The sequence below is a fragment of the Lepidochelys kempii genome, chromosome 3 (genome assembly GCF_965140265.1).
Source record: "Lepidochelys kempii isolate rLepKem1 chromosome 3, rLepKem1.hap2, whole genome shotgun sequence".
NCBI lineage: Eukaryota > Metazoa > Chordata > Testudines > Cheloniidae > Lepidochelys > Lepidochelys kempii.
This window is the reverse complement of record NC_133258.1, coordinates 170,439,465-170,727,822: the sequence shown is the minus strand read 5'-3', so window position 1 is coordinate 170,727,822 and position 288,358 is coordinate 170,439,465. Positions and strand designations below refer to the sequence as shown.

Here is a 288,358-nt window from a genome sequence, read left to right as displayed (position 1 = left end):
TCGAGAAATCTGCCCATAGATATCAAAATTCCTATGGCTCAAGCACAGCTGGGACTGCACAGCTCCTCTCCCCATATACTGATCAGATCCAACAGCTCTGCAGTAGTCCAAGCAGGAGAGGGTTTGGTGCGATAACCTGCCATGGTCACCTGGGAAAATGCACTGAGACCTCTCCACGCCAAGCCAGCAGGAAATGGAATTTCAAAAATTCACAGGGCTTCTAAGGGGTGGGGGTGGGGGCAGATGGTCATTTACCTGGCTGCAGAGCAGTGTAGTTCAAATCACTGACCAGAGCGGTCACGATGGGCATTGTGGGACCCACCTTGGAGGCCAGTTAAAGTGATAAAATGAAGCATGGTGTCTACACTGGCACTTTGCCCAGAAACATGTAGAGGAAAAAGACGTAAGTCTCTTGTCAGGGTGGATGTATTTAGTCACCGAAACCGGGCATCTTTCCCAACAAAAGTCGCATTGCAGCGTGTACGCACGCCCTCTTTGGTCAACAATAGGCAGTTTTTGGTGACAAAATTTGGTAGTGTAGACAAGGCCTTAGTGTCTAGCGGAGTTAAAAATTTAAGTACCCTGGCTCATCTTTTGAAGCTGTCCTGCAGGTGGGCACAATGAGGTCTGAGAGATCAGGTCAGATGTAGAGTGATTGTTGTGTAAAAAGTGTTTGCCCACAGGTAATAAGGTGTTTTTGTCTTTTATCATTTGAGTGTGTTGTGGCTGTCTGGTTTCGCTGGTTTAGTGAGGCATTTAGTGCACTGGATGTGGTACACCACCTGTTGTGACAGGCATGTACAGGATCCACGGATCTTGAAAGGGGTGTTGTGAGGGGTGTTGGTTCTCATAGCAGTGGAGATAGATCTGCAGTTTTGCATCTGTTGTTAGGAAGGGGCTCTTGATGCTTCGAGTAGGTGTGCCTTGTCTATGGGGAGCTTCCTTCCTATGAAGACACTCTTCCCAGACCTGAAGAAGAGCTGGGTAAGCTTGTCTCTCTCCACAACAGAAGTGGGTCCAAACAGGCCTGCGGACAGCATTTCCAGGCCCCAAGGCAGAACAGTCAATGGGCCCCCTAGAAAAGGATGTGGCCGCCTGGCAGCCTTCGCCGCCGCCAGTACCACCCCACACGCACCTAGGAGCCAGGGCCGGATTAACTTTATGTAGGCCCAGTGCCAAACATGTTTGTGGGGCCCCAAGGGGGCAATGGAGCATCGTGTCTATACTTGCAGAGTTTTTGCACTCTAAGTTTCACCGGTAATAGGGAACAGTTGAAAGTAAAGCGCGGTTTGTGTACTCAATTCCTCAGGCGTCAGAGAGTGTTTACGTTAACAGCACTTCCATCACTGATGAGAGCAGTGCTCTAGGGCAACTATCCCACAGTGCAGCTCTCTCCAGTTTGATGATGGGTCTTGTGGGAAGGGGGGGGAGGCTGATTGTGGGGCATCCTGCGTCCCTGCACAGCCTCCTCTCCCCAAACACTGATCAGCTCCAGTAGCTCAGCATGGCTCCAAGCAGGGGATGGTTTTCTCCATGGAGCAGGCATTGTCACCTGGCCAGATAAGTGAGCACTTGCCAAGAAAACAGGAAGGGGACTTTCAGAGTTCCCAGGGCTTTACAAGGGGAGGGGTGGGTGTCTGTTTACCTGGCAGCAGAGCTGCTGGCCAGAGTGGTCACCTAGGCACTTTGGTATATCCTGTGGGGGCTAAAAGCTGTGTAAACAGGAAGAACATGTCTTCACTTGCACATCACTGCAAAAGCATCACTGGTAAGAGCTGTATGCCTCTCGTGAAGGTGGTTTTCTTTTTGCGGTGAAACCTCTGAGTTTCACCACAAAAATTCATGGCCAAATGTCGCCGCTCCCACAGTTTTTGCACAAAAAAGGGACTTTTTCAGCTTTAAATGGCAAGTGTCGACATGCCTTTAGCTAATGTATGTTACATAGGGATTTTGTGAGAGTTTAGGTAAATAATTCAACCAGGAAAGCTCAGATCAGACACAGCATCTGGTTTGCAGCAAAGTTCTCTCCATTGTTTTTACACAAAAATAGAATAAATGTGTTATAAACAATATCAATGTTACCATCTTAACAGAAATAGACACAATAAAACTACCAAACATTAAACACATAATTTGTGACAGTAAAGCTCTGGATTTATTGCACTGTTTCGTGGCTGTATTGACAAAGGTATGTAAATATCAAATAATTTGTCAAAACTGGGCTAGTCAACATTTTAATAAGGTCTCCTTAATTAATGAGGCCAGTCATTGATACAGTGGTCTCTTCAAAGTATGCAGTGCTCATTCTGCTTAAGTTTTATAAGAGATGGAAAAGTGAGGCTAAGCCAGTTGGTTTATGGATGTGGAGAGAGAAGATTCCTAGGACTCTCTCCTGTTGTATGTATCCTGTATTTAAATTAAATACTCTTTGTTGTTCTGCTTGAAAACTGCTTACCCTGCCTTCATTTAGCAGGGTCCAAAGAAACAGGGAGGAGTCCAGCTGAGAGGACTTAACTACAATGATCCTAATCACTCGGAACCCAACTGGCTGCTAAATCCAGTTTTGTGAATTCTCATGATTTTGTCATGAGTCTCATGATAATGATGGTTTTCCTTAAAGCCTTAGCTCCTGGAGTCAAGTGAATGTGATGATTTCGGCCCCCATTCTTAAAAAAGCAAGCTTCCAGCCCTCGTGGCTGTGGAGAAAGCATCAAAATGTGATCCCAGTGCACCCTAAAGTCTAAAAAAGCAGAAGGCAAATAAAAAGAACCCCACATCTATTATTTTTATATTATCTCATGATTTTAACGCCAGTGCTGTAGGTAGCTAATGGAAGCAGGAGGACGGGAGCTCTTCCCATCATCTCAAGAGCTTGTGGAGACTAGGGCTACAACTTTGAAAAGTGCCTAAGGATATGTCTACACTGCAGCTGGGAGTGTGCCTCCCAGCCCAGGGAGACAGAATCTGCTTGAGCTAGTGCACTAAAAATAGCAGTGTGGATGTTGTGGCTTCCACTTGGGTAGCAGCACAGGTCAGCCAGCAGAGTTTGGATTGGCTGGTACCTGAGCAGCTGCCCATGCTGCAGCATCGACCCTGCTATTTTTAACACAGCTAGTCTGATCAGAACTATCACGAGTCCAACCATGTTGACTGGGGGGCTCACTCCCAGCAGCTGTGTAAATACACCCTAAGTGACTTGGGAGCCTACGTTCCATTGAAAGTAGCAAGACTTCGACTCTTATGTAACTTGGGCACATTTGAAAATGTCACCCTAGATCAGGAATAGAAAACACATGAAGTCTAGATTTATTCCAACCAGTATGTGTTCAGGTGTATTTAAGATCATACTAGTTCAATTTTTTATTCTTGTAGTGCACACTAGGTGGGGCTCAAGCTAATCCAAATGGGCTGCAATTCCAACACACTTGAGGGTGAGTGAAATCTTTGTTTTTCATTTCGATGTTTGGAATAACAAGCCGGGGAAAAATACCTATTTGATTGCATCTCTCCCTGAATGCTGATCATCATTCCTTTTTCTAATGTATTTCACTGTCTTTGTTCACAATCACCACTGATTGTTAGCAGAATATTTTTTTCAAATCTAACGAAAGAGAGGGTTTGGGGAATAATTACATTAATACAAACCTATAGACAGAAACAGCAGCAAAAGTACATTCCACTAGGCATCATACATTCATTATCCATGGGTTTAAAGAGCAGTGTGTTGTGGAAACATCTGAAAACAGAATAATTTCCTTCTCATGAACCATACAGTATAAACCTATTAGTTTATAGTGAAATTTACAAGACTTTCAAATTACAAGACTATTTAAACTCAGAGTATATTATTTAACTGAACATCTCACTGACCTTTCTAAGCTGTGAACTGAGTAGGAGATCCACAGACTTTGTTTCCTAGACCTATTATTTTCTGGAATATATATTTAATAAAATAACTCATTTACTAACACCAGAAGTTAATTTAGTGCTGTCCTAGCAATAACTCTGGTCCTAGAAAACTAGTTAATTGTCCTGGAACTGGATGGACACTAGTGGTCTAGGGAAAGGGGCATACCACAGTAGAGTGACCTCTGTACATTTGCATTTTTTTGTATAGTGACTATTTTCCTTTGCTTTGCAAATTATCCAAAACACTGCCCAGCTCAAAGATGATCTGGAATCTTTTGAGCCTGCACCTGTCATTCTGACACAGATCAACAATGAAAACAAAGTCCATCCTGTTAGAAACAGTGAAGGTAAAGAGTGTACCATGGTGGTGTTGGCAGAGAATCGTGCACAAACAGAAGCTTGTAAAATCAAGGTAAAGTTCACTTTTGTCCCCTTACAAAGAGTATATATACACTCTTATACATAACATCCCTGTTATGAAAACAGCAGTTTCGGTACATAAAACCTATCCAGTGCTTTTTGCTACACTTCTAAGCTTGGCAAAATTTTATGGTTCTTTTATCATTTCAATGGATAATATCAATGTTTATTTTTAAGCTTTTTTCAATTTTTATTGATTTAAATATTCACAGTTGCAGGAAGCTATAGGTGAGGATCAGACAATTATTTACTGACAGCAGATCTTCAGATTCAAAAAGTTAAACTTCATAACCATCACAATACAAATTGTCGACATCACATGTCAAAACCCACACAGAAAATATCCTTAAATCAAATTCGAAGTTGGCAAGCAGCATTTTTCTTACTTTGCTGACCTGTACATTTTGATGATCTTCAATAGCAATATTTTTTGGTTGGTTTCTGCATGTACTATGAAAGCGACCTGTATCAACATTTACCGGTAAAAATCTAATCCTGCCAAACCTAATTATTTCAATCTTTTGCCTACAACACAGAACATATTAAATCATTGTGACTATTTAATTATTTGGTACAAAACACCCGGGGTTTAATTAAGGGGGAGCATTGGAGGAGCTAAGATCCCCCTCCTCAATTAAAAGCGAAGGAGAGTTCTCCTTCTTCTCTCTGACTTGGGTAAGCAGCACACCTCACCAGCCAATGAAGAGCAAGGGGGCAAACAGCTCCTCCTCCTGTTTCAACCTATGTTAACCACTGGAAACAACTGATCACACCTTCACTTATTAAAACAGCCTCATTTCTGAGATGTCCACACCCAGTATCTGCGCTTGTTACTATTATTAAACATCATAGGCCTACAGGACCATAAATCTAAACAGCGCTTTACAAAATTACAGGAGGACACTAGCCCATCCCTAAGGAGTTTACAGTCTGGGGCTCCAGTCCTGCACCAGGATTGCTGCTAACTTCCACCGGTTTTACACAGGCGTCTGCACTGGGAGATTCCAATGCAATTAAACACCTATGGCTGGCCTGTGTCAGCCAATTTGGGCTTGCAAGACTATAAAATTGCAGTGTAGATATTTGGGCTCGGGCTGGAGCCTGACTTCTGGGACCCTACAAGGGGGGAGGGTCCCATATCCCTGGCACCAGCCCGAACATCTACACCACAACTCTACTGCCCCGCAGCCCGAGCCCTGGGAGCCTAAGTCAGCTGACACAGACGAGCCGCGGGTGTTTAATTGCAGAGTAGACATACCTGAGGAGTCCCATGTGTCTGTACATGGCTTTCTCCTATCGTTTTGATTTTGATACTGGGATTCTTTCAGAACATCCCTAGATATCTTTAAAAAAGGGAAGAAGGAGGATCCTGGGAACTACAGGTCAGTCAGCCTCACCTCAGTCCCTGGAAAAATCATGGAGCAGGTCCTCAAAGAATCAATCCTGAAGCTCTTGCATGAGAGGAAAGTGATCAGGAACAGCCAGCATGGATTCACCAAGGGAAGGTCATGCCTGACTAATCTAATCGCCTTTTATGATGAGATTACTGGTTCTGTGGATGAAGGGAAAGCAGTGGATGTATTGTTTCTTGACTTTAGCAAAGCTTTTGACACGGTCTCCCACAGTATTCTTGTCAGCAAGTTAAGGAAGTATGGGCTGGATGAATGCACTATAAGGTGGGTAGAAAGCTGGCTAGATTGTCGGGCTCAACGGGTAGTGATCAATGGCTCCATGTCTAGTTGGCAGCCGGTGTCAAGTGGAGTGCCCCAGGGGTCGGTCCTGGGGCCGGTTTTGTTCAATATCTTCATAAATGATCTGGAGGATGGTGTAGATTGCACTCTCAGTAAATTTGCGGATGATACTAAACTGGGAGGAGTGGTAGATACACTGGAGGGGAGGGACAGGATACAGAAGGACCTAGACAAATTGGAGGATTGGGCCAAAAGAAATCTGATGAGGTTCAATAAGGATAAGTGCAGGGTCCTGCACTTAGGACAGAAGAATCCAATGCACCGCTACAGACTAGGGGCCGAATGGCTAGGCAGCAGTTCTGCGGAAAAGGACCTAGGGGTGACAGTGGATGAGAAGCTGGATATGAGTCAACAGTGTGCCCTTGTTGCCAAGAAGGCCAATGGCATTTTGGGATGTATAAGTAGGGGCATAGCGAGCAGATCGAGGGACGTGATCGTTCCCCTCTATTTGACATTAGTGAGGCCTCATCTGGAGTACTGTGTCCAGTTTTGGGCCCCACACTACAAGAAGGATGTGGATAAATTGGAGAGAGTCCAGCGAAGGGCAACAAAAATTATTAGGGGTCTAGAACACATGACTTATGAGGAGAGGCTGAGGGAACTGGGATTGTTTAGTCTGCAGAAGAGAAGAATGAGGGGGGATTTGATAGCTGCTTTCAACTACCTGAAAGGGGGTTCCAAAGAGGATGGCTCTAGACTGTTCTCAATGGTAGCAGATGACAGAACAAGGAGTAATGGTCTCAAGTTGCAGTGGGGGAGGTTTAGATTGGATATTAGGAAAAACTTTTTCACTATGAGGGTGGTGAAACACTGGAATGCGTTACCTAGGGAGGTGGTAGAATCTCCTTCCTTAGAGGTTTTTAAGGTCAGGCTTGACAAAGCTCTGGCTGGGATGATTTAACTGGGAATTGGTCCTGCTTCGAGCAGGGGGTTGGACTAGATGACCTTCTGGGGTCCCTTCCAACCCTGATATTCTATGATTCTATGATATGACAAGTCATAATTTCCACCTTTTGCTGTCCGTACATCACTATGTACTACACATTCCCAAGATCTGACTGTCTACAGATTTTGGACCGAGTGATATGAATGGAAGGCCCTTGATTCTGACACTTGCTTCTTCCATTGCTAAAAGTGAGAAAATCAAGAGGAAAGCCTATCCCTTTACAGAGGCTTTTGCCTATGGACGAGAGAGAGTTGGAATATAGTACACTGGCGTCTTTTTATGATGTCAGGTTAAGTCTCTTTAGATTTTACTGAAGCCAGTGAACTAGTTTTTGCACTTAACTTAATAATATACATATGTTTGCCCAGGGGGAACAATGAAGAAAATCTAATAAATGCAATGAAAAGAAGTGACTGAACTGGATTTTCTCACATTAACTACAATTTGAAAATAATATGCAACTGCAATTGATCCTCATATGTTTCATCAGCAGAAGCTGTAGAAAATCCACAACTGGTCATTTCCTTTTATTCTTCTATTGAAAACTTTCACACTGAATTTCCCAATGAAGAGACAGAAATATCTACTCAGCATTCAAACAGAAGGTAGAATTTCACTCTGGCAAGGCATATACAGGAGATAAACTTAACCAAGCCTAGAGCAGAACACCTCTAAACTTTGGGGAAGGGTGAAAATCTGAACATACCACATTTGCATGTGGCCTATATCTTGTAAGGGACATTTCAAATTTTCTATCCAAAATTTGATTGGTCTATTAGCCTACCTAAAGGATTTATCACTGTAATCTCTAAGTGCTGCAAATTTGTGGCTTGGAAGTATGCACTACACATCCAGATGAGAACACAGTATACAGGACAAGTAGTAATGATTCTTGGGTGTGGGAAACAACAAAAGAAAGAAATTAAAAATGGCCTCAAACAATGATACTAGAAGAAGGAAAAAGCAGCAGCACTTGTGGCAAAGAAAATGGCAAAACCCATTTGGTTCAGAGTGTCCGTATCAAAATCCTCCTGAACAGGTTTTTAAGGAGAAAGACCTCAGCAGCCTTGTCTTGAGTTATGCTTATTTTGATTTCCAGTTCTCCCCATTGTTGAAAGGCAGGGCTAGTGTAGGCATAACACACAATAACCTGTCCTCCTCTCTCTACGCTGGCTTCCCATAGAATTTCAAATCAAATTCAAGGTCTCAGACTTTATCTTAAGGGCACTCCATGGCTTATGCGCAGGATAGCTAAAAGATTAATTAAAGCTCCAGGATGAAGACTGTGGTCAACAACTTTGCTCCTCTGACAAAATTGAATTCTCTACAATAAGGGTAAAGCTTGTCTGTGCAGGAGACAGAACTTTCTCAGGGTCTGATCCAAGACTGGGGAATGAACTCCAACTAAGCACCACCACAAACCTTACTACCTAAGTGCAAGGTGCACTTTCTTTAACCCTGAGTTCTCTGGCGTTAATACAAAATATGTATTTTTTTTTTAGAAGAACCAAACAAAAGCCCTACCAAAACACTACACTCCATTGTACATGCTGTCAAGGTTCCTTCCCCACTCTGAACTCTAGGGTACAGATGTGGGGACCTGTATGAAAACCCCCCTAAACTTATTTTTACCAGCTTAGGTTAAAACTTCCCCAAGGTACAAACTATTTTACCTTTTGTCCCTGGACCTTATTGCTGCCACCACCAAGCGTCTAACAAATATAACAGGGAAAGAGCCTACTTGGAAATGTCTTTCCCCCCAAAATCCCTTCCAAGCCCTATACCCCGTTTCCTGGGGAAGGCTTGATAAAAATCCTCACCAATTTGCATAGGTGAACACAGACCCAAACCCTTGGATCTTAAGAACAATGAAAAAGCAATCAGGTTCTTAAAAGAAGAATTTTAATTAAAGAAAAAGTAAAAGAATCACCTCTGTAAAGTAAAATCAGGATGGTTACTACCTTACAGGGTAATCAGATTCAAAACACAGAGAATCCCTCTAAGCAAAACCTTAAGTTACAAAAAGACACGAAAACAGGAATATCCATTCCATCCAGCACAACTTATTTTATCAGCCATTTAAACAAAACAGAATCTAACGCATATCTAACTGGATTGCTTATTAACTCTTTACAGGAGTTCTAACCTGTATTCCTGCTCTGGTCCCGGCAAAAGACAACACAGACAGAGAGAACCCTTTGTTTTCCCCCCACTCCAGCTTTGAAAGTATCTTGTCTCCTCATTGGTCATTTTGGTCAGATGCCAGCGAGGTTATCTTAGCTTCTTAACCCCTTACAGGTGAAAGGGTTTTTCCTCTGGCCAGGAGCGATTTAAAAGTGTTTACCCTTCCCTTTATATTTATGACACATGCTTCTCCCCATGGGAAGAGAATGAAAGAACAAACACTATGCAATAGATGTTAGTCATGTTGTTTCCCAACAACCAGTTCAAGTACTCCTAGTTCCTGGGCCGACGCTGGTCCCTGAGATCTCCCTCACACAGTTTTGGAAGACAGAAAACCAGTCTGCGGTATTAAAAAGGTTGAGAAACACCAATTTAATGCACTACTAGAAGGTGCTCAGATATTCTGTGGTGATAAGGGCAGAGTAAGAACCTACATAGACTAGACCAGAGCAGTGTGGGTCTTTGTCCCCCTCTAGTGGTTAAAGAGCTTTATGAGTCCGCTATTGCCATCAGGCTGGCAAACTAGTCTCTGTAGGATAAGCAGCAGAGACTCATTCTTTTAGATCCAAGGGTCCCAGGTTCAATCCCTGCAAACAAACAGCCAAGTGTTTTGTTTATACTGTTTTACTTGTCCAGTAAATAACTTGTAAGGCCCAAGAGCCTACCTATTCCAGACACATATGCCTTGTCAGTTAGGGATTCAGTCCCATGGAGTGTGCGAATGGAGGGAAGGTTGGGGGGAAATGTAATGTGTCCAGAACTGGTGTGTGGGATGGAAAGGAAGATAGGGGAAGAGGGGATTGAAATACTCTGTTCAATAGGGGGCAGAAGAACCTGCAAAGTGCTCCAGACAGGGGAACAATAGAATAGGAGATTCCGCAGCCCATGCAGGTTAGTATTATTCGGTAGTATTTGTATTTTGGTAGTGCCCAGAAGCGCATTCACAGACTAGGCCCCCATTGTGCTAGGCACCGAACAGGTACTGAACAAGGAGAAGTCCCTGCCCCCAAAGAGCTTGCAACTAAATATAAGCAGCTACAAAGCCACTCATGCTCTGTAGTATAGTGTAATGCCCATGGAACTGGAGCAGTAAACAGCACAAGACCTAAGGACCCCTTGTTACTACAGGTTCAGCACCACTGACTGACCTAAACCTGTGGAAAGGTTGGGAGAAGGGGGCACATCAAGTCTCTCTTTCCTCTCTCTAAACATGTGCCCCAAGGTGTAGGGTAGGTGAGATATCTAACTGTGCTACTCCTCTGTATAAAGCTTGGGTCCTCCTGCATGCAAACTGGGAAGGGGCGGGGGTCAGTTTCTCTGAACAAGCCAATCAATTCAGAATCTATTCTGACAAACAGGGAGAATACAGAACAGCCTGGAATTTATGGAAAGCTGGGAGGGGATTCAGGTTCTGACAGGCAGATTTTGCAGCACAAGTACATTATGGATTAAACACAAACCCTCAGGATCAAAGGCATTCAGTTTATCTGCTTTTAAATCCATTGTCTGGTTAGAAAGCAGATTAAAGTCCCACTAGAAAACTACAGAATTCCCCTGCAAACCAAAGCATTTCCTTCCCCAGGTCGGTTCTTCCCAAGTGGGCACTGTTCCGGAAAATGATTTAAACCCTCTGTTTCTCAGTGACAGCAGAACAGTGAAACTTTGGAAAATACGTTAGGGGAAGCAGGGATTTTAAGCACCCATTGTGTAGGGAGGAGATAGACACAGACTGTGGCATTCATTCTTGCTGGCATAATTTTAAGCCTGTATCACCTGTGTCTCTGAAGGATTGTTTCACTGAAAATTAGAACTATGAATATTTGAGTCTCCTTGGTTTCCATCAGCATTAATGACTGCTGGGTACATTGAACACATTAACAACACAAAAAGGCAGTTTCCGACATGAACCCAGCAATGGCACAAGCAATAACAAGAGAACTGGATGTAGAAAGTGGAGACTGGTCATTATTCTACCCTCAAGTGAATGACAGCTGCACTCATGTAACAGAAGAACTGGACCCATTTATTGTAGAACAGTGTAGAGGGCCTGATTCTCCTCACAAATACCTGTTGTGAAGCTCCACTAATGCCAACAGAGTTGCTCCTGATTAAGGCTATGTCTACACTATGCATCTTTTAGCGACACAGCTGTGCCGCCGACAAAAAATTCCACCCCCAACTAGCAGCAGTAGCTTTGTCGGGAGGAGAGCTCTCCCACCAACAAAGTGTTGTTCACACCGGCACTTTTTGTCGGTAAAATTTTGTTGTTCATGGGGGTGGTTTTTTCATACCCCTGAACAACAGAAGTTTTACCAACGAAATTCCAGTGTAGACAAAACCTAAGTGACAGGAAAAAACAGGCCCAATGTCCCCCCAGTGTCAAAATTCTTCCAGCGTTGACTAGCATTGTGAACACAGGCATGCTGGGGAGGAGACAAAGCATTTAGTCAGACCAGACAGCTGATAGTGTTGGAGCCAAGCCAAAAAACAACAGCTTCAGTATAATTTGCCAGGATGCTGAGGTACTCCGGCAAAAGACAGACACCTGTGTCCTGAGATGTCAGTGAGACTATTAGGAGTGAGAAAGAAAAAGAAAAAAAGATTGTTTTAAATTCATATTTAAAAAATTAGGTACACATTCAACAGTACAGGGTGGGTAATATTCATACCTGGGCAGAGGGCCAGCACTAGCCCCATGCAGTATCACTTAAGTCCTAGCCTTAAGTGATACATACATCTTGTGCCAGTCCCAGCCCAAGGGTCAATTTCACTCTATATGAGTCCGTCACTTACAGGAATACGATCAGTATTGTATAACAACGCGCTCAGAAGAAAAGTCACAAGGAACGATAGAGGTAGTACATTGCAACTAATAATAAATAAAATAAAATCTACTCTCTACAAATCAGAGCTGAACACAACTAAGGCCTTCAGAGACATTTTCCTTTGAAGAATCATAGCCTCATTTACATGGAATTCGATAGAAATTCCCACAGAGAAAACAATACCTGTGTGTATCAGTTTCGAACCAAGCCTTAATTTTTGTGTGTCTGCTTCAGGTCCCCTACAAGTCCCTGTTGACATTCATTCTATTTTAAACACATTTGTTGATTAAACAGGAGAACAAATTTCTTTAATACACAAACCAGGCACAATACTCTTTCAGAGCATTAAAAAATATAGCACTGAAAAGAAGGGTGACAAGCAATTACTCCTAGCTCAGTCAGATATTCTCCAAATGTCTAAAGAGCAACTAATCCGACATTTCTGTCCCATAAATAAATAGTATTGTTTCCTTGTCCTTGATATTTAATTTGCCAGACTTTCCCTTTTGATCCCCCCCCCCCACACACACACACACACCTAGTAATGACAGTTTTCTATAGAGGTTATTTTTCCCCTTCCCATAGAGTTGTTTGGATGATGAAACCATTACTTTAAAAGCTAAATTCAAATAAAATCCGCTCCAGATATTTTGCACTGCCTCTGCTGTGAATCTTACGAACTCATGCTGTGCAAGGTGCTGTTTCCCCATCATCCCTGTTGAAAACATTTAGGCTAACAGTAAATATTAGTCAAATGAGTACAAGCCTGGAATGGTCCTCACTCAGGGTCTGGTTGGTAAGCATGGCCTAGTGGTCATGGCCACAACCCTGGACTGCCAAGGGGGTTGTGAGGAGGGGAGCCTGTGCCCTCCCACTCTACTGGGCTCCAACCCAGGGCCCTTTGGGCTACCAGTAATCTGGCAATGAAGGCTGCCCTCCCTGGTCCTCCTCCTATCATCTTCCCCTCGAGGTCAGCTCAGTCCAAGGCCTGGAGCTGTGGCCTGCAGGTCTACTCACCTCCACACTGTCACCCAAATGATCTAATTCCCTGTCTTTTAATTCCTCCAGCAGATGGAGCATTTGCTCCAAGTGTTGTGGGGTGGGGCTGACTAAGCCCCAAATGATCCCTAAACTCCTTGTTGCTCAGTGTGGGGTTTGTACACTCCATCACAAAGCCACATATTCGTGTGCAATGATTCTGGGGCTTAAGGCTGTAGGCATGAGGTAACATTTTCAAAAGCACCTAAGTGACTTTAGGAGACTAAAGCCCATTGACTTTCAATGAAATGTGGGCTCCTAACTGCCAAAATGACTATTGAAAATGGGGCTTATATTGAATGATATATAGAAATGTCTCGTTATAGTGTTCCTTACCTAAGTACCAGTCCTGCAGTGTGATAACCAGCTATGATGGGTTTTGAAGGAGTTCAACACCTTGCAGGGTAAGGGTCTCCTTACAGTTAGGAACTGATCCAAAGCCCATTCAACTTAAGGGAAAGACTCCCATTGTCTTCCGTAAGTTTTGGATCAGGCTCTTAAGTCACTAGCATATAATTACAGGTTTCAGAGTAGTAGCCGTGTTAGTCTGTATTCGCAAAAAGAAAAGGAGGACTTGTGGCACCTAAGAGTCTAACAAATTTATTTGACAGGTTTCAGAGTAACAGCCGTGTTAGTCTGTATTTCCAAAAAGAAAAGGAGTACTTGTGGCACCCTAGAGACTAACCTAAGCATAAGCTTTCGTTAGCTACAGAAAGCTTATGCTCAAATACATTTGTTAGTCTCTAAGGTAGCATATAATTGTCTTCTCACTTAGAATATCTAGGGAATTAATATATTTATGAGGAGCCAAGCCTTATGGCTCATTACAACGCAGACAAATCTATTCTGCATAACCCTCTTTCAAAGGCATTATTTTTCTTTACTTCAGTACCATCCATAAACATTATTGCAATGAGAGAAGGAAACAAATTGCAATAATATTGTCACCATTTTTAATAAGCTGAACGGATCCCTAATGCGTCATTGTCTCTCTCCAGGTGTACTTGTGTGTGGTTATTACAAATAGAAGAAGGCTGAATTTTGTTTGTAAAGTTTGCTGTAAAAACCCTATCTGCTTTCACTTGTTACATTATTTTAAGCTTATGCATTCACCAGCTGGCTGCACCTCCAGCATTTGTGTCTCTGAAAGAGGGTAGGGCCCAACGGCTGCTGGCACCCTGCGAGAGGGGCCACTGCTTTGCGCCCCTCCACCCCACAGCCCAGGAGGCTGTGGCCACAAGAAAAGGCCCTGGTGGCCTCATGCACCCATGGTGACCGCATTTGAGAAACACTGTGTAGCCTTAGTCCCATCGATATAGGGTCAGGTCTTTGAGTCCCTCTTCTCCATGCCTTGAAACAGTTCCTCAGAAACTCTGCAGCTAATCAGATCTTTTTGAAGACAGCCATCCCTCTCATTCAGGGGCTTCCAACCTTCCCTTACCCTGCATATCTAAGTTTAACACCCTATATATTCTTCTGATCTTCTTTTCATATTCCCAAACCGTCTAACCATGGCTTCCCTCAATTGCTCCATAATTGATACCACCTTCATGCTTCCCCTAATTCATTTGTTCCAAACATGGGCCATACTTGTAACTGCAAGTATCTGTCTTTTCATTTCCACTGTATTCAAGATGTGCTCCTGTCTTGTCCCCAGTGCCCAGCATTTGAAGCCATATAAAAGTGCAGGTCTGATTACTGTCTTGTAGATCATAACTTCTCATTTTCATAGGCATTCTTCTATCACAGATTGCTCTGCTCACTTCTCGCCTTCTAGCCCATGTCTTTCCTGTTCTGTTTATAAATTGTTGAGTTTATCATTTTCCTGTAAAGCAGGCTTGTGTAAATGAGAATCAGGCCTTATTCAGGCTTTGGCATGATGTATATTTTTGTTCTAGTGTAAATGATACATGTCCAGTTATGCTAGCATTATCTGACTGTTTAAAAGGGCACTAGTACATCAGACCTCGTGGCAAAATATCATGGTGCTACACCAGTCTCTGGAAAAATGTATAATGCATTCGTAGGATGTTTAAAAGTTCTGCTTACATAGCAAATCAAAACAGAGCTTAGCTCCTAGCAAAATGGCATCTTCAATATTTTTTGCATTTTTTAAGCTAGAGATTGAGGCTTGTTTTTCAAGCTTGCTGATGCAAACCCCATAAAGATAGGGCAGCCTGTCAGAGTAGAAAGGATGGCACTTTTTGTCCTTGTTCTTCCATTGCCAAGGTTTTACATTTGAAATCAGTACTTCCATAGTGAATTTAAGAATTATGAAGAGACTAAAGTGATAGCCCTAATACATATTCCATATAGGCAATGGGAGATTCCTCTCCACCTGCCCCATCTAGGGATAAAGGGATGTCTTGAGCCTCAGGTCTTTCTCCAATCCCAGTGATTATCCCTCTGCAAGCCACTTGTGTTCTGTACAAAGTAGGATTAATGAACTAAACTTGAAATTTTCACTAAATGCAGACATGACAAAAAGGAGCTGGAGGCTTGCCACCCAGAGCTGGTTCATGCTCCTAAGGTCCCATCAGTACATTTTTCTCCCTTAGAACCATCATCTGGCTTCAAATATAAGCATGTCGCTCTGAAAAAGATTGGGGGATCATGGTGGATAATCAGCTGAACATGAGTTCTGAATGTGAGGCTATGGCCAAAAGGGCCAATGCAATCCTTGGCTACATAAACCAGGGAATCTCAGCAAGGAGTTGAGAGGTTATTTTAACTCTGTATTTCACACTGGTGTGACTGCAGCTGGAATACTGTGCCCAGTTCTGGGGTCCACAACTCAAGAAAGATAAATTGGAGAGGGGTCAGAGAAGAGCTATAAGAATGCTTAAAAAACTAGAAAACATGTCTTATAGTGATAGACTCCAGGGCTCAATCTATTTAGGTTTACAAAGAGAAGGTTAAGGGGTGATTTGATTTCCATCTATAAGTACTTGCATGGGGAACAAATATTTAATAATTGGCTCTTCAGTCTAGCAGAGAACAGTATACCATGATCCAATGCCTGAAAGTTGAATCTAGACAAATTCAGACTGGATATTAGCCGTAAATTTTTGACAGTGTGGGTAGTTAACCATGGGAACAATTTACCAAGCATTGTGGTGGAGTCTCCATCACTAACAATTTTTAAGTCAAGATTGACAGGTTTCAGAGGAACAGCCGTGTTAGTCTGTATTCGCAAAAAGAAAAGGAGTACTTGTGGCACCTTAGAGACTAACCAATTTATTTGAGCATGAGCTTTCGTGAGCTACATCTGATGAAGTGAGCTGTAGCTCACGAAAGCTCATGCTCAAATAAATTGGTTAGTCTCTAAGGTGCCACAAGTACTCCTTTTCTTTAAGTCAAGATTGGATCTTTTTTCTAAAAGGTCTGCTCTAGGAATTATTTGGGCGGAAGTTTGATGGCCTTTTTATACAGGAAGACTAAATGATCACAATGGTCCCTTCTGGCCTTGGAATCTATGAATCTGTGTGTATTAAAAGTCAGAATCTGGCGCACGATGAAATTCAACCTAATGCAGAGACAGCCCATACACAGAGCTCCAGGTCACTTCCAGAGAAGTGAGTGCAGAGGGGAGGATTAGAGGTCAGAACCAGTGGCCACATAGCGGATGTCAATGTGCCTTGTGTTTCCCCTAATCTGGAATAGCTTCTTAACAAACAGGAAATCAGGGTGTGCCCAGAGTGGAAGCAAACTGTTCTGGAAACTTTAGGTTCCATATTGAAAGCCTGGCAGTAGGGGGGTGGTCTACCTAGGAAACAACTATACTGGTTGCTGCCCTATTAATAAGAGGATTGGTAGCATTGCAGCATGATTCTCATCAATTCTGGCTTCCAGATGTAGCTGCTCAAGACATGTCAACATACCCTGGGCATTCCACATGCTTCCAGCAACATTCAGAGCTTGTTCGTGGAATTTTGGTGTCTAAACTCCTTTCCTGTTCTTTTATCTCCGTGCTAAAATTGCTTAATGGTCTTCCAGTATCACTGCTGGTATTTCAGGCCCTTCCTTCTCCACCTCACTGAGGGAGCCACTATTCTGCTCCCAGCTCTTCCTCACCTCCAATCAATTTTTTATGCTCTAAGCTACAATGGGCTTTTACACTCTCCAAATTCCAGGCTCTGACTTGCTCCATTGCATGTTAGAGTAGCTGATGTCCGCGTGGGAAATCGGGTTTGCCAAAAAAAAGGCTGAGAGAGTCACTGAGTTCAGAAGCAAATTTGTTTTCCCATGAAGTATCTCGCAAGAAATGTGTTTTGGCTTAGATTGTCCCCCACTCTCAGACCACAGGCATATATTTGCTAGATACTATATAGAAAGAATAAAATGCCAATCAGTTTTACCATTCCAATGAGAATTATACACTCAGTTCTATGTAAACAAGAAATTTAAAACATTGTCATTTCTTTAATGGTTCTCTTTTCTGTTTTATTTCGCCTTCAAAACTGTATTTCAATAGTTGTGTTTCGAATGATGTTGATAGAAGATCACTATGCACAGGGCCGTCCTTACCCATACGCAAAGTACGCAGCTGTGTGCTGCTCCAGCCCCTGCTTGGCTCTTCCCCAGGGCCCCGCCCCTGCTCTGCCCCAGCCCTGCCCCCCTTCCCCAAAGCCCACGCCCCTGCTCCGCCCACGCCCTACTTCTTCCCGCCCACACTCCCCTGAGGACTCCAGAAGCAGCCAGGCCTGCACTCACCGGTAAGTAGAGCAACCCGGCCCCAGCCTGCTCCACTCCCCTGGCTCCCAGCTGCACCGCCGGCAAGTGCAGGGTAGCGGTTCCCCCATCCCCACAAGCTTGGGAGCCAGGGAAGCAGAGCAGGCTGGGGCCAGGTCACTCCACTTCCCGCAGGAAGTGGCCAGGCCCCATCCCCCATGGAGGGGGTGCTGTGTAGGGCATCAAAATAGCTAGGGACGGCCCTGACTATGCAAACTCACTGAATGATGTACAGTAGAACCTCATTTATCTGAAACTCACTTATCCAAAAAAAACCATGTATCCAAAATTGGGTTAGGTATCCCAATATGCATCATTTGAATGCAAAAATTCTTAACATTCACATAAATTCTGCTCTGCCTTCTACACTGAGTTCTACTGTGTGATTGTAATTGGGATTTTTTGACTCCCACTCACTGGTTTCTTAAGACATTGTTTTATATAAAGAACCTTCAAAAGAAAATGAAAAGAGATTATTTTGCTGAAATCTCCAGCAGACTCAAAATTTTTCATTACAACAGAAATGACGAGGGATGTATAAGTACATAAACACAATTTCCACTGTACAGTATTTTGCACTACACTAACAAATTCTCTGCCTGATATCATAATGTTGCACAGAGAGAACAACTGAAATTTTATCTTTTGACTATATCAGAGAATACTATGCAGATATTCCATAATATTTAAGTCTTACTAATAATTAGAGATAAACTGTCAGGTTAAAAATAATATTTGTAAAAATGTATTTACTCATCTTAGATTAATAAAAAGTGAAAGAATTTTACAAGTTTAATTTCACATTTCACTACTTATGCTGCTTGATCACTCTTAGCATGTCACTCAGCTTGGACGAAAAGTCAACTTCACTTGACTAGTCAGTTTCACTCTCTAGTTCTCTAGTATTCATACCATACTGAAATATTTGGGTTGCAAATATTGCAGGATAATGTTTACTTTTTGTTTCATGTACCACTGCTAGGTTGCTGATCTACCCTGTGCTAGTTTTATCTTCTTTGCAGGCTTGCCAGTTCCTTCTCCAATGATTCCATTAAGGCTAGTGGAATTCTGCATTTTGGCAGTCTGCTGGGCTCCATATGGGGGTCTATTTCTAATTGCAACTCACCCTCTGGGTGTCCATTTCCTTGAAATATGCTCTTATATTCTGTTAGAATTCTAGATAGGACCCACAGTAACTGTTCTTCCTGCTTCATGTTGAGGATATAGTAGTGTTGTACTGCAATCAGATCTGTGGCTTGCATTGCCCTGCTGCCCCTCAGTGGGTGGTATTCCTGCATCAACTACTATAAAATCCAGGCGTTAACATCTCTTGTTTTGTGAGTTTCTTGTCAACAGCCTGAATTTACCCCCTGGCCTCAGGCTGGTTTTATTGTACAAGACATGAGCAAATTTTACAGTCTAATATTGATGTTGATCAGTGTTGCTGGAATTACATGGTAGCTGGCTCCACAGTCCAGATGGAATCAAAGTAGTTGTTGATATAATACCATAGTTGCAATATGTCAGTTGAATGGCTGGCAGCCTTCTTCTGAAGATCATGTACACTAAGAGTCTCTGGATCTGCTGAGGATCTCCTCCTGTTCACTGGAAGTCTCTGCATCCCCTCGGTCACTGCATGTACTGCTATATTTTATTCCTGCGGTTGCTGCAGCATGGGAGCATACGCCCTTGCCCATAAGCTGACCATTTTTATTTCATGCTGCTTTCCACACTGTATTCGCTGGAGCATGATGCCTGCATTCTCAGTTACTCCTTCTCTCTCATGCTTCCTGGGTTCCTTTAGCTTGAGCCTGTGTACTTGTTCTGCACCAGTGGCTATTATTGTTTTGCTGAGCCATTCATTTATGGCTTATTACAACAATCTGTAGCACACTAACCCCCTCCTTTTGTCCTGTAACTGCAGAGGTGTTAATGGGCCACTCTACCTTGAATGGTCCCTTACAACAGGTACTAACTACTTATGCTAAACAATCTGTTCCGCCTTGCACTGGACAGTGGTGTTTTTAAATATTCTGAAAATAGCGCCCACTATATTATGGGGCAAAGGAAGCAGTTATACAGCTGAAATAGGCAATGTGAACATCCTAGTTTTTATAATAAGTTCTCCAGACCAAAAAGGCTACCTTCAACTTTGTGTGGTACAGACTAACACGGCTGTTACTCTGAAAACTGTAACTACTGTATCTCATCAGAGATGACGAAGACAGGCTTTAGGATGACTGCTTTATTTAACTAACAACAAGAAATAACTGTTAATGTAAACAGAGTATTGATGCTGCTGTAACCTAGCCTGGCTGCATTCGCTTTCTCAGCCTCTGCGACTGGTTCCTGTCTTGGAGCGTGAGAGAGTCTGAGTCAACAGGAAGTGTATCGCTGCATGGTATCATGCTGGATGTGCCACAATTTCCTGCTGAAGCATAACCCTTTACAATGCAAGCATAATCAAACATCTTTCAATTTCTCTTCCCCTCTCATTTTCTATTAAGCTTAAAATTGACAGGCAAATCCTGTCTCATTTGTGTGGCTGCAGACTGCCCTCTGGGAGAGGTAAGATTCAAAGTATGGAGAGCCTAGATTCTCTGAGGACCCTCTGTTCAGCTGCACATAACGGACCTTGGAGGTGAGACTGGCTGGGATAAGTCTAATGAACAGGTTCTCCAGACATGAGAGTTGTGAAGTCTATTCTAGCCTGGGAAATGGTTCCACTCCTGCTCAGCAAAGTGTGGGGGCAGGATATGACTTCCTGTGGAGTTCTATGACTCCCAGACTAAGTGAGCTGTATGCTTTGGAGAAGATTTTCTTCTTAAAGCATATTTTAAAATAACTCCCCAGGCACATTTATGAACAAACATTGCCAAAAGCAAAGTATATAAGGAGTAACCATATTGCCTCAGATTTCTTGAAACAAAAGTTTGACTGAATCAGGCAGCTGGTTACATAACAATAAACAATGTTAAGAGTTTTCTCTCAGAGGAAGAGAGAAAAACCATCAACTTCACCCCAGACTATTACAAGTATACAAATATTTACTTCAAAAGCAGAAGAGAACACACAGAATACACAGGATTTTAGAAAATAATCATTGGACACTGTACTACCCTGAAACTGTAAAAGAAAATGTCTAGTTCAAACTCAGTAAGGCAGGGAAACCAGACACAAAGCCCACAACCACACATTTACATAAGAAGAAAAGGAGTACTTGTGGCACCTTAGAGACTAACCAATTTATTTGAGCATAAGCTTTCGTGAGCTACAGCTCACTGCATCAGATGCATCCGATGCTTATGCTCAAATAAATTGGTTAGTCTCTAAGGTGCCACAAGTACTCCTTTTCTTTTTGCGAATACAGACTAACATGGCTGTTACTCTGAAACCACACATTTACATGACATTTTGAAAATGAATTTGCTGCATATGATTTCAGGGATGTTTCTGGGAGACACAGCTTTTTCCTGTGCAAGTTTTCCATAGTTTTAATCATGTACTTTGCTAAATAATGACGTTTTGTAACTTTGAGGGGGAAGGAATTCATTACACAGAAGGTGTTTCCACTTCTGCTGGTTATAAAGGCTGGCTCCTGCAATTCTCGCTAATGAGAACAGGCTGTCTCCTTCCAGTACCTACTGAGAATCCCTCCTGTTGTGAGGAAATAACAGATTTTGTGAACACAACACATTTGATTTGAGCTGTCGGCTTTCCTGTCTGGTGAACAGTGGTGAAGGACTAAGTGCAGCACTGGTGTAGATTGTCATCACCTCCCTTTGGGAGATCCGAGTACCTACTTTTCTTAAGGAAGCATCTGGGTGACCTTGCTTCAAGAAACCAACACTTGATGCTGCCAGTCTGGTGAATTATTGGCATCTTCCCTTTCTGACTCAGTTCAGACCTACCTCTGTCTCTATGCCATCCTGCAGCTGTTCCCGACTGCAGAAATAGATACGTTGAAGTCCCCTCAAAGCTGGCGCTAAAGATACAGCATTCTCCAGGATGACCCCTCAGCTGTGGAACAAGCTTCCACCTTTCACCCAAAACAGTCTGGGACCTGTGAATTTCAGATCATGCTGTGAAACCCATCTTTTTGCCCATCTGACTAAGGTGGTATTTGTTTATTGGAGAAGGAGTTTTGATGGGAAAAAATCCCTCCAATTTGTTTGTGTTGGGGTGGAGTTTCAACAGGGATCTGTTGCAGGTTTTTTGTTATTGAATTGTTATTTTGAATTATATCAAAGGCACCCAGAGAGGTGCTTTTACGTCATTATAAATTGAAATAATACATACATATATAAATAAATAATGGGAGTAGCCCCTAAACATGCAACTAGTCCAGGGGAGGTCCACTCACATTAATAGTTTTCTGGATCACACCAAAGCTTACTCAGCCAACGTTCTGAAAAATGAGTGCCCCATTTTAGAGACCTTTGGCCTTTCAGAAGTGCTGAACACCCACATCTCCTTTATTTGCCCTCAGTTGGAGTTATGGATACTCAATACTTTTGAAAATCAGACCCAAGGTGCCTCAAGTTGAACATTGAATATCCAGACACCCATAGTCAATGGCCAATTTTGAAAATATGGCCCTATTAGCTAAACTGTGCTTTAAAAACAATGATCCAGGTGGTGTAGTTCTGCACCAATCCCCCACCACGAGCTCCAGAAGGCATAGGCAAGTACAGGGGAAGCATGCAGCAACCACACCCCTTAACAGGAACAGTGTATTCCCACTCAGTGATCAGCCAACTCTGACGACTGGTGTGGAGAGAAGAGTGGGACTGTCTGCATGCCCCTAATGAGACAGGCTAACACTGGTAGCCAGCAACAGTCCTTGCACACAAGGAGAATGCAAGGGCTGCAGTTGTGTCACGTCCAGAACACAGGAGTCAGCCGCAATCTGGCCCCCCAGTATTTGTTTTTTATATACATTAAGACTCAGAATATCTTTTCACATCGGCATTTGCAATGTAAAAAACTGATGTGATTGTGTTGCTGCTATATCTTCAGTGCATGATGGTTGCTGGTTCCGTCCATACTAGCCTGTGGTTCACAAGGGACTTTGTCGTCACAGTGATTGGAGCACAAGGTGTTCTGGAAGCTCTTTTTAACTGTGACCGGGTGAACTGTTTACGAAATTTTCTGCATGGAAGGAAGAGAGAGAGAGAGAAGGGTAAATTTCTGCCCTAAACTCTGCTCAGCTGCTCGCTATCAAAAATAAAAACCAAATGCTCCATTACTTAAACCCTATCAGAGTGGACATGCTAGTTTTGGGATATGGAGACTTCTAGGTAACCCGAATGAATCCAGTCGTTTGTGACTCAGAGCTACTGCCAGCCAATGACCTTTAAGTGGCCAAAGAAGAGTAAGTTGGTGGTGTCTGTTAAGTGTTTACATTAAAATAAATAAATAAATAAATAAATAAAACCAACACTTTGTGCCAGAACTGGTACTCAGTTGCATCCTTGTTTGTGATTTCAGCACAGGATTGAAATGGCTTAGAGTGAGCATTACCACACCCCCCAAGAAATGATGGAGCATGCAGAAGGGGTGGGTTTGGAGCAATCTCCACTGGCATTATTTGCATGGTATCTGTTCTGTAGATCTGTCAATCTGGCACCTTTCACAAGCACTAAATTCACTTCATATTTGCAGATTATAAATCAAACACATTCACTAAAGATGGCCTTGTGGTTTTTATTGGAATCTCAAAGTACAGTGATGTCTGCCTGAGTCTGCAGAGAGCCTGAAACAATTGTTTAAAGGAGGGAATTGCCCACATTCATCTTAATGGACTGTTAACTCTGAAACCTAAATATGACAATCTGTGGCATACTGAAAATGTGAGTCCAACATAAAATTGAATTAAATATCAAAATAAATAACAGGAGCTATTGAACTGACTTTATTCATTTTCATATTGAATTCAATAAAACTGTCCATTTTTGCAGATTTATCTGAAGCTGCTGCAAAATTTGCCGCAGAGTACATGGGGCTTTGGCCATGTCCATTTATAAAGCAGAACATAGTGACCAAAATAAAACAAGCAGCCAACAATAAACAGAGGGTACTAGAGTATTATATGAAGTATGGTTTAGACATGAGAGGGTGTCTTACAGGTAAAACCATTTGACTATTTTATTTAATGTGTACACACAGACATTTAGTTATCATAACGACATCAAAACAATATAAGCCACAATACACTACCATGGTTTCCACTCTCATGCCCTAGAATATAGCAGGTTAGGATCCAGGATTATTTGGTATCAGGCAAGACATCTGTATAGCTCAAAGACCAGGAAAAACACAGTCAGAAAAATTAAACCTACTATTTTAACACCATCCTGGAAATATATGAGCTTCAAAGAGTTAATAAAGTGCTATCATGTGACAAGGCAGCGTAATTTTAAGCCTTAAGATATTTCTGATTGACTGGGAAGGAAGTGAATACTGAATAGTAAGGCCTAGACATGTAAATTGTCTCCCTTAAAAAGTGTCCATTCCTAGCATAAATATAGAGCCTGAATTTATAATCCCTTAGTGCTGTGAGAAGTTGTTGCTCACAACAGAAGTCACATTGACTTAAATAAGGATCATTCCCCTAGGTACTTGCAGGATTGGGCCTCTATTTTGTTTTCAAAGCTTGAACATAAAGGACTAACACTGTTAGTGCTCAACTAGATACCACTGGTTCTGTCTCAAATATTTAGAAATCAGATTATAATTTGCCATTTTGAAATGTTAATATGGCAACCTTACAAGCTGTCAGAAAGATCCCAGAAGACAATGCATCATAAAATTCACTCTTGTAAAACTTGATTAAAAGCCAACATAACCTTCAGTAACAGAACAGAGTGAGGAGCTTAATTATAATCCTATGTTTTGTATTTCATTCACAAGCACAATTCACCTGATTCAATACACAGATCAACGAATATGCTCCAATGTTATAGAGTTACAACTGACATAACATGTAATTATATTAAAATGATACACTTTTTTGATATCATTAGTCAATGAAAAAAAATAAAGTCAAAAGGCCTGATTCTGATCTCACTTACACCAGTGTAAAATCAGTGTAAGGAAAAGCAGAACCAAGAAGATACATGTTTTAGCCTCATTATGTCAAGCAAGACGTCGTAATAGTGGACCAGATACTTAGTGTAAATCAGCACAGCTCCATTGAAGTAAATGTTGTCACCAGAATTATGTCACTTGACACCAGCTGTGGAGCCGGCCCAGTATTTCTAGTTAACTAGGGTTGTGTAAACACATCCAGAGCTATTTTTTATTATTATTTAAGGGTTGTGTTTCCTTAAAAAAGACGAGAAGAATAGGAACCACAATAGGTTTGATTAAGCACATGAACATTTAGATGATCATTTTACTGATTGCCAAAAGCTCTGAGGAGTTTGAAATCTAAATACAGCCAAAGCTTTTGAGATTCACCCATCACACTTTATAACCCTCCTGCATTTATAAACATCATGTTAACAACAATGTTAAGGCTGTGGCACTAGCTGACATAAGATACGAAATTCAGAGATAAGGCTTACAGTCCGTCTTCCACTCACAACATTTCACCTTTTCTCTCTATACACACACACACACACAGTGGAGTGACGTAAGGGAAGAGTCACCTTTGAAGTTCAATTTCATGTGCCTAGGTCAATTTATTTTTTTTAAGAAATGTAAGGTTTTTATCGTCTGGTGGTAGTTATGGTGGATGAATGGATTTAATATCTTTAATGGTGATAACATCCTTTACAGTTGTTATGAAAGCGTGATTGCCATTCCCCTGCTTTTCCCTTTGATTTTTATATTAGTCTTTGAAGTGTGATGAGTTAAAGATGTCATTAGAAATTCTAATTAAAAAGAATTATATTTCTAGTCCAATAGAAACTAGAGGTATATATGGAAATGAACCAAACCCTCAATAGGAAATTGGCCTGGTGTGTGTCATTTAGTTGTTACATTACAGTAATATTTTCAGGTCAGTTTTGCACATAATTCAAAAAATGAGAGTAACTGGGAGGAAATTGCTTAGAAGGCACAAAGGGTGTCAAGACTGATAAACCTTAAATGCTGTCTTTTTTAAATAAGCTGCTTTATGAAATGCTCTAACTAAGAGCAAGGGGTGAGGGATATTGATAAGTATCAGGCTATTAGACAGCAGTTCGTATGGGGCCTTCTTGGTTACACTGACAGCCTAGTACAGATGACACTTTGAATGGTATGCAATTTATGAGATTCAAGAGTCTATGTCTGGAGGTGCTGCTCAAAGGCCTGAACATCATTTAAATATTTTAAGAGTTTGCTCTAAATGTATGAGATGACTCTTTTCCAATACCACAGAAGCTTCTTTCCCCTTCCTCCCCCCATAGTTCTTTTCAGATTTTACATCAATATTTATGGAGAGAAAGTATTCTCTGTGAACAATAGTAAAGAGACATTCTTGTCACTTTGGAAAGATACAACCAGAATGTCTTACTAGCATTATGTCATGTTTTCAGAAAGCAGGTTATCATTAAACCTGCTTACCCATTGCTCAGATAGTTTTATTCTAATGATCAGCTATAGATATTAAAGACAAAGTAACATTTTCATTGTAACTTTTCTTTGTGGAGAGGAAGGATCTTGGTTCTGTGTTTGAAGCACAGACTAGCACTCAAGACAGCTGGGTTTGATTCCCAGATCTGCCACTGATCTGCTGTGTGACATGGAGCAAATCAATTCACATTTTTCTTTTTCTGTTTCCCCTGCCACCCTCCATCTGGACTATCTCTTACCATGTGTTTGTACAGTGCCTAGAATAATGGCATCGCTAGACACCACTGTAATACAAGTAATAAAAAATAATAAACAATGCTATTAATAATAATATAGTTCCAGTTTTGTCACAGATTTTGTGCACCACCTTGATTGTCACCTAACCTTTTGTGCTTAAATTTCCCCTGAAAATGGCTTAATTCACTAATACTTTAAAGGTGTTTTGAGATCCTCAGAGGGCACTACCGCAGTGCAAAGTATTATTATAAGTTTAGGAGGTTTTGGAATTTATTTTTGATCCTTTACTTTAGCACTTGAGTGCTCACTCTCTTTGGTTCTAATATTTACTGTTTTCCCATGTCTCGGTTTTATATTTCTGTTTACCTGTAGCTTCTGTGTTCCTCTGAGCTTGCCAGTAGTTCAGGAAGTGGTCTGATTATTCAGCTGGGCTTCCTTAACAGACTTCAGTATGGGGGTTGTCTCTGACAGCAATGTCAGTTACAGTGATGTTCAGGGTATACAAATTAACTTAAAAGTGATACAAAATTTAAATATTTGATATGATAAATCTTGCTAAACAGAGAAAGAAAACAAACTGCTCTCATTTAACTCTGGCAATTTAAAATATGTGGTAGAAAGCACTGTGGTTTTGCTCTCATTTGAACAGTTTGATGAAAGGCCATAAACACATTAATTAAAAACGTGATTTGCTTTTTTAATATCAAAGTTTAACCCTCACTCCTGTTCCCCACTCCATTTATGCACAAGGTCAGATTCCCTACTCATATTAAATGAATTCTATAGACTTCTGTGGAGCCACTCTCCATTTACACCAGCGTGTAAGGGAGAGCAGAATCTGGCCTCCTGTTATTTGTTGGTGCTTAATCATTTCCTGCAGCTTAACTTTCTACAGATACATACCCCTCTTCAGGCAGTATCTGGAACACGGAAAGCAGATTCTTGAGTTTTTTAAGTTCAGTTCACCAATCTTCTTGTTCCATCCTAGCCTAGTTGATCATTAGACACATTTCCATTTGCCACTAACAATAAGTGAATCTCAAAAGACAGAAACATTTTGTTCAGTTTGGATAAGTTACCAAATTCCAGATATTGTTCCAAGATTTTTTTCTACTAAAGGAAGATTCATTAAAAAACAAGATTACCTTGAATTTACTAATATATACCCACCCCATGGAGCTTGGAAACTGTCTACAGTTCAGGTTTGCAGAGCAAGGAGGCCCCAAATTGATTCCTGTACACTGAATAATTTATACTGTGTCAGCCGGGTGATGAATCTCATTTCTCCCATTTTTTACCTCACATATAAAGATTCTAATTTTGCATTTTACCAATATCACTTTTCATGCTCATCCACTTGCTTCTCAGAAAAACTGTCCTTCTGGACATAGATAACGAAAACATGATTCAAAGCTAGACCCAAAGCAGCATCAACATGATAGTGGACATTTTTTCTGAGCCTAGCAACAAAATGAGGGGAAGATCGCTCAATAAGTCAGATAAAATTGGAATAAAATGTTATTTTTGATTCATCCTGAAATACTCCTACTGTAGCATCTTTCGTCATTACAACATCCCTGTGGGACAGCGATTGTTACATCTGTTTTAGAGAGGAAAAAAGAGAGCGCAGTACGACTAATCAATCAGGAGCGGGAGCGACACTAGAACCCAGGAGTTCTGATTCCTAGGCCTTGTGCTTTAAGCACTTGACAGTGTTTCCCATTCTGCGCCAGGTACCATGACTGACATTTTGCAGGACAATGAGTTTAGACCAGGCCCACTGGGAGGGGGGGCTAGCAAAGGGGGCAATTGCCCAGGAGCCTGAGCGATTTAAAAGGGCCTGGGGCACCTGGCCATCGCTGCTGCTGCGGTAGCAGTGGTGGTGGCCAGGAGCCCAGGCCCTTTTAAATTGTTCGGGCAGGCCACAGGGCTCCTAGGCACCCACCAGCAGGTCCCTCCTCCCCCCGCAGCACCTCCAGCTGGCAGCAGGCCCTGCCAATCAGCTCATCCCCATCTCCCCCCAGTGCCTCCCACCCACCGCTGTCAGCTGTTTGGTGGCATGCTTCAAGCACTTGGGGGAGGGGAAGGAGCAGTGGATGGGAAGAAGTAGGGCGGGGCAGACCTGGGCCATGCATGGCCCAGATGCCAGGAGTGGAAGGGGCCGCACCAGCCCCTTGTTCAAGCCACTGAGACTCTGCTCTGCAGCCCTGCGTGGTGGCTGCCTGAGAGAGCCTGGCTGGGAAGCTGACTTCCGCTCCCTGCCCAGGCCCAGGCTTCAGAGCAGCGATTAGGAGGGGCTGGCGGTAAAAGCAGCTCCCTCCTGCTCCTGCCCACCAGGGAGCATGGCAGAACATGCTGCGGGGAGGGGAGACAGGCCCAGCAGGAGGACAAAGTGCCCACCCCCCAGGTACATGGGGTGGGGAGAGCGTGGTGGTGGCCCTGGGCTGGGCAGGGAGGGCGGCATGTGCCCTGCCCTTTAGATCATGCCCCCCAACTATGGAGAGGCACTAGTTGTATATGGAGCGCCCTTGGGGGAGGGGACGGAACAGGGGTCGGAAGAGGTGGGGCGGGGGTGGGGCATTGGGGGAAGGGGCCTATGATGGAGTAAGGTGTCGAGCACCACTGGAAATCTTGCAGTCGGTGCCTATGCTCCTAGGCATGCGAGGGGTGGTACCGGCAGTGGCAAAGGCAGGCAGGCAGGCAGCCCTGGTCATGCCAGAAGAGCACGCCCAGAAGCACAGCCGGCATCTTACTGGGCACCAGTGGGGGAACCATTGACTGTTCTGCCCTAGGTCCCGGAATTGATGTTGGTGGGCCTGGTTTAGACACACCTTGTCCATTAAGGATTTCCACTATACTGCACTGAAAATCTCAACTCATACATTTAATCATTTAGGCCCAGATTCAGCAAGTGCCTAATTTCAATCATGTGGGGAGTCCCACTGACTTTAATAGGATCACACATGTGCTTAAAGTAAGACTCATTTTAATCTAGCACTTTGCTTTACAAATCATTTCTGAAGAAGGCTGTATGTTCAAAACACCATTGCTATCTTTAGTTTCTGTTTTCAATACAAATATAATAAAATCCTGCTTTTTACTTTTCTTGAGCGTTTAGCTCTGTAGGAGAAGACATTTGATCCTGTCAGTATTTTCCCCTAGAAAAACCCACCACTACCTGAAATGATATTTACCTGACCTTCTGCAATTATAATATTGGGTAGGATTTTAGTTAAGAGACCTATGTGCAATACAAGAAACATTTTTGGGGGGCGTTGCAGGGTAAGATTTTTATGAGCAAATTCTTTTTTGTTTCTTTTTCTTGCTTTGTGTGATTACTTCAGGATAATTGGTTTTATCTGGGCTTTATTGGTCTGTACAGTACATTTTACAGTGTCATAGGTTATAATCTCATCTGGGGTTCAGGGAAATATATAATGTTTTTCTTTCATTAATAATACATATTCTTTTCTTGCAAGAATATATGTTCTGACTGGCTATTTTTGGATGAGCGTCTCGGTATTCTGTGTCTGATATAATGCCATATGTAAGCACTGTGAATAAGAGGCTCTTCGTCATTTGGAAAGGATTGAGAATCAAAATTATTTATTATTTACCAGGAGATTAAGGGCAAAATTCTCCTTATTGAGCTGCACGCTGGAGCAATGATCCACCTCACTGATCTCTTGCATAACCAGCATTTAAATTCCATATAGAACTTCTATTGCAGAATACAGAATAAAAACACACTACAGGCAAGAGAGGAGACTTTTGCCATAGGTTGGTTTGATATTCTAAATTCAAAAAATATCTCCATTTGAAAGACAACGAAAGTATTTTATTATTGTATTAATAAATTCATAGTAATCCTAGACTGTTATTGTTTTAATTTTCTGACATTAACAATTCTACTTTCATCCAGGTATTTCATGGCCCTAATTTTACAACATCCCTGTGAGTTTGGTAAATAGTCATTTGTCCATAACAAATGGACGAAATGAGAGAGAGGTTAATATTATTATTATAATTATTTTTGTATTTTATAGTCCTTAGGAGCCCCAGTCATGGGCCAGGACCCCCTTGTGCAAGGCAATGTACAAACACAGAACAAACTGACCCAAAGAGCTTTCATTTTAAGTGACTTGGCCTATGTCCCTCTGTGACGGAGTAGCAAGTAGAGAGTATTAACCTGGTAATGTTGCACGGGAGTTTTACTAGTTTACTGTCTGCATTGATACTAAATGGTGGTAGGATATAAGGGTGTGACTTCACTGAGGAATGATACTTGACGGCCAGCACATAACCTATGGTGGCTGCCCTGTGTAACCTGAACCCAAGAGGGGGTTGGGGCCAGGTGACACCTTCATCCCAGGAAACTGGACAAAGGCTGGAGGAGGAGGAGCCAGGGTGTGTGGCTGGGTGAGACTGCTGAAGGGACTTTCAGTTTGGAGCTGGCTGGGAAGACGGGGGGAGACCCAGAACCTGGGTCTGGGCTCCCCACTCCCCAAGATGGGCATGACTCAGGGGTCCTGTTTTCTGTAGCTACAAGCTCTGTTTTAGACTGTGTTCATCTCATCTAATAAACCTTCTCTTTTACCAGCTGGCTGAGAGTCATGGTGAATCGCAGAAAGTGGGGGATGCAGGGCCCTGACTTTCCCACACTCCATGACACCCTCCAGCAAGACAGAGACAGAGGTTAGAAAAAGGCCATGTCTACACTACCAATTTCTGTCAACAAAAGTGATGACACCTGAAAGACGACATCATAAAAATCAGAATTTCATGTTCATACTTGAGCCCTCTGTTGGCAGATCGTGTACACACTGGGGGCACCATTGTCGACAGCATGTGAGTACCTATCCCACAGTCCAACTTGATACCTTTGGTCACTAGGTGTTGTGGGAAGGCAGAGTGGATTGCAGTGCATCTGGAGATCTGGCTAAATGTCCTGTGATGCATTGCTTTGTGTCCCAGTACTCCATGGGCTTCTGGCTTTCTTTTGCAGCGTTTTTGCAAAGGCCATTCTCTGCTGTGCACCCCGGCATCTTTGTGAGAAGGGATGTAACCTGCACTGCTCTCCTATGCTCTGATAACTGTCATAAGACATCGTGGATGGCAGTGAAGTTAATCGTCAAGTTCCTAACTGAAGAAGACTCACAGACACCAGACATTCTGCATGACATGGATAGGAGGAGCAACTTGATATTGCTACTGGCATTCACAGAGTAGCTGCATAGGGTAGACCATCGCTTTTGGGCTTGGAAAACAAGAACTGAATGGTGGGATCATATCATCATGCAGGTGTGGGATGAAGAACAGTGCAGCTAAAGTGCAGTGCTACAAAACTTTCAGATGCAGAAAGCCACCTTCCTGGAACTGTGTGTGGAGCTCACCCCAGACCTGTGGTGCAAGGACACCAGAATAAGAGCTGCCCACTTGGTAGAGAAGTGTGTGACAATTGCTGTGTGGATACCAGTCAGTCACAAATTAATTTGGAGTGGGGAAGTCAACCAGTGGAGCTGCGTTCATGCAAGTGTGCAGGGCAATAAATTGCATCCTGTTATGAAGGGCTGTGACTCTGGGAAATGTGCATGAAATAGTGGAGGGCTTTGCAGAAATGGGTTTCCCAAACAGTGGAGGGTGATAAATGGCGCACATATTCCAATTTTGGCACCAGATCACCTTGTGACAGAGTACATCAATAGGAAGAGGTACTGCTCCATGGTGTTGCAGGAGCTTGTGGATTACCGAGGGCATTTCACTGACATCAACGTGAGGTGGTTCAGGAAGATGCATGATGCATGCATCTTCAGGAACACCAGACTGTACAGAAAGCTGCAAGTGGGGACTTTCTTGTCAAACCAGAAAATTACAGGGGGGGGATGCTGAAATGCCCACACTGATCCTGGGAGACCCTGTTTCCCCCTTCCAGTCGTGGCTCATGAAACCTCACACAGGAAACCTGGACAGCAATAAGAAGCGGTTCAACAACATTATAAATACGTGCCCGATGACCATTGAATGTGCCTTTGGCATATTTAAGGTACGCTGGCGATGCCTTTATGGCAGGCTAGACCTTAATGAGGATAATATTCCCATGGTCACAGCCGCATGCTATACATTGCATAATCTCTGTGACACTAAGGGTGAAAGGTTTGCTCAAGGGTGGAATGTTGAGGCAGATGGCTTGGCTGCTGATTTTGAGCAGCCAGATACCAGGGCTATCAGAGGAGCCCAGAGGGGGGGGCAATTCGAATCAAGGAGGCTTTGATGCAGCACTTTGACAATGAGCACCAGTAATGTATATATCTGTCACCAGTGTTAGTTTTCCTAGGATGCAATGGTGTCATTTTGGGCCTTATAGTCCTGTAAGAAACACTGATAACACCTGTTCATGTACTGGTAGTGCCTGCAGTCTCAATTTGTAGAAAAAAATAAAGGTGATTCACCATTAAAAAAACTTTGCTTTTATTGAACAAGAAACAGCACACAAACACTCGGATGCCTGCTGAAAAAGGAGGAACCAGGGAAGGACTGACTTTCACAATTGTGTGTAGGTCCAGCTATCATTGTTAAAGTTGTCTGAGAGGGTGGAGTGAAGAGAAAACCAAGAAGTCCCGAAAAGTGGAAAGGACTGTGTGGGTGGAGTTTGGGGTTGGGGGCATAGAAAAGTGTTCTGAATGTGCTGCAGGGGAGGGCAACAAGGACAAGTGCAGAGTCCTGCACTTAGAACGGAAGAATCCCATGCCCCCCTACAGGCTGGGGACCAACTGGTTAAGCAGCAGTTCTGCAGAAAAGGACCTGGGGATTACAGTGGACGAGAAGCTGGATGAGAGTCAGCAGTGTGCCCTTGTTGCCAAGAAGGCTAATGGCATATTGGGCTGCATTAGTCGGAGCATTGCCAGCAGACCGAGGGAAGTGATTATTCCCCTCTATACAGCACTGGTGAGGCCACATCTGGAGTACTGCATCCAGTTTTGGGGCCCCCACTACAGAAAGGATGTGGACAAATTGGAGAGAGTCCAGCGGAGGACAATGAAAATCATCAGGGGGCTGGGGCACATGACTTATGAGAAGAGGCTGAGGGAACTGGGCTTGTTTAGTCTGCAGAAGAGAAGAGTGAGGGTGGATTTGATAGCAGCCTTCAACTACCTGAAAGGGGTTCCAAAGAGGATGGAGCTCAGCTGTTCTCACTGGTGGCAGATGACAGAACAAGGAGCAATGGTCTCAAGTTGCAGTGGGGGAGGTCTAGGTTGGATATTAGAAAACACAATTTCACTAGGAGGGTGGTGAAGCACTGGAATGGGTTACCTACGGAGGTGGTGGAATCTCCATCCTCAGAGGTTTTTAAGGCCTGGCTTGACAAAGCCCTGGCTGGGATGATTTAGTTGATGGTGGTCCTGCTTTGAGCAGGGGGTTGGACTAGATCATAGAATCATAGAATATCAGGGTTGGAAGGGACCCCAGAAGGTCATCTAGTCCAACCCCCTGCTCAAAGCAGGACCAATTCCCAGTTAAATCATCCCAGCCAGGGCTTTGTCAAGCCTGACCTTAAAAACCTCTAAGGAAGGAGATTCTACCACCTCCCTAGGTAATGCATTCCAGTGTTTCACCACCCTCTTAGTGAAAAAGTTTTTCCTAATATCCAATCTAAACCTCCCCCACTGCAACTTGAGACCATTACTCCTCGTTCTGTCATCTGCTACCATTGAGAACAGTCTAGAGCCATCCTCTTTGGAACCCCCTTTCAGGTACTTGAAAGCAGCTATCAAATCCCCCTCATTCTTCTCTTCTGCAGGCTAAACAAGCCCAGCTCCCTCAGCCTCTCCTCATAACTCATGTGTTCCAGTCCCCTAATCATTTTTGTTGCCCTTCGCTGGACTCTCTCCAATTTATCCACATCCTTCTTGAAGTGTGGGGCCCAAAACTGGACACAGTACTCCAGATGAGGCCTCACCAATGTCGAATAGAGGGGAACGATCACATCCCTCGATCTGCTCGCTATGCCCCTACTTATACATCCCAAAATGCCATTGGCCTTCTTGGCAACAAGGGCACACTGCTGACTCATATCCAGCTTCTCATCCACTGTCACCCCTAGGTCCTTTTCCGCAGAACTGCTGCCTAGCCATTCGGTCCCTAGTCTGTAGCTGTGCATTGGGTTCTTCCGTCCTAAGTGCAGGACCCTGCACTTATCCTTATTGAACCTCATCAGATTTCTTTTGGCCCAATCCTCCAATTTGTCTAGGTCCTTCTGTATCCTATCCCTCCCCTCCAGCGTATCTACCACTCCTCCCAGTTTAGTATCATCCGCAAATTTGCTGAGAGTGCAATCCACACCATCCTCCAGATCATTTATGAAGATATTGAACAAAACCGGCCCCAGGACCGACCCTTGGGGTACTCCACTTGATACCGGCTGCCAACTAGACATGGAGCCATTGATCACTACCCGTTGAGCCCGACAATCTAGCCAGCTTTCTACCCACCTTGTAGTGCATTCATCCAGCCCATACTTCCTTAACTTGCTGACAAGAATACTGTGGGAGACCGTGTCAAAAGCTTTGCTAAAGTCAAGAAACAATACATCCACTGCTTTCCCTTCATCCACAGAACCAGTAATCTCATCATAAAAGGCGATTAGATTAGTCAGGCATGACCTTCCCTTGGTGAATCCATGCTTGGTGAATCCATCCTCCTAAGGTCTCTTCCAACCCTAATCTTCTATGAGACTATGATTCTAAGTAAGTATTTGCTCAGTCTCCAGCACTATTAAGGACTGCAGCATCTGCGTTTACTTCTCCATTACTTTAATCATCTTCTCAGTTGCGTCCTTAACAAACACTTAATTCTCTTTTCTATCCTGCCGTTCGGCTTCCCAGCACTCCTTACATTCCCTTTTTTCTGCATTGGAGCACTGCAGTACCTCCCAGAACATGTCTTCTTTGCTGCATCTTGGACACTTTCTTATCTGGTGGAGACACTTGGCAGGGGTGTGTGGAGTGTTCCAGAAGGCCATATCTGGTGAAGCACAGAGTACAATGCACAGAAATGGGATTGTTAAATTCACACACAGCATTTTAACATTCCAGTTATATATTCCTTTTGCAACATTGCAATCAGTTTCTCACTGTCCCTAGCCAGGCACACATCTCAGTGAACAGCCAAAGTATGGTGTGTGTGTGTGTGTGTGTGTGTAGGGGGTGGGGGGTGCTCCACATGGGGAAAAGAGAACACACTCTTTGCAAGGGTTGTGGTACAGCATTCTATGGGAAAAAAAATCTAAAATTCTCCTGCACTTTTCCACAGGCAGGGATCATTCTAGCAGACATCTCACTGCTTAGGGTGAGCAGGGAAATGAGAGTACATCTACTCTGCTTGTGACTTCTGCCCTGCTCCCTATGCTGCTCGCCAAATGATGCGGGAAAGTTTCCTACAATGGGGGAAGGATCAAAGCTGCTCTGCCACAGAACCTTTGGCAGAGGATTGCCGAGCACCTCCAGGAAACTTTCCTCAAGATCTCTCTGAAGGATTCCCAGGAGAGCTCAGCGTGCATCACATCCTGTTCCACTGTACCAATTAGCTACATAGGGAAATGTCCACCTCACAGAAACACAACCAGCATCCCACATTTCTATACCCTGAACACACCTACGCACTACACAAGTCACATCCACTTACCAGATGTCTCATCTCCTTCTTCTTGCTCTCTGGAGAGCAACTGCTGACACTGGTTAGGCACCTATGGAGTGGAGAACAGTTCCTGGCTGCCTGCCCCAGCAGGCAATCCCGCCAGGAGCTGCACATCCTCATCTAACTTCACCTCTTCATCAATAACTTCATCTTCCGGGTTAGGTTCTCTTTCCACCACCTTTGTTCCCTCCGAAGTATCCACAGGCCTCTTGGCGATGGAGGTGGGATTGCCACCAAGGGTACCGTTGAGCTCCTTATAGTACCGGCAGGTCTTAGGTGAAGCCCCTGAGTGACAGTTTGCCTTCCTCGCCTTATGGTACGCCTGCCTCAGCTTCTTTATCTTCGCTCTGCACTGCAGCATGTCCCAATCATAGACATTTTAGCAAAAGCCTCGAGAAATCTGCCTGTAAATATCCCAATTCCTATGGGTGAAGCGCAGATTGGACTGCGCAGCCTCCTCTCCCCATATACTGAGCAGATCCAACAGCTCTTCAGTGGTCCAAGCAAGAGAGGGTTTGGTGTGATAACCCACCATGGTCACCTGGGAAGATGTGATGAGACCTCTCCACACCAAGCCAACAGGAAATGGCATTTCAAAAATTCCCAGGGCTTTTATTGGGGAGGGGCAGATGGTTGTTTACCTGGCTGCAGGGAAGTGCAGTTCAAACCGTTGACCAGAGAGGTCATGACGGGCATTGTGGGACACCTCCTGGAGGCCAATTAAGATGATGAAGTCAAGTGCTGTGTCTACACTGGCACTTTGTTGAGAAACATGGAGGCAAAAGAAATAAGTCGCTTGTTCTGGTGGATGTATTTAGTCACCAAAATCTTTCCTGTCAAAAGTCGCATTGCAGTGTGTATGCACACTCTGTTTGGTCGACAAAAGGCAGATTTTGGCAACAAAACTTGGTAGTGTAGACAAGGCTCATAGACTCATAGACTATCAGAGTTGGAAAGGACCTCAGGAGATCATCTAGTCCAACCCCCTGCTCAAAGCAGGCACAATCCCCAATTTTTTTTGCCCCAGATCCCTAAATGGTCCCCTCAAGGATTGAGCTCACAACCCTGGGTTTAGCAGGCCAATGCTCAAACCACTGAGCTATCCCTCCCCCTCAAAAATAAATGTAACTTCCCTAAAGTGATACACAGTATGATGGATAAGGTGCATACCCACAGGCTGGTTTCATTTTTTGCTAATCTTATTTGTAATTAAATCATAGAATCATAGAATATCAGGATTGGAAGGGACCTCAGGAGGTCATCTAGTCCTACCCTCTGCTCAAAGCAGGACAAATCCCCAATTTTTGCCCTAAATCCCTAAATGGCCCCCTGAAGGATTGAACTCATAACCCTGGGTTTAGCAGGCCAATGCGCAAACCACTGAGCTATCCCTCCCTCCCCCCTGAGGGATAAGGCCTAACACTCAGGAATCCTGACTCCTATGTGCTTGCTTTAACCACTAACACAACACTCCATTTGTATTCTTCATCTGAATACTTTCACCTTTAAAACAGCATAAGTTACAAAACGAACCAGCCTTGTCCCCGTTATATATTTGACAAGAGCAGATAACTATCTTCGCTGATGGCTTTTGCAGACATTCTGTTCTCTCCGGTATTTTATATTTAAAATCTCTGTAAAGTTCTGTAGTTACTTATGTAAGATACAAAGAGAGAGTGATAAGTATCACTTGTTTCTATGCCAGCCTCAATTGCATTAATGACTCTGGGGTCATCCATTTAAAAGACCTTAGAAAGTTTCAAAAATATATTAAATGAAGGAAAAAAGAAAATAAATGAAGGCACTAAAGCATAGACTTGGAACAGATTTAAGCTTTCTAATATAATTTCTAAATGAAGAATCCAATAAGCGAGGGTTACTTTAAATTAAAATCATTATGATGTGCCCAATTTTGATCTGAGTCTTAACAATGTGAGGTTGATTGCCATTGTATATCTTCACAGCTCTGTTTATATGCCAGGGTTTTATCTGATATCTAGTTTAGTGGACAAATTAAACACTGCGAATCTGTCTTGCTATAAAGAGAGTAATTCTAACCCACCCACCTATGGATTCTGCCCTGGTCCCTATGCTTCTTGTCTGTGTGCTGCATTGGTCCCTGCTCAAAATCAGCAGCCAGGTGGTCTGCCTCAATACTCCACCCATGAGCAAAAATTTCACCCTTAGCTTCACAAATATTACGCAACGTACAGCACGTGGCTATAGCCAGGGGTATATTATCCTCACTGAGGTCTAACCTGCCAAAAAGGCATCACCAGTGCGCCTTCAATCTGCCAAAGACACATTCCATGGTCATCCGGCACCTACTCAGCCTGTTGTTGAACCACTCCTTACTGCTGTCCAGGTTTCCCGTGTAAGGTTTCATGAGCAACAGCTGTAAGGGGTATGCCAGGTCTCCCAGGATAACTAAGAGCATTTCAACATCCCCCACTGTAATCTTCTGGTTTGGAAAGAAAGTCCACATTTGCAGTTTTCTGTATAGGCTGGCATTCCTGAAGTTGCGTGTGTCATACATCTTCCCGGACCACCTTAAATTGATGTCAGTGAAATGCCCAGTGATCCACAAGCATCTGCAACACCACGGAGAAGTACTCCTTCCTATTGATGTACTCCATCACAAGGTGGTCTGGTGCCAAAATTGGAATGTGTGTGCCATCTATCACCTTCCACAGTTGGGGAAACCCATTTCTGCAAAGCCCTCCACTATTTCACGCACATTTCCCAGAGTTACAGTCCTTCAGAGCAGGATGCAATTTATGGCCTGCACACTTGCATCAACGCAGCCCAACAGTCAACTTCCCGACTCCAAACTGATTTGTGACTGACCAGTATCATTCTGAAGTCGCCAGCTTCCAGACAGCGATTGCCACACACTTCTCTACCAATAGGGCAGCTCTCACTCTGGGGCCCTTGTGCCAGAGGTCTGGGGCAAGCTCCGCGCACAGTTCCAGGAAGGTGACTTTCCTCATCCAAAAGTTCTGTAGCCACCGCTCGTCATCCCAGACCTGCATGACGATACGATCCCACCATTCAGTGCTTGTTTTCTGAGTCCAAAAGCGATGGTCTAACCTATGCAGCTGCTCCGTGAATGCCAAAAGCAATCTAAAGTTGCTCCTATCCATATCACACACCATGTCAGACAAATTGGAGTCTTGTTCATTTAGGAACTTCATGATTAACTGCAGTGCCATTTGCAATGTGTTTATGACAGGTATCCGAGCACAGGAGAGCAGTGCAGGATCCATCCCTTCACACAAGGATGCCAGGGTGCACAGCAAACAAGGGCCATTGAAAAATGCAGTGAAAGAAAGCCGGAAGCCCATGGAATGCTGGGATGGTAAACAATGCATCATGGGATATTGAGCCCAGTCCCAAGATGTGCCATGATCTGTTTCGCCTTCCCAAAAGACTTAGTGGCAGAAGGTGTCAAGCTGCACTGTGGGGTAGGTACTGGCAGTGCATTGCTCACACTGTCAATGCTAGTACCCCAAGTGTGGATGCGCTCTGCTGACAGAGGGAGCGAGTGTGAACATGCAATACTGATTTTTATTATAGCGCTTTTTGAGTGTTGACATAACTTTTGATGACAAAACTCTGTAGTGTAGACAAGGCCTAAGGCACAGAGAGACTAAGGCCCAGCTAAAGGGATTTAGGCATTGCAACACAGAGCGTTGCTGCACTAAACTTTTAGGCTCTTAAAGAATCTCAGGAACAACACTGCAAACCATAAGCCATCAGTTAGATGTCTGTGCTCCCCTTACAATGAATGGGGAGAGACAGGTGCCTTAGAATGTGATCCACAAAGCCAGCACACTTGGCAGGGAGCCACCTAAGCTACCAATGGGAGATACCAGTGAGAGGTGTGTCTGCAAAACCCTGCCCCTCTCATGGAGTTCAGCACCTAAGTCTGGGCTTTAGGAGGTGCTTATCTCTGCTTATATTCCATGAACTGAGGGAAGACAGGCATTCAGCCACCTAAATCACAAGCTCAGAGGCCACCTAGTGGATTGGGCCCCTCAAGTGAGTTCACACAAAACAGGGCGAAGCATGGAGGAGGAGAAGAGGAGACCCTCCCTTCAAACCTCCTGAGGGGGCGAAGGGTTTGGATCTACCATCTCTCAAGTGAGTGCCCTAGCTACTGGGTTCCAGAGTGGTAGCCATGTTAGTCTGTATCAGCAAAAAGAACGAGGAGTACTTGTGGCACCTGAGAGTCTCTAAGGTGTCACAAGTACTCCTCGTTCTTCTAGCTACTGGGGTATGGGATATTTTGATGTAGGGTTCCCTCAATCTCTACTGTTGAAGTTGTTCCACTTTAATTAAATAATTGAATAATTAAACATTAATTGAGCCAAAGAAGGAGTTAGAATGACTATATAGCCTAGTGGTAATAATTAGGGCTCTGTATCTGTCATGGAAGTCATGCTCAGGTGGCCCCCAGGACATCCACACCAGCCACTGCTCTGGCCCCCAGGCAGCAATCCCCAGCCGGCCGGAGCATCCGTGGTCCCCGGCTGGCTGGCCGCAGCAGCCATGATCTGTGGCCCCCGGCAACTAGTGCCACTGGCCCCCAGCTTCCTCCACAGGAGAGGTCCCCCTCCCCCCAGCAGCAGCCTCCCCCACAAATGCTCTCCTGCCCCCCTCCCCCCCGATTTAAACACATTTTTAGTATGTCATAAACAGATCACAGGCCATGAATTTTTGTTTATTGCCTATGACTGGTCCATGACTTTTACTAAGAATAGTCGTTACTAAATCGTAGCCTTAGCTATAATCAGTGCCTTTTCAGGCTGCCAATAATGTATGACAAATTTCAATATATTTCAGAGTTAAAGGAACTTGGAAAATATATTTATATTGATTTGTTTGTCTGAACAGGGAATAGCTGCTGTTCATCAGTAACGCTACCAAGCCTTCAGCTGATTGCAGGGAGGGGCACTGCTACGCCCGTATGCAATCAATTGAAGGCTTAGGGCCTAATTTGTGAGAATTCCCTGCAAACTAGAGATGAACCACTGCTCAAAAGCTGTATCCAGTTTCGGTAGGATTCTAAATTGGGATCCAAACTCTGGGGCAAATTTTGAAATTGTGCCTATCTTTACTAACAGTGTTGAAAATCTTTAAGTGAAAGGTAAAAAGAAGGTTGTATATAATCTCATTTAAAAAAAAAAAAAAACCTGGGTAAAATTTACTAAGTAAGGCCCGTGACCAGTTCCAAAATTGAAATGATATATATAGGAAAAGAGATTTCCATTAAAATAGTGACTAAGACTGAGTGCAAATCAAAATGCATAATGCAAATCTATAAAGCCCTAAACAGCTTCTGCCCTAGCTACTTCAGACTCCCCCCACCCCACCCATGCCACTGTGACAGCTGAAGTCAGCAAAGGTGTTTCAGTGAAGAGGCAGTAGATTCAACACTTGAAGTAGGGCATTCACTGGGCCCATATAAACTGAGGATATGTGTACTAATGTAGCTAGTGTCAAACTAGGATTAGTTGCATTGGTGAAACCCATGCAACGCCACGTTGCAAAGATGTAGGTGATATAGGCATAATGATACAAATATTCCCAGTAGAGACTCTGGAATTCATTTCTCCCACTGCTTGAAGAGAACTGGAATGTTGGCCTTTAAACGAGTCATCTCTTTTCTCAAGCATTTCCTAAGGGTTTGGGTTTGGTGGAATATTTATTTCTAGGGAATGTCGTTTTTCTTTTGTGCCTTAAAAATAATTAATACATAACAAAAATGCGTGTTGGTCTGAAATGCTATATGTATCTCATGAGATGTGAATGCATAATAAAAATAAGGGTGGTGTCCGTTTGAAAAGGAATATCGTAACGATTGGATGTCTAACATAGTGAATGCCGGTGGAAATGAGGTAGGATCAGAGGCTAAAAGAGGGAAAGAACAAGTTAAAAATTGCTTAGATAAGTTAGATGTCTTCAAGCCACCAAGGCCTGATGAAATAATCCTAGAATACTCAAGGAGCTGACTGAGGACATATCTGAGCCATTAGTGATTATCTTCAAAAAGTCATGGAAGATGGGAGAGATTCCAGAAGACTGGAAAAGTGCAAATATAGTGCCAATCTATAAAATGGAAAATAAGGACAACCTGAGGAATTACAGACCAGTCATCTTAACTTCAGGACCCAGAAAGATAATGGAGCAAATAATTAAGCAATCAATCTGCAAACACCTAAAAGACAATAAGGTAGTAAGTAACAGTCAGCATGGATTTGTCAAGAACAAATCATGTCAAACCAATCGAATTGCTTTCTTTGACAGGGTAACAAGCCTTGTGGATGAGGGGAGTGGGGGAAGTGGTAGACATATATCTTGACTTTAGTAAGGCTTTTGATACACTCTCACGTGACCTTCTCATTAACTGACTAGGGAAATACAACCTAGATGGAGCTACTATAAAGGTGGGTTCATAACTGGTTGGAAAACCGTTCCCAGAGAGTAGTTATCAGTGGTTCAAGGTCAAGCTGGAAGGGCATATCGAATAGGGTCCCACAGGAATCAGTTCTAGGTCAAGTTCTCTTCAATATCTTCATAAATGATTTAGATAATGGCATAGAGAGTACACGTATAAAGTTTGTGGACAATACCAAGCTGGGAGGGGTTGCAAATTCTTTGGAGGATAAGATTAAAATTCAAAATGATCTGGTCAAACTGGAGAAATGGTCTGAAGAAAACGGGATGAAACTGAATAAGGACAAATGCGAAGTACTCCACTCAGGAAGAAGTCCAGAGAAGAGCAACAAAAATGATTAAAAGTCTAGAAAACATGATATATGAGGGAAGATTGAAAAAAAATGGGTTTGTTTGGTCTGGAGAAGAGAAGACAGAGGGGACATGATAACAGTTTTCAAGTATATAAAAGGTAGTTACAAGGAAGAGGGAGAAAAAATGTTCTCCTTAACCTCTGAGGATAGGACAAGAAGCAATGGGCTTAAATTGCAGCAAGGGAGGTTTAGGTTGGACATTAGGCAAAGCTTCTTAACTGTCAGGGTGGTTAAGTACTGGAATAAGTTGCCTTGGGAGATTGTGGAATCTCCATCATTAGAGATTTTTAAGAGCAGGTTAGACAAACACCTGTCAGGGATGGTCTAGATAATACTTAGTCCTACCATGAGTGCAGGTGACTGGACTAGAGGACCTCTGGAGGTCCCTTCCAGTCCTATGATTCTATGTCCTTTATCAAGGCAATACACTGTGTATTCTAAAGGTATAAGAGGGATGGACTCAATACAGTAGGTTGCTTACATCTCTAACTAATGTGATTCTGCTAAGAAAAAGAAGGAAAAAAGCTAATAAAAGATATTCTGTTCATATAGTGAAAGTTGTAAAAGCTCAAGTTTCAGATTTATTACTTAATAGTTACATTCTGACCCCACAAAATCTATTTTATTAATCCTTTTATTATTGGGTGTGGGGCAGAATAATTGCTAATATCTTTCTCCATCTTTTCATTTGGATGGATTAGGCAAAATCAGAGTAGGATTAAGTAGCATTAAAAGGCACATCCTTCTGTTTTTTAAGGTTTTCTGTTTTTAACATAAAGCAGATGCCTCAAATTAAAGCGGATACATAATATTATTATATTTTAATTATTTGGAATGTATCTAGAGAAGCATTTTATTCTGGAGGAGGATCATATCACTAGCTATATAAATAGCTTCTATGATGCAGTGTTTCAGAGGAACAGCCGTGTTAGTCTGTATTCGCAAAAAGAAAAGGAGTACTTGTGGCACCTTAGAGACTAACCAATTTATTTAAATAAATTGGTTAGTCTCTAAGGTGCCACAAGTACTCCTTTTCTTTTTATGATGCAGTGCTGGCTCTGTAATACCTCTTGGATAAATTGTCCTATTAGTAAAAGGGAAGCCAATGTTTGCCGTTAACAGCTGAAGATCATGTTGTAGTTTTAGTTAACTCATTTCCAGTGGAGATACACTTGCTGTGAGAAGATTTCTAATGGCTTCAGCACTGAAAGGAAAGAAGCATTGATTCGTTCAGCAGTAGTTCTACATACAAATATTCTGTTGGCCCATCAAGGAAAAGAATACAAAAATCTGTTGTAACCCATTCAGCCAATCAGTTCATTTTGGTTCTTAAAATGGTAAGTGCTGAAAAACTTCATTTTCAACATGGTATGGCAGGTCTCTCTATATAAATATGTTTATTATGTATGCACATAGAGTGTAGTGGTACATACGGAGTCTGTATGCACATATAATCATACTGTATATACAGTATGCCAAACAATTGGCAGTAAAAGTTTTAAGCAACAGATATATTTTTCTTGATCATCCACAACTACATTACTAATTTTCTTTGCAGATTACAGTTTGTGTGCTATATATTCAATGAAAATGAATTTGTTACATAGAGTTGTGTATATTAAAGTTCTAGATGCTGTAATATGATTTATACTACATGTTCAAATATATAAATCCGTGGGTGGTAACTTAGTACTATGAATCCAATTTCACGAAATATATTCATTCCCCACATTAATCTAAAAAATGAGCCCAGACTAGAATCTACATTATGGTTGTTTTATGAGAAGGAAGAAAACAGCAAGTTATCTTTATACCACACCTGAGTTAGCGTACACCACATGGAAACACTGTGATAGGTATAGTATATTCTTCTAACAGCTTGCATCCAAATATATTTAAAAAAGTAATTGAAGGTCTCGTAATGAGCGGTTGTAAAACAACTAGAGCTTTCAAAAGAATGCTTGTTCCAGGCACTGTGCAGAAATACTTTTTCAAGAATCAGGCTTTTATTTACGTTTTTTCCAGAGATTTTAAATTAATATCTTATGCGGTTTATTTCACAGTAGGGAACTACAATTCCTTTTTCATTCAAAAAGGTCAAGAATAAGTAATACTACAAAAGTATTAACTATGGCAAAGCTATCACAGAACAGTGTCATACTCCCAAAGCGAACTTTCTTGAAATTTCACCAGTGTTTCTTACCATTTTAAGCACTGCCTTGATCCTGCAATTAACTCCATTTATTACTTAATAGTTACATTCTGACCCCATAAAACCTATTTTATTAATCCTTTTATTATTGAGTGTGGGCAGGATAATTGCTAATATCTTTCTCCAACTTTTTCATTTGGACGGACTAGACAAAATCAGAGTAGGATTAAGTAGGATGTGGGTGGACTCCTGTGCACACACAGACCCACTGGAGTTAATGGGGCTTCTGACAGGCAGAGGGGTTTGCCCATGTAGGAGCAATAGCAAAACTGGAGCCTTACAGGCTTAGCAGGATAGAGTCATTGAACATTGCCACAGGGAGATGTGAATTTCGCATACCTGGATTAGCAGGGACCTCTGCGCGGCATGGCTGATTCCCCCGGAGAACATACAGATCATTCTACCAATAGGGTATCTTGGGGCTCCCATCTCCAAGAAGTTTTTGTTACATCCACAGCTCCTACGAAACTTGTTGGCAGATACATGATCTGGGGGGGATGCACTACAGTCCAATTCAGCAGTCCCTGCCTGTTCCGCAAAGCGCTTAGGAACATGCTGACCTTTAGGCTGGACCTAAGCCTTGAGTTTCTTGTATTACTCTCTCTATGCTGCATATTTAGCCCTGCACTATGCTGAACTACCAATATCTGAAAGCTGTCATAGGGAAATATGCAAAGAAAACCACTTACAGTAATACACCTTTTAACTCTACTGGAATATGAGTAAGGAGGAGTTTTCAAATACATAGAGAGGGAAAAGGATAAATATTTTGTTCTAAAGAGGGACAGAAAACATGTATGCATATCTTCTCCTTAATAACAGGATGACAAGGAAATTGAAGGGGGAAATAAGAAAAGAGAACAGTGTCACGAATCTTTGGTTGGTAAAATTAAATAAATAAATTGAACCAGCAACTGATTTTCTTCAACATTCATAATATTAAGTGTTACAACATCAAACATGATTATAGCAGGATATTCTCTAGCTAAAGGTCTGGCAACAAACTCCCTACTTTATATTTTATGGGGAAATAAACTCAGCCTTAAACAGTTGAAAATAGGCAGATAAAAAGTGATTTTAAAGTTACAGCAGAATGACAGCAATTTTGCACTTCTGTGAATCAAACTTTTTTTAAAAATTCAATTTTGCAAACGGGTAGCCAATATCACAAGCATATCTCCCTTGTTGTGTTTTGCAGGAAAGAAACATGTAATAAAATAACCAACACCCTAATTCAGCAAGGTGCTTAACCCATGTGTCTGACTTCAACACAAGTCATCACACTAACTTCAATGAGATGATCCATGGACTGAAAGTTTGGCAAGTACTTAAGTACCTTGCTGAACTGGGGACTCACTCTCTAATGTTTGAAGGAAACATGGGGTTTTTTCATGACATGGCAAGACTGGATTTATCCCTACATGACCTAAACTGCCACATATCCCCCTTCTTCATGTTCCTCCCCATGCTCACATTAAAGGAGCTTGCAAGTGCAATATCTACAATGCACCCAAGGGTAAGTCTACAATGCAAAAAAAGGAGTGTTCTTAACTCGTTAATCTAGCTAACTCAGGTTAAAATATCAGCAAAGATGCTGCAACTCAGCTTTTAACTCAGATTAGCAGCTTGCGTTCAAGCCTATAGGGCAGCCTGCAGTTGAACTCAAACTGCTAACCTGAGTTAAAATCGGAGTTACCGTGTCTTCACTGCTATTTTAACCCAAGTTAACTAATATGGGTTAGCTAACCAGAGTTCAGAACTCACGCTTTTTTGCAGTGTAGACATACCCCCATGGCTGCTGTTGACTGCTTGAGCTTTTGTCACTAGAAACTTCTGTATCAGGCTGGTTGCTGCTCCACCCTCTCTCTGCTTTGCTAGGTGCTGGGCGGCCAGAGAAGTTCCGCGCACCTCCTCCGCCCCACGGGCCAGCTCCGCAACTCCCATTGGCCGGGAACCGCGATCAATAGGAGCTGCAGGGGCAGTGCCTGTGGGCATGAAGGCAGCACTCACGACGCAAAGCCGCCCAGCCGCCCATGCACCTACAGGCCACAGGGACCTTGTGGCTGCTTCCTTGGAGCACCATAAGCACTGCTAGGACCCTGTAAGTGCTCCTGCACCCCAATCCCTGCCCCAGCCCTGAGCCCCCCTACTGCACCCCAAATCCCTCATCCCCAGCCCCACCCCAGAGCCCAAACCCCCAGCCAGAGCCCTCACCCCCCCCACACCCCAACCCCCTGGCCCAGCCTGGAACCCCCTCCTGCACCCCAAAACCCTGATCCCCAGCCCCACCCCAGAGGCCTCATCCCCCCACATCCCAATCCCCTTCCCCACCCCAGTGAAAATGAGTGAGAGTGGGGAACATTGAGCAATGGAGGGAGGGGGGATTGAGGGCGTGGGGCGGGGCCTTGGAGACAGGGCAGGGCATGGATGGGGCTTCAGAAAAGGGGCAAGGCATGTGGCAGGGCAGGGCTGTTTGGTTTTGTTTGATTAGAAAGTTGGCAACCCTATTTCCTGATGATGGCTAATGGAGTTTTGGGAGATGAATGCTAACGGAGCGGTATTACCTACTGCACAGTATACTACAAATGCAAAATGCAGGTGTATACACACGTGTAAACACTCAGAGTAATCTGTTACCATACATAACACTTAGAGCCTGTCTGTACTGGGGATGTTTGTGTGGGTGCTGATGCACCGCCAACCCCACAACATAGACGCACTGCACTGGTTTTACACAGGTCTTGCATCCATGAGACTACTCCTGGTTTCAGAGCATCTTAGTTGGGATTTAGGAGTGTGTAAGATAATCAAGATCTGACTTGTATTGTGTTCCCTGTATAAAGAAGGAAAGTCTATTTCTTTAAACCTTCACTGATTTGCAGAAAGGTGCTGGATCCACAGCCCTAGGGATTAAATCCCTGTCATCCACATAATGGGTACAGCATGGGCAGTCTAAAGGCTCAATATCCCATTATCAACTCCCTCAGCCATCCAGTCCCCCCTTTAATTTTTGTCAATTAATTTCAATGTATTAATTGATTTTCTGAAATATGGGTACATTGTATTGTAAAAGTGGTTCTACCAGATAGAAAAGAGCAACTACAAACTGGAATATCTCAGCATATCCATGGAATGTGCATCTGCACACATGAAGTGGGTGAGGCGACATCTTTTACTGAACCAACTTCTGTTAGAGGAGACAAGCATTTGAATGTGTGCAGAGCTTGTTTTCAGGACCTAAGGTTGGTCCAATAAAAGAAATTATTACCTCACCCACCTGGGGTCTCTCATATCCTGGAACACCATTGCTACAACGACATGGAAAACAATATACACACACATATAGAAATAAACATATAAAATTAACCTGCATTGATTTCACAACTTGAAAATTTTGTCTACCCATAGAACTTTCCAGTCTTGAGAAAAAGTCGAGGAATTGCACGGCAGTCAGTGTACTGATAGCATTTGCTATAATATATCCTACTGCTTTAAATAAGGGTGAGATATGAAAGGCTTTCAATAACAGTCTGAGCAAGGACGGTTTGTGGACCAGGCTGTGATCCCTTGCTTCAATACAAAGTTAAATCAAACAATGGCCAGAGTTGAATTAGCTTCAGAAAGCTCGTCTATGAAAGCTCCCTTTCAGTACAAGCAAAAACCCATCAATGTCGCCCATTAACCACTAAATGAAAGAATGTAAAAGACAGCTGTCTTACCAATTGCTTTCTGATGGCAAACGAAAATTTCTGTGCTGAGAAAAAGGTTGTCAGCTATATTTTTCCCCTCAGTTTCCGGGACATGTTGCATAATATATGCAGTATGAATCTGTTCAGTGTCTTTTCTAATATAAACACACAAAAATGTATTGAACAATTCATAATGGATTCCATGTTGTTTTATGTTTCTTTAAATATCATTGTGTGATCCACTGATGCTTACGATTAACTGGACCTCAATCTTGCAACAGATAAATTGCCCCACTGTTTTCAATGGGACAACTCATGTGCATAAGAGATGTAGGATCAGGTGCCTGGTTTTGATGTGGCGCTGTTCTCCTCTGTAATGCTAAATCCAGAGTAATGGTTATGAAAACTGTTTATTCAAACACTAGATTTTCATGGACTAGTAACATGAACACATTGTAACTCTTTCTCCCACTTTTATTTCCCTCATCTTACCTGGTCTCTTCTGTAGCTATAAAGTAATCATCACTGGGCGCATCTAGCCAGTTTTGCCTCTGTCTCTTGATCACTGGAATGGTGCTTGGCTTAATGGCACTCCTGTCAACTTGCAAGGCCTTACCGTTGGTAGTCATGTGTGAATGGGAAGTAGTATGCTGAAATGATAATGAAAAAGGAAAAATATTTTCTACAGAATTACGGTGTCAATGCAGTACTACTGTTTCTGTAAACGATAATGCACAGTCATCCTCAAATATAAGTAGTTTTCCTCTACAGGTACAGAAAGCAGCCCACACTTACCAGAACAGTGAAGTTTAAAAATAAAGCCCTTTAAATAGTAAAATAATTATAATACTAATAAAATCATATTTTGCTTTTATAGAGAGTCTTTCACTTGTAGATCTGAAAGCATTCTGCAAAGAGTTACGTCCAATTTACATTTGATAAACCGAGGCACAGGGAGGTGACATGAATTGTCTGAGGTTACACAACAGGTCAGTCTTGGGGCTGGAAATAGAACTGCATCCCAACCCAGTGTTCTAGCCACCAGAACACACTACCTATTTTTAGGCCCTAACTCCAGTTATTGCTCCCAAATTTAAACAAACACACTACCCAATTGTAGGGTCCTCATTTTAACTTTCTCTTTAAATAAACCCCCAAGACCCTGCATTTACTGAATCATGAGGGGGAAAAAAAACCCAGAAAGCCAAAGGACCCGACCCAGTCCTTCACCAGCCTGGGAGCAGGAGCAGGTTCAATGTTGATGTTACTTTTGTGGGTCAATTATTTTGAGTTCATTCAGTATTCATTACCTACTAGAACTGACTGCAACCCTTTTGCCTACAATTTAATATATATTGTATTGTTCATAATACAATACACTGACTTGAGCTGAAGATTGTAGTGAAAAATCAATGTCCCATAGGATGAAAAAATAATTGGTACTGGGGACAGAATGCCGGAAGCTGCAAGCTGTGGGTCCCATTGCCTTTAGAAACCTGTGATGGTAGAGGGGGAAAATAAAATTTTCTCTGGAGCGTAACTTGTAAATCACATTGTGAAAGAATGTCAATAGAAAAGGAACCTGTAAATGGTGAAAACTGGATTGCTGTTTACTAGATAGTCAAGTACAGAGAGGAAGCAGGAATAATGCTGTATCTGAAATTCAGTAATGTCCTTATTTGACTACTTAAATTAAATAGCCAAGATTTAAAAACATATCTATGCTGTGCCCAGCACCATGGTATCTAATGGCCAAATTGTTAGAAGTTTTCAATACCCACAATCAAAGACCAGATTTTCAAAACAGCTCAGCTCTTACTAGGCACCAAAATAAATTACCAGATTTTCAAAAGAGCTCAGCATGTCTGGAACTCATCAAGGTTTCTTTGGTAATCACTGTAGAAATAATAAAGGCATTCCTCCCATGCCTGTAATTACTGCTAATAATTTTTAAATGGACCAACCCTGCAAACCCTTCCTTATGTGAGTGTTTCTTACGTACAGAAGCAGGCCATTTGACCTTGTGCAAGGAAGGGCTGGATGAGTGAAGATTTGCAAGGTACAGCTCATAAATTGCTCAATATATCATAGTGATGCCAGTGTATTAGACCCCCCAAAAGAATAATTTGTCAGGGTCAGAAGACCATAACATTGTCATAAAATAAACTTCCAAAATAACCTTTTTTGTTTAAAATGAACAAGGGCTATACCAGTTCACTATGAGTCCTACATTCATATTTGATTTACTGCACTCAAATTATGTCACACCTCTGGGCCTGCCCAGGACAAAATGTATGACAAAGACTCAAATGAAAGGACTGAAAATGTTATTCCTGCAGGAAAAAATTAAGATTCCTGTGAGATTCATTCTTTTAGCGTAACTATTTCTGTGACTTAGCTTAACAATTCTTCATTTCTGATGTAAATAATTTTCAACAATAAAAGTGAGGAGATGCCACATTTGTGTGGAACGTAGATAGCTTTGGGACTAAAATGAGTGATGTCCCTCATAATGAGGGACGACAGAGAGGTAGGTGTTATTGCAGGCAGCACAGGTGTTGCCACCTATGTTGAGGTTGCCAACACTTCCCATGATAAGGCCCCATTTTCAATTGCTCAGAACTGTGCCAAACTTTAACCATAAACATGAAAATTCTCCCTGTCAAGTGTCTGTCTCAAGCTGAATTATATTGGAAAATTTCAGCAAAAATGTTTGACGTTCCTCAGAACGAGGTTAAAGAAAAATACGTTGTTTTGCCCATGTTAAAAAAATTCTTACAACCATTTGAGAGACTTTCAATTCAGTGCACAGAATGGATGGTGTTCTGGGAATGATGAGGGATGCGTAGTGGAAGGAGACTGTTGTCTGTAGGGCCTCTACCTTATTTGTTACAAAAAGTTGGAAAGTGTATAGTGAATGAGGCAGGGGATTGCAGGAAGAGAAAAAATGGTTTAGTGTTTTAGGCAGTTGATTGATGCCCTAGAGAAATTGATTCTATTTCGCTCTCTGCCACAGAGTACTTACGTAATGCAAGGTAAGCCACTTAAACCAAACTTTGTACAGGTGTCCACTAACTGTTAGTTTCTCATTTTCTGGATGCTCAACTTGAGACCTAGGGTCTGAGCACTCATAGCTACTACTGATGTCAATGGGAGCTGTGGTCCAAACATACAAAGGGTTATACAATTCTAAATTTTCTGTAATATCAGTCCTTAGGCATCTCAGACTGGGCATCCAAAACCAAGAGACACTTTTGTGATTAATGTTTGCATGTCTCATCTCCCCCTCTATAGAATGGGAATAATACTGTGACAGGTTCCCCCTGGGTTGCCACCTGGAACTGGGATACCACTGAGCCCTCTGACCCACCAGCCTGGGCTCCCTCTCACATTGTGGGGCTGCTGTGCCAAGCTGCAGACCTGCTCCCAGTCCCACACTTCCACCAGCATTTACACCAGTAGGGACACACCCAGCTGCAGTTACACGCAAGCTCTCTGACTAGCCTCTGAACAAACCAACAGAGAGGCTACAGCCAAAATAACCACCAGCTTTCCAGCCTAGGACCCCACCCCCCATGGGAGTATAAACACAAAATTATACTGTCTTGCACTGCACAGGGTAAGCTCATAGAGTTCACCCTCCTCCCCAATGTGGAGAGGAATATGTAACAATCTTTGCCCCTTGAGCTACGATTTGCCATGCAGGTCACACAAATTGTCTGGTTTAGATAAAACAAAAACAAAGTTTATTAACTACAAAAGACAGTTTTAAGTGATAAGTGATAGCAAACAGATCAAAGTAGATTACCTAGTAAATAAACAAAAACACAAATTAAGCTTAAGATCCTAGAAACATAGGATATGAATTAGCAAATTCTCATCCTGGCTGATGATCTAAGCAGGCTGGCAGATTCTCAAGATAAGCTGCATTTGCTTTACAGCTTGGAATCCCAAATTTCATACACAGGCTAGAAATCCCTTTAGCCTGGATCCAGCACTTCCCCCAGTTCAGTCTTTGGTCCTCATGTGCTGCCTGGAGTCTTCTTGTGTGGGGATTGAAGAACAACCAATGAGGACACTCCCTGCCTTATATAGCTTTAGTTTTCAAGTACATAAAAGGTGGTTACAAGGAGGAGGGAGAAAAACTGTTCTTCTTAATCTCTGAGAAGAAGACAAGAAGCAGTGGGCTTAAATTGAAGCAAGGGAGGTTTAGGTTGGACATTAGAAAAAACTTCCTGTCAGCACTGGAATAAATTGCCTATGGAGGTTGTGGAATCTCCATCCTTGGAGATTTTTAAGAGCAGGTTAGACAAACTCTGGTCAGGGATGATCTAGTCCTGCCATGAATGCAGGGGACTGGACTAGATGACCTCTTAAGGTCCCTTCCAGTCCTATGATTCTACAATTGGAACCCTTTCTCCCAAACTCAGTTTGTGGAAAAAACCCTGACATCCTAAGATGGAGTCCATTGTCATGTGGTCTGGTTACATATCCTTTCTGAGTCATAGCAGCCATTACTTACGGGCTGTCTGGAATGTTCCCAGGCAGGCTCACCAGGTGGGAGATAAGCTTCTCTTAAGGCCTATTGTTTTTCCTAATGGCCCATTACCATGAATAGGCCCTTCCCAGACAGATATATAGACTGGAAAGCATGTTGCCTAGTGGGCATTGCCAGGTGTGAAATACAGATACATAGTCAATATTCATAACTTCAGATACAAAAATGATACATGTATACAAATAGGATAATCATATTCAGCAAATCATAATTTTTCCAATGACACCTTACATGACCCATCTTGGACAAAATGCATCATAATTATGCCATAATCATATCATATAATAATATCACTATGAAGAATATGGGGTGCAGTGTCACAAATATCATTTTATCTGCAGGGGAGTTGTGAATATTAATTCATTAATGTTTGTGAAGCACTCAGATACGCTAGTGATGAACATCATAGAAAAACTCATGAGGAAAATAATTCCGTATTCAGAGCAAGATTTGAATAGTGTATGGTATATAAGCCACAGAGACACATTGAACAATTAGGATAAAAATATTCGACAGTTGCTCATTCAGTGAGCACTGTGCATTCTGTGCACTGAATGAGGAAGGGGTCCTGTGTGAAAAATAGAATGTGAGCATGTAATTAAAGATTATTATTATGCCTATGCATAAGGAGGCCAAATTAAGGTCACAAAGGCTACCTTAATTCCAGCTTTTGCGTACTTGACTTTGGAACCTTAATAATGTTCTTTTAATGTAGCTGTTTTGTATGTAATTCTGTATATGCTAAAGAATAATAACAGTATGAATTTACAATTTCCATATAGTAAATTTATACTAGGAATATAGAAAACACCTTACTAGATCAGACATAATGTCCATCTAGTCCAGTTTCCTTTTACAATGGTCTGTATTAGATGACTTAAAGGAAGGTACAAGGAACCCAAAGGGAAGGTCTCTGTCTAATCTCAGTTCTATTTTTGCTGCAAAATATCCAACAAGAATGCTAAATTGTTGCTTGTGCTTTCTGGGTACACTCACTGATAACTGATGCTCTGAAGCAACATGAAAAGTCATCCGGCCATTTTACAGCCTGCTCCAAATGGATGGAGATCAAGTCCAGGCTCAAGCTGAATAAATGCACTGATGCAAAAAAAACAGTGCATTATTAATGTAAAAACCCAGCACTGAAAGAATGTGCTGGAGCCTCTGATCTCAATTACTCTCTTTCTTACAAAGCATCATTTGGCTTTCTGGGGCTCGCTGGATAAGTTGTTCATGGAACATAATGGTGATTTCCTCGTCTTGGTAGAGCTCCTTGGAAAATATGACGATGTCATGCGTGAGCACCTACATCAAGTAATTCATAAAGATGCTATGGACCATTACTGTGGCAAAATAATTCAAAATGAATTGATTGACCTTATGGCAAGGAAGGTGCTTGATAACATATTGCCGCAGCTCAGAAAAGCGAAGTACTATGCTGTAATAATGGATTGCACTCCCAACATTAGTGTCACAGTGAAAAGATGTAATTTACAGTAAGATGTGTTGACAATAAGGAAGGCTGTATCCAAGTTAAGGATATGTTTCTGGTCTATGGACAACTCTACTGGAAAAGGCCTAACTGAACTATTTATGAACTTTTTGAATGAGAGTAAAATAAAACTTCAGAACTGCCATGGCCACGGCTACAACAATGGCATGAATATGAAAGGAAGAAACAGCTGTGTTCAGGCAAGGATCCTTGTGCTGAATCTATGAGCTTTCTTCATGCCTTGTGGCTGCCATTCCCTCAACCTATTTGTGTCAGATGCAGTGTCATCTTCTTTAGATTCAGCGTCTCTCTTTGGAGTACTGCAAAGGATAAACATCATGTTTTCAACATCAACTATCAGGTGGAAGATCCTCACAGAAAATGTTACTAATCTGACCATGGAGCCACTAAGTGACACTCACTGCAAGAGCTGTATTGACCGCGTTAGGCCAGCGAGGTACCAAGTGACTGAGGTTTATGGCACTCTGGTGGAACTGGTGCAGTTCAGTAAAGCCGAGGCCAGAATCTGACACAAAGTGCAGTCTGGCAAACCAGATCACTGATTTCAAATTTCTGGTCTCAATTGTGGTTTGGCATGATATCCTGTTACAAGTAAATGTTATAAGCAAGGCATGACAAACTCAGTCGATGGACATCGCAACCACTCTACTTTGATGAGAAGCTGCCTTGATTTCGTTGTGGCCTACCGAGACATTGGATTTGAAGATGCCATCACTGCTGCAAGAGAAATGGCAGAAAACTTAGGAGCTGAGCCGGTCTTCAAGGAAACTCATATTCATTGGAAGAAGAGAGAGTTTGGATACCAGGGCAGAGATGAGGTGATGGGAAGCTCAGAAGAAAAATTCAAGAGTTTTTTTGCTTGCTTGACACAGCGCGAGTGTCCCTCAAAGAATAAGAAGCACCACGGAAAGACCTGGGGTTTTTTGTATGACCTCAGTAAGTAGCCAGTGGAAAGGAAAACACTCTTAACAATTGTACAGACCTTCACCAGATGCTGACACATGGGGAATGTTCGGACGTCAGTGATAAAGACCTCTATGTCGAAATGGACAACATCCATCACAATCTGCAGTATGGGAAGAACTCTCCATGCCCAGTTCTCCAATTCATTCATGATACAGAGCTGAAGGACCCTTTTTCTAATGTGTGGATAGCTTTGAGGATTCTGCTTCACAGTCATGAAGTGGTGAGATCAGCTTTTTGAAGTTCAGGCTCATTGAAACGTATTTTCGATTGACAATGGCCGAGGAGAGACTGACATCACTTGCTATTTTATTACTTGAAAATGCCAGTCGTCAGTCTTTGGATCTCTCTGACACTGTACTTCAGTTCACGAGGGCAAAGCTGAGAAAAGTAACCTTTTGAACTAAAAGACTAGGATTAACATTATAAGACTGTTGCCTTTATTTAACACTGGTCCACCTGATGTTGGTGTACAGTTCAATTTCTTGATGTTAGTACATTTCAGTTCTTAAAATTACAAAGTTTCTATAAGCTTAGAGGAAATGAAATTTTGTATTTGCTTATATATAACATGAATAAATACAGATTTACAGATCTTCGCATGCAAATTTATCATCTTATATGACAGGGATAAATAATGCATGCAAATTGTGCATAAAAGTTGTGAAATGGGTTACAAATGCAATCAACAGTAAGGTATTCAAAAGTTTAACAAACAGAGGAACTGAAGATGTTCCTCACCTGGGGTGTCATTTGGTCTAGGGCCGGACCTGACCTGACCTGAAGCATAAGGGTTTGAAACCCTTCCAAGTTTGCTTTTTTTTTTTTATCCTTATTGATGTAACTCTGGGTGTACTCTTTATCCATATAAATATCTAATCCTTTCTTGAAACCATCTTGGCCCCAGTTATATCATGTGACAATGAGTTTCACGGACTAATTGTGATTTGTCGAAAAAAGTCTTTCCATGTCTCTGAAAAAAGTCTTTTCATGTCTTATAAATTTCATTACCTGTTTCTGAACCCCCTGTTATTTCTACTCTATAATTTTTGATCAGGACTAAATACATTATTCCAGGTGAGAGTATAAGACTGTCACATGATATTTTCAGTGTTATTTTCCATCCCATTCCTGATGCATAGTAATGTTTACAGTTTTCTCCCCTTTATTTTCACTACTGCTTTCATAACCTTGAAAGAGTAAACTACAATGTGCTTAAGGAGAGATTATCATTCCTAATGCTGTAAACTCCATAATATTTTGAATTTCTAATTAACCAGGAGAATTGTAATCCTTTCAATGACCAGAATAGTTCAGTTCTTCCAATAAAAGATATTTGCCTTTAGATATAAAAACAATATTTAATACCATTTCACAGTGTATTAATATCAATCCACAGAACAAACAGCCCTTTCCATGCAAAGCTTTTATGTTAAATACTACAGACATCTTTTTATTCACTGCAGTACACAATTGCAACAAACAGGATTATAAATCTTGATGAGTATTTTAAAAACCTAGGTAAAAAAGACCATAATGATACCCTGATGACATTAACATGAGCAGAACCCCTGTTCAGTCAGGAAACATGCATAGAGAAAGTTATGTTAATTTAATCACAACACTCTCGTGTGCAACTAGCAGCTGGCATTTTGATTTTGAGTGTTTACATCACTAAGCTACACTGCACTAAAATTCCAGATACTGAGGGAAAATTGCAGATCAGTGTCTCAGCAAGAGGTTTATTTAGAGCTTGCTGCCCATGAGTCATCTAACAAATCTCTGTTTTATAGTTCCCTTCTCACTAGATATCTCAGCCTGCGCTCCAGAGTGCACTAAGATCTTCTGTATTTCTAGGGCATGTTTTGGTCTACGCTGACAAGATGCTATGGGAAAATTCCTCTTTTGGGGATTTTAGAAAGATAATGGAATGTGCGTGAGGAACTAAATCTTGAAGTCCTACCTCAGGTAAAACCTAATAAGGGCTGAAGAAAAAATTCAGAGTTGGCCTGTGCACTGCAACTGAACTGTCTTCTTTCGATTACATACCTTGAACTCAGTCAGTATATATTGGCAAGAGAAATGCTACCATCCCCCCAAAACTTAGAATTGGGGCCCTGTTTTAGACTCCGAAGGTTGGTCCAATAAAAAATATTACCTCACCCAACTTGTCTCTCTAATAATTATTCTGTTGTTTATAATATGTTGACTATGAACCCACCTGTCTTGATGGGTTGAAATGAAAATGAAACTGTCATCAACATTACAGCTATGGAGGTGGCAGGGAATGGAAGATCCATCCACAGGGCCCCGTATTTGATGTGTGATGTTAAACACAGAATGCTCATAGTTAAGAGCTGACAAAGAACCCATCAGACCCCCCCCCCTCACCACAGAGGTGGAAAGACAGCATATTGCAGAAGAAGTTATTCACCTTGTGCAGTAACAATGGTTCTTACAGATGTGTTCCCCTATGGGTGCTCCACTGGAGATGTATCTGTGCCCTTGCACTGCTGATTGGAGAGTTTTGATAGCAGTGTCCATTCAGCCTGCACATGTGCTGCCCCCTCCCCTCAGTTCCTTCTCCATCATAGAGTGTATGATGAGAACCCCAGCGTAGAGGGAAGGAGGGTGTGTTGTGGAGCACCCATACAGACTCACATCTCAAAGAACCATTGTTACTGCACAAGGTGAGTAACTTCTTCTTCTTCGAAAAGTGACTATGGGTGTTCCACTGTAGGTGACTCCCAAGCACCATCCCCCACTGGAGGCTGGGGCTTTGGAGTTGAGTCTGTGATGGATGATAGTACCATGGTGCCCAATCTGGCACACTACAGCAGTCCCCCAGGAGGGCATAGTGTTCTGCAAATGTACGTGCAGATGCCCAGGTAACTGCTCTGCAGATTTCTAATATAGGGATACTCTTGGAGAAAGTGACAGACAAGGAAACTGATCTTGTAGAATGTGTGCTGATTGTAGATGGGGTTCGAGACCCATTTAGAGAGTCCTTGAGCTGAAATCGCTGTGCCTCTAGACCTGTCCTGGAGAGGAAGAGTCTTGGAGATTTTCTAAAAACTCTTGACCTGTCCAAATAAAAGGCCAAGGCTCTTCTTATACTGAGTGTATGGAGGATGGCTTCCCTATTATTTTGGTGAGGGTTGGGACAAAAGTTTGGAAGGTGAATGAGTTGGTTCACATGAAATGCAGAAGTCACTTTGGGGGTAAACTTCGGATGTGGTCTACGCGTGACTTTGTCAGGGAAGAACACTGTGATGGGTAATGGCAATCAAGAACACTGTCTTTATGGAAAGGTGAGTTAAAGAACAAGTAGCCAGGGGTTCAAAGTGTGGTCTGGTCAGTCCTTTTAATACTAGATTGAGATGCCCTTATAGGGTAGGAAGTCTGGGTTGGGGAAAGAGGTTTGCTATGCCTTTGAGAAACTTCTTCGTAGTCAGGTGGGAAAAAATTGAGTGCCCCTCTTCCTGCTGATGGAAGGTCATTATTGCTGCTAAGTGTACTTTTAGCAAGCTAATAGACAGTCCCGATTTCTTGAGATTCAAGAAATAGTCTAGGACTACAGGTAGAGTGGCCAGATAAGGGGTGACTCTTTTGGACTGGCACCAGATCCAAAATCTAGTCCACTTCTATAGGTAAGTACGATGGGTAGCCACTTTCCTGTTCGGTAATAACGCTTCCTGTACGTCCTTCAGAGCATGATGTTTTTATGTGCTGGAACCATGAAGAAGCCAGACTTTGAGCCGTAGTATCCATAGGTTGGGATGGAGAGTTCTGCAAGAGGAGATAAGGAGTGGTTGGAAGAGTCATTGGTGGCACAGTGCAAGTAAGGTTACCATGTCTGTCTGGGCCACGTGGAAGTGATCAGTATAATGTTTGCTTTTTCTCTTTTTATTTTCAACAGGACTTTCAGCAATAGAGGGAATGGGGGAAAGACGTAAAGAAGGCCCTTGTCCCATGAGAGGAGGAGAGCATCCCCCACGGAGTGCTGGCTGATGCCCCCTCTGGAGCAGTACCGTGGACATTTCTTGTTCTGGTAAGTAGCAAACAAGTCTATTATCGGTGTCCCCTATCGTCGGAATATGTCACAGAGTATCACTGAGTCTATTTCCCACTCGTGGTCGTGCGGGAATTTGTGGCTTAGACTGTCTACTGTTGTGTTGAGTACTCTGGTAGATAAGCCACTGATATCGTAACACTGAGAAATGCACTAGTTCCATAACTTTAGTGCTTCCATACAAAGGGAGGGTAACCTGATGCCTCCTTAACGGTTTATGTAATATATGCATGCTATATTGTCCGTCATGACCTTTGTGTGTGTACCTCTGATTGGTGGAAGGAAATGAGTACACGTGTTCCTGACCACTCTGAGTTTGAGATAGATAGATGTGAAGGCCTGTCTTGGGTGGAGACCATTCGCCCTGCACTGTGAGATCGTTAAGATGGGCACCCCATCCTATGAGGGGTGCATCAGTGGTGAGAAGCAGTGATGCAGGAGCTGAGCAAATGGGATTCCCATGAATGTATTTGCTGGGTCTTTCCACCAATTCAAGGACTGTTTAATTTTGGTGGGCATCAACAGCACTATGTCTTTGTTCAGTCTGTAAACTGAACTGAACTGAACCGAACCATGATTAGAAGCATCTCATGTGAAGTCTGGCATAAGCGATCACCAATGTGCCCGTGGCCATGTGCCCCAGAAGCTGAAGGCAGTGTCTGGCTGATATCTGAGGGCTGGATTGTACTGTCTCTATAAGCATAGACTCCCGGAGAGACTGAGGAATCTGTGTTGTGGGAGGAGTGCACTCACTCAGACAGAGTCAAGATCAGCTCCTCTGTACCAGTATTAATGTCAATTTTTGTGCATTGATTTGTAGGTCCAGATTCTTGAATAGATCCAGAGTAACTCTCTGGGCTTCAATGAAGAAACACATCCTCTGGAGACAATTGTCCTGGTAAGGTTAGATCATAATGCCCTACTCTGCCACCAAAGAGAGGACCTTGGAGAAAACGCTGGGGGCCGATGAGAGGCCAAAAGGACGTACTCTGTACTGGTAGTGTTCCTGGCCTAGTGAGAATCAGAAATATCTTCTGTGACATGGTACGATCGAAATGTGGAATTAAGCATCCTGGCGGTCGAGGGCCATGAACCGGTCTCCTTTTTCTAACGCTACAATAATCATCAGCAAAGTGACCCTCTTGAACTTCTGAGCCTTGACAAATTTGTTGAGTGCTCTGGGGTCCAGTGTGGGTCTCCAACCTCCATTTTTCTTGGGTATCAGGAAGTAGTGAGTGTAAGCCTTTGCCTTTTAAGTGCATTACAACTACCACTACAAGAGGTGACCGAGTCATACCACAAACTATTGGACGTTCTACACATCTCTGAATTGTCCACAGTAGCCCTCCCTATTAAGAGGCCCTCTTGGACCCTGCCAAATTCATATAGCAGATCCCGGCGTCAGTCCCGCCAATATGCAAGAGGGCCGATATAAAATATTACATGCCAGCGAAAGACACGGAATTTATCTTCTCCCACCCAGCCCCCAGTACTGAGTAGAAGTGAATCCGGTGTGTGAGACACCAAAAGGTCTGTCACATACTAGAAGTCCAGAGATGCCACAGTCATCAGTACTGATAGCAGTGCTGAGATGTCTGCACCAAAGGACTTGGCCATGCCATCCTGGCTTGCTGACGATGGTACCAACATCAATGTCCCCACAGAAGGAGCCTTCCACAGGTGGATTCTTTCATTTTCTTGTGCCCAGTCAGCACCCATGATTCCTTTCCTGTGCCCTTCGGGTCCTTAGGGAGCTCAACATGTTCTGTCGGGGCAGTCCCATGAGAGCTCTGGGTGCCGGATTTAGATGGCTTCGGTGCCATCAGTACCAGTGATATCGAGCAAGCCGAAAATTGGTTTTGGCTCGGTCAGGGCTCGATGTGGAGACTCGTGGCCCTTTTCTTAGAGGCCTTGTGAGAATGGCGTATGGTTGACTTCTTAGGCTCATCACCTTCCATAGATGTAGAGGGTTGCTGTGAGGATTCCCACCTTCTGGAGTCTTGGTGCAGCTCTGAGGCTGGTTGCAGGGCCACTTCCATTAGGAGAAACTTTAGTTTCAGTTCTCTCTCCTTTCTACGTTTGGGTTTCAATGGTTGGCATAAACCACACTTCTGTGGGATGTGGTTTGTGGGAGGCACTGAGATTGTTCGTCAGTCACTGGGGTAGATTTCTTTGCAACTGAGACACTTCTTGAAGCCCAGTGAACTGGGCATATCCTGTCCAGGGGGGATTCTCAGATGGGGGGTGGGGGCGAGGGAGGGTCAAAAAAAATGAAGTAAAGGGTTATTTTTTTAGCTAAATAAATAAATGAAACATAAAGGAGTGAAAAAGAAAAGGAAGATCTAAAAGATTACAGAAATAATCAGATATTCTATAGAAGGTAACAATCCGCTAACAGACAGCTAAAGCTCCATCTCTAACCAGGGGTGGTTGAGAAGGAACTGAGGAGGGTTCACTGCTCAATGCTGGTTAGCCTCTTGGCTGACCACAAGGAGGGGGCAGAGCATGCGTGGGCCAAATAGACACTGCTACCAAAATTCTCCGATCAGCAGCACAGGGATGCAGATACATCTACAGTGAAGCCCCCATAGGGACACTACTCAAAGAAGAATTAATACATTTGGGTCTGATCCAAAACCCATTGAAATCAACGGCAATCTTTCTAGTGTCTTTGATAGGCTTTTGATCAGGCACTTGGTGTTGTGGAGAGAGGGCATGTGGCCACATCTTTCCCACGTGCAAATCCTCTGCTAAATAATCATAGATCGGTGTAGGCACCAGTCTGCTTGAGTTCTACTCAAAGGCAAAGGTGCATGGCTAGAATTTCAAAGCACTATGCAATAGTTGCCACACAAAACTTATCAGGTAGGTGCATGATTTCCCCATTTCTACAGGAAAATGCTTACAGGCTCATTGAGTACAACGTCCCCTTTCAGAAAGGAGTGAAGTGGCAATGTATTTCTGTCTGATAAGACTCCTCCTTCCCACAGCAGCAGCCCCAGTCTAAAATTACTTGCAAAATCATCAGCACAAATGCAAGTTTTTTTAATGTACAAGCTCTGCTAGATAAAAAACCAGTGAGCACTGCCCACCTTCTCTTAAAGTAAGAATTTAAAGGCTTCTTATGGCTGGGAAAGCATGGGAATGAACATTTTATTATTACTTTTGTTCTGTGGTGGCACATATGGGCCCTAATTGAGATCAAAGCTCTATTATGCAAACGTAGGAAGATACAGCCCCTACCCCAAACAGATTACATCTAAGACGCCAAATTCAGGAAAGCATATATGTATGTGGTTAACTTTAAGCACTTGCTTAAGTCCCATTGGAGTCATTCTGGAATGAAGCTCATGTCTCCTGGAATCTAACGGGGCCCAGAGGAATTAACAAGAGAGGTATTTTATGGGAGGAGTCACCTGGGAACCAGTTCAGGCCAGCCAGCCACCTCCTTGCACACTTAGTATTGGCATCTCCTTCACTGGTGTTTGAGTGCTACTGAGACAGAGAGCAGTGAATTCAGAGGTCTGGCTTTTCAGACAGTTTTATACAAATGAATTTTATTGTGCATTTATCACTTCTTAATTTCTTGGGCCACATGTAAGAGGAAAGAAAGTTTTGGATTTTATGCCACTGACAGACCTCAGTTTAGTATTATTTATTTATTTACAGGCTTCTCTATGATGCTCCTCAGCATAACCATCTGAATACCAACCAGTCATGAATGTATCCACACACTCACAGTACCCATGTGAGGCAGGGACATCTTATAGTCCCCATTTTACTGACGGGGAATTTGAGCGACAGAGATTAAAGAACTTTCTGTAGGCCACACAGGAAGCCTATGTAGAAGTTTAGAAAAGAGCCCACATCTCTTGATTTACAGTCCAGTCCCTTAGCTACAAGAGCATCATCCTCAGTTCAAATCAAGGCTAGCTGTATATCTAAGAGAGATGCTATAGCTCAAAAAGAAGTTATAAGATTGATGCAGAGATTCACAGGTGAGCTTCTCTGATTTGTGATATTCAGGAGGTCAGACTAGATGATCATAAGGGTCCCTCCTTCTGGTCTTACAGTTTATGACTCTATGAAATCCTGTAATCCTTTCCCACTCCTTGGCCAAAAAAATAAAATAAAATAAAAATAAAAAAATCCCACTAAGTTAGCAGCCTCTTAGCCCAATACAAAAGCATTTACAGCCCATCTTGAAAAGGAATCATAGTGCAAAGAAGCTTTTTTAGTGCAGAAAGAAAAATAAGCAGAAAAGAGGAGGCGTGCTCAGGTGTGTGTGATACCAACCCATGTTAATTGGTTTAATTCAACATTGACCAAATTACATTGAAGACAAAATAAAGCACAACAGCAGTTCTGTCAAATTTAGAATCAGAGATTGGTTCTGCTTTGAAACAGTTGGGCTACTCACATCTGTCACAAAACAATTTTCAACTCTTAGAATTGTTTATATATTCTGTGCACTGACGCTGATTGTGTAAGGCAAATGTTTAAAGAGGGCACAGTTTGGCCCCCTATGATGTAGGCACAAATGATAGGTGGTTAAAAAACGGAATGCTATTATTTGTGCCTGCAATTTATTGACTACTGTTGAACATCCATGAATTATATGACTAAAATAGGTCTGTTATAATGTTGAATGTACGGACTAACATCCCACTGAATGACAGAGATCCGATAATGAAATGGTTGATGACTTCCTGAACAATCAGTGCTATTTCTATGCTCAAACACTGCATAGTACATAGCCACTTTGTAGGAATTATACAAAAGCCTTAAGTTATCTGGATAAACTGAGATTTTAAAGCACTGTTTTAAAATGAAGCTCTCTTTGTCAATAGCTCTTACACCAGTAGTTTAGCTACTGAAAGAGAATGACCCAGATGATTGTCCTTAGGACAATAAGGAAAGCTGCTGTTTATGCCGGAAATGGTATAGAAAACATTAATATAAACAAATTCCTTTATATCATTAAATCACTCCTAGTTCCTGACTGTACAAACAAGGGTTTGAAACAAACAACAAATATGTGGACACTGTAATCTTTAAGCACAAATGAAATATATTTTGGGGGGTGGGGGTTTCAATATTATTAAGGCTCCATGGGAATTTTAAGAGAAAAGAAAAGCCCACTCTATTCCTCATTGGATTTGACTTAAACATAAATTTGCTGTCCTCAGATAAATGAGGTCAGATTTAATGCCTTTATTTATGGCATTTCACTGACTACAAATGCAATTTAAAAGCAGACAGAATTATTTTGACTTGGCACGAGAAAAGCCTCCTCAAATTAAAGCAGGTTAGCCATTATTCAGACTTGTTTGCCATTGTATTTCTGCCATTCAATTGACTTACGACCACACACCAACTTTATATTGTATTATGCTTATAACTATCATAATCATTCAAAAGAGCTGGAATTTAGTACAGAATAGTAATTCAGTGCAGTAGCTTTTTAAATATAGCTCGTGATAGTATGTGTTTTACTGTACATGCATATACTGTATTATATTGAATGAAGACTCTCTTATTTTCATATAGTTTCCTAATGTACAGAAACGGAATGATAAATTCTCTGTCTATGGTGTTGTATTCTCTCTACTCATTGCAGGCTCTGAGGTTTTCCTTTTCTCATTCATTCATGTTTTTAATTACAAAAATGAGTAGATTTGTTGCTGGATCATTTTCACATTCTTTTAATAGCATATCAGTTGTTAATCTTATTTTCATTTATTTAAAGACTGCTAGAATGGACAGCTACTGCATATTGCTTTGAATGGGGCACATTAATCTGGATGTTGTAATCTGTACAATGAATTGCGGTGTATTTCTGATTCTCGGCTGATATGGATGAGACATTAATGTTAGGTACAGTAAAATATTCTTACAGGAATTTAAATAGGCTTCTTTACTCCAAAATGTGGCCAAAATTCATATGGTAAAGAGGACACTGACATGTTATGAAAACACAGCATTTCTATAACTATAACAAATAGAGACTAAGAAAATAAGGTCTTTGATTTTTCTCCAGTCTCATTTCCAATATGGAGATATCCTGAAATCATATACAAGGCCTGGGCCCATATCAAGTAACAGTTAGTAAGAAAAAGACTAAGGTAGGATGTTCAAATACACTCAGCATTGGCCTAGCTTTGCTCCTGACTTCAGTGCAAGCAGAGCTGGACCAATGCTGAACAATTTTGAACATCCCTCCCTAATTTTATGGGAGAGATATCTCTAGTTGACTTAATCCTAGAATCACATTTTAAAGGCGTACTTCTAAAATCATTTATCTTTAAAACTCTTCTCTCTGCATAGACATGCACACAATTACAAGCGTGATAGACCTTTTAAATTCTTTAAAAACAAGGAGTACAGCATATCCTGTATGGCGAGGCAGTAGGGCGTACCTATAGGCTGCTAAATGAATTGGAGATTTGTGTCTCTCTGCAATCAGTTATCCATTTGAATTGGAGTTTTAGTGATTATGTTGATTGCAAATGTACTGAAGTGACATTAATGCTAAGTTAACCAGGTAGATAATTCATGTAGGAATTTACATGTCCCTTATATATGAGATAAGTGTATATTGGAAAGGCGTATGATGAATTGCACAGCCACATGATTAACAAATGTAACCTGTGGCCACATTATCTGCCCATTAATCCATCCTCTGGGGACTTATTCTAACATTCTGCACTTTGAGCTGCTTGAAACAGCCACTTCCTCCTGCCAAAAATGACATTTCTCCAGCCTGAGGCCCAGGAGGGTTATAAATCATTCGCGGTTGAGAGTAAGATTTGCTTTAAAAACCTCAATTAAATTTTTCACTCTCGTAATCCCATAATGGAAGTTTCATACATTTGGGAAGAGAATATTCCTAACTCCCCAGTGGGATCCACTACAATAGATCTAAAAATATGAGATTATGAGAAAAGAGAAACTATTTTAGGTCGCTGCATTTATTGGTTGTAATATTTCTCTCCCTCTGAGTCCTGAACAGTTAAACTCGTGGTAAAAAACCTAGGTAGCTGGTTTCACAGGCGGAGGGATACAAGAAATAGTTCAAATATATTTTTGAACCCTATAAAGCTTTCTTAACTAGTTGCTCTGTGACATACATGACATATGTAAGATGCATGTAGGGGGAGATAGTTTGGAATCATCGGTATAACACAGTCAGACCTTCTCCACTCATGAGTAATGTGACCATTCCAAACGAGGAGTGATAGAACCTTCACTGTACATCATTGTGTATTCCCTATATTTATACACACACAACTATTCTTTTTCAGTGTCTTGGAAAACAGTCAATATCTTTCTTTTTTTTCTAGGTTGCCAGTGGATAGTGGTACTCTAAAGTCAAATCTTTCTTCTACAATACCACAATATTATATTAACAGAGATATCATACACTAGCAGCCTACAACATTGTAGTTCTCAGTTCAGCTTTCCAAACTTAAAAGGAAAAAAAATAGAGCTCCTGGAGACTTACCATTATTGTTCTTGTTGTATGACTGGGGGTTTCTGAAAAACAACACAATACATTAGTACATTGTCTCTACACTTTCAAAACCCCCACAAATTATTTGTATAAACTCTAAGATTCCTGAAAGGTCTCTCAGCTGTTGGTGCCCAACTGCCATGGTGCTAGGCACATTAGAACTACACAGACTGGAAGAGTTCTCAGGAACTGAGCATGAATATTACCATTAACAATATAAGGCAGATTTGCAGTGTATTCCAATTATTTTTTCTCTTTCATCAACTCTCTATGTGAAAAATAAAGCAATTGTTTATCATTGAAAAGTATTCATCCTCCACCTTGCAAAAGTTGGGAATTTTACTTTCTTTTTTCAGTTTGATTTTGCTGATCATGCTGTGTGACATCATAACGAGAAACCATGCTCCATAAATATACAACAATATGTAACACAATTCTACTATTCCTGTGATTAAAAAAAAACACAAACAAAAACAATTAGGAAACAAGACGAACCTTTTCCTGAATGTTTTGAAATGGATTCCAACTTTTAAATTTACCAAGTAGACTACAATCACTATATTTCAAGGGCTGAATGCTAATCTCATTTATGCCGGTATAAAGCAGGAACCCCTCAACTGAAATCAACGAATTTACACTGGTGTAAAATTGGATCAGAATCAGGCCCAGCGTTATTGTGTGCCCCATCCTGCTCCTATTAGAGTTAATGTGAGCTGGCCCATCCTACTTTGTTTTAAATTAGCATAATCTCCAAATTAGAGTTGTGTTGTATTATGCCACAATGCAGTTTGCAATTGAACACTCTCATACAATTTAGAATTTGGGAAGCACAGGTTGCTAGGGGTCTCTAAAATGAACACCATCACCACTATCTAGTTCATGGACCCCTCTGAGTGAAATCTTTGGTTGAATGCCGAGCAACACCACCAAATAGCTGGAGCCTGTACAGTTCTTAACAGAGTGACATCTCACAATGGCAGACCCATGATTCCACAAGAAAAGAAAAATAAATCTCGTCAGTCTGGATCAAACAGGTTCTTTATAAGATTTGTGAGACAACTGATGGTGATTTAACCTGGACGTAATGATTATCCTTGTGCCAGTCCAAACAATAATAATTACTGGGACCTTGCCTATGCTGACATTACTCTGACCGAGGAGCAGTCACACTCTTTTGGATAGGACTACATGGTGTGAGTGAGGGGGGTGGTCACCATCCCTACATGACGACTATGAAGATTGAGGTTTGTGTACATTTCTTTTCATCCTGGAAATAGTTTTCAGGAGTTCGCCTTCTAACAAAATGCTGCTAAGGAATGCTGATTTTTAAAATCATATTCTTTACGGTTCTGTTAAGAATTCATGTCAAATGGGCTACACTGAACCCATCAGAAATGGCCTGAATTAAGGGGAAATGGAGAAGACATGTTGCCCCTTGGGTTGCACTGGAGATGTTCCTAGATATGCTAGTGGGAGGGTGTGGGAAGACAGGGATTAATTTGGGACACCAATTTTCAGAATCCAACATACTTCCAGTTCTGCTTGTTGACATGTACAGACGGTGGAACCATGACATTACCTTCTCCCTTCCCTGGCCAGTTTCTTCCAGGGGAAGCATCTCAGGCGCATACCTGACACTCCCTTAACAATGACTGTGATTGTAGGGAGCTCTTATGTGGCCTGAGTTTGGGGGGGGGGGTTATTATTACTTATTACTGCCCTGCACAGCTGCATAAAGCTAGGGCACTGTCTAAGACCATAATTTTTAGGAAATGACAAAAAAAATGGGGGGAGGGGAAAGTGCATCCCTAAATATGAGGTGGTTTAAACTTTTGTGCTTGCTATAAAGACAGACAACTACTTACAGATCCTAATACAGAACAAAGGTTACTTTAAGCCATGTTTCATACAGCAGCATGCACAGTATTAATAGAGCTGTAAACATTCAGAAGTCTGTAGATAGATTTTTCATAAGTTCAACAGAATAATGAGCTGACACTTCACTTTCATTTTTGCTTTGAAATGTAGAGACGACAGCACATTTTGACAGCTGCTTTTTATGCAAGGCCTAGGAGACCGGGCTATATAAGCTGTAGTAGGGTAAAAAAAATCCACGCTGGCTGCATTTTCAAAGGAGTCGAAGGATGATAGCTGCCTAAATTCCATTGAATTTCAATGGGAAATGGGTATCCAGTTCCTTTTGGCCCCTTTGAGAAGCTCAGCTTCAATAAATAAAAAGCTGTTTCTGCCATGGCATGGTATTTCATGAGGTCTTGACTTAAAGTATCACCTTTTGGCACTGCACTAGTAGTTTGTTTTGCTTTATATCAGGCCAACTGGTTCTTTTTAAACTGTCATTATCAACTAAGTAAAATGCCAAATGTACTGACAAAGTACAACAACAATGGAACGTACTGTACAAAAAGGTACCAATCACGTTCTAGTATTGTTAACTCCAAACATTAAAAAAATCACAAGTCAGGCCCCAAAGATCATGCGATTAGCTTAAAATCATGAGATTTTAAAAAAAGTTTGGGTTTCTTTCTATTTACCCTCCGGTTTTTGCACCTATATAGGGTGCCCTCAGGTCACATCTTCAAGATTTTCTCCACCACCCTGAGGGCTAGAAACTCACTTTAAAAAACTGAGATTGCCTTGCAATCAGTGTACTCCAGGAGCGAGGGTGTAAAAGAAAGACACCAAATAGCAGGAGATGCACAATAAAACCATGAGTGAATTGGCAACACTGATAAATCCAGGATGGCATTTTGCTTTTTTACTGCTGCTTCAAAGTTTGTGCTCTCTGATGGTAGTTTGCTTTTTGAATCCCAAGGCTGGAAGTGATTGGAGAGAGCTTACATGGATGGTTTGTTTTGTGGATGGGGTCTTTAAGGCTTGTCCAGGGATACTTAGAACAAGGTAGGTACTCATTTGTCGAGGATGTGAGTGTAAGTCTAAATAAAATAAAATAAAAAGTAACCATGTTCACAAGGATTTGGCACAAAAATAAAGGGTCTGCTTCCCTTCCCATAGAAACCACTGGGGACTAAGTTGTGACTTTGCCACAAGTCCTGAATATAATATGGGGCAGTATGCTGTTGCCCAGCTTAAGGAGCAGCCTTTCTAATGGATTGTAACTGTTCCCACTTGGTCTGGGGGAGATGTACCACGAGTCAGCTCTTCACCTGGTGTAGCATACATCCCCCAGTGCTGCTGTGATGGCCAGGTGGCATCAAGGTCCCACGCATTCACCTCCCCCAGCCTGCCCACTCTCTGCCTATCTGTGCAGGAAGGGGAGCTGTGGCTCCGCAATGCCTCTTCCTCTCCTCCACACCGTTATCCATGACATGGGGAGCCAGTGCAGGGGAGTAAGGAAGTCACGATCTGGCCCATGATAATAAGGTACAGTTTGGAAAGCCTAATAAGATGGCCTAGTTGTAAGTCAAGTTTTACTGTTATTGACTTTAGTAAGGGCAGTGTAATGGGGTGCACTGACCCATCCCTAGACTGGCAGGGAAAGGTTAATTTCTTCTCTGGGCATGGCTGCAGCTGTTTGTGACCACTAGGGCACACTTGATGGCAGCCCAGAAGCAGCACCTGCTACAAAAGAGGCTGCTCACACACAGTGGCAGAGGTGTAAGGAGTAGTGGGAGGCAGGGCCTGCAGTAGAATTCAGGGAAAAGCAAATTTGCTGTGGCAGGAACCCCAAAACCCAAGACAGAGAAGACCAATCATGGAGGGCTAGAAGGATGGCTTACATATGCAGACCTGCTGAGCAGGAATGGAACATTTTTTGTTGTATTAAACCAGGCCCCAAGGGGATGAATGTTATTTGAAACGGGAGTGGAAGGTGTTCCCTGGAGAATCAGAGGGCAAGCTGAGGACTGGACACCCAGGCACCAGGCAGTGCAGTGGGGTAGACCAACTCTCCCACACAGAGTTTCAGAATCGTACAGAAGTTTGGGATGTTCTGATTAAAATGGAACAGAACCCAAAAAAATCCAAAGAAAAAATATTAGTTAGTTTCAAACGGAAACTGAATGGGGAGCAGTTCTTCTGACAAGAAAAATACAAAAGGGAAAAAATTAGTTTCAGGTCAAAACAATTTCCGCTTTTTTGTTTTGTTCTGTTTACTTACATTTTGGGAAGTTTTTTAGCTTTTAAAAAATTTGTTTTAAACAGACTTTGAAACAAAATGTTTCAAAATGAAAAATTGAAACGATTTATTTAAAAATGTTGAAACAAAACATCTGACCATTTCAAATTTATTTTCACTTTTTTATTTACCCGAAAACTGCATTTTTCTGCAAATGTACTATTTGATCAAAAATGTCACCCCAGGCTAGTACGGGTTTGTTTTGTTTGTATCTGTTAATCTTAATGCAATATCTCAAATTGCAGCAAATTAATTCAACTAATTGTGCTATCAAGGATTCAGTTTCAGTATGAAGAGAAAAAGCACAATATCTTGTTTATTTTTAGTACTATGGTTTTTTTAGTACATTGTTTCACCATGTAAAAGAAATAAAATCAATGTTTTACTCAATAAAAGCCTTTATAATCTATCATTTCATGCTACCAACCTTTTCCTATTAATCCCTCTTATTTGTCTCCAAATTTCAGTTATACTTAATGAATCAATATGGTTCTATCTTCTTACTCATTTTATATTTTATTTATTTATTTCAGAAAGCTACGAGCTAGATAGTCCAGGAGAATAAAATTGTTTGATTTAGACTCAGACTCAGAAATGGGGACAGCAGACAGCAGCAGTACAAGCTTCAACACAGCATTCTGCAGACATGCCTCAACCATGATGTGGATGAATCATCTCTAGGAGTTTGAGAGTCACCTATTGTGACAGGGTCGGGCCAGATGGCTATAGGAGAGTAATAGAAGGCAGATATATTAGCCCCAGGCTCAGTAGGTCCCTTTTCCCCGAGTAAGGTAACAGGGAAGGTTCCAGAACAATCAGGAACCTTCTGGAGACAATTAAGACAGGCTGATTAGAACACCTGCAGCCAATCAAGAAGCTGCTAGAATCAATTAAGGCAGGCTAATCAGGGCACCTGGGTTTTAAAAGGGAGCTCACTTCAGTTTGTGGTGTGTATGTGAGGAGCTGGGAGCAAGAGGCACTAGGAGCTGAGAGTGAGAACGCGGACAGTTGGAGGACTGAGGTGTACAAGCATTATCAGACACCAGGAGGAAGGTCCTATGGTGAGGATAAAGAAGGTGTTGGGAGGAGGCCATGGGGAAGTAGCCCAGGGAGTTGTAGCGGTCACACAGCTGTTCCGGGAGGCACTCTAGACAGCTGCATTCCACAGGGCCCTGGGCTGGAACCCGGAGTAGAGGACAGGCTCCCAACTCCTGGTCAGACACAGGAGTCGTCGACCTGGACTGTGGGTTCAGAAAAGCGGCCAAGCTGAGGGCTGCCGTGAAGCTCCAAGGTGAGCAAATCCACCGATGAGCGCAAGACCCACCAAGGTAGAGCAGGAACTTTGTCACACTATTTAAAAGCCTTCTGGTACAACTTTCAAAAAAGTGTCTGAGTAACTTATGGCCAATTTTCAAAAGGGACTTAGGAACCTAAATCACTTTTGAACATGGGCTCCTAAGTGACATGAAAATGGGACTTAGGCTCCTAAGTCATTTAGGATAAGGCTACCCTTGGCTTCTTTGCTGATTTGGCAACAAGGCTGCATATTACCTCCAGAAGATGGTGGTTTTGTGATGTGGACACTTACCTGATATACATTGGACTGGAAAACCACCAATTCATTTCATATAGTCTCCCCAAAACAATCCGATACAGAAAAAAATTTTTTAGTCATGACTCATCCAGGCTCGACTCAAACTGGTAATTTAAAGATGGAAGACTCCATAAGTCTATTATTTGTCTCCTGATACCTAAATATATTCTACCCTGTCATCCACCAAGATAGTGACACAATATAGAGGTGAGAACACAGCTGTCTGCTCAAATTGTATTTACTGATTATGATTATTCTCTATTATTTCATGGTTTAGATTTATTGTTTTGGCTTCCCAGGTGCAACTGGGTATGACTGAGAGGTTCCAACAGATATCTGTTTGAACTGCTTTTGTGCCACAGTTTATTTTTACAAGGTCATGGAACAAGTGAATGCAATTTCTCTCCAATTAGAAAGTTCAACCATCTTAAAAAAACCCTAAATCTGGTGCTACAACTGTATTTTTTAATGAAATTCACTTAATTTAAACAGAACACCTGAAGCTTAACAACAAGAACAGGTTAAAGAGATTTTCTCTTCTCTCTTAGAAATGGAAAGAGAGGTGAGTGGATAATTAACTCAGCAAAACTGTTAGTTCATATGCAGTGTTGTAGTCATGTTGGTCTCAGGATATTAGAGGGACAAGGTGGCTGAGGTAATATCTTGGAAAGGTACTTGAGGAAGAGCACTGTGTAGCTCAAAAGCTTGCGTCTCTCATCAACAAAACTTGGTCCAATGCAAGATATTACTGTACCTCACTTCCTTGTCTTTCTGCTAGTTCATACACAGTTAACAACTAAAGATGCATTATACTGCATTTTATTAAATAACACTCACTTCACTCAGATATTATAGTGACAGGAATGTATCTGCCTTTTATTTAGACATGTGCAGTTGTCTGTAGGGTTTTACATGCATAACTGGGGATTTCAATACTCTAACTATTGCCTGAGATAAATCGTAACCATCCACTCAATCTGACAAACAACTGAGCGTCTGAGAGGAGGGATGTTTAAATTAGGAAGGACTGATATTTGTAGTATGTAGAACACCTGCAATAGAGAATACACATGTACACAGCTGGCCTGGCTCTCCAGCCCAGAGAATAATCAATGCCACACTGAGGCAGGCCATTCATCCAGTTTTAAACCAGGCAGTCCTCTTTTTGGGTGCTTCGTCCCCCTCCAGTATTCAGACAAAACTAGACACGGTTTTGTCCGGTAGTGGACTGGAAATGCCTTTTTGAAGAGCATGCCACTCTGCCCCCTGCCAGGATGACCTCGCACAGATAGTACGTATGAGGTCATGCCAATGGAGGGGAAGTGACGCACTCTTCAAACTGACATCCTGCACATGGCATGACTTCCTATGCATTGTGCATGTGAAGACATGCTGGCAGGGGCAAGTGCTCACCAATGTGGGGGGCCCATTCCATTCTCAGAAGTACTAGAATGTCTGATATTCCGGGAATGTGTGAGTGGCCACCCTAGCCATGCCTTGAATCTGGTTCAGGCTCTTTTTCTCAGGTCATCAGCTTTATTTCTTCCAAACAACACAAACTCAGCACATGGATTGTCCTTCCCCGCAACCCAGAGTCCTCGGCAGGGGCCTATCAGTTCCTCACAGGTTCCCACTCTACCAGCCACTTGCCTGAGAGTCATCTGCTCCAGGCCCTGCCACAGGAGCACCTACTTCCTATAGCTCTCCCTACTTGACCCAGGGACCTCCTGCCAGAGCCCCTCTGCTTCTGGCAGCTCTCTACGCCAACAGAGCTGCCTCCAGCCTTCACAGAAATTAGATGCTCATCAGGTAATCACATGACCCTTTGCAAAAGACCAGGCCCCAACTTCTTATTGGGCTAAGAACACAGACCTAACCTGCCTAACCATGTATAGCCCTAAAGCAGAGAGAGGGTCATGGGGGAGCTCGAGACAGGGGATGGGAGTGCCAGGAAAGTGGTGCTGCTGGGACACAGGCAGAGAAGCCCCAGGGCCGTATGAAGTATGAAACAGGAGCGTGGGGAGTTGGTGGTGCTGGGTCAAGACAATGGATTGCAGTTCCTCTATCGTAGAGGTCAGGAGAGGGTAAGTGACATCTCCAGCTGAGCAGCCAAGGAGAGGTGTGCATTTGTGCGTGGATTAAAGGTTAACTTTCAACCTAAAATTATCACACATTCATTGGCAGAGGAATAAAGGGGAGTTGAGAAGTCAAAACAGACTAAAAACTATGTTTTGATTTTTTAAAATTCATTATTTCTTGGCCAATTTCATGATTTTTGATCTTTTGAGGTTGACAATACTGCAGTGGTCAATTGCTGTTCAACACAGGAATTTAATATATAATAACCCAATTAATAAAATTGACTGAAAGTGAAAAAATATCTGTATAGTTATTTTTGTACAGGACACTAAATATTCCTAGTAACATTTCCCATGCTTTGTACCATGTACTATGTGCCTGTTTTAAGCTGTGTCAGCTTATTTCTCATATGTTCTCCACTTGTTTGTTTCCTTATGTTTTGATTGCCAGAGATACCAAAACATAACCAGAGTTACAGTACATAGATCAAATAAAAAGCAAAGGACGGAACTATTCAACAAATAGGGAGTGTGTAGAAGTATCTAACAGATTCTGCAAAGGCTGTTTATTAAGAAAAAAAATATTGCAAAACAGAACTGAGATTTTAGAATTAGGGGAGACGTAGATGTTCCCCACATTCTCTTTGGCAGGACTTTGAAGTTAATCCATGAACTCACTTAATCTCTCATCAGTTTAGCTAAAAGCAAGAGTTTCACCAGAGGAAGTAAGGCTGACAATTAAACTAGACAATTACGACAAAGAGCCCTCACTTAAATGGCAGCATTCAAAAAGACTGACATCTTACATGTGATCCATACAAATCTTTAACCTCCAAATCAGGGGAACTTGAGAAGAACAGAGTTTATCTGAAAGCTATAAATCTCACCAAATCTCTGGAGGTTAATAAAATAGGTTTGAACTTCCAGTTTCATTAACAGAAGTTTGGGAGTTTTTGAGAATTTAAATGGCAAGGTCTTAATTCTGTACTGAGAACTTCATCAGTGAGCCTCTTAGCCTACACTGAGCCCTTGAACTGCAACTGGGCTTTGCACAGGTGCAGTTGTTCACCCATGTGGTTCTCAAGGCAGAGCAAGAGCCTAATACACTTCCCAGGTCTGGCGACTTCTCTATTAATGTTTATAAAGTGTTATTGAAAGATGTTACTTCACTTTTAACCAGAATGCTTAGACAGGCCCACAAGCAAGGGGTTTTGCCAAATTTTATGTAAAGAGCAACGATGGCCTCAATTCACAACCAGAGCAAACCTGAAAAGGAATGTGCCTCTTTTCATGTGTTTTCTCTTTAAAAAATAAAAGTAAAAAAATGCTGTCAAGGATTCTTACCACCAGACTGGATAAACTGCTAATAAAAATCATTCATAGAGATTGACTGGGTTCATCTGTGGTCCTTATTTCTGCAGATAAGATGTGCATTTCCTACAGCTTAGCCTTGTCTTAAAACCAAGTGTTTCAAGTTTATTTCCTGATTCTGAAAGAACATTTGACGGGGTTGAGTAGGTTTGAAACTTTGGAAATGCTGGGATTTGGGAAAATTTTAAAACTTGTCTGAAAACTAACTTCAGCAGACTTCAAGAATGGGCATTGCAAGAATGGCAGCAACTGACACTAAAAAGCCCCAATCTCTTAAAACACAAAAAGAAACCGGGAGATGAATCTCTGTCCCCATTTGGTCTGTGATTTACAACTAACTGTACATGCACATAAACTGATCCCCTGATACCAGAACTGCACACTTCATTCCCAGCAGACAAGCAAAATAACTTGCTGCCCATGTAACTTCAGTACTGCCAACAATTTATAAATAAAGTTGTTTTATTATCTTGGAATACTTAAGGCATAAATGGGAGCTGCCCAGTTTCCTGATGTATTCTAATTCTTCTTAGAGATACATAGCTTTGACCCCACAGAGCTGACAAAGAAGCTGTACACTGAAGTCCTGCTCCTTTAGGATAAACTGGTTTTGAAACTAGAATGATAAATCAAATATCTGGCCCTATGTACATACGAAACAAGGGCTACATAATCATAGATGTAAAACCATCCAATGCTAAATGGGAGAAATACTTCTGGGGTTAGCTAAAGAATCATTTCAAATCTTACATAATTTCCATAAATGTATTGCCTCCAAGCAAATTATCCACATTTTCTTCACAATTCTCAAAACAACTGGGGCCAAATGTGTATCTCCTTAGTAATTTGCTGGGCTTTTCCTAAATTAATGTCATTCTGATCACTGGAACATGGACACAAGAAAAAAACCCCCACGTACATATCATTTTCTTCAAAAACATTTAGCTGGGCGATTTTTAGAAAATGATACTTTAAACCCACCACAAAAGCTGGTGATCTGATTAACATCCACATAAAATCTGAGCGAACCAAATGCTCCATTAATATCAGAATGCAAAAAACAAGTCTGGCATTTGCTGGAGCAGAGATATTCCATCTTAGTAACTAGCCCCAGAGTGTGATTTATATAATCAGTGGAGAGGTCCTGTGTAGAAAGACTTCCTACGAAATGAAGCCAAAGAGAATGTAAAACTATTTCATTTACTGATCTTTCTTAGGCTTGGTCTACGTTAGGAATTTATGTTGATATTAATATGGCGGTCAGGGATGTAGCTTTTCCACACTCCTGAGCAACATAGTTACAATGACCTAAACTCCAGTGTAGACAGCACTATGTTGATAGTAGGGGTTCTCCCGTCAACATAGCTATCGCCTCTCGCGGAGATGGCGTACCTTTGCCAATGGGAGAAGCTCTTCTGACGGTATGAGCAGCATCGTCGCTAAATCCTACAGCGCATAGCTGTACCAGTGCAACCGTGGTGCTGCAGCACTAAGCGTAGACAAGTCCATACTCTCTAACCATAGGAGCTGTATGAATATTTCAATTCCTGGAAAAGTAAATACGTCTTATGAGTCTGTAGAGCAGAACAGTGAGTGCTCTTCAGTGTTACTTTTAAAATATTACACCAACCTGTATATTAACAGGAATAAATTTGACTTTATAAGGGGCACAATCTAAATCCCATAAATATTATGACACCTGTAACAAACTGGACTAGCAAAAATCCCAAATGCATAAGCACATACACAAACAAAATGTGATATCACAGCATTTCCTATGGAACATTTGATTCAATTAATTCAACATCAGACGGGACTAGGTACTCCCCAATTACACACCAGATTTTGTTTTTGAAGGTAGTGTGATTTTTAGCAAGCAATGAAATAGTTAAGAGATAATTAACAGGAAATGCACTGTCAAAGAAATAATCTAGCTCAGCTGACAACCTAATCACCCAAGAAAGTACTGCAAGCAGGAACTCCAGAACTGGAATCCAGAAAACATAATCCACAAGTAATATGGTACTAAGGCTATTGTCTAACAACTGAGGTTACATGTCCTGGAACTTTATTTCCGGACAGTAATACCAATTGAAAGCAGCTATTCCAGGAATGAGGTTCTGGTTATCAGCAATTTGTTATGGAAAATAAATTGGTTGTAGTGTTTATTACTGCATATTGGTTTGAGAAAATGATTTATTTCACCAGTTATAAAGCAGAGCAGAGTATTGTAGCATAATATTTAAATTTTTATTAAGATTCATGCTCTCAGTAATAGAAGTAATAATAATATTAAAGTTTAAACCACATTTTTGCTGTAACATGTCATCACCACGTTACATCTAGAAACCCCGTCATCCACCATGGCTCTCTGTCTTTCAACCTCCAGTGATCAATCTGCAAGAGTCACATTTGCAGCATAAAATAATATTTGCACTTCACATATTTGCATTTCATGTCACAGACGTGCATTACAAAAATAAAATGTTCAAGTTTCTAACTGAGAATGAGACCTGCCTATCTGCCAATTTCCTAACTCCGTCCTGTAGTATCAGTATTTTTGCCTGTAAATGGATGGCATGATGGCTCAACGAACCACAGCACTATTCTCTAGTACCTAATGCACCATACCACTAACTCAGTATTGCAATTCAAGTCCTGTGTCTGTCGGTGTTTAATTCAGAAAACAGGGACTATCTCAGAGGTCCAAAGACATAGTTCTCTAATGAAAGCCACAGAAAAGCACATAGTTAAGTATCTTTCTCACTTGGCAGGTGTATTAACATTATTAATAGAGAATGTCAGAATGCATGGGAATAGCTCCCATTCCAAAAGATAAAATAAATATCTGAAAAACAGATTGGCTAAAACAAAAAGATAGCAACCACCATTATACTCTAAAATTAAAGTAATACGCTAGAACAATGCAGGGAATGATCCTTATTTACTTAAGGGCAACTCACATGGCTAAGGGCTTGCAAGATCTAGCCCCTTGTCCTCATGCTTCTAATGCCTAGTCAAACCTAGAAACAAATGTACCGCTTAATTGAATCTCCTGAGAATATACTCTGTATTGGTAGTATTCTTTACACACAAAAATCAGAGAAGACAAGATTCTCCAGGTAATCAAAATACCCCTGTAAAATCTGTGAGTATGTAAATAACTGATAGTTATTAATGATTAGACTCAGGAAAAAGCTGGCTGCACATTTCAATGGAAACAACCTACATCCTTACATCAACTAGTCTGAATTTATGAACATTACAAGTGTTTACAAAAATCCTTGTTATCAGCTAAAATTAATTTTTCAACTCTAATTCTATAAATAAGAGAAGCTAATGTCTAATGGGGAAATTTGGAAAAGCATTTTACCTTTATATCTTTTTGGTTCTTTTTGTCTTTATTACTAGGGATGAAATAGGAAAAGAGGATCTTGGTTCTTGCTGATTATTTTCCACCTGAAGTGGAAATGCTACTCCTAACATCAGGGTTGGAGGAATGGAGGTGGTGAGTGGGAATAAGCAAACAGAGTAAATTAACTCTGTGGGGAAAAGATCATGGTTTCATGCAACCCTGATGTAGTGAGCAAAATGTCTCAAGACAAATATAGAAAAATATGAGATCTAATAGAACAACTATAGAATGCTGTCAAGATTTTCCACAAGGCAGCTTGGGTCTAGAAAAGATGTCAGAGGTGACACACTGGGGTGACTCAAGGTTGCATAGTTGAACTTTGTCTCTTGAGTAGATAATTTGGGCACTGAAGTGTGATATCAGGGGTCCTCCCTTATGGCAATGAAAATGAGTGAGTATAGGCTAATTGCTGCACTCCAAGCTTCAGGGTATTTTCCTTTTCTCTGCTAATATTTAAGCTATCCCTTTCAAATTGGGACACTGGAAAGGTACTAAAATATACTGTTACTATGCCAAGTTCCAGCTCATATAGTAGCAAATTTTAAAACTTTTTAGACTATAAGATCTCTGGGGCAGGGACAGTTTGTTTGTTTGTTTGTTTGTGTTTGTATAGAGCCTACCACAGAAGTGGGCAAACTACCACCCGCGGACCATATCCCGCCTACAGGACCCTCCTGCCCAGCACCTGAGCTCCTGGCCGGGGAGGCTAGCCCCCCCCCCGCAGCCACACCTTGCTGCTGGTGCAACGCTCTGGGTGGCAGGGCTGTGAGCTGCCTGGGCCGGCCTGACCTGGTGCTCTGTGCTGCGTGGTGGCGGCAGCGGTGTGGCCTGGCTGTAGCGACGCCAGCCACCGGTGCTCCAGGCAGCGCGGTAAGGGGGCACAGAGTGTTGGGGGTCGGACAGAGGGCAGGGGAGTTCAGGGTGATGGTCAGAGGGTGGGGGTATGGATAGGGGTCGGGATGGGAACAGGGGGTTGGATCGGGCGGCGGAGGGCAGTTGGGGCGGAGGTCCGGTGGCGGTCAAGGGACAGGAAATGGGGGTGTGTGGATGGGGCAGGGGTCCCGGAGGGGCCCGTCAGGAAACAGGGGGGGTTGGATGGGGCAGGAGTCCCAGGGGGAGGGGCAGATAGGAGGTGGGGGCCGGGCCACGCCCCCCTCCCCTAAGTGGCCCTCCATACAATTTCCGAAACCCGATGCAGCCCTCAGGCCAAAAAGTTTGCCCGCCCCTGGCCTACCATAAAGTGAAGTAGTCTAGGAAGTCCACCTCGTCAACAACTTTAACTCAGATATTTGATTGGAAAAGTATTGGAAGTTTTACACCTACTCTTGATATGCTCGACAGGTTTTCCAGAATGTGCTGAGTAAAATGTGAAAGCAACACTGAAAACGTTTTTGTCAGCGGTTGGAACGTGAGGCAAAGTGGACAGGGAAAAGAATGTGCTTAGCACATTGGTAAGTAGGTACTAATTTTGTTGAACTTGATCACCAAGGGCAACCATTACAGAGGGAACTGCTTGTAAATCAAGACGTTGCAGATGCAGACCTGGAGTAACCTATGGCATTTGTCCCTCACTGAAGCAATAGGAAGAGTAAAAGACGGTATGGAAAACTTAAACAGCATAATTTAAGGCAGTGGCTCTCAACCTTTCCAGACTACTATACACCTTTCAGGAGTCTGATTTGTCTTCCATATCCTCACGTTACACCTTACTTAAAAACTACTTGTTTACAAAATCCGACATGAAAATATAAAAGTGCTGACTTTCTCATTTTTACCATATAATTATAAAATAAATCAACTAGAATATAAATACTGTACTTACATTTCAGTGTATAGCGCAATATAAAGAAGTCATTGTCTGTGTGAAATTTTAGTTTGTACTGACTGTGCGATGGCTTTTTATGTAGCCTGTTGTAAAACCAGGCAAACATCTAGATGAATTGATAGCCCCTGAAAGACCTCTGTATATGCCCAGGGATACACGTTCCCCTGGTTGAGAACCACTGATTTAAGGGCTTCATTTTGCTCAGACCAAGGGCATATATAGCTTCAAATGTAATTTGTTCTTTTAAACAGTGAAGCAGTGTCATTACTTAAGTTACACAATGATATCCTCATTCCAAGAGATCTGTTTTCTGCTCTCCATGCACACACATCTCTATTCACATCAATGGGAGATGTGGACATACAACAAAAAGAAACATACCCCCAAACATTTTAGGCATGAGGAAGATGGAAGGAGCATATCCATAAACATGTTTTAAAGAAACCAGGCAAAGAGCACGTGACATACAAGTTCTGTTCCACGCTTTTGAGGAAGATTGGTGCAGAAGTTAAAGTTAATCACAGGCAGGTTTACAGTCTGGTTCTACTGTGAAATTGATGACAAAAATAGTATTGTGAGATTCCTTGTTTATTGAGTTGTAATAATTTACATATCAAATGTGCCCAGTTGACAGGTAAAAAAAAGATGTTTGTAATAACTAAAGTAGAACAACACTATGTACAAAGACAATAAAATACTCATATAAACAGCAATACACACACTAGCAAATTAAGCTTCAAATTAATAATAATTGTACACGGTTGCTCCTGATATACATTCTACATGAGATAATGCCATCTCAGGAGAATGTCATTGAAAAACAAAACTGAGAGTCTGATATGAGAGAGATTTCTGCAAACAAAAAAAGACAGAAAGATTGCACCACAGATAGAATACACTAGTACATTTCTAAATAAGAAATTCAATCATATTGTGAAAAAACCTTTCCTGTATACATATTTTCACATATGATTTATATATCCGATGAGTCAGGATGAAGCAGATACATGCAACTTTTACTGTTTCTCCGTGAAGCAAGAAAAACTCGAACAAGAAAGTGTCCAGTCTCTCAATACTTCGCCAATTAGAGATACTATTTACATTGTCCTGTGCTTGGCATACAGAGTGCAAGCTTCCAACAGAAAAAGTGGGAGCAATGAAAGGACTATTTCTTCCCCACTCATACCCCATATGAGTCTTACTCCTGAATAGGCAATGATATGGAGGGAAAGAGAGAGAGAGAGATTAGACTGTCATCAAAAACTGCAGATAGATTGTTTGGAGGTTTGTCCTTTTCTTGCTTTGTCAACTGCTTATGTCACCTCCCCACCTGGCTGTACTTGGGGTCCTAGTCAACTGCAGCAGGAAACAGCTTAGTATAGTCCTTATTCTCAGCTGTACACCTCAATATTTGTTCCTCCAGGAGCTGAGGCAACTCTTGATTGGGAGGAAGGAAAGAGGACATCTCAGTCTGAAATACAGCATGAACGTTCTGGAAAAGGGAGAGAGAATTAGGGTCAGGATTGGTGGTTAAATTCTATTGTGGTTTGGAAAATTGGCATTGCTACTTTCTCTCTCTACCCATAAGCCAAGATAATGATGCAAGGTCCATCAGGTAAAGAGCGATTTTCTTGGTTTGTTAGTTGTCATTAACATCCCAGATGTCCCAGGGACACTCTGGCTCTGTTCCATGTCAAAGTGGAGAAGTTCCTGCCAGTAGATGGGGAAAAATGTAAAAGATCTTAGTTAAAAAAAACATACACATAATTAGCAGTAATAACTAAACCATCACTACCATGGGGGATTTTCACAGCCTGCAGTGAACCTGAACTGTTGTTGTTGCTCATAGTTAAGAAGCTGGTGGGTGAAGGGATTGCTAAAAGTCATTTGGAATCCTGTAGAATGAAAAGAAATATTATTAGATTCAAAATATGTAGTGAGTCTTTTTTATAGTAACCACCAGTGAAAACAGTCGCCAGAGTCTTGTTACACACCTGAATCTTCTTGGCATTGTCCTCATTTCATTGATCAGGATCAACAAAGCATATTGCAGGATTTATGACTTTCTGCAGAGAGAATTCTGCTTTTTGGGTGGGACTGCTCTTCTGAGCTACCAAGGAACGTTTTAATTAATCTAAGTTGTTTGGGCTTTTGCAGCAGTAGCAACAGAAGGAAAGCAATTGCATCTCCCAGAGTAGATAAAAGCAGCAGAATGTGTCTAGAGGAAGACTCCAAAAGACTCTGTCATCTTTCCAGACAATATGATGACAGGTTTTTTTTGGCATCCAATGAGTAAGTACAGAATGAAGAATTGGGGTGAATGAAGATTATGCACATGAAGTTGAGTATTCTCTAGAAAGGTGAAAAGTTTAAATTTCCCTGTAAAGTGAAGTTTGCAATAAAAGTAATCCTGCACAATGCATTACATAAATCAGAAACATTTTGGGTCAGGCTACGGGAAGTCAATGCCCTCACCCAGAAGAATTAAAAGACTTACCATAAAGAAATGATAAGTGCATGCAACAATATAAAGCCAGCTTAAAGCTTTAAGTGTTTCATATCAAATGTTTACAGTGTTATTTAAAACGAATTTAAGACACGTGGACTCCTTTGAAATCACTGTGGTATTATTGTTCACAAGTCTGAGAATTGGCTTTAGAAACATAAATCTATGGAAGAATATAGTTCTGTCTTTGGAACATTCTTTTTCAAAGTTCCAAGTTCTCAACCTAAAATTTGGATTTCTTCTCATTGTGTTTTCTTGCAGTTCTTCCAAACCCCTGGCTCCCAGCCTTTTCCAATTGAAAGTACCGATTGTAGTTGGGGACCTGAAATTGTGACAGTTGCCTTCAGGAGGTTATGCTCCCATGAGAAAACAGTGCATTTGTCATAATATCCAATCTTCTGAATTCCCCCATTTCATTGGTAATTTCTACAAGGCTACAGCTGGGCCTGACTGCTCTGTCTTGCCTGTTTCTTAGATAATCTGCTGGTTCCTGTATGAGAGATGTGCTACCAGATTATTAGGGCATCTGAGAAGACATGAAAAACTTTAGGAGAACTGTACCCACACCAACTCAATTACTTCTTCTCTGGTTTGTGGAAAGAGCCACTATCATCCATGAAAATTATAAAAATGAAAAAAAATACACAGCAAAACAAAACCTTTTAAAGTCTATTCAGAAAGCCATAGAAGTAATATTTTGTACAGAAAAGAAACATACATCCTTTATCTGGCTACAATATCCTTCACTTGCAAGAAGTGTGGCATTATGCCCCATATTCTTCATAGTGATATTATTATGATATGATTATGGCATAGCTATGATGTATTCTATGAAAGATAGGTCATGCAAGATATAATTGAAAAGGTTATGATTCACTGAATATGATTATCCTATTTGTATGCATGTATCATTTTGGCATCTAAAGTTAGGAATATTGTCTATGGATCTACTGCAAATGTGTTTACACCTGGGGAATGCCCACTAAGCAGAATGCAATCAGCATAGATGGCTGGCTGGGAATGGCTTTTGGGAGAACAATAGGTCTTAGAAGATGCTAATCTCCCACTGGGGAGCCTTCCTGAGAATGCTACAAACAGCCTCCAAGTCATGGCTTCTGTGTTCCTACAGGGGCATGTGACCAAGTCACCTGGATCTGGACTCCATCTTTGAATACCAGTTTTTTTCCACTGACTGGGTGTGGGAACCAAGAGGGCAGACAAAGGGTTCCCGCCATATGCAAAAGCTGTTTAAGGATGGGGAGTGACATCATCATTGTTCACTGACTCCCTGCCCAAAGGAGACACTTGGAAACACCTGAGGAACAAGGTTTGGACTGTGGGAGAAGGGCTGAACTCAGGAGAGAGGGATTTCTAGCCTGTGAAAGGAATACCTGGGGTTTTCAGCTGCAAGCAAGTGCAGCTTGCCCTCAAGAATCTCTACAAACTGTTTAAATCAACAATTAGGATAAGAATTTGCTACTCATATCCAATATCTTTAATATATTAAGCTCAGAGCACGTTTTTGTTTGTTTGCTAGGTAATCTGCTTTGATCTGTTTGCTATCCCTTATAATCACTTAAAATTAGGACTGTCAAGTGATTAAAAAAATTAATTGTGATTAATCACACTGTTAAAAATAATAGAATACCAGTTATTTAAATATTTTTGGATGTTTCCTACATTTTCAAATATACGGATTTCAATTACAACACAGAATACAAAGGTTTCAGAGTAACAGCTGTGTTAGTCTGTATTCGCAAAAAGAAAAGGAGTACTTGTGGCACCTTAGAGACTAACCAATTTATTTGAGCATAAGCTTTCGTGAGCTATAGCTCATGAGTACAGTGCTCACTTTATATTTATTTTTTATTACAAGTATTTGAACTGTAAAAAACCAAAATAAATAGTATTTTTAGTTAATCTCATAAAAGTACTGTAGTGCAATCTCTGTCATGAAAGTTGAACTTACAAATGTAGAATTATGTACAAAAAAACTGCATTCAAAAATAAAACAATGTAAAAATTTAGAGCCTGCAAGTCCACTCAGTCCTACTTCTTGTTCAGCCAATCATATAATCAAAGAATATCAGGGTTGGAAGGGACCTCAGGAGGTCATCTAGTCCAACCCCCTGCTCAAAGCAGGACCAATAGCCAACTAAATCATCCTAGCCAGGGCGGCTTTGTCAAGCCTGACCTTAAAAACTTCTAAGGAAGGAGATTCCACCACCTCCCCAGGTAACGCATTCCAGTGCTTCACCACCCTCCTAGTGAAAAAGTTTTTCCTAATATCCAACCTAAACCTCCCCCACTGCAACTTGAGACCATTACTCCTTATTCCATCATCTGCTACCACTGAGAACAGTCTAGATCCATCCTCTTTGGAACCCCCTTTCAGGTAGGTGAAAGCAGCTATCAAATCCCCCCTCATTCTTCTCTTCTGCAGACTAAACAATCCCAGTTCCCTCAGCCTCTCCTCATAAGTCATGTGTTCCAGCCCCCTAATCATTTTTGTTGCCCTCCGCTGGACGCTTTCCAATTTTTTCACATCATTCTTGTAGTGTGGGGCCCAAAACTGGACACAGTACTCCAGATGAGGCCTCACCAATGTCGAATAGAGGGGAACGATCACGTCCCTCGATCTGCTGGCAACGCCCCTATTTATACAGCCCAAAATGCCATTGGTTTTCTTGGCAACAAGGACACACTGTTGACAATCGCTCAGACAAACAAGTTTGTTCACATTTATGGGAGATAATGCTGCCCTTTTCTTGTTTGGATGTCACCTGAAAGTGAGAACAGGCGTTCTCATGGCACTGTTGAAGCAACATTGCAAGATGTTTACATGCCAGATGTGCTAAAGATTCATATGTCCCTTCATGCTTCAACCACCATTCCAGGTAACATGCATCCATGCTGATGATGGGTTCTGCTAGATAACAATCCAAAGCAGTGCGGACTGACACATGTTCATTTTATTTATCTGAGCCAGAGGCCACGAGCAAAAGGTTGATTTTCATTTTTGGTGATTTGGGATCTGTAGTTTCTGCATCAGAGTGTTTCTCTTTTAAGACTTCTGAAAGCATGCTCCGCACCTCGTCAGGCTCGGATTTTGGAAAGCACTTCAGATTATTAAACCTTGGGTCAGCTGTAGCTATCTTTAGAAATCTCACATTGGTACCGTCTTTGCATTTTGTGAAATCTGCAGTGAAAGTGTTCTTAAAACGAACAACATGTGCTGGATCATCATCTGAGACTGCTATAACATGAAATATATGGCAGAATGCAGGTAAAACAGAACAGGGGACATACAATTCTCCCCCAAGGAGTTCTTCCACAAATTTAATTAACGCAGTATTTTTTTAACAAGCGTCATCAGCATGGAAGCATGTCCTCTGTAATGGTGGCTGAAGCATGAAGGGGCATACGAATGTTTAGCGTATCTGGTACGTAAATACCTTGCAATGCCAGCTACAAGAGTGCCATGCAAATGCCTGTTCTCACTTTCTGGTGACATTGTAAATAAGAAGAGGGCAGCATTATCTCCTGTAAATGTAAACAAACTTGTTTGTCTTAGCAATTGGCTGAACAAGTAGTAGGACTGAGTGGATTTCTAGGCTCTGAAGTTTTACATTGTTTTGTTTTTGAGTGCAGTTATGTAACAAAAAAATCTATATTTGTAAATTGCACTTTCACGACAAAGATTGCACTATAGTACTTGTATGAGGTGAATTGAAAAATACTATTTCTTTTGTTTATCATTTTTATAGTGCAAATACTTATAATAAAAAACAATATACACTTTGATTTCAATTACAATACAGAATACAATATATATGAAAATGTAGAAAAACATCCAAAATATTTAATAAATTTAAATTGGTATTCTATTGTTTAACAGTGCGCTTAAAACTGCGATGAATTGCGATTAATTTTTTAATCATGATTAATGTTTTTGAGTTAATCATATGAGTTAACTGCGATTTACAACCCTACTTAAAATCTATATTTTGTAGTTAATAAACTTGTTTTGTCTAAAACCAGTGTGTGGAAATCATAACTTGGGGTAGAAAGCTGTGTATATTCCTCTCCATATTGAGGGAGGGGTAGCTTAGATTGTATAGTTCTCTGTGCAGCGCAAGACGGTATAATTTTGGGTTTACCCTCCAAAGAGGGGTGTGCACTTGAGTAACTGAGCAGTTCCTTAGCTGAGCCTTCCCATGCAGAGCTGATCTCAATATCTGTGTGTAGCTGCAGCTGGGTGTGTCCCCACTGGTATGTGTGCTGGAGGGGGCTTGAGGGCCTGTCACAGCAGTACAGTGTAAAGGGAGCACAGGCTGGTGGGTCAGGCGAGCTCAGTGGTACCCCAGTTGCAGGTGGCATCCTGTAATTCAATAATCTAACTGGTATTTTTCTTCTTTAATTACTATCATCCTAATGCAATACTTAAAGTAACTGTTTTCATCCTGACTTTTTCAACATTACAATGCTGCTGTTTCTGCCAGTGTAGGATATGGAGCCTAGGTTAATGGCTCAAATCTGGATCAGATACATGAAAAATACACCATAGTTCAGCTGTTAGTCGCCCACACACAATGGGTTTGATGGCCTCAGTCCAGTTCCTACTGAGCAAGTGTCCTCATCACAAACACCGCCATCCCAAATGACACTAACAGCTCCCGTTCTTAGCAGTCTCAGCAGAGAGACCAAAAATAGCCCAAGGATTGAACTACATTTCCAACCCTACAGAGAACCCCTCTAGAAAAGGTTAATGCATAATAGCAGAGCTGTGTAGAGAAGCTTTTATTGTATCTGCCAGTATTACAGACTGTTACTGTACAAACAGTTACTTTAATACACAACTGAATAAAGGGTTTCAGTCTTGAGGAATGTCAGGCCAGCACCTTTTATAAGTATTACATTAAAAAAAAAAATTAAGTACCAACCATTTTCCTCTCACTATCCTTCTCCCTCCCGCCCTCCCCAAGCCAAAAGAAGTAAAGGCTCTAGATGTTAAGTGGTGGAAGAGGTGATGGTCCTATAACTCCAACACAGCTTTTCAAAAAGGAGCCAAATTTCATATTTGCACCATACACCTTTGAACCACTACATCCATTATTAGCTAAATAATAAGAACTCCCCCAAAACAGCATGCAGGCTTACCCATGTGAACAGCGATGCCTTAAAACATGTCAGACCTAAATATGAATTTACATAAGCTTAAGTGGTGTTTACTTCAGAGCCGTAAATTGCGCCATATCTTGGGTAAACGTGTTTTTGTGGCTTCCTTGAAACATTTTTTCTAATAGTAATGACAAAAGCAAACCAGGATAAGAAAATGGCAAATGGCATTAAAAGATAAGACTTCAGTGTATGCACCTATGCCCATTTTTGTTTGCTTGTTTCACTAAAGTGTAAGTTAAAAAACAGAATATATCAACCCCTCAGCTGTATATTTCCTGGCTGTTAGTTGGTGCCACACAATAACACTAAAAAAAACTAAATAGTCTTTTGTAATCAAACATATAGTTTAGTATATTACATACTGTAATATTAAAACTAATTTTTTATTCAAAAATCGCATAATATTGTAGTGGCAACTACACAAAAGCCAGACACACTTCCCAAGCTTCTCGAATTATGCACCGTGTTACTGATCTGTATTTGAAAAGAAGCAGTATGGTGTACTCATATCTTACAGTGATTAGGAAATACTTTCTATTCCATCAGTAACCAGGGGGAATGTTAAAGACCAACTTTTACTTGCACACAAGAGTATTAAAAGAAACAGTCAAGGAGCTTGCTGAAATATTACAGTTGAATTTTAACAAATATTGGAACTTTAGGGAGGTTCCAGAGGACTGGGAAAAAAAACTAACAAGCCAATATTTTAACAGGGTAAATGGGATGACCCGGGTAACTACAGGCCCTAACTGATCTCAGGCAAAATCATGGAAAGGCTGATATGGAACAGAATCAGTAAAGACTTAAAAGACTGGCAGTATAACTAATGCCAATCGACAAGGTTTATGGAAAATAGGTCTTGTCAAACAAACTTGAAATCCTTTTTGATGAAATTATAAAATTGTCTGATAAAGGTAACTGTATTGACACAATTTCTTAGATTTCTGTCAGGCATTTGACATAGTCCCACATGACATCCTCATAAAAAACCAGCACTATATAAAATCAATGAATCCCATACAAAATGGATTAAAAGCTGGTAGACTGATGAATCACAAAAAGTAATTGCAAATGAGGAATAATCATCCAAGGAGGAGGTTTCCAATGGAGTCCCACAGGGGTCTGTTCTTGGCTCAATATTTTTCAATGTCTTTATCAATGATCTGGAAGAAAATGTAAAACTACTGCTGGTAAAATTTTCAGATGGTGCAAAAATTGGTGGAGCAGTTAATAATAATGGTACTAGCTAACTAAGTAATGATGAGAGGCCCATTATACAGACAGACCCAGATCACTTGTTAAAGTGGGCTTGTTTGAACAGCATGCATTTTGACATAGCCAAATGCAAGTCACATATCTAGGAACAAATATAAGGTCTCACTTACAAGATGAGGGGTCATATCCCAGAATGCAGTGACATTGAAAAGGATTTAGGGATAATGATAAATAACTCGCTGAACACGAGTTCCCAATGTGATGCCATTGCTAAGTGGGAGAGCACAGTCCCTGGATGTATCCCAGGGAAATATCATGCATCAGTAAGGAGGTGGTTTTAGCTTTTAATACAGTATTTGTGAGACCATTACTGGATAGTGTGTTCAGTTCTGGAGTCCACACTTTAATAAGAATGTTGAAAAATTGGAAAAGGTTCAGAAAAGAGCTACTACAATGATTTGAGGTCTGGAAAATATAGAATCATAGAATCATAGTACCGGAGGAGACCTCAAGAGGTCTTCTAGTCCAGTCGCCTGCATTCATGGCAGGACTAAGTATTATCTAGACCATCCCTGACATGTGTTTGTCTAACCTGCTCTTAAAAATCTCCAGTGATGGAGGTTCCATAACCTCCCTGGGCAATTTATTCCAGTGCTTAACCACCCTGACAGTTAGGAAGTTTTTCCCAATGTTCAATCTAAACCACCCTGTGACACCCTCATATTCACCACTGTCAAATAATTAGGATATGTTTTGCACAAAGTATGCCTTGTGAGGTGGTATTCTAAAAGTATTGATCTGCTAGACATTAATAACTCATTGGATTGTGTGTGCAAGCACCGCATATGGAAGTATAAAATTTGGCTATGTATGCATTACTGAAACATGTCGTGAGGTTGAAAACACCCACAAGCAGCCTTTCAGGTACAACAGTAAAAAGGCCAAACAATGTTCGTAGCTCACTGAGAAAATGCACACAAGCCCAAGGATTACCCCAGGAACTGTGTACAATAGAAACCTCTCTGAGATAGTACTACACAATGGGAACTGTTTGACCCAGATCACAGCAAAAGAGTTTTCCAGCAAGTGGAAAGAAGACATAAAAGGGGGAAATGACATCATGATGGTATGTCACTCTCCCTAAAACAACATACCTGGAAACATCTGAGGAAGACTGAACAGGGGGAAGTGATAGTCCCAGGCTAAAGGGATTTCTAGCCTGTGTATGAAAACCTGGGAAACCCAAGCTGCAAAGCAAAGGCAGCTAGTGCCTTTAGAATCTGCCAGCCTGTTTATCACTTGCTCAGTTTGCATTTTTGTTTATTTACCAGGCAGTCAGCTTTGATCTGTTTGCTATCACTTATAATCACTTAAAATCTATCTTTTTATAGTTAATAAACTTATTTCATGTTTTAATCCAAACCAGTGTGCATTTGACTAAGGGTCTGGGGAAAATCTCAGCTTGGTTACCACAAGTGTGCATCATCCTCTTCACACTGAGGGAGAGACGGACCGGGTATTAAACCCATATACTGACCAGGTTTGACCAGATACTGATCAGGTTTGCTCTGGGGTCCTAGGCTGGGAGGCTGGTGGTTAGAAAGCCTGCATGTGACTGCAGTTGGGTGTGTCCTTACCTGTGTGAATGCTGGTGAAAGTACAAGTTTGGAGAGCTTTGCAACTTGTCACTGAAGCACAGTGTGAGAGGGAGCCCAGGCTGCTGGGTCAGAGGGCTCAGTGGTACCCCAGTTCCAGGTGGCACCCTGGGGGGAACCCATTACACACCCTTGCTGCAATTTAAGCCTATTGTTTCTTGTCCTATTCTCAGAGGTTAAGGAGAACAATTTTTCTCCCTCCTCCTTGTAACAGCCTTTTATGTACTTGAAAACTGTTATGTCCCCCCTCAGCCTTCTCTTTTCCAGCCTAAACAAACCCATTTTTTTTTTCATTTTCCCTCATAGGTCATGTATTCTAGACTTTTAATCATTTTTGTTGCTCTTCTCTGGACTTTCTCTAATTTGTCCACATCTTTCCTGAAATGTGGCGCCCGCGACCGGACACAATACTCCAGTTGAGGACTAATCAGCATGGTGTCAAGCAGAAGAATTACTAACACCAGAATGATGTTTGCTTTTTTTGAAACAGTGTTACACTGTTGACTCATACTTAGCTTGTGACCCACTTTGACCCCTAGATCCCTTTCTGCAGTACTCCTTCCTAGGCAGTCATTTCCTATTTTCTATGTGTGCACCTGACTGTTCCTTCCTAAGTGGAGTACTTCGCATTGGCTCTTATTGAATTTCACCCTACTTACTTCAGACCATTTCTCCAGTTTGTCCAGATCATTTTGAATTTGAATTCCAAAGCACTTTAAGCCCTCCCAGCATGGTCTCATCCGCAAACTTTATAAGTTTACTCTCTATGCCATTATCTAAATCATCAGTGAAGATACTGAAGAGAGCTGGACCCAGGTCTGATCCCTTTAGGACCCCACTCAATATGTCCTTCCAGCTTGACTGTGAACCACTGATGATTACTCTCTGGGAATGGTTTTCCAACCAGTTATGCACCAACCTTATAGTAACTCCATCTAGGTCGCATTTCCCTAGTTTGTTTATGAGAAGGTCATGTGAGACAGTATCTGTTACTAAAATCAAGATATACCACATCTACCACTTCCCCCCATTCATAAGGCTTATTATCCTGGATCCAAGAAATGTGCCTTATATATGACAGACTTAAGAATCTCAATCTATTTAATTTATCCAAGAGTAGGTTAAGAGGCGACTCGATCACAGAATACCAGTACAGTAACTCCTCTCTTAACGTTGTAGTTATGTTCCTGAAAAATGCAACTTTAAGCAAAATGATGTTAAGTGAATCCAATTTCTCCATAAGAATGAATGTAAATGGGGGTGGGAAGTTTAGGTTCTAGGGAAATTTTTTTCACCAGACAAGTCTATATTATATTTAATAAATATATTTAGTAACAGATTGTCTCACATGACCCTCTCATAAACAAACTAGGGAAATGCAACCTAGATGGAGTTAGTATAAGATTGGTACATAACTGGCTGGAAAACCACACACACACACACACAGAGTATAAGTTTTAAACAAAAAATTTAATACTGAACACAGCGATGATGATTGTGAAGCTTGGTTGAGGTGGTGAAGTCAGAAGGCAGGATATTTCCCAGGGAATGCCTTACTGCTAAATGATGAACTAGAACTCAGCTGAGCCCTCAAGGGTTAACCCATTGTTGCTAATGTGTACCCTCACACTCTACAAGGCAGCACAAATGGAGGGAGGGGAGACAGCATGGTAGACAGAGACACAGTGTGTGTGTGTGTGTGTGTGTGTGTGTGTGTGTGTGTGTGTGTGTGTGAGATGCACATTGCACCTTTAAGTACGCTGACCCCACTCTTAAATACACTGCCTTGTTAAATTAATCAGCAAGCTGAGACGGCAGCTGCTGCCTGGAAGCTCCCTCCGTCCTGAGCCCTGCCGTGTGTCCCCCCTGCTCTATGGAAGATGGGGTAAGCAGGGTGCAGGAGCAGGGGAGAGGGGGACACCAAGACATTAGCCCTCCTCTCCCCTCCTCCCCCTACAAACAGGAGGCTCTGGAGCAGAGAGCAGGAGCAGCACATGGCAGTGGGGGGAGGGACAACTGAACTGCAGGCAAATTGATAGCTTGCGGGCAGCTGCCGCACAGGGAACTTAGGGGAGCAGGGAGCTGATAGGGGAGCTCCTGGTCCACCCTGGTTCCAAACCCCCACCAGCTAGCTCCAAGGGGCTGCTCCTCCTGCAAGCAGTGGACAAAGCAGGCAGCTGCCAAACAACATTATAAGGGAGCATTGCACAACTTTAAACGAGCATGTCCCCTAATTGATCAGCAACGTAACGATGAAACAATGTTAACCAGGACGACTTTAAGTGAGGAGTTACTGTACCTAGAGGGGAAGAGACTTCTGAGAGCAGAGGGCTCTTTAATTTAGCAGAAGAATGCATAGTGAGATTCAATGATTGGAAGCTAGACAAATTCAGACCAGAAATAAATAGCAAATTTTAGCGGTGAGAGTAATTAACAATTGGAATAACTTACTTAGAGATGTGATTGATTCTAAATCACATGAAGCCTTAAATGAAGACTGGATTATCTCTTTCTGAAAGATATACTATAGTTCTAACAGCAGTTATGAGCTTCATGTAGTAATTACTGGGTAAAATTTTATGGCCTGTGTTATGCAAGAAGTCAGACTAAATGATAATAATGGTCCCTTCTGTCATTAAAACCTACCCGTCAGGAACCAATGAAAGACACTGGAATGGAAAATGTGTCATATGCAAGATCTGTGAAATATCTGGAACACTGCAAGAAGGTTAGCTATAGATTTTAGATTGTAAACTTTCCTGGACAGGGTTTTATCTCAGTCTATGTCTATAAGGCACTAGCACACACTAGGTTGCATAATAATAATAATGATGATAATATGGTAGGAAAATCCAACCCAAGATAGCCATGGTATGACACCATGACTCTCCAAAACAAACAGCAATAGTCTTGATTCGGATCCATATATCTTGTCCCTTCTAGTGTGCCAGTCACATGTTATCTAGGCCACAATCTGTCCAGTTGCCTAACTTGGTGCAACTCCATTAATCTGATTCCTCTATAATAAACTACATCATCAAGGAACCTTTTTATTGAAAACGATTTGTCTGATACAATCCACTTGAGGACATCAGGTTTCTTGACACCATTGCTTCCTCCCCTGAGTGAGTGAGTAATATTTAAGGAAACCTGCTGCAAACTGTTAGAAGAGCCAAAACAGTTTGGAATGTTATAAAGAAGGTACAAAGGAAGGTTATCCTGGGTACTGAGTTTGTGAAGTTTTACATTCTATTACTTAGAAAATGCCTTTTAGGCTGTCCATCAAAAGAAAAAAGAAAAACGGATTCTGTGTACACTAATCGCTTGTGGAAATTGTTTTTCTGTCACTGCATTCGGGGCTTTTGTATATCGTCAGATGCCCCAGTAGCTATTCCACAGACTTCATGTGCTATGGCATGCAGAGATCTAATTAAAGAGTATGTCAGAACAGGAATTAAGATAGTTATCTTAACAGAACTCTACAGAGTACAGATGGTCACTGTAACCTAGAAATATCTGTTCTCCTTGAAATGATCTACTCCCCATCAAAAATAATTCAAGGAAATGACAAATTTAAAATTTGCGAGTTATTTTAAAATGTAGAATAAATCTTTTCACTAAAGTCCTGCTTACCAATTAAGTATTATCCCACGTAGGACACCCTAGCACAATTAGCCATGTTGGTGCTTTGTCAGTCAAACAAGCTCATCAGAATGGATGGTGCTCTATGGTAGTTATTTTTCTGAGGAAGTTTACTTTGAAGAGAATATTGAGACTGTTTTAGTAAAAGAAACAAAACATATTTTGAAATGGTCTTGCTATTTATGTAGGTCCTTCTGTGGACACCCTCACAAGCCGAATCCCTCACAAACATTAATGAATTTACTGCCACAGCATTCCTGTGCTTTAGGGAAGTATCATTATCCCCATTTTACAGACGGGGAACTGAGGCAAGCATGATAAATGTCTTGCTCACTGTCCCACAAGGAATCTATGACTGACTCAGGAATATAATCCAGATCTCCTGAAACAATGCAGTGCTTTACAACAAGACCATCACTTCCTACGTCAGACTGCATTTGGCCTGCGCAGTGCACTTCACTTTAATGCATAATACTCTTTATATTAATAAGATTCACACAGTTGTGGCCCTGCCCCACTGGATAGCACGTTTTAGCAGTTAGATTATCTGCTTACTGTGTAGTGGCATTATTTGACTATTTGCACACTGAATTAAGATCCAAATACTTCTCATTTATGTATAATTGCTTCAGATAAATGAATAACCAGAATATTTTATCCATCATCCATTTTTTTAAGACAGCGCTTTGTAAGTGTGGGTAAAAAAAAACAAAAAAACAAAACAGGATGACATTTTCACTAGAACATACACAAAATGTAGCTGTGACTTAGCAAGTGTCACTGTAATAAGAAAAACTCATGATGTTCATTACCCCGGCCCATATTTCCAGAGCAGCCTCCCTGCTAACTTATGCCAAACTCCCAAATAAAATCTAAGGAAACATCTACTCTATGAATCATTCAAACTCTAATGCAACATCCATCCATGTGTAAATTCTGTCTTGTCTTGGTCTGTCTGTTTTGGACAGTAGAATTTTTGAGACAGGGACTGTTTTGGTACCATCAATCTGCTATGCAGCACCATATTCACTTAGAATGCAAATATTAGAATGTATATAATTAATATTTAGCAAAGAGAGGCTTTGGTAAATCTTGTAATCCTCCTTAGTGCGTATTCAGGAGGAAATCCTAGGTTTATGCATATGAACAGAGTGTACCAGCCTTCTAATAAGATCTATTTCTTATGGGCTTTTAAATGATTAAAACACAGGAAGACAAAATAGGTACATAGCTCCCTCTAGAACTTGTTTTCAGGATGGTACTGGCTAACAGGTGGTGTGGATCAAACAACATATGTAGTCAAAGATGGGAGAACAGGATTGGACCAGATTAAAAGGAGTTGGAATGGCTCTCCAGGTTAGAATACAGCCTGTCAAATAGACCATAAAATACTTCTTCAATTACTTCTGTGATGGCAGGGGGAGAGACTTAATGGTCGAACATCTCTTTCCATTTCTAATATCTACACTCTCTATGAAGAGACAATTTCTCTCCCCTCCAACATGGCACAAAATAATAATAATAATAATAATCACAAAGTGTTTTCATTTTTTTTCCATATGTGATTCCATAAATCCGGTTCCATATTACCTCCTCACTGCCTTGCTCGGATAAACCAAAATGAGGATTCATTACATTGGAGAGGGCAGAATTTCATGCTTCCCAGTTTCATTGCAGAATGGACTTTTATATCAACTAGCTAGTAATCTATGGTATTTGAAGATTTACGTATGTTAGTTCAAAAGCATACAGTGGAATTCTACACCGAAAGAGGACTAAATGGATTTTTTTATTCCATTGATCTGTTATTCATTTGTATTCAGTCAGATCTGCTTATTTTACTGAATATAATATACTGTATTACTTTTCACTCCTGTTAGCTAAATAGAGCCAACACAATGAAAGGAGAATGAGCTAGATTCTATTCTGACTTGCATGTCGGATAGAATGGTTCATTTAGTTTCAGTTGCAGAATCTTAAGGTTATGGTGATGATGTAAACACCAGAAAGATACCATAGCAAAGTCACTTTTTGGAGTACAAGAACACTTTAAAATAGTTTTGAGTCACCTTCATAATTACTCCCAAACCTTTACAATATATTTGCTCAATTTTCATGTCCACTCTGACTGCTTTGCACTACACCATGAAGCAAAGCAGCTGGAAACCGGGCTTAAAGGACCGCAAGGCATAAACTGTTCTAATTTACAGAAGGAACTGGACTGGTCCTGAGCCCCAGAATCTTGGGCCACAAGATGGATAGAAGTTATCTTTCCCTCTTCCCTACCAAATGCAGCTCAGAGAATTTCAGCCAAATATTTCAACCAAGTTATATACACTGTATGCATACAATAATTACAACAGTGTTTGTAAACCAGCAGGAAGTGTAATCAACTCTTCTAGCTGTACATAAATAAATACAATGTGGCAAAATTCAATCAAGGACATCACTGAAAAATATTTTTTCAACAACAGTGCAAAGAATCTCCATTGCTACACTTGTTCCCCTTATTTTTATTCTTTTTCTGATCACTTATGCAAACAGTGCAGATTACTAGGAAACAATGCAAAAAATATCAGCTTGAGGACTGCAAAACCAAAGTAATCTGTTGAGATAGAGCTTAAGATCTATAACCAGTTCCAATGCATTACGCACCACAGTCATGACATTTAAAACTGACAACACAAATATGCCAAATATATCTTGCAAAAATTTTAGTACCAATGTACAACTCTGATCTATATTCAAAGCAGAGCTGTGAATGCATAGATTCTATTCTTCCCAGTGAATTTTAAAAACTATTACTGTGGGGAATGTGCTAACTACACAGGGCAGCAACATTCATAAAGCTGCATCCTTAGGACAATTATTATGCTTGTAGTCTGTTGCTTTATTTAGAAATTTGTGATCCATTCCTTAATGTACTGTAATATACTACTAGTGTATCTTATACTTAACTGAATAGCCAAAATTTCAGTTTTCTCAGTTCACAGATGCAATACTTGTTAGTTCACATAAAAAGATTCCTAACTTTTTTTAAAAAATCCCAGTTTTACATACCCTCCAGTCCATTGTGATGGCTGTAGTTTCTTTTCCCCAAAATACTTCGGGATGAATGATTAGGGGTTGCGAGCATTCGTTTCGCAGCTGGGGTTTGAAGGCTTGGCATTGACCGGACTACATTAGGTTTCATTGCAGGATGAATTTCTGTTGGGGTTGAGGGGGGAGGAGATTTAAAATGAAATATTTACGAACGTTTTATCTACTCATTTTATCTATTAAAAGCACATTTAATTTTCCAGTGAACTCAAAGTCAATTTCTTCAGGCCTAGAATTTTTCCAAATTTTTACACAATGACCTCAGTCTCAAGTCTTTGCTACCATGGCTCTCCCTAATGTGAAACATCTGGGCTGCTTGTGGTAACTACCATGATTGCTTAACTGCGTGTGTTCAGTAGGTAGGGGAAAAGACATCTCAGCAAATTCCTTTGAAGTTTTGTGCTGGACAAAAAAAAAAAAAAATCACATTTGACCCTCAGATTAGGGCAAACGAGCTTCTAACATTTATTCAGTTAAAACCCTTATAATATGTTTGTGTGTGTATATTATATTACAGTTGGGTCTAGTAGCAGTTCATATTATTAAAGTTGCCCAACATCTCCCATTATAACCCTGCTTTTAGGTGTTTATAACTTTGCCAAACTTTAGTCATTTGGCCTGAAATTTTCCATGCTGAGTGTCTGCCTCAGGCAGATCTATTCTGAGGGGTGATGGGAGAGGGTTAATTTCAGCCAAAACGGTTAGGCTGTTTCTGAGAGAGAAGCAAAAGAAAATTACATTGTTTTCCCCAGGTTAAAATTCGGATGAACTTTTCTTAAAAAGCTCTATTGCCTCCATGCTTTGCAACAGTCTTAAAATGTATCCACGTGGGGGAGGGGCATAGCTAGGTGTCACCAATGTGCCTTGGTTTCCCCATGAAAATCTGCACACATTTGCCAAGTTAGAAGCCTTTGAAAAACTGCAGTTGACACCTGCTCAGCAGAGACTTATCAGAGTTTGACACATTTTTTGAAGTATCGGTCCACACTGAGCATGCGCCTGCTGGGGCTCAGCTGCACTGTCCCTGCTTACAGCTGCGGGCCAAGGCAGGGCACCTGAACTTAGAGCAGGCAGCCGCTCTCTCTCCCCTGTGCTCGCAATGACTCCCCCTGCTGCACCCAGACAGGATGGAGGGGGAAGCTTCCTGATCGAAATGAGAAAAGCCGGACTGAGGGGTCAGTGAGGGGAGATAAGTTGAAGGGGATAAGGAGCCTGGAGAGGGCGGCGGAGAGAGGCTGGCAGGGTGGAGAAAAGGAAACTGGGCTGAGGAGTTGGGATGGGGGAGTCTGGGACTGGCTGGGCAAGGAGACTGGGATGAGGAGGGAAGACACAGCGTGGAAAAGGAAAACATGAGCTGGAGGGCAGGGCATGACCTGAGCCGGGGAAGGGGGAGAGAGAGATTGGATGAGGAGCTGGGGGTGGGGCGAGGGCTGGCTGGACACAGAGACGGGGACGTGGGAAGAGCTGGGATGTGGGAATGGCTCACGAAGAAGATTGGGACAGGGATTGGGCGAGGGCTGACACAGGAACTCCAGGAGGGCGAGACAAGGATTTGCTGGGAAAGGAGACTGGGACTGGGATGAGAAGCCTCAGGAGGGCTGGAGACTGGGCCTAGCTGGATGAGGAGCCCGGGTGGGTTAGAGACAGAAGCAGGACAAGGGCAGTTTGGAGCGAATGGTGCAGAAAGAATAATGCTTACGGGGAACGGGCAGCAGGATCTCCCCACTAGAGATACACTCCCAGAGGCAAATTAAGGTTTCCTGGGGCCTTGGGCCAGAAGAACTGGGGTGAGGCCAGAAATGAGGGGTTCAGGGTGTGGGACAGGGCTCTGGGCTGGGAGTTGGAGTGTGTGGGGGGGTGAGGGCTCCAGCTGGGGGTGCAGGCTCTGGGGTGGAGCTGGGAATGAGGGGTTTGGGGAGCAGGAGGCTCTGGGCTGGGGCTGAGGGGTTGGGGTGTGGGCTCCAGGAGGCAGTTTGTGTGCACGAGTGGATGTGAGCTGGGGCAAGGGGTTGGGGCATGGGAGGGGGTTCGGGGTGCAGGTTCTGGGCGGTGCTGACCTCAGGTGCTCCCCGGAAGTGGCCGGCATGTTTCTCTGGTTCCTAGGCGGAGGGGCAGCCACGGGGCTCTGTCCCCCACAACTGTGGTCCCCAACCCATTTTCTCCTTTCTGCCCCTCCCTACTGATGGGAGATACGCTGTCCCTGTGCCACACCAGGGCAGCAGCGGGGAGTGAGAGCCCCTCCAGTCCCAGGGCCCCAGCAGGGGTCCGGGTGCTGGGTCTTCCCAGCTACTCCCCGCACCTCTGCTGGGGATGGGGGCGAGGGGAGATGGGTGTTGGGTCTTCCCCCATCCTGCAGCTTCTGCTATGGATGGGCGGGTGAGCTGCTGGAGCTTCCCCTGTCTGGCGGCTTCTGCCAGGGATGGGGTCTTGGGGGTGGGGTGGGTGTGCATGTGCACGGGGGCTTCTCCCATCCCGCGGCTTCTGCTAGGAACGGAGGCCTGAAATGAGCCTGAAATGGAGCTTAAGATTCCTGAGTCTCATCATTCCTCTGCTGTCAGCAAATATCTGTGAAACCCTCTGGCAAAGTGTCCCAGCCCCTCTAGTGCTGGTCCAGAGAGGATAGCAACCTATTATTACTATCAATTAATCCATTAGCTCAAGTGGCAGAGGTCTGCGCGATGGATCTAAAGGTTCTAACCCTGCTGATGACCCATGTGGGTGACAATATGATAGAATTTGTTTTTTCCAGTTTCCTTTTTAAAAACCTAGGAAATTACACACAACAAAAACTATGTGAAAAGAACATTACTCAGGTTATAAAGTCAACCACACAAAAGTTAGGAAATGCCAGAATTAAGATTACCTGGAAAATCAATATTGGGTCATATCCTAGGGATCTCATTTAGGTCAGCTGCATAGCAGCACAACACATAACCACTAAGCATGACTCATTTTATATTTCCATTTCAGAGATCAAAAGTAAGGTAAATTAATACTTCAAGCACTTATTAACATTTATACTGTGCTAATGCCTTGAAGCCAACCAGGTTGGATATGGTGCTAGACACTGCATAAACACAGAGGTTCAGATCCTCAAAAGTATTTAGGGTGCCTAATTGTCATTGACTTCAGTGACAGTTAAGTGCCTAATAACTTTGAGGATTTGGGCTATAGTAAATTAGAAACCTTACCCTCAAAGGGGTTATCTATCTCAGGAAATACTGCTAAGGCAATCAAAATACCAAAAATGAAAATAAAATTAGGGACAACATTTTTTAAGTTGACTCAAATTAGGAACCTAAATAAATGGCCTAATTTTCAGAGGTACTGAGCATCTGCCACTCCAACTCATCTCTTCTCAACTGCCACAGGTACAAATGTTGACCTAGGTCTGCCAAGTGGAAGAGCAGGAATGCACTAATGGGCAATATAAGACACTCAAGTAAGCAAGATTCACTTCAGGGTTTCTGTTCCCTACACACAGTGAAAGCTAAATTGATTGCACAGGAAGTAATCCCAAATCTCTCCAAGGAGGGGCCGATCTTTAATGCGTAGTCCTGCTGTGCAATGCACTCCTCAAGAAGCAGAAAAGGGATAATGGAAAGCCAGGATGCAGAATGAGTGGGTAAGTGGAAGTTCTTTCGACATTCTTTCAAGGAGTGAAGAGAAAAAATGATTTCCTATGAGGCATAACTAAATGTATTCTAGCAAATATTTGATGGAATGGTATAAAAAAAATGAAAAGCAAACCTGTTGCTCAAGCAGACCTCTGAGATATGGCATGGGATGAATTTTAGAAGCAAAACAATATCCTAGAGATTGTATAAGGTCAGACTTTATTTTATTCAAATATGCACAGACAGCAACACTAAAAGCCACCTGCTAGCTACCTTTTGTGGAGCTATTTCATCTGTTGTACTGTTCAGATTTTTAATCAAAATAAACAAATTAGCAAAAGTAAATCAGAGCGAATATTATCATCATTAATCTTTTCATAATAATTTCATCTTTTTCACTCTGCAAGCCCACTTTCAGGGAGATAATACTTCATGGGAATATGCTGTCCTCCGTTTTCCCACATAGGCCCAGGTAATTCAACTCAGCGTAAGAAACTAGAATGCTTGAGGTTGAATTTGCAGCTATTTAGGGAACAAGCAGCTGTGTTTTTCCCTTGATAAGCATAAGGCCACTACTGGGGGGCAAGAATATATGTTTTGGTACTTTTGAGGCCAAAAGATGTCCAGATTAATAAAGAACATCTGCCCAGGACTCTTCCTAAAAATTCCTATTTGTCAATTTTAGACATCAGTTTATTAATGTGGGAAAAATCCTGAGACCTTTATTATTTATTCTGACAGGTTTCAGAGTGGTAGCCATGTTAGTCTGTATCAGGACTGTGGGTTCTGTGTGTGTAAATTGAGAGTAACACCATTGGCTTCATAGCATTACTTCAGATTTACACCAGGGTAATACTTGGTTCATTTTTTGTTGCTCTGCTTATTCTTAATGCTTATCTCTACTTCCTTGCTCCTCTAAGAATTAGATTGATGTCTTTATATGGAATACTATAGCTCAAAGGGCTTTCACTATCTCTGTAGTGAATGCATAAATATTTAATTGCCATCAGTGGCCGCTTTTGAAGATGACAGTTTTTGATTTATTAATATTAAGCTAAAAATACTGGAATCGCCTTTATTCCCTTCTCTCCAGTACCCCCTTCTTCCACTTTTTCTTCCTATCAGCTGTGATCCAAACATGTCATAACATGCTGATACAGTCTCTTTTTTGTTTTTGTACTGGATAACATCACATCTTTCTAAGCGGGTTGGTAGGTTAGAAAAAATTGGTAACATCTTAGAATGAAATTTTGAAAAGTGCTCAGTATTGGCCTAACTCTGCTCCTTTTCAAGACCAACATTGAGTGCTTTTGAAAATGACACCACTGAGGTATCAGGGGGTAGCCGTGTTAGTCTGTATCCACAAAAACAATGAGGAGTCCTGTGGCACCTTAAAGACTAACCGATTTATTTGGGCATAAGCTTTCGTGGTTAAAAACCCACTTCTTCAGATGCATGGAGTGAAAATTACAGATACAGGCATAAATATACTGACATATGAAGAGAAGGGAGTTACCTTACAAGTGGAGAACCAGTGCTGACAGGGCCAATTCGATCAGGATGGATGTAGTCCACTCCCAATAACAGAGGACGAGGTGTCAGTTCCAGGAGAGGCAAAGCTGCTTTTGCAGTCTGCCCCACAACCTGAAGCCCCCCAACCTGAAGCAAATACTCACCAGCAACTACATACCACACCACAGAAACACTAACCCAGGAACCAATCCCTGTAACAAACCCTATTGCCTACTCTGTCCCCATATGTACTCTAGCGACACCATCAGAGGACCCAACTGCATCAGCAACACCCTCAGAGGCTCATTCACCTGCACATCTACCAATGTGATATATGCCATCACGTGCCAGCAATGCCCCTCTGCCATATACATTGGCCAAACCAGACAGTCTTTACACAATAGGATAAATGGACACAAATCAGACATCAGGAATGATAACATACAAAAACCAGTAGGAGAACACTTCAATCTCCCTGGACATTCAATAACAGATTTAAAAGTAGCCGTTCTTCAACAAAAAAACTTCAAAAACAGATTTCAAAGAGAAACAGCAGAGCTACAATTCATTTGCAGACTTAACACCATTAATTTGGGCTTAAATAGGGACTGGGAGTGGCTGCCCCAGTATAAAAGCAATTTTCCCCTCTCTTGGTATTGACACATCAATTATTGGGAGTGGACCCCATCCACCATGACTGAACTGGCTTTGTCATCAGTGGTTCTCCACTTGTAAGGTAACTCCCTTCTCTTCATGTGCCAGTATATTTATGCGTGTATCTGTAATTTTCACTCCAGGCATCTGAAGAAGTGTATTTCTTACCCATGAAAGCTTATGCACAAATAAATCTGTTAGTCTTTAAAGGTGCCACCGGACTCCTCGTTACCACTGAGGTAAAAATTTAAAAAAAAAAATCAGATTGCCAGATTATTTTTCATATGCTACATATGCCATTTTACACTGATGACTAAAGGCAGTCTAACTAAATATTGCAAATTCAAACCATTACAATAGCACATTATTAAAAGCTCAGATGTATTTTCTTATTCATACCGCTGCCATGTTGTTATGAGTTCCCTTATTGGTGAGTAGGATTTTTAAATACGGTTAAAATATTGACATCTCACTTTACTCACTTTCCTCAAAGGGAAAATACCCACCTAAATACCCAATGATACAAGACAGTGGTTTTCTAGTGCTTTTGATCTTCAGAGGATTTCCAACTATTTCACAATGTCGGTCTGCATCTGAGGATAAAAAAATTTAGAGAGTTTTAAAAAAATTAATTTAATTTTAATAGGCTAGTACACAAATAGTTACGGTACACCTGTACATTTCCTCTGTGTATTCTTAGTATGACATATTACTGACTAAAAGAAAAATACTTTCTTTTTACCTTGTATTCCTCTGATGCACATGTACTAAAGACTAGGATGCAAAGTCAGGACATATGCTCATGTATGTAAACACGAAAAGATAATATTTGTGAGAACCTATTTTTAGTACACCAGGTGGCTACAAAATCTTTTGGAAAATGACCAACTCTGCAAATGAAAGCATCATGAAGATGAAAAAGCGATTTTTAAAAAAATGAATAAAAAACAACAACAAAAACAGTCCTGGGCATTAACAGACACCTATAATGGTCTAATTAAACAGAAAGCCTCGTTGCATTAGTTTTTTACAGACTTGTCTGGCTCTGAAATTGCGAATTAACTTCACTGTGAGAAAGGATCATTATTTAAGATTTGGAACTCGCTAAATACTCTGCCTATGCTACCCCGGTACTATGGTGTTATATATCGTTCTTAGTAAGTAAAATGTAACACTGTAGGTGATTGTTACAAGGATAATCTTAAAAGAAACCTGCTATAACAAGTTCCCAATAATGATATTTATCAACAGAAAAATGCATCTTTCATAAATAGAAACTATGGGTTAAATCCTGGCCCCAAAGAAGTCAATGGGAATTTTGCCATTGACTTCAATCCGGCTAGGATTTCATCATTATTATATCACATATTTTTACCTCAGTTTGCACTTTTGAGAAGGTCCTTCAGTTTTATTCATTATATTCTGCATCTTTGTGTACCCTATATCAAAGTCATTAGCTGGGATGTTAAATTTACCTCGTTCCAGACAGAGGACTTCATCCATCAGTCAGAACAGAATCATGCAAGAGGTTTATTAGCTCATAAAAGTACTCATCAGACTGCTCATAACCTACTGTAAGAAGTTTCAGGCAGAGAAAAAAACAAAGTACTCAGCACAATATCCCAAGTGTTGCATAATTAGCTGTCACAGGATGAGGAATGGGATTCAAAACTCATCAGCTTTTCGACAAAAGAATCAGTTATGGGGCCAATAGTATATCGGAGACTCTTTTTTATTTCTTTTAAACTTTCTCGAGTCTTGTCATTTAAATTTGACAAGAATACAGATGAACATTTTTATCATTGACTTGAATGAATAGAAGCCAAATACATATTTTTTTAAAAAATTGGTTGGAAAGACTGATTGGTCTCTTTTCCAGTAGCACTAGGAATATTCATATGGTGCTTTCAGTGTGCCTCACGTAAAGGTATATCGTATAGTGCAAAAGTAGGCTAATTTCTGCATACTTTTCACATCCCAAACTCCCACTGCTTCTTACACAAATACATATTATATGCAGGTACATACACCAACACACACACTATAGATCTACACATACATGTGTGTGATCCAATCGGCTAAAAATAGGGATTTGAGTATCTGACTCCAAAATTCAAACATTTATCCAGTCTCTACTTTGCCTCTGCTGCGTGTCTAGTTTTTAAATAAAGAATTCCTTCCTATTCATTTTATCCTAGCACAAAATGATAAACACACAAACAGCCTTGTGGTCAGGGGTACCATATGGGTCAATTTATATTTGAGAAAAAAAAACGTGAAATTGCACCTTCCAGAAATTTGTAATTTCATATGCAAATTCCATTCAATCCTATGAAAAATTCACCTGGCGCTTTGCCAGGAGAACATTTGTTTTCAAACTTTGATTTTGCATAAAGGTAAGTTCAGAACCATTTTTAAACAAATAGGCTGTAAAATCTTCATAATTGTTAAAGTATCTTAAGCAGCATACATGGAGAAATGAAATGATTATATTCTCTGTGCTCCTACTGCAAGCTTCGTTAGACAGCTGATATCTGGGAAGCTCAAAGGCTCCAGATCTCAAATACTCTAAAAGCCAAGAACACAGAGTACTTTCTATTAAACTACAAATGCTCTTCTCAGTGAAAAAATGCAATAGGACTAACTCAGCGAACATTATGAAGTAACTTAAAACTGTTAAACGGGAGATATTTTAAATGAGAGAAGAGAAAGAGGTTTATTGACTCCCTTAGTAGGATAAACACAGTAGATATTTTTACAGCTACTTTGGGGAGGGGAAGCGCCACTGTGAAGTAATTGTGAGACAAACTTTGCATTGTCTGTAAAATGTCACTGAATCGGGGTAAGGAAGCCATGTGCCAGACTGTGGACACAGGTCTGAAACACAGCCCAACTACAGTCCTGCTGTCATACTGCTTGACCACCACAGAGAGGCAGTGGCTGCAGGAGAACAGCCTTTTCCTAAGACAGTCAAAAATCATTTTAAAACAGTGTTCTACATATTTACCTCTCACAAGATAGGCATATGCTGCTGATTCCCTGTTCCTCTGTTCCTGAATCATGGATTTCTGGTTAAGCTGTGTAAAATACTCAACTCAAAAGCCAACAGTTTATAAAAGGCATTTATTGCTGACATGTTTAATGCTCATCTTTCAAAAATGCCTACCTGTTCCTTGTCAAGAAGTTGGGCAGGATCCAGGAGGAGGGCTGCTGGGGTTGTCAGAGAAATCAGTCCATCTTTTAATGGCCTTTTGAAGTTTACAAGGGAGGTTGATCCTGCAACATGCGCTTAACTTTGCATACTGGGGGACTGATCCTGTTCCCACTGTAGTTAATTGCTGAACTCCCATTTGACTTCACTGGTGCATGATCAAGCCTTAGTAGTGGTCTCAGAGAAGTAATTGGGATTATTACCACTATGAAATCCTGGCCCCAATAAAGCCAATGGGAAACTCACATTGGGGCCAGAATTTCACCCCTACTCTTTTAAGCATGTGCATAAGTCTTTGCTGGATTGGGGTCTATGTTTATAGGATTTTTATTGCTATTTATGGTAATAGTCTCTCTTTTCTTTCCTCCTGGAAGACAGATTGACGTTTCAATAGAATTAACATTAAAGTTCCCCTAGAGCCAGGTGTTCTTTTAAGGTTTGGTGAAAACCTATTAAAATACATTTGTTAAATTAGAATATTCAAAATAAAACTAAACCACAAATCCTGGTACTAAATATTTCACGATAACTGTTATGTAAGGCTCTGTCAAATTAAGAATAAAACCCCCTCATTTCTAGCTACAGAATCTCATAGCTACACCACCTTTGCACTTACACTTCCAACCTCACTCTGCACAATGAATGTCGTTACAGTAATGCAAAAGGTTCTCATTTGCATCTCATTCAGATTCAGTCTTCTCATGCTAACAACAGCCTGAAGAAAATCTTTTTAAACTAACCCACTCAACTGTAAAGTAGTCTACAAGAGGTATGTTTGTGATTCAGTGGAATCCACTTTCCAGTGCTAATGCTTCAGCAACCACATCTTCTAAATGAAAACAGCTGTATTATCCAGGAAATAGGCTTCTCAATATGAAATGGCAATGTTTGCTTCAATTCCTATTTTAAATTTCCTAAACACACACTTTTCAACCCATTCTATTCACTGTTACAAAAAAATCTTTGAAAATTTTCAACTGAAACCTGTTCTCTTTTCAGAGCTTTATCTTATGTAAACACTGGCTGCTGAGCTGGAGCCGGTGCCATTGTGAGGTGTTCATTCTTTAAGGAAAAAGATCGTTTAGGGTTTGTGGACTTTTTGGAGACTCAAAGAAATGCATGGACTTCACAAACAAATGTAAGAAAAAGAAGGTAGGTCAAATTGTTGACCAAACCAATCTGCTCATTTAAACGGAGTTGGAAAATACAGTGTATGATCCGCCTCCTTATTTGCCATTTCAAAGAATGAAACATTCAAGAAGTTGGCATGTTAAGCAAGGAAATTTCTTCTTTCATCGAAAAGCACTTAAAAAGCAGTGGCCTTTAACTTCCATGTAAAAGAAGTATAACTTATTATTGTGTATGTAAACTACCAGATTTTATAAAAAAAAAAAAATAAAATAGTACAGTAGAGTACTGCAAAATAAGAGATATAGAGAAAACTAAAAAAGGAGGGGGATGCTTCTCATTTACATTTACACTAAGGCCCCTTTTGTACTGCACAACGCTACAAAGAGGCAATCATGTAAATGAGAATAGGGCCCACTATCTTTATAAATAAAACACATTTTTCAAAAATGTCTAAAGTTGGGCACCTGAATTTCCTCCAGCTAAACATCAGAGCACTTTTATTCAGGTGGCTCACTATGGATTTAGAATACCAGGATTTGAACATTTTGGCCATAATATAAATTTTAATCCTTGCACTGGTAAGACACCCCTAACATTTGAACACCAATGATTCCAATGGTCACCAGTGACAAAGTCAACAGAGGTGCTGAAATGGGTTGGAGAGTGTGATTATACATAATTACCCATAATTATTCCCAAAATCATTTCATAGATCATTTATTTTATATTGCACAGAAGCACCGAATCTTATTACAGAATTACAAATTACATATAGGAGCCATTTCACTCCACCCAGACAATAAATCAAGATTAGGAAATGAAGAAAATACTTTATCGATGAAAGTGATAAAGCCTTAAATAGACAGAATGCAATTGTTATTCACATTGGAAATTGGCCAGGTATCAGAGCAGCCACCCCTACTCTTGTGAAAAGTTTCCCAAGATGTTTAACAACAAGAAATGGTCAAGATTTGGGTTTTATATGTCATCTGAAATACAGCATCTCCAGCAGCACAGTCTGCTTCTGCTCCCACCCCTGTCTCCATGAATCATGCTGGGCCGCTGGTTCAATTCAGATTCAAAGAAGAGTGCGGTCAACTGAATTACAAACCCCACTTTTGGTTTTCAGAGAGGCCTCCCATCCAAGTGCTGACCAAGTTCAATCTGCTAGTTTATGAGACCTGACAAGCTCACAAGTTGAGATGGCATAGCTATTGCCTATATTTAAGATTATATTATGACTGACCACATCTATTGTCAGAAACACATATTATTGTGAATCTCCAGAGCATCAACAGTTACAACTCTAAGTTCTAGTTCCAACTAAGATTATATATAGTGCATGATTTTTATTTCCAGCTACAGTAAGAACAGATTTACTCTTGTGATTGTCTTCTATTCTGATTAGCGACACTGAATCTTTGCCCATCAGAAGGCTGGGATCCGATACATATTTTCTGTGAAGTAAGGCTTCTTTTGATCCTCAGTCCTTCCTTTATGCTCTTCGCTTAGCACTGCTCTCCACTCTCTTGAGCTTTCTATAGAGGAAATGTGGTTTCCTACACAAGCACTAGCTAGCTCTCTTAACCTCAGTTCTTAGCGCTGCATGTTGACTGGCTAAGTGTTTTCCGACCATCCTTTGACTGAATTTTCAGTCAAACAATTTATGAGGAAAGGCATCAATCTAAACCTCTAGTCTTCTCTCAATTATTTTATTATTAATTATTCATATTACAGTAGCATCTAGATATCCTGAGATCAGGGTCCCACTGTGCTACTTAATGTTTAATACCATCTTCTGAAAGGCCTCTGCTGACATAAGGGGTAAAGTCCTGACCCCACTGAGGTCAACAGCAAACTCCCATAGTACATAACAAATAGAGCAGGTCAGGAATTTTCCGAAGAAACATTTTTGTCATTAGAAAATGCCTATGCTTTGAAACCAAAACTATTTGTGGGAGAGAGTTGGTTCTGGCAAAACTCAAAATTCAAAAACGTTTGAAAAAATAATTTCTAAATTGTTGAAGTGTCCTCTTTAGAAAACATCCAAACAAAAAATTCTGCTTTTTCATTTTAAATAACTTTGCACTTCAAAATGTCAGTTTATTTATACTTTTTAAAGGTTAAAAACAATAAAAGGTTGAAAACTGAAACAAAACATTTTGATTGACCAGATTCACACGATTTTTCGGATTATTGGTTTGTGAAAATTTTCAAGATTTCACCTCTTCCTCCCAATTTGGGACAGAAAAAATGTTCAAAATCTGGAAAATTCTTGTGAATCAGGAAAGCCATCTCTTGTAACAGACTCCTCCACACATTATAAAATTCAAGGAAAACCAACAAGCTGATGAAGGTTACCAAAAATCACCTGAAAACAAGAAGAGGATTCCAAAAAATGTTTTACAAATTTAAAGTAATACACAAACTACACTTCATCCACCACTGACATGCAGCCACCTTTGGGGTGGAACCCAGCAACTATTTTACAGAGTCTCGTAACACACAACAGTTGAGGAAGGAATTTAAAAAAAAAAAAAAAAAAAAAACCTGTCCTGAGCTGAAATTTACATTAAAAAATGGAGCCTGGCATTCTTCGGTCAAGTGAATCCAGATGTAGAACACATCTTTGAGTGTGCCTCTCTTTTTGCCCCAAAAAACAAACTCAGAGAGCTGCCTAATCAGTGTCCACTTGAATTCCCTTGAATTTTCACCAAATACCAAGAAAACAATGAAAATGGCAACAACAGTCACTATAACCATCACATATAGTGGCCTCGACTCCCAAGCCTTCTGATCAGATGAGAAAAGCCTCCTGACCATAGTGATGGGTCACAGAGCTGCAAGTAAATGGTTCAGACTCTTAAAGACCAAATCCTACCCTTCCAATTCATTTAAACATTTGCTCTAAAACCAGCAAAGTAATTTTGTCCTCATCCCTTGCCTTCTCTGATCATTATTTTGCCTCCATACTCTGACTTCTCTTGAACATACTTTGGAACCCAGTTATTATTAGTTGACCACTAAAGGTTTTTGACACTGCATATTGAATACCAAAAACTTACCACTCTCTGGATTCCTTTTATGCTTTGTCTCTTCCCATCATCCACATGCTAATGACATTCCACCACTACAACTATTCAGATTCTTAAGCCAGCTGCTCATCCCTATTCCTGTCTGGGTAGAGTGACTGATGAGTAGTTATTAAATCCCATGTAGACACGCTTCTCTTCTTGCAAGCTGCTCTTTGCTTTTTCTCCTCAGTTGCAAATTTGCTTCTTCTTCTGTCCTTTCAGTACCCTCAATCCTACATTCACCATACTCTTTACCTTAAATGCTTATGTACAACATCTAGCTATGGTTTTCTTAAGGGGTCATGACTCCTTCTATGGCTCACAAGTTACTCCAGGATTCAAGGGGAAAAAAAAAATCAAAACTACACCCAACTGGGCTGCAACCTATCTTGGCTGGCAGGACAACACCATTGCTCATGGACAAGGAGACGTAGAGGAGGCTGGCTTACTTGGGAACGCAGCCCTCTGGAATGGTAGTAGGCTTTGACTCTGAAAGGAACAAGCCTTCCTCAGGGAAAGCTATGCCTGGGTGTATACTACTGATTCTGCCTCTTGACTTAATAGCTGGAGTTTGCCCAGAACAATGATCTCTGACCTCCATGTTCAGGGTCCCACCAAAACACCTGATGCTGGTCAATGGAGCATGGATCAGGGGGTATGAAATCTACGTCCTGTGACCAAGGCCAAATGTGAATGCTTGGTGGCCGTCAAACATCGGTGGGAACAAGAGAAGAAATGCATTATTCCATCTGATTTATCATATACAAAAGAGAGGAAGAAGAGCAAACCCTCAAAATGGATTTGGTTCTTCATGTCCTTTCTTCGTTGCTTTAACTAAAGCCAGGGCCTGATGTAATCACAATGGAAAGGCCTTGTCACTGATAATGCAAATTATGGTGGCTCGAAAGGCAAAGAGGCAAATGTGGCAGCCTCTCTGGTAAGACTGCTCTGCATATTACTGGTTTCTTCTTAGTTGTCATGTCAACCAATATCACAGTCTTGTAAGGAGTCTGGAGATGGACATATACACACTTTTGGAACTGTGCAATCTTGGGTGTTTGTCCTCGGAGTTGATCTCCTGCAAGGCTTTTGCTGTCAGCTCCTCCTGAGGTTGCAAATCTCTGGGCCCAGAGACAGGGTTGTCTCATTTGGGATTAAATCCTCTTGAGCCCTAGTAAGTCTCTGGGGGTGATATCAGATGTACTTATTTGCCTTTTTTAAAAGCAGTTTTATGGAATTTTAATATTCTTTAACTGTAAGTGCCCGGCCACTATGACAAAAACGTGTTCTATACATAAATAAAAATAATTTTCTGGTTTTGATATTTCATACTTTAAGGCAACATAAAAACGTAATACATTAAAAAAAGTTATTTTCAGACTAGATGTAGCCAGTAAGGTCACTGGTAGAAAATCTAAATTCTTGATACAAGCACCCCATGTGAATTAATCAGCAATGGTTTTGTAAGTGTACAGCGTATGCTTTATCCACTCAGAAAGGTAGGTAAATCAATATTAGGTTCTGATCTATTAGAAATAAAAATGAAGCAGAATGTACATCTTTTTGCCATTGAAGCAGTCCACATCATGAAGTACCAGGTACAGACCTTTTGTTATTTAAAGCTGTATATCTGGCAATTAAAATGTTGATAACATTTGAGAACTATCCAGATTTATTGCCAAATTGCATAAATTCTACTCTCAGTTGTGTAAATCCAGCATAACTACGTTGTGCTCTGGTGAGTTATTCCCGATTTACATTGCTATAAATGTGAGCAGAATAGGAAAATCTCTTCTCCTAGTAATAAGAGCCACAGAGCCATTACAATAGGTACTTTGGCATGCTTGTGACAGAACCAGACTTGTCAGTCACTCCTAGCAGGGCAATGCTGCACCCCCTAAATTTCCAAAGCCAGGATAATTCAGTTCTACTTTCCTAAACCACACATTGTGTTAAATACACGTTGAGGAAAAAGCACAGCAATTTCTCATACTACAGAGCATGAGAAATTAATGAAACCAACCCAAATCCTGGGATGTCAGTTTCTGTCTCTATTCTGGACGATATTTGTCAGGGCAGGCCCAAGGACCTTATTGCTCAAAAGAAATTTTTCAGGTAAGCACAAATAAGTGTTCCTTTTCTTCATCATGCTAAGGTCTATAGATCTGTTACAATGGGATTTTCACAAAAGTGTGCTTTCAGGGTGGGAAGCAGGAACGTCCTTTAAATATGAATATCCCCCCAAAAAACGGTTATTAACCTTCCGTAAGTGGCATTCTTCGAGATGTGTTGCTCATGTCCATTCCATGCTAGGTGTGTGAGTGACGTGTGTCCCGTTGCCAGAGATTTTTCCCTTAGTGGTATCCATTGGGCTGGCTCTAGCAGCCTCTGGAGTTGCATGTTTATGTGCCAGATTAAGTGGCGCCACCTGCCACACATCCTCTCAGCTCTTTTTTGCTGGTAACTCAGACAGAGGAATCAGAGGGTGGGTCATTGAATGGAAATGAGCAACACATATCACAGAACAACAGTGATGAAACTGCAGGGTATAACTGGCTGTCACTGTGTTCAGGACCCAAAAGTCCGATGATATTCATTATGCCAGGCTGAAGAGCAACAGATGGTCCAAAAATGACCATTCCAACAGTGCCTGGAAGAGCTTGGTGCCAGGGGAGCACTTCACACGGATGCTGAAGTACTCGGCACCAAATCAGAGTGGCTCGGCTCTGCGACAGGTCTGAGGGCAGCTTCCATGAGGCTAGCCTTCAGTCTGAGGTCCCTGTCCTTTTTAGTGCAGAGTCTGAAGTCCCAACAGATCTGACGCTTGTCCTTCATGTGAGTTTCGCCTGGGCACTTTAAGTAACTGGAGTTCAGGTCACTCATGGGCATAGGCATGCCACAGGAGGCACAAGACTTGAAGCCTGGGGACCAGGGCATGCCCAGCCCCTGGGGAAAAGAAGTCCCTGTACAATAGCGTAACTAACTAAACTATATACACTACGCTATGATAACTATGAATGTAGAAAAAGTCTGAAAACCACTGGGAAGAAGCCTTGCTGAAGCAAGAAGGATTGTTCCAGCAACGATCATGGGCAGTAAGAAGGAACTGAGACAGCGTGTGGTCCGAGGGCCCCAGAGGGCACTAGAGCCAACCTAACGGATACAACTAAGGGAAAAATCTCCAGCAACAGTGCATGCGGCATGCGCACACACCTAGCATGGAATGAACATGAGCAAGTACTCACAGAGGAATGAGGTATATTATATATCCTCCATCTTACAGTGGCATGGAACTGATTGCGTTCTCCCTAGTTTATTTATGAAAACCCCATCAGACAAGTTGATTGTCATGACCAGCACTATTCTATTATCCCTGGCAGGAACAATGCTTCAAAACCTCAGTGAATCATCATGTTCTACCGGATGGATGCTGCACTCTTATTTTCTGGTACCCATTTCCTGACCTGAATGAACCCATTGCATTATTCCCAGCTGGCATCTGACATAGGGATTGCTCTGCCTGGTTCATTAATGCAATCATTAATCCAATAAAACCTGGATTTTTGTTCTGTGACACCACTTATTTTTCTTTACATGGGTCTTCATCTTTATGTTAACATTCTTCTGAGTTGGAAAACCTGTACCTGACAACATTCACCCCCCACCCAGGCCTATATCTGACTACCCTGGAACCACATGTCTACATGCATCATGAATCCAAGATACATAGAGTTGGACGGTTTCTGTAGTTTTTTGAAGCTTTCTCTCTGTCCAGACCACTGATCAGAAAAATTGCCTGGCAAGAGATAAAAGTGAATTTCCTTCTTTCATAAAGCCAATATTAATATTGCCATGACCCTGGAGGAGATCCTGGTGGCATTTTTAGATCAAACAGTAATGACTGATGTTGGGGTGGGAGGAAGCTTCTATTCATATGCAAAACTTAGATGTCTGTGAGATGGTAAAATGGAAATGTGCAGATAAGCCTCCTTTAGGAACTTATTCAGATGTTTCAGGCAGAGCCCTGCTCTTTGTTCCTGATACTCTGAGGCTAGAAATAGGATGGGAAACAGGTTGCATTGCTTCGTTCCGAAGTAGGTTATGGATGATTTCGTTCATATCCTGGCATTTCCATGGGTTACTTGAAATTGGGAATGAGCCAAAGTTGTTCCAGTGATTCACGCACAGCTACATAGGGTAATCCCTCTGAAAAATGTCCAGTGACCTCATTTTGACCAAAGTTATAGATAGCCATTTGCTCCCAAACTGAAAGAGACTGGCACCAACCAGGGGTCTAACTCCAGATAAGGCTGGTTGGGAGTTATGCGGATAGCTCTGAGGAAAAAAAGGCCGATGAGACCTTGCCTCACCTTCATACCTCACCTCAACACCTTCCACTTGTTCTAGCTACCACTTGCAAAGAGGTATTTTCTCCTGTTGTACATATCTAAGGGTCCCATCTGTCATCAAAATCCTTTCTGCAGCATCTGGCAGCAGCCAGGATTGTAAATCTACTTTTCCAATGACTCTGAATAGCTTCAGCTTTCCATAAAATTTCCCAGGAACACCTAAGAGAACTCATTTGCTTGAGCATCTGCTCTCAAGGCCCAAACCCCCACATATTTGCATGAAACAGATTTGTATCTCTGTCTTTTTCAGTGAGAAGACCTTACACGAGGGAATTTTTAAACTGAGACTAGCTATACCTGCAACCGTGTCTACTCACATTAGCACTGCTTGTTGAAGCATGCAGAAGCACTTTGGATGTCAGTTTGACACTTGTTAATTTATTTTTTCTTGTTGACCTGATGCCACCTGAGAGCTCTGACACTCAAAGGAGGGGCTGAAGTGAAGCCTGCCTGGTTGTGACTGCCTGTGAAGGGCCTGGATAGCGAGGAGGCCATTCTTTGAAATAGAAGTCTCACCCAGGTAGTAATGTTGAGTTCTCACCCACAAATGGCCACATCTACCTGTGGCAGTAACACTAGGATGAATTTGGACTTATGCTTACTGAGACACCTTCTGGCTTCATGAAACCAAGGCCAGGAGGGATAGAAAGAATATAATGGTGAGTCACGAGGCCTTTTACTGCCTGCTTGTTCTTACAAATCTGGGCTGCTGTCCCTCTCATCAGCTCTTGGGGACAGGAGGTGGAGGTGGGTGGGGGGGAGAACTTGGCAACCTGTAGCGGAAGCTGGGAACAATAACTTGGACATCAGGGTACGATGACCTCTCATAGCAGCTGATGGAGATAGCCTAGTGGAGCCAATCTTTACAATCCTGCCTGGCTTCTTTCCTACCCAGGAGAAGGGAAGGAGGTGACCAGTCCACTCTTGGCTGTGAGGATGAAGCGCACTCCGCTCACAGAGCTGGCCAAGCTCCTCAATGAGAAACTCTATGGTGGGGGGAGGGGAGGAGGAGGCAGAGATAAAGGCCTCTCCTTTGGCTTCTCTAGGCCTGTCTCAGTCCCTGAAGCCTGCAGGGGCATGAGCTGCTGCAATGCCTCAGAAGAGAAAGCAGAGTTGAGGGGACAATCTCTCCAAAAGACAAATGCAGCCCTGGGATGGGGTAAAGGTTCAAAAGGACAGAATATTAATATTTAAAGTTCCTGATTTAGAACCTGATCTTGAAAGGTGCTGGTCAATCTACCCATTTCATAGGTAGAAGCCTTTAAGGATCACCCTTGTGCAATGCATATTTTTCTCTAGTTTAATTTCTCACAGGTATGCATATCTAAATTCTACGGACATTCCAAACAATTCCAAAGACAAAACTCAACAAAAGAATTAAAAATATATTCACTCCATTTCACACACTGACACACAAAACCTTCTTGACCACCAGAAGGGAAGAGTTTGACTTGTGAACCTGACTACTATTTCTGCCTTTAGGGGCAAAAAAATCCTCACTAGAGACCGAGGAGTTCTGCCTATCCTATGCCAATAAGCCAAGACTTAGGAGCGAGGATCCTACACAGATGCTATCCTTAGCAAAATATGGCTTCTTTTACAGCTCTCAGCAAAAGCTCACCTCACCATTCACACACAGCCTATTCCCACCCTGCCTGAAAAGAAACCTTGAGAGAACAAAAAGAACAGGAGTACTTGTGGCACCTTAGAGACTAACAAATTTATTTGAGCATAAGCTTTCGTGCTCTTATGCTCAAATAAATTGGTTAGTCTCTAAGGTGCCACAAGTACTCCTGTTCTTTTTGCAGATACAGACTAACACAGCTGCTACTCTGAAACTTGAGAGAACCGTACAGTTTAGTGGACAGTTCATGGAATTGGGAGTCAGGCAATCTACCTCTGTACCTGGCTTTCACCTTTGCTTGCCCTCCACCTGTGTCTGTTTAAATTGTAAACTTTTTAATGTGTCTGTACAGTGCCTAGCAAGTGTCCTCTGTTGCAATTTCTAGACTACAATACACTACCACAATACAAATAAAAATAAAATCACATGAACAGGTGAGTCTTGCAGAGTGTCAGAAGGGTCATTACATCCAAGCTTTGGCAAACCAAGATGAGAAGGCAAATTCCAGAGCCCAAGACCCTTCAGCCCTTTAATGCCTTTCCACCAGCAACCTGCTACTTTGGCCAGTAGGCTATTAGCTTGAGTGCCTCAGAAGATCACAACAGCTGCAGTACCGTACAAGGGTGTTATTCAGTATTATAGCTGGTGACTCATTCATGGTCAGCACAGACATTAACTGCTGTTAATCAATGTATCTATGCCCCCACATAAAAGTGAATGACATTACAGTTTCTTTCAAAAACAATGAAACAAAGGCTCAGAACAGAGGCTGTTAAATTGTAAAATAAGAATCAATCAAGTGCACTATCACAGAGAAACACATATAAGTCACCGTAAGGAAGAACAACCAACTGCAAGAAACTCATATTTTATCGCAACTTAAAATTATGTGGCCTATTTGTTATTAGATAAGATTTAATGATGCGCAAGACAGTTCCATGGACAAGCAATCTGTGGATGAGGAGTACTATGCTCTTATGCACAGAAGATATTATTGGAGAAATACAATGTAAAAACAATATTACACACACACACACTCTTTGAACCCCACTATATCAAATGATTTGATGGTCTTTTAAATCCTGTTAAAAAAACAATCAGTTACTGTGGGGTTTTTTAAATCTTTTCAGGGCCAATCAGGGTGGCAGAATATAACAGACAGAACAGAGATGCAATTTGTCCTTCAGGTAAAAACAAACACTAATGTCAGTGTTTACAAAAAAGATCTTTCAGGCCATGATTTTAATTTGTAATGACACTTTTTCAGGCAAAAGAACAAAGCACTCAAGACACTCTTAGTCTGATGGAAGAACGGCTATTTCCTTTTCAGAAGTTCTGCTTTTCATTTCCTTTGTTTTAAAAATTTGAATTGTGTATAAAGTAATGTCCCTTCTAGGATGATGATTAACAGTGAGAAGAACCATTTTGTTTTGTTTCTTCAAACAAGAAGAAATTCTACAGCTCCTGTTAAATCCACAAAATAGAGGATAAAATCAGAACAAGGAGGGATAAAGGTTCAAAATTCTCTATCAAAAGTGAATCCAATTCTACAGCAAAATTTCCCCCCCAGGCTTTCTTTAGAAATTGGTGCCAATTTACATCAATTTTAAGAGAGACATTTTTTCCTCTCATCAATGAGTTGTTATTCTACTGGTTCTTGAATCTTTCAAGTGATTTGCTGTAATCTTTATTAAGGATAAAAAAAAAAGTAAATACATTTCAGCCTTCATCAGCCTCTCCTACCAAAATTGAAGCACAAAGCGAAATCATTCTTGCTTTATTTACACGATGGGTGAATGCTTCTCCTCTTGCAATGTTTTTAACTCCATTGATTTTAGTGGAGTGGCTCCTTATTTACATCAGTTTAAGGAAAAGGAGAATCAAGCCCAGTCAGACGGACATGAGTAAAGCAAACAGAAGTTGTAGCTTAGGCTCAATCATGCAAACACTTACCCAGGTGAGTAACTTTACTCCCATGAGCAATCTTATCAAGTTTTGGATGTTTGCAGGATTGGATCCTGTTGGAGTGTGGGAAACGGAGAGGAAGTAAAAATAACCCAAGAATTGATTTAAACCCATGATTTCTTTATCATGAAGAGTAATACATTAACATCCCAGTGTAAAACCCCAGGGAAAAATTATTCCTTATTTTTGTCTTAATCCAATAACTAGACTTATAAAATCAATTCTAATTCTCAAAAATTCTCTCTTCAATAAAAACGTTAGTAACTGTGCCAGGATGGCTGACCTAATCTTATTAGCTCTTTCTCTGTTAGATCTGATGTTACGTGAGATGATGTGGTAGTGTATTCCATACTGGGGCACCAAATGCAAGCTTTGAAGATACTGTCCCATGGAAGTTGAGAAAGTTAGTCATGTGGCATCTGCGTTAAATTATACATTTAGGACCTGATCAAAAGCCCAGTGAAGTATCCAGTAACTTCAGCGGATGTTGGACTGCACTCTAAACACACAGGAGCATACAGAAGCCATTAATTTACTACCTTTTCATTTGTAACATTCTCAACCATTTCTCATATTTTCACCTCCAAAAAGCTATTTAAGTTCATTCTGGCTAAATATGCTTTCATTAAGTTACTAATGCAGCAAGGTTCTTTATGTTTTGTTGTGTTCTTATAAAACAAAAAGCACAAAAACAGTATAGAAATATGTGTAAAACTGAAATTTAAGAATGGATAAAAGAAGTAAAACGTTGGTGAAACAGTAAGTGTGGCCATCATGATCTTTAGAGCTTAAAAATATTAAATGGACATAAAAGGTAAGATTCTGCCATCTTTCTTATGTGATGAGCAGTACCTTACTCCTTTAATAGTCCAACTGAAATCAAATTGAGTAAGAGTAGCAGAATCTAGCCCTGTATCTTTAGTTGTGAAAAACAAAAAATAAATGCTTTAAAAGCAAACTCATATTTCACCGTATCTTGTAGGAAATATGGCTTGTGTGTTACAGAACATGCACACCAGTTTCCCATAAGATTTGCCGATACTAGCAAAAACATTTATGACAGTATGTGATATAGGTGGATGAGAAGATGATGCTCTTTCTTAATTCATTTGCAATATCCCCTTTTCAATACCCACTTCATTCATAAAACTGGCTTGAAATCTTTCCTTAACAGATAGTCTTTGTCTAAATGTGTTGGTGATACACTGGACAAATGTAAACTTAGATCTTGGAGGGAAAAAAAAAACAAAACAAAAAAAAGAGGTGTAGACAAGAAATGTTTATTGAAAAAGAAAATAAAATGAAAGACAGAAAATGGTTGGAAGCACAGCACATTAAGCTAGGAATTTAAAAACATCTTACATTCTGCCCTAATGGCAGCACAGTTAATAGGGACAAAGGGACGTCTTGCTGCCTGCCGCAACCGGAGGGTATTTTTGCAGACCTGACGGGCAAGTTTTGTCAAACACGTCGTGTGAAGGAAGAAGGCTTGGCGCGTTTTCACCGCAGACTTTGGACTACCAGTGTTACGGACTGGCGTACCCTGTGTAGCCTGGCGTGACATATGAGTTCTAATACGGGGATCCTGTAAAAAATCATAAAATACACGCAACTAAAACGCAACAAAAACCACCACAAGAGTCTCAAACAGCTACCAAAAATCCTGTTACCAATGGTGAAATATAACAAAAGACAATAAAATTACCAAAATTGAGAGAGAAATGAAGAAATTAGCGTATTTCCCCACACAATTGAAGAAGAAACACTGTAGGTCATTTTGCTTGTATTTAAGCATCAGAAATAACCACACAGAATTCACTCAAAATTTGGAGAAGTCCAGAGGACTAATGATAGGAATAGGAAATACCATATAAAAAGATCTGAGTTTTGGCATTTTATAGATACCAACACCATTTGATTGATAAGGTGACATTGGTCACCCACCAGAGATGCATGAAGGAGGACTTTTTATTTTTTTTAATTTAGGACCCTAGTCACAAGGAAAGTTGGAGGGTGAAATTAATCTCTGTAAAAAGACAGCTCAAGGCCTATGCACCATTCATTAAAGACTTCAAAAGCAGACTTCAGCAATGCATAAATCTTGTGCTGGATCTCTGCTCAGATGTGACTTTCACTCAGGTTCCACTGAGTACCATGGGGTGGATTTTGCAAGGGAGTAACTTTATACAAAGGAGTAAATGTTTGCTGTCCTGGTCCTTTAGACTGTAAAACATAATGGGCCAGTAAAACCCTAAGTCTCACTCTGTGTTTTGTAAAGCACTGAGCACAGTCAAACCCGAAATAAATATTAATAAACTCAATACCACAAAAAGTATAAAATGTTCCGTTTCTCAGCACAGGCTCAAGAAACATTACATGCCACATTTTAAAATCACAGTAACTTCTGAGAAACGTGTCATATTTATAGCAGAAACATTTGCCTACATAATCCTACCTCTGTGGTTTGACAGGGAGATAGTTTCTCTTCTTCTGTCTGAGTTGGCATTTTTAGGCCACCATATTTCTTCCAATAAATCCAGCAAGATGCACACAATCTACACTGCATGTTAGGGGGACCCCAAGAATACCACTGATGAGACTGTGTGGCTAAGAATGAGAAAAAATACAGCTGAATTGATGTATGTTGCATTACATATAATAAATTTAAGAACACTATATGCTATTACTATTCCTCGAGCATTATTAAAAGAAGTACTACAAATCTATCAGAGTAAAAAACAGAACTTATTTTAAGGTGATTTAGAGGTCTTAAAAAACAATTAAAAAAAATTTAAGGGAAAAAATAATCAACTTCCCTATCAGTTTTGAACTTGAGATCCCTAAACATTAGGAAAAGACTAATTTATTTCCTCCGTTTTCAATGAAGTAAAAGAAAACAATGCCCCTGAACCCAGAATAGGTCAAAACTTTTGTTTTTTTAATGTATCATACAAAACTAATGTTTATGGACCTGATCCCAGCCCCCATTAAATCTACTTTTGAGTAGACCTATAAACTGGCCTAAATGAAGAGCTTTGCACAGAGAAATCTCCCATCTGGAAGACAGTCAACCATATATTTAATTTTGCTTTCTGTATGGAATATTGTTAAAATTGCATTTGGTGTTCATGATAGAGAGGTGAACAGTGAGGGCACTTTTTATATAAGCTTAGTCACAACTCTAAAAATATATCTCATCTCTTTTTAAGTCCTCAATCTCTTTTGAGCTGAGACCACTACCTGTCCCAAATTTTGTCATATTCTCTCTCATTTGTGCCAAGTTCTGTGGTGAGGTTTGCTATATAGAAAAGTCCACTAGGGACCATCCTAAACTCACAAAATGCATTTGCACTTGTGACTAAAGTCAGGATTTGAATACAGAGCTCCAAAGAGAAAAGATCACTGTACCAAGTCCAGCACATTACCTTGAGTCCAGCTCCCAATCCATCCAACTATTACAGTTTTTAAATAGGTCATAAACTTGGTCTAAAATATTGAAGTTAATCTATTATAGTGGTGTAGTTCGGATTTAAGAGTTAAATATGCAGCATTTCTCAATTCTAACTATCAAAAAGAAATCAACCTACACTTTGCTTGGAATGTGGTAACAGATTCAACAAATGCATCTGTTTTATCAAAGGGTGCAAATTAATACTGGCAAAAAAACGCGCCACAAATGTTCAGATGACATCTGCACTCTTAAAACTCACACACACAAAAAAAATCTTACTTACCATAGCAACTTTCACAAGCCCGGCCTATTAGTGAGGTCTGTGCCTGATAAGATGCTCCCATAGCTCCATTCACTGCACCTGGTTTCCCGCTGTTGCTGGATAGTTGATTGGGATTTGGTTTGTTGCTTTAAATAAAATAAAAAGTAATCTCTCAGAAAATATTTTAATAACCAGTTAATTAACATGAGCAAGATTTCATTCTATGTTTCTGGTTTATGAACTACACCATCTGTAACAAATTCTTCTGAGTAACAAAATTTATTTCTATGTTTCTCTAATAAATTGTTTAGCTTACAGACAAAAACAAGCTGATTATATAAACAGCTGATGAAAGCCTTTGCAAGACTAAGGTCTACATGTAAAATGCTGGAACACAGGTCATCACTGAGTTCTACATAGTGCATTTAGCCTCCCTGCAACACATAATGCTTTGGAGATATCCCACTGCACAGAAAACAAATGTTTTTCCAGAAAACCAAAATTTATCTTCACACATCAAGACAAGGCTGTGCTGAAAAAAAAAATGGTGAATTTTCCACTGCGACAAATGTGTGAAGATTTATAACCTGTAAAAGTGACACATTTCATATAGTTTCACCACCCACAAACCCCAAAGTCCACTGAATAGTGGAAATGACTAAATTCCTGAATTACCAGCAAAAATCTGTTTTTGCTAGCAATGAAAGAGACATTCGCTCTCAATATCTTTGATGATCTAATTTGCTCTCCCAACTGGCCATAGTAGCCAAAGGAGCAGAGGATGGTAGAAACAGACCTGTTCTTTCTTCCAGCAGCAGAAGGTTCTTTGCTGAGTACCTCTGCTCTTTTCTTTAAACCTTGTGCTGCTTGGGGACTTCCCAATAACTGTAGTCTCGAGTGCACAGTGGACCTCTAAAGCGCCAGAAAGCACACAATTTAAATATATAGAGGAAGCCCTAAAGCAGTACCGAGTTTAAAAAGTGGATTCTAATAGACAGGGTCCAAAAATGACTGGCATGTGTAAAATAATTTTGGGATGTGGAGTGGGGAGGGAAGTAAACAAGGGCTTGTTTGGAGAAGGCCAATTTACCAAACCAATTTACATAAAAGCATAAGGGGATTTGTTATTATTTTGTTGATAAAAAAGCGGTATATAAGAGCTAAGCAGCATTATTATTATTGAACCAGTCTGCCCGTCTTTCATTTTTACATGTGAAAATGGGTAGCCTCGCACAGACCTACTTGCCAAAGCAGAAATAAAATTCTCTCTCTTATTCAACCTAATATTGTACTAAGAAAAGGCACAAAACGTTCACAAAGAAAAAATTATTAATGCATACACCAAACGCTAAACTCAAAATAAGGAACATTTAAAAATAAAACTGAAAGCTATTGTTTGTAGGGTGTTGCTGTGCTAGTTCCAAGCTATGAGAGAGATAAGGGGCCTGAGATAATACCTTTTATTGAACGAACTTCTGCTTGTAAAGAGAGACAAGCTTCCGAGCTACACAAAGCTCTTCTTCAGGTCTGGGAAAGGTACTCCCAACGTCACAGCAGAACACCCGATGGAACAGAGTCGCAAAGCGATCACTCCATATCTGACCTCTCAGCCCTCATCCACAAAGGAAACCTGCACAGCACTTTCAAAAGACAACCCTAGGAGCTTAAATTCATAACTTCGCTAAACTCTAAAAATCATGGACTCAGAGACACTGGTTTTATGTATCAAAACAAACAATCTGTAACTCACTAACCCTCCTTTGCCCTATGACTGCAAAAGGGGCAACTCATGGGTGGGGCACAAAGGGTCAAGTGCCCCTAGGTGACCAGATGTCCCGATTTTATAGGGACAGTCCCGATATTTGGGGCTTTGTCTTATATAGGTGCCTATTACCCACCCACCCTGTCCCGATTTTTCATACTTGCTGTCTGGTCAGCCTATGTGCCCCTACAGCAGCCGGCCCAGGTGGGGAGAGGAAGGGGCGGGGCCACAGCCTCTTCCAGCCATGCGACCTAGGATGCTGCCTGGTCCAGCGCAGTGGCTGACTGGGAGAATACCTGGCTGCGGCAGCAGCAGGCTGCCCTCCTCCCACCCTCAGCTTCTGGGGACAGGAGCCAACTCTGAGCATGGTGCGGAGGACTCTGACTTGCTTGGCCGCTGTCCCCAGAAGCTGAGAGTGGGAGGAGGGCAGCCCGCTGCTGCCGCGACCGGGTGCTCTCCCAGGCAGCTTCGGTGCTGCACCAGGCAGTGTCCAGGAGAGGCTCTGGGGCTGCAGCCGAACATACCAGGGGAACCAGCGCAGCGGGAAGACAGAGCCCACCCTCCCAAGGTAACGTGGAATGGGGAGCGGACAGGGAGATTGTGGTGGCCCCGAGCGGGAAGGAGTCATGTGTGGGGGTCATATGGGGCAGTCATGTGCCCCCCCCCTTAACTGGTATCCTCTTTTTGTGCCTCCCACGAGTCGCCAATTCCACCTTGTATTTAGCTGTGACATTCCGATTACTTTCCCCGGATCTGAAGAGCTCTGTGAAGCTCAAAAGCTTGTCTCTTTCAGCAACAGAAGTTGGTCCAATAAAAAAATATTACTTCCCCACCTTGTCTGAAATAAAAAAGATGGTATTCTAACCAGGAAGTACATTTCTGATGGAGTGAACGTGTCATTACACGAGCATATACCAATTAAGTAAAAAAGAAGATTCTGCTCTTAACTACATTTGTGGGGAGGAGCAAAAAATTCCAACCTTTTATTAGTTTAAAGTAAAGTAAATTCGCTGAGGAGAAGGGCATGAAGCAAAGAAATTTAGGGCCTGATTTAGTAGTTCTTTGTTCAAGCAATATTCCCATTGATTTCAACACGTTTTTCCTGAGTAAGGACTGAAGGATTAGGCCATAAACCAGTGTTAGTGTTTTGGCTCTCACACCCCCTCTCAGCACCGAACTACTACTGAAGTCACTGGAAAGAGCTTAGCCCTGGTCTACACTAGGACTTTAGGTCGAATTTAGCAGCGTTAAATCGGTGTAAACCTGCACCCATCCACACGATGAAGCCCTTTTTTTCAACTTAAAGGGCTTTAAAATCGATTTCCTTACCCCACCCCTGACAAGTTGATTAGCGCTTAAATCGGGTCAAATCTGGGGTACTGTGGACACAATTCAACGGTATTGGCCTCCGGGAGCTATCCCAGAGTGCTCCATTGTGATCACTCTGGACAGCACTCTCAACTCAGATGCACTGGCCAGGTAGACAGGAAAAGAACCGCAAACTTTTGAATCTCATTTCCTGTTTGGCCAGCGTGGCAAGCTCCAGGTGACCATGCAGAGCTCAATCAGCAGAGGTGACCATGATGGAGTCCCAGAATTGCAAAAGAGCTCCAGCATGGACTGAACTGGAGGTACAGGATCTGATCGCTGTATGGGGAGAGGAATCCGTGCTATCAGAACTCCGTTCCAGTTTTCAAAATGCCAAAACCTGTGTCAAAATCTCCCAGGGCATGAAGGACAGAGGCCAGAACAGGGACCTGAAGCAGTGCCGCGTGAAACTGGAAGAGCTGAGGCAAGCCTACCAGAAAACCAGAGGGGTGAACGGCCGCTCCGGGTCAGAGCCCCAAACATGCCGCTTCTATGATGAGCTGCATGCCATTTTCGGGGGTTCAGCCACCACTACCCCAGCCGTGTTGTTTGACTCCTTCAATGGAGATGGAGGCAACATGGAAGCAGGTTTTGGGGACGAAGAAGATGATGAGGTTGTAGATAGCTCACAGAAAGCAAGCAGAGAAACTGGTTTTCCCGACAGCCAGGAACTGTTTCTCACCCTGGACCTGGAGCCAGTACCCCCCCGAACCCACCCAAGGCTGCCTCCTGGACCCGGCAGGTGGAGAAGGGACCTCCAGTGAGTGTACCTTTTAAAATACTAGACATGGTTTAAAAGCAAGCACGTGAAAGGATTAATTTGCCCGGGTATTCGCAGCTCTCCTGGATGTACTCCCAAAGCCTTTGCAAAAGGTTTCTGGGGAGGGCAGCCTTATTGCGTCCTCCATGGTAGGATACTTTACCACTCCAGGCCAGTAGCACATACTCGGGAATCATTGTACAACAAAGCATTGCAGTGTATGTTTGCTGGCATTCAAACAACATCCATTCTTTATCTCTGTGTTATCCTCAGGAGAGTGAGATATCATTCATGGTCACCTGGTTGAAATAGGGTGCTTTTCTTCAGGGGACACTCAGAGGTGCCCGTTCCTGCTGGGCTGTTTGCCTGTGGCTGAACAGAAATGTTTCCCACTGTTAGCCATGGGGCGGGGGAAGGGTTGAGGGGGTAGCCACACGGTGGGGGGAGGCAAAATGCGACCTTGTAACGAAAGCACATGTGCTATGTATGTAATGTTAACAGCAAGGTTTACCCTGAAAAAGAGTGTAGCCACTGTTTTATAAAATGTGTCTTTTTAAATACCGCTGTCCCTCTTTTTTTCTCCACCAGCTGCATGTGTTTCAATAATCACAGGATCTTCTCCTTCCCAGAGGCTAGTGAAGATTAGAAAGAAAAAAAAAACAAACACACTCGTGATGAAATGTTCTCTGAGCTCATGCTGTCCTCCCACACTGACAGAGCACAGACGAATGCATGGAGGCAAATAATGTCAGAGTGCAGGAAAGCACAAAATGACCGGGAGGAGAGGTGGCGGGCTGAAGACAGGGCTGAAGCTCAAATGTGGTGGCAGCATGAGAGGAGGCAGGATTCAATGCTGAGGCTGCTGGAGGATCAAACCAATATGCTCCAGTGTATGGTTGAGCTGCAGCAAAGGCAGCTGGAGCACCGACTGCCGCTACAGCCCCTGTGTAACCAACCACCCTCCTCCCCAAGTTCCATAGCCTCCACACCCAGACGCCCAAGAACACGATGGGGGGGCCTCCGGCCAACCAGCCACTCCACCACAGAGGATTGCCCAAAAAACAGAAGGCTGGCATTCAATAAATTTTGAAGTGCTGTGTGGCATTTTCCTTCCCTCCTCCACCACCCCTCCTGGGCTGCCTTGGTAGTCATCCCCCTATTTGTGTGATGAAAGAATAAAGAATGCATGACTGTGAAGCAACAATGACTTTATTGCTTCTGCAAGCGGTGATCGAAGGGAGGAGGGGAGGGTGGTTAGCTTACAGGGAAGTAGAGCGAACCAAGGGGCGGGGGGTTTCCATCAAGAAGAAACAAACAGAACTTTCACACCGTAGCCTGTCCAGTCATGAAACTGGCTTTCAAAGCTTCTCTGATGCGTACCACGCCCTCCTGTGCTCTTCTAACTGCCCTGGTGTCTGGCTGCACGTAACCAGCAGCCAGGCGATTTGCCTCAACCTCCCACCCCGCCATAAACGTCTCCCCCTTACTCTCACAGGTATTGTGGAGCCCACAGCAAGCAGTAACAACAGTGGCAATATTGGTTTCGCTGAGGTCTAAGCGAGTCAGTAAACTGCGCCAGCGCGCCTTTAAACGTCCAAATGCACATTCTACCACCATTCTGCACTTGCTCAGCCTGTAGTTGAACAGCTCCTGACTACTGTCCAGGCTACCTATGTATGGCTTCATGAGCCATGGCATTAAAGGGTAGGCTGGGTCCCCAAGGATACATATAGGCATTTCAACATCCCCAACAGTTATTTTCTGGTCTGGGAATAAAGTCCCTTCCTGCAGCTTTTGAAACAGACCAGAGTTCCTGAAGATGCGAGCGTCATGTACCTTTCCCGGCCATCCCACGTTGATGTTGGTGAAACGTCCCTTGTGATCCACCAGAGCTTGCAGCACTATCGAAAAGTACCCCTTGCGGTTTATGTACTCGGCGGCTTGGTGCTCCGGTGCCAAGATAGGGATATGGGTTCCGTCTATGGCCCCACCACAGTTAGGGAATCCCAATGCAACAAAGCCATCCACTATGACCTGCACATTTCCCAGGGTCATTACCCTGGATATCAGCAGATCTTTGATTGCGTGGGCTACTTGCATCACCGCAGCCCCCACAGTAGATTTGCCCACTCCAAATTGATTCCCAACTGACCAGTAGCTGTCTGGCGTTGCAAGCTTCCACAGGGCTATTGCCACTCGCTTCTCAACTGTGAGGGCTGCTCTCATCTTGGTATTCATGCGCTTCAGGGCAGGGGAAAGCAAGTCACGAAGTTCCACGAAAGTGCCCTTACGCATGTGAAAGTTTCGCAGCCACTGGGAATCGTCCCAGACCTGCAACACTATGTGGTCCCACCAGTCTGTGCTTGTTTCCCAAGCCCAGAATCGGCATTCCACCACATGAACCTGCCCCATTAGCAGGGCCCATGCTTTCAGAGAAATCTGTGTCCATGTCCTGATCACTCACGTGACCGCGCTGACGTCGCCTCCTTGCCCGGTATGGCTCTGCCAGGTTCTGGTACTGCATATACTGCTGGATAATGCGTGTGGTGTTTAATGTGCTCCTAATTGCCAAAGTGAGCTGAGCGGCCTCCATACTTGCCTTGGTATAGCGTCTGCACAGAAAAAAGGCGCGGAACAATTGTCTGCCATTGCTCTGACGGAGGGAGGGGCGACTGACGACATGGCTTACAGGGTTGGCTTACGGGGAATTAAAATCAACTAAGGGGGTGGCTTTACATCAAGGAGTATTTCAGGCAGGAGTTCACAGAGGGTTCCAATAAGAAATGGTGCACCAAGTAATTGTTCTTATTGGAACAAGCAGGTTGGTCTGGCCTCTGATTGATACATGGCTAGATTTACCTCGCTGCATCTTCTCTGTGAGTGACTGCAGTGTGACCTAGAGGAATGAGTCCCCTAAATGGGGCGGGGGGGGGAGAAGCAAATGAGTACAACACAAATCTGGTCTATTTCTTGTTTTGATCCACTCCATCTATCTTTTACATCTTTGGCTGGCAGCAGATGGTGCAGGAGGACTGCAAGCCATCCACATCTCATGGCTGCTCAGCAGAAGATGGTACAATAGGACTGCTAGCCAACCTCATCACTTGCCTGCCCAGCAGAAGATGGTACAATAGGACTGCTAGCAATCCGTATCACCTGCCTGCTCACCATAAGATGGTTCAATAGGACTGACTGCAGGACTAAAGAGAATGACCTGGTCAAGTCACTCCAAATTTAGTCCCTGCGCCCATGTCTGCCCAGGCGCTCCTGGCCGATGTGGCCAGGAGCACCTCGGACATGACGATGACGGCTACGAGTCCTATTGTACCGTCTGCTGCCACAAGGCAAGGGGTTGCTGCTACTGTGTAGCAATGCAGTACCGTGTCTGCCAGCACCCAGGAGACATACGGTGACGGTTATCTGAGCGGGCTCCATGCTTGCCGTGGTATGGCGTCTGCACAGGTAACTCAAGAAAAAAGGCGCGAAACGATTGTCTGCTGCTGCTTTCACGGAGGGAGGGAGGGAACGGGGGCCTGACGATATGTACCCAGAATCACCCGCGACAATGTTTTAGCCCCATCAGGCATTGGGATCTCAACCCAGAATTCCAATGGGCAGCGGAGACTGCAGGAACTGTGGGATAGCTACCCACAGTGCAACGCTCCGGAAGTCGACGCTTGCCTCGGTACTGTGGAAGTACTCCGCCGAGTTAATGCACTTAATGCACTTAGAGCATTTTCCGTGGGGACACACACACTCGAATATATAAAACCGATTTCTAAAAAACCGACTTCTATAAATTTGACCTAATTTCATAGTGTAGACATACCCTTAGAGTGGTGGGATCTGGCAACTACCTCCCATGTACTAGGGGAGCTATACAGGACCAGAATACCCCACAAACCAGGCAACCGTACTACAGCTACCTCATATTTATCCACTTTGGTGTTCCTGCAGCTTCTTCTGATGCACTGGTTACTGACCACTGTCAGAAACAGGATACTGGACTAAACCAATCCTAAATCTGATCCAGTATGACAGTTCCCATGAGGGAACACTGCCTACTTTCCCTTAGGGTCAATACTCTCCCGCAGTGCGAAAGGGCTCAAAGCTACACATCCAAGGTGCAACCTACACGTCTCTGTATTGACTTCAATAAATATGCTGCAAGGATGTTGAATGTGAAAGCATTATGTAAGTGCTAATTATTTATTTTTATTATTTACCTGCCAAAACCATCAACGGTAAAATAATTGCGCTACGAATACCAACTGCTAATGATTGCACACTCATATGATTATTCCCAGAATACTGCTCTGACTTTAGGATGTCATAAATGATCCATCATCCAAAATTATTAACATAATTTTTAAACTTTTATTTTATTAGTATTGGTTTAGGCTTTAAATAACACCCACTGAGACATTTTCTAAAGGTTGGATTCATTAAAAGCTAAAATCTATTGCAGTCTATCCGCTACCTTGTACTATTAAAACTGCCTTGGATGAGAGTTTGCATGAAAGACACTATATAAAATGAAATTGTACTGTATGTAATTTACACAGGACTTTACAGAGGTCACACTTTTTCCCGGTATTCTGTTCTCTGCACATGTGCAGAATTACCATTTATGTCAATAGGAAATCCATACACATGTGGAAAGTAGAACATAGTGGTGCGGAGTTTAAAGGAGAATTTTGCCCCTAACCCTTGCTAGTCCCACAGCTCTGAGGAAATCATTAATGTGAAAGACATGAATTATTGCTCATTCCCATAAACCACATGTTTACAAAAACAGACCTTTAGCATGAAATTTAAATACAAAAAGCTAAATAACTAAAAACATTATGAGGCTAAAACACAAAAATAAAAATAGTTTGTTAATAGGGCTTAGTTCACAGAGAAGGGATTTAAAGCTGTCCATAGCCTTATCATTTAAGGTCATAATGTCTTTCTTCTCTTATCACCCTAATTGGTTTAAGAATATACTGTATCAACAAGATAAAACTATAATTGTAAAGTAGAAGTATCTGGTTTAACAAACAATTGCTTAGACTTTGAAATGTTGCATTTATTCACATATGTAACAGCACTCTATACAGATTCTAAAGAGATTACTTGGCAAAATCTGCTTTATAAATGGCAACAAGGGCACATTATGTATATTACCAATCCACACAGCATTTTAACCAGTCTAGTTCTCTTTGGTTTTACTTCTATTTATCTTATTCAAGGAAAATGGTGGACAAGAACAAAGGGATGAATTAAATACAAGGGCCTCACAAAGAGAGCATCATCATCAGTCCTTGCCTTAATCATGCTGGGTGTGTTATAGGCATCCACAATCAAAATCATATGTAAACAATAAGCCATAGGAGGATCGAAATCTTAGTATCTGTCAAGTTACTGTAATGTATTTGTTTTATCTAGCACACTTACATATATCCAGAGCATCATCAAGTCAGGTCCATTTTCTTTCATTTTTACTAGTCTTCTGACAATGGTATGTGCATTTTTTATCTATACATTAGGTCACATTAATCAAAGAGACAAAGTATAAACATTTGCTATACTTACTAGGTTGGGATGTACACTTGTTTCAATTTACTTTCTGCTTCAGCTGCCTTCAGACGTTTCTAATTGAAAAGATGAATGTATTTTTAATACACTATTAATTTTTTATCACTGCAAACAAATTATTTAAAGACAACTTCCACTTGGCTTTTGTATGATCGCAGAGGCCTTAAGTGTAGACCCTAATAACTCAAAACAAACATCACTGCAATTCTTTACTATTTTTAAAGCATAGTATATTCCACTCAATAAAAAATTCACAAACACCAACAAAAATATTACAGCAGATCTAATTTTACAGTACTAAAGAGAGAGCGAGCAAGGGAGAGTGCACACAACAGCCAGGAGTCAGCATTCACGTTATAAAATACATAATTCTAGCTCACTTTAGTAGGAGAATATGTATGACTACACTACAGAGACTATAACAGCATAGCTACATCACCATAGCTGTGCCGGCATAACCCTATACAGCTTAGTTGCAGCCTACACTGACAGAAGGGGCTTTTCCATTGGTGCAGGAAGACCCCCTCCCCGAGCAATGGTACCTACGTCAACAGAAGCATTTTTCTGTCAACAAAGCCGTGTCTACACTGGGGGTTAGGTCAGCATAGATATGTTGATCTGCAGCGTGGTTTTTTCATGCCCTGGCTGATGTAGTAATTCGACCTAACTTTTAAGTGCAGACCAAGCCGAAGAGAATTACAGAAGAGTACAGGAAATGGAAAATAATGATGAGTACATGATGAAACTACACATCTACAGCACTTTTGATTGAGCATGTATTTGTTCAATCAAGGCCAAGGCTGCGATTTTCAATTAAACCTATGGGAGTTAGGTGCCTAGCTTCTTTAGACTCTTTTGAATACTCCAGCCCAAGAACATAAGAGCAGCATGGCAACTTTGTTACTGCTAAAATATTCTGTTGAATTTACTGGATTATGATTTTGTTTATATTTGCTACCAACATAACTCTCAAACTTAAGAATGTGCTGTATACGGAAACTAGCATTCATAGCTTATTTGTGACTATCTGGTTTATCTTCACAGACATACAGACAAGACAAAAGCTGTTCGTGGGACATGTGGTAACATAAATAATGTCTGATGCTGTGAGATTGATATTGTAAAAGAAACCCCAGAAAATAATATGATTTATTACTGAAAATTCCACAGTATTATGATACAAGACAGCACAACCAAGGCATGGAATCTTGGAAGTTAACAGAAAATATTTTGTTTTTCCCCATCTTCTAAAAGAGCATGTTCTAGAAATCACCAATTAAATTACACTGCATATTGGGTAAAGACCTGGCTTCACAGGAATGAGAGTTTTGACATTGACTTCAATGAGGGATTTCATCTGCCTTATTTTCACTGTCTGATATCACCATATATGGGGAGGTTTATGACTTTGGCTTTGTTCCTCATAATACATGCAAACAAAACATTGCACATGACTGATTACACATCATAATGCAATACCTGATATAAAATTGTGAATGTGACAAGTATTAAACCCTTTGGTACCATAATATTCTCTAGTTTTTGATCAATCAAGATATAAATGCACATGCATATAACCGTGCAAAAAAACCACACGGGCCATCAATCACAACAGCAGCCAACTGGTGTTTTTAGAGTAAATAAAGTTCACATGGGAAACATCCCAGGCACTGTCAGAAATCGCAGTTTTTGAAATGTTAGGATGAAAGAGCAGTTATTGCAGTAGCCTAACCTGCAGTTAATGTATCCAGTGACTTGCACCGTCACTGAAAGGATTCAATGAATCCTTTGTCTACATATATTACATGTATACATTTAATATCAGAGATTCAAACATATAAAAAGTACCTAGCTTTTCCTACAACATCTATAAAAAACAAGTTTATAAAGGAACTGAGTGTTTCCTTTTAAAACAGCCAATTAAATTTCTACAGGAGATGGCAAAAGAGTGACAACATTTGCCAAATCTCTTTATAAGGAGCCAAAAAAGTTGTCGTTAAAGATGCAGTGTGTTTACTTGAACTTTGCAAAAATCCTGCCAGCCCAGAAAATCCATTCTGTAATTTGAACAAAGGTCCATGAGAGAACCAGCTGAAATGGATTCAGTGATCAGCTCTGGTTCCCCTCGGAAACTGGATTCCAATTTTCTATAAAGGGCACCTTGAGGTGACTGCTCCTCCCATCAGAAAAGTTGATCTTGACTTTCTAGATTACTAAGTGCAGGAGGGATCTCTAAGTGTCATAAAGGCATTTGAAAACCCAGTACAAAACAGGGCACCGCGGACAGACCAAATGGCACCCCAGGCGTCTTTGGCGCCTCCGCTCCACTTGTTAAACTTTTGAATATCTTATTTTATATTGCATTTGTAGCCAATTTCATGACTTTGATGCACGATTTATCCCTGTCATATAAAATGATAAATTTGCACACCAGGATCTATAAATCTGTATTTATTCATGGGATATATAAGCAAATAAAAAAATAATTTTCTCTAAGTTTATAGAAACTTTTTAATTTTAAGAATAACTGAAATGTACTAACATCAAGAAATTGAACTGTGCACCAACATTGGGTGGACCAATATTAAATAGTGTTATAGTAGGTGACAGCCTTAGAACCTGAACCTTAGTCCTTTAGTTCAAAAGATCACTTTTTGTGTGTTTGCCCTCACAACCAGAACAGAAGTTTGGTGCCCTCCATGCCCAGCATTCCAGGTCGTTGCTTGGGTCGTCTGCCCCTAAATCTGGCTCTGACTGCTGCTGACACCAGCTGTGCCCATGGCTCACTTCCACACCACTTCTGCAAGGTCCTCATGGAGTGGGAAACAAACTTTGGAGGAAGGGTTCTCTGGAAACTGAAGCAGACCCTTCCTCAGGTGTTTCTGCTTATGGGTGTCAGTCTTAGACATATCCAGGACTTCAGATACTGCTGCTCCATGAGAGCCAGAGATCTCATTGGCAAACACACCGATGTCCTCTTGCAATGGGGGAGGGACTTCCCCCCCTCAAGGAAGAATTCCTCCTCCTCCTAGCTCTCATGGACTGTGGAAAGGCACCGACACCCAAGGAAGTGCCCTGGGATATCCTTCAGGAGGAAGACCTGGCTGTGCCCCAGGGCAGAGGGGTAGCAGGAATCGGGCCTCATCTGCCTGAAAGATCTCTTGTAGTGAGAGGAAGTACAAACCTGTTGCTCAACCATGAAACCCTGTGGCTTCTGGAGGAGAGAAAAAGTGCTATCCCCATACCAGGTAAGGAATTAGGGAAGAGCAGGCTGAAGCTGGCATGGAGGTGGGGACTCCCAGTACCTCATACCTTATTGTGTTCTTCTACAGATCTCTGCCTTGGCCCTGACACCCATATTAGATGGGCCAATGTCTACCTAGATAAGTTGGGGGGAAAGGAGACTCCTCTTTTGGAGTCTCTTCTCAGGAGGAAGGTTTCAAGAGGCAGGCTGAACACAAAGGCCCTGACACGGATGGCAGCAGCTTATTTTATAGATGCTGCAGTGTTTGGTATGATTCTGAAGGAACTGCTTCAACCACTAAGGTACTGCTCTTCAGCCAGGACCCCACGAAGTACTGTGACACAGATGCAGCTTGCAGAAAGAGTGTAGGCTGCAGAGACATGGGGATGTGCTAGGAACAAAGTGCTTAGCAAAAGCTAGACCAGACATATCAGTGCCAGAGCTGAGGAGCAGCAGCAAAAATGGGTCCTTACCCAACAATACTTATAGTCTGACTTTCCAGCTGATGTGGCAGTAAGTGAATGTGCTGTTATAAAATGGGGACCCAACATGTGGGAACCAGCAGTGACAATCAACCAATAAATGGGTGGCCTTGAGAGGTAATTGGGAAATCTTTCAATAGACAAAGTATCTTCATTGTCACTGCAAACTACCATTCAGAGGGCTCATATATTTCACAATTTTGCAGCATTCATCCCTTGCTGCAGAATTACACTCCTAAAATCACGTCTTTCATGAAATAAATGCTCATTCCTTATGGTGCCTGAAATAATCTGGATAATGTAAGCACAGTATAACTGACTAGGTTGGCACAGCCTGGAAAAATAGCTCTGAAGGTGTGAACTGCCCCATTCATCTTAGTCAGGGCCATCTGGATTCCACAACTGTGGTATTTGGCATTTTTCTAAGATACCAGAGAATCTAGCATTCTTGCTATTTTCCTGCAGTTAAATATGTAACTTTTTGTTTCATATCTCCCAGTCCTACTGTGTCCGCTCATCAGCTGCCTCTTGCTTTCCAGTTTCCCTACAAAAGCAAGTTAATTGGATTGCACTGTCTGTTCCCTGCACTGCTCTATGGAGACAGATAGCAGGAGTTTGGTGAAGCATGGCTGAAGTCCACCTTGCAGCCAGCCACAAAGCAGTGGGAGCCAAAACTTTGGGCGGACTGGAGAACAGGCTGAGGCTCAAAGAGCCTTGGACATGAGTTTCTGATGCTTGCTACAAGTTCCCCCCATCCCTGTCACATGTGTGGGGAAGAATGCTTGGAGCTGGCCTGCATGGACATTTGTTGTACTTGAGGCCTGTGGCATGCAACCAGGCTGCCTGGAAAGCACAGAAATAAATAATAAAAACCTTGAAAATAAATAACAAATAATCACAAATAATCACAAATTCTACATAAATATGCATTTTCAGCTACAAGTCTTAGCTTTATATTTGGGTGGGGAAGTGAAAAAGAAGGGTATTTCATTGTGACAGACGAAACAGAAAGAAGAGACACGAATTCATTTTTGGCTCAGAGATTCAACTTAGTAGAGTATTACGATTCAGTTCAGAAAATCACAACTTAAAAGTAGGATTGTGGGATCAGTGCCATGTCCTTGAATGAAACAGATCCTCTTGGCACTATGCACTGAGAAACTAAGGCATAATCAGGGGCAGATGTCACAGTGGAAACCCTCTGATGCTATGGCAAAATAAAATAAAAGTAAATTTTAAAATCCTCTGAACAGAAGGAAGGCCTGGAGAACATGCTCAAATAGATCTAATTTTCTCATCTCTCTAGGAGAAGGTAAAGTCACTATGAAAACCCTCTCTTTTCAAGGAATGTACTACAGTAATTGCAGAATACTGGAAGAAGAAAACATTGTTCTTTAATAAACGTCATAGGTACAAATTTTATACAATTTCTGTACAAAAACTGGTGTGAGACTTAAGACCACAGAATAGCTAAAATGATAAAAACTGACACAACCATGAGTCTCTCTCTCTCTCACACACTCCCCCCTCACGGGTGGGCAAAAAGAAAAAGGGCTCCCCTCACAATCCCTAAGCATTAGCTCACCAGAGCAAGAGAGAAAAACTAGGTAAAGGAAGAGAAGCGGCACCACAGCAACCCATAAATCTTAAGGGCATTTGCAGGGGGAAGAGGGAAACAACACCCCCACAAAACCCCCCCAAACCTGAGCCTACACAGAGGATAATACAAAAGAGAGAAATAAGCAGTATGTGGTAGCTAAATTTCAGTACTGGCGTTGGGGTTGTGTGGGAATGACATTTTACCAAGTTTTCCTTCTTTATTTACTGAAGGGATCATATGCATTCTTATATGAAATAATTATACATACTATTTTATGTATAACCTAAATTTGGGGGAATGACGGCCAGATGCATGAAAAATGAAAAAGCAATTTAGCATTTTACATTCTTATTTACTAAAGCTAATGTTAATCTTATACGCTTAGGTATATAACATTGCTCCCTAGAGAGAAGGGCAGAAAAAGGTTGTGGGGGGCGGCGGGGGGGGGGGGGGGGAGGGAGAATGGCAATGTGAAAGAAAATGTAGAATCAAATGTAGATTCATTTAAGATTTTTTTCTTCATGTTCCACAGAATCTCTATGGATAGTAATTCCATGCTCTAATAAGAATGTAACAGTAATGATCTATTATCGACCATCTGAACAAGAACAGTGATAGTGACGATGAAATGCTGGTGGAGATTAGAGAAGCTATCAAAATAAAGAACTCAATAATAGTGGGGTATTTCAATTATCCCCGTATTTACTGGGTACATGTCACCTCAGGACGAAATGCAGACACAAAATTTCTCGATACTTTAAATGACTGCTTCTCAAAGCAGGTGGTACAAGAACCCACAAGGGGAGAGGCAAATCTTGATTTAGTCCTGAGTGGAGCGCAGGATCGGGTCCAAGAGGTAACTATAACAGGACTGCTTGGAAATAGTGACCATAATATAACAACATTTAACATTCCTGTGGTGGGAAGAACACCTCAGCAGCCCAACACTGGCATTTAATTTCAGAAAGGGGAACTATGCAAAAATGAGGAGGTTAGTTAAACAGAAGTTAAAAGGTAGAGACTAGAGTGAAATCCCTTCAAGCTGCATAGACACTTTTCAAAGACACCATAATAGAGGCCCAACTTAAATGTATACCCCAAATTAAAAAACACAGTAAAAGAACTAAAAAAGAGCCACCGTGGCTTAACAACCATGTAAAAGAAGCAGTGAGAGATAAAGAGGCATCTTTTAAAAAGTGGAAGTCAAATCCTAGTGAGGTAAATAGAAAGGAGCATAAACACTGCCAAATTAAGTGTAAAAATGTATTAAGAAAAGACAAAAAGGAGTTTGAAGAACAAATAGTCAAAAACTCAAAAGGTAATAACAAAATGTTTTTAAAGTACATCAGAAGCAGGAAGCCTGCTAGACAACCAGTGGGGCCCCTGGATGATCAAGATACAGAAGGAGAACTTAAAGATGATAAAGTCATTGCGGAGAAACTAAATGAATTCTTTGCTTCAGTCTTCATGGCTGAGGATTTTGGGGAGATTCCCAAACCTGAGCTGTCCTTTGTAGGTTACAAATCTGAGGAATTGTCACAGATTGAAGTGTCACTAGAGGAGGTTTTGGAATTAATTGAGAAACTTAACAGTAACAAGTCACCGGGACCAGATGGCATTCACCCAAGAGTTCTGAAAGAACTCAAATGTGAAATTGCGGAACTATTAACTATGGCTTGTAACCTGTCCTTTAAATCAGCTTCTGTATCCAATGACTAAAAAATAGCTAATGAAACGCCAGTATTTAAAAAGGGCTCTATAGGTGATCCTGGCAATTACAGACCGGTAAGTCTAACATCAGTACCTAAATTGGTTGAAACAATAGTAAAGAATAAAATTGTCAGACACATAGAAGAACATAAATTGTTGCGCAAAAGTCAAGATGTTTTCTGTAAAGGGAAATCATGTCTTACTAATCTATTAGAGTTCTTTCAAGGGGTCAACAAACATGTGGACAAGGGAGATCCAGTGGACATAGTGTACTTAGATTTCCAAAAAGCCTTTGACAAGGTCCCTCACCAAAGGCTCTTGCGTAAATTAAGTTGTCATGGGATAAAAAGGGAAGATCCTTTCATGGATTGAGAACTGGTTAAAAGACAGGGAACAAAGGGTGGGAATAAATGGTAAATTTTCAGAATGGAGAGGGGTAACTAGTGGTGTTCCCCAAGGGTCGGTCCTAGGACCAATCCTATTCAACTTATGAATAAGTTGATCTGGAGAAAGGGGTAAACAGTGAGGTGGCAAAGTTTGCAGATGATACTAAACTGCTCAAGATAGTTAAGACCAAAGCAGACTGAAGAACTTCAAAAAGATCTCACAAAACTAAGTGACTGGGCAACAAAATGGCAAATGAAATTTAATGTGGATAAAGTAATGCACACTGGAAAAAATAACCCCAACTATACATATAATATGATGGAGGCTAATTTAGCTACAACTAATCAGGAAAGAGATCTTGGAGTAACCGTGGATAGTTCTCTGAAGATGTCAACGCAGGGTGCAGCAGCAGTCAAAAAAGCAAACAGGATGTTAGGAATCACTAAAAAAGGGATAGAGAATAAGACAGAGATTATCTTATTGCCTTTATATAAAGCCATAGTACGCCCACATATTGAATACTACATACAGATGTGGTCTCCTCATCTCAAAAAAGGTATACTGGCATTAGAAAAGGTTCAGAAAAGGGCAACTAAAATGATTAGGGGCTTGGAATGGGTCCCATATGAGGAGAGATTACAGAGGCTAAGACTTTTCAGCTTAGAAAAGAGGAGACTAAGTGGGGTATATAAAGGTAGAGGTATATAAAATCATGAGTGGTGCAGAGAAAGTGAATAAGGAAAAGTTATTTACTTGTTCCCATAATATAAGAACTAAGGGCCACCAAATGAAATTAATGGGTAGCAGGTTTAAAACAAATAAAAGGAAGTCCTTCTTCATACAGCACACAGTCAAGCTGTGAAGGCTAGGACTATAACAGGGTTTAAAAGTGAACTAGATAAATTCATGGAGGTTAAGTCCATTAATGGCTCTTAGCCAGGATGGGTAAGGAATGTTGACCCTAGCCTCTGTTTGTCAGAGGGTGGAGGTGGATGGGAGGAGAGAGATCACTTGATCATTACCTGTTAGATTCACTCCCTCTGGGAAACCTGGCACTGGCACTGTTGGAAACCAGGATACTGGGCTGGATGGATCTTTGGTCTGACCCAGTATGGCCATTCTTATGTTCTTCTTATGTTCACATTCATTGTGTGCCATTGAGCTTTTCATGGAACATGAAGAACCGTGGGGCAGGGGGTGGCCAGTGCATCTGGTCAACAGCACAGAACCACTGGGCCAAAAACACAGAACTAAAGAAAGCCGCAGCCTACTCCCCTACCCCATGCGCCAGAGCAGAAGCCACAGCTCAGTTATGCAGAAAACTAAACATGTCGAAGATTCCATCCTTCAGACCTGCAACCTGTCTAAGCAGAGCAAAGCTCTTTCGTACAAGCTCTGACTCTTGCTCAGAATTTGGCCTCATGTATATTCTTCGCTGTTACTTCTGTGCGGTAAAGACAAACCGTAACAGAAAGACATGGCTTCAGTTTTGATACAAGAACTTACTTCCTTGCTCATCAACATCTTAAAATCAAAACGACAAAACAGCACCCATAACAGCAGCTATGGAAGGCGAAATAATTGCACTTCATGAGACAGTTAGATGAACTAAAGCAGAGCACTGTGGATAGCCTTTTCCCTCCTCTTCAGCGTTGCCTTATGTGACCTCGCTCATAAAATGCCTCGTTCAGCCATTTAAAATAAAAGTCTCAAAGGATAATGCATATGATGAAAAATTTCATCATTTTAGAATTTTTTTTTTTTTTTTTTATTAAATGTACAATTGCTCTGGGAACAAAGCACTTTATTTTAAACATGCAACTGTTCAACCCTGTTAAACACCTTTTAGACTGATAACTAAAGCTGGGAAAATGAAACTGCAGCAAAACCAGATCAGACCAAATTAGGTATTTTAAAACCCCCAATCTCAGAAATAGTTTTAGAATAGGTCTTTTTAAAAAGGTAAAGGAATATGCAAATGTCTACAAAATACTATTTATAAATAGTTTTTGTACAAGTCCATTGTTTTAAGACTATTACAGAATATTACAGGTCCATTCATACTGAAATAGCCATACAATTACCTGTTGTACGTATCTGTCAGTAGTTTTCCACATATAATAATATTCAATGATGCTAGTCAGCGACTTCCAAGGGAGCTGAAAAACATTTGGCATGAATTAAATACAAGCAAAAAGTGTGTCAGGAAATTTAAATATCCACATCTTATTTAGAAAAAGATGGAGTAAATGTTCTTTGTATGTTAGAAAGATTCAGAATTAATGCAAATAAAAAGGTTAAACAATGTAAAACCTTTACGGGAATGGCTATTTTTAAGTTACATGCCTAAACCATTGGTTCTATATGGCCAATGCAGAATCCAGTGTAATAACACACAGGCAGTACATTTCTCTCACTTTTTTCTTTCTTTTTTAAACGACAGGTAGAGAACATCATCACAATTAGAACAAATCACTTTCACATGACTAAGTCTCACGGGAACTTCACATGTGAAAATATACCAGCCAGAATATTAGCTCAGTGCCAATGTCACAGAGGTTGGCTGTCCCACTATTGGTAGCAATGCCTGTGCTAATGATACGAGTGGGCTGTCATGCCATGACCTTCCCCAGTTTCTGCCTGAAACACATACTTAGGGCCCTACCAAATTCACAGCTGTGAAAAATGCATCACAAACCATGAAATCTAGTCTCCCCTGTGAAATCTGTTCTTTTGTGTACTTTTACTCTACACGATACAGATTTCAAGGGGGAGACTAGCATTTCTCAAACTGGGGGTCCCAATCCAAAAGCAGATTGTGGGGGGGAGGGGGTCATAAGATTATTGTGGGGGTGCTTGCAATATTGCCATCTTTACTTCTGTGCTGCCTTCAGAGCTGGAGAGCAGTGCACGCTGGTTGGCAGCCCAGCATTGAAGGCAGCGCTGCAGCCAGCAGCAGCACAGAAGTAAAGGTGGCAATACCATACCAGCAGCCACAGAGCTTCCTGCAGCCAGAAGAGATTCCTGGAAGTGGGTCTGAGCTGGTCCTGGGAGCAGCCCATGCAGGGCAAGAGGAAGTCCTGTCCCTCACCAGCCTGGCCAGGACCAACAGCTGGAGCCGGCATATGGCAGAAGCACTCAGTCAGGGTGCCCAAAGTCCTGCCCCTCCGTGACTCCAGGCCCAGCACCCCGGTGCTCAGGGGTTAAAGAGGCCCTGGGCTGGCTGGGGCGGGTGTTGACCGCGGAAACCCCCTGACCAAGGCACCCTGGGCGGTTGCCCATGTCACCCACTTGTAAGGCCAGCCCTGCCTCCTAAAAGGGAGGACCCCCCCAAACCATGCCACCCTCACTTCTGCTCTGAAGGCAGCGCAGCCTCCAGCAACAGTGCAAAAGTAGGTGGCAATACCATCACCCCCTACAATAGATTTGCAAATCCCTCCCCTCCCACACATGACACTCCTTTGGGTTAGGACCCCCATGGTTACACCACCATGAAATTTCAGATTTAAGTATCTGAAACCATGAAATTTGCGATTTTTAAAATCCTATGACTGTGAAATTGACCAAAATTAATCATGAATATATACTTATTATTTCGTATTTGTATTGTTGTAGCACCTAGGAGCCCCAGTCAGGGTCCAGGACCCTGTTGTACTAGGTGCTGCACCAAACACAGAACAAAAAGACAATCCCTGCTCACAAAGAGTTTATAATCTAAGTAAAAGACAAGAGACAACAGAGGGATACCGACAATCTGATGGGGGAGTACAAGGAAATAATCGCACAATGTTGGGCTGCATGACAGGCTATGGACTCAGCGCACCAGCAGGCTAGCCGTTGTGAAGCTTTTTACACTAGCAGTTAAGTAGAAACAGAAGGCCCCAGAAAGGGGCAGATGCTGCCATTTGGAGCAAATTTGGTGCTGAGGCTGAAATTTCAGTAAATCTCTGTGCAAAATCTGGACAACAGACCTATTAGATCCATGTGCAAAACTGGGCAACAGATCTTCTTATACACCTTTCACAATGTACATTTCCTTGTCATTAGAAAAGTAAGGATGTTTATGTGTGTGAGATAGAGAGAACAGAGCAACTATTTATAACTCCCACAGAATTATCTAGTCCACCAGAACAATTATCTGTATTACAAGCAAGGAATTAGTTGTCCAACGTATTTTAAAATACGTTGGACTTTTCCCACAAGAGTTGAAAACGTATTACTATTTTGTTTATGATATTTCATATAGACAATAGATTAGGAAATCTAGCCATGCATTAATTGTAATCTTTGCATTCCAGTTATGAGATTAAGGTTACGAAGTCCCAGCAATGCAAGGTCTATTTTCTAAAGTTCCCTTTGCCATTTTACAATGTTGGCATAAAGATGAAATCTCCCTTTAAAAACTGACTCGTGTATAAGAGGTTAAGTAAAAGGTTATAATACATAATACAAATCTTATTTCAGTTTCAATTCAACAGTAAACATCAGATTGTAAAATTTTCTCCTACCTCTCCTAATTCCACTGCCCCTTTTGACCGACACTCTTCCAATGTTGGCCATATTTTTATATATACCAGATAATGAAACAAAGCATAAATTATTTTGCAATTAATTTTGTGTGTGTTTGTGTGTGTAAATACACGTTTCTCTTTTCAACATTCTTCCAGCTTCTCTAGTAAATAAAAAATAATAAAATACATTTTAAAAAAATGCTATGTTTTGAGAGAACTCCAAGCAATCCAGGAAGGCACACAGATTGACCTCAATGGACCAGCTCTGCTGAGCAACCATCCAGTACTTGGGTCCATACCTTCTTGAGACATTACTGACAGAATCTAATATGTGCCAGAATTTACACATATTAGATGATGCAGCCATCAGGCGGTAGATTCTCAGAGGGGTCCTACCACAGTAGCACCAAAGGGAGAGCGGAGATGCACTCACTCCAGTAAATGTTGATTAGCCCCACCTTCCAATTACTTTAGTCTAGCCAATCCTAGCTTCTCCACTGTTATTCATTCTGAGTATGGTCACTGCTAGTTGCACCTTTGTTGATACTGGTGGCATCCACATCAACAAAAAGTACATTTCTCTAAACCTTACTAATAGTTTTCCATGATCATAGAATCATAGAATATCAGGGTTGGAAGGGACCTCAGGTCGTCATCTAGTCCAACTCCCAGCTCGAAGCAGGACCAATTCCCAGTTAAATCATCCCAGCCAGGGCTTTGTCAAGCCTGACCTTAAAAACCTCTAAGGAAGGAGATTCTACCACCTCCCTAGGTAACGCATTCCAGTGTTTCACCACCCTCTTAGTGAAAAAATTTTTCCTAATATCCAATCTAAACCTCCCCCACTGCAACTTGAGACCATTACTCCTCGTTCTGTCATCTGCTACCATTGAGAACAGTCTAGAGCCATCCTCTTTGGAACCCCTTTCAGGTAGTTGAAAGCAGCTATCAAATCCCCCCTCATTCTTCTCTTCTGCAGGCTAAACAATCCCAGCTCCCTCAGCCTCTCCTCATAAGTCATGTGTTCCAGACCCCTAATAATTTTTGTTGCTCTTCGCTGGACTCTCTCCAATTTATCCACATCCTTCTTGTAGTGTGGGGCCCAAAACTGGACACAGTACTCCAGATGAGGCCTCACCAATGTCGAATAGAGGGGAACGATCACGTCCCTCGATCTGCTCGCTATGCCCCTACTTATACATCCCAAAATGCCATTGGCCTTCTTGGCAACAAGGGCACACTGCTGACTCATATCCAGCTTCTTGTCCACTGTCACCCCTAGGTCCTTTTCCGCAGAACTGCTGCCTAGCCATTCGGTCCCTAGTCTGTAGCTGTGCAACACCAATATGAACAGCCATTCAGAGTGCCCCAGTGGGCAACTGCGTTCACAGGATAACATAGGAAGCCATACCTTTTCTACAGCTCTTGTTCTCAACTGAGGAAGCCTGCCTGGCATGCTGGGTGTGAAAACCCTGTATTCCAATTGGCTACCCACATGCCCGACTGACAGGTGAAGAGGACTCTCTATTTGTCCAGAAGAGTGTAACCACTTTATGGAAAACTATGAGGAAGGCAAGATAAATGTGTTTTTCAATGGCTGCGTCTGCCACAGAAGTTGTAAACAGCTACAGAACTGTATATTTTCATTACCAAATTTTATTATGCATTGATCACAGGAAAGAAAAATTACCATCTGCAAACAGCTGTGTGATGTTTATGTAAGAGGTAGACTGGCAGTGAGGCAGCAATGACACAAGGATGTACAGAGTTGATCTGCAATTTCACTAGCTGCCCCAGGGTAAAGATAGAACCCTTGTTAAGTTTGAAAACACTAAGCGGGATTTTTAAATATTTAGCTTGGAAATGTACATGCACTTTTAAATCTCAAATCACAGTCCTATACTCTTAATGATTTAGAGCCGTCACATTCTTTTTTTAAACCGCTTTTATTTTCACCCACCAAGACATTTGAGAAGCAAGAGTTATAAATCTCTGGAAAAAAAATTTCATTACAATGAAAATGACGACAAACCCTTAAATTATAACAGCACTAGGGAAGTCACCACAACGAGAGTCTTAACTCTCGGACCAGGGAAATAGTCCTCGTTTGGGGAACACAAGGCTCTGTTCTCTTCCCATTGTACTATCTTGAGGTGTGAAGAAATTCAAATGTACTTTCAATCCAGTACATTTATGTTCATTGTAAGTTAAAGGTTCTCAGGAAAACAGGAGAACAGCAAGAAATGAGGTCTTGATAAGAAACTGATGAGAAGATAGCAGCCTGACAAATTACTATTCAAAGCCTATATTGGAATGTTATAAAAATATCAGGAAAGTAAAAATTAAATAGTATACAATTGAAATTTCATGGTCTGTTGAAAAGGTAAGGCAAATTCCTTTACTCTAATTAATTTACTGTTATGAACTTACTTACTAATATTAGTTCTTGTACACTTTGAATATGTCAAGCACTACGCAATGCTAACTATTACTAACTACTGAACAGTAAGTAAGGCTGAAAAATGCATTGTCTCTAAAGAGCCATACTGTATAAAAGTGGCAATTGAGGCTGCCAAGTGTTGCAAATCCAGAATTATTCCAAAAGCAGTATACCTTCAAGATGTAATGACTCAAGTGGTCATTACGTTAATTATGATGCTTTTTGAGTGTCACAACCAACCACTTTGTCACACCAGGTAATCAAGATTAACCAATACCACATGATCAGCATGTCTAAGCTGACTTCTTAGAACAGAGCTCCAGATTTTCCTTTTATATTAATGTACCTTTATTACATCTTTGAGTCAAAATATATAAGCACACAGGGATTCTTAGCCACAGTTCATCAGATAAGTATTACTTTATTTAACATTAAGTCTTGCAACAGATTCTTTTAGAAGACGTCTTTATTTCTAACACGAGTTTTGTTTTTTAAAAAGCTCTCTCCCTTTTTTAAGATTATACTGTTAAAAAAACAAAGTCTGACTACACAAAACTATTTCAGGGGCTGGCAGGGATTTGCAGGATGCAGCTATGTGAAAAACCTTACCCAGTGTCTATAAACTTTGAGAACAGGGGATCATGTTCATGAACACAGCAAGCTTGAGACTGAGCGGGTTCAAGGTTTGATGGAAACATTTAGCACTTAAAATTTACTAATGTAAACATTTTTGACTATGGTTTTCATTGCTTACCTCTAGCTCTCCTGTGGTTAATAGGTATTTAAGGAATTTTTCTAGTAAGGCTATTAATTTACACTACAAAAGCTGTCCAGGAAATAAATACAGTTTATACTATTTTTATATATTTTTCTTATTTTTTAACTCCTGAAGATCGTGTATGTGAATAACTTTGGAAAAAAACTTATGAAATCAGTTCCTATATCTTCATATAAAACGAAAGTCAGAGCCCACTGAGTGTCAGAAGCCTTTAAAATGTCTGAAAGCCTGGAAATATTAGGCGTTATACGTAATTCTCGTTGGAAATCTAACTGACTAATGCTACAGGAATAGCTATGTGAAAGATGTGCCCTTCTAAGGCTACTCTAAGGTGACAGGCTACATTTCTAGAAGCAGAGAACATGACTGAGGGTAGGAGGCAATCCCCACTCTAACTTCGGAGCATATAACTCATCTGTGCTCCCCTCAGGTTTCACACTCTGACGCAGTGTTCATATGCCTTCAGCTGAGCCCAACAATGATTTCATTCTCTAACTATCCTCATTTAAACAAGAACAATGTCTCTTTTGCCTTTTTTCATTCTTTGGTCCACCAGAAGCATTTTAAAAAGTTTTCAGTCGGCTGTTTTAAATTTCCAGCATTTTGTGCATTATGGATCAGAAGTGATTTCTGCAATGTTCTAATGCATTAATGGGAGTGGTCAATTACGTGGGTATAAACAGAATTTAACTAGTGTAACACCATATAATTAGACTTGGAAGGATTAGATTTTAATGGTAAATGGTAAAAACCGATTTCACTGTACAAACAAACTGACTAAAAATTATATTTTATCGATGATAATCAAAACTTACAGATAGATAAAAGAAAAATGCTTCTTGAGAACTTATTAGCGTTTGATTTAAGGATATATCCTTTGTATTTTTTGACATGTAATATTGACAATTTGCATTTTAACTTTTTGAATCTCAATGTCTACTGCCAAAGAATAATCGTCTGACGCATAATTTCCCACAACTGTGAAAATATAAATTGATAAAAGTAAAAAAATGCTTACAAACAAACAGTGATATATGTCAAAATAATACAAATTAAAAATCAAATTCTGCCAAGCCTATAGTAAATTACATAGAGAACAAAAGAATAGCATAGGAAACCAACAATGAAGTTTACATTTATTCAGCCATACTTTACATTAAGGTTCTACTTATAAGGGGTGAATACATTTTATTAGCTATTTTAGAGAGTAGTGTCACAGGTGGTTGGTAAGCACATCAGTAGATGTTACAGACTGTAATAAGCAACCGATTGAGCTGAACTCTAACAACTGAGGAATCATGTATTAACACATCTATTAACCATTTGTTAACTCTTTATAAATGGAAACTTAATACGAAGTGTAACCCCTTATTCTTTATTGCCAGTATCACAATAATTTTCTTAAATGTAATTAATTTTAACTTATTAACAGAACTGCATCTTACATATCATTTTCTGCCATAAGTATGAGCTGAATCCAGTAGACATTTTCTTCCTTGAGAACATTAAAAATCACGTAGCAACACATTCACATCTGTTCAAAAGGCAGCTCCTCAGAGACACAATATCCTTCTCTTGTCGTCAATTTTCACTTATATTTATTCTAGAACTGTGAAAGTGATCTGACAACACTGAAGTCTTCTTTCCATGTACAGCACTGGCAGTGGAAGTACAAGCTTCCTCACACTACCCCACATGCCTGTTTTGGAGGGACTTCAAGCAGAGCTGGACAGATAATTGATATTTTGGTTTCGTGGCCAAACCAGAAAAAAAGTTGTTTGGTTGAGAAATAAGTTTTATTTGACACAAAATTAAACATTTCATTTTTTGGTGGTTTTTTTTTATCTTCCTTCCTTCCCCCTCATTTTTTTTTTTTTTAAAAAAAACAGGAAAGCTAAATTTCTAAATGAAATGTCATTTCAAAAACAGTCAAAAATGTTTCAGCTTTTTTGGAATTTCCTCCGTTTTTTTCCCAGCCAAAAATACTTGCCAAATTCACAAACAGTTTTGGTCAACCCAAAACTGCAGTTCTGGGCTAATAAGCTATTTGAAAAAAATTGCCCAGCTCTAACTCCATCATGTACACTTAATACTTGGTTTCCTTGAAGAGACTGCTAATAAAGGTGCTAGTTGGTAAAACATAATGGGGGAGCAAAGAATCTTGGATAGCCATCCGCAAGGAACTGAATGAATTGAGATCTCATAACAGAGACTTAAGGAGCATTAAACCTGCATGGACACAGGCAGCTTATTCATATGCTTCAATTATAACTAAATTCTAGGGCTGTCAAGCAATTAAAAACACTAATCATGATTAATCACACTGTTTACAATAATAGAATACCATTTATTTAAATATTTTTGGATGTTTTCTACATTTTCAAATATATTGATTACAAGTACAAACAGAATAAAAAAAAGTGTACAGTGCTCACTTTATTTTTGATTACAAGTATTTGCACTAAAAAAACCCCAGAAGAAATAGTATTTTTCAATTCACCTAATACAACTACTGTAGTGCAATCTCTTTATCATGAAAGTTGAACTTACAAGTGTAGAATTACAAGTGTACAAAAAATAACTGCATTCAAAAATAAAACAATGTAAAATTTTAGAGCCTGCAAGTCCACTCAGTCCTACTTCTTGTTCAGACAATCACTCAGACAAACAAGCTTGTTTACATTTGCAGGAGATAATGCTGACCGCTTCTTGTTCACAATGTCACCTGAAAGTGAAAACAGGTATTTGCATGGCACTGTTGTAGCTGGCATCTCAAGATATTTACATGCCAGATGCGCTAAATATTCGTATGTCCCTTCATGCTTCAACCACCATTCCAAGGGACGTGTGTCCATGCTGATGATGGGTTCTATTCGATAACAAGCCAAAGCAGTACGGAGCAATGCATGTTCATTTTCATTATCTGAGTCAGATGGTACACGCAGAAGGTTGATTTTCTTTTTTGGTGGTTCGGGTTCTGTAGTTTCCACATCGGAATGTTGTTCTTTTCAGACTTCTGAAAGCATGCTCCACACCCCATCGCAGTCAGATTTTGGAAGGCACTTCAGATTCTTGTACGTTGGTTCAAATGCTGTTGCTATCTTTAGAAATCTCACATTGGTACCTTCTTTGCGTTTTGACAAATCTGCAGTGAAAGTGCTCTTAAAATGAATACGTGCTGGGTCATCATCCGAAACTTCAATTAAATGAAATATATGGCAGAATGCAGGTAAAACAGAGCAGGGGGTACAATACTCCCCCAAGGAGTTCAGTCACAAATTTAATTAATGCATTTTTTTTTAACAAGTGTCATCGGCATGGAAGCATGTCCTCTGGAATGGTGGCCGAAGTATGAAGGGGCATACGAATGTTTAGCATATCCGGCATGTAAATATCTTGCAATGCCAGCTACAAAAGTGCCATGCAAATGCATGTTCTCACTTTCTGGTGACACTGTAAATAAGAAGAGGGCAGCATTATCTCCTGTAAATGTAAACAAACTTGTTTGTCTTAGCAATTGGGTGAACAAGAAGCAGTTCTGAGTGGACTTGTAGGCTCTGAAGATTTACATTGTTTTGTTTTTTAGTGCAATTCCATAACAAAAAAAAATTGACATTTGTAAGTTGCACTTTTATGACAGAGATTGCACTACAGTACTTGGATGAGGTGAACTGAAAAATACTATTTCTTTTGTTTAAAATTTTTACAGAGCAAATATTTGTAATAAAAATAATATACACTGATTTCAATTACAACATAGAATACAATATATATGAAAATGTAGAAAAACATCCAAAATATTTAATAAATTTCAGTTGGTGTAACAGTGCGATTAAAGCTGCAATTAATTGCGATTAATTTTTTTAAAATTGTGATTAACTTTGAGTTAATCGCGTGAATTAACTGCGATTAATTGACAGCCCTACTAAATTCCTTTGTTTTGCATATATTTAACCTTTTCCCAACCACAATCCAACATGAGTACTCTCATGATAGATGAGGGTCTACCCCCCACCCCAAAAAAAAAAAAAGATTGAAAGAGTTGCAAGCTAATTTACCAATCACCCAGGCAGTTGGTGATTGGTATCAACTCCATCCCATTACTCTGCATCAGGACACAGCAAATTAAAGCTTTGCTGCACAAAACTTCAATATTTCAGAAGCAGACAGAGTTGGGAGTATTTCCTTCACCATTCACAAGTATCAAATGCGTAATGTATCAGAATAGCTCACTATGGAGTATTTTTAAAAGCGGTCTGAGTAAGGATTTCCCTCATTGCTAAACATGGAAGGAAAGACTGGGATTTTCAATGCTCTTAAGGGATTTAGGACTGCCACTGAATTTCAGTGGAAGCTGGACACCCTACTTTCTTACAGGATCTGAGAAAATCCCAGTCAAAATACATTAGAATTTAGCTTTCCAAGATGTGTCACTAAACAAGAACAGACTATTTTTTAATCCAGATAATACACTTATCCATTTGGTAGTACAAAAGCGTCTCGTCCTTAAGCTAATCATTCAAATCAAAAGAAAACAATTAGAGCTCACGGCCAAAACACATTTAAACATGGAAAGAAAAACGTGCATTAGTTCTGTACTTACAAAGTCTTGTCGTATATCATTGAAGTCTTTGCCATATTTTTCCAAAGCCTCTTCAAATAAACTAGCTTCCGATGCTGACCATTCTTCCATTTCATCTCTGCATAGAACTGGTCCTCCAAGTGGTACCAGAACACTAATGGCACTGCTCAAATCATAGTTATGCTTATGTAATGTATCCATTGCATGGAACTAAGAAAGAAAGAAAGAAAGAAAAAAAGAATTAAAATGGTGAATTAAAAAGAGTCATCAACCAGGATCACAACTAATAAAAGTATTATATTCTATATGCTGAGAAACATGCCTTAACTTACAATAAATTTGGAGTTTATCCTGTTAAGTGCTGTCTGACAGAAGAATGTCTGCACTGTACTTGATATGGGGATGGAAATGCTATAATATTTGTTAAAAGCTACAGTATTTAATAAATTGCCTATAAATTAGCACACATTCTTCAGCAGTTCCACTGAGGATCTGACCATTTTGTTTTCAGTGGCCAAAGATTATGAATAGTGCTAAACCAGAGATGCAAATTCTCCTTGCTCAATAGTCTCATTTTTTGCTGGACAGGTGAGGACATCATCATTAGTTTTTCGTTATCACCATCATAGGGAAGTGTATGAGAAGATTTTGTCCCTGGTGTCTGACTTTTGTTAATGAAAAATTATGCAGGGCAGTGCTAAACATTGTGAGGACCTTTGTTAGTAAAAGAAGAATATGGAGGTAACTGAACAGATAGCTGCAATCTTCACTCAGATGGTCTCAAGAAATTGTTGTATGCGGACATCACCAATAAGTGATGAGGAAGATGAGTAAAGAAATAAACAAATGCATCACAGATCCTCTTCACAGAAAGTGTACAATCTATAGTCTGACTCAGAGTCCCATATGCACATGATCTCCAGGACCTCAGCCCCATTGCTGCTGAGGCAGCTGTGGAGGTGCTGACGGTGTAAAGACTCACTCTGAAAATCACAGCTGCTATTTCTTAAGATAAACTTGTCAGGCAGAACCTAAAGAAGGAATGAAAGGGCCAGATTTATTTTTTAAAAAAAGTGTAGAAGAATATTTCCTCTTTCCAAGAGGAAAGACTGCTAAATATGAACACAGCAGAGCAGCATTAGTTCTGTAGTAGCTTCTAAGGATCACACTGCAGCCATCATGGACCTCAGCACTTAAACTGGTAGCCATCTCAGGGAATGCACCAGTGAGAGCTTGAGTGTTTGAAGCAGAATGGACTGATGTGCTTACATGCTGATGCGAATTTGTAAACCCAAAGGTTTTAATGCGAAAGTCACTGCTTGGACCTTCCTGCTATCAAGGAGAGAGGTTTAAATTAGTATCTTTTTCATCTTCTTCTATGTAACCTCAAAGCTTATCTCTGTGGAAGTTTTCATAACAGGCTGGAATGAATTGCTTGGATTTTAAATTGGCAATAATTCTGAAAACAGAGATCATTGACTATTTAAGATATTTTCAGTTATTTATCTACTTCACACAAGATTCAGTTTGTTCACATTTTTTCAAAATGTTTTTAATTTTTTTGTGAAGGTTCTTAGCCGAAAGTGAAATGTACACTTATCAATTACCCTGCCCATCTTCCCCCCACAAATGCTTCTTTCTAGACAACCGTATATTAGCACTGGTATAGTTCTTAGCTTACAAATGAAGGATGACATCTTTAAGCAGAAATGTGATCTAGTGGATAGGGCACTGAACTGAACTGGGACACAGACGGCTTAGGTTCTATTCCCAGCTGTGCCACTGGCCTGCTGTCTGACCTTGAGTGAGTCATTTGACCTCTTTGCGCCTTAGTTTCCCCTCCTATAAGTATGTGTTTGTACAGCACCTACTACAATGGGACACCATTCTCAGCTGAGGCTTTCAAGCGCTACTGCAATATAAATACCACTAATACTTTGCTACTTCTTATGAACAGTATAGATCTTCCCCGGACTTTCAGTATGCCTTGGGAAGATGCCTCTTCAAGTACTACTGGTGGCAGGATCTGCTTGATTAATTTAACCTTCAAAAAGCAATGCCTTCCTTTGATTCACTTTCTTCTATGGTGTACTTTATTATTTAATATTGTACTTACATTGGCCCTGACCACAAATTGCCTTGAGGAGTCCCTGTAATGGATAAAATTAGTATCATGCTATCTTAAGACACATAGTAATCTAATCAAAGAAAAAAATTTGGGAGTTAAACTACTGACTTATTACTTATTCATCCTGACAAAGAGTAAAACAAGCAACCTGAAAGTTTGAAACTAACAGCATATGTAACACCGTGGAAGGCTGATCTACCTGTTCAGATTTAAATCTCAACTCTCGTGGAAAGCAGAGATTGCACTTCTGCCAAGCAGCTGCTCAATCAGAATCCATCTCACTGATGAGTGAGAACTGAGTGAGCAAATGGTAGTCCTGATCTTGTTCTTTTAATGTTAATTGTCAGGAAAAGGTTTCGTCATCTTTGGCTACCTAAACACTGATTTGTTTGTTGTATTTATAGATTGGTAACAAAGATACTTCGAAGCAACTGAAGAAATAACTGCATTCTCTACTCAGCTGCTCTGAAGCAATCACTGGATGCTGAGGCAAGCTCCACAAGTAATGCCTTTGCTTTTTTTCCTATAGCCCCCGCCGCTCAGGTAGACTCCTATATGATGGTAGGTGGGTGGGGTTAGCAAGGGCAGAAGCAGCCTGAAGAGGCTGCAGCAAGCCTAAGACCACCAAAAGAGGGAAATGTTTTTGTGGTCTTTCTGTTTTTGTCTGCTTTCTCCAAGGATCTGGAGCAGTCTGGGGACCAGAGGGAGAAACACCCAAGCTGGGATTCACCATAAATGAAGGCCAATCAGATGGAAAGTAGTATTTGGGACCTCCCGCAAATAGGAACCTCAGGTCTGGGGGAGAGGAGGGGGGGGAACACCTCTCTCCAAGGAAGATGGTGATAGTATCTTCCTGCTATAATTTAATAGTAACTTAAGTCTTAGGGCCCGATCCTGCTGAGGTCAAGTGCTCCAGCCCCCAGCTCACAAAATGAGATGCTTCACATGTAAAATTCAAAGGTAACGCTCTTTATGCTTTGTTACTTTCAGGAAACATCTTAGAATATCTTTTGTTTCCTGATTTACTAAAGTAACAGATGCTTTGGAGCTAATTCCACCATAAGAAGCAAGCAGAGCAATTCTGTCTACTTAGCTTAGGTTTCACTAAAATGCCCATCTCCATCTATCTAAACACTGTACAAGAGTTATCAGGCAGGGGAAGAAACAAAAAAAAAAAAAAAAAAAAGCCTTTTGGGTTTCCCATCTTCTTCCTCAAGGCTTTTACTCCTCAGACTGCAATGTTTACAACCAAAGAAACAAAACTCATTGGTCTCTCTCAGCCACACATCTCAAGCCTTCAGTGACAAGATGTGTAATACCTCTGGCTCTAAGGCATCCTCCCCTTCCAGCATCCTAGCTGTTAACCGTATAGTTTCCTGTCTTCTAAAAGTGGAGTCTAATCAATCTGCATTTTCCAGCCTTTCCTCTTTACCATCCCCTGTGCATTTAGATGGGGAAGCATGACAATAACCCTGACTTGCCCATAACCTGGTAGGACCTCTGCACCTTGTCCAACAACTCACAATCCACCCGAAGTTATAACCTTTCCTCTTGTTTACAGAAATCTTCTTTAAATCACTGCCTAGCGACACAACCAATTAGGAATACAGCAAACACATGGGAGCTTAAGGCATTGCTATATCCCCGTTAATTAAACTTGAGATGCAATGACTAATTGCTATTAAGAACACATTCAGTGCAATGTACTAAGGATTATATACCCACATCACATCACTTCCACGTGATAAATGAAATACACTACAATTTTTGCTAATGAACGTATCAACTTTAAAGTGCTGCTCAAAACATGTTCACCAATTAACAATGGAATGTGACAGAAACGATATTATGAGGAGGAATGTGTCTTTTCCTAACTTAGGAGGGAAAAAAGCACATGCACCAACAAGGAGAAAAGGAGAAGGATTTAAAAACATTGAGAGAGAAGACAAGTGAATACGAACAAATAATATGGTAGCTCCTCTAGTGTCTTATTATAAGACACATTTTCTATTAGGTGTAATGGAAGTTAATGGATCATTCCCAAGGCACAAACTTTCATACCACGTCTTGAACACTAAATCTACCTATTTAGTGGCCTGGTTTCAATATGTACTTTTAAACTATAAACAGAATTGTTGTGGGGAACAATTTACAGCATTAACCACTGAACTGTACAGTAAGAAAGATCTATGTTCTGTGGGACTTACAGAAAATACTCAATCCAACAAAATGTTAAAGATAAAAAATTAATAAAATGAGTACAAACACTGAACTAGAAAACTATTCCATAGCAAAAGATAGTGTAAATAATGTAAAGTGAATGGGAATATGTCACTGAAGTAACATCTGAAAGTCTGAAACAAAAAGATAAGACAGTATCTTTAAGAGCTATTTACAGCATAAGATATTAAATTCTATCTTAGAACACTACAATTTCCTTTACTGTGTTACAGTAATCTAGACTCAGATCATTTCCTTTTTAATTGATCATAATATCTGAGAACTGGGTATGGTGAAACGTTTTTCCGATTACAACAAATACACTTTACCTAAATCAAGTATTTACAACATTGAACCCCTTACTAGTGACTTTGGGATATTATGTTACCTTATTTTAGCCAAATAACTAGAACTGCTGTCTCAGAATGCTTTCATTATATTGTTATTTATGCTACAGTCCCTGATCCCCTCAAGCAGTATGCACATACAGGGGCATGTAGCATTGTAGTAGAAGCTGTGTCTTTTTTGAATATTATATTTAAGATACAGACTTATAGGATTGTTAGTATGTTGGATTTCCTAAGTAAAATGTTTACCTGTAGAATCAAATGCTTCCAAATTTAATTTCTGTTTGGTTTTGATGTCTATTAGAATACCACATAAGTATAACGTATACAAGAAAGGACAAGATGACCAGTAGTGTATTATTTTTATAAAGTTCAATTAGCTTATAGTATAGCATAAATGAAATTACTTGACAGGTTTCATAACTGAGAGTCCTCCTTTGCATGTTTTCGAGTGTACATTATCCACTATCCAGTTCTCACATTTACCAGACTGTATATTTAATAACATACTGTTGGATTTTACGAGGATACACTTTGGGGCAAAACCAGTCCCTTGACCTCCATGACTGCACTGGTCCAATGCAATTCACTACCCAAAAGGTGGGAGGACTGAATTTCAGGGAGCTACAGGGAGCGCGAAGGAAAGAAATGGGGAGAAGTCAGTAAGTCAGTTAATATGAAATAGGAAAATGTATGAGAAAAACAGTCAGATCACAAACAGAGATTGAGAAAATATGAAGTGACAACCAAATTTGAAAGGAAATGCAAGGGAATGTGCTTTAAGAACAATCACGTATTCCAGCTGAGCAGGTAGATGATCTATGCTGGTGGGAGTTACTTATCAGGAACGTTAGAGATGAGAACTAAAAAACAAATACAAAAAAAATGTTGTGGTCTTAAAATATTTCCATTAATACAACATGGCAGAATTTAATACATTTGCAATATGTGTTGAATTCAGCCACGTTGTATTAATGAAAACATTTATTTGCAATGTACTGCCATTGAAATGTCCATGTTATCAAAGCCAATTTATTAAACATTCCTTTAAAAAGTAGCTGTTTTGTCTGTTATCTAGACAAGAAGATAGAAAAGAACTGGCTGCCAAAGTAGTCAAACACACTATTAGTATGGCTTAGTATATATACAGTGCTTTTCATCTGCAAAGCATTAGACAAGCATTAATGAATTAATCCTCACAACACACCTCTGTGCTGGGTAGATTAAGAAGTCTTACTTTACTAGCAAAATAGGAAGAAAAATCATGTAAAGGGCAATGGTACAGAACAGCAAGATGTTCACCAAAGACTTAAGGCTGATGGCTCCACCTCCACAATGTATCATCTCTGAAAGCCTCTCTCCTTACTGGTTTCAGAGTAACAGCCGTGTTAGTCTGTCTTCGCAAAAAGAAAAGGAGTACTTGTGGCATCTTAGAGACTAACCAATTTATTTGAGCATAAGCTTTCGTGCACTACAGCTCACTTCGTGTAGCGCACGAAAGCTTATGCTCAAATAAATTGGTTAGTCTCTAAGGTGCCACAAGTACTCCTTTTCTCTCCTTACCATAGTCCACAGGAATAATTTAAAGGTACATATAAGTGTGTGTGTGTGTGTGTGTGATGAGTATATCTATCCACCTACATATATCCATCAACAAACATCCATATAGCTAAACAGATTTCCTTTTCCAAAATTCTCTCAATTAGAGCATTTAAATTGATCGATCACTTCCATGCCCACTTCCTACAGTATTTGGGGAAATGAGGACACCTGGAGAGGTAGCTTGGAGCTGTGTTCCACAGTCTCAAAACGTGGGAGGCTCTGGATACAGCAGGAAAGGGGTGCATACTGGCATGGTGCTAGAGAATGACGGATTATGAAGTCTGGGGACAAAAGGCACTGAGAGTCAGAGGAGGAGCAGGAACTGGCAAAAAGCATGCTGGGTAGGGGCTCTAAATGAGATGGGATAATAAGTGCCTAAAGAATGCCTTAGCTGTTATAGCCATAATTTTTATTTTTTAAGGGAGTCAATATTTTGGAAATATAAATGTTTTAGGGGTGCTACATAGACTCTATTGAAACACACATTCAAACTTAACCTTTTTAAACAAAAATTTAATAATAGTATCAAGTGAAACACTCACCTCAATTATTTTTCTGTAAGCAAGAGGCAATATGGTTAAAAAAAAACAACACTCTTTATGTCTCAAGGGTTTTGGTGACCTAATTAGCCTAAAGCTGTTTTTTCTCTCACTGCTTTTGGTTTGTACAAGGTGATAAAAACACAGCTTGATTTTTACCAATTCTCATTCATATTTATCAGACACAAACACTGATTTGATTTTAAAAAATAACTGGATAGTTCAAATCTACAAATAACAAATGTGGTAAGAATGTAATTTTAGGGTCTCATCCTACTCTCATTGAAGTCAATCTGCACTGTACTACTAACTTCAATGTGAGCAACAGCAGAGTCTTAGTAAACTCATGCAGATACTGTACATAATTATTTAATATAACAGCTATATTGTGACCACTTATCTGCTGGAAAGCAGACCTGAAGCAACATGGTTTGCTGAATTCCTACCATCTGCAAAACAGTACAATTATAGCATTTTTAGCAAACCTCTTACCAGTGTGATGTCTCGAGAAGCAGCAGCTGCACTCATGTGTAAACTAGGTTGCCTGACAGAACTACTACAGTCCAAAGCTCGAGCAAATGTGCCAACCGCACTGGGAGAGGAGGGGGGAGAAAAAGAAAAAAGATGGATAAATTAAATTCACACATTTATCTTATTAAAAGATGATTTATCAGCACATAAACATCACTGTAGCGCTGACATTACAATTTTAAACATTTTTCAGACTTAATAATGAAAGACAGCAACTATTAAAAAGTTATGATTTCTGTTTCAAACAATAGTGTACTAAGTACAAAAACAATTCACCATTTTAATCGTATGAGAACTGAAGATAATCTTGTTTAATCAGACAAAATCCTCAATTGTTCCAATGTGCTGATGTCTCATTATTGTCAACTCAAGGGCTCTGGTTAGCTTGGACTTTAATTAGCTTTTTTTTAAAAAAAAAAAAAGTAACTGTAAACAGCACTTGACTAGCAAGCAAATATCAGAAGATGAAATGTCACAGTGCTACTCAGATAGTTTTACAGTCATCTCACAGGTTAGATGCAAAAGAAAATTATTAACAGTTCATCCACTTTAGTAATATGTGCTTAATGTTTCCATTACATAGGCAACAAGGGGCCCATCAACTTGCAACCACCTAAAATCTGTATTTTCCACCCATGATTTTAGGTAATAAGCTGAATGCCCCTCTTAGCAGGCCTGGCTAACGAAAGCTTTCAGTATTGTTCACATGGACAGATTTTAAGCATCATGCATGACAGTGCACGACCGGGTAAAGGTTAAGTGCCTGTGATACTCCAGAAGAAATCCTGAGCACAAGTGTCAAGGACTGGTAACATCACAATAAGAGGGTATGGGGCACCAATGAAAGAGGGTAGGGTTAAGGTTGCAGGCCAGGGTGGTGTGTTCTGTAACTTTGTATTTTCTGTTTTTACAGATTTAAGTATAATACATTTGATACTCCAACAGGGTATGAGGCTCTTAATCTACATTAATGGTGCTGAGCAGTAAATTTCCCTTGTTTTTTGAGGAAGATGTGGTGACAAGGAGAGCATGACAGGGTCACCTGAGAGGGTAGAAAGGAAGGTTTCTTTTAACTCGTCACTGCCACTCAGCTAACAGCTCTGCCCTCATCCTCAGCCCTCCATGCCCCTGAAAGGGTTGGAAGCGCCATGAGCAGGAAAGAAGATGGTAAAGAATGGGTTGCAATAATCACATCTACCACTGTTCAGGTTATACCAGGATTTTCCATTTCAGTAACTGTGAAAAAGTTCTACACAAGTCTTTTGGGCAGCGTGGATAAAAAACAATTATTTAAATTTGATATTTTAATGTTATTTAAATTATAGTAAGTTTTGCTTTTTAAAAATAAATCTGTTTAAAATGAAATCTGAATTTAATGCAAAATATGGGAAAGCTTAGAGTTAATATCTCTTAAAACATTTAAATAATAAATAAATATGCTGAATTCACAAGCCTCTATCAAAAACTTGGGAGTTAAAAGCTACTTCTCTATATAAAAAAAGAAACAGGGGAAAACATCTGGCTTTTGAGGTCAAGCTTTATAAATAGGTCATGCAGTGTAATAATGGCTTGATCCTGTGGGGGACTTACGGGCTGTTCAACTCGGTGCAAGATATTGGCAAAGTCATCACATGTACCGGAACCCAGTCTCTGATCCAGGAGACATCATCATCATGTATCTCATCAGGACATCCACTAAGCCCAGCTTGGTCATGTCATACTCCTAATTTCATTGCTTCTCCTGACCTGGGCTCCGATTGGCTCAGTTCTCAAAATTATGAATATTTATGACTCCACCCATCATGGAAACTTACTCTCCAGCTCATGGAAAAACACTGATCTGCCCAGTAACTACCTGCCCTTGCTTCTGGATGGGTCTGGGCACTTCAAGTAAATGGCCTTGATCTTCTCCTTCCCCATGTACACAGATACAAAGAGAAATCCATTAATTTCTCAACTACCTACTTCTCTATCTCTAAACAAAACAAAACACTGCAGTGCAAAAGGCATGTGGGTTACACGAGTAGAAGTCTTGGATAGTTAGTTCTATTTTTCTGGGGGTCAGATTGGGGAATTAAACAACAAGGGAGAACGAGCAGAGTGTGCAACTGGAAACAAGCAACACTGGTGTGAAAGCAGGAAGCTGTGGGAAGAACGGACAACACTATTCAGAGTGCAGCCTCTAGAATCTTAGAATATCAGGGTTGGAAGGGACCTCAGGAGGTCATCTAGTCCAACCCCCTGCTCAAGGCAGGGCCAATACTCAACTAAAATTATCCCAGCCAGGGCTTTGTCAAGCCTGACCTTAAAAACTTCTAAGCAAGGAGATGCCACCACCTCCCTAGGTAACGCATTCCAGTGCTTCACCACCCTCCTATTGAAAAAGTTTTTCCTAATATCCAACCTAAACCTCCCACACTGCAACTGGAGACCATTACTCCTTGTTCTATCATCTACTACCACTGAGAACAGTCTAGATCCATCCTCTTTGGAACCCCCTTTCAGGTAGTTGAAAGCAACTATCAAATCCCCCCGTCATTCTTCTCTTCTGCAGACTAAAGCATCCCAGTTCCCTCAGCCTCTCCTCATAAGTCATGTGTTCCAGACCCCTAATCATTTTTGTTGCCCTTCACTGGACACCTTCCAATTTTTCCACATTCTTCTTGTAGTGTGGGACCCAAAACTGGACACAGTACTCCAGATGAGGCCTCACCAATGTCGAAGAGAGGTGAACGATAACGTCGCTCAATCTGCTGGCAATGCCCCTACTTATACAGCCCAAAATGCCGTTAGCCTTCTTGACAAGAAGGGCCCACTTGACTCATATCCAGCTTCTTGTCCACTGTAACCCTTAGGTCCTTTTCTGCAGAACTGCCACTTCGCCAGTCGGTCCCCACCCTGTAGCAGTGCACGAGATTCTTCCATCCTAAGTGCAGGACTCTGCACTTGTCCTTGTTGAACCTCATCTGATTTCTTTTGGCCCAATCCTCTAATTTGTCTAGGTCCCTCTGTTATCCTATCCCTACCCTCCAGCATATTCACCACTCCTCCCAGTTTCGTGTCATCCGCAAACTTGCTGAGGGTGCAATCCACGCCATCCTCCAGATCATTAATGAAGATTTGAACAAAACCAGCCCCAGGACCGACCCTTGGAGCACTCCACTTGATACCAGCTGCCAACTAGACATGGAGCCATTGATCACTACCCTTTGAGCCCGACGATCTAGCCAGCTTTCTATCCACCTTATAGTCCATTCATCCACCCCATACTTCTTTAACTTGCTGGCAAGAATACCGTGGGAGACCGTATCAAAAACTTTGCTAAAGTCAAGGAATAACACATCTACTGCTTTCCCCTCATCCACAGAGCCAGTTATCTCATCATAGAGGGCAATTAGATTAGTCAGGAATGACTTGCCCTTGGAGAATCCATGCTGACTATTCCAGATCACTTTCCTCTCCTCTAAGTGCTTCAAAATTGATCCCTTGAGAACCTGCTCCATGATTTTTCCAGGGACTGAGGTGAGGCTGACTGGCCTGTAGTTCCTCGGATCCTCCTTCTTCCCTTTTTTAAAGATGGGCACTACATTAGCCTTTTTTCACTCATCCGGGACCTCCCCCGATCGCCATGACTTTTCAAAGATAATGGCCAATGGCTCTGCAATCACATCCACCAGCTCCTTTAGCACCCTCGGATTCAGCACATCTGGCCCCATGGACTTGTGCTCGTCCAGCTTTTCTAAATAGTCCCGAACCACTTCTTTCTCCACAGAGGGCTGGTCACCTCCTCCCCATGCTGTGCTGCCCAGTGCAGTAGTCTGGGAGCTGACCTTGTTTGTGAAGACAGAGGCAAAAAAAGCAATGAGTACATTAGCTTTTTCCACATCCTCTGTCACTAGGTTGCCTCCCTCATTCAGTAAGGGGCCCACGCTTTCCTTGACTTTCTTCTTGTTGTTAACATACCTGAAGAAACCCTTCTCGTTACTCTCAACATCTCTTACTAGCTACAACTCCAAGTGTGATTTGGCCTTCCTGATTTCACTCCTGCATGCCTGAGCAATATTTTTATACTCCTCCCTGGTCATTTGTCCAATCTTCCACTTCTTGTAAGCTTCTTTTTTGTGTTTAAGATCAGCAAGGATTTCACTGTTAAGCCAAGCTGGTCGCCTGCCATATTTACTATTCTTTCTACACATCGGGATGATTTGTTCCTGCAACCTCAATAAGGATTCTTTAAAATACAGCCAGCTCTCCTGGACTCCTTTCCCCTTCATGTTATTCTTCCAGAGGATCCTGCCCATCAGTTCCCTGAGGGAGTCAAAGTCAGCTTTTCTGAAGTCCAGGGTACGTATTCTGCTGCTCTCCTTTCTTCCTTGTGTCAGGATCCCAAACTCGACCATCTCATGGTCACTGCCTCCCAGGTTCCCATCCACTTTTGCTTCTCCTACTAATTCTTCCCAGTTTGTGAGCATCAGGGGAAGAAGAGCTCTGCCCCTAATTGGTTCCTCCAGCTCTTGCACCAGGAAATTGTCCCCTACACTTTCCAAAAAGTTCCTGGATTGTCTGTGCACCGCTGTCTTGCTCTCCCAGCAGCTATCAGGGTGATTGAAGTCTCTCATGAGAACCAGGGCCTGTGATCTAGTAACTTCCGTTAGTTCCTGGAAGAAAGCCTCATCCACCTCATCCCCTTGGTCTGGTGGTCTATAGCAGACTCCCACCACGACATCACCCTTTTTACTCACACTTCTAAACTTAATCCAGAGACTGAGGTTTTTCTGCAGTTTCATACCTGTACTCTGAGCAGTCATACTGCTCTCTTACATACAGTGCAACGCCCCCACGTTTTCTGCCCTGCCTGTCCTTCCTGAACAGTTTATATCCATCCATGACAGTACTCCAGTCATGTGAGTTATCCCACCAAAACTCTGCTATTCCAATCGCACCATAATTCCTTGACTGTGCCAGGACTTTCAGTTCTCCCTGCTTGTTTCCCCTCTAGTGTTGACTTCAACATCTGGGAACTGGACCAAAAAACCTGCCATGGCTGCAGGCTGTAAATAAGATCCTATTTGGGAATATTCCTGTAACTCTCGATAAAAAAGGAACACATGCCAAATGTAAACAGTACAGAAAAGAAATATAGGACCTGATTGTCAGAATGAAACATTAAGAAAAATGCTCTTCAGAAAGCAATGTCTTTGAAGATGATGAGGAGGAGGAGGACATGTCTGAACAATCTTGTTCAACTGGTTAGTAAACTTATTTTTGCACCATCCTGGTGCACTGCCTACCACATCTTACTATGCTAGGAAATAACTTAGATTATTGTCAGAAATTTGGGGTTTGGGTGGATTACTTACCTATGAACTGCAAAATATTTGTGTTCAAAATATAACTGGTATGCTAGTTTGTTGTGGGAGTGTGGCGGGTTTTGTACCTCCCGGCTTCTACGCCGGTTCTACAACCTCCCTGGTAGTCAGGGCTGTATGGCCCAATGGCCAGAGTCCCTCTAAATCTTCTTCCCCTGGTGGGATAGCACGGCCTAGCAGCTGGAGTCTCTATAGTCCACTCCTAAAGCAGTGTGGCCTGAGGGCCAGAATCCCTTTAAGTCCTCTTCCCCTCGTAGGATAGTGCGGCCCAGTGGCCGGAGTTCATCTATCTCCTTTGAGGTAAGGGAGGGGTCGGTGAACTATGTCATCCGAAAAAGAGGGGGGAGGGTTAGAGACCCCCTGTAGGGGAGCCCAGGCCCACCCATCTTCACTGGGCTCCAACCCAGGGCCCGGTCACTGATAGCGTGATCCACCCCAGGTCGGCGGGGAATCCTACCGCAACACGCTGCCCTCAGAGCGGTGGGAGATACCACTCCCTTCCCTCTCCTGGGTCACTTCCTATCAGTTCTCCAAACATAACAGTCCCTGTGGCACCAGGGTCTTCAGGTTACTCAGCCCCTGGGACTCCCTGGGGTTCCCACAGCTGCCAGTCTCTGGTCCCACTTCCTGGCCCCTCAGCTCCCTCCTGTACGAGTCGCCACCGCTCCTGGGCTGGAGCTTCTGCTAGGTGTCCTCCTTCCTCAGCCGCCAGCTCTGACAGAGCAGGTCTGCAGGCTTTTATACTCGACTCTGTTGGAGCATGCCCAGCAGAGCCTCAGGGGCGTGGCTTCCTCTGCCAGCAGGGAAGGGTTGACCCTCTCATTCCCTGTGCAGGGCCAGTCCGCCCCATCACAGGGAGTATTTATCAATTACTGCTGGACCTCTGAAATTGATTATACTAATCAATGAAAAACTAACATCCTAGGTGAAGATTTCCTGGTTTAAAATTAAGCTTTTATTAGGCATTATGAATTTTAACATTGAAAAAATGTGGGGGCTTTTTTCAAGCTGTTTGGTATGTTGCTAGAGATAAGGCTTTAAAAAGATTGAGAATCTTTATGGTTTATTATTTTCCCTATAAAACCATTCAAGGTGAAGTAGCCTGTTAACAGCCCTGTAGTCATAGGACAAAAAGGGGGATTAGTGGTTAGACTGTTGTAATAAGCCATAAATCCAGGGTCTTTATTACAACCATGATTTTTAGTGTCGATCAAAGTTATGAATTTAAGCTCCTAGTAGGGACGTAAATATCATTTTAAAAATTAACCGTTTAAAGGAAATATTTTTATCATTTAAACAGGTAACTGATTAAAGGGCTGGCCGGCCAGGGGGCACGTCTGGGGCCGGGACTGCTCCGGCTGGCGTGGGGCCGCTGGGGTGGGAAACTGGCCGGCCGGCGCAGGACTGCTGGGGCCGGCCGGCCTAGGGGTTAACGGTTAAGGTGGGTTCACTGGTAAGACTAATGCTTATTGGTTAACCAGTTAACATTTTACATCCGTAGCTCTTAGGCTCATCTTTTGGAAGTGTTGAGCAGGCTTCCTTTGAAGAGAACTGATAGATCAGATATAAAGTATCACTTCACCTTGAATGGTCCCTTACAATATGTGCTAACTACTTAAGCTAAACTATCTTGTATTTAGCTGTGACACTCCGAGTACCTTTCACAGACCTGAGGAAGAGATCCATGTAGCTGTAGACCTTGTCTCTCTCACCAACAGAAGTTAGTCCAATAAAAGATATTACCTCACCCACCTTGTGTCTCTACACAAGGCAGTAAATGACCTGTATCATTTTTTTCCATCATCCAATAAAACCATGGATGAGTTCATAATCAAGACCAGCAAAGTCCAGCAATACTCCATAGATGAAATGATTGCTCAGTTCATTTATGCAACAAATTCTCCTTTTGCCTTGTTTAGAACAAAATATTTCATTGAATTAGTTCAATTATTAAAACCAGACTACATTCCACCCAGCAGAAGAGACATTACTGGATACACAATGATTTCCTTCTCATACAAACAACAGGCAAAAAACACTGAAGGGAAAAAACCGTTAATCAGAGTCTTGATGGGTGGAGCAATGTACACAATAATACGTACTTGTGTGACGACAGAAGATACGGCTGTCTATCTCACAGAAACAGATACATCAGGAAATGCCCAAACAACAGAATTCTTAAAATTAGAAGCAGTAAAAGCTATAACAAACTGTGAACCAAAATTCAAGCATCAAATGCGTTGCTTTGTCACAGACAATTCTGCAAACGTAACAAAGATGAGAAGAAATTTACAAGATGACAATGAAGGCAACCTGAATCTTTAACATATATAGTGCTCCTCTGATGCATCTTTTAGGCAAAGACTTAAGTACAATTCCAAGAACAAAGGAAAACGTTGAAATTGCAAAATATTTTCATTACACCCACTTTGCTTCAAATTCACAGATGAGAGCAAGAGGATCCAAACTAATTCTCCCCCAAGATGTATGATGGAATTCAGTGGTTGACTGTTTTGATTTATTTATTAACTGCCCTACTCTGATGATAATTTGTGAGGAAAATCATGACAAAATAGATGCATCTATCTCAGCTAAAGTAGTCAACATCAGACTAAAGAGAAATGTAGAAGATATGCTGAATATACTATAACTAGGGCTGTGGATTAATCAGTTAACTAAACAAAAAAAAAAATCACAAAAAAATTAATTGCAATTAATCACAGATTTAATCACACTGTTAAACAGAATACCAATTGAAATTGATTAAATATTTTGGATGTTTTTCTACATTTTCATATATATTGTATTCTGTGTTATAATTGAAATCAAAGTATATTATTTTTATTACAAATATTTGCACTGTAAAAATGATAAAAGTATTTTTCAATTCACCTCATACAAGTATCGTACTGCAATCTCTTTGTCGTGAAAGTGCAACTTACAAATGTAGATTTGTTACATAACTACACTCAAAATCAAAACAATGTAGGCTCTGAAGTTTTACAAGTCCACTCAGTCCTACTTCTTGTTCAGCCAATCGCGAAGACAAACAAGCTTGTTTACATTTACAGGAGATAATGCTGCCCTCTTCTTATTTACGTCACTAGAAAGTGAGAACAGGCATTTGCATGGCACTTTTGTAGTGCATTGTAAGGTATTTACATAGCAGATATGCTAAACATTCATGTGCCCCTTCATGCTTCGGCTACCATTCCAGAGGACATGCTTCCAAGCTGATTACACTTGTTAAAAAAAATAATGCGTTAATTAAATTTGTGACTGAACTCCTTGGGGGAGAATTGTATGTCCCTTCCTCTGTTTTACTTGCATTCTACCATAATGCAGAGACATGTCAATGAGACCATGAAGAAAGAAATACCCAAGAACAAAGTTAAATTGCAGACAAAGAATCAAATGAGATCAAGCACTTACTCCACCTTACTTTCTTGCCAATATTCTCAACTCAAAGTACCAGGCTAGATGCCGAACACTTGAAGAGGCTGCTGCAATGACAATCTAATAATCATGCATCAAACATGCCAACCATAATAAATTTCAGGGCTGGAGGTGAACTATTCAAGCAGCACGTTTGCTGATGATGTTTTAAGGAAAGTCACACTACTGAATAGTGTCATTTTAACACTTTCTAAAGGGATTACTGCATATTTGGATTTTGTCTGCAAAGCTTGATTATAGGGGGGCATAGCACAACTATAGACAAGGTTGAGACTAGCGAACGGTTTAACAGCTTATTGTTCTAACTGCTATAAAATCCACATGCTTAGGTGGATTCTCTTGAAAGTTGTTCTGGCTCATGGAGATCTGGAGTAGGGTTAGTAGTAAAAAATTGAATTTGTTTGAGAAGAGGTTCTAAGATACAACTCTGCACCCCTCCCCTTTAAAAAAAACACATCAACATTTTAAGGTTTTTATTACCATTTTGGGGGGCACACATGGGGCTCAAATTAATCCTCCCCAAACTGATAACAACTGCTTGGGATTGACCTCAGCTGGTGTCTGGTATCCACTGCCCCTTTGGGTAAACTCTAAATCTACTATTTGTCAGATTCTACTTCAGAAATATTATCAAGGAAAATAGCATTAATTAAATAAAGGGAAGATGAAAGACTCTAGTAAGCATTTAGTATAAGGGTAATGTAATCATGCTATATGCTTCTCGGGTTCCTGAACAATGGGACTGAATGGGATCAAAGAAAAGTAAATAGTTGTCACTCATCAATGTCAGCACATTCAAAGGGTTTGTTAAGCATCAGGAAACATATCCATAATAATGGACCCTGTTCTTTGGATTGGTTTGCAGTGCCAGAACACTGTTGTCAGTCAAAACAATAATTTATCATGAAAAATAAACAAAGAAAACAAATTTCAGCCTTCTACATTAATTCATCCAGTCTGTACAAAAGAAGGGATCATACCTATTGACTTCACCCGAGTGATATAGTTTCTGTGAAAAGGGGATCTGAAGGAATGTCACAGTAGAAAAAATTTGGTCACATAGCCAACAGTCATAGCAAACTTAAATGATATCCCCCTCTCAAACAACTACACAGAAAAATCAAAACCATGCACAAACTACCATAAACATTTAAAACGATTCTCTAACTCAAAAGCATGGTGGATTGGGTTAAATCAAGACAAGTTAAAAATCAGCAATTCTAATCAACTTTTCTATGTGCACTTCAGTTGTTTTCTAAAGAAAGGTAGCTGATATAACCATTAAAAACACCTTTTGTAACTATTGTTCTTCGAGATGTCCATTCCATGCGAGGAGTGTGCGCACCGTGTGCACAGTTGCCGGAGATTTTTCCCTCTGTGGTGTCTGTAGGTCTGGCTCTAGCGCCTCTGGAGCCACACGCATATGCTCTGGTATAAGAGGCACTGCCAGCTCCTTCTTGCCGGTGGGTAAGAGTGGTAGAAAGGTGGGTCATGGAATGGACATGAGCAACAAACCTTGAAGAACAACAGTTACAAAAGATTAGTAACTGTTTTTTCTTCTTCGAATGCTTGCTCATGTCCATTCCATGTTAGGTGACTTGTTAGAGGGCTTTCCCTTCACCTTCTCCCCCGGTTCTTGTCACGCAGAAGACCAGAAGCCGAAGCGCAGGCAACATCATGTTTATTGGGGTTAGTTTCCAGCAAGCACGTATACCATGACTCTGATCCTGCAGAGCCTTGTTTCCCAGTGTACCGTCCCCTCCTCCTCAGCAAGCATAATTATACCTGAAATGCACACCCACAGTCCCACCCCTTACAACTTATGGTCATGTTCAGTTTTGGGGATCATGAGTCTGGGGTCTTCATCCCACCTCTTTTGTATTCCATGGGAGGGGTAAGGAGTGAGGTTGTGCTACGGTTAGGGGTAGCCATTTCTCTGGCCTTTTAGTGTTTTACCTTCGCGCCCCCCCCCCCCCGACTGGTTGCTTGACCTTGTCTTGAGATAGGAGTTGAGGCAGTCTTCAAGTGAGTGCTCATATATTACACTCCCACCATGCCCACTAACATTTTAACTGCTCTTATCTGTTCCCATTATACTAACAAACCCATCTGGCTAGGCAGAAGCACAGTGGCTTTGTCTTTTGTTTACTCATATTAGTAAGGACCCATTTGTTCACACATATTAGTAAGACTATATGTGTATCAAAAAAACAAAAAACAAAAACAAAAACCAAACAGGCAAGCAAAACTCAGAGTACTGTCTCAGGTGAAGATACAGGCCTGAATCCTACATTGACACTAGCACTCCTAACACGACTCACAAGCAGTACCTCCAGAGGTGGGCTTGAAGTTCATGGACGTGCTAACTGCAATACCGCTCTCCTGGAACAGGCATCATCACAGGCCTGTTAGGTGACGGAATAGTGGGACGTGAAGGTATGAACCGATGACCATGTTGCAGCTCTGCAGAGGTCTTAGATTGGTACCTGCAAGAGGAATGCTGCTGCTGAAGCCTAGGCTGCTCACTCCATGAGAGTCACAACGGCCAGAGGTGAAATTTTTTGCCTGCTCAAAGCAAGCTCAGATACAGGCAGTTATGCAGGACAAGATTCTTTGGGATGACACATCCCATCCTTTCTGCTACTGTTACAGAGCTTGCAGAAGGGCTTAGTTCTCTCAGTATAGAAGGCGAGGGCTCGCCTAACATCCAATGTAGGAAACAGATGGTCCTCAGCAGTCTTGTGAGGTTTTGGAAAGACGACAGGAAGAAAAATGTCCGAGTTGTTGTGGTGTCACATGTACAGCTAGAGATTTTTCCTTCAATGGTATCCGTAGGACTGGCTCTAGCACCCTCTGGAGCCGGCCCCGCACCCTCTCAGTTCCTTCTTACCGCCTGTGATGGTTGCCTGGAATAATCCTTCTTGCTCTTGCAAGGCTTCTTTCCCAGTGGTTTTGACTTTACTGTCATATATTGTATAGTTAGTGCAGTTACTGTATATAATTCTGTGTTAGTAGTTGTCCCTGTTGTCAAGGAACATTTGCCCCAGCGGTATTGCGACACCACCTTTGCTAGGAAGGCCAGTTGGGGGCACAGCTGGACCTTGTCCTTGAAGAACATGGTATAAAGGGGTTCTGACATCAGGGCTTTAATCTCAGAGACCCTTCTGGCTGAGGTGATCGCCACCAGGAAGGCGACCTTCCAAGAGAGAAGCAATATGGGGCACAATGCTAACAGCTTGAAGGGAGGCCCCATGAGCCTTGACAGGACCAGGTTTAAGTTCCATGGGGGATTGGATCATGAACCTGAGGGTAGAATTTTTCCAGTCCCTTGAGAAACCTGACTGTCATCTCATGGGAGAACACTGATCTACCATGCACTGAAGAGTGGAAGGCTGAGATGGCTGCCAAGCGAACCTTAAGAGATGAGAAAGCTAGACCTTGATACATTAGGTAGAGCAGATAGTCCAAGATAGACTGCAGAGAAGATCTGGATGGAGAAATTCTCCTTTCAGGGCCCAAGAAGTGAAATGTTTCCACTTTGTCAAGATGGTAGCCCTGGTGGAAGGCTTTCTGCTACCTAATAAGAATTGTCGAACCTGTTCCAAGCATGCCTACTCTTTAGCGTTCAGCCACACAACAATCCCGTCCCTCTCAATGCCGTCAGGTGCAAGGAGGTGAGATTTGGATGAAGCAACTGTCCATAGTCTTATGAAACCAAATCCAGGAGGAGTGGGAGCATGAGTGGAGCTGCCATGAGAGGTTCAGAAGCATACCAAGCCAATGCTGGCGTGGTCACACAGGAGCTATCAGGATAACCTCTGCCTTGTCCTGTTTGATTTTTGGGAGGATCTTGTGAACCAAGGGGATAGGTGGGAAGGTATATACTAAGCGGTATGTCCATGGGAGCAGGAAGGTATTGGAGAGGGAGTCCATGCTGCAAACGGAACGGATAGCATTTCCTGTCCTGTCTGGTGGTGAACAGGTTTAACCCGGGGAGGAGCCCACTTCTGGAAGATGACACTGACAACCACCAGGTGAAGAAACCACACATGGTGAGAGGAAAAGGATCTGATGAAGCGATCCACCAGTGCGTTTCGGGCCCTCGGAAGATGAGACACCTCAAGGTGAAGACATGTTTCATGCAGAAGTCCCACAGCCAGAGGGCCTTCTGGTACAAGGCTGAAGATCGAGCCCCTCCTTGATGCTTGATATAAAACATTGATGCAGTGCTGTCCCTCAAGACCTGCATCATTTTGCCTGAGATGTGGGGAAGGAACACCTGGCAAGCCAAGAGCATCGCCCTAAGTTCCCTGACATTTACATGCAGGAAGAGTCCTTCCTGAGACAAGAGGCCCTGAGTCCTGAGACTGTTGAGGTGGGCTCCCCACTCCAGGTCTGAGGCATCCAAGGGTAAGGTTACCGATTAATGAGGAGCAGAAAAAGGTACCCCTTTCATTACGGACCCTGGGTCTATCCACCAGGTCAGTGAAGCGAGGACCAGAGGCAGAATCATGAGCATCGAGTCCAAGTGGTGTCTGCTTGGGGAGTAGACTGATGCTAGCCACATCTGTGAGGGTCTGAGGAGTACGCTTGCATACTGCAACACATAGGTACATGCCACCATGTGACCCAACACTGAGGCACAACCGAGCAGTCATTAGTGGGTGGGTTGTGACCTTGGAGATCAGGTCAAACATGGCTTGCAATTTGGCCTCCGGTAAGTAGGCCTTGGCCTGGGGCAAGTCGAGCACTGCATCTATGAACTCTATTCTCTGAACCAGGACCAGAGTTGACTTATGCTCACTCATCAATAGACTCAGTACCTGAAAGTTAGCCTTAACTGTACTAATCCTGTGCTAGACCTGAGCCGGCGAGCAACCTTTGATCAGCCAGTCATCAAGGTATGGGTAGACTTGCATACCTCAACGTCTGAGGAAGGCTGCTACCACCGTCATACACTTCGGGAAGACCTATGGGGATTCCAACAGGCCATAGGGAGGCATGGTGAATTGGCAGAGGCATTGCCCCACTACAAACCTGAGAAATCTCCTGTGACTGTGGAAGATGGAGATATGGAAATACACATCCTTTAAATAGAGGCTGGTGTACCAGCCTCCTGGAAACACGGAGAGAATTAGGGAGGCCAGGGAGACCATGCAGAACCTTGGTTTCTTGAGATATTTGTTGAGGCAATGCGGGTCCAGGATGGGCTGTAGACCTTCTCCCTTGGCCTTTGGGATTAGGGAATAATCGGAAGTCTCAAGGAACCTCCTTTATGGCCCCCACACAGATGAGGGATTGCACCTCCTGGAAGAGAAGTTGCTTGTGAGAAGGGTCCCTGAAGGGGTACGAAGGCGGGGTGGATGAAAATTGGAGGGTGTAATTGACTGTTATAGTACTGAGTACTCAACAGTCTGTTATATATGACCATGCTGGGCTGAAGGATGACAGGCAGTCCAAAAGCAAAAGGTGGGATAGATCTGGCAACGAGACTGGTGTACTGTCCTCGGGCATACCTTCCAAAGTCCTGCCTGGCCCCACTGGGATATCTATGCAAGTCTGACTGGGAGGCTGAGGCAGAAGGGAGGAGTTGGCATCACTTATAACCCTTCCCTTTTCCTTTGTAGGGCTCCTGCCTCAGAGGTGCTATGAACCTGTGTGAGGCTGCTGAGGCCAAAATGCTTCCTGAAGGCAGGAGGCGTGTAAAGGCCCAAGAAATGAAGGGCAGCCTTTGAATCCTTGAGGCCACGAAGCTTAGAGTCTATCTGTTCAGAGAACAGGGAGGTACCTCAAAGGGGAGGTCCTGGATGGACTGCTGCACTTTGTACAGGAGGCCCGATTACTGGAGCCACAAACAGCACCTCAGGGTGATCGCTGATGCCACAGTCCTGGCTGCTGAGTCAGCTGCATCCAGAGCCGCCTGGAGGGAGGTCCTGGCCATTGCCTGACCTCCTTTAGGATGTCCGTGAACTTCTGCCTTGGCTCCTGCAGCAGGGAATCCTTAAATTTGGACAATAAGTCCCACAGGTTAAAATTGTACCTCCACAGTACAGCCTGCTGGTTGGAGATATGTTACTGGAGCCTGTCCATTGAATAAGCCTTGCATCTGAACAGGTCCACTCTCTTGGCCTCTTTATTTTTAGGGGTGGCACTCAACTGCCCCATCTGTCCCGCTCATTCGCCACCAACGTTACCAGGGACCCCGAAGAGAGTGATGCAAGTAAAGGTACTCAAACTCACTGGTTGGGACATAATACTTCTTCTCAGTCCTATCTGAGATGGGGGGGGGGGGGGGGGGAGAGAGAAGAAAATCTGCGATAGTACCCTGACAGTCCCATCACTGCTTTGTTAATGGGCAGGGCCATTCTGGAGGAAGTCACCACAGCCAGGATGTCAATTAGGCTGTGCGCAGACTCCTTGACTTCCAGTCCCAAGTTCATGGTGACCCCTTTTCAGGAGCTCTTGGTGGGCCATGAAGTCATCTGGCGGGAGCAGAGTACGAGGGCCTGCAACTGCCTCATCCGGGGATGACAAGGGCTGCCTCCTCTTCCTCCACCTGCACCACATCCATTGGGGCCATTTCTTGGGCATTGGCACCAGGGTCAATACTGGAGTCAGGGTCTGGTGCCAGATGGGACAAAACAGTGACTCACCTCTCGGATGGCACCAAGTATGAGCTGTGAGAAGGAAGGCCCAGTACCAGGGCAAACCCACATGGGTTTCAATACCGTCACTGCATTGGCCGGGGGGCCGGTACTGAAGTCTGGTGTGTAGGCTGGGTACCAGTAGGTCTTTGGAGTCCAAAGGAAAAATCATTCGCTCCACCTAAGAGGATTCTTCCCTTGAAGACCATGGCTGCACAGAACTCACTTGAGGAACCAGGGACCGGCGACAGGCCGGAGATTGCTATATCGGGACCATAGAGGACTTGTCCCGCACAGTGCTGCTGTTGAGCTCCCCACCCCTTGTTTCCTTCTATCCCTGGCTGCCTTGGCTGGCAGTGGGCAGTGAGGGATCAGCAGCATCAAGAGGGACATCAGATCCTTTGCCACCTGGAAAGCCTCCACTGTTGAAGGGGTCCACAGGTGTCTGCAGTCCACAGCCACTCCCAGGAGTTGGAGGCAGGTTCCAGATCGGACTCGGTACTCTAGGCAGAGTTTCCGGAGCCAACAGTGGCTCTGGGGAGGACGAGTGTTCCGGCACAGGTCTCACTACGCTGGTCATTCCCTGCTTGTCCCTCTTCTGCACCAAAGAGCGCCATCTCTCTGTGCTCTTATTCTTATGCTTTTTCCTCAGCACCGGGGGTGGAGAATGGTGCTGTGAAGAGTACAGTGCTCATGGAGCATTTTGCACTGAAGCTGAAGTGCTCAGCACCAATTCGGAGTGGCTCAGCTTCAAGACTGATCTAAGGGCTGCTTCCATGAGTAAGGCCTTTAGACAAATGTCCCTGTCATTTTGAGTGTGTTGTCTAAAGCCTCTGCAGATCTGACACTTCTCTTTAATCTGAGTTTCCCCGAGGCACTTTAGACAACTAGAGTGTGGGTTACTCCCTGGCATCAGCTTGCCATGGGAGGTAAATGGCTTGAAGCTGGGGACTGGGGCATGCCCAGCCCCTGGGGGCAAATGTCCCTCTGACAGGGACAACTATTAACACTACTATGTACACTAACACAGAATTATATACAGTAACTGCGCTAACTATACAATATACGACAGAAAAGTCCAAACCACTGGGAAAGAAGCCTTGCAAAAGCAAGAAGGATCACTCCAGGCAACCATCACAGGCAGTAAGGAGGAACTGAGAGGGTGCGAGACTGGCTCCAGAGGGTGCTAGAGCCAGTCCTATGGATATCACTGAGGGAAAAATCTCCATCAACTGTCCACGCAACCCCCCCCCACACACACACACACACCCCCCTAGTACGGAATGGACATGAGCAAGCACTCGAAGAAGAACATGTTGATTTACAACTAAATAGAGCCTTTACACCAGATCTGACATCTTTTTGCTACCTAGGAGGGTAACTTATAACTATATACATTTATTTAAGCAATTATATAGCTTAATATTTCAGATTCTTATTAATTGTACATTTTTAATATGTTAGAAAATGATGAATGATACAGTGCTTATTTATTACATAATTAACTTTTTGTTCATGATTTGTGTCCAGCTAGGTTAGAATGGTAACTGGAATTTAAAACACACAAAATGTATAACTTATTTTTATGAAACAAAATACCATTAAATATTTTGAATTCACAAACTTCTCTTATCAAATCAATGTTTCATATTTACAACTAAGCTAATTATCAAAGGAACTGAGAGATTAAGTGTAGTCAGTGAACTGAACGGAGTATTTCAGGTTAGCTTGGGAAAATTTGCAAATATGCCAAATGAAAGTGATTGGAACTAAAGTTCCTACATGCCTGAGTCTCTTGAAAATGAGACAGTCTTCTAGGTTACTTAGGCGGTCCTTCAGATTTTTAAACTGATGCCTTCCTCCTCATTTTTAGTCATAGACCGGAAGAGAACAGATTAGTTTTCCTGCTTTTTCAACTCCCAGTCAGTCAGTCTCTCAGCTTTGAAAAAATATTCTTTCTGTGCTTGCAGAAGAGGCTACTGCGGTCAAAAACTGGTATAGCACTTTACCAAACTCCAGTTCCAAGTGCTTCGCTAATGACTTCTGATGGTTCAGTGGTGTCATTTAATTTTTATATTTTCCATTTAAAAAATGCAGACATGGTGAACATAAAATTCATAAATGTTCACTTATGAGTTTGCTTGTACTTTTCTACAATATGACCAAAAAGTGCACTTAACACCTTAAAAATTTGAAATCAAATCTATAACATGCCACCAACCAACATGACTCAATCTCTTTACCTTGCTGTAAGAGAAATAAAAAATAAGATACAAAATTGGTGGTAGTGTTAGATGCTGCCAAAATTCATTTTGGAATTCACCATTGGCCTACATATGCATTAACCGTGGCGTCACATATGTAAAACAAGAAGAAAATGTATGGTTTTACTTGAATACTAGGGCTACAGTAAATACCCAGGGAGTGTAGAAGCAGTGTTGCTCGTTAAGTATGTAGCACTCTATCTTTTCATCAGTACTGAATTAATACAACACCCAGGTGTTATAGAGCACTGCAGAAGCTATCTTCCAGGTCTGGGACACCTACATTTGTTTAAGTTCTTACTTTTCTTTAAAGTAATGGGGACAGCCCAAGTATCCATGACAAATTCCAATTGTGGTGTTCACACTCCACCTAATTTTCCCTTGTAGTTTCAACTGTATGCACATTCTTCATTTTCTACTCTAAATTATTTTGTAATGTTGCAACTAACATGAACCTAAAGATAGCAGTATTCCAATGGTAGGCACAGTAATTCAGGTACTGTCTTCATTCAGAACACAACCTATTAAATAGCCTGAATACCTCTGGGAAAACAAATGGTGCACTGTGATAATACCATATCCCTGCACTGACTTGCAGTGTTATATAATGGTTTCCCCGTGCTCTAGGCTTGGGTTTCAAATGCTCTCCTCACTGTTCTGCCAATGAAGTCAGAACAAGTACATCCCTAATTAACATGCTTTTTTAAAATAATGGTGTCTTGTCTCACAGACACTCCATTTAATCTGGTAACTTCAAGGGAACTATAAATGTAGCATTTAACAGCACTATGCCTAATACAAAATATCAAAACAATAAAGAAACTGAAAGAAAAATATACACGAAGCCACATTAGTGAAAACCAATAAAGCAGGTTAGCTGTTCAGAGTAATTAAAATGTACTGTGATTTTAGATTAAAAAATAGGGTAACTGCCCCTGACTGGATAACATATAATAGCGGTACCCTCCCTCTGCCCAAAAAGGGAGGCGTGTGGGGGGTAATTCTTTATACAAATACCATACTTTGCTGAATAGGTATGAGAGCTTTCTGTGCTGGACCAAAGGATCAGGAATACTTTAATTAGGTTTTTCTTGCTTTGTTTATTTGATGTATTCTGAATTGAGAAGGTATTCTCTAGGACACTTAAAAAAAGATTGCAGCAGAAGGACAAGAAACAGTTTAAGATAATATGGTGTCACAGTCTAGGATTTAGGCATGTTTCTGCTATTCAAAAGATTTTATTTTGTTTGATAAAGCGAGGGGAAACTCAGCAAAACTTAATATCCATAGCTAGAGAAGGGTTATTCACAGCACTGCAGGGATTGAAAAGTTTTCTTTCTGATTATTAATCCAGGACTAGTTCTTAGAAGAATCAGTCCGCCAAAATATTTCTAGCATGGTCAGGTCATGAAATATTGGACCTTAAAATGTAAGTGTCATCAAATAATTTATGAACTTAATATTCATTATTTAATATTCACTATGCATTACTTCCTAATCATTTCACAAAACTAAAAATAATACAGTCAACTTAAAAATAGACAGTTTAAAAAAATAAAGTTAATTTCAAATACATTTATTATCTGGATTAATGTAGTGCATAGCAGCCCGAGTCATGAACCAGGACCCCACTGTGCAAAGGACAAAAAGATGGTCCCTGCCTCAGAGAGCTTACAATCTAAGTATAAGGTAAGAGAAGACAAGTGCATAGAGACAGAGGAGTACAAGCAAAACAGGGAGACAACATTGCTCAGCATGACAGGCAGTGGTTTCAGCACCCCAGCAGCCTGTTTGTGCAAGGGACAGCATGTGATAAAGCATGAAGGTGCTTGTTTGAAAATCTGTCAAAGGGGTGACGGAGACTGGTATTGTTGGCCAATCAGAGGCAGGAGTTGACATCTTGATAGTGAATGAGAGATATGTAGGGAGAGGATATGCACACCATGAAATGCCTTGAAAGTGAAGACAAGTAGCTTATATTTGATGCCATACAGAAGGATGAGCCAGTGGAGAGATGCAAAGAGAGAAGTCACATAGCCAAAGCAAAGGGCTAAGAATATGATCTTTGCGGCAGAAATTATGAATGGATGTGAGTAAGGCAAGACTGCATTTGTCAAGGCCAGAGAAAGAGATACTACAGTAACTGAGACATGAGATGAGGAGAGCCTGAATGATTGTTTTAGCCGTGTGGATAAACAGGAAAGGCCGTATCTTAGATATGTTATGAAGAAAAAATCAGTAAGATTTAGACAAAGATGGACCAACTTTTATTGGACCAACTTCTGTTTGTGAGAGAGACGAGCTTTTGAGCCACACAGAGCTCTTCTTTCAGTCTGGGTTCACAGTCAGTTTTTTTCCAGAAGCAATCAGTGTAATGATCAAGAGTGCGGTTTTGTCCATTCGATGGTGTCCAGTCAGATGATTCTTTTTTCTTATGATTGTCAGTAGGGATGTGGTAATTGTGAGTGGTGATGTCGTTGTTGTGAAAGAATTCTTCGAGGTGGAGATGGTGGAAAAATTCTGCTTCTCAACGTTAGTATGGTATCAGGAGTTCAGTCCCTTAGAGCAGTGGGTTTCAAACTTCTTTTCTCATGACCCAGTTGAAGAAAATTTGATGCCTGTGACCCAACATAATTTTATCTTTTGACTACAGTTCTCATAAAATCATAATATTGCAATACATTCCAGCTTAACCCACTTTACATAACTAAACACCAGACAAAGCCATTTACTTTTAAACAAAAACACTACAAAGGCGATGAGGTTGAGTTTCACTTAATTAATTTGACTGGTGGGCCTGTTTGTTCCTCATGATCTCATTCAAGTCAGGATCACAGGATGGAAGGGCTACCCACATATCAGGTTCACTGTTCAGTAGGGTTCTTTTGTTTTTAATCTTGTTATAGTTGAAAAGCCCACTTCACACATGTAGGTTATTGTGAGTGAAAGGCAGCAACAAGAGCACACTTACTTTACTTAGCAGTGGATATTCTTTGGAAACACTGATCCAAAATTATGACAAGTTTATGGACTTGTGCTGTGTTTTCAGAGTGTTATCACAGGTGAGATGCAGCAGTTCATTCTCTTGCTCAGGCATCAGTTTTAACTCCATTGTTGCCTCAGGGTTTTCTAAAGCAAATGGATCTTTCACCCAGTGTTTTTTATTCAAATATTCAAACTTGTTTATTGGGAAATAGCGACTAAGAGAGACAGACAGAACGAACAGTGAGATGTAACTGTATGATAGTTTTCATTTCATTCACTTTTTCCTCACTGGGTGTTACTCTCCTCAGTGTGTTGTAACAGTGCTGGGAACATGTAGTAGCTAGGCCCATTACTTTTCAGATGTGCTTGCCATAGTGCCAATGACTTTTAAATTACTTGTATCTTTTCACAATATCGAAACAAATCATTGCATCTTCTTTGTAACTTCAAGTTTAGTTCATTTAAAACTGAGAAAACGTCAGCAAGGTATGACAACTTTATTAACCAACTGGCACTGACAAAGTTGCCACGTTAGACTCTTTCACCAAAAAAAACATGAATCTCATTCTTGAGTTCATACACCCTGGTAAGCACTCTGCCCTGCAACAGCCACCTTGCTTCAACGTGAAACAGTAAATGCATGTGTTCCGCTCCCATGTCTGAGAATAGTGCTTCTAAAAGCCTGCTGTTAAGTGAGCTCCCTTTAATGAAGCTTACGATTTTGACTGCTTTCTTCAGTACTGCCATAAGATCAGGAGGAATACCCCTAGACGCCAAAGCTTCACGGTGAGTGAAACAATTGTGATTCCAAACAATGTCATTACCAGCTGCCTCAGATTTTTTTCACAACTACACTGTTCTTTCCGGTCATATTTGCTGAACTGTCACTTGTTATTCCTTTACAGTTACCCCATTCCAGTTTGTATTTCCAACTACGCAGTCATTCAGTGCATCAAACATCTGTGCCCCCACTGTATTTGTTGGTAGGGTCAGACAACACAGCAAATCCTCCTTAAAATCATCTTGCGATATGTACCTCACATAAACTAACAGCATTGCGCAATCCAAAATATCAGTACTTTCGTCAAGTTGTATAGCAAAATACCCAACTGTAACCGCGCTACCAGTTGAGCTTCCAAATTTTCTGCAATATCATGTATTCGCCGAGACACTGTGCTATCACTGAGAGGAATACTTTTCCATTTTTCAGCAGACTTCTCATCAAAAATTGTCTGCACCATATCTACAGATGCTGGAAGAATAACTTTTCCCAGCAACTGTATGGGCCATTTTCACTTTTGCCACACGATATGCAACCAAATACAATGCCAGTTGTGCTTTATCGTTCAAGGTGGTTGACCTGCTGAGAACCTGACCTGATAAGTTCCTGTGTGACAAATCACCCCATATTGGTGCACATAACAAAATTAATGGGGTGGGGCTGAGGGGTTTGCGGTGAGGGAGGTGGCACAGGGTAGGGCAGAGGGTGGGTTTCGGGGGTGAGGGCTCTAGGGTGGAGCTGGAGATGAGGGGTTCAGGAGGGGGCTCAGGGGTGGGGCAGAGGTTTGGGATGCAGAGGGTGAGGGCTCTGGCTGGCGATATGGGCTCTGGAGTGGGTGCCAGGGATGAGGACTTCGGGGTGCAGGCAGGCTGCTGCAGGGCTGGGGCCAGAGGACTCCATCCAGCCCTCTCCCAGTCGGCAGCAGCTAGCTCCGGGGGAAGGACCTCTCTCCCCCTCTGCACAGAGTTCCGGGGGAGGATCCCTTTCTCCCTGCCAGCAGCAGCAAGCTCTGGGGCTGGGGGAGAGGCCCGCAGCAGCCCTGCAAACCCCAACTTGCTCCACTACCCAGTTCCTCCCCACCCCCTACCTCTCTCCTCTCCAGGTCCCTGCTGCGCTGCTATTTAGAGTGCTGCAAAGCACAGATCATTATAATCTGAATAAGCAAGGAGACCCTGTGGCTGACATTCTGCGACCCAGTACTGGGTTGCAAACCGTACTTTGAAAAACACTGTGTTAGATAGTACAGATAATTCAGCTCCAGTGGGGGGCAGTCTTGATAAATTGATGATGTTTGGGTGTCATGTAGTGTCCATGTGGCGGGTACCGGTGCCATGCTTTCTCCTAGAGGTGGTATTCTGTGGGATGTGGAGTAGTTATAGTTGGTTCCACTTTTTGTTTTTGTGCTGGATGGCTGTTGTCAGGTTTTTTTGATCGATGTTTTAGATTTCTTTAATGACTTCCAGGTAATCTTCCTGGGTTTGTTTTTTTTCCAGTGTGTGGGGAGCATGTGATGATTTCCTGTTTGAGGTGGTCCCTTCTGGAGTATGTGAGGTGCAGTAAGTTTCTCTGAAGTCCGTTAAAGACAGTGAGACCCCTGGGGATGATGTATTGTTTCTTGCATTTGCTCAGGAAGTGGTTGTCACTTAAGTTTTTGCTTCCTTTTTCTTATTGCGGAGTTTCCATTTCAGACAGTTAAATTCAGTATCTTCCATTGTTGCATGCAGTGAAGTTGTAGAGCCTGTCAATCCCAGGATATAAGAGTGACAAGGTGAGTGAGGTAATATCTTTTATTGGGCCAACTTCTGTTGGTGAGAGAGACAAGCTTCCAAGCCACACAGAGCTCTTACAAAAACTTACAAGAGCTCTGTGTGGCTCGGAAGCTTGTCTCTCTCACTAACAGATGTGGTCCAATAAAAGAGGTTGCCTCACCCATCTTGTCTCTCTAATATCCTGGAACTGACCCAGCTACAATTACAGCGCATACAACTTCAATAAGATTTAGACATATCCTGGTGGTAAGGATGTATAGAAGTCTGAGTCAAAGATGAAACCCAGATTATGAGCTTGAGTGACAGGCAGAATGGTGGTGTTGTCTACAGTGACAGAGAACAGAGATAGGGGAGAAGGCTTGAGGGTGGAGAGGACATTAAGAGCTCTGTTTTAGCCATGTTGATCCTGAGCTGACAGCTAGACATCTGTGAGGGGATGTCAGAGAGACAGGCGGAGATTTTAATTTGAACAGAAGGAGGTAGGATAGAGTTTAATTTGAGTTTGTGGATGAAATTACCCAGAGATAAGGTGAAGAGGGAGAAGAGACATGGATCAAGAAAACCCCACAGAAAGCTGAAGGGGTGTTCAGGAGGATCCTCTGAAGGACAAGCTGAAGGAACGACTTGAGAGATAGGAGAACAAGGAGAGAACAGAGTTATGGAAGCCAAGGGAGGACAAGATTTCAAGAAGAGAAAGGTTGATGGTGTTAAAGGCAGCTGACAGGTTAAGGAGGATCAGGATGGAGTACTGATTCTGAGCTTTGGTTAGGAAGAGGTCATTAGAGACTTTGGCAAGAGAGGTTTCATTTCAGTGCGAAGGATGGAACCCAGATGGTGAGGCTTGAGGATGGAATTGGAGGAGAGGAACTTCATACAGCTCTTGTCAATAAAAAGTTCAATGAGCTTAGATGTGAAAGCGAAAAGGGTGATAGGGTAGTAGCTGGAGGAACCAGGGTTCAGAGGTGAGGGCTTTTTCTGTATCTGTGACAGGAGAGAAGGAAGAAAGAGCTGTCGGAAGGGAAGGGGAAGTTCATGTCATATTTGTCAATTTTCTCACCCAGAGTTCCCCTACCAATTGGGATTTTATATTTTTAAATATAAAAATATATATTTATTATATATATTATAATATTATTATTAATAATATATATATCCTATTTTTAAAGTGGCTTCCTCTTCCCTGTTGTGTGAATTGTCCACAAAATAAAAAGAGAGACTCACTATTGAGAGGAAACAATGAAACTGATTACACAAAGTGCTGTCAAATGCAAAATCATTTCTCAAATCTTTTTGTTATAGTAATTGTACCTGCTACTTGGAAAACAATTTTAAGTGAAAAAATTTCAGGGAGAAGTGTGATTTCCAAGTTGATAGCCCTGCTTTTAAAAAAAAAAAAAAAAAAATGTTAGTATGGTTTGGGTTCCTCACACCACAAAAGCTGAGCAGCCACGTGAGTCTTATGGGGCTGATGATGTCATGAATAGCTCGTCTTTCATGTTCGAGAGACGCCTCTATACAATTCAGCTAAGAGGAAAAAACAGTGGATGATAGGAAAAAATAAAGGTATATTGAGAAAAAAAAATCAAATGTTTACAATTGCCCAGGGTCACAATTAAATTAGTTACTCCAAATACAGTTTTCTTTCCCTCCCTCCAGCTACTTCTACTACAGCACAATATTTAGAAGCTACCAAGAATCATAGATTAACTCTTGGGTCTCCAAGTTTTCAGTTTGTGTTCAGCACTAGCTAACACTGGTCCTGGCTTTACTAGTTCTCAAAAGCTCAGATTTGAGGAGAATGAGGTTAAAAAAATGCAAGGTGATAACAGAATGATGTAATTTTAAGGCACAATAGTTCATGTGTTACTAACATTAGAAAATAAGGTCATTCACCACTGGAAAGTTGGATTCATTATGAGTATACAACAATCACTTTTAACCCAGGTGGTTTGTAAGGTATCAAAGTCTTAAAATAGTCACTAGCTCCTCAGACAGCACTAGTGTTTTGGCATGGGCCCAGAATTTTATATAGCAAGTTCTGGATCTCAGATCAGTGTAATTGTTGGTCCCTTTTCTGCATCAGGAATTTTAGTCTCATCAGACCAGGTGAGATGGAGTTCAAGACCTGCTCTGTTCTGAGTTTATATTTTTCAGAAAGCTCAATCCTTCCCCTTCCTCTCTTTCAGGGGCTAGAGGTAAAGATTAACTACACTCTTCTACAACCATCTTGACAGGTTTAGTTAAAACTAGGCGTGGAAGGATCATATATTTGTATTGGTAAATGCTGATTTCACTGAACACACGCACAAACAGATGACAAAATATTTCCATCGATAATCAGGATTTACAGATAGGCAAAGTAAGAAAAATGCTGTCTGAGAACGTATTAGAGTTTGATTTAAGGATATTTATTTTGTATATTTTGACATGTGATGTTGACAATTTGTGTTTTAACAGCTATAAAGCTTTAACTCTTTGAATTTCAACATCTATTGTCCTTATTTAATTATTGTCTGGCCCCTGCATAATTTCCTGGAATTGTGAAAATTTACATTGGTAAAAATTGGGGAAAAAAATGCTTAAAGCTCATACTTTTGCATAACTGAAAATTTAAATGGATTAAAAAAAAGCTTAAAAAGGAACATTGATTTATCTGTTGCAATTATACAAAAATAAAAACTGAATTCTGCCAAGCTCATTTAAAACATGTCACCTTTCAGGCCTATACAAGGTTGTCTGAGAGCTCACAGTAGTTCTCAAAATACATTTATACATATATGAAGCAGACCCCAGGCCCAGCCCCTTCAGGCCAAAGGATCTAAGCATAGTTACAGAGTTCAACCCACCTTAGCTTCTTAGACAGTGCCCAATCATTAAGAAAGCAGTTATTCTTTTGTTTGCCTTGTTTGTGTGTCAATGCCCCACTTCCCAAGAGTCACAAATGAACCTATAAAACAGCATCTTATATCTTTGCCTATACAACCAGTCTATAAGCAGCCAGTTAAGATCCAAGCTCCTTTCCTTAATTCCAGGGAGTTTCAATCTATTTAAGCCTTAGAATACTTCTTTTAATGCAGACATATGCTACCAGCACAATGATAATTAAAGCTGGAAAAATACCCCAGAGATTTTCAGCTATTGGATAGAGCAGAATGTGACATGCAGAGTAGATTGATAATAAAACATTGCTGTTCCAGAAGATTAATTTTTCTTGTCATTTCTAAAGCAACTAACTGTAGGTACATTACTCCTACTTCCTGACACTTTTTTCAACCTCCAAAAGTTTAGAGAGTGCTAGGGGAATGACTGCTGAACAGAAGGAAAGCTGTTCACTGTTATTCTTCTCTGGGAAGAGGAATGGGCTGGAGGCTTTGGAACAAAGAAAAGCAAGGTATTATATGGAATATCTGATACATATCACTTTGCAGCCTCAGCAGTTTTGCCAAGAAAATGGATAGGGGTCATATGGTAAATCTGAATCACTTTCATTTAAAGAGGGGAAAAAAATCTGAAAAATGGAAATGGCTTAAATTCATAAGACATCACTTAAGACACTATTATGGCCCCACCCTCTTCTCTAATTTCAATGAAAAGGAGGAAAGAATCTCTGCAATAGACTTTACAATCAAGAAGGAAGGAATTACTTTTAGGCAATGGGTTAAATTCTGCAGGGGAGGTGCACAAAGAGTGTAAATTCAGCCTACATATGCAAATTAGTCATTTTTTAGCCAAGATGACATCCAGCAGTATAAAATGTACTAAGACAGACCAGTGTTAATGCCAGGTACAGTGGGTGGAACTTGCAGTAAACCCATTTCTCTTATTTCCAAACCATTTGGCTGTCACTAGGTACTCTTACTCACCCTTACCACAAACATCTTCTTGTTTTGGGGACACTGGATTGGTCCTCATGACCTTCCCCCCTAGAGAACCCACCACAGTTATACAATTTTACCCCGTGTCTCTGAAATTAGTTTAATTTCCTCTTCAATTCCTTTGATTTTCCCTATATGAATAGAATCCCAAAGTATTCCAATATTAAGTGTACGGAACAGGCAATTTTCTAAACAGCATTGGAAATCATATTCCTATTGACTATATTCAGTAGAAAACCCACATACCCTACAGAAGTATATTTTAATTACCCTACAAGAATAGAGTTCTGGCGATATTCAATAGTAGCAATTACCGGTACTTAACAGCGCATTTTAAATATTTTACTTAATTATATTTTATTGAATATATGGATTTCTTTTTTAAAGATAAATGGAACATGTGTAGTTGATGAAACAATACTTAATCTCTCATCATAAGACAAATCCATACAGTTGGCATTATATCTCCATTTAGAAGGAGAAAAATTCCATTTTCTCTTGTTTAGTATTGTTTCTTGTCTGAGGTAGAAGTGTCTAAGAACAAAACGCAGAAGGTAGGTGAAAAGGATGCAGAAGGAAAGAAGAGGACTAAAATAAATAGAATACTTGTACGTAATTTTCCACTCTTTCCCCATTCTAACTTTTAAATGGATGTAACAAACAATAAGAAAACATACAGATGAGGTGAATTTTCCTTATGGGAAACAGAACTAAGCAATGGTAAGTATGAAATTTTCATTTAACAGGAATTGGAGAACAGAGTTGAGGCAGAGAGCCACTAAAATACCTATACTGCATAAAGAGTATCTTAACTAATCTTCAAAACCCCCTTTTAGTTGGAGATGAGCAAGGGGAGACTACAAACGGCTGGACCGATCACACGGCTGGGAGAATGGCCCTCTTGAAAATTAACCAATCCTTGCTGAATGAAGGGAGAAAGAGTCATAAGTCCCGGGGGTCCTTGGTGACTTACAGTTTTACTGCACCCCAAAATATATTCACAAAAGTGGAATGTACCAAAAAAGCAAATGTATACAAAAAAATGTAGATACACAAAGGTTGAAATCTAAACTGAACTACCATACAGTGAAAGTGAATAGATCTGATCATGTAAGTCAGCCCTGTGGTTCTCAACCTTTGTCCATACTGGAATCCCCACTCCCATTTTGCTAGGACTTAATCAGGATCTCTGTCCCATTTACAAGTATGGGAAGTGCAAGGTATCCATGACCCCCAAATTGAGAACCTCTGGGCTAGCCTATTAGAGAAACAGGGGAGATTAAAAGCTCCAGCATCTGAAAATGTAATGTAATTGAAACTGACTCCAGCTTCTGGTAAAGCAAGGGGAAATCTTCTACTGCCTATTACTATGTGCAATATAAGATAGAGAAAGGTATCTCTCTAGGGAACTAATGTGCTCCCCTGAGAGGAGCTCTGATAACAGAGGAAATTTTCAGTGAGAAAGGAATTGTCTCCTGTAGGGAAAATACTCAAGGTGACTCACTGCTATTAATTGGCAGTCCCACATCAAGTCTCTTTTGACTGGAAAGATGATCTTCTAAAGTAAATCAGAAGAAAATCTTTTCGGATCAGACAAAGATCAAATGTCTAAATGCTAAAGCAGAGAAGACTTCCCTAATAGTCAGGGGGAATCCATTTCTCATTGGGAGACCAATGGAGATAGCAGATTCCCAATGACTGTAGCTTGGTTAAGTCTCTACAGACTTAGAAGATCTTTCAGTTAAACCAGTCCACCAAAGTATACCACCAGGCCACTTAAAAGTGGCTCTTACAGCTCTGATGTACCTGAAGCCACTGGAACTCAAAGTGTCCCACCTATAAGAAAAGTGACACAGAATGGAGAATCCAAAGTCACCCCAGTGTTACAGGCTTGGACATGAGGAGAACTGGGTCTTCAGAGATTTACAAAGGAACTATCCCATAATGACTTAGTGCAGTAGAGCTCTGACTTTGCAACCTGTGGCTAGATTGGTGGAGGGACCTTGGAGGGAACTCTTGCTAGCTGCAAAACAGCCTGACTGGTTGGGTGGAAGGCAGCATAAACTTTCTAAATGTCAAAAGGCACTCAAATACCAGTGATGGGCACCCTAAAAGACTTTAAATAGATGAGAAAAACTGGCATCCCCAAAAGACACCCCCACCACAAAGGAAACCTTCCACACAGGGACTTAACTACTAAGTGAATGGGGTCAAGTTCTGACCCAGCCCCTCTGTAATCTCCCAAGAAGTGCATGAGGTGCAGGGAAGTACAGTAGCATGTCCTTCTGAAGTTGCTCAGACTCCGCCTTACATCTCTTCAGCTTCCCAAAAGGGGTCTGCTCAGCATAGATAAGGCAGCATGCTCTTCTGAAGGGATTCAGATTCAAACTTCCATCTTTCCAGCTTGCTAGTGGATCTACTTGCTGGCAAGAGCAATATGCTGCTGTGCAAGCAAGAAGCAATACAGGGCGGAGCGATATGTCACAGGAACAGTACACACTTACTGATCAGAGGAGGACTGATCCTAGATGAACTAGCATCTGAGCTCAGAGGAAGGTGTGACCCACAACCTCATTTCCCTACATGACACAGGCTGTGGAATTGAAAGCAGAGCTCCTCTCTACCTTCCTCTCCCTCTGATTTTCCTTCTCCAGACACATGTTGTCCAGAAAGAAGACAAGAACGAACAAAAGCTGGGAAGAAGACAAGTTAAACTTCTTAGACTAAAAAGATGTAGGGCTGCACTCTGCTTTGAGAATAGAGAAGCAAAATTACTGAGAGGGAAGGCGGCAGGCTGGTGCCTTTATACTAGCATTGACAGTTAGTTCTCTACTTCCTTAGTTTGTGGTAGGTGGAGCAATAAGGTTTACTGTAAGCATTTATTATAGGACAGGGAAAAAGAGACATTATGAGAGTAATGGTTTTACTCTTTCAATGGAAAAATGTCACTGTTTCTGAAAGAGTAGAAGTTTTAGAAATCCATCTAAAAATGTTTGAAAAAAGGCATATCTGAACTTCAACGGGGCTCTGTCACAGGCCTCCAAGGATATGTCTACATTGCAGCTGGGAGGAAGCTGCCCAGACCAGGCAGAAAAAAAAACGTGCTAGCTCTACTTGAACTAACATGCTAAAAGTAGCAGGGTGGATGGGGCAACTTAGGCTGGCCACCACAGTATGAACCCAGGATTTCAGGTGGGTTTGTACTCTGGAGGCTATCCTGTGCTGCTGCCCATGCCATAACATTCACAGTGCTATTTTTAGCACCGTAATTCAAGTACAGCTAGCACATTTCGGTCTACCCAGGCTGAGAGGCACGCTCCTAGCTGCAGTGTAGGCATATCCTAAACAGTATGCTAGTTTATAATCTTACCCATCCAGAATTTTTCCCTCATGAAGCCTAGGACACAGTATTGAATTACTGTGGTATGCTTCAAAATCTTCTGCTATTCACTTAAAATAATTGCACTGTGTGTGACAGTTGACTTATATGCAAATGTTTCAAGTTCTTCAGTCATTCCATTTGTTTATATTTGCTTGAATTGTAATCTTAGTCTTTGTTACATTCAGCAACTTCAAATACTGTAGTACCAGACTGAAAAAAGGTAGTGCTGAAATCCTGCTTCATTTATTCTGAGGGGAAAGTGGAGTTGGAAGAGAATATGAGCATTAAAATTTTAAGAAGGGGCTAATGCTCTCCATCAAACTCTGGCAAGATCTGAGAAAGTATGAAGTCTGGAAGAAATTCAGAAATATATTCCCTTCCTATATAATTTACTTTAAAATAGACATGCATCATGTTCCATTCTAATGATTTTCTCTTACCTAACTGCAAGATAAACACAGAATGTTAAACACGTTGTGGAACAACAGATAGGGGAATAAGCAGTCAATGGTCTACAGGGTTTATAGAAGGAAAAAAGTATTTTTCTGGGATTAGAGGATTTCAAGCTTACCGTGCTACAACTAAAAACTGGTCAATCTGACGATCAGTAAGGGGGCTATCTGGATCCCATACTTTTACTTCCAGCTTTGCCTGCTCTCTGTCATCTAATTCTCCTGTCAAAAAGGTAAATGGGATAAAACACGTATTTACAAGGTTGCTCTTTGTGCACTTCTTATACCAGGCTTAAATAATATACTGTACTTTAAATATAAAAAGAATTAAATCAGCAGTTAACCATTTAAAATTTAATATTGCAATATCACTTCCAGCCTAAAATTAGCATTTTAACTTGCTTAGAAAAAGTATCAATACAAAAGTATAGAAACAAAGAAGTTTAATAAAACTTGACAAGAGTTGGAACCATGGTTCCACCGTCCATTGTATTTTTTTAAATGGTTTCCCAGCCACAGCAAAAATTAGTGTTACCTCTCAAACAACTTCAGCAATTAAATGCTATTATGTTATTTTTCTCTTTTGAACATGCCTCAAAATAGAAAATACTGCAGAACAAAGCTAACTACTCTCAGCCCATTGACATGATTTTGGTAAATCTTTATTATTAAATTATTTCTGGCCCCACTTTTTCCTCACAACCACTACTTTGTCCATACTCTTAAAACAATGACTCTTATTCTCTGTTAACCAGTTATAGTTCTTGCAATTTAATAAATAAGTTGATGGCACACAAAAAAGTCATTAATTTCCCAATTAAACTCATTTGAGTCAAGCACAGCTACAAGCATTATTTTAATATGGCTACTGTGAAAAGAATCTTCTCTTGTATCAAGACTGTAGTTTTGTTAAGTTTTAGTCTCTTCTAGAAAGCATTTTTCATTTTTATTTGCTTTTAATCATTTCTATCTTCCTTTGTTAATAAACTTGTTTTACTTTAAATCTAAGCCATGCCAGTACTGCATTTGTGTTAATGTGATAAGCTGTGTATTTTGTCTCTTTAGAGGAGCAAACAAACATTATTATTTCTTTGACTGTTCCACAAGAGACCTGGACACTTCAGGGCTGACAGATCTGGAGAAACTCAGGACTGAAAGTATGTTAGGGTCACCCCTGCATACGATAACTGGGTGATCGTGACTAGAGTGGGGCTATTGCGTTGTAGGCAGGCTCCTGGGGCAAGAGTGCAGAACCAGGGCTTCACAGCATGCAGACACTCAGGATACTCCATGCTAATCTGCTGGCTGTTGACACCCAGGCTGTGAGCCACAGCAGCAGAGCATTTCAGGCACCCAGGGTTATAAAGCAGGCGATCACAACCCCTCACTGGTCTGGATTGCAACCCAGAATGTGACAGCGATGCATAAGGCTGAAACAATGCCAGCACTTTCAGACATTTTTCACAATGGGTGCAAGGACAAGCTCAATGTGTTATTTGTACAGCAAAGTAGAAAAGCAATGGGTAAACATACTTCTACTGCCCTTCCAAAAAGCATATTATGCAGGACATGCTTTTCTAAAATATGCCCGTTCTCGAAGAAATTGAGAACGGTAGCATGCTATTAATCTTACCAAATACACCAGTTATATTCAGACAGTAGGATGCAAATAATATATCAGGAGCACATTTCACAAGCACGATGTATTTCATGTACTGAGAACAAAAAAGGTAAATGGGCCTCCTCTGATAAAGAGTCAATAGAGAGTGGTCTTCCTCACGTGATTTTACACATTTTAAGAGAGCTAATTCACATTTAAATGTAAAATCCAGCACTGACAGACATATTGTGGATTTCTGACACTCTCTGGTGGGATTTTTTGTCTATAAACTTATGAATGGGTTACACACTTGTCTATACATTCAAGCTTTTCTATTTGTGACAGATATATAGTGGGAAACCTACTCTTAGATTACTTATGTATTATCATTACAAAAATAGTTAACATTTTTAAAAATATCTTTCACTGTGTTTAACTAACCACCACATCCTGGAAAATGCAACTGTATGGAAGTGAGAAAAGGATATAAAATATACTGATATGTGGTATGCCTCTCCATGAAGTGAAAATCATGTCACACTCTGGGTTTCCATCCCAAACATTCCAGATCCCAAAAATCCAGCTTTGCAATACATATGCCTCTCACTTCAATGAAAGGGAACAAAAAACTCTATAGCTGTAACTACAAAATGCTGCTTTATATGTTGGCAAAGGTATATAACCGCAATATTTCTAAGCTTCATGCCATCTGTGATTGTAATAGTCACAAGTAGGAAATGAGAAATGGGACACATATGTACAAACGTACACAATGTAAAAAAAGTGCTAATACAACTATTACATTCAGAAAATGTAGAAGGGTAAGCTTTTCAACAGCAATGTTACCTCTGCCAAACTGCACATATGAACTCCTTTCCATTCCTGATTTTCTGGTAAGAAGGTAGTACGTTAAGCCAAACATTTATATCAGAAAATGAGGAAATGAAAATTAAACATACGTGAAGGCAGGCAAAGTTAGCTTTGCTGCAGAAATCTTTCAAAAACTGCAGAAATAAAAATTCCATTCACTGAACTAACTGGAATAGGAGAGGCCTTCAGCACACAACAAATAATAGAAAACTTTGTAGAACCTTCAAAATGGTCCAGACCAGCTTCACCTGTTACGACCCAGCATTACCCATTCTTTAACAAAAACCTCTGCTAGACCATGGAGATGACCCACAGGGCTCTGGCAACTTTCATATTTTTCATATATGGCATGGTTTCCCAAATATCCTGTTCTCTTTAATTATTTTGTTTTATACATTCTGGTGTGCAAAATGCTGTGGAAAAATATGCATTCTGGGGCATCATAAGAGAGCGGAGCTCATAAGTGCAACCTCTTTTTTTCTTTGCAATTCATCTTAAGCCTACAACAATGGCATGCAAGCTGGAAAAGAGCTAACGGAACTCATTAAAGACTTAACTATCCTGATAAACTTGATTTTAAAGTACTACCAGCCCTTTGGCACTGCAAGAGCATAGCAGAGTGAGAGCGCGGTGTAGTAGAGTCCCCATAAAGGAAAATGGATACCTAAATAAATGGACAAATTAGAGCAACACACAAGTCCTGTGAAATCACAGATTAGTATTGTTGCAGATGTTAAGAACGACTGAAAAGTCAAGGCAAAGGCTATACAATTTACATACTGGAGGACAGAGAGGATGAAAGTACACCAGAGGGTTTTTGAGAAATGGCTGCCAGGAGAATTTGGAGTTAATGTGGAAGATTCCCCCTTGTACGTAGCTGGAACATATTGCATAATAATCAGGAGACTTAAACTCAGTATGGAAAGAGGAGGGATAAACTGTGGTTTTACTCTTGATGAACTTATATTATGAGACGAATCATGCCATTTTCAGATAGATATGAATTTTTTAAAAGGTCATTGAATGGATGCATGCACTCAGTGGATGCATCCACCCAACATACCATAAACGTAATGTAACTAAAGTATATGCTTTTAATTTTAAACTTTGAATAATCTGAAAACTGCAGAATAACCCAATAAAAATACAACACTGGGGATTAAGTCCTGGGTCCATTCGAGTCACTGGCGAAACTCCCATTGACTTTAGTGGAGCCCAGGACTTCACCCCAGGTTCCTCTGTGGTAGAATATGATTAAGGGTTACTACCCTTACACTGTATTGTGTATCTTTAAATTTGGCAGACCCTATCAAGGATAAAATTGAATACATATATTTGTTAACAGCTTTTACCTTGGAGACTTTTTAATTTGTTTTAACTGGAAGGTACACAGGTTGAACAGGACTACCTGGTCAAAGCTTGATGGCATACCCATACATTATTAAGGCTATGTCTACACTGGCAACTGAATGACAAAACTTGTGTCTTTCAGAGGTGTTAAAAAACAAAACATCACAGCCCCCACCCTCCAACAACAAGTGCAGGTGTGAACAGCTCTTTATGGGCAGGAGCGCTTTCCTGCTGACAACGCTGATGCCGCTTGTTGGGGATGGAAGTTTGTCGTCAGCAGGAGAGCCGACAAACAGCAGCTACACTGCGACTTTTAGTGACACGGCTGTAGCAACACAGCCATGTCGCTAAAAGCTGGGTAGTGTAGATGTAGCCTAAAACTGGAGATTTCTGGACATAAAAGGAATTCTAAACTTTATATTGTAGGAGGCATTTGTTCTAAATTCTCACAAGGGCAGTGTACTAAAGGTACTAAAGATTCTGCATTCAGGACTATATTGTGCCAGGCTCATCCTGAAAACTAGTGTGCTGGATTATATTAATATAGGTTATAAATATGACTGGTGCCTGAATTATTTTCCCCTTAGTAATGATTCAGTGCCTTATTTCTAGTGTTTCTCTTTATCATGTACAAATTAAGATCTGTTTTCGGTTAGTCACTTTAGACAAACAGATGAAAAACTAATTGCAACCATAATACCAACTTTCAAATAGAAGAGTATAAAAAGAAAGGAATGAAGATCAAATGCAGTTGAAGCCTGGATTCCAGTAAGACAAATTAAAGGAAATTAAATAATGCAGTTACTCAACATTAACTCTTTAGACCTCACCTTAGACTGATACAACCGAGTATCTCCATGGGAAATTAATTCAGGGCCTGATCTAAAGCCCTTGAGTGAATGGGAGACCTAATGCCTAAATTCAGCAAGATACTTAAGCATGTTCTTATCTTTAAGTACTGAAATCTACTCACATGCTTAAAGTTCAGCACAAGGATCTTAGTTTCTCTGTGCCTCAGCTCCCCATTCTTCCCTGACTTAGAGGGGAATTGTGAGGATAAAGTGCTCTGATTCTATTATTGTGAGGGCAAAAAAAAAGTCAAAGTGAAATACAGACTCCGATTTCATTGTAAATTTGTTAACAGATACTTCCCTCTGATCAAAGGTATCAAAAGTGTCAAGCAGCATACTTAGGGTGACCAGAATCCTGATTTTATAGAGACAGTCCCGATTTTGGGGGTTTTTCTTATATAGACTCCTATTACCACCCACCCCCATCCCAAATTTTTTACATTTGCTATCTGGTCACCCTAAGCATACTGCTTTCAACGAATCCTAAATTTCTTTCTTGAATGCCGTTTTAATCTGCCACACAACACCCTGGAAAACAGGTAGCTGTATGTCTGTTGCCAGCTCATGAACCTTGCTCTCATATTTCTTGTTGGACTGATTGTCCACAGACCTAGTTTTTAGTTATTTATTTTACCGAAAATATAAAGTATAATATAAATATATCTTTCATCTCTCTCAGTTGTCTGGCTAGAAATGAAGATAGAAAAAGATCCCAGGTACTAAACTGCACTATCTAGAATAAAGTTTCACCTTTCTGCTATGGTCTGATGAATAATTCATTTAATAATACAACTTCCAGTCTTATTTTAAAAGAGGTAACATGCCTATTTTCTCTCTTTATTAAAAAATTAACTATACAAGGCAGTGGTGATTATGAAATATTATACAACTATTTTTCTGAAATAACTAAGAGTGTACGTGTGTGTGTATGTTCATGTGCATCCATTACACAATTCTGTAAGTAGCATATGAATGTCTCTTACACTAGTACCCAATGACAAGAAAAGCCCCACATGAGGGTTGGCGCAAATGCGCCTTTCAGATTAAATTTGCATGTCGTTCTACTGGTACGTAAGGTATTCCAACAGTACTCTGCATAAACCACACTAATATGGTGATCCTTTGTTGGCTTTAATGGCTGGAGCTTAGAATTTTTTTCATTATAAATAATCTGGAGACAGGATGTGCCTTTCCATTTTCTTTGCTTCTGTGATTAAACTACCGAAAGTATAAACCAGAAATTGCCCAGAATTTAAAGGTTTTACATTTGACTCTACAAAAAAATAAAATTGTGTTATGTGCAAATAACTCCTAAGGAGGGGGAAGGGCAGAAGAAGGGGAATGTAGTACGTTTATCACTTAATTGCAGAATAATCCCTATCCTTAACTAACATAATTAAGATGGGTCTCATCCAGGTGTAAGAGTACAAACAGCAGTTATTCAGTTAGTATATAAATGAGTTTTTCATTTACATAAACCCTAAATTAAGGTGCGTATATGAATGGAATGCATCTGAATTAAGCCAACCAGTCGGTAAAAGCTGTCATTTGACACAAATACAGCACTTGCTTACAGCGAGTCAGATATCTTTATATTGCTGCTGAAACCTATCTAGTCTGATCACTGTCTACACACACTACGGCTCTAGTCATAAAGGTTAAGATTCCTAATAATCCTTCCCTCAAAAAAATCACCTAGGAATTAAAACCGCCCCATTCCCAACAGCCTAATTAACTGCATTAGTATGTGAATCTTGGAATTCTGAAAATGCACCAACTGCTGATAATATTTATTAAAAAAAAAGTAAAGCAATGGGAGAGAATTTAAAATAGGTAGGTTTTTTTTTTATAAGTAGCAAATACTCAGCTTTAATCATCATTTTCTGAATTCCTAGAAAAAAATTATTTTCATGCTCTAGTTGAAATAGTTACTCCACCTGAGATATAAGAGTTTTAATCTGCCAATAGGGCTTAGAATGGTGTGAGCTGTAAAGATGTGGTTTTGACCAATGCCTCCATCATGCTGCCTCAAGTAGGGCAGAACGTCAGAGCACAACCCCTTCTGACTTCCAATAACCTGCAGAGTCCAATCACTGTTGTGCATCCAAGAAGGAGCGTCCACAAAGCAGGGAAAAGAGGAGCGCAACACTCTGGGGATAGCACTCTCCCCACCTTATCTTCACCACAAGATCCCTACCTAGTTACGTGCCCCACTGCTCACAGAATCCAAAACAATGATCGGTGCACCCTACTTTTACATTGACCTTTAAAGGCATTCCCAGAGTTTAAGGCAGAGCCTTATCTTAGATGTAGGTATTGCAAATACTGACAAGTATGCAGGCACAACATGGAGTCTGACATTTCACCCTTAACTCTGAATTCCCTTGCTGTTCTCTTTTAACGTTTGTGAAAGAACCTGAACAGTTTGACTTGCACTGTGGGTTTCCACTCCCCCCATTTAGTTTGTATTTTTATGTTTTAATATTTGTAGGTTTGTACTGTATAGAGGTTTTAAAGTAACAGTACCCCAAGTGAAAAATCTTCTCATTTCTAGACTTAGTATTAAAATGTTAGGTTTCTGGTGCTTTTGTTTTTAGATACTTACCTAAACTAGTCACTGTTAAGGCAAATCACATTAAGTACATTTTTAATAAACAGGGTTGCCTAAATTCAAGTTCAACTTGTATTTATTTCTTTCCTCCACTGGGCTTTTTAAGGTTTTTACAAATTCTAATTTGAATAGAGAGAAACTGTAATGGATTTAACATAATACTTGAAATGAAAAAGCATAAGGTGGTAGGGCATTTCAGGGAAAGTGTCATAAAAAGATGCATATCAACCTTCCCTACAGAAAGCAGTTACTCAGTATATTAACTAGTCATTTTTGAAAGTTTAATACCACAAGCTATGGAAATGTTTTCTCTTTAAAATATTTTTATATATCTATATTGAGAGAGAGAGAGAGAATATGTATGTAGGCCCTGATCCTGCAAAGGCTTAAGCACATGCTTAACTTTTCAGATGTGAATAGTCTCATTGACCATGAGTCTATGAAGCCACTGGGACTACTCCCTTAAATAAATTAAATGCATAAGTCAACATGACAATTTTTTCTGTAAAATGAAGCAGATTTTGAATTATTCAGGTGTAAAAATATATCTGCTTTTCCACAGCTATACAGTAACTTACAAAAAAAATAAACATCAGAAAACTGTCAAAGAAACAAACAAGCAAACAGAAAAAACTGACCTTACAATAAGTCCATCTATGCAGTTATTGGAGTAGAAAAATATATGGAAGTTAATTAAGCTCTGAGCTGTGGTTTGAAAGCCAGCTAGTGAATGTTCACTGCAGTACATTACTTTGTAGAGTAAGTAGGTAACAATTTGACCATACAATCATTATCAAGCTCAGAAGGCTGTCTAAACCCTGAGTGTGTTCATGCCTGTAAATTAATCTCAGACAGGACTCCAGCCATTATTAATGAAGAGATCTTTCCAACCACAATGATCTACAGCCTTCTACACCAATGAATCAATGAAGGCTGTTAGTCTTACACTGTGGCCAGCTGGCAGAAAGAGAAGCAATATATTTTAATCATTTCCTTTAAGTAGTTGGGGCTATGAACATCATCCATAGGAACAAGAGAGCTCATGGCAAAAATCTCCTTTAGCAGCTAAATAAAGTGTGAAATCTGGTCTCCCTTGATGTCAATTGTAAAACTCCCACTGATTTCACCCAAATGTATTAAAAAAATCTTGATGGAAGACTTGTTGCTAAAAACCAGGTCAGTAGATAATACTATTGCATAAACTCTCAAATCCTGCGATTTAACTGTTTAAAAGTTTTAGTACCACGGACACCTGCATGCCCCCTTATATTTAGGCATTTGGCTGGTAGTCAGGAAGTTGTCAGCTGGTCAAGAATTGAAAGCTCCAATTCAGAGATGTACTTAAGCATGTTTGTAAATTTAAGCACACAAATAGTACCATTAAGTCAGTGGAACTATTCAACTACACAAACTTACAAATGTACTTAAGTTACTTTAATGAGACGGTTACAAATATCCAAAAAGAGGAGGTCAAAACAGGAAGGCAAAGTCGAGAATGCATTATTATTTTGTCTTATGTTGTTTCTTACACCAAGGATCTCAAAGTGCTTTGCAAACAGTACAAACACACCTCAGTCAACTATCTAATGCACAGTATATTCTTGACTATCTATTTTTCCTGGTTCACGGTACAATCTTGGACACCTACTATTTCGTCAATGCTGAATTCAGACAAATAGAACATATTTGTTGGTAGGTTTACAAAACATACCTATTGTTTTTTATTCTCTACAGATTACTTATTCTATTAATGGGCTCAATACTCATACTCTGCCAATGTCAGAATGCAACCAGTTGGCATGATTATTGACTCCAATTTATAAAAATGGGTAGAGTTAAAGGGAGCTATATTTTTTATTGATTTTAATTCTAATCTGTACATATATGTTTCACTATAACTAAGCTTGACAGAAATCAATTTTTATTTTTTTATAATTTTGATAGATAATATTGGTGTTTATTTTTAAGCTTTTTTATTTTCACAGTTGTGTAATTATTTTGTGGGATCAGACAATTTACTGACAGCAGACACGGACATTCAAAAAGTTAACCCTTTGTCAACATCACATGTCAAAATATACAAAATAAATATCCTGAAATCAAATCAAATAAGTTCTCGAGCTCCATTTTTCTTACTTTGCCTATCTGTGAATTTTGATTATCAATGGAAATATATTTTCAGTTTGTGCATGCATGGCAAAATAAACGTTTACCTATAAAAATCTAATCTTTACAAGCCTAACTATAACAGCACTTATTAGCTATATTATCTATCTTTGGATCTACCTCTAAGGACTCTATTTTTTCTGTATTTCTTTTAACACTTTAAAAATGTTTAATATACAGTAATACAAAAGGACCAAAATTAAATTAGAAGTACACTGAAATCAATGGAAATACGTTGGAATCAAAAAACTGATGTGAAAGGAGAATTAAACCCAAACCTTTAAATACTCTAAATAACTCTTGCAACTCTCTGTCTAACTGGGGTACTTTTCAAATTAATTTAGCAATGGTGCTCCTAACAGGCAGGCTTAGATTAACCAATATGTACTCAGTGTCCCCCGCCCCCCCCAACCTCCAGTCGGGGGGGTGGGGAGAATGAGTGGCACTGCAACCCTGCACACCAGAACAGAATGCCATTCACTCAAGTTTGGCCCAGCCCCCCTCACGTCATGACAGAAGGGCAGCTGGGCCAAACCTGAACAAGTGGTGCTGCAGCCTGGTACTTACCTCCTCCCACTCTAACTGCCAGACTATGAGATGGCTCTCCGCATCCTCCCAGAGAGTTAGGCACACCCCCACCACCCCCAGTCGAGAACCTCTTTTGGGGGGGGGAGGGAGACCCTCTTAGGAAGTTTTGCCTAACATGTCAATTATCTTTTATATCACAAGCTCTGTCTAATTTAAGGAAGGCATGTTGGGGGGGGCAATTTCTATACTGCACAGGGCCCCAAAATTCTTTAATCCGAGCCTGCTAATATGAGACACAACAACATTAAGAACTGTGAAATCAAAGAATCTAATTTTTCACTTGCCTCCAAGCAACTCAAAATTGAGCTTTACATTTACATGGGCCAGACTCAAACCAAAACCTTAAGTCCAGGGGTTCTCAAACTTCACTGCAGTGCGACCCCCTTCTGACAATAAAAATTGCTGTTACCCCAGGAAGGGGACCAAAGCCTGAGCCTGCCCGAGCCCCGCCGCCCTGGGCTGGAGGGAAAAAGCCAAAGCCCTACCACTCCCGGTAGGGGGAGATGAAGGGGGACACAAAGTTGAATCCCAAGGGCTTCAGCGCAGGACAGGGAACCTGTAACCTGAGCCCCACCACCCAGGAACTCTAACGCCTGCCCTGGCAACCCTATTGAAAAAGGAGTCGCAACCCATTTTGGAGTTCCGACTCACAGTTTGAGAACCTCTGCTTTAATCCAAGCAACTTTCATGGTGTTCAGAATCTGAAAAGACATTCACAGCTGAACTTCATACTTGTCTTCTTAGCCGTATAAACTGCCCAACCGAAAACCCTGGATTCACAATACTCCCAAACATTAGCAGGTTTGAATCCAAGTTTTGCAGATCAGGCCTAATCTGTCAGTCCATTAAAAAATTAATATTGTTCTCAGACGAACATGTGACATGGAATATGAGGCGGGGTTTCTCCCAAATATCCTCTTCTCTTCTGGAGAAGAGACAAGTTTTATTGTTTTAAAAAAAAATTTACTTGGAAAAAAGTTCTCAACAGCCAAAAGAAGCAGTAGTTAGAAACTTCCCAATTTCCGTCTTCCTTTCTAATCATTCAGCTGTTACAGATGCATCAATTTATAAAAGGGCTGCCCTCAAGAAAACCAGTAGTGAAAGTGAAACTGCCTGTGCAAAATGTACTACTTACTTGGAATATTTTCTAATCCTTTCTTATTTTGAATATTTTCAGAAGTACAAGGGAGATTGCTGGCTTTTACACTGGGGCTTTGGATGCTTTTATTATTTTGCTCCTCAAAAAAATGAAGCTCTAAAGCGTATCTCTCTCCTAATGAACACATTTTCTCATTGATACAGATAATGATGAACAACTGGCCAAGGTCTTTAATGTCTGTTATTCAGTAGTTAATTAGACCAGAGTAGACTAGGTTCCTATCGTTGGATGGGCTTCCTGACCACATCTCTGTGGCTTAGTCTAATTATATTCCATCTCTGTTTGGTTTTGTGGCCTGAGGGCGAGATCCTCACCTTCCCTTCCCCTCCCCTCCCCCTGACAAGCCCTGGCTAAAAGAGCCAGAGAGGCATACAGGGGTTCTAAAAGTCCCAGAATTCAAGCTTGAGGAAGAGCAGGCACTGTGGAAACTCCTTGCACTGGAGACATGCTGATGCCTATGGAAGAGATTGCAGGCAGCACTGCAGCCCATATAGAGATGCCAGGTGTCCGGTTTTCAACTGGACCACCCAGTTGAAAAGGGACCATGGCTACTCCAGTCAGCACAGCTGACCGGCCTATTAAAAATCCAGTTGGCAGTGCAGTGGAGCAGGCAGGCTCCCTGCCCGGCTCTGTCCGGCTCCTAGGTGGAGGGGCAGCCAGGGAGGCTCCATATGCTGCCCCCGCCCGCAGGCGCGACCTCCCACACCAGCTCCGCAGCTTCCATTTTCTGGGAACTGTGGCCAATGAAAGCAACAGAGATGGCGCCTGCGGGCAGGGACAGCACTTGGAGCCCCCAGGCCACCCCTCCACCTAGGAGCCGCTTCCCAGAAGCTGCGTGAGGTCAGCGCCGTCCGGAGCCCACACCCCTCACTGCTTCCCGCACCCCAACCCCGTGCCTCAGCCCGCACCGTGAAACCTTCATTTCTGGCCCCAGCCCGGAGCCCCCTCCTGCATCCCAAACCCCTCATCCCTGGCCCCACCCCAGAGCCCACACCCCCTCCCACACTCCAAACCTCTGCCTCAGCCTGGAACCCCCCCAGCCCCACGCCCCCTCCTGCACCCAAAGCCCCTCATCCCCAGCCCCACCCCAAACCCTGCACCCCCAGCTGGAGCCCTCACCCCCTCCTGTACTCCAAACCTCTGCCCCAGCCTGGTGAAAATGAGTGCATGATGGAGAGAGGGGGTTTGGAGTGAATGGGGTGAGGCCCCAGAGAAGGGGCAGGGCCTTAGGGCAGGGGTGTTCGGTTTTCTCCAGTTAGAAAGTTGGCAACCCTAAGGCCATAAAGCAGCCCTGGAAAACTGCAATAACTTAGGTAAGCTCACAAGATGGTTTATGTGATACCAGGGGCATCTCCAGCCCCTGAGCATTCCAGGATTAGTAAACTGTACAGCTGGCTTAAAGCCATCTCAAAACTCCCTCATCCTGAGCCATGAGTTGAGAGCCACACCTCTTAGGTGCAGTACAGAATTTCACAGAGGGCTTGTCTACATTTAAAAACACTACAGCTGCACCACTTCAGCATAGGTGGTGTCTACGCTGACGGGAGAATCCCTCCCGTCAGCATAGTTATCCACCTCCCCAAGAGGCAGTAGCTGGGTCAACAGAAGAATTCTTCCATCAATCTAGCACTTTCTAAACAGGGATTTAGATCAGTTTAACTACATATCTCAGGGTGTGGATTTTTCTAATGTAGACCTAATTTTCTAATGTAGGTCAGGTCCAAGTCTTTAGGTGAGACATAGAAATTGTTCAATTATGGCAATTACAATATTAACTCAGTCACACGGTGCATAGGTTGTATTTTTGATTATTGGTTAGAGATACACACTGAATGCATTGTGGGGAAGTTAATGTCATTTTAATCCTAATCTTGGCATTTTCTAATTCTTATGCATTTTAACTTTATAGTCCATAACCCAAGCTTTTGCGTAAAGGTAAATGAGAATGACTAAATTCAAGAGGCAGTGGCTGGAAGAGCACATCATCATGCTCCATTTATGTAACTGCCAGTCAGTTTTTCTTAACAGACTCAATAGAATCTCTTAAAACTCAAGTGGCAGATGGGGAAAACTGATAATTAATGAAGAATCAAATTGTGAAAAATCTGAATTCTGTCCCATAGCCTGCTAGCACAACCAAAATCAGTGATTTAAATCAGTTTGATTTAAATCAATCCATCCTGTTCAAATACATTTATATTTGTGGTTTTGCTCCCTCACTCTCTGTCATTGCAAAAATAAGTACTCCGCCAACCAACTTCTAACATCCGGACAGAGGGAAAAAATGGTCAGTTCTCAAACTGTGGGGCCCACCTCCCTGGGGAGGCTTGGGCATGCGCCAAGAGAGGCACCATTTATACTTTTTTTTCCTGGTAGCCCAGGGTTTCTGTCTGAGCTGTAGCCAGTGTTGCAGCTGCCACTATTGGTAGCCTCAGCAGCTAGGACTGGACTGCAGTTCTGACCTTCCCAACAGGGGCTGCTCCAGGGCTTGCCAGCTCCTGCAGAGAGAAGCTGCTCCCTGCCTGTGCAGAGCAGGAATGCTGCAGCGGGACGGTGAGGGGGCGAAGAAAATACAAAGGTGAGCTAAGTGTGGAGGCAAAGGGCAGAGATCCAAGATAATATGTGCCTCTCCCTCTCCAGGCAACAGCACTCTCCCCCCTGCACGGCTTAGGGCAGGGTATCAGGCAGACAAGAACAGCCTGCTGGGGAGGAAGCAGAGCTGAGGACAGGGACATCCACAGCATACTGGGAAGGGAGAGAGTAACAAGGGAACTGAGCCCAGTGCAGGTATCAAGGCCCATGGGAAGGAGTTGGGCAAAGGTGGTGTGCAGAGAGGGATTTGGGAAGATAAAGCAGGGCAGGGGGCAGTGCCAGGTAGGGTGCACAGGAGAATGGACAGGGAAAGATGTTGAGGGAAAGGTTTTTCCCATCACTGAGAAGTAAAAGGGAGGAGGGACCTCCCACGTGTTGATTTGTTGTACATTTCAGATTGATGACAGCACTTCAACTGTATTACTCATATTCTTGCAACTTCTCTGATTCTCAAGCATAACCCTAAATTATGACCTCCGTCCTGGAGCTATGCAAGAGCCTTTCCTTTCCATCCTAGCCTGCCCTCTCAGAGTTCCAAACAGACGTGGATCCTGAAGTGCACCACAGGCTAGAGCAGCCAGTCTTTTATACAGTGCTGTTACACCTTTATTGTCGCTGCTCCCAAGAGATGCTGGTTGTCACATTAGAATTTTTCATATTTTATTTGTATTTTTTTAGATAGATACAGAGGGGTAGAATCAATTTGCAGTATCATTTTAATTGGGTTCTGCCACTGACTCCGTAGCCCTGAGGGAAGTCACTTAACCTCTCAGGTGCCTTACTTTCCCCATCTGTAAAATGGGGATAACACCACCAATGTGAAGATTAATGCAATCATGTTTATAAATTGCTTTGAATGCAAGGAGTGTCTCCTTATTCAACAATTTAAGCAAAATAAATGATAATGTTGATCTCTCTAGCACAAGCCAGCTGTTCGTTTAAAACGTACTGCTTTCCTAAAGCTGCAGCTTTAGGAACCTTGCGGTCATGCATTAACAAAAAGTTGTTGACTTTAGGATAAATAAGAACCCAAACTCCTAAGAACTGATAAACGTCAGCAAATATATATAATAATATAAATATACAATACCATGATTGGGGGGGATAAAGAGCAGGGCCCGCAAACGTATTTCTGCAGCAACTCCCTCTTTGGGATTGTATAGGAACAGTTGTGGGAAGCTCAGAAAAGTAACGGAGGCATGGCCAACAGGTCAGCAAATTGCGCAGGCAGACTAGCCCCACACACCAAAAGCAAACCATATCAGGCATAACCTCTGCTAAAGACCATGGGCTGTACAAAGAACAGTCCAGATATGCAAGCACCTGACACCTTGTTTCTGGGTTGCGGGAAAAAGGATATGGTCTGTTCCAACCCTGATATTCTATTCTCTAGAAGAATAGTGCAGAGGTTGGAAGGGACCTCAGGAGATCATCTAGTCCAACCCCCTGCTCAAAGCAGGGCCAATCCCCAATTTTTGCCCCTAAATAGCCCCCTCAAGGATTGAACTCACAACCCTGGGTTTAGCAGGCCAATGCTCAAACCACTGAGCTATCCCTCTCCCCACCTTCTGTCCAAAGCCTTTTTATTTTGGCTTTGGGTGAGAAAGCACCTACATTTTATGTTCTTTAGGAAATATAAAAATATTAGCTTGGTAATGGAACATACTGCACAGTGTGCAGTTATAAGTAAACAGAGGCTCTTTGTGGATGCTAGAGCCACTCAGCCATTTGTCTCCCCCTACTCAAGGTTTCTATGCATCTCCCTACAAATGCACTCCCTATTGGCTGCTACCGCATACTTCTCATCTGAATACTATTAGTGTTGTCAAACAACTTTCCATTAGCCCAGAAATAAGGCCAGAAAATTAGCTCACTGATGCACTGTGCTGCCTCCCAGGAAACTAGTTTAGATTTTAAAAAGTCAGTCTCTTGGACCCAGACCAGAGTGAGTTGGGAGCACTGAATGGGATGCTCAGCTCTGGGGGGGAAGGGTGGGTCTGCCTCACGCTGATACCACAGCAACCCTTGCTGACAAAAATGGATAGCAGCTTCACTCCAAAGCAGGCTTAGTTCACATCCTAAATTTTAAGATGCTGTTGAAAGAAAGGCTTAATTGAGGCCTAGTCAAGATCCAAAGTAACACTAGTTTAACTAAAGGTGTTATTTCAAATGGATTTAGCTAAACCAGTGCAAAAAAAAATCAGTGTGGGCACTTTTAATCAGACTTAAACCTGGTTTATATTAGTTTAGCTTAATTCAGCAAGGAACTGACTTAAGCTAAATTGATATTGCACACAAATTTTTTTTTAAAAGAACATTATTATTGTTGCAAAAAAAAAAATCAAGGAAAAGTAAGAATTAAGGTTGCCTGTTCAGTCTTAATTCAGCCCTCGTGTGCCTCCTTTATGATTAGTCTTTAATTACATGATTACATATTTTTTCCACAGACTACGTATTTATTCTATAAGGCTCCAACCTCATTTAGTACACAGAATGGACAGTGCTCTCTTAATGAGCAGCTATTCATTGTTTTGTTTTCCCCTTGTCCAATGAGTGGCACAGAATTTATTTACTGCACACTATTCAAACTTTGCTCTGAATACAGAATTATTTCCTCATGAGCTTTTCTATGGCACTCATCACTTATAGATGTGAGTGCTTTGTAAGTATTCATGCATATATTTTAACACCACTCCTTTGAGATAAGGGACCATATTATCACCATTTAACAGACTGGCAACTCAGGCACAGTGAGATTATGGTCAAAAGTATCCACTAACTCTGGGAGTCCAATTTGGGACATCCAGAACTTGATTTTCCCCCACAGTATTTAGCGTTATATCACATTCTGTACGATCAAAGAACAGTCCCCAACTTCAGTTGCAGCTATGAGAGCTCTGAACTTCTGCAAATCAGACCCCAGGCTCTCAAGTCAAGCACCCAGAAAACGAGGAATACATAATTAGTGACAACCTGTGAAAAGTTTGACTAGTTGCTTAACTAGCATTGCATAGGAACTCTGTGGCAGTGAGGAATAGAATCCAGTTCTCCAGGGCACCATTCAACTGTCTTTGCCATGAGACTGTCCCTTCTCTTTCTGCAGTCCCCCGCCTCATTCACTACACAGCTTCCAACGTCTGCAACAAAGGAAGCAGGGGTCCTGTACAGAAACCAGATTTATCCCCAGAGCAGGGTCCATCCTGTGCACTGAATGAGGCAGGGGTATTGTTTAAAAAAAAAGTATGGGATCATGTAATGAGAGACTGCATCATACTGCACAGGCACAAGGATACACAGGTACCCTTAATTTTGGCATTTTCCAACATTTCAGTGCTTGACATTGCAACGTTAATAATGTTTTTTAACATTTTTTGGTGTATAATTCCTTCGGGTTTTTTTAAAAGGCAAACTGAAAAAAAATCAGAAATTCCATCATGTGGCATCGTCTTGACACTCACAAGGTTCATCAGCAGGGGTGGATCCATCATACAGACCTATCCCACTTGAGAGAACAAAGTAGCTGATAGCAGCAATAGGTTATCATGCTTTGTTTGTAGCAAAGTTGATCCCTGTGGACTAGAAGCTAGAGCACTGGATTGGATCTTGAAGATTTCGTTTGTTATATTTGTCCACCTAATACAACTATATAGTTGAACAGAATTGGGGGGGGGATTCCCTTGAGATGAGACTAAGAATGAATATTTTTAACCCAAAGAAGAACCGTTTAGAATGTTATGTATACATGAAAATATATTTATAACCAACGTCACAAAGAAACCTTAATGGTCACTACTAGGTGACCATTATAACACATTTCCCCCCCTTGCTTCAATACTTGCTTATACATACATACTATGTACTTCCCTAACCATACAAGTCTCTAAGCTTTTTTTAAAAATTAATGGGTACAAACACATATTTTAAATTCTCACAATGGCATGTCGATGCTCTTTTTTTAAATTTTAGTTTGCAACGATAGATATAAGTAGGGCCCTACCAAATTCACGGTCCATTCTGGTCAATTTCAGGGTCATAGGATTTTTAAAATAGGAAATTTCATGATTTCGGCTATTTAAATCAAATTTGATGGTGTTGTAATTGTAGGGGTCCTGACCCAAAAAGGAGCCGTGGGGGAAGTCACAAAGTTATTGTATGGGGAGGTCGTAGTATTGCTACCTGTACTTCTGCGCTGCGGCCGGCGGTGGCGCTGCTTTCAGAGCTGGGCAGCTGGAGAGCGGTGACTGCCGGCTGGGAGCCCAGCTCTGAAGGCAGAGCCGCCGCCAGCAGCAACACAGAAGTAAGGATGGCCTGGTCTGGTACTGCCACCCTTACTTCCGCACTGCTGCTAGTGGGGCGCCGCCTTCAGAACTGGGCATCCAGCCAACGGTGGCTGCTTTCCAAACACCCAGCTCTGAAGGCACCGCAGAAGTAAGGGTGACAATACTGTGACCCCCTTGCAAGTCCCTTTTGGGTCAGGACCCCCAATTTGAGAAATGCTGGTTTCCCCTGTGAAATCTGTATAGTATAGGGTAAAGGCACACAAAAGACCAGATTTCATGGTCTGTGAAGTGTTTTTCATGGCCGTGAATTTGGTAGGGCCCTTCCTCTAAGTGCCATACAAAAACCTATATTAAAAGAACTCTGTTATGGTTGTAAAGTGAAACCATGAAGTTGTCAACTGAACAAGTGCTGTATTGACTGACCATTGGTTAAGTAATACCTTATTAGACAGAAAAGGAATTTGTTAATAAGCATGGGCTCTAAATTGCATTTTATATTTTCCTTTGATCTGTAACCATATGTTTCCAGTCCTTGTAGGTGCTTCTATCTGGACTTTTATCTTAAGCTTTGTCAAATAAACTTCTATTTCATTTTACTACAGACATGACTAAGGCTTGGTCTACACTACAGATTTATGTGGGTATAACTACATCACATAAATCCACACCCATGAGTGACGCAATTATACCGACCAAACTTCTGGTGTAGACAATGCTATGTGAACAGGAGGGCTTCTCCTATCGACATAGCTACTGCCTCTTGAGGAGGTGGATTACCTACGCTGATGGGAGTAGCTCTCCCGTCGGCGTAAGTAGCATCTTCAGTCACTAAGCACTGCAATTGCACCACTGCAGCACTGTATGCGTAAACAAGCCTTAAGTGCTGTGGGCTAAGAAGAGTGCTGAACTGAGGGGAAGCTAGTGAACTGAGGGCACTGCTTCCACAGAGGCAGCAAATCTGCTTTCACTGAGGGTGCCCAGCAGTCAAGGGACTCAAGTGCAACAAAGTGGAGTGTACAGACAGGTTGGAGAGGCCTGTGCCCCATGGCCAGAGCACAACTCTGGGACTAACCATCTCCACTGATTTCGCCACAGGTAATCTCTGCTCTGCCCCAAAGACTTATTTAGGGAGCCTGAGGGCTGGGCAGTGCAAACTGCTAGCCTGCAGAGGGACAGAACAGGGCTTGCGAAATCTGGAATGGAGCAATGATATTGTCAGCAGCCAGTAGTTTTAGGCAAGTTTCCCCCAATGGGCACAGACAAGGATCTCTCATGCTGTAATAAGTGGTAGTGATTCACCCTGTACCCAGAAGTGTCACAGTTGCTCTCTATTCACATCCTTAGTAAACACTCTCTTTCATCATATGAATCTTTATATAATAAAGAAATTATCTGGTTCCCTAGAACCAGGTACATTGCATCATATTCCAGTCATGTTTGCAGCAAGTGTATATTGTTCACATGCAACACTGAAAAAGTTTTTCCATGACTACCTTACCTTGTCAAGTAGCTAATAAATAACATAACCAGAATAATAATGCAGTGATCTGCCACTTGCATCTATAATACAATCAGTCTACCTTTCTTGGTGAAAAAAAAAAATTCTTCCATTACATAGTTCATTAGACAAAAACTTTGAACACTAGTTTTTAAAACAAACAAAACAAGCAGCACACCGGACAGGAATAAAAGAGCACTTTAACATTCCATTAAGGGTGCAGTCCTGTATTTCATGTGCACTCAGAACTCCCATTGACTTTGTGCTACTGGGATGAATTTCATAAAAGTTCTTCCCTTATTAAGGAACACACACCCAAGATTGTTGGGAAATCATATTTCTATCTTAGCCATTCCTCAGGAAAACTGCTTCCTTTACTACCACTCTAATCAGAACATAAAACTCGGTAACAAAGACTGTTCATAAAATTTCCAAAGCCAATATATGTGCACTAAAAATAGATGGCAAACAGTTCACACCCCTCACATTACCGATCAGCTTTAAATATATACCATATGTAAAATTCATATAAAAACAAAAAATAAAGTTTATGTATAAAAAAAGATTAATACAAATCTTAAATTCCAACTACATGAGCAAGGTAAGACGACCTATGATTTTCAAGTTGTTCTCAGGAAGAAATGTTTATTTCAACCCTACTACAAAATAGAAAAGCAATAGTATATATCACCTTAACCTTGATGTAAGTTGATAATTAACAAGGGGAGGTCATGTGTTCAGCAAGCAATGCCTTTTTAGGAGCGCACACATTTTTCTTTTGTATTGTTGCTTTATAGGGTCTATAATGTGTGTGCTTAAGATACCTTTTCCTGTGAGGCCTACCTGAAATTAGCCAACTTAACCAAACAAATGGTCAATTAAAAAAAAATATATATATATATGGTCTTTATTATATCATGACACACAAACCCTCACCGGGTCATAACGTCCTTTCACCGGCTACCCAATCTTCCCGCTTTTGGAGCCCCATTATATCTAATGTAGTTTTTCTGTTCCTCACAATAGGGAGCCAAGATCTTTCTGTTTTGGAAGGTACCTATCTCACCTTTGCAACTCAACAGAAATAATAATGTGATATGTTGGGTTTTTTGTTTTTTTTTTTAAACCCAAAACGCCCGAAGGCCAAAAAATATTTACCTTCAACAAGCATGTCTGGTACATCTGCTTGATATCGAGGTCCCACTCTGATTTCTCCTTTGTCTGCTAAAAGCGTTTTCAGTGATGGATCGTATACCAGCGAATAAAAAAATGTATCCTAAAAAGGAAGAGATATTTGCAATAATATTAATTCATTTATTTCATTTTAACTTTAATCCTATAAACTTTTCATTTAAAAATTACAAATACAAAAAAAACACTCTACTCTTTCAGTATCAAATTCACTTGTACGGACCTTCCAAGCTCCCTTTGAGGGTGCAAGACAGGCAAATAAAAAGCTACAAAATATATTAATCTCCATTTTAGTGAATACAGATTTAAGTAAGTTTAATATTGTCTCCCTGTTTAAATGGCTCATACAGAGTCTCTTATATTGAATAAAATTGTTTGGAAGATATTTCATAAGAGTGTATGTGCAACGTTAAAAAGGTACAATGATCAGCTACTTGTCCCCAAAATTTGGAATGTCTGATGGAAACCATTTTCTGAATTATATTTCCCCCCCCCTTAATTAATTACCCTCTCAAAGATTTTTACAAACTACAACTCAGTCCAAAACACCATCAATTTTTGAATAAGACCTACACCAAAAAAGCACTAGTATGCCCCTTACCTCTGCTGACTGGAGTAGCAGCTAAGCACTATTTTTAGAGTCATGCTTATAATACATTAATGATGCTGGTATACAACTATGAAGATGAACTCTTACTGATTTCAAACCAAAAAAAGTGTTTGCCTAATATTCAAATAACTAAAACCACTGAAAAAGGCATTTTATGTTCAAGGTTTTATAATATATTTTAAGCTACTTTTTTAAAAAGCACCTAACATGTCTGAAGGAAGTGTATATTTTAATTTTTATGTCCAGGTGACAATAACTATTTAATTGACTATTATAATAAAAAGAGAAAAGATACAATGGATTAAATGACTTTAATCCATAATTCTCATGAAACCAAGAGGTATTTTCACCAAATCTCTAACAAGACATTCAAAACTTATTTTTTTTAAATTGTACTGCATTTACTAAAATCTTACTATAAATATCAGAAGATAAATATTCAGATCTAGAGAGTCTAAGTAAACTAAAAAGATTTAGTGATGTGTATTACCTCTTTATCAAGATATGACAACACAGATTCTGTCTCATTCAGAAGGGCAACACTGCATTTTCCCCTATACAAATAAAAAAGAACTGGTAAATTTTTTTTAAAGCTAATAATTTTTTTTAAATGTATATATAAAAAGGTACACAGTTTTCAGGAAAACACATTAGAGAGTTAAGGTTTCTGTTTTTAGTTTGAAAATATAGTAAAAATGTATATTGCCACATTTTTAAACAAAAATTAGTAGAAAAGGAACAAACTAAACAGTTTATACTGATCTATGCACTCAAAAGTGTACATAAGCAATAGTCTAGGATGTGGGATCAAAGCTTTAGTCAAAATGATAGAAGAGCAATGAAAGAACACCAAAGCAAACAATAAATAGACAAATTTAAAAGAAATGCAAACACATGACAGACTAATTACTTTATATGCAGAAGTGGAAAGGTGGGTTAACAGCAGAGGAAAAAGGTAAGTCAAAATTCATACTGTAACTCCACCAATTTTGTGAAGCACTCAAAAGACTCATGTTTTCACAGGATTTGCTTAAAGCCAATTCAAAGTATGCTTGTTTGAACTTTATTTTATGATGAGTTATCCAAGATTTTTTTTCAGAGGGCTTCCTCTTATCATAAATCTAATTTGTGTTTTACTTACTGAATCCCTGCCCAATTCCAGAATAACTGCAGAAAAACGCACCAACAGAAAATAAATTCAGGTTTTTTAAAATAATGTATTCAAGCATTTGATATATGCTCTGGTAACTTCAATTTTCCCACAGATCAAAGGGAAGCTAACAGAACGTAAATACACATACAAGGATCCATTAGCAAAATGCCAGTGATGTGCCGTTAACAATGCAACACTACTGCAACTTCCACCAGTTGCTGCTGCTACTAGAACATCTGTATCTCTAGGTACTACAAAAGAAAATGTTGACTGTGATACTGCATAAATCAGGCTAAACCAGCAAGCACTTTCTAAAATTAGTTCTGAGTTACTCTCTTCCTGCTGCCTCATCTTTTTGCAATACAATATTTCACACCAATTAATACCTACTAAGCTTTATGAAGTAAAATATGCTCTATGGAGTCAGCTAATAGGGGCCTACAGGATAATGCTCACCCAGAAGCATCCACCATATTGAAGTTTTAGTTGGAGGAACATTATATGACTGTTAGATTTATGCAGGGGTTACCAGGAAACCGCTTCTCCAACACATACACACACACACCCCTATTCCACCCTCAAAGACCAGTCTACATGAAACTTTATCTCCTAGTTTAAAAAAGAATTACATCTAAAAATCTCAGCAAACAGAAACATTTCTTCACATGCCATGATAAAAATATTAGTAGGGACCGAAATGATAGTACTTCCCTAATTCTTCCTAAGATTTGGGGTTTTTTATTAGAACATGGTCCACAATGGATACGTCAATACACGAGGCTTTTTAAAATATGCTCTAACAGCATGAATAAACGCACGGAAACTGAGGTGCCATGCCATATGCCCAGTAAGGAACCAAAACATTGCTTCCACAAGAAAGGAACTCCTTGAGGGTTAAAAGGGAAGAGCTAACTGTATTAGCTTAAGGCTGTGGATGGAGCCCATAGTAATGTAATAAAATAAAAAAATATATATAACAGAGTAGGACAAAGGGAAAGATTTACAAGACAGAATTTGGCAGAGAGAGACTACTCCAGTGCAGCCTTGAGTAGGAAGCACAAAGTAAACTTTCTCCAGAGCCAAACACTGATTAGCTCACCTCACCACCTCCCACAAGATATACACCCTCTCTTCTCTCACACCCATAATATTCTTTTAATCTACTGTTAATTTTTGTATAGCACCGAAAGCAGCTCAAAAATATTTGGCGACTCTGTTCAGTTAAGTATCCAAAAGCTTGGATTCTTATGTGAACTCGCCGAACCTTTGAGACCAATGAACAAAACAAAAATCAATCAATAATAAATGGGATTTTTTTTTTTACTTTTCTGATTCTTAACTTGCTTCTGAAATTTGTGGTCTAGGCCTGTCCTCTATTTCAGCAGTTCAAAGACTAATGGATATAGAACATACTTTCTTTTCCCCTTTAATACAAGGCCATTAGGATGGTGCATTCTGCCGCAACCAGTTGCAAGTCTGTAGGAGAAAAGAATGGGGCAACCACTGATATCAGATGATTTAATTAAACTCTGTATTATGCGGTTATGGTTACATTTACACTAACATTTAGTAACTGCAATGATTTCAAAGGGTACCAAAACTTAATTACTGATTTTTCCAATTAAAATTGCATTGTGTTCTATCAAATCATAAAGGGGTTGGTGTGGTCTCTCTCTCTGCCACCACCACGGTCATTCTATAACATGTAAAACACAAGCGCTGCTGATGTAACTGCTACAAACTGCTTTCAAAATTTCAGGCACATACATGACCTCAGACTCCAAAATGAAGTTTCTAGTCTCCATGGGTCTTATCCTGCTCCCATTGATTTTAAAGAGTGCAGCACCAGTCTCTATTATCATCAAGTGTACTTAACCTATTGCTGCAAGATACTGAGCGCCTCCTGCTGACTTCAATGGATAAAAGTTCCAAAGGGAACTGTACAGCATCTGTTGCTGGGTAATAGGGAAGACGGAACAATTCAACTCCCAGATAATGGTATCAATTCATTTAAACTTCAAAAATAAAAAAACTTTAGAAACACAGAACTGGAATTAAATGAAGAAACAAAGATAAGGCAAGAGGCTCATTTAACCTAATTGTATTTTCACATTTCTCTCCAATATTTCCAATATACCTTTAATTTGATCCAAATCTCAAAGCTATTATCCATGTTAGTTTCCTCTGTTACGACTAATGTGTCAAGGACAGAGGTTTCAGATGACAAATAAAATCAAAATGGAAATAATTACTTATAATCAGAAACATTTTACATTTAAAGAACAAGTTAGAAAGACAACTTGAATGCTCAAATGTATGGAGAACATTCCAAATACAGTGAGAAGTTATGGGCAAAGTTTAATTGCTAACAAAAGCCATACTGTCTGGCCAGTATTCAGATGTGAAGCTGTCTCGCTTCCACCATAATCTAGCTGTAATCCTTGACTATACAACTTCATCAGTTTGACTGGTTTCAGTGGGAGGATCTGATTAAAACAAATAGCATGATATGGTCCATCTGTTTTAAGAAAACTTAATTTCAAGAAATCTTTCAGCCTTGGAAGGCTTTGACCTATTTAATCAACATGGGACATTCCCAGATTTGTTTTTAACACCAGAAGCATCAGGCAAATCTTGTTCTTATATGAAAATTAGAATCTCTAATTTCTCAAAAGATAATCAAATGAAACCTACAGGCCCGCTCTCAGTACTGGTGATGAAGTTAACTTTTAATGTCGATTTACAATCTAATTTTCATGAAAACAAAGTTCTCTTAAGAACAGAAATGAGCATTAAGAACTACTTAATATTCACACTGGTCATGGGTATAAAGTTCCTTAATTCACCTAAAAAGCACATCCAACAAAAGCTACCATCAAGTATATACCCCCAAATGGTAGAAACTATGCACCCATAAAGCCTTTGGAGGACCAAAAGAAGAACAGAGAGGTACACCACCACTCTAAGGGTATATACATTCAGAATGCTTCTGTAGGTCAAATATTGTCACCTGTTTCCTATGAGCCACTGAAAAATTCTGCCCAAATTGCTTTTAAAAATTAATTAAATTAAACATGGACATACCAGTTGGATCACTTAAATGGTCAGATGTTTTATTACACTGATAGGATCCAGAGACTTTTTGCAAGCAATGTTTAGTACTACTGATGGTGGTACCACCACTATTCTGGTAGTAAGTGGGAACTATTTTAACAAAGTAAGACAGGTTGATAACTAATCAAAACATAGTGCAATGTACAGTTTACCAATATTTGGTGAAAATGTTCTACCACCATGTTTCATCCTGGTAATACATTCTGTTAAAAAATGTTTTACTGATCTAGTAGGAAATTAATCACTACATGAGTAGAAATTTAATTTCCCATTATCTTGGTAACCATCTCTTAACTGGTTTCTTACATCAATCAATAATGAACTTTTGTCAAACATTCGACGAAAACCAATATATCAATGAGCCCATGGCTTTTTAAAATAAAAAATGCTTGTTTTAAATGAAATCCACATTAACAACCCTTTTCTTTTAAAATCCCTTCTTCTTTCAGAGCCCTTTACTTTTAAAAGTATTTTCTAGAAGGCTCCAATCAAATCCTGTTTTATTACTCCTTACAAACTATTGTTTTTAAGTTGATGAGTAAGACAGCCCATGGGATGTGAATCTTCTTTTAATGAGGATCTCGTGGAACAGCAGGTACATAAACAAAAATTACAGCAAGAAATTACAAAAGAAACAAAACAATAATCAAGTCATAAGAATGGAAAAGGCAGTCCTGGGCGCTATACCCTTCCACATGAGCTTCCTAACGCAACTTGGGTATATTCTGGACAAGAACAATGAATTTAAAGATTTTCAGGAGTTCATTGCCCCCTTTGGTCCAATAAAAATTTCATTGCCACCAAATCAATTACATTTGTAATGTATCTGTCAGTTGGATACACATTAAAAACCCTATGCATGAACATGAACACAGATTTCAACAACCAGTGAAACAGCCTATCCAGATGAATCATAAATGGGAACTCAAATGGTGTTGTGTTCACCAAATCCAAGGTCCTCCACATTGTTATGTGCAATGATTTAGCTAAATTCAACTGTTAGCAAGGCGGCAGAGTTTCCTATCCACCCACCTTGTCAGTAGCTATTGGGACCCTGCACGGGAATGACAACTGATTGTTGCTGACTTACCATGACAACCCACTCTGGACATAAGGGAGATGGCAGTGGGTCTCTAGGCTGAAGGAACCAGGTTCTAGGATTGAAAGATAATGGGAGGAAACCTTAGGAAGGGCCTTGTTTGATGAAGAAACAATATCAAACAAAAAGCTCAAACTAAAGTTATTTCAATTGCCAGCAAGAGGATGAGGGGTGCAGTTAGAGCACTAATCCAGCATGTCTGCATTCTGTGCCTCATTTACACTTAAAATGTATACTGGTATCGCTGTGTCAGTCAGGGGAAAAAATGCTATCCTCTTCCCCACAGCAATATAGGTATGCCAACAAAACCCCCAGTGTAGGGGCAGCTATGCCAACAGAAGGTGGCTTCTGTGCACATCGCTAATGTCGTTCAGGAAGGTCATGTTCCTATACCAGCAGAAAAGACAGTTACCTGTTCCGTAACTGCTGTTCTTCGAGATGTGTTGCTCGGGTCCACTCCACAATAGGTGCGTGTGTGCTTGCCACATGCACCAGTGCCGCAAGTTTTTCCCTCAGCAGTGTCCATAGGGGAGCAGCTCTGGCGCCCTCTGGAGTGGTGCCTGCATGACACAGTATAAGGGGCGCTGCCAGCTCCCCCCACCCTCAGTTCCTTCTCGCCAGAAATTCCGACAGTGGGGAAGGAGGGCGGGCCGTGGAATGGACATGAGCAACATCTTGAAGAACACCATTCCACATTAGGTGACTTCCAGCAGTTCCTGTGGAGGCGGATAGGAGTTCATGGCTGCGCAGATTGTAATACAGGTCTGCCAAACCCAGCATCGTCTCTAGCCTGCTGGGTGATGGCATAATGAGACGTGTACGTGTGGACCGAGGACCATGTCGTGGCTCGACAGATGTCCTCGATCAGGATGTGCGCCAGGAAGGCCACCAAAGACGCCTGCGCTCTAGTTGAATGGGCCCTGACCACTGGCAGCAGCGGGACTTTTGCTAGCTCTTAATTGGTCTTTATGCAAGAGGTGATCCAGTTGGAAATTCTCTGTGAAGAAACCAGAAGGCCCTTCATCCTATCCGCTGAAGCGATGAAGAGCTGGGTCAATTTACAGAAAGGCTTTGCACGCTACAAGTAAAATGCCGAGGCCCTCTGGACGTCCAACGCAGTCTTGTGTGGCTTGGGACAGAACACTGGCAGGAATACATCCTGGCTCTTGTGGAAGGAAGATACCACCTTCGGCAGGAAGGCTGGTTGGGGCTGCAGCTGGACCTTGTCCTTATAAAACACCATGTAAGGTGGTTCTGAGGTCAATGCCTTAATCTCGGAGACTCATCTCACTGAAGTCACTGCTACCAGGAAAGCGACTTTCCAGGACAAGTAGGAAAGGAAGCAGGAGCCCAGTGGCTCAGAAGGCAGTCCAGTGAGCCTGGAAAGGACCAGATTTACAGTCCCACTATGGGACAGGGGCCCGGACCTGCGGGTAAAGCCTCTCGAGGCCCCTTAGGAACCTGACAGTCATGTCATGAGAAAAGCCTGTCTGACCTTGGATTGGCTGGTGGAATGCGGAGATGACCGCAATGCGCTAGACCCTGGTTCCTGAGCTGCAGTAAGTAGTCCAAGATGGACTGCACTGAAGAACGTGAGGGAAAAATGCCGCACTCCGACACTTAACAGGAAAACCTCGTCCACTTGGCCAGGTAAGTTAGTCTTGTGGATGACTTCCTACTTTCTGGGAGGACCTGCTGGATACACTCCTTTGGGTTTAACCACAGAGCATCCACACCGAGAGGTGCAGAGACTTGAGGGTAGGGTGTAGGAGCCGACCGAGATCCTGTGACAGCAGGACCAAAAGGTAGGGAAGGGGCCAGGGAGGGGCCACCACCACATTTATGAGCTTGCCAAAAAACAGTGCTGCCGAGGCCCCGCAGGGGCGATCACGATGACCTGTGTCTTGTCCCTCTTGATCTTTACTAGGATGCAGCTGACCAGAGGGATCAGAGGGAATGCGTACATCAGACCCTCGGTCCACAGTAGGAGGAAGACATTGGAGAGGGAGCCCTTGCTCAGGCCCTGCCAGGAGAAAAACCAACGTCACTTTCTGTTTCACCTGGTGGCAAACAGATCTACCTGGGGAGGTCCCCACCTCTGGAAGATCATGCAGGACACCTCTGAGCAGAGCAACCACTCTTGGTGAGAGGAGAAGTCCCTGCTGAGGTCATCTGCTGGGGCATTCCTGACGATGGGGAGGTGACCAGCTTCCAAATGGATGTTGTAGCCGATGCAGAAGTCCCAGAGACAGAGTGCCTCTTGGCCGACGAGCACACTCCTCCTTGCCTGTTGATGTAGAGGCCGTATTGTCTATCAGGACCCTCACCACTTCGCCCAACAGGTGTGGCAGGAAGACCCCACAGGCCAGCCAGACCGCCCTGAGCTCCTTGATATTTATGTGCAACATTGTCTCCTCCGGGGTCCACATCCCCTGAATCTGGAGATGTCCGAGTTGTGCCCACCAACTGAGGTCTGAAGCATCCAACACTAGCTCGACAGATGGAATGGGACTGTCGAACAGGACTCCTTCCAGGATCTTCTTGGGATCGGTCCACCAGTGCAGCAACATGAGAACTGCCGGAGGAATGGTTACAATCTTTCCAGGTGGTCCCTGGATTGGGAATAGGTCGACGCCAGCCATTGCTGCAGGGGCCTCATGTGGAGCCTTGGCATGATGAACCACATATATGCAAGCTGCCATGTGCCCTAGCACACGCAGGTACACCCTAGCCACTGTCAAGGGAAACGCAAACACTTCTGCTATGAGGTCTATCGGGGCCTGAAACCTGTCTAACGGCAGGATTGCTCTCGCCCGGGTCAAACATGGCCCTGAAGAATTCTATCCTTTGAACTGCAACTAACATGGACTTTTTGTGGTTGACCAGTAGTTGACCGAAGGAGCAGCACAGCAACGTCACGTTGGACCTGAGCCTTGGAGTTGCCTGACCCGCCAGTCGTCAAGGTACAGATAAATCTGGATACCCCGATGCCTGAGGTAGGCCGTGACTACCACCATGCACTTGGTAAACCACCCTTGGTGCTGTAGCCAGGCCAAACGGAAGGACAGCAAACTGGTAGTGGGCCGAACCAACCATAAAACAGAGCAAGCATCTGAGTCCTGGGAAGATCACTACGTGAACGTATGAGTCTTTCAGGTCGAGGGTGGTATACCAGTCTCCTGGATCCAGGGAGGGGATAATGGAGGCCAGGGAGACCATGTGAAACTTTAGCTTCATTAGGTATCTGTTGAGCTCTAGCAGGTCCAGGATGGGATGCAGATCACACTTGGCCTTTGGGATCAGAAAATACCAGGAATAGAAACCCTTGTTCTGGTAAGGAGGCAGGACTTCCTCCACCACCCTCAGCTGTAAGAGCCCCATAATCTCCTGCTCAAGACGACTTGTGAGAATGATCCCTCAAGAGGGACGGGGAGGGGGGTGGAAATAAATTGGAGGTGTAGCCATGCACCATCGTACTGAGGACCCAGCAGTCTAATGTTATCGCCGACCACACCGGGAGGAAAAAGTAAAGGCAGTTGCAAACAATGGGGAAAATCGGATCCAGGAAATAGATTGGTAGTTCGCCCTCAAAACGACTTTTTAGCTCCTTGTTTGGAGCAGGTTGAGCCCGACCGGGCACAGGGTGGGGGTGGGTGGTTCATGCGCCATCTATAGCCCTTGAGCTTTTTGTACGATGGGTCCTTCTGGGGCTAGCTCCCTTGCCCCTGGGGAAGTTGCAGTTTGAACTGCTTGTGCGCTGGGCCCAGAATGTAGTACTACCACATTTTAGGGTGGTTCAGGACTCCTTCAGCCCATGTAATTTGTTGTCCATCTGCTCCGCATACAGAGCTTGGCCATTGAAGGGGAGGTCCTGAATTGACTGCTGAGCCTCGGAGGACAACCCAGAGAGAAGCAGCTAGACACTTGCTGCATGGAAACGGCGGATCCCATGGTGCGAGTGGTGGAGTCTGCTCCGTCAGACGCCACTTGAAGGGCTGCCCTGGCAGCAGCCATGCCCTCATCGAGGATCACCCAGAATTCTTTACGGGAGCCTTCTGGGAGGGCATTCTCTAACTTGGCCACGGTCTGCCATATATTGAAGTCGTAGCAGCCAAGAAGGGCTTGGTGGTTGGCCACCCTCAACTGTAAACTAGACAAGGAATAAATTTTTCGTCCAAACAAGTCCATCCTCCTGGAGTCTTTATTTTTGGGGTAGTTCCAGATTGCCCCTAGCGTTCCCTGTGGTTAACTGCCTCAACCACCAGGGAATTTAGGGCAGAATGGGAGTAAAGGTATTCGTGCCCCTTAGTCGGGACAAAGTACTTACGCTCTGCCTGTTTGGAAATGGGGGGCAGAGAGGAGGGGGTTTGCCACAAGGCACTGGATATCTTCAATACCTCTTTGTGAAGGGGAAGGGCCACCCTAGCAGGGGCTGTAAAGGAAAGGATGTCGAACAGGGAGTCTGCTTACTCCTCCAACTCCTCCATCTGCAGGCCAAGGTTGGACATGACCCTCTTCAACAGCTCCTGGTGCGCCTTAGCGTCATTCTGAGGAACCAGGTGAGGGGGACTCCATGATGGCCTTGTCTGGTGACAATGAGAAAGAAGCTGGTACTGCGGGTTCCACAGCACCCATTGATGGTCCAGCAAGCTGTTCCCCTTGATCCACATGGACTTATCCCCTGGGGCCTCAAGCACTGAAGGGAGTGGGGTCATCGAGGCCACAGGCCTGTTCAAGGCTCCTGACACAGAGTGGGCAGGCTTGGAGGGCTGGGTGAACCCCCACAGGTTCCAGGGGTATCACGGGGCTGGCCACTGGGCCTGGGGCAGGTTTCAGTACTGACGATGCAGGCGGCACAGAGGGTCTGGGAGGCTGCCCTGCCAATGTGTAACCTTGCTCCGCGCCAGAGTCATATCCAGAGCGATTGCTACCCGGTGACCTGGATCTACTGGAGTGCCGACTCCGTGCCTGGTGACAATCGCAGTCGCATCTAGAGGAGGACTGGTCCAAGTAGGACATGCACCTCCGTGAGAACCTTGCTGATCGGTGGCGCTCAGCGGATCCACAACAGGAGACCGGCGATCCACGCCTCACGCTTCAAGACCGGTACCAGGACACCCATCTTGGCAATCCTTGGCAGGGCGGACCAGAGCTGCGAGCCAATCGTTCCTGGGATCTGTACTGGCATTCTGGTGACCCAAAGGTCTGGCCCCGAAGTTCCTACCGGGGAGCACATGTCTCCGTGGGTATGCAGCAGGTCACCGGCAAGGTCCGCTTTGAATCCCACTGCCGGTGCCTAAGGGCCAGTGACTATAGAGAGCTCCGATGCATCTGCCTCCTTAACTCTGAGGCATGACAGCTTCGAGTGGGTGAATGGTGGCAGGACATCCCCCACAATGGGGAGTGGTACCATTGGGGTGAAGGCAGATGGACAGGTCCCAAGGCAGGCTTACCACGAGATCTGAGCATCGCTAGGCCGGGGCCGGTGTGGGCAGCACCGGGAGTGTCAGGATCTCTTGCAGCCTGGAACACTTCAGGCGTCAACAGCACCTGAAGCTGATGAAGGCCCGCCTCTGTGTCTGGGCTTCCAGGCAAGGAACTGGGTGGGCTGCAACACTCAACATGAGCTGAGGCCCGAGTTCCCAGTGGGGGAGATGAGCCGCCCGCCACGGGTCTTAGCTCGCCCCCAGCCCTGTCCCTCCCCTTGCACGGAGTAGGAGACCATCCCCTACCAGCCTTCTTTGACTTCTTGGCCAGGGCCATAGACAGGGATCAGTGCTGGCTCGTAGCCGGCGGGGCACTACATGCCAATGCCGCGATGCTGAGTGCTGAGTCGGACCTTTCTCTGGGCCTGGAGTCAGCGCCAACTCCATCAGGAGCACTTGGAGTCTGATCTCATGCTCTTTCTTAGTCCTAGGTTTAAAGGACTTGCAGATTCAACACTTATCTGCCCTTCACCGAGGCACCTGAGACAGCTACTGTGTGGAACGCTCAAGGGCATGGGCCATTTGCAGGGATTGCAGGGCTTAAAGTCTGGGGACTGGGGTATGCCCCGTCCCCTGGCTAAGTCCCCAATGGGACTAACAAAACTAACTACTGCTAAGGGCTAACTCACTCAACTACTAACTATGTACACTAACCTTACAAGAGCTCTAGCTCGTACTAGCATTGCTTAGGCTTCGTATGTAAGAGCAGCGAACATTCCGTGCACCGTCACTGCCGGCAAGAAGGAACGGAGGGTGGGGGAGCTGGCAGGCACCCCTTATACCACACCATGCAGACGCCATTGCAGACACCACCAGAGCTGCTCCCCTACTGATACTGCTGAGGAAAAAAAACTTCCAGCACCGGTGCATGTGGCGAGCACACACACCTAATGTGGAAGGGACATGAGCAAGCACACGAAGAAAAACTCCTGCTTCTGTCAGCATACATGGGGGGGGGTATGCTAACATAGGCTATGTCTATACTAGAGAGCCTTAGTGCAGTCATACTCATCTTTTGAGTGTGTGGTTGTTTGTTTGTTTTAAATAAAGAAGGTTTGCTTGAACAACGTCTGGCAGAGGACAGGATGGAATCTGAAATCACTTCTGAGGAGTTCGAGCCACTTAAGCTCTTTGGCAATAATGCACTCTGAACTAGTCCTTATCCCTTTCAAACAGCCCTTCATTTATCAGCCAACTGCAAAAGTGATTCCCAATCTGTGATCTGTGGAGATTGGGTGCTCCTCAGACACCACTTCGGTCACATGGTGCTGGATCAACAATTTCAGGGAAACCAGTGGCAAACATGCTTATGCATCGGTATTTCAAACCCAGTTTAAGGGGTTTGGGCTACTGCTTATTGTTGGAGACACATGCCAGAGGCCATATTACAAATAGGGAGCTACAGATTGAAGGCATATGTGCATTTGGAGCACAAATTGTACAATTAAAATGTAAAAGCAAAGAGAAAAAAAAATACACAGAATGCCCAAAACAGTTGCCAACTGCCACTGGCATGCCAATATTATGATTTTTCTTAGTGAATGTAACAGAATCATTAGTGAACACTAAATTTTTAAATTTCATCTGACACTCAAAAGTAATGGTGGGATGATTTGCACTGTAATTGGTTTATATTTGGCTGGATACTAATTAAAACAACAGTAGTTTATTCTGCTGCCTGAAATGTCGTAGAACAAGTCTCTCACACTTGATGGTTGAATACTATTGGGATTTGTTCCATAGAAACTCAACCATCACTGTCTAGACATGCATATCAAACCCAGGGTGCAAAATTGTGTAAGTGTGATCTATGTCTGGGGCCAAAATAAGATGAGTAAACTAGGAACTACCTAATTTATTTTTGATCAAAATAATTTTAAAAATAGAATGCATAGGGAATCAAATTATGAATGTCCAAATGAACTAGTAAGTGCAAGTATCTGAGTATAGGTATACAAGAAGATATGGATTTTCCAGCTTCTCTCTCTCCAACCTTCACTTTGAAAAAGCAAAGGCTCAGTCTTATGTAGAACTGGTCTGGTTTCAGATTAGAAAATAGTCAAGAAGGGAACGATTCCAAAAAATCTCCAAGTTACAGAAAGATACCGTAAAGACCAAATTCTGTCTTTGAGTACAAAATGGCCACTGATTTCAAAGGGAGTTGTGCAAGCTATCCCAGGGCAGAAATTGGCCCATTCCATTCATTTTATATGTTGTTAGCATTTATATGGCTCCCATCAGTTTAGCAAGGAGGGGCACCACACACAGTTTAGATGAAGGTAAAATATTCCCCAGGTTGAAGGACCTTAGTCCTGCAAGTTACCTTTAAAAAAGCTACAGATAAAAAAAGACCTTGCATTACTCAATAATAGTTTACTTTGCTTACATATACAAACCACTGCTTTCTTCGTCCCGACAATTCAATTCAGCACCTCTAACTTCATCGGTCTCTCTAAATAATAATTTAGATACGCTAGCAGAGAGAAGGGTCTAGTGAAGTACTCACTAAGTTAGAAGATCAGAAGTCACATGTTCTCATTTCAAACCACCATATAGGCTTGTGCAACCATGTTTCAACACCATTGTCTCCTGTACTGGTTATAGTATAGTTCCAGTTGTAGTGTAAACTGGATCTTAGCTGTTTGCTGTAAGTTTACCAGGTGAGGTTCAGGGAATAGGCAGGGCTCAGGAACAGTGTACTGAGAACTAAGGATAGATATAGCCAGGTTTACAGAAGGAAACTTTTTTGGTGCTGATACAGTGGTATGATTGACTGGAATTTCTACCAGTTGAATTACACCTCTACCCCAATATAACGTGACCCGATATAACACGAATTTGGATATAATGCAATAAAGCAGCGCTCTGGGGAGTGGGGCTACGCACTCGGGTGGATCAGCGCGTCAACATGTCTGGCTCCAACACACTGCTCAGAACGGCGTGTTAAGGGTGCCAGGCTGGGGCCAAGGGGTCTCGGGGGACTGGGAGCGGGAGGGTTGGATAAGGCGTGGGAGTCCCGAGGGGCCTGTCAGGGGGTGTGGATGGGGTCAGGGAACAGGCAGGTTGGGTAGGGGGTTGGGGGGCTTAGATAGGGGCAGGGGTCTCTGGGAGGGGTCAGTCAGGGGGCAGGGGGTCTCTGGGAGGGGTCAGTCAGGGGGCAGGAAGTGACTATTAATAAAGGAAATGCTCGAGGCCAAAGAGAGTTCGATATAAAACGCAGTTTCACCTATAACGCGGTAAGATTTTTTGGCTCCTGAGGACTGCGTTATATCAGGGTAGAGGTGTATTTGTATATAACCTTGCAAGTGACCCATTCCAAATCCTGAAATTGCTATCATTCAGCAAAGCAATATAAATACACACACACACACTCCGAATACATGAGAGGTGTGGTATAAAGGACTTATCAGTATGATCTTGGGATGTCCAGGCCACTTATAAGTAATGCACGTCATCCCATGTAAGTGCCAATAAAAATTTAATACCACACCAAACCTTCATGTTTTGTGTACATGTCATGTGTGTTGAAGAAAAAAAATCTTACATTTCAGAGATTTTTTAAAGACTATTTTTCATATCCTTCTGCCTGTAAATTAAGTCAGGTACCTAAGTTACAATATATAAGATTCTCACCTTTGCCCCAGCCCTTTTACATCAGGTAAAGGGGTTGAAGTAGCACAAGCAGGTTCTAAGAGTCCCATATCCAGCCATGGGAGATTTCACCCTGCACAGGTACTGAAGACGACAGCCATAAGCTAGGGACAGGCTGCTGTAACTTAGAAAGCCCCTGAGGGCTGTTGAAATTGTACCAGGAACCATTCGGTCCCCAGAGCAACCCAAAATCATGGTTCAAAGACTTCTAAAAGTGACCTAAAAATGTCCCAGCTATAACCTCTATACTGAACTTCGAGGGCTAAATGTGAATGCCAAGATTGGCGATCACAAGATAACATTGTAGGTCACGAGATGTTGCGACTTTAAAACCACATTTTTGGTATCTGCAGTATACCCTCTGTCTTGCCTGTCTTGGGCCTTAGGCCAAAGTTTTTAAATAGGGGAGGAAATTCCACATTTAGGAAGAAGGTTTCTCTGCAAGTGATGGAAGCAGCTCTCACGGTCAGAATGCTGGTGTAATTCCTGAGGAGATGGATACTCCACAGAAAACATGACATAATCAAACACGTGATAAATTCATTTATCTAAAATTTATTGTGTACCACTCTAATTTATAACTTCCACATGTGTTTGTATACACATAGCTATAGACAGTGCACTGTCTGACATGCCTTAAGTGGTACTAACCAATGTTATTTTTGTCTGCCCAGGAGACAAAAAGTCTAATCAAATAATGCACAGTGCTGAACAGAATGGGAACAGACGGTAAGAAAACATTAGAGGTTGAAAATGAAAACTTTAAATTAAGTGTAAACATCATTTCAGAACTGAACTACAACAAATTCAGTGTACCTGGTTTTTGCTCAAAAACTTTGAATAAAAGTTAATTGAACTCTCTCAGTTGTTAGATTCTTTGTAATTTTTTCCCCACGTTGCACTAGATTAAAGTTTACAAATATTTTGTGAAAATGTTAAACTTCCCTCATCTTCTTAATCAACTCTTAAAAAACAAAGCACTTATAAGTGAAGTACACTTTCATAAAAGATTGCCAGCCTTGGCACATGAACTTTTGTCGATAGGAAAGGAAGTAGCAGTGCAAGCTTCCTCATCTCTGCACTTCTCAGCCAAAGAGCCTCAACCCTCACCTAGTGGCTCCAATAGGGATACACTGGCGCCTATACTCATTTAAAGAGTGGCTGCTTGGTCATACTCCAGTGAAGAAGACAAACAAAAGATCAGTAAAGTTTACAGCCGCTGGTATCCTGCAGGAACAATTATGTTACTCCCTCCTCACCCACCTACCACTGCTGTTCTCATGTATCATCCCTCTGATTTCTTTTTACACCATGCTCTGCTCCCAATTGCTCTGGAAGCAGTTGCCTGACAGACACAGACTTGCCAAGTATCACAGACCTAATGTGACATTCACCCATTTGGCAACACTGCCATGGCTGCCTGAATCTTGGCTAAAACTCACATACATTTGGGGGGGGAGGTGGGAAGAGAGATTGATTCTTTCCCTCAAAATACCCTTTGACCTGGTAATGGTGCACTAAGCTGAGAACTAAAAGTTCCTGTCTGCTTTCTTTCCCTGAGTGTTGCTGATATTTCTGTGAAGCTCAAAGCTCTATTGATCAAGGGCTCATATTCCTACCCATTTACAAATATGATACCTGAGAGGTTGCACAATATTACTTCAAACAGAGCTAAATAATATGGCAGACTTTAATATGACAGAAAGAAAAGGAGTACTTGTGGCACCTTAGAGACTAACACATTTCTTTGAGCATAAGCTTTCGTGAGCTACAGCTCACTTCATCGGATGCATTCAGTGGAAAATACAGTGGGGAGATTTATATACACAGAGAACATGAAACAATGGGTGTAACCATACACACTAACAAGAATGATCAGGTAAGGTGAGCTATTACCAGGACAGTGGGGGCGGAGGAGAGGAGAGGGAAGAAACCTTTTGTAGTGATAATCACAGTTGGCCATATCCAGCAGTTAACAAAGAACATGGGGGGGGGGGAATAGTTTTAACTTTGTGTAATGACCCATCCACTCCCAGTCTTTATTCAAGCCTAAGTTAATTGTATCCAGTTTGCAAATTAATTCCAATTCAGCAGTCTCTCCTTGGAGTCTGTTTTTGAAGTTTTTTTGTTGAAGAATTGCAACTTTTAGGTCTGTAATCGACTGACCAGAGAGATTGAAGTTATATGACAGAGTTACATCTTATCAACATTACCTTTCAGAATGAAGGTAACATATCTATGTGCTTAAAAATCCTATCTGTAACCTTTTCTCTAACTACCACCATCAGGAATAGAACCCAAGAATCCTGATACTCAACATTTCATTGCTGTCTCACAAATAGTTGTTTCGCCCTTCTGACAAAATATGCACGCGGTCTAAAGGGCTGGTCCATACAGAAGATAGTCTTCTGCTATCAACTGATTCTTCAGCTCAAGTGTAAGAGGTCTGTGCTGTGCGTCTGAAGATCATGGGTTCAAATCCTACAGATCACATAAGTGAGAAAAATTGTATGTGGTCACAGAGACTTTATCATAATGCACATCCAAAATGGGATAGAATTGCAGTTACTTTAATTATTAATTCTCTAACTTTTGAGTGCTTGACTGTACGACCTTAAGGATCTTGACAGACACAGACACAGACACAGACACAGACACAGACCCCTCTTAGGGTTAACAGAGGCTGGAGACTGAGCTACTCCTGTTACTCTAGAGAAGCTCTCCCCAACCCTGCATAAGGGATGAGATGTGGGCATGCGAGATGCTTGTCTTGCTGTAGCTGACTATAGATAAACATAGAACATAATTCAGCCAATGGCACGTTAAACTAACAACTTTAACCAGGACTAATGCCAGGAAAACTGTTTAAGATGAAATTGACGGTTATATGTTAATTATTGGCAAATATGCAGTTATTTAATAGTTATTTAAATATTGGCAATTTAATTGTTCATTAAATAATTTGCATAAAAGGTTACACGTGGAGATGCAGAATAGTTAGCAGCTATGTTGATTTCAGAGCTTGAACACAGTGCTCAGCCAATTCTGCAGCGTCTTGAAACAATCTCTCCCCCATCCAGGCCAGAGCACAATGTTAGCTGGGGACAGGAATACCCAAGCATTCCCTGACTAAAGATGCCCAAAATCCAGAAAGGGAAAAAAAAAAAAAAAGGGGGATTAGTTTATTGCTGTGACAAAAGACTGCACTGGAACAGGTTATCGAAGGATGTGGTTCAGCATTCCTCAGAGTTTTTAAATCAAGACTGGATGTCTCACTAAAAGATGAGACTCTCATTCAACCACAAGTTGCTGGGACTGATCCAAGAATTGCTGCATTAAATTCTGTGGCTTGTGAACAGACTACAAAATCAAAATGGTCCCTTGTGGCCTTAAAAAAAAAAAAAAATTCTACAAAATTCTGCCATATGGATCACAGCAAGAAACAGCAGTCGGTTTTTAGTCCTGGGTGGGAGAAATAAAACTACTCCTGAACTGACCTAGAAGAATATTGACCAGTAAATAACTTGCCAGATTTCTCTCTGATACTGTTGTGGTAATTGTTTCTCATGTAGCTGTGATTAAGAGAATCATCATTATTACCCTTCTGTCCAAATTGATGTCTCCACACAAAAACCATACAATTGTATCTATCAATTAACTGACATTTTCCAATAAAGATATTTAACATTAATTAAATTTAGATCAGCAAGCCTGCTTGTTTGAAATCTTGTTCTCATGAACACCCATTGGTTTTAAAACATTTTTCTATTCCCAAACCACATACAGACTGTTTGGCTCCACACAACACTTGTTACACTACATTTTAAAAGATTTTTTTTTTTTTTTTTTTAGTTGTTGTACAGGGCAGCCTGAGAGATGCTAACCTTATTTTACCCAGGACTTCTGAGGAGACAAGGTACACAAAAGCCAAACAAACACTACAGCAAGAAATTATATCTGAACCAGAACATTAGTAGGTACAAATCAAACAAAGACCATGAAAAAGGTACTATACACACTGCTGAATAAGTTAATAGCAATAACAATGTTCCTTCAAATGGTTGTGAAGGAATATTTTTAAGTACTTAGGTTCTGAGAGCAATTATGAATGGTTTCAGAGATTAATTCAATTCCCTGAAACAGTCTAAGCATATACAGGCTTCCCCAATTCCCTCTTAACTCTTGGGACCATAAAAAAGAAAAGAAGAAATTTCAAGCAAGACGCCAGAAATCCTGTGCATCAATCATATGAAATAGTTAACGAACCTGCAAACATAGTCAACCATTTGAAACTTTTCACACAAGTGACACTGAAGTGTAGGAATATCACATGATAAAGCAATGAAAGGTAGAAACACCACATGAAGGAACAAAACAGAAGACTACACTCTGTTTATTCAACAAACATTGTAGCCACCATATTCTACGGAACTCAGTGCACGCACGCTCTGTTTTCTAGTATGTGCGCTTAGGTAGCGATTCCAGCAGAAAGACCAATTTAAATGCCATGGTTGAACAGACCAAATTATGGTAAAGAAAACCACAGATGTTGTGGTATTAAGCTTCCTATAAGTTAATAAAGAAACCTAATGTAATATAATAGCTTACCGTATTAAAATAAATTCTCTTTTCAGTTTACAGTAAAATTAATTTGAGCCAAAATATTTCACAAGGGAAAAATACATTAATCATACAGTATAAAGGTTGGTATCTTAAAAACAACCCTGTCAGAAAAGGCTTAGATATTTAGACACTATTTTTAATACTCAAAAAGAAAAAGGAGTACTTGTGGCACCTTAGAGACTAACATTTATTTGAGTATAAGCTTTCGTGAGCTACAGCTCACTTCATCAAATGCGTTCAGTGGAAAATACAGTGCGGAGATTTGTATACATAGAGAACATGAAACAATGGGTGTTACAATACACACTGTAAGGAGAATGATCACTTAAGGTGAGCTATTACCAGCAGGAGAGTTGGGGGGTGCAGGGGGGAAACCCTTTTGTAGTGATAATCAAGGTGGGCCATTTCCAGCAGTTGACAACATCTGAGGAACAGTGCGGGGGTGGAGTGGGGGAATAAACATGGGGGAATAGTTTTACTTTGTGTAATGACCCATCCACTCCCAGTCTCTATTCAAGCCTAAGTTAATTGTATCCAGTTGGCAAATTAATTCCAATTCAGCAGTCTCTTATTGGAGTCTGTTTTTGAAGTTTTTTTGTTGAAGAACTGCAACTTTTCAATCTGTGATCGAGTGACCAGAGAGACTGAAGTGTTCTCCAACTGGTCTTTGAATGTTATAATTCTTGACGTCTGATTTGTGTCCATTTATTCTTTTACGTAGAGACGTAAAGAGAGGTGTCACATTTGGGGACAATGTATACCTTCAAATCAGCGGCACTGCTCTGGGTACCCACATGGCCCCACAGTATGCCAACATTTTTATAGCTGACTTAGAACAACGCTTCCTCAGCTCTCGTCCCCTAATGCCCCTACTCTACTTGCCCTACATTGATGACATCTTCATCATCTGGACCCATGAAAAAGAAGTTCTTGAGGAATTCCACCATTATTTCAACAATTTCCATCCCACCATCAACCTCAGCCTGGACCAGTCCACAAAAGAGATCCACTTCCAGGACACTATGGCGCTAATAAGCGATGGTCACATAAACACCACCCTATACCAGAAACCTACTGACCGCTATTCCTACCTACATGCTTCCAGCTTTCATCCAGACCACACCACGGGATCCATTGTCTACAGCCAAGCTCTACGATACAACCGCATTTGCTCCAACCCCTCAGCCCTGGTCTACACTAGGACTTTAGGTCGAATTTAGCAGCGTTAAATCGATTTAAACCTGCACCCGTCCACACAGTAAAGCCCTTTATTTCGACTTAAAGGGCTCTTAAAATCGATTTCCTTACTCCACCCCTGACAAGTGGATTAGCGCTTAAATCGACGTTGCCGGCTCGAATTTGGGGTACTGTGGACACAATTCGATGGTATTGGCCTCCGGGAGCTATCCCAGAGTGCTCCATTCTGACCGCTCTGGACAGCACTCTCAACTCACTCAGATGCACTGGCCAGGTAGACAGGAAAAGAACCGCAAACTTTTGAATCTCATTTCCTGTTTGGCCAGCGTGGCAAGCTGCAGGTGACCATGCAGAGCTCATCAGCACAGGTGACCATGATGGAGTCCCAGAATCGCAAAAGAGCTCCAGCATGGACCGAACGGGAGGTACGGGATCTGATCGCTGTTTGGGGAGAGGAATCCGTGCTATCAGAACTCCGTTCCAGTTTTCGAAATGCCAAAACCTTTGTGAAAATCTCCCAGGGCATGAAGGACAGAGGCCATAATAGGGACCCGAAGCAGTGCTGCGTGAAACTGAAGGAGCTGAGGCAAGCCTACCAGAAAACCAGAGAGGCGAACAGCCGCTCTGGGTCAGAGCCCCAAACATGCCGCTTCTATGATGAGCTGCATGCCATTTTAGGGGGTTCAGCCACCACTACCCCAGCCGTGTTGTTTGACTCCTTCAATGGAGATGGAGGCAATACGGAAGTAGGTTTTGGGGACGAAGATGATGATGATGATGATGAGGTTGTAGATAGCTCACAGCAAGCAAGCGGAGAAACCGGTTTTCCCGACAGCCAGGAACTGTTTCTCACCCTAGACCTGGAGCCAGTACCCCCCGAACCCACCCAAGGCTGCCTCCTGGACCCAGCAGGCGGAGAAGGGACCTCTGGTGAGTGTACCTTTTAAAATGCTATACATGGTTTAAAAGCAAGCATGTGAAAGGATTACTTTGCCCTGGCATTTGCAGTTCTCCTAGATGTAGTCCTAAAGCCTTTGCAAAAGGTTTCTGGGGAGGGCAGCCTTATTTCGTCCTTCATGGTAGGACACTTTACCACTCCAGGCCTGTAACACGTACTCGGGAATCATTGTAGAACAAAGCATTGCAGTGTATGTTTGCTGGCATTCAACCAAAATCCGTTCTTTATCTCTCTGTGTTATCCTCAGGAGAGTGAGATATAATTCATGGTCACCTGGTTGAAATAGAGTGCTTTTCTTCAGGGGACACTCAGAGGAGCCCATTCCTGCTGGGCTGTTTGCCTGTGGCTAAACAGAAATGTTCCCCGCTGTTAGCCACAGGGAGTGGGGAAGGTTGAGGGGGTAGTCACGCGGTGGGAGGAGGCAAAATGCGACCTTGTAACGAAAGCACATGTGCTATGTATGTAATGTTAACAGCAAGGTTTACCCTGAAAGAGTGTAGCGACTGTTTTATAAAATGTGTCTTTTTAAATACCGCTGTCCCTTTTTTTTTTCTCTCCACCAGCTGCATGTGTTTCAATGATCACAGGATCTTCTCCTTCCCAGAGGCTAGTGAAGCTTAGAAAGAAAAAAAAAAAAAAGCACTCGCGATGAAATGTTCTCCGAGCTCATGCTGTCCTCCCACACTGACAGAGCACAGACGAATGCGTGGAGGCAAATAATGTCAGAGTGCAGGAAAGCACAAAATGACCAGGAGGAGAGGTGGAGGGCTGAAGAGAGGGCTGAAGCTCAAATGTGGCGGCAGCGTGATGAGAGGAGGCAGGATTCAATGCTGAGGCTGCTGCAGGACCAAACCAGTATGCTCCAGTGTATGGTTGAGCTGCAGCCAAGGCAGCTGGAGCACAGACTGCCACTGCTGCCCCTCTGTAACCAACCGCCCTCCTCCCCAAGTTCCATAGCCTCCACACCCAGATGCCCAAGAACGCGGTGGGGGGGCCTCCGGCCAACCAGCCACTCCACCACAGAGGATTGCCCAAAAAAAAGAAGGCTGTCATTCAATAAATTTTAAAGTTGTAAACTTTTAAAGTGCTGTGCGGCATTTTCCTTCCCTCCTCCACCACCCCTCAAGGGATACCTTGGTAGTCATCTCCCTATTTGTGTAATAATGAATGAATAATGAATGCATGACTGTGAAGCAGCAATGACTTTATTGCCTCTGCAAGCAATGATTAAAGGGAGGAGGGGAGGGTGGTTAGCTTACAGGGAAGTAGAGTGAACCAAGGGGCGGGGGGTTTCATCAAGGAGAAACAAACAGAACTTTCACACCGTAGCCTGGCCAGTCATGAAACTGGTTTTCAAAGCTTCTCTGATGCGTACCGCGCCCTCCTGTGCTCTTCTAACCGCCCTGGTGTCTGGCTGCGCGTAACCAGCAGCCAGGCGATTTGCCTCAATCTCCCACCCCGCCATAAACGTCTCCCCCTTACTCTCACAGATATTGTGGAGCACACAGCAAGCAGTAATAACAGTGGCAATATTGGTTTCGCTGAGGTCTAAGCGAGTCAGTGAACTGCGCCAGCGCGCCTTTAAACGTCCAAATGCACATTCTACCACCATTCTGCACTTGCTCAGCCTGTAGTTGAACAGCTCCTGACTACTGTCCAGGCTGCCTGTGTACGGCTTTATGAGCCATGACATTAAGGGGTAGGCTGGGTCCCCAAGGATACATATAGGCATTTCAACATCCCCAACAGTTATTTTCTGGTCTGGGAAGAAAGTCCCTTCCTGCAGCTTTTGAAACAGACCAGAGTTCCTGAAGATGCGAGCGTCATGCACCTTTCCCAGCCATCCCACGTTGATGTTGGTGAAACGTCCCTTGTGATCCACCAGAGCTTGCAGCACTATCGAAAAGTACCCCTTGCGGTTTATGTACTCGGCGGCTTGGTGCTCCAGTACCAAGATAGGGATATGGGTTCCGTCTATAGCCCCACCACAGTTAGGGAATCCCATTGCAGCAAAGCCATCCACTATGACCTGCACATTTCCCAGGGTCACTACCCTGGATATCAGCAGATCTTTGATTGCGTGAGCTACTTGCATCACAGCAGCCCCCACAGTAAATTTGCCCACTCCAAATTGATTCCCAACTGACCGGTAGCTGTCTGGCGTTGCAAGCTTCCACAGGGCTATCGCCACTCGCTTCTCAACTGTGAGGGCTGCTCTCATCTTGGTATTCATGCGCTTCAGGGCAGGGGAAAGCAAGTCACAAAGTTCCATGAAAGTGCCCTTACGCATGCGAAAGTTTCGCAGCCACTGGGAATTGTCCCAGACCTGCAACACTATGCGGTCCCACCAGTCTGTGCTTGTTTCCCGAGCCCAGAATCGGCATTCCACAGCATGAACCTGCCCCATTAGCACCATGATGCATGCATTGTCAGGGCCCATGCTTTCAGAGAAATCTGTGTCCATGTCCTGATCACTCACGGGACCGCGCTGACGTCGCCTCCTCGCCCGGTATCGCGTTGCCATGTTCTGGTGCTGCATATACTGCTGGATAATGCATGTGGTGGTTAATGTGCTCCTAATTGCCAAAATGAGCTCAGCGGCCTCCATGCTTGCCTTGGTATGGCGTCCGCACAGAAAAAAGGCGCGGAACGATTGTCTGCCGTTGCTCTGACGGAGGGAGGGGCGACTGACGACACGGCTTACAGGGTTGGTTCAGGGAGCTAAAATCAACAAAGGGTGTGCCTGTACATCAAGGAGTATTTCAGGCAGGACTGCACGGAGGGTTCCAATAAGAAATGGTGCACCTAAGTTATTGTTGTTATTGGAACAAGGAGGTTAGCCTGGCCTCTGATTGATACATGGCTAGATTTACCTCGCTGCACCTTCTCTGTGAGTGACTGCAGTGTGATCTAGACAGGGGAGGAGGCAAATGAGTACAAAACAAATCTGGTCTATTTCTTGTTTTGATCCACTCCATCTATCTTTTACATCTTTGGCTGGCAGCAGACAGTGCAGAAGGACTGCATGCCATCCACATCTCATGGCTGCTCGGCAGAAGATGGTACAGTACGACTGCTAGCAGTCCATATCGCCTGCCCGCTCACCATAAGACGGTTCAATAGGACTGACTGCAGGACTAAAGAGAATGACCTGCTCAAGTCACTCCAAATTTAGTCCCTGCACCCATGTCTGCCCAGGCGCTCCTGATCGACCTCACAGAGGCGACCAGGAGGACCTCGGACATGACGATGACGGCTACCAGTCGTACTGCACCGTCTGCTGCCAGAAGGCAAGGGGTTGCTGCTACTGTGTAGCAATGCCGTACTGCGTCTGCCAGCACCCAGGAGACATAGGGTGACGGTTACCTGAGCGGGCTCCATGCTTGCCGTGGTATGGCGTCTGCACAGGTAACTCAGGAAAAAAGGCACGAAATGATTGTCTGCCCTTGCTTTCACGGGGGGAGGGAGGGAACGGGGGCCTGACGATATGTACCCAGAACCACCCGCGACAATGTTTTAGCCCCATCAGGCATTGGGATCTCAACCCAGAATTCCAATGGGCAGCAGAGACTGCGGGAACTGTGGGATAGCTACCCACAGTGCAACGCTCCGGAAGTCGACGCTTGCCTCGGTACTGTGGAAGCGCTCCGCCGAGTTAATGCACTTAGAGCATTTTCTGTGGGGACACACACACTCGAATATATAAAACCGATTTCTAAAAAACCGACTTCTATAAATTAGACCTAATTTCGTAGTGTAGACATACCCTCAGACAGAGACAAACACCTAAAAGATCTCCATCAAGCATTCTTACAACTACAATACCCACCTACTGAAGTGAAGAAACAGATTGACAGAGCCAGAAGAGTACCCAGAAGTCACCTAGTACAGGACAGGCCCAGCAAAGAAAATAACAGAACACCACTAGCCATCACCTTCAGCCCCCAACTAGAACCTCTCCAATGCATCAAGGATCTACAACCTATCCTGAAGGATGACCCATCACTCTCACAGATCTTGGGAGACAGCCCCCCAACCTGAAGCAAATACTCACCAGCAACCACAAACCAGAACCACTATCCCAGGAACCTATCCTTGCAACAAAGCCCGTTGCCAACTGTGTCCACATATCTATTCAGGGGACACCATCATAGGGCCTAATCACATCAGCCACACTATCAGAGGCTCATTCACCTGCACATCTACCAATGTGATATATGCCATCATGTGCCAGCAATGCCCCTCTGCCATGTACATTGGTCAAACTGGACAGTCTCTACGTAAAAGAATAAATGGACACAAATCAGACGTCAAGAATTATAACATTCAAAAACCAGTTGGAGAACACTTCAATCTCTCTGGTCACTCGATTGCAAACCTAAAAGTTGCAATTCTTCAACAAAAAAAACTTCAAAAACAGACTCCAAGGAGAGACTGCTGAATTGGAATTAATTTGCAAACTGGATACAATTAACTGGGACTGGATGGGTCATTAAACATGGGGAAATAGTTTTACTTTGTGTATTCCCACCTTCACCCCCCACTGTTCCTCAGAAGTTCTTGTCAACTGCTGGAAATGGCCCACCTTGATTATCACTACAAAAGGTTCCCCCTGCCCCACCCATGCTCTCCTGCTGGTAATAGCTCACCTTAAGTGACCACTCTCCTTACAGTGTGTATGGTAACACCCATTGTTTCATGTTCTCTATGTATATAAATCTCCCCACTGTATTTTCCACTGAATGCATCCGATAAAGTGAGCTGTAGCTCACGAAAGCTTATGCTCAAATAAATTGGTTAGTCTCTAAGGTGCCACAAGTACTCCTTTTCTTTTTGCGAATACAGACTAACATGGCTGCTACTCTGAAACCTATTTTTATACTATGTGTCTAGTGCCTGACAAATAAGTAACTTGTTATGGTTAGCTGGTCAAACTAACTAACATGCAGTTAGGCATGATTTACCCCTCCCCTTCAACATTCTTGGATTCACACAAATACCAAAATCAAACTAGAGTTTAGAACTGCAGTGAGAAAGGGAGGGCCATGTTAGCCCTAAGTATATCTTCCTTAACGTTACTAGGGGCATGTCTACACTGCAATTAGACACTTGTGGCTGGCCCATGCAGGGCTCAGGCTAAGGTGCTGTTTACCTGCAGTATAAACATTGTGTTCATGCTGGAACCTGGGCTCTGAGGGGTGGGAGCATCCCAGATTTCAGGCTGCAGCCCGAGCCCAAACGTCTACACCACAATTAAACAGCCCCTTAGCCTGGGCCATAAGCCAGCCTTGGATGTCTGTCTAACTGCAGTGAAGACTTACCCTAAACAAACAGCTAGCCCTTGTAAAACATGGCTCTTTGGGTCCGACATGCCTATATGGCTGAACTGTTCAAACTTAAAAAAAAAAAAAAAAAAATTAAAAATGGGGGGGATCAGCCATCATTTATTTCATTCTGCTTCAGGAAAATGGTCTGAATTAATTTGTAAACAAATATAGAAATCATAAAAAAAATCCAAGTTTTGAACTCTGCAGGCCTCCTTTCACTTACAGCAGTATAAAACCATTGTAACTCCATTAACTTCAAACTGACAAAAAGTCTTCAAGTTACACCCACTTTAAGTCTACCATCAGGGCATAAAAGAGCCTTAATGTAAATGAGAATCAGGGCAAAGTCTAATCTTTCAAGAGCACTCCCCAAATTTACATTTCAAGAAAATTAAACAATTTATATTCCAAAACAAATGTTAAAATACAGTTAAGACAGAAAGCACATTTCAGTGATTTAAGAATAAAAAGAAGTTACACCATGAAGGAACAAAACAGAGTGAAGCTAAGCTGGGTAAAAAGGTGTAACAAAAGCAAGAGAAGTGTGGTCAGTTATATTATTAATAATTTTTAACTAGAAAGTTGGTTTTCAATGTAAATCAATTAAAGATAATACATGTTCAACAGTGTGAAATACTGTTCTTCCTTATGAGCATAGCAACACAGATAGCTTTCATCATAGAAGGTGGTGTTGGGCAGTTTTCAAGCTCTGCATTAGGACTGGGAACCTAAAGCAACCGAGAAAGGCAAGGCCACCAATAAAATTAAGTTATTCACTTCTAACTTTCTCCTCTTACTTCTTCCAAGGGGGCATGGCTCGTCTTCTTACTCCTCCCAACTTCTGTCTGCATTTACCACCTTTATTTCATTGCATCATTTCTCCTCTCTCATCAGTACTACAGGTCTTTCCCATTTGATGGGCCAGAACCTCTGGTGGTTTAAATCAGCACAGCTCCATTCAATGGAGCTAGGACAATTTTTTCCTATCTGAGACTCTGGCTCTTTGAGTGCTACTGGGGTGGGAGGCAGAGAAAGAAGAGGGGTCTTCTACTTCCCCACTGATTTTTTCCCTCTTTTTTCAGTAATTCACATTAAAAACAGAACTATTGAGAATTTGAACCGTGTAAATTAACAAGCACAATTCAAAGCAAGGATAATACAATACTATGTCCGTTTATTTTGACAAATGTAGTTTCATTTTGAAAATTCATTACAGCACACGTAATTGTTCAGGAAGGTATCTTGTAAAAGTAATTAAGGTTTGGTAATATGAGAGTGCACTAACCACTGTGCGCTATATTGTGTAATTGCTGCAGCATACTCTAGTATTTTTACGGGGTGACTAGTGAAGTGTGTGATAGCGAGGTTCTACTCTACTTACTCCTCATGTTATAGCAATCTTTGCCCTGGAGCAGGTGAACAAAGGTCATTTGTTCTACTAGAGCAGGAGCTCTCTTAGAATTTAAAATATCAAAGAACAGAACCCAACCCAATAAAAATAAATTGTAAAAATTTTCCTGGTAAACTATAATGTATTCCACATGCTCTCTCTTATGAGTGGCAGTGGTGGCTGTGATCAATTTAGCTGATCGTAATGAATTATGTGCAGTTATGTAGTGCTTTTCAAAGGTGAGTATCCTCATGCTATGCTGGGGTACCTAAGGCAAGAAAGATTAAGTATTTGGTCTGCATCATACTTAAGATTGACTTTCATGTACAGATTTCAAAGTTAGATGAAAAGTTGAGTAAGCATTATCATCTCCATTTTATAGGGCTTGTCTACAGGGGCAGTTACTGTGCAGAAAGTTAGATGAGAATTTACACCGCACTACCCTACCCTAAGAGTATGTGGACACTCTTACCATGCGCTAAAAGTGCTCTGACAAGATGGCTGATGTTAGTCTAGTGGGTCCTGCGCTTTTCTTGGCACGGAGCTAAGATGCCACCCCTTGCCCCTGTTCTTGGGGTATCGATGGCCCCACTAGTGGCCCAGGAAGGTGGTAAAGGAGGGAATTGGGGGAGAGATCTGGGTTTGCTCCTCACTCTGAGCCCCAGCCCCTCTCAACCCCTGCAGGTTCTTACCCTCTTCCCCCTTGGGTGGGGTACCTGCAGTCCTTAGATGCTGGGGAACGGAATCTCCTTCCCCTACTGGGGCAGGGTCCCCTTTGCTTCAGTTCTCTGATTTTCCAAGTCCCACAGCATACCTCCAAGCTCCTATCCTCTCTTCTTCCTCCTCCCTTGTCTGCCTGAAGCAGGGGAGTTCATTAGGTTCCTAACAGGGCCTTAATTGACTGCAGGTGCTCCTATTAACCTGCAGCCACCTTCCCTAGTCTATAGGGAACCACACCTTAATTAGCCTTGAGTTTATATATTTCTCCTCTAGCACTCTCCCACTGCTCCCTGGCCCTCTGTATCACAGTGCCCTTGGTGGTTTAGTGTAGTAGATTTTACAGTGTATCAAGCTCAAATGCACAAAGATGTTTTTACTACCTTGCTGTGCTGTAACTTCCTGTGTCAACAATCTATAGATGTAGAAACTGAGGTAGAGAGGTTAGGTAACTTAATCAAGCCATACAGTGAGTCTGTGACAGAGTTGGGAAAGATTTTTATCCTATTCAACTGCCAGGCCTCTGTTCTATCCACTAGGCCACAAACGCCCTATCTTGAGGAATGGAAAGTACTTCCTTTGATCAGGGTGAATGAGCTTCCAGCTACTGATGACTTCGAGTGGGCTGGATGTAGTGGGAGAGCTAAAACTCCCTTGCTTTACCAACCTACAGTTGTACCCTTCTCTTCCATTTGCCTTTGCTCATTGTCTCTTTATCCTTGCATCCCTTCTAGTTTCTAGATCCTCTCTCCCAACAAACACAGAGCTCCCTGCATCAGTGAGGATGGCACCTATGCTAATAGCATTTTCCATCTACAACTCTTTTCTGCTTTACTCAGTAGTATCAGAGTAATTTAAAAATGAAAGGGGGTATGAGTAGAAACATGATAACATGTTAAATTAACACCCCCCCCCCCAAGTTTTAAGGTTGTTTAAATATAAAAGATCTTTAAGGATATGATGGCAAAAATGCTCTTGCAACATTTAGCCAAATCCAGCTACTGTGTCTTTTAGGTTTAGTAACAAACAGGTTGGAGGAAATTTCTTTTGAAATGTCGGTGTCCTCTCAAACAGCTCAGGGTTATAATCCCAGCCATATAAGTAGGATGGCCAGACAGCAAGTGTGGAAAATCGGGACGGGGGTGGGGGGTAATAGGCGACTATATAAGACAAAGCCCCAAATATTGGGACTCTCCCTATAAAATCAGGACATCTGGTTACCCTACATATAAGTCTCCAGCTCCAAAGTGGCTGTGGCTGAGCTGAGTGGAGTAGAGTGGGCAACCTGTTGCAACCACACAAAAAAATAAGCTTTCTTAAAGTTTCTTACCGGATATGTGTTGCAGGAAGGGACTCATACTGGCGAGAAAGAAAGAGCTCTCTGTGTTTCAACTGATGTTTCTGTTTATCAGTCAAATCAGCCTCATTTGTTGTTTCAGACTCTTCTTCAACTTCTTCTGCACAAGGATAGAAGACAGGATGAAATTAGCTTTGCTATGGAATACAGTTGTGGACGTTCACTTTTTTTTAAACCCTCTAGGCAACCTGCTTGGACATTCTACAGAAAATTATTCATCAATTATTGTAAAACAGGTTGCCATTTTATGCATTCTAATAACTAGGGATGAATGCTTTTAAATATTATGTGTGTTATTTAATTCCTTTAAAAATGATGTTTTCTGTTCCTCTATTTGTGCATAGGAGTTTTTCAGATGGTCACAAGGGGAACACTACCATTCCTCTTTCACCTCCTTTCCCCTTCTTTTCTTCATTATGCACACAGCTGCCCACGGTCGCTACTGTTCAGCTTCAGCTCTGCTGCTACTGTTACTGGTAAAACCATAGCAGGGCCTGGGGAGGAGCATGCAGTCAACAAAATAGCGAAACTGCCTAATGCACAATGTAAACAAACTGCACAGAGAAAAAAAAATTAAAACCCCTAATTGACTTCAGTTATAATAATCTAACAATATTTTCAGATGACACTGTTTTAAAAGTTGACAGTATCCCTCGAATACAGGGGTTGGCAATCTTTGGCCCATGGCCAATTCAGGGTAATCCGCTGTTGGACCGCGAGACATTTTGCTGATGTTGACCATCCGCAGGCAGAGACCCATGTAGCTACCAGTGGCTGTAGTTTGCCATTCCTGGCCAATGGGAGCTGCAGGAAGTGGTGGGTCTCCGGGGCATGCTGGCCGCTGCTTCCCGCAGCTCCAATTGGCTGGAAACAGTGAACTGCTGCCACTGGGAGCTGCGGGGGGCCGTGCCTGTGGACTGTCAACTTAAAATATCTCATGGCCCAACAGGGGATTACCCTGATGGGCCATGTGCCAAAGATTGCCAACCCCTGTTTTAACAGAACAGAAGAAAAAAGGGGCATAAATTTTAAATATAAAAATAATTTGTTTTATTAAAACAATAATAAGTACTGATATAACACTTTAAAAGATTAAAGACTTTTATAAGATGTGTGCCCTTTTACTTAATCTTTAAAAGCAGAGGCCTTTATGAAGTATTTTATCAGTTTACTCCATATTTTGAACCTATATAAATCTAAAATACTTTGGAACCAGCTTGGCACGTGGTAAATCCCACTGGCGGGAGTGGGAGTATGTATTGCAGGGCAGGACAGTAGTGGGATTAAAAATCATACAAAGCAGCGCTCTAATCCTGAGTTACTGCTATAAAACTTGCCTGAGAATACTCAGCAAACACTGCCTCTGTATTGGCAGGGTTCCTCACGTGTTCCCTGTAGTTAATTAAAGGAAATACTGAGGCCATCTTATCTATTCTTCTAAGCAGCATGGATATTTTACAAACAACCCATGTAGTACGGATGCTAAACTCTTAAGCCTGCATGTTCTCTCATGGTAGAATCATGATTCTCTCCAAATTCAAGATTGCTATCCTACTGCATCTGCTCCTCATCCCCTTCTGGCTCCCTAGTGGCTCTTCTCATAGTGGCAGGGGAGAATACTCCCTTAAGTGATTCCAGCTCCATCGAATCCCAGTTCCCCTACCTATCCGTCTGTCTGCCCTATTGGGTGGGCTGCATATGCAGGGAAGTGAGAGAAAAGAAGCTCATTCCCTACAGCCACCACCCCCACACATCTCTGTGACCTCACCAGAAAAGGTAAAACCACCCACCCCTAGTTACATATGACAAAAGTAATTAAAAGCAAATTTCTCCTGAAGAACCTGAGCCTGCAGGTGTCTCAGTTCTGACACTGACACTCCAACACACACAATGCCACATACGCCAACATTAAAGACGATAACCCTTTCACGGGGTCTAGCTAATATAACAGAGCCAAGCTGCCACTGAGCGCACATGAGGTACCTTGATACTGAGCTGTTGCCACAGTACTACTATGGCAATTACTTCCTCCATTTAATTTGTGTAGAATCTTACTGTTCAGACAATGTACCAGTGGTCAAGTCAGCTTAAAAGTTTACATTTGTAGAGATTTCTATGCTACTGAAAAACAATTAAAGAGGAAAGGGAATGAAGGATTGACACATTTTTCTTTTAACAATCAAGAGAGAAAAAGCAAAAGTTTACCTATTGTACAGGAGACACTGCACTATTCAAATGATATTTTAAAATTGTTATAGAAATCTTCATGTCTGTTACACACGGTTACATTTGTTACATGGCGATCAAGGGCTCCTCATAATACTAACTTCTTCTCTGATTCCCGATAGGCATATCAGGGAAACTTGAGTTACTTCAGATGCAAAATTTTATTATAATCTTCTTTATGAAGTTAGTAATTAAAGATGAAAAACAACAATGGGAAAAAGTGTCAAAGGTTAACCTTTCAAACACACAATGAGTTTGACAACTACAGTGAAGGTGAATCATTGTTAGAAGCGATATTTGTTTCGGCTAACAAATCCTAAGAGCAAAATATACAATGAAGTTCCAAACAGTCTTTTCCTCTTCAAATATAAAAAAAAAAAAAAAGTCAACAATTCTATTTATTTATTTAGAGTTTCTTCTGTTTACAAGTCCAAGCACTTGGCATTCTTTGGGTATTTTTATTTCATCCACAGTCTGAAAAACAGCAGAGAAATTAAAATTCTCTGTTTAAGTTTACCAGCCAGTCTGAACGCATAATTTAAAGAAGTTATCCAGGGACTAAAAGCTTTTGCGAAGTCCAATTTCATTATACCCATCCTTCCCCCCAAAAAAGACTATATTAGCAGAATGCAGATGGGAGCAAGTAATTACTTCAATAAAGCTTTATTGAATCATGGGTCAAAGTGGTAAAATATAAGTAGCAAAACAAAGGCAACACAATCAATCAACAAAATCATGACCAACTAGTAGTTATAAATAGAAAAGAAATGGTACTACAATGTTTTTCTTGAGATTTTACAGGCACAGAACTATGGACACCCATAGTTGTGAATCCCACAACCACCACAACTTGGCCATATTGCATAAATATAGCATACAGCATTTATAAGGGTACAGTACATATAGGGTTAATTTCAATGCCTTAACATACAGTATATTCCCAGACAAAAAATTGCCTAACTTAGAGTTGAGGTTGATCTAATTTATTTCTCATCAACATGATCATCAGTTAAGGGAATCTTCATTTACATGCCATAACATCATATTACCCATATTATTGCTTTCTTTGACCTGGATGACTACACACGAAGGTGTACAGGATTAAAAGTGTGATTTTATACAAATTTAAACCAGTGCAAGTTTGCATATGGACACTTTTATATCAGTTTATCTTGCCACAGTGAATTTGCAGGCACAAGAATAACTGATAAAACTAGTTTTAAATTCGATGAGTTTTCACAAAAAAAGTTGCACCACTTTTACTAAACTAATTTAAGATAAACCAGTATAACTTGTGTGTTTAGACAAGCCCAGACTCCTCTTTCCCACAACTCCCTTGCACTTCAACCATATAATTAACTACAAAAGCACACTACCCAATTCCTCTAAATCACATTCAAATGTAAAACCTTAACTACACAAATATAAATCCAACTATAGGTGTAAAAAGAAAAGGAGTACTTGTGAAACCTTAGAGACTAACCAATTTATTTGAGCATAAGCTTTCGTGAGCTACATGAAGTGAGCTGTAGCTCACGAAAGCTTATGCTCAAATAAATTGGTTAGTCTCTAAGGTGCCACAAGTACTCCTTTTCTTTTTGCGAATACAGACTAACACGGCTGTTACTCTGAAAACTATAGGTGTGTGTGTGTGTGACATTCCCCTGCAATGTTATCTGGACCGGTGATCTGCTAGGTCATTCCAATCCTTGACTCTGGGAGCCAGCCTTACCCTGCTCTGCTGTGAGAACCCCCACTCCTGGGCTGTTCATGAACAGCCTCTAGCATTTGAGCTGCTTAGATTGTACAACCAAATGACATTAGCCAATATCTCCTGTCAGGGTTCCCTCCCCACTCTGAATTCTAGGGTGCAGACATAGGGACCTGCATGAAAGGCCTCCTAAGCTTATTTCTACCAGCTTAAGTTAAAAACTTCCCCAAGGCACAAATCTCTATTTGTCCTTGGACTGAGGTATGCTGCCACCACCAAGTGATTTAGACAAAGTATCAGGGAAAGGACCACCTGGAGTTCCTATTCCCACAAAATATCCCCCCAAGCCTACACCCCCTTTCCTGGGGAGGCTTGAAAAATAAACTAGCTGAGCACAAACCAGACCCTTGGGTTTGTAGGACACTAAAAACCCAATCAGATTCTTAAAAAACAGAACTTTATTATAAAGAAAAAAATAAGTAAAAGAAGCACCTTTGTAAAAATCAGGATGGAAGGTAATTTTACAGGACAATCAGATTCAAAACAGAAGATTTCCCTCTAGAAAAAACAAAAATTACAAAAGCCAGGGATAAACCTCCTACTTAGCACAGGGAAAATTCACAAGCATAACAAAAGATAAACTAACCCGTCTTGCCTGGCTTACCTATACTGGTTGCAATATTGGAGACTTGGATTAGGATGGGTTGGAGAAGATGGATTTCTGTCTGGCCCCTCTCAGTCCAAAGAGAGAGTCTCCACACAAAACAAAGAGCACAAACAAAACCTCCCCCCCTCCCGCCCAAGATTTGAAAGTATCTTCTTTCCCCATTGGTCCTGTCGGTCAGGTGCTAACCCAGTTATTTGAGCTTCTTAACCCCCTACAGGTAAGAAGGAATTCTAGGCTACACTTAGCTGTATGTTTATGACATCTCCCGATCCAGAAACAACCCTAGGAACCTCCATCTTGCAGTGTCCAGTTATGCCAGCTGGATGCTGCAAGCTTATGAGAGTTCATCAATTTAACAAAGAAACGGATATGTACTGGGCTTGTTATCCCAAGGGGAGTCTCTGACTTGCTTCAAACCAAACGCACTGCTTCAGATAGAATAAACAAATATTAACTACAAAAAATAGATTTTACGTGATTATAAGTCAAAGCACCAGAAGGCAGATTTGGTGAAGTGAAATGAAATAAAAGCAAAATAAAAGCTGATCTTAACATTTTCAGAGCCCTTACAAACTTAGATGCTTCTCACCACAGGCTGGCTGGTTGTCCTTCAGCCAGGCTCTCCCCTTTGATCAGCACTTCAGTCACTTGGTGGTCTGTAGATGGAGGTGAGAGAGACGAAGAGCATGGCAAAGTCTCTCCCTTTTATCATGTTCTTTCTTCCCTCTTGGCTTTGCCCCCCCCTTCAGGGTCAGGTGAGCATTACCTCATTGTAGTCCCTAACTGACCAAGGGAAAGGGGTGTCACTCACTCGAGAGTCCAACAGATCCTTTGTTGCTGCCTAGGCCAGTGTCCTTTGTTTCTGTGACACTGGGCTGTCACATGCCCCGATGAGGTGTGAACTGCCCCTGTGTTCCTGGAGAGTTTTGCCTGGGCTTGTTTTAAGCCATGAGGACACATTTTCAGCCTCATAAATAGATACATGAAATTACAACTTATAACATAACATTACTATAACAACCATCCCCAAGCAAGGTTTAAACCAATACAACAGCATCTACACATGAAGTTGCATCAATTTAACTAAACTGGTTTAGTTAAACATGTGCAACTTCATGTTTAGACCAGACCAAAGGAATAAACTTTACATTCAATAATTGTTAAATGCTCTCCTTTCTCGCATACCTCTTTATTCTAAACTAAGCCTTAATTTATAAAAACATGCTTCATGTGTGACCAACGTGACACAGAACCTACAGCTAAAAGAATATAAAAATACTGTGACTAAGTAATAACGAATTAACTGCAAAGATCAAAGAAAAGACAACTGTGCATGGATTTCTTTTCAGTTTAGCAAGGGCAGCACCAATGACATCAAGTTTGCGTTTGCAGCTAGGATACTAAAGGTAAATAACTACACTGTATTGCTTTGTTTACCATCAAAACAAATACAAAGAAGGAAATTTTAAATATATGAGCAATATTGTTCACATTGCAGATTCGAAGCTCTCTCAGGTGAGCAGCTAGTCAATTTGCCTAGCGTATATGAGGATTGTTGCCAGGTGCTGTATTGAACCGAATTGGTCGTGATAGTTAACCCTTTGCAGTATAGTTAAGTTGCTTAACCAACTCTGGGCTAGATTATTCAAAAATCAGTGAGACAACTCACATTGGTGAGCATTTACTCACATGAGTAAGGGCTCCACAACCTAGCCCTCTCTGCTTATGCCAGTTTAGGTCACATGTATCGTATAGTTTGTTCAGAATGACCAAAAATATTCTAACACAACTCATCATTGTGTGGGTTACATACATACTACTATCAGATAGCACTGAAAATCTAAAGTAAAGTTCATTTATACTATAGATCTGTTTTAGATATTGCAGACTTAAATATACCTTTCACAAATTTTCACCACTGTTCTTACAACATTAGTTATTTTTGTTTAAATGAGGATTTACTCCCTCATATCATAGCTTCTCTGACTTTATTTTTTTTAGAAGACCCATTGTTTTTAAAGAACCTTCAGAAACTTCAGGAAGTTACCTTTAATAACCATTAAAAACCAGTAAGCCATATTGATTCACAAGTAATATACGGATTTTTTTTTTAAATTATCTGCACGTGCTTTCGTCCTACTAAATGGTGTTAAAGTGACAGTTACAATGTCAATTACAATTGACTTTCTCATGTTTATCATAACACTGTAGCAAAAATATTTGGTGAAAAATTATTCCAGTTTAGAAAACCGGGGGGGGGGGGGGGGGTGGAGAGGAAAGGAGGGAGGAGGAGTTTCAAATAAAAATGAATGCTACTTCTGAAAAAAAAAAAATTTACTATGATACTTTTATTTCCCCTAAAGGAAAAAGAATATATTCTGAGTAGTCTTGTAAACTAGTTACAGATACAGTGGTACATATATTTGATTTTTCCATTTTTCACCATTTGAAACTATTTATATGGCAGTACAAAGTCTGTTGATTGAGTAAATAAAGGTCTAATGGAATTGTGGAAACAATGTTGAGCACACATTAGTGGGTCAAAGGTGGGGTACAAGGAGCTGAACTGATGTGTTGCAACTTTTGATCGGAAGTCTTTCTATTCAGATTGTAAACTCTCTGGAAGGGAAATGTCTTGTTACGTGTGTACAAAGTGCCTAGAATATTTGGAGCAGGTTATAAGTACCATACATTTTAATTTAAAAACACTACTTAAATAGTGTACAGTAGTTATTAAAAAAGCTTAGAAGTCAGGAACTCAGATTTAATGATAAAACAGATATTTGTTGATCACAAAATTAGTACATCATAATTTAAAAAAATTAGAGTTATCGATTAATCGTGATTAACTCAAAAATTAATTGCAATTAATTGCAGTTTTAATCGCACTGTTAAACAATAGAATATCAATGGAAATTTATTAAATATTTTTGGATGCTTTTCTACATTTTCGAATATATTGATTTCAGTTAAAACACAGAATACAAAGTGTATAGTGCTCACTTTGTATTATTTTTATTATAAATATTTGCACTATAAAAAGTGCAAACAAAAGTATTTTTCGATTTACCTCCTAGAAGTACTGTAGTGCAAGTTCTTTATCATGAAAGTGCAACTTACAAAGATAGAGGTTTTGGGTTTTTGTTACATATCTGCACTCAAAAACAAAACAATGTAAAACTTTAAAACCTACAAATCCACTCAGGCCTACTTCTTGTTCAGCCAATCGCCAAGACAAACAAGTTTGTTTACATTTAAGGGAGATAATGCTGCCCACTTCTTATTTACAATGTCACCTGTAAGTGAGAACAGGCATTCACATGGTACTTTTATAGCCGGCATTGCAAGGTATTTATGTGCCACATATGCCAAACATTCATATGTCCCTTCATGCTTCGGCCACCATTCCAGAGGATATGCTTCCATGCTGATGATGCTCATTAAAAAAAATAATGTGTTAGTTAAATTTGTGACTCAATTCCCTGGGGGAGAATTGTATGTCTTCTGCTCTGTTTTGCTCACATTCTACTACGTATTTCATGTTATAGCAGTCTCAGATGATGACCCAGCACATGTTGTTCGTTTTAAGAACACTTTCACTGCAGATTTGACAAAATGCAAAGAAGGTACCAATGTGAGATTTCTAAAGATAGCTACAGCACTCGACCCAAGGTTTAAGAATCTGAAGTACCTTCCAAAAATCTGAGAGGGATGAGATGTAGAGCATGCTTTCAGAAGTCTTAAAAGAGAAACACTCCAATGCGGAAACTAGAGAACCTGAACCACCAAAAAGAAAAACAACCTTCTGCTGGTGGCATCTGACTCAAATGATGAAAAGGAACATGCGTCTGTCCGCTCAGCTTTGGATCATTATCGAGCAGAACCCGTCATCAGCATGGACGCATGTCTTCTGGAATGGTGATTGAAGCATGAAGGGACATATGAATCTTTAGCGCATCTGGCACATAAATAGCCGGCATTGCAAGATATAACAGTGCCATGCAAACGCCTGTTCTCACTTTGTTTACAGTGTCACCTGAAACGGGCAACATTATCTCCTGCAAATGTAAACAAACTTGTTTGTCTTAGCAATTGGCTGAACAAGAAGTAGGACTGAGTGGACTTGCAGGCTCTGAAGTTTTACGTTTTATTTTTGAATGCAGTTTTTTTTGTACTTTTTAAAGTTCTCTTCATCATGAAAGCTGATTGCACTACAGTACTTGTATTAGATGAATTGAAAAATGCTATTTATTCTGTTTTTTACAGTGCAAATATTTGTAATAAAAATATAATGTGAGCACTGTACACTTTGTATTCTGTGTTGTAATTGAAAAATATATGTAGAAAACATCCAAAAATATTTAAATAAATGGTATTCAATTATTGTTTAACAGCGTGATTAATCGCAATAAATATTTTTAATTGCTTGACAGCCCTAAAAAAAAGTCTAAGTTCCAAAAATAGTAAAAAATTATGCCCATTATCCCCTCCTTTCTGACAGGAGAATACTGGTAGCTGCCACACAAAATAAATTAAGCACTTTGTTGATTATTCAAAGTACGGCAATATAGTATATTGTTGTACAGTGATATAACCTGCACCCAACCTCTTGCCACACCAGATACCAGAGGCTTCCATCTGATAGTTGTGAGTAGGAGGCTGTTACCAGTATGTTCCAGGAAGATACAGAAAAGGCTGATCTGCAGCTTGTATCTGGACTTCTGTGTCTCTAACCAATTTAGGAAAGGTAAACAGGGCAGAGTGGTGTGTCCCACCTATGGTTGGATGATGGAGGAGAGTAGGGTTCTGTGTGAGATTTTATTCTCTCTAACCCATACCTTAAGGCATCCAGTCTTTAATTAGAGGATTGGTTTAGAGCTCACAAGATATGTCGACATTTCAGTGGGAATCTGTGGCCTTTCCACTCCACCTTCTAATCACTAGACAACATAGCTTCTCTATTAGTATCCGTCTATATTTCATTTGATACTTAATGAGGCCCAGATCCTGCAAATACACACACACACACACACACACACACCACACACACACACGTGCTTAACGTTACATATATGGACTTGACTGCAAGCGGACTAACCATATGCGTAAACTGTACAAGCATTTGCAGATTTAGACATTAAATTACTATAGTCCTGGACCAGAACCCCATTTGTTGGGTAAACCACAGAAAAAATGATAAATTCTGAAAATAATGTTTATTCTGCCAGATATTTAACCACAAGAGATTTTTACCCAAAGAAAATACACAAACACATAAAAACTTCTCCAGGAGGTATCGCATTGCTCTTCCCCAACTTTCTTTTTGAACTGAGATCTTGCCTATTTTTCCACTAGCTATAAACGTTACTTGTAGTCAGGAAATGCTATTTCTAGTGTGAAAATTACTTTTTGTACTGCAAAAAATAGTAAACAAAACAAAACAAAACACACCCTGTAAAATACCAGAAAGTGGAACCAGCAAAAAACAAACGTGATAAACATTTTCCACACAGCTCTACTAGATATAAAAGCTTGTTAAAGAATAGTCTTTCCTGTTGCGATAGGCATCTATCTATGAAAGGCCATTCTAGAGCAGAGCCCTTCTGCCGCCACCACCACCCTGGGCCCCAGGGATTGGTGCCAGCCACATCTCAGAGTGGCGCCCCCTGTGGTGCCGCAGGCCCCCGCAATCCCACGGGCTGGATCCAAAGCCCTGATGGGCTGGATCCGGCCCACGGGCTGTAGTTTGCCCACCCCGGCTTAGGGACAGGATTCATAGTTCCAAACTCTTGACAAACAAATATAAAAATTTAAGTATGCAGAGTTTTAAGAACTGAGAGCACCTAAAATTCAATTTTTCAGTATGATTCCATAGTCTACTAACAGAGTCTACACTGGCATTTCCATTCACTGTGCTAATGATTAAAACAGAGAAATTTAGGCAAACCTAAGTTGGTTTTCTAACTAATCATATCAATAGGCAAGGAAACAGCCTTTCAAAATCTGTTGGCAGAAAGAGAAAAAGAGACATGTACAAACATTTTTTCCCCCTCAGAATGGCATATGATCCATTATTTTACTGCCTGGATATGGAGGATTTATCCTCTCTAGTGTCAACAAAGCTCCAGTCACTTCAAGAAGAGGATATTTTCTTGGGGCAGTGCCAGAGGAGATAGGGAAATGTGTCTGTTCAGCACATCAAAATGCAAAGCCTGGCTGAAGCTTTCTGGGGGTCGTTTGTTTCTTGAACAAACTCAGATAAGTCTCAGCAAAGCACCATATCTGTGTTTTGAAAATGGTGACCACATAATCCAAATGAACTTATACTTGTTATAAAATAAAAGCTGCATTAGGATGTTGATAAACTGAAAACCAGAAAGGGGAGAGGGAAAAGAGTTCACTAAGCCGCAGACTTAGATTAATATAGGGTTGCCAGGTGTCCAGTTTTCGACTGAAACGCTCAATCAAAAAGGGATGCTGGTGGCTCCGGTCAGCACTGCTGACCGGGCTGTTAAAAGTCCGGTTGGTGGTGCAGTGGAGCTGACAGACTCCCTGCCTGGCTCCAAGCGGCTCCCAGGAAGTGGCTGGCAGGTCCAATTCCTAGGTGGAGGGACAGCCAGGGAGGCTTCGCACATTGCCCCTGCCCACAGGCACCGCCCCAAGCACCAGCTCCGCAGCTCCCATTGGCCTGTGGGGAGGGGCAGCGGACTGAGCCCCCTGGCTGCAATCCACCTAGGAGCTGGAGGGACACATGGCTGCTTCCCAGGAGCTGCATGAAGTCAGCACTGCCTGGAGCCCACATCCCAAACCCCCTGCCTCAGCCCGGAGTCCTCTCCCACATTCCAAACCGCTCGGCCCGACCCAGAGCCCATACCCCCATCCAGAGCCCTCACCCCTTCCACACCCCAACCCCCTGCCCCAGCGCATAGCCCCCTCCCACACCCTGAACCCCTCGGCCCCACAAACCAGCCCGAAACCCCTTCATGCACCTGAAAACCCTCATCCCCGGCCCCACACCAGAGCTCACACTTGAAGACAGACCCCTCACACCCTAACATACCCCAATCCCTTCCCCAGCCCTGTGAAAATGAGCGAGTGAGCTAGGATAGGGGACAGCGAGCAACCAGAGGGAGGGGGGATGGAGTGAGTGGGGGCGGGGCCTCATAGAAGTGGTGGGGCAGGGGCGTTCGGTTTTCTGCAATGAGAAAGTTTGCAACCCTAATTGCTTCATATATTGTTTGATAAAAGCAATGTCTGGAATTACCACCACAAAACTCTCCTCTCATTTAGAGTCCTAAGTCATAATCACAGAAGTGTACTCCAAGAAAACAGAAGCCATGCATAAATAGGAAATTTGGGACAAGAAATGCTACAGGTGCCTTGGATATGAGAAAGCCCATCAGAAAACTTGTAAGGGTTCTTTACATAAATCCTGAAACTGCTGAAGTTTTTAACCCATTCCACTGATAAGGAAAGCAAATTAGCTACTATGTCTCTTCATCCAGAAGAAGGCAGACTATCATATTAATTCTCCATTAAATTATGTGTATTTGAATGTGCATACTCTATAGTTATTTTATTTCACAACAGGAGACCTGAATAGTCACCCATCATCAATTTTCTGTCTACATTAAACTGTATTTGTACAACTGCAGTTCAAGCCAAAAAAAATCCAGTCAATATGGTTCTCTCTTCCATGTATTTTCAGGGATTTTTTCATGCTATTATTGCGGCTGTGTGGGATTTAAAAGAGAAGTTTTCCCATTGTTGAGATGTGTTTACAGGATTAATCTCTGGAGTGTATTCTTTCCTTGACGCATGTACATCAATCCTGTTAGTATTAGTGAGAGTTATATTTGTGTCTGTGCATTCCGAAAAGAATAGAGTCTAAAAATCATTAAAACCTTTTAAACTATTAATTCAGCTGTGAATATAAAACATCACATTCTCATTGTACTAGCTATCCTAATATGACTTTTATACTTCTACAGTGATCTACTGTAGGTTTGCTTTTTATATCAAAATGTGAAATACTGTGGAAAAGAAATCAAATTAGTATTTTAGAAGTCTGATGCTACACTCATGATTTTGTTTTGCACATAATATTATCTAGTAACACAGATTTCTTTGGTATGAGCTTTTCTAAAATACAGTGTTAAGAAAGAGGCTATTTTTTCAATGAATGCATATCAAATTAAAAGTAATAAAATTTCGGAAGCAGTTTCATAAATGGCAAACTCCCAGAGCACGTATAGTCTAATCCTCTGTGGACTTCTATCATTAAAAAAAAAAAATGTCACTTTTTGTAAAATTTACCTGACTACTCTACTTTCTATTCTTTGAAGAGAAATTCCCATGCCACTGAACACTTCATGTTTAGATCCTCTTAAAAATTAGCTTTAATTCATTTGCAATGGGGAGAGAAAAGTATATTTTGAAATGTAAAAATATTTTAGAATGGCAAATCTTGGCAGGAGTATTAAGGAGCAGGTGCAGTAATTTAAACTACTTAAACTTTCTGAATTCATTTATCTAACTAGATTTCAAAATGACTGCTTCCCTTTAAATAAGAAGCCTGGATAAATTCAGTAAGTTGTATTCTATTGGGGGCGGACTGTTTTGGAAGTTCATAAGTAATCCATGAAAATACAATAAAATGTTGTTACTGTCTATGACCCTTGTTTATAAATGCCATTTACTACTATATTCTTGTATATAAGTCCTCACTCCTTATTCTGTTGAATGAACAAGGGTTTTGCTTGCTTAGAATGCTGATGGAGACATCATACAAAAGAAAACAGACATATTATACCATTTCACTTCTGATCTATGATTTTTTTTTTATTCATAGGGGATCATGCATGTATTCTGGCATTCAACATGAGGGATCTAATAGGAAAGTATCAACAGAAGCCATTATTCTGAAATACATGATAGTAATTTCAAAATGATTCAATGTCACCTTTGATGAATGAGATTATAATGAAGTTTTACTGTAAATTGTACCTGTACTAAATAACACCAGAAGTGAGCATGTCAGATCAAAAGTAATAAAGTTTTGATTACAGCCTATGGTCACCCAATCATTAGGTAACCATTAAGAGTCCATTACAGATTTGAGAGATTCTCTCTCACTCTTTCTCCAGTGTAAAGAAAACTATTGTTTTGTTTCATGTTTTCTATTTGCATTAAGAGCTTTACATATTTATGTTACAGCAATTAAGTAAAGACTTCAAAGTCAACAGCATTCAGTTCCAAATTCATAATCAGCATATTAAAACATCTGTACCCTTGTAGTGAAATAAATTCAGTATAAGTACTGAATGGTGACTTTATAGATATCTGCTGTTAAAAAGAAAGAAAGAAAAAACAGTTGCAAAGGCATATTGACCTAACCGTCGTTTCAAAGTTATTGTACACAAAATAAATCTACAGCTGCTCTTACTATGCTAGAATAAGAATTGTGATGTATTTGGCAACAAAGAGCCTCCCGTCAACATTAGGAATTTCTTCACTTTTTCAAACAGTGAAAGCCATCCTTTACACTAGTGTATTACTCTGACACTGTACCTCAAAGCAGTACCCTGGAACCCCCATATTCACCACTGTCATATAATTGATATGTTTTGTACAAAGCATGGCTTGTGAGGTATTATTTTAAAAGTTTTGATCCGTTGAACATTAATATCCTGTTGGATTGTATGTGCTATCACTGTATGCGACGTTATGAAATTTTGCTGTGTGTTCATTACTGAAATATGTTGCGAGGTCAGGAACACCCACAACCAGCCTTTCAGGTACAACAATGGAGTAGCCAGATGGGCTGATGGCCCATTAAAGGGAATCCACACTCCCAAAGACCATAACAAAAGACTTCTCAGAGAGAGCATGTAGACAATGGAGGCTGCTTGACCAATGCGGGCAGACCCCCATGTCAGGAGCATAGATCTTTCCAGCAAGATAGAAGAAACTATAAAAGAGGGGAAGTGACATTACCACTTAGCCTTTCTCCTTCCCCACCTATGCAGAAGCAACAAGAACACTGGGAAGACAAAGACCTGAACTGAAGAGACTGGTCCCAGGACTAACAGGGAAGCTGTGTATTAAGAACTATAACCTACCTGCAACATCCAGTGGAGTGAGAAAAACTGCTTGACCCAAATATTGCCTACTGTAATAAGATTTAAGATTTAGACTGGGCACTTACCTTTTATTTTCTTTGGTAACTATCTCTGACCTTTTATAATCAAACCGGGCGATCTGGGGGGAACTGGCTGAAACCTATTGTTAGTTCGTGAGTGGCTGGGAAAGCATTCATTGTAACTTAGTTGGCTGTGTCCCTGCCTGTGGATGTCTGTGTAAGTATGGAACCAGCCAAAGGTTTGTGGCTTGACACAGCATCACTGAGAGGGAGGGATACCCCCGGCTGGTGGGACAGAGGGCTCAGTGGTCCCAAAATCCCAGTGACACCCCAGGGACCCCATCACACACCTACAACCAGCCTTTCAGATACAACAATGGAGTAGCCAAACAGCAGTTAATGGTTCATTAACACCCATCAAGGAAAGAATCCACTATCCTAGTAACTGTATACAATGGGGACTTCTCAGGGCATGGCTACACTTGCAGATGTAGAGTGATTTGAGTTAAACCAGCCTTTGTAGAGTGCAGTAGGGAAAGCGCTGCAGTCTGTCCATACCGACAGCTTCAAGCGCACTGGCATTGCCACATTTGCGGCACTTGCAGTGGCATTGGGAGCAGTGCATTAGGGGCAGCTATCCCAGCATGCAAGCGGCTGCAATATGCTTTTCAAATGGGGGGGGGGGGTAGGGTGGAGTGTGATAGGGAGTGTGTTGTGTGTATGTGAGGGGAGAGAGAGTGGGTTTGGGGGGAGCTGAGACCATGTCAGCATGTTGTCTTGTAAGTTCAGACAGCAGCAAACCCACCTCCCCCTCCGCACCTCTCTCTCTCACACACAGCATTCCACACTAATAGTTTGCTTTGTCTCGGGGCAGATAAGCAGCTGGGTGTCAGAAACGGAGCTTTCAAAGGGCATTTCCACATTCCTACAGCCGATTCCAAACAATGACAATGACAAGAGTGGCCACTTGACTTAAGGGGATTATGGGAAGTTTCCAGAGGCTGAGCAGGGCACAATAAAGCAACACCTCATTCACACTGGTGCCGCGGCGCTCCAGCAAGGGCGCAGCAAACGTTATTCCACTCGCCGAGGTGGAGTACCAGCAGTGCTGTAGCCACAGAGTCAGAGCGCTCTACGTGCCCTGCCAGTGTGGACAGGTAGTGAGCTAGTGCGCCTGGGGCTCCTTTATTGCACTAACTCACAAGTGTAGCCAAGCCCCCAGAGAGAACATGTAGACAATGGAGACTGCTTGACCAATGGGGCGGACCCCCACATCACAGCAAAAAGTCCTTCCAGCAAGCTGGAAGAAACTATAAAAGCGAGGAAGTGACATCACCATTTTTGGCCTCACTTGTCCCACAACTCAACACCGGAAACAGTCTGGACGCTGGAGGACAAAGACTTTGAACTGGGAGAGAGTGGTCCAGGACTGGAAAGTTCCAGCCTGTGTATTGAGGATCTGTGACCTGATCATACCATTTGTCAGGTTGAAACATTGCTTGATTCAAATCCTGTCTAGTTTGTAGAACTCAGACTGCAAATTTATTTTTGTTTCTAAAGTAACCAATTCTGATTTCCATGCCTCCTACTTATAACCACTTAAAATCTACCTTCTATCCAGGCTTCTGACCAGTGCAAGACAGTACAGTTCTGGGGTGCAAGACTGGTGGGGGAAGTTGGCTGGATCCTATTATTGATTCATGAGCGGCTGGGGAAAGCATTAATGTAACTCAGTGGGGTGTGTCCCTGCCTGTGGATGTCTGTGTAAGTGCAGTACCTGCCAGAGGTTTGTGGCTTGACAGGGCATCAGTGTGAGAGAGAGAGGGATACCTCAGGTTGGTGGGGAAAAGGGCTCAACGGTCCCACAGTCTAGGTTGTACCCTGGGGGCCCCATCACAATCACAACTATATTAGGAGGCTGCATTGGGTGTAATTACTACCTCAGTGTTGCTACATTGGTACAAAAATCTTTCATGCAGACAAGCCCTAACAGTAGAAAATACAAATCACCAATAATTGACTATGTCATAATAGATGAAGTCTCAGTTTAGTTTTGCCATTTCTTAATAAATGCTGAATCTCAAGAATAGACAGTAAAATCACACATCCCTACATATATGATATAATGATTTAGGCCACAGTCTGGCAAATGGCTCTGAACGGAGCAGGGATCCCACATGCAGAATCACTTGCCAGCAGGATTCAGACTCAGCTGCTGTGCAGCAGCACCTCTCTGAAACTATTATTTTTGTTCTCCAGAAATTCAGCTCTAAGTCAGTCTCCACCTGTTATGGTTGAAGTAAACCTCAAAAATGAGAATCAAGAGTAATTAATGCAGAGACAGGTTCTACGAACCCAAATCCCAGCCTGGACCCTGGGTACACATACTGCTGGCTAGCCCACTCTGAAGCCCACATTGCATAGTCTTCACTGCTACTGTTTCCAGCACTATCTGGATTCAAGATCATTCGAGTAGACTAGCCTATGCACAGCTTTTGCTATGCAGACATACCCTTTGAGAGTCTACAGAGTGCCTGGAAAATAGTTCACAGCTGTGAACTACCACCTTCATCTCAGTGAAGACAGTTAACTATGCTGACCTTAATATTATTTCAGTGATCGTGTAAGAAAGGAGAGGGAAGATCACAGATCTGCACAATTTACTGCAAGTGGTGTCTGATTCGGAGGATATTGGGGGGGAATTTGAAAGCTGCCCCCACTTATTTTCCCTAATCAAGAAGGAGCCAAGCCCATGAAGCCTATCAGAGCCCATGGGTATATTCAAACCCCATTAAGCCAGGGCTTAGAAACCTGCACAACAATATTTTTTACATCTGCACAATCTACTGTGAATGGCATCTCAATCTAATGTCTCACATGGGCAGAGATCAGAAGAGTACCACCACATTTTAGTTTCCCAATCTGATCCCTGCTTGCTTGACTGGGAATTTAAGTTATTAAGGAAGCAGCTGAACTTTAGTAAGCTGTCTACTAACTTCTAAGATCACTGATCTCTTAAAAGTGAGCTAAATAAATTAATTTTCTGCAACCTTTGCTTAACACATCCAGCTGGATACAGTCAGCCTGACAGTCAAGAAACCAACTAAGGTGGTTGTTTTTTTAAAAGCGAAATTTAATAAGTATCCATTTGGTGGTACTGTGTTTAAATATTATAAGATTTTGGCATAGTAAAGACGCAATCTCCCAATCTATGTGCCTAAAACTCCATGTGTGTGTGTTCGTGTTCAATACAGGGCATCTAGGATTCTTCACATGCAAACATTCAGATGTAGGTATACAAACAAAATTGTACAAACGCAATGAATACAGCCACTATTTTTGCATGTGTGAAATCCTAGGCACCTAAAAGTTGGTCCACAAAAGTCCAGGTACACAATTTCATGCATGCAAATTTGGAAATAGAGCAGAGGTCCCTTAGAAGATATGACCTATAGATTAGAACCCATTTATTCCATTTAAAAGAACACTAACAATCACAATAACATATTAATAAGAAATTCTCCACCAAACAAATTTACTGTATGTCCATTGCAGGTAATAATTCCAGAAAGTACTTAGAGCTGACAGTAATCTGGTTAATCACACACACACACGACAGTGAACTAATAATTATACAATGTCATTCACAAAAGGAAGACTCATTATGTCAAGAGCAGAAGCTCCTTATTACTGTTTCTTTATTGCTCTACTCCCAGAGGAAATACAGCAGTACATCCATTCCTGAATAAAAACAAACTGAGCAAAACACACTATTTCTATGATTCCCCCAAAGCACCCTTAGAGAGGATAACTGGGAGCCTTGGCATAAGCTTCCCCTTTGCTACAAGACATCACAGATCCACACGATTATGGGCTACACACTCGGCTTTGGAGAAGTCTCTAGCAGGAACCCCTTCATGGTGCCAGACCCCCGAGGGGTCTCACTCTTCCTCCAGGGTAAGCCACTTGGCCTCATTACATGGACCGCTGGGCCTTCTGCACTCCTACTTCACACCATGAGCTCAATTCAGCAAATCCAATTGAGCCAGACTCCTGATGGAGTACACTCGTCAGGAAGTAATGCACCTCACCCAGTAATTGCAGAGAAACTCACTCAGTGTTGCCAAAACACTAGAGTATATTTATTAACTGGAGCGCAGCATAGGAATTCCTTGGGGTAGTATAGGGAACTGAAGGTTCAAGCATAGTCCACTCTGGTTAGCCCAAAGCCCAGCCGAGCTGCAGTGAACCTCTTGGCTCAAGCTCTTCCAATCTGGCCTCCTTGTTTAGACTCCAGGTGACAGCACCGACACCTTCCAGCAGCCAGCTCCTAACCCCCAACTCATACCTCTTCAGTCCTTTGCTCTTGAGTTGGGATTGTTGTTCAGCTTTCCTAAGGAGAGGCTGTGTCAAGGTTCCTCCCGCACTCTGAACTCTAGGGTATAGATGTGGGGACCTGCATGAAAACCTCCTAAGCTTACTTTTACCACCTTAGGTTAAAACTTCCCCAAGGTACAAATTAATTTTATCCTTTGTCCTTGGATTAACCACTGCCACCACCAAACTCTAACTGGGTTTACTGGAAAACATCTTTCCCCCCCAAAATCCTCCCAACCCTTGCACCCCACTGCCTGGGAAAGGTTTGGTAAAAATCCTCACCAATTTGCATAGGTGACCACAGACCCAAACCTTTGGATCTGAGAACAATGAAAAAGCATTCAGTTTTCTTACAAGAAGACTTAATAGAAATAGAAGTAAATAGGAGTAAAGGAATCACCCCTGTAAAATCAGGATGGTAGGTACCTTACAGGGTAATTAGATTCAAAACAGAGAATCCCTCTAGGCAAAACCTTAAGTTACAAAAAAGACGCACAGACAGAAATAGTCATTCTATTCAGCACAATTCTTTTCTCAGCCATTTAAAGAAATCATAATCTAATACATACCTAGCTAGATTACTTACTAAAAGTTCTAAGACTCCATTCCTGTTCTATCCCTGGCAAAGCAGCATACCAAAAGACAGACCCTTTGTTTCTCTCCCTCCTCCCAGCTTTTGAAAGTATCTTGTCTCCTCATTGGTCATTTTGGTCAGGTGCCAGCAAGGTTACCTTTAGCTTCTTAACCCTTTACAGGTGAGAGGATTTTTCCTCTGGCCAGGAGGGATTTTAAAGGGGTTTACCCTTCCCTTTACATTTATGACAGGCTGAGAAGTCCATATCCCTCTACCTCATCAGTTGCTAGGTGTCAACATCCTGGTGAATGGATTTCCCATTGTCTTCTCAGATACTCCATTGATATGGAGACTAAGGCCCAGACACAGCTAGGCACACCCCACATCTCTGTGTCCAGGCCTGCCCTAAAAGCAGTCCCCTTCCACCCACTGGGTAACAATGCAGCACATAGGGGACACTGAGGCACAAATAGGATTCATAAAATTATTACAAAAAAATCCTGCTTCATCACATAAAGCCAGGATTTTGGACACGGTGCTCTTTTCCAGAAGGTTTGGGAAATGAGATGCTTTGCTTCCCTCTCCTGCAAATGATAGCTGAAGCCATTCTCTAAAAGAAAGCAGAGTACAGCTGTGTTCTTCAGCTCCAGAAAACAGCAGCATACTTTTCCCTACTGACCATAAAGAGTCATTGCTCAAGTAATACAGCACTAAACCTCATCAGGGCTAACAACAACAATTTGGAATTGGCATAGAACCCTTTCTGGATCATAGGATCCTTCCAATTTTCACCATGGCTAATTTCAGGGTAACTGGTCTCCTGCAGGAACAGTCATCTACATCAGGGACTCCAGGATATATGAAACCAGGAAAACATATAAAGCAGCTTTGGGTAAATAATGTTACTAGTGCTGATGAGGTTTTCCACACGGATGTTGTACAAAACCCATTTAGTGCTGATGGATGCCATACGGGATTTGTACATGGAAGAGCATGGGGAGAGACAGGGTCCCCAATCCTCCCTACTTTCTGGAATCCCAGTTTCAGCCCAGCCAGCCATTGCATTTAATTCTCCCAAACATTCCTGGCTTCCCAAGACTTCCTTCTCCTGCCTTTTCAAAGCCAATGGAAAAGACAGTAAGTTCTTTGTTAGTTTTCCTACACCCATAGTCCTTTGGAAATCTTCCCTTTTTCCAAAGGGAAGAGGGCAGGGCACAAACACAGCCCTTTGCTCTTTTATCCTCAGAGCAGAACAATAATAATAAAAAATAAAAAAAACAGGCAAGCTGCAAGCAAACAGCCTTAAACTTATAGTAGACTTGAAATCAGGTTGGTGGCATCTCCTTGGTCAGAAGCAAACCTCTGCTGTGCTCGGGACACACAGGACTGCTCACCCACTCCCAGCACCCTCTGACTTCCTTTTCCTCATAAATGCCCCCAGAAGATTGACAGGCTCCAGCTGCTTCCTGTCACTTCTGTTAACTCTTGCCATCCCAGTGTGGAGCTATAGTGCTTTCTGACCTACCCACCATCCTGCCCCCCTTACTCCCAGAGGAATGGTACATAGTCACAGGATAACAATCAATGGATTTATATTTTCTTGATTCTAGGAAAGGAGGAGATCATGCTCTATTAGTGAAGTTGAAACAGCCACTGCATGCTTACGGAACACACTCTGATGACCAATAAATTAATTGGCTAAGACACTTTGATGTCATTATCAAAGGGGTGAATTGGTTGCATTATCCTACGCCTGTGTTGTTAGGGTTTTTGTCCATTAGAATCTGAACAACATTTGAAAGGTTTTGGTTTTTAAAAGGAGATCATCTTTTGCTCAAAGAACGGTCTGCTTAACTAGCAACCCTACTAGGCTTTATTTCTTATGAAAGAATATCTGAATTGAAAGCGTTGAATGTCTCCAGACATCCTAGATGATAGTGTATCATTTTCTACTCTGCTATGAATAAAATGGCATTAACTGTCATACATTATCCCTGATAAACTCCTGCAGATTGCACTGAGGATGCAACAATACAAGTATTCTTCGGGTATAAAAAAATATCAACTTCTGAATTATTATGTTCATTCTTTCCTCCTGCAGATTGCACTGAGGATGCAACAATACAAGTATTCTTCGGGTATAAAAAAATATCAACTTCTGAATTATTATGTTCATTCTTTCCTCCTGGTTTGATATCCAAGAAGAACAAAATGGCTAAAATGGATTATAGGTCATGCAAGAATGGATATTTCCCTTTTACGTTTTCAGTCACTCACAAAGGCCTCTGTAACTAAACTATTAGCTATTGAAACAATAATAGAGGGTTTCCTCAGGGGAGCTAATTAGACAAAGGAATCAACTTTTAGGCTTCATAAAAAACTGCTGGTTCAAAGATATTGTTACATGCTTTAAATGAAGCAGTAAGGAGTCCCTCAACTAAAAATTATGGACTTTTCTAACAAACAAAAATAATTAGGATACTTAGAGACCAAAGATAAGATAAGATATTATGACCCCTTCTGATACCACACTGTTTTAGACTCACAAATATCTAAGAAATTATTTTAAGCTCACAAGTATCTCTAAGAGGACCCCCAATCAAGTCTTTGGCTGTATTATCTGGCCAGAGGAACAGAATAAAAAAAAATCTATTTCCCTTTGTGGCTTGTTCATATTTTGAATTATGCTGAATCAAATTGTGTCAGATGGGCATTGAAATACTGAACTAGAAACAAAGAAAAGATTTAGGTATTTAAGGGTGCTAGGTTAAAGTCCTGTATGTGATGTGTTCTGCATCTTTCTTTGTGGGGGTTTAAGAGGCAGGGGTTGTTGAAGGTTGTTTTTTAAACACAGTCTGAAGATATAAACCTGCCTCTGTCTCCGATTCATTTTTCTTTCATATACTTTTGAAAAAATATACACTCAACTTTCCAAGTCACGTTCTTCGAAGTTTTGAGATGCAGTAGAAAATAGTCTCACTTGTCTCTGAATAAATGGGTGTTAAGAAACTTTAGTAGTAGTAGTAATAATGAGCTACTCAACAGTTTGGTGAGAAGTGTGAAAGGAACCCATCTTCAGCCTTGTGTAGCTACAGGGAGTATCAACACACAATTTGTCTTATAATTAAATATTTTTTTAAAAATACACCATACTTATCCTGCTAACCTCTTTGCTGGTGAGCTTCTATTCCACCAGCTACTGCTGCTCTAGTATATTGTACCTTTGAAATAGTTAACTATTAGCAGCTGCATTTCTGTTAGATGCATCTGGAACATTTGGCAACCATCATGTATCTAATGTACAATGGTAATATCCAAAATAACCTCAAAAAAAGAAAACCCATCCTTAAATAAAAGGTAAGAGATGCTAGAAGTAGTAAAAGTGCACCGTAAAGCAAATGAGATGCATACTAGTATACCACATAGCTTTTGGTTTACTCCCAGAATTCAAAAGCAGAGCTGCTACAGCATTCTGAATATTGCCATATAAATTAATAACCTCAGCATCTCACTTCACACATCTAGTATATACACCTTTCATTAAAGGATCTCAAAGCACTTTACAAATGATAATTATTCTCCACAACATCCATGTAAGGTCAGTAAGTATTGTCAACATTCTACAGATGGAAAAACCTAGGCACAGAGAGAATACATGACTTGCCTACGATCACAGCATCAGTCAGTGTCAGAGCTGAGTGGAGAACCCAAATTCCCAACTCTAAACACTAAACAGTAATTTCTCCTTTTTGTTCCCACAATTCCCTCTTCTCAACATTGCAGGAGAGACTCAATGTTTTATATCATCATCCACTAAAGCAGCACATGAAACTTGAATGATCAAGAGCTGTTAAAAGTTGAAGTCTGTTATAATGCATCACTTGAAAAAAGTCGTAAAAAGCAGGTAAAACTTGGAAAAACAAACATAACAGGCTAACTCAAAAAAAAATTTACATGGCATTAAAAAGACAAAGAAAGCCGAGATAGACTAAAGATTGTCTTTTCTAAACCCTTTTCTGTCCCACTGCTGATCTCTCCAGTTACCAAAACTATTATGCCTTAGTTTAATTTTCAAAGGGGCTGGGTACTTAAATCCTAGAGCACCAATGTAAGGCATAATCAAACACCAAGTATCAAAATTCAATAAACAGATATTAATAAAAAACAGGGTGAAATCTTCAAAACTAAAGTGTTAACAACAAAAACTAAATGTAGTATTTGACCCCATCACCACATTAAAAAAAAAACCCACTTTCAGAACAATTTTGGACATTCAGTCAGAGATTGAGCACATCAGGCTGATGACAAACTCAGTGAAGTGGAAGGCAAAGGTCTCGGATTGTGGAACTTTTTAATATTCTGACTAGCAGGTCAAAAAGACAAGAGCTGTTTGAAGCATTACAACAGCAGAGCATGAACAGTTACAGTACTGCAACAGCAGCTCCTTGGGAAAGAAAGAAGGTAAAAGGATAAGAGACTGTAGAGATTGGCACAGTTTTATCAGACACCCACTAAACCTATTCAGACCATCTTACTAGGCTTCAAAAATGAGCCCTCTCCTTTGCACCCAAAAGCATAATCCTGGTGTAAACCCATCCCTTGGTATTAGGATTTCAGCCCACAACTTTCATATAATTCTTGGTTGGTCCTACAGGTTTGCTAAATGTTAAGCACCTGTTTCCTCCTAAATAATGAGTAGCAATTTCTTTCAACCCACAACACCAAACTGCGAATATGGGGGGGGGGGGGGGGGGGGAGAGACATGCTTTTCCCTCCTTTTGTCATTTATCCTCCATTTTGTCTGCTTCTCCCTCTCTAGTAAGCTGTGTGTGTTTCGGCCACTCCCCTTCCTCTTTGTTTGTTGCTCATCCACTTCTGTTTTCTGTCTCCTTGCTTGTTTTATTTCCTCTCTCTCCCCATGTTCTTCATTGGACCCTGCCTTAACTCCACTGAAAACTGAAAAGGACAGAACTGGGCACAGTGAAATTTATAAAACCCAAGATCATTTCACCAATTACTGTACTCATTAAGAGGGGCCAGATGCTTACCATTTTTGAAAAATCAGGCCATTTTACTTCAGGGCTTACATATGGTCTCAGGAGCCTAAATTTAGGCACCAAATTTTTTTAGACTTTGGTCTTAACCTAGACGGTTTGTTATGGTTCATGTCTTTTTTATTATTACAATGCCAAACATCCATTGCATATGGACAGCGTTTGTGCCTTTCTTGCAATGGAGTATTGAAATATATGTGGATCGTATTCTCTGAACAATTGACATTTAGAATAATCTTGCTCTCTATACCCTGCCTGCTCACAACACTAACACTCCAATAGAAAGACAGAATAGTGTGATAAGAATGCTTCTGCAAAAAAAAAAAAAAAAAACAAGCATACAAGGTTCATTGTTGGAAAGTTGCCCAGCATGGATTTTATCTGTGTTGCAACCCTCGTTCTAAACTGCTGATAGATTAGGACACAAAAATGAAGTGTTTTTAACATCAATTAAATTCTTAACAAGTCAACTTTGACAATACAACTTTACAAGGTACTTACTATGCAAAGCAGTTCAGACTCAAAAGTGACAGTCTTAAGGATTGTCTACTCAAGCCTTTAGTTTGCAGCAAACTGAGGTGTGACTCTACCCAGCACTGCTGCACATTAACTTTCCCATGGACCCTGCTGACATACACTAACAACTCCTTCATATGCGTTGATCTACTCCACTTTAAAACACAGGGTCCACACGGACAATTAGTGCATGGCAGGCTACTGTGGGGTAGATTTATACCCTAGTTTGCTGCAAACTACATGTTTGTGTAAACAACACCTTAAGCTGCTACTGTATATTCTGGCAGAATGGAGAATATCATATTAGATTCTATGTGGATTTTTTTAAATACCAGAAATTAAGGGAAAAAAAACAGTATTTTTTTCAATAATCCATGTAATAGCATTGAGAGCTTTCCCCTCTAGCTCTGCCACCGTAGTTAGCTAATAAAACTATTCCCAAAGCTAAATTGACATCATCCATGATGCTGGTGGACAAATAAAAATGCCATGTTAATTCACTTCCAACAGAAATACAAGGAAACAGACAGGAAATTCAATTCCCTCCCTTCAGACCATTTTCAAGTGTTTCAGACTTAAGGGGACAGTGCCAACCTAATATTGTTTAATTGCAAAAATGTCAGTTATCTAATAAAGCACTTTTTAATTAGCATGTGTGTCCTGAAATTTTCTTTCAAGGATTATTGTTTTAAAGAAATTAAAAATTCTGTTCTCCAATGTGTCTTAGACCTGGGGTTTTTTTTATTTTTAATTTCACAAACATTTTGAAATTGTTTCCATTTTGTGGTGTTCAAAATGGATCCATTTTTTCAAAATTTTAAATGTTTTGATCAAAAGTTACTGGAACTTTCTGTTAAACAGGTGGGGGGCGGATTCAAGAGAAAAATGTTAGCAATTCCCATAAAAAATGTTAATAAAGTTTTTTTTTTTTTTTTTTTTTAAATCACAAAACCCAAAAAACTTATTAGTCGGTTATTTACATCCTACACATGCTTTTTTTTTTTTTTTTTTTAAAATAGAAAAGTCTATCTGTAGAGAAAAAAAACAATTCACCTGAAAAATTTCAACCAGATCTTACGTTTACAGGATTCTACCAGCAAAAAAGAGTGAAGAAACCCAAAGGTATCGCGGAGTGAAAAAAAAAAAAAAATCAGAATTTCTGTCCCCTTTCATTTTTTCCCCCCAAGTCTGGAAGAAAGGTTGAAATATAAAATTTCCAAAGTTGCAAAAAATTTCAATTTGGAAACCATTAATGTTTTGTCTGGACATTTTTGATTGAAGTAAAATATTTTGATATTCACAGAATGGTGTTTTAAAGAGCTTGAATTGTTTTACTGGGGTACAATGAGAAATATGTTAAATTACAAATTTAAGCTATTTGTGCTTGCTCTAAAAAGTGACACACTGCATTTTGCAATACAATGCAATTTCAAATGTCATATCCAAGCCTGAAAATCAAGGTTTGTGATTAACATAGCTCCTCAACTTAACTAGAGCAGAAAAACCCAGGAGCCAAATCCTGCTCATCTTTCTAATTCACTTAGGCCATTTTGAAAATTTCACCATGGTATACTTACAAGGGTAATGTCATGTTTTACAAATAATCAATTTCTCAGACAGTCCCCCAATCTGAAATGCTTTCATTATGATTTTTCTCTTTCTTAAGAAATTACACTTTTGCTGCAAGAAATTAGGGCAAGGGATAATATTGAGAGACGAGTGAATAGCAACTACAAGGAACAGCAGGTGTGCATTCAAAAAGCACCTCTCATTTCTACCACAATTATTTTGTTTTTCTGAAAGCACAGTAAGATGAACACTTATTAGTATTTTACTACCTGGACACCTACACTTATCCCAATTGCATATGTAAATGCCATTCTACAGATGAGGAAATGTTTCATGTCCATGCACAATTTTCACAGTCATTTGCAACACAGTTACTCCAGCCAACATGCCACTAAGTAGTTATGCCAGCTATACATTTATGTTTGTGCCTTATCCACAAAAATAATTTGGCCAGGACACAAGAGCCAATGGATCCAATTAATCTCTTATGAAAGTTTCTCAGCGTCAGTGGAGTTATACCTGGGATAAATTTGACTCCTACTCTTTATTTTTGAGGTAAAAAGAAAATACAAATATATTTTCTGGACCAAAAACAAAAAATATTGTTTGAATGAAAATGTTAAATCAGTTTAAGATTATTTTCTTTAGGTCATTGAAACTTATGAAGAATGCCACCATTCAAATGCATAAGAGTGAATACATCATGCAGATGTTTGACCAGGAAAAGCTAGCAAATGTTTCTATTTTGACTTACTGCATCATGACCAGTTAACTAACAAATGAGGCATCCTGCAAAGCTCTCTATCCTGCAAGTTGCTCTGTATAGGTTATGGGGTCTGCCTAGATGGACAGTGACTGCACAAATCATGTTAATTCATACCTAAAAGGAAAACAAACATTCCTATGGCCAACATAGTAACTGCAATTTTAAATATGTGCAATTAATGTTAAAAATCAAAAACAACATACAATCAACTTACTAGCATGTTTATCTGCAAGCATTATAAGGCTGTTGGAAATGTCTCGTCGTCTGTAAAAGCACACAACTTTTGCTTCCACATTGCCATTAGCAGTCTAGAAAATAAAATAAATTAGTCAAGTCAGGGTCTGTCCTCACTCTGAGCTGTTAGAATCGTATGTACCCAATCCTCCAGCCTTTACTCACATGAACAGTTCTAAATCACACAAGCAGTCACAATAAAGTCAATAAAAAGAAAAGGAGTACTTGTGGCACCTTAGAGATGGTCAAGGTTCCTCCCCCACTCTGAACTGTAGGGTATAGATGTGGGGACCTGCATGAAAACCTCCTAAGCTTACTTTTACCACTTTAGGTTAAAACTTCCCCAAGGTACAAATTAATTTTACCCTTTGCCCTTGGAATTTCCACTGCCACCACTAAACTTTAACTGGGTTTACTAGGAAACATAGTTTGGACATGTCTTTCCCCACAAAAATCCTCCCAACCCTTACACCTCACTTCCTAGGGAAGGTTTGCTAAAAATCCTCACCAATTTGCATAGGTGACCACAGATCCAAACCCTGGGATCTGAGAACAATGAAAAAGCATTCAGTTTTCTTACAAGAAGACTTTTAATAGAAATAAAGGAATCACCTCTGTAAAATCAGGATGGTAGATACCTTACAGGGTATTTAGATTCAAAACATAGAAAATCCCTCTAGGCAAAACCTTAAGATACAAAAAAGACACACAGACAGGGATAGTCATTCTGTTCAGCACAGTTCTTTTCTCAGCCATTTAAAGAAATCATAATCTAACACATATCTAGCTAGATTACTTACTAAAAGTTCTAAGACTCCATTCCTGTTCTGTCCCTGGCAAAAGCAGTATACAGACAGACCCAGACCCTTTGTTTCTCTCCCTCCTCCCAGCTTTTGAAAGTATCTTGTCTCCTCATTGGTCATTTTGGTCAGGTGCCAGCAAGGTTACCTTTAGCTTCTTAACCCTTTACAGGTGAGAGGATTTTTCCTCTGGCCAGAGGGGATTTTAAAGGGGTTTACCCTCCCCTTTATATTTATGACAGAGACTAACAAATTTATTTGAGCATAAGCTTTCGTGAGCTACAGCTCACTTCAACGGATGAAGTCAATGTGATTACTCACATAAGTAAGGGTTTCCAGGAGCAAGCCTATACTAACTATAGGTCACTTCATCAGAGCATTTATACTGACTGCAAAACATTACCCACAGTATTATTTTGTCACAGGACCAATAACAATTTCATTTTAATGTAACCTATAAATATTAAAAGATTATTTAACATTTCTTTTTAATTCCTTTTTTGTAAGCAACTGTGCATTTCAAATTACTATGGCAATTTCATTTAAACTATGTTCAATATAACCCACTAAAGTCTATTTGACAAATTTGCTTACTTCAGCTAACTAGATTGAAAAATTACTTACCTTACAATTCCCCTTTGAGGATATCATCTTGCAGGATTCTCACTATTGGGGCTTAGCTCCTTAGCATGAGACTGACAATATTCTGCTAACACTTAAAGAATTTTTCTCATCTCTCTCTTCCTGCATCCTTCTGTCTTATTCCCTGTACACTATTCACTGTCTCATCCTCCTGTCTCATTCACAATTTCTGCAGTGAACAAAAAAGGGGTCCTACAGAGAGCAGCCTCATTCATGGTCAACAATGCTCATATGTAGTCATAATCTTGTAAAAGACATGCCAGTAATTTTTTGTGTGACCACCATCACCCATGAACAACTTCAACTATTCAAAATCATGAGCCCGTTGTTCATACCCCATGTTTTCATGCTATGGGAATAAGAGTCAAAATCTAGTGCAATAGTTCACTATGTATATTAAAAATAAGCAGTGTGTTCCAAGCCGTTTACAGACTCTCTTTAAAATAGATTAATGTGAGAGTTGAGAGTTTTGCCATGTTTTAGTTTTGTTTTTTTTAAAAGATAAGTGTGTATAATGTCTAATTAACAAAATAAAAACCTGTTTTTTTCAGTTTTCTTTCTTCTTAATAGATGCCCTTAACACACGAAAGATACATACTTCCCCATTAGGAATCTGGACTAAATGCTAGAAACCACTCTGTTTCAAAAATCAATAAATGACTGTGTCCTACATCCCACCAACAAGATTACATTATGGCAATCCAGTTTAAAGGTAATAAACATTACATTTAGAACATTATTGGAATCACTTCATTTACAGTAAATCAAACATACTGTATTCCAATAGAAGTCCAAACTGATTATAAAATTTGTGAGGTGCAAGTATTAGCTGAGTGGCAGTGGTCTCAGATAGCTCTAAAAATGAATACAGAGGAAGACCCCTTGCAGATTACCAATTTTGTGACTTACAAAAATTTTTTTTAAAATTAAGATTTTTACACCACAAAATATACTTTCATCATTTATTTTGATATGAGAAATTTACTTATAAGTATTGATAATAGTTCTTTATAGCACACTAGTAAATAAACTGCAGAATGTTTTATAAAAGTAACATAGTCTCTGTAACATGAGACTTCACGACAGGCCTTCATGCTGCCCCATACTCCCACCTCAAACAGCCTCAATCCTGTCACAGGAAAACTTTCCCTAAGGATGAAGGTAGAGAGTTGAGTCTCCATGGCCATTCAAATCTCTGGTGCCTATTCAAAGACTGCCAACAAAGGGTGTAAATAACTTCAGTGGGGTTGCAGTTTTTATTATCTGGACATCTATCCACTGGGAACTGTCTGAGAATCCCAAATCATTTCTCATATGCCACTGAACACACAATAAATGATAAGAACTTATGGTCACTACCATCCTGGACTAGATCATCAGAAAGGTGAAATAATCCATGCCATTACCAATCTCCTGAGCATGCAAGCCCACACCCTTGTGGAAGGTTTGGTTTTAGAATTTTAAAAAGCAGAATCTTCCTGATCACGATGTACTGGCTGTTTTTCCATGTAATGCAGAATTATAAGAGATCACATAGCAATATTTCAACAAGTAATATCTTTTTATGAGGTACACGCAAATCTCCAAAACATCACAGCATTCAGAAATCGTGTTTATGGAAATCATACAAGACCTGGGAAAATACTACTTGGGTTTTAAGAAAAATTACACATTTGCACTTGTCTGGGCGTTACATCACGTTTTATCAAGTAGTGTATAGGAATTTTACATATTCATGTACCTTGTTAAGTTCTTCTATTCGCCTGATCAGATATGGATTGCTTGAGGAGTTTTCAAAATAAACATAATCTGTAACAAAAGGCAGAAAGATATTTAATTATTTCAAAAGCAGTATTTGTAGAATGTTGTTTTTGTCAATGCACAATTCCCCTAACTCTAGAGGCTTATAAAAAGCAGGTGCTTCAATCATATTCACTGCCAGATGCATATCTCGGTTATTACAACATTTTGAATATTTGTTGAGTTTTCAACCAATTATCTCATAACTCTTGGGATTAACTAAATAGAACCTCATTAAGGCCCTGATTCTGCAAAGATACGTGTTTAACATTACACACTATGAATATTCCCAATGACTGTAAAGTTAAGTATGTGAATAAATCTTTGCAGGATCAAAGCCTACAATGCACTTCACTAATCCACGTACTTTATAAATCTGCTTTAAAAACTGGCAGTCTCCCACAACCTCTCAGCAAACGATTTAACCTCGGTGTGCTGTATGGTGAGGTTTTGTATTACTGAGACATCGTTATTTTTATAAAATATGCCACTTGACATTTACTAGCAAATTTGGAAGTATTAATCAGTAGTCCAGATAAATGAACAAAGTACTTTTGTGATGCCTCATACTTGCTTTTGCTGACACCCCAGTTCAGTAAATAATTTGCAAAACACAGTAATTGGCAATAAATCTCCCAGTCACTAATGTTCATGAGTGAGATTCTTCTGTACTTGAATATGACAGCTAGTTTCATTGTTACAAAAATATTTTCAAAAGGGACAAGGAAGACTCTTCAGCTTCTCATGGCCAAAAGTTTATATATCACCCATAATGATGAACAAAAGTAGCGTTTCCCTCAATTCAGTCTCTCAAAACCTACTTTTTCTTGGAGAGTCTCATAGACGATGCTCCACAAAATTCAAATAATACTTTGCATTTATATTTGAATGTATCTGTAGCAGGGTGGTCACACTGCTCTGGCTCAGAAGAGGTTAAAACCCAGCCCTTGGAGAGGGCCGGGGCTGAAAAAAAAAGCTAGGCTCATTGGGGAAACAGCCACAGCTGGGGCCATGCCCCAATCAGGCCACTGCTGGCCCTATAAAAGGGCTGTGAGCCAGGTGCTCAGGAAAATCTCTCTCTATCTGTGGAGAGAGCTAGACCTAGCTGCCTGGGAGCTAGGAAGGGTACCTGGTGTGGGGAAGAGCCAAGAGGCGCTCTAGTCTGGAAAACCCTCAGGCTACAGGCCTGGCTAAAGGCCAGGAAAGGTACTGAGGCTAGTGAGGTGTAGCCTGGGAATAGGCAGAGGCAGCTGGTCCAACCCCTTTGCTGATGATGAGTGGTTTACAGACTGCAGTCTGCCCCAGTGAGTGGGGGCTAGATGGTGACTGGCAGTAGCCACTGAAGTAAGGAGGGGATAGAGGGTTGGGTGTTCCCCTGGGAGGGAAGACCCAGAGTGTGGGTGCACTGCCAGGGGGCAGGACCCCAAGGTAAAGGGGCACTGGGGCCTGGGAGGGACATAGGGGGCCAGTGGCAGGTGAGGCACTGGCCTGCAGAGGGCACTCTGAGGCTGGAAAGAACTAATTCCCAGATGACCAGCAGGAGGTACTGCACTAGTGAGTCATCGCCTTGCTACAGTATCTTTGTATCCTGCACTAATGTCTGAATTTACCACTATGGAAACATGGTAGAATTAATGCATGGAAAAATAGTGAATGTACAGGGATTAACCTGCCCAAAAATCTTACATCTCCTATATTTGCTTCAATAAAGGGGGGGATGGGAGTTTGAAAAAGAATGTATGGTTAATAGATCAAAAATATATATGTAATCATTGTGTGCCATATGTAGTGGGAGAAGGGATCATTTAGCAAGTCTAAGCTAGTGATTCTCAACTTTTCTCATACCGTGATGCCATGTTACAGCAGAAAACCATTCTGGGACCCCTTCTCATTTAGTAATGAGGGTGGTTGCTACCTCCTGAAACTTTTTCATCTTCCCCTAAGAATTCCCAGTTTGAGAATCCAAAATCTAAGCAGCAGGGGCCAGACTGGGCAAATCCTTGCCCAGACTTCATGTCTCTTGTGAGAATTACTCACATGAGTAAGGGTGTATGGGCTCAAGACCTAAATTCCCTCTTGGAGAAAGAGGACTTGTTGCTATAACTACATCACAGAATCATAGAAATGTAAGATGGAAAGAGATCAAGAGGTCATCCAGGGAAGAGAGCTGCACTGAGGCAGGCCTAAATATTATCTAGCCCATCTCTGACAGATGTTTGTTTAACCCTGTTCTGAAAAACATCAAATGATTGAGATTCCACACGCTCCTGCAATTTCTAAATCTCCTTAGCTGTAATTTAAGCCCATTATTACTTGTTCTGTCCTCAGTGCATAAGGAGAAAAATGTATCCTCATTCTCTTTATAACAACTCTTTACACATACCTCCCCCTGTCTTCTCTTCTCCAGACCAAAAAAAATCAGTTTTTTCAAGCTTTCCTGATAGCTCATGTTTTCTAAACCTTTAATCATTTTTGTTGCTCTCCTCTGGTCTTTCTGCAATTCATCCACATCTTTCCCAAAGTGTGGTGCCCAGAACTGGACACAGTACTACAGTTGAGGTCTTATCAGAAGGGTGACCGTATGTCCCTTTTTGGTTGGGACAGTCCCTTCTTTTAGGCCCTGTCCCAGCCGTCCCAACTTTTTTGACAAAATTGGATACTTGCTCTCGATCATCTGTTAGCAAGAGCAAATGGGGGGGAGGAGAGGGGAGGGGAGGGCACAATTTTGCCAAAAGTGGGGTAGGACCCCTAATGGGGTGTGGAGGAACGTGGGGGGGGGGAGAAGGAGACCAGTGGCAACTGCAGCCCTGTGCTGGAGTGAGGGCTAAGGTGATCAGCTCAGGCCAGCCATCCTGCCCCATGTGCAAGGGGCAGAGGGAGGCATCAGGCAGCTCCACGCATGGGCGGGCAGAGGTAGCAGGGCTCACAGGAACTATCGCATGTGTGGGGAGATAGCAGATGTGGGTGGGCTGCAGGGGGGCTTGGGCCATCCTCCCTGAACTCAGTCCAGCCCCCTGTGGGTGAGAGGGAGGCAGGGGTAGGGTGGCAGGGATGCCTCAGGCTGGCCTGGGGGTGGCCTGTTTTTCCTTTGGGAAAATACGGTCACCCTGCTTATCAGTGCTCAGCAGAGAGGAAGAATTACTCATCTCACCTATAACACTCCTGCTAATACATCCCATAACAATATTTGGTTATATGGTTTGGGGTTTTTTTTGCAACTGTACCACATTGTTATCCACTATAACCCCCAGATCCTTTTCTGCCATACTCCTTCCTAAGCAGTTATTTCCTACACTGTATTTGTGCAGTTGACCCCTTGAGAGGGACAGACAGGATGGAACTGATCTCACCTTCATCACTTTTACTATCTTTAATTCAGACCTTGTTAGCATAGGATTTGACAAAACCAGGACACTCACAGGCCCTGTCCAGTCTTTGTCCTTTGTCTTTTTCCCTGATATGCATTGTAGGATGCTGGTTTGGGGAGTGATTGGGAGAGGAATGCTACTGAACAGTGAGATGGTATGGAAAAGCTAACTTCAGCTTTTCCTTTGGCACCATCACATGAGTGTAAACCTTGCATGAGGCATTTTACTGTGGGGGAGTGGAAAACTGTTGTTGCTTGTTTTTAACTGGCCTCCATTCCCCCTGTGCCAATGCACCCTGCACCCAACACAGCAGCTCCCACAGGAGCCAAGCTGATGGGTGGCAAGATAACAACTGCCCAACTTGACTTGGGGACGGGGGGGGGGGGGGATGGGAGAGGGTGTATGGAAACTGTTCCTTACAGGTAGCCCAAGACACTAGGCAACAATAAACAAGGTGAGACGTTTGTGTGCTGCAGAAGCCTCTGGATGGACACAGCTTGCCCACTCCCATCAGGCCTGGGCAATGTTGGTTTGAGCCTGGCCCTTTCCTCCTTCCTGGCTGGGGAGACTAGTCCCCTCCGGGGCTGCTACTGGATAGGTTTAGCACATGCTGGGGCGGGAGAAGTGGCCTCCTTCCCTGTCCTCCTGGGAGGCCATCTCCCCTGATCTTTGGGGAGATGCTGCCCCTGTTGCATCCCCTGGTGGTGGCCGGCTGCAGGCAACAGGTGAGCGCCTTGTGCGCAGCCTACTGAGCCCGCTCCCCTTGACCTTTGGGGGCACTGCCCTGCCCTTTCCCCTCCCCCAGTGAAGGGGCCCGCGGCTCCTCTTCCCCCGGGGGGCAGGGGATGCTCCCCACCTCCCCTCGCGGGGTGCTGCCGCCCCTGTCCCGCTCGGGGGGCGGGAGGCTGAGCCCATTCCCCCCCCTGCGCAGGCCGAGGGCTGGGCTCCCTCCTTTCCAGGGCGGGCGGACTCCTTCACCTCCCCGGGCCCCGCTGGGGGCCCCCCGGGGGCGTGGGGCGCCTGGGCCGGGCGTGGGGGGCTGGGGTGTGCGCCAGGCTCCCTCCTCCGCCCCCCCCCCCCCCCCCGCACGCTGCGCACAGCGCGCGCCCCCGGGCCCGGCGCTCCCCGGACCCCACATACCTCCCACTCGGTACATGTTGGCCGCCATGTCTGCGCTCCGCGCCCTGCTCCTCCTGCCGCCTGGGCCGGGCCGGGCCGGGCCGGGAGGGAGCGGCTCGCTCTGCCCCCCCCGCCCCGCCTCGCCTCGGGCACCGCACCCCAGCCGCCGCGGCCCTCCCCGGAGCTGCCCGGCGCGGGGCGCGGCAGGCCAAGGGTTAAAGCGCCGCCGGGCCCGCAGCCCTCCTGGGTTGCCCGTGTGGGGACGCGAGCGGCGCCAGCGCACGGAGGGCCCTGCCCGGGCGGACGCTGCACCAGCGCCGTGTCCCGCTGCGCATCGGGGGAGGAGGGGTTAAAAGTTTCCCTCGTGGTTCTGGCCCCAAAAGGACAAGCGAGGACGGAGTCCGTTGGCTTGGGGGGGGCCTTGGCATGGGGGGGGGCATTGGGGGCAGGAGTGCATTGGTGCGTGGAGGCAGTGATGCCCTGGTACATGGGAGGGCTGGGTGCAGGAAGTGCATTGTATGTTGAGGGTGAGTGCATTAGCATATGCAATAGCAGAGCAAGAGGCTATGACTGAGTGTGTTTCTGGGTCGGAATGTGCCAGGGGTGGTGGTGTGGGCATGAGCATGGAGGGGTCTGTGGCTAGGTGGGTGGGAGTCTAGGTGAGTCGCAGAGCAGCACAGGTGAGTGTAGACGTGTGACAGCAGGACAGTGATTGTCCAATGCACAAGCACACTGTGAACCTGTACACGGATGCATTCGAATATGTGTCTGTGCATGACAATTGTGCAGGGGGGGTGAAGCTGTGCATCAACATGGGTCAGTGTATGTGACTGCGTGTCTATTCTTTTGTGTGTGCTCATGTATGGGTATCTACGAGCTTCTCTGCCTAGATGTCTGAGTTTGTGCATCTGTAGCATGTGTGCATTTGTGTACACAAAGGGTATGTATGCTACCCCCTGAAGGATTTAAATCCAGCATTTCCTTTGAGATAATTGTGTTACATTTCAATTGTCCCTTGTTTTAGATACAATTATAGTACTTTCCAATGAAAGTTGGTGTTCTCTCACTGTATTTCCATCAAAATGTTGAATCGCAAAACTGATGTAATCAATAATGCTGTTTATCCTAAAGGAATTATACTTTGCAGCTTTTATATGATTTCCCAACAACTTTGCAAACATTTCAAATATCATCTTTGTTGCACCCATTTTTATAACTATTATGCCAATTATTGCTATACTCATTTACAGATAACCGGTCATAGTTTTGTTTAAGTGATTTGGTCAAGCTCCGGCAGCAGCAGAGTTAGGAGTTAATTAGAGCTTCCTGGTTCTTTGTCCCACTGGATCATAGTTTCTACTTAACATGAATTTAATTACTTTAGATAATAATGCATTCTGTGCTGTTTTTCTCCACATCTTGTTTAGGGTCTTAGTTCCATGCTGTACCTCATCTTTGGTCTACAGAAAGAGTGACTGTAATGACTATTGTGATTATCAAACACAAATTCTCCCATTGGGTAGCTATAATCATCAAAGTTGTTTACCTATTTATTCACTGGAACATCTAGTTTCTCATTTGTTTTTTCCCTGATGTTGGGTTTGTGTGTTTTAGCTGTAGGACACTATTCAGGATACAATCTGTCCTTCGGTTATACTGATGATCTCCTTTGCTTCTCTCAAACGTATTAATCAAAATTTGGTGGCATATGGAATTTCTTTTGCTGTTTTTGATAACCCTGCTCATTGGTGAAAAGCATTCAGAAAAGTCTTCAGTATAGCCTAGAAAAGCTAAGGTAAAACGGACTTCTAGCAACTCATCTCAGAATCAATAAATGCTGAAGAATTGTTTACAAATCAAATTGATTTTGAAGTGTTTCCACAACTTTTATATTTTTGTAACAAAAATATACTTCTCCCTTATTTGAAATTTATTACATGAAAAACAACCATTTTTAACAGCTGGGTTCTAGTTTGGACTGTTGCCTTTTAAAAGAAAAGCTTCTGGTTTGGGGTGGGAGGGGGTTTCTTACATAAAGGATCATGGGTCATTCATTTCATGTCCCAGAATTTCTGTTTGTGTGTCTTGAACTCTTTCAAGCTGGCATCTCATTTCTTCCCTGATCTAAAGGGAAATGTAGCGTAGAATTCAAGCTGGGGGGGAGGCGCTAGGGGTGAGGAATCAATAGCCATAATAAATATAAGGGTATTTTTTCTTGTCTTCAGTGCATATTTAAGCTAATCGCATGCCGACATCATTTTTTATTAAATGAGCCTGAAACTATTAGGTTAAGATTTCTCATATGTTGTTGAACAGTGCACTTTTCATTTCCTGTGTACGTGGTTCCAATGGAAAACAAGAGCAACTCAGTGTTTCTGCTACTGCAACACATTAAATGAGTGCATGAAATCTATAGAGCCACCTATCATCCCACCCCCATTTAAAAAAACGAGAGAGCCCCACATTTTGAAAGGGAAATCTGAATTCCTCACCTATCCTGCCCACTAGAAGGAAAATGTGCTAGTGGGAGATGACCGGGGATGCCCCAGAAATTGTATTCAGAGAGCAGAAGTTGTACTTTAGCATACATTTCTCTGAACTGTCTGACACTACACTGGCACCTCACCTGGAATTCAAAAAAGAATCCTACTGCTTAACACTCCAAGTAGTGAATGATATAAAAGATTAAATAACATGGAAGGCTCAAGGAAATGCAATTTGGCAAGCAAGAAAACAATTAATTCAGAGGGTTGATTAGGCTTGCTCCATGCAGTCATTACCACTCTTTAAAAATGCCGTTGAGCTCTTCTCCTTAGTCCAAATTTGCACTGCAACTCTAGATGAGTTCCCCCCACACATGTAAAAGCTCCAAAGCTTGTGTCTCTCACCAACTGAAGTTGGTCCAATAAGAAATATTACCTCATCCACCTTATTTCCCCACACTCTTTCATTCTCACATTCTTTCAGGAGTCAGTCTCTGGGCTTTTCTTCCATGGGCAGGAAAGGCGAGCTGAAGATGCATATTCATATGTGCAAAGGGAAGAGGGTGGTTGAAGAATACACTTTTCCTTCAAGCACATGGGAGGTGTAATGTCCTGAGGACAATCTCCACAGATTCCTGAGAAGGACAAGGACAACCAAAAAAAGAGGTTACCTCAGAGAACCCATCCAGGTTTTAGTCAGGGGCAGACTTCAAGAATTCCTGGGTCACAAAGCATACGGAGCAGGTGTGATAAATAAAGTTTATGTACTTCAATATTGAGCCTCAGAAGTCAGAACCTGGTTCTCTATTTCCTCACACCTGTAGTCACTTACACCTGTCCTAAATGAATGGTAAATACCATTTTACACAGGTGTAAGTGATTAAACAAGGTGTAAGGGAGTTGCAAATCCTGCCTTTAAGGAACTCCCCAGGCAGCTGAGGTATAAGAGGGGTAGCAGACATATTCAGTTTTACAGCCTGTGTGTGTGTGTGTGTGTGTGTGTGTTAAGAGGCAGGAGTTTCCACACACACCTCAGTTGTACGAGGTGGCTGTAAATTCACTGATCCAGTTCTTTTTCCATGAGATCCACTAGCACAAAACTTAAATGAGCTCTGGGAACTTTCCATTGGGTTCTGAACTAAAATATAACAATGCAACCCAAATGCTTTATTACTTATTTTTCCTCCCCTATTTTTCCAATTTCTGTGATTTAAGGCTCATGCAAAGGCTCTGTCTTAATCCTATAATGAATTTTATTCAACTATTAATAAACTTGTCTGTGGGGGGGGATTTAAAATCAAGCACTTACAAAATCTGAGCACTGCGTGGAGAGTGTAAACCCATGTAAATATTGAAAAACAGGTTAGACCAGTTACCGTAACTAAAATGGAAAAGAGCAGGGAGTATTTTATCACTGGCATTGATGGGGAGGGGGGAAAGAAACAGAAGATACGTGGCCCTACCCATCTGTGACCCAGAGGCCCACTGGTAATTAACTATTCTGTGTCAGGTTTCAGAGGAACAGCCGTGTTAGTCTGTATTCGCAAAAAGAAAAGGAGTACTTGTGGCACCTTAGAGACTAACCAATTTATTTGAGCATGAGCTTTCGTGAGCTACAGCTCACGAAAGCTCATGCTCAAATAAATTGGTTAGTCTCTAAGGTGCCACAAGTACTCCTTTTCTATTCTGTGTCAGTAACTCTTGTCAGGCCTGAAATACTCGCTACCTCTAACGCATGATTGTCGTGATATATACCCAAAAGGTGGCATGTAATATATCATTGGAGAACTAATAACCCACTGATATTAATACTTTTGCATGGTGTATGTACAAGCTGTGTACAAAATCATAAATATGTGCTAGAATTATGTTCTTAAAATGTGTTTGGCAAGCAGTGCATAAGCACAGCCTGCCTTATATAAAGGAATTGGGGTAGCAGACATTCAGTAAATAATATTGAAGTACATAATGTGCTAGTGTATTTGCTTGTCTGACCAGCCTTGTCATCATGCAGAGACAATGAAGGTATATTTACATATAAGATAAACAAAACTAACAAGCAGAGAAGAGGATAGCATGGCATCTGCATCCCAGCAGGAGAAAAGGAACTTTATCTGAGAATACATTTTAAAGGTTTGCAGGTCTATAAAGTCAGGGGGGTCTGAACCTTAAATGAAAAGTAATTGAATCAACTGATGGTATATCATATTACTGTATTATAAAAGGGCATCAAGTAAGGTCTTTTCTGAAAGTCTGGGACACGCTGCTGATTAATATTGTTAAATGTGTGCATTAACATTATATGAGGAAATATGGATACTCACTTATATGCTTTAAAGTCTGTGTCCTATCGTAGGTAGAAACAGGTTTTCTCCCAGACAGGAGGGAAGACCGCTATCTACCTGTCTCCAGTGTAAATTGAGCATTATGGAATTGAAACAATGGGAGCTCCATTTACATACAAATCAGTAGGAGGATGGGAAATCAACCAGAAGGGAAGAACAGCAGGAAGCCTTCCTGCCTCTTGTAACAGTCCATGATCTTTGGGAGGTATAAGCAGAAACAGGAAGCCATTTTGGTAACCATCACTTGAGGGATTCAAGGGCCTAGAGAGCACTTGAAATCACAGAGCATGGGATCCTTCCATAAAGGGGGTGTTGAAGTCTCTGGGAACTGAGTTTAGTTAAACATACATAGGCAGAGATTGTGACTTGCTAAAAAATTTTAATCTTAGAAGCATATTTTTTACTTTTGTTTACTTGTAACACTTTCTGTCTTAATTGTTTGTACTTGGTATCACTTAATCCTATCCCTTTTAAGTAAACTTGTTTTTTCTTTTACTATAAATAGGGTCCTACCAAATTCACGGCCATGAAAAACGCATTATGAACTATGAAAGCTGGTCTCCCCCCATTGTGATGGGTTGGACCCATCCCAGATGCCACCTGATATACTGGGGTCCATTATATGCTCATTACCCAGCAACACATACGCACCTCCTTTTGGGGTGTAAACCCAAAATAATATTGTCTTCTGCTGTATAGAGACCTGTACAGCGCAAGCACATAAAAATTGCCCCTGTCCTCAGTGTGGAGGGAGATATGCTCAGCTTTTTGCCCTCCCCCCCCCCCCATATGAATTGCACAAACTGAGTTTTGGAATAAACAAATAAAATTAACTACAAAGGGTAAATTTTAAGTGATTATAAGGGATAGCAAACCGAACAAAGCAGATTACTGAGCAAATAAAACAAAACACGCAAACTAAGCTTAATACATTAAAGAAACATGTTACAAATAGTAATTTCTCCCTCTAAATGTTTTAGGCAGGGCGCAGAGTTTCTGCAGCACAGAGTTCCAGTTATTCCTCTTCACAGGCTAGACCCTTGTCTCAGCCTGGACTCAGCCCTTGCTTTTCCCCAGCTTAGTTTCTTTGTTTCTTCAAGAAGAAAAGGAGTACTTGTGGCACCTTAGAGACTAACAAATTTATTTGAGCATAAGCTTTCGTGAGCTACAGCTCAGTTCATCGGATGTAGCTCACAAAAGCTTTGCTCAAATTTGTTAGTCTCTAAGGTGCCACAAGTACTCCTTTTCTTTTTGCAGATACAGACTAGCATGGCTGCTACTCTGAAACCTGTCATTTTATTTCTTCCGGTGTTTTTTAGCAGTCTTCCTTCTTGGGCAGGGATGCAGTGGAGAAGAGCCCTGATTGACTCATTTTCCAGCCTTAAGTAGGATTTACATAAGGCAGGAATCTTTCCCCCAGTGGAAAAATACTAGCAGTGTCCAAGGTGGTACTCCATAGCAGGTGACATCACATGACTGCAGTGTTAAAGCACCATGAGACAAGGTTTATTGGTAATGTCCGCAGGAAGGAATTTCAGGAGGATGAGATCAACATCTTCAAAGACCCATCATCTTTCCTAATGGCTCATCCAGGCTGGTTGCATACTGTGTGGTGGGTGTTTCCCAGGTGTAACCACAGTTGTAATTGTTAGTCAATATTCCTAACTTCAGATACAGAAATGATTCCTATACAACTAGGATAATCATATTCAGTAAAACATAACCTTTCCAATGATACCTTACATGATCCATCTTGCTTGAAACATTTTAGTTATGCCATCTTCATATCATAACATTCATATGAAGAATATGGGGTGTGCCATCAGCTGTGAAATCTAGTCTTGTGTGTGTTTTTGCCCTATACTATATTAATTTTATAGGGGAGACTAGTGTTCCTCAAATTGAGGGTCCTGACCTAAAAGGGAGTTGCGGGGTGGGTGTCACAAGATTATTTTAGGGGGAGATCATGGTATTGCCACCCTTACTCCTGCGCTGCCTTCATAGTTGGGTGGCCGGAGAGTGCCAGCTGCTGACTGAGGGCCCAGCTCTGCCAGCAGCAGTGCAGAGGTAAGGGTGGCAATACCGGACCAGGCCATCCTTAGTTCTGTGCTGCTGCTGGTGGCGGCTCTGCCTTCAGAGCTGGGTTCTGGGCCAGCAGGCACTACTCTCCAGTTGCCCAGCTCTGAAGGCAGCACCGCCGCCGCCATCACCTGCAGCAGTAAGGATAACAGTACCGCACCCCCCACACACACACACAATAACCTTGCAGACCCCCCCCCAACTCCTTTATTGGGTCAGGACCCCTACAATTTCAACACCATGAAATTTCAGATTTAAATAGCTGAAATCATGAAATTTACTATTCTTTAAAAATCATATGACTGTGAAGTTGACCAAAATGGACCGTGAATTTGGTAGGGCCCTAACTATAAACCAATTCAGTGCTGTTATTGAAATAAGAGTGTTTGTTAAACCCTAGTTAAACTAATGCACTGCAGTGTATTGTCTCTTAATAACTTCTATCAGAGTTCGTCGAGAGCGCTGAGCACTGCAGGGCAGGCATTTTTGGGTAAATTTGGAACTGGGGAGGTGTTGGAGTCACCCTGCATAAAATAACTGAGCAGGGGAAGTCAGGGTGTGACCGGACTGAGCAGGGGAAGTCAGGGTGTCTGGGCTGTGAGCTACAGCGGCCTAATATTTAAGGCACCCAGAGTTGCAGGGCAGGTGGTGACACAGCCCCTTACTGGTATGGTATAAACCCTAAAGCGTCATACCATATACTCTACATTTTGTGAAAATAATTGTACCACAGCCGCAACTCTCTTAATTTAAAGAGCTGTGTATTTTATTGATGACATAGAAGCAGCTTTCATTTTATTGTAGACAATGGTTAGAAAAGACACCATCTCTGCTAGAAGAGCAAATTCACTAAGTGTTTGTCGGCGTCACCTGGTTGCCTCTTTCACTGTAAATACTTCTGACCCCGCTGCTTTAAATTGTATAAAGGGAATAAGTATCTGTTAAGCTAACCAGGGCAGCATAATACTGTCTCTCTTTTTAAAAATGCAATAGTGAAATGTAGCCCTCAAAGGCATAAAATTCTACCAAGGAAATTTTACTCTTAGAATTTCTCAATAGAAAGTCTTCAAAAATCTCTTTTTTTCACATGGGGGATTGGATGGCTTAGGGGACTGATAATGTGTATAGAGCCTCTTATCCCTAGGTATCTGCCTTAAAGCCCAACCAAGGTTAGCAATGGCCAAATATAGTTCCCAATCATTGGCCATTCAGTGGCCTATATAAAATGAGTTTGGTGAGCTCAGGCCAGTTCCCAAAAGTATTCATATTACAGTCAACCACTGCCGCTGCTGCCACCACCACCCTCTCAGAGTGGAGATTAAGGTTTCAAAAGGCTTGAACTATCCTTTCACCCTTACAAGTGGTCAGGTATTTTATCATGGGGAAAGGAGGGGAACTTCCACTCTAGCTGTCATCCTGTGTTCTATTCTGGTCTAAATAGAGCTTCAGTCCCCAAGGATCTCACTCTAGCACCTTTCATCAGCAATAAGGTCTTGAGCCTGCAACCGTTGGCCATATTTACATGAGTAATCCTATTTATTTATGAACTTGCGTAAGGGGTTGCAGGATCAGACTCACAATTCAATAGCTTAAAAATGCTTTTTAGATGTCTTGTTTATAAATATTCTCAGGTGTATGTTCAAAAATGGTTAACTTTGCCATATCCCACGTAGTTTGGGACACTTCTTAACTACAAAGAGTCCTCCACGTGAGTGAATTTATCGTAAAGGCCTTGCAATTTCTTACTTTCATGCCATTATTATTAAAGAGAATGGAAGCTTTGAGCCCACAACCCTGCAAGGTAATGACCACCTCCTGGGAGGTGTTTGGCACCTTGACTGAGATGTGCTTGGTACTGTGCAGGGTTGGGGTACCTTAAAACATCCATTGACTCCAGTGGGAGTTTTGGAATTCACTGGTAAGGAACAAGGATACATTCCAAGAGGTACTCAGCTCTTTGCAGAATCAGATCTTGCTAGGGGAACACCTCTTTGGGGCAGTGAAAGAGGAGAGGCAGCATGAGCCGCCCATATTGTTCTAGCAAGGTCTGGTGCCACTTTGAGTTGGTGTGTTCCTGTCTATTGGGAGCTTACTTCCGCAGATGTGATTGACAAGGCTGAGGGGTTGTTTGAATGCCAGAAGAAGGGGTTCAGGAAAGATCTCTTTCGAAACATGGTCCCCATCGAGTACGGGTTGTAATTTTTTAATGATACACCATATGGGTTCCAGTGTGGGATTGTAGGTTTCAAGTGTGGGTATGCAGTTAAAGGGTTGTGTTCTCCCCCACTGCCATATTGAAGCAGGTTCTCTTGGGTGGCCTGTTCCACGATGTGATATACTTCCCTTGTGAAGTATCCTTAAAGGAGGCATGTAGTCCAAATATGTCTCTGGCTGACAACTTCACTTCACAGTTCTTTTGAAGATGGAAAACACATTGTCACTTTTGCTGGTGTCACAGTGCCCACTTGAGTGATTGCTACAGAGAAATTGTGATGTATTAATTTAGATGGAATGAATGAGCCAAAGGTATTAATATAACCCAGTCATTGTTTAACATTGTTTGTTTGGACAAAGTTCAGCATTTCGTATAGAGACCTTGGCCAACGTAATACTATGGGAAACATCA

At 41.6% G+C, this 288,358-nt stretch overlaps 2 protein-coding genes across 6 annotated transcripts; both read right to left on the bottom strand.

The window, feature by feature from the left end:
* Window positions 1-22,588: 22,588 nt before the first annotated feature.
* LOC140909538 (metastasis-associated protein MTA1-like) lies at window positions 22,589-67,646 on the bottom strand. The gene is made up of 3 exons (XM_073339061.1): window positions 67,620-67,646; window positions 49,502-49,659; window positions 22,589-22,955 (listed from the first exon to the last, which is right to left on the bottom strand). Exons 1-3 carry the CDS (start codon window positions 67,620-67,622, stop codon window positions 22,820-22,822), a joined length of 297 nt encoding a protein of 98 aa, XP_073195162.1. The 5' UTR covers window positions 67,623-67,646; the 3' UTR covers window positions 22,589-22,819.
* A 15,024-nt stretch (window positions 67,647-82,670) lies between these two features.
* Window positions 82,671-279,187, bottom strand: MTA3 (metastasis associated 1 family member 3). 5 transcript variants are annotated; one of them, XR_012158255.1, is made up of 18 exons: window positions 278,847-279,186; window positions 274,280-274,347; window positions 271,077-271,170; window positions 243,235-243,361; window positions 213,680-213,743; window positions 212,547-212,664; window positions 191,943-192,045; window positions 160,808-160,907; window positions 153,501-153,689; window positions 143,253-143,327; window positions 133,743-133,801; window positions 124,297-124,421; window positions 123,018-123,169; window positions 121,925-122,147; window positions 105,655-105,741; window positions 99,327-99,473; window positions 96,258-96,379; window positions 90,388-90,917 (listed from the first exon to the last, which is right to left on the bottom strand). XR_012158255.1 is itself a non-coding variant. In XM_073339058.1 (17 exons), exons 1-17 carry the CDS (start codon window positions 278,872-278,874, stop codon window positions 83,534-83,536), a joined length of 1,785 nt encoding a protein of 594 aa, XP_073195159.1. In that variant the 5' UTR covers window positions 278,875-279,185; the 3' UTR covers window positions 82,671-83,533. The 5 variants fall into 5 exon arrangements, 4 of the variants coding, with proteins under 4 accessions (XP_073195159.1, XP_073195161.1, XP_073195160.1 ...); XM_073339058.1 differs by lacking the exons at window positions 90,388-90,917; window positions 96,258-96,379 and adding an exon at window positions 82,671-83,559 and having other exon boundaries at window positions 278,847-279,185; XM_073339059.1 differs by lacking the exons at window positions 90,388-90,917; window positions 96,258-96,379 and adding an exon at window positions 83,573-83,777 and having other exon boundaries at window positions 278,847-279,185.
* Between the last annotated feature and the right edge of the window lie 9,171 nt (window positions 279,188-288,358).

Coding starts and splice junctions, on each gene's coding strand:
- LOC140909538 (XM_073339061.1), bottom strand. Junction 22,956..49,501: donor ATAGCTACAGAAGAGACCAG/GTAAGATGAGGG, acceptor CCTTCCATGCAG/AAAATTTCGTAAACAGTTCA.
- MTA3 (XM_073339057.1), bottom strand. CDS start 278,874: ATGGCGGCCAACATGTACCGAGTGGGAG. Junction 153,690..160,807: donor CTTCTCGAGACATCACACTG/GTAAGAGGTTTG, acceptor TTTCTTTCTTAG/TTCCATGCAATGGATACATT. Junction 105,742..121,924: donor TGCTGCCATTAGGGCAGAAT/GTAAGATGTTTT, acceptor TTTTATCCTCAG/ATGCAGACCGACATTGTGAA.